This window comes from Notolabrus celidotus, chromosome 15 (assembly GCF_009762535.1).
Source record: "Notolabrus celidotus isolate fNotCel1 chromosome 15, fNotCel1.pri, whole genome shotgun sequence".
Lineage (NCBI taxonomy): Eukaryota > Metazoa > Chordata > Actinopteri > Labriformes > Labridae > Notolabrus > Notolabrus celidotus.
Genome location: NC_048286.1, coordinates 23,955,804 through 24,231,103, shown reverse-complemented (window position 1 = coordinate 24,231,103; position 275,300 = coordinate 23,955,804). Strand labels below are relative to the sequence as shown.

Genomic DNA, 275,300 nt, shown 5'->3' with positions numbered 1-275,300 from the left:
CAAAACTAAGATGGTAAGGATGGTAAACACCAGCCTCCTTAGCATTAGGCTGTTAGCATTGTTTTGGTAGCACCTCAGCATTCTGGGATTATCTTAAAGCATGCTGATAAAACTGTAAACTCTATCAGCAGGGCTTTGTAGACTTGGTTAAAAGTCTCCTATCGTTATCCTACTTGTGGTGAATTTGTTCTCAGTAATAAGCTAGAATGATGCTACAGAAGGTACTTATAGTAAGGCAGTAGCTGAAGTGTCTGCACTCAGGAATAAGTACTGTTGGCTCAAAGAATGTGAGCCAAGTGAAATATATAGAGAATCTTGTTTATTTGATTAAATGCTTAAACCACTGACTTCATACTTGTTATCAAAGTTGGTTTCTTTCATCTTTTTTTTTTTTTTTATATCTAAGGGAATTAAGAGGGCACTTTACTAGATTTTATCAACTGGAAGGTCATCCAGACAGCACTTTCTTTTACATTAAATTATCTAAAAGTGCATCCAAACGTAATTTATTTTAAATTCAGTCACGAGAAGGGCAACAAGAGGACAATTTTTTACATTGAGTTCATTAGAAGGGCATCCAAAGAGCACTTTTTTTACATTATATCCACTGGAGGTGTGTCCAAAGGGCACTCTTTTTTAGGGTAAATCCACTATAAGGGCATTCAGAGGACATTTTTCATTGTTTTTTTACTTGATGGGTATCCAGAGGGCACTTTTGCTTCTTTAAATTCTCTATCAATTGCCCACCCTGCCTCTCCCCCGAGTACACCACTGCTAAGTACTCATGTGGCTCCTTCTGTCTACGCAACAAACTGTATGTCAACATAATGTAAAGATAGAGAGACAAAAGAAGGAAAGGTCTGAGATACTTCAAGTAGAAACATGGAGTCTGTCCCGGTTTGATGGAGCAGTGATGATGGACATCTGATTGAAACCGAATGAAAATTTAGCAGCATCATGCAAACTGAGAGGATTATGTTTCAAAGAAAAGTAGGATGATTTAGATTTATCATCACATCTCTGAATCTCCAGAACACAAAGATAATGTAAGAACTGCCTTTTGCAGTTAAGCTTATTTTGAAGGCTTTTTGAAACACCTGAAAGCTGTTTTAAATTTTACCCATTCTTGTTTATGTAAAATGTGGAAAACCAGACTATAACTGAAGTTGCTTAACTGTTTGACCTTGTGACCTTAGCAAGATAACCCTACCGGGTGTTCTTCTCTGCCTTTTTAAAGTAGGTTATATTTAATTTGCATTGATTGTGGGGTTTTTTGTACTAAGCACCAGTCAAGTTTCAATATTTATACTGTTTCCCTTTCTCATAAACATAAAATATTGAAATCCAGAGTAGTTAACTTCATCCAGGGTCCATTAAAGGGGAGGGAAATCAACAGGTGTTTATCTTAATTTAGTCATCAATATTGTGCTGTCTAGTGTTTTCTTAAATTGCATACAACTCCAAAAAACTTTCCTTTTCCTCAATCTGCGGACAAAAAAAAGCCCAAAATGAAACAAGCCTGCAGGGAGAATCTCACGGGACAATCCTTTCCCAGAAATGCAATTATCATCTGTTTTCAAGCAGCACAATACTAATATCATGGTTGGTTACTGTTTCCTTTTTAATGAAGTTATTTATGTTCTCATGTCTAAAAGGTGGAAAATTTTCATTTTGGGATGTTCTGAAATTATGTTTTGTGAAGATAATATGAACTTTGGCACATATTGGGAGTGTTCAAAATCTTTGAAAAGGAGGAACAGTGAGTATTTATGAAGAGATTGTTCTAGGCTGACAATCCTATAACAAACTCTGAAAGAAGTCCATTAAAAGACAGGAAAACCTCAAAGCGGCAATATGTGTTCAAATCCAATGTTGGAGTTTGAAAATTGAAGGATACAAAGAGTTTAAGATTGGTACACCTGGCTGGTGCATAGACGTAATACGACAAGCTTGCTTACAATGTTAAAAGATTTAAATATAAAGCATATTCCTTTAAAATGTAGCTTCAGTTCCAGTTCCCTGGCGAATTCTCATCAAAGGGGTCGAGCTGACTGACATCCCCGTGGGTATTACACTTACTATTGACAAGTGTATCAAGGTTTTCTTAATAAATAAATGTGTTCTTAAGAGCATTCTGTCAGTGCCCATCTGAGGCCGTATTTTGGCTTCACTTTTTTGCCATGAGAGAAGATTGAGACATGTCATCCATGTTTACTTAAATGCAATGTCACTGCCAAAGACATCTTTGCAGGTGAACTTGGAATCCTTTAAAATACAGATCATCAGCCCTAGATCAGAGTCCCTAGCAACCAAGTGATTACACTTCATTGCACAGAGGAAAATCTACTGCCTGATAGAGAACGACTTCTTCCCACGCTTCATTCATTCATTCATTCATTCAGAGCGATAAAGAGTTTGATGCAGCTTTGAAACAAAGAGGCCTGGAGAAGATACTTAAGGCCTTGAGTACAAAGAGAAAGAGGAATCTAATACAGCAAGTGTTTGACCCTGATCTTTATCTCTGACATCATGCAGGCTGAAGGTGTGGTTTGCACAGACGCAGGTTCAGGAACTGATGTTTACAGACACATGTGCAGACACTTCCGCCTTTCCTCTTACAGCACCTTAAAAACATAACATCTTAACGTCTGCTAAACCCTGTGCTACAGCAATAACACAAATCATACTGCAGGCAGCGCCATCTGGAGCTCTATTAACACAAGACATGAGTAGTTTTAGAACATTAAAATAAAACAGTGAATCCTCTAGGGCTTCTGGCTAAGGCACCTAATGCCTTGAATATAACCCTCTATATTTGTTGTCCTACACTAATGGAATGACACATAATTGCAGGATAGGGAAGTTTGTGAAAATTATAAACATGATTTACTTTGTGCTGTGAATAACATCAACAGGTTGTGTGTACGTTGTAAATGTACAAAGTGAATGAAAAGACCATGTGTTTTCTCTTTTTCATACAACCAGCAACCTTCTTTTCTATACAGCTGATGTGATACTGCCACCCGGTGGTGATACAAATAACTGAACATCAATGTGATATTTTAGTTACTGGTTTGAGAGTTACTGAATATTAACATTTGAATGTTTTATGCAAAACAAAACAAAATAAGTTTGCCACAGTAATTAGTGATGATGTTAGGTATTACTTCCTGTTTTGTTTGTTTAATTCTTTAGAACTCCCTTATGTTTCTGAACTGATTGTGAGACATTTGCCAGAAAAAAACTAGCTGAAAAACTACAGGTGTGTCTCAATTGGGACTTGTTTCCATGTCAGTTTACCCAAATAAACAATGAAGTTATTTTTGGGGGGGGTTCAATCAACCTTTATTTTTAACTGCACAGCTTATGATGAAAGTTACAATCATAAAGTTATTTTCACAGAGGACACTTAGGGACAGAAGAAAAAAACTCACATGTCCCACTTATGACATGAATAGTAAAAGCTCTGTTCTGTTGAAGTGTACCATGACTGTGTAACAGTTAGCCAGCAAGTCCAATACCAAAACCCTGAAAATAAGGCTGCTAATTGTAATCCAGCTGTCTTTAGTTTTGTCATATGCATCTGTGCAGGTTTGACAAAATATTCACAGTGCAAATGACATACAAGTACACACACAGTCACCTTTCTCAAACTATGCCTGAAAATGAAAGTCATGTTTATTGATGGCTTGGGTTTCAAACTCTTTCAGAATTAAATGTTGTTTTTTGCTTTCATTTTTTAAATTATAAGGGTCCTAAAAAGTGGACATTTTTGAATATCACAGCTATAGCCATGTGGAAAGGAATACAAGGGACTTGATGTAACAGAGAGGAAAGGACACATCCAAGCCAAGTTTACCAAATGTATACCTGTGGGCCTGCCTGTAACCACAGGATGATTTGGGTGTTATGGGAAATCGGTGACAAACCTCTGGAATAAAATAGTTTTGTGTTACACTCAATCTAATTGGAAATGTTTTACCTGTAGAAGTCAATTCTCAATACGTTTCAGGGGCACCAAATTCTGGAATATTTATTCCAATGTGGTGAAAAACTGTTTATCTTTAAAATGTTATAAAGGATGCTTGAAAAAACTTTTAACCACTATTACTTAACTATACTCATCATGCTCAACCACATATTCATAAACAGGTGTCTATACACATCATATTCATATTTTGCACTTTTGAATTCTGTCGATGTAATAACTGTACTTATATTAATTGTTAACTTTGTATATTCGTATGTAATTTTATTTTTAGTATCAACTATTGTCTTTATATGTGTCCATTTAGTATTTTTTTTATTAATTTTTGATATTAGAACATTAATTGGGTTGAGGCTTCAAATAAGCTCTCTGAGTTTCTGCCTCTTCCTGCACAGTATATTATTTATCTTTGCCCTTTTTTTGTGTATTTTTTTTCTAATTATGCAAATAAATAAACATAAATATAAACTGTGACGCCAATGGATTTAAATCGATATAACAAAAACATACTGGACATGTGCGCAAAATGTACAGAAACTAGAGGAACCCTGTTTCATTGTATTTGGCAATGCAGGAAAATAAAAACTTTTTGGGAAGAGGTAAGAATTACAATCGAGAAGATTATTTCAAAACAAATTGTACTCGACCCGAAGCTTTTTCTGTTGGGCTTATATCCTGAGATACATAATTACAGCAAGAGTGATCAAACATTTATAGACCTGGGCTTGCTTTACGCTAAAAAATGTATTGCAATGTTATGGAAACATATTCAAATACCAAGTACTGCTCAATGGATAAGACAGATGTTGTCAAGCCTTCCACTAGAAAGCATAACTTACATATTAAAGAGTAAACAGCATATTTTTGAGAACATATGGAAGCCTTTCATTAATTATGTCAAGGATTTAGATTTAATAGATGATCAAGTGAATGACTAAATTATGTGGACACTGCAGTTTCAAAGCATGTTGAATCTTTCTTTTTTTCACTAGGTGCTTTTCACATTCTGTATTTAATGCATTTATTTACTCCAATTTGTATAGATTACCATTTATTGTAACAGGAGAAGTGTTCTTGTATTATTATTATTATTATTATTATTATTATTATTATTATTATTATTACTATTTTTTTTTGGGGGGGGGGGGGGGGGTTGTTATGTTATGTCTTGTTTTTTTTTTAACTTATTTGTGATGTGTAAACGCAGCAGTTGTATGTCTTGCTATATAATATGTGAATGTAAAAAGCTGTAATTCATGCTGCTAAAAACTAAATAAAAATATTGTGGAAAAAAACAACAACCATAAACTGTAAAATGTGCCTTTTAGCTTCTTCTGCAATGAGACTGCTTATGAGTGAAATTCATTATGAGAGTAGAGTTAACTACCTAAGCTGAAGCATGATGTGAAGATATGTGAGGAAAATACTAGTGATGTTTGGACATCACATTTCCTCTGAGTGTAGCAGAGTAGTGTAGTAGTGTGTGATGGTACTCTGTATCCCAGCATCCACTGCGACCCCGCCCCTGCTTATCTCCCTGACGGGCAAAGCAGAGGGGAGGCCTCTTTGCGTCCAGCCACACACAAACTTGAGCACTTTATACAAACACTGTGGTAAGTTCACGAGTAAGTCATGTAATTGTCGAGGGAGATGTTAAAATGAGAAAACGTCACGTGTTTACAGTTAAAACAACCCTGGTAAAAATCCAGGTTAGCCTACCTTCTGCATCAAGCCGCCTCGGTAGCTCTGCTCTCCGGTGAAAAAACCTCTGATGGAGGACTTTGTAGTTTCCACTGTTAACCAGACGACACCGGAGACTAGTGTTGCTGAAGCTGAGACATGTGTGGAGTGACTTGGGTGTGATGTACTCTCCATAAATATGTTAATAATGTATTAGATTCAGATGAGCCTCATGGCTAACGTTACCGAACTTCGCATTTGAGAGACTGCCCTCCTTTGCTAGCTTCAACTAAGTCAGCAAACCAGTTCTGGTAACGTTAGCTGACTTCATGTTACCTTCATAGTTATCAGGTTAAACCGACTAACTTAAGCCTTTCACATCGTATGCTTTGGTTTTCTACCATGCTGTTTTGACAGGTCACTGTGGATTGTATCTCTCTCATGTGTATCACCATGTCCTGTAATCGGCTTTAAGTTATTTCTGTCTGTGCACTGAGTCAGTATTGTGGTTATCTAAGTCAACATAGTGGACGATCTTTGGTGCCGAACCGTCTCAGCAGTAATACTGGAGCTCCAACTCAGGATATGTCAGGGCTTTGGAAAGTTGCATGTCTTACGATACCGTTAAAAATCCTCTCATCAGCAACATAAGATAAGATAAGATATTACTTAATTGATCCCCGGGGGGGAAATTCAGTTGTTGCAGCAACCCAGACATAAGTACAATCAAGAAAAAATTCAAATTAGTGAAATAAAATAAGTATAAATAAAGATAGAATACAATTTAGATATATATTTAATGTTACAAACGGTGTAAATAGGGGTAATTACAGGCAGTATTAAAAATGTTTCAGTAGTAACAGCAGTGGCGATTATGGGGAGGGGCCAACAGGGGCCAGTGCCCCTGTAAAACTGAACCTGGACCCCCCTGTGCCCCCCCCTCCACACCAAACAAATATTGTATTGTACAATAAAAAAGCTTTAGTATCACACCGATGTTACAGGCAGAACACATGCATGTGGCACTTGATTCCAGTCCCTTAGAGTGCTAAGGGACTCATGTTGAGTGTAAACAGCCAAACAGCTGCTGTCAGTCTGGATTTTGATCTGGTACACAGTAGTATATATGTCTAGTATATAGGGATGCACTGATGTTTTGCCAGTTTGTCCTCAGCCGGTCTTCGCCCTTCTCAGTTTCTTTTGTCAGGGTTGAATGTGTCCCTCTGAAAACACCCTTGGCCCCAGCCTGCCCCCCCAGTAAAATTGGTCTAGAACTGCCACTGTGTAACAGGTTGACATGGTGTGATTATAGTTGGTAATGACAGATTAAGCAATATAATAAATAAATTATGGGGATGTAATATGGCCGTGAGTTGTAGTAAACAATAATAATGTAATATAACATCATAGAATATAGCAAGATAATTATATAATATAATATAATATAATATAATATAATATAATATGCATTATAATGCCAGCAGCAGTCAAGAAAGTCAGTTCTGGATGAGATGATGGAGTGTGACAGACAATGCAGGGATCATATGGATCTGTTCATTGGGGGGGTTCAGTGGTCAGCGTGGTGCAGTCTGTGGCCTCCATTACTGTTTAACAGTCTGATGGCGGTGGGCACAAAGGAGCACCTGAAGCGTTCAGTCTGGCACCGCATGGTGGGATGATGCGTTGACTGAACAAGCTGCCCATCAGCCACAGCTCATCACAGAGAGGGTGAGAGGGGTTGTCCAGGATGGCTCGCAGTTTGTCCATCAACCTCCTTTCAGCCACTGACTCCAGACTGTCCTGGAGACATGAGTGGGAAATTAAATCTGAGATGCGTAGGCCGTTATTTATGCAGTCTAGGGGTATGACATGCTGCCATTGCCCTGGTTAATTGATATATTTGTTTAGTTTTGCAACTCATTGGATAAAAGTTATGATCATCTGATGTTGAGTCCAGATCTAAAGAAAGAAACTGGTTGTTGTAAAGGGAAAAACAGAAAATAAAATGTAAGGATGAATGTCAACTTAGGGTTTCCATAACTTCTGATAAAACAATTGATAAGTTTAAATGAAAATAATCAGTATTTGAGTCTGTTTATTAAACACATTTTTGTTGCTCTCTGTTTCAGGCCACTTGACATTTGCAATGGAGCCATCAGAAAGTACTAAAACATCTTCATCAAGCAACCACCACCAAAACTCAACAGGTGGTGGTGGCTGCCAATGGGAGGTCACTGATAAGGCCCGACTGTGCCGCTTCCTCTGCTATGGGTCAGAGGGAGACATATACACAGCTAGAGAGGAGGGGCAGCTCAGCATGGAGAGCGCCGGAGCTCTTCTCTCTTTGCTCCAGGAGGGACGTGGAGCTGAGGTGGTGGAGGAGATCAAAAGGTTCAGTCAGGATGGATGTGCTGTCAGACCGGGCCCCCATTTTTTCGCCTTGGCTTTGTGCTCCCAACACTCTGAGCTGAAGACGAGGCAGGCGGCGTTCAAAGCGGTGAAGGAAGTTTGTCGGGACCCCGCTCACCTGTTCTCTTTCATCCAGAACAAGAAGGAATTGAGGGACGGTATGAAGTGTGGGATTTGGGGACGTGCCCTGAGGAAAGCGGTGTCTGACTGGTACAATGAACAGGATGCTATGAGTCTGGCTGCGGCTGTGACCAGATGTAAACAGAGAGAGGGATGGACACACCAGGATCTGTTCAGGCTCTCTCACACCAAACCAGCCAATGAAGGTGAGCTGACACAAATAATAACTTTATTTATATAGCACCTTTAAAAACAAATGTTTACAAAGTGCTTTGACAAAAAAGCATGGTTCCAATAACATAGCAAACATTTCGACAGGGAGGAGGAACTTTAACAATGCAAAACAAAATGCCACAACTGCTAATTAGAAAGTTAAATAGCAATTAGCTGCATGTGTAGGCCTTATAGAGCCTTACTTGAGATCAGACGGACACCATTTGTCTGATTTTGTTAAGTGATTTTAGAGACACCAGGGTCACGAATCATTAAAGAATAAGGGATAAAAAGTCACAAAGGTAAAACTCCAGAAGAATAGCGACACAGTTGAAGTAAAAACCCTCACTGACAGTCTGAGAAATGACATTAAATGATAAAACAAACATGACCACAGTCATTTCAGACGTTTTAATTACAGCTTTACAACTCTGTTATTACCCAACAACATGACACATTTAAATAACAGCCACTCGAGTGTGATGGTTGTGCCATTATGTTCACAGCAATCGCCTTGATCAGCAAATATGTAACAAAAGGATGGAAAGAAGTCCAGGTGGCGTATTCAGACAAGGAGAACTCTGAGGAGGTTGTCAAAGTGCTTTCATATCTGGAAGTGGTGGAGAAGGTGAAGCACAGCTGTGATGAAACCGAGGTAGTCAATTTAATCGAGGAACACAAACTGGAGAGGGAACAGCTGCTGACAGACCACCTGAAGTCCAAACAGGTGAGTGTTTTGCGGAGCCTGAAAGATACACCCATCAGCCATAACACTTCGACCAATTATAGGCAAAGTAAATATCATAAATTATCTTATCAGAGTGGCACCTGAGGGTGGGAAGTAGATGTGTTGGACATATTGAAGCTTTTACCTGCAGGCTAACATCCCTCCTGTTCTGCCCTGTAATATCCAGCCGTGATATTTCAAGTATTGAATCAAGAACAGAACTGTGTGTGTGTGTGTGTGTGTTTAATGAGTTAGCATTACCAACGTATTTATTACCTCTCAAACACTTATCTTATCGATCTTATTGTCATTGACTTTTAATTCCCTCCAGAGCTCCAAGGAAAAAATATTATGAAAAATGGTGTTAGCAAGTTGTTGTTCTTTGCACCACTTTAGCACAAATCTAATAAAGGGACATTTCTGTTTTTTATTTTTAAGGTATGGAGGGCTTTGTTGAAGGAAATGCCTCTCCAGTCACTGCTAAGGATCTTGGGTAAAATGACATCAAACAAAATTCTTGAACCAGGTGGTTCAGAAACACAAGCTGTGTGTGACAGAATCCAGAGTGAGATGGCTCTAAAGAAGGTACAAACCATCTCAACAATCAACGAAAGTGCACTGTTTTTTTTCTTCTTCAAAACTTAGTGTTTTTTTTATCACAGGCGCAGATCCATCCTTTCAGCATACTTTTGGCTACTGAAAACTACAAAAGAGGCCAAGGTTATCAGGGTAAAACAAAGTGGGAACCAGACAGCAGCATCCTCAAAGCAATGGACTCTGCTTTTTACAAAAGTTTTATGGTCCGTTATGTTTATTTTTTTATTCTAACTGTATTTGTTAACTCTCGGCCACTAAGCATATTTAACACTTAACATACTGTCTATACTTTTGTTCTCAGAACGTTGAGCCTGTGGGTAAACGTTTCGTTGTGGCAGTCGACGTGAGCACATCATTGAGCAGCATTGTCCCCGGCACGTCAATCAGCACTGCTGTCGCTGCTGCAGCTATTACTATGGTAAGATCATACTTAAGATAGATATCCACTCCGTATGGGTGATGATTGTTTCAACTGGAACATGCAATGGGTTCCTGCAAAATTAATCAGAGAGACATTACAATGACGATCCTGGTAGTCACAGAGTACACATCCCGGTTTCTTGTGCAGATTTTTGCAAGGACAGAGGCAGACCTAGATGTGCTGGCCTACTCTGAAGGAGCTGTAGTTCCATGCTCCATCTCTGCTGACACAACTCTGTCGGAGGCAACAATTGAGCTGGTTAAGGTGAGGCATGCCACAGCATCAAAGAGACAGATATCAGCTACACTTTGCGTCAGAATACCGTTTGTTTGTATATATATCTAGAATAAACAAATATTACCATGATCACAAACTGATCAGCAGTGTAATGGTAAGCCAGCATAACTCTTGCATCCTCCCTGTGCTCACTTTTAAACTCTTTCTGATCGTTCCATCCCACTCTGCATTAAAGATACCAAGTGGGAGCACGGACTGCACTCTGCCCATCTCATGGGCCACAGAGAACGGGAAAGCGATAGATGTTTTCATCATTCTGACCAACAACCCATTGTGGATGTTTACTGCCAGCCCTGTGGAGACTTTAAAGGAACATAGACAAGTAGGTGTCTTTACTTATGTCTGCCTTGAGAGGGGATTTAATTGCATAACAACTTTCTTGGATACTATAATTAATGTAAGACTTATACTGCTATTGACAATACAGTACCATTTGTCTATTATAAACTCCAAAAGATTCCCATCAAAACAAGCAGCTCACTTTAACAAGTGACATACTGAGCTCTGCATGCTTTCTTATTAGTAAAAGGAATTAATGGACAATTTAAAACATGTTTAAGAAAACATGCAACTGATTTTCTACTAAATAAACAACTTTAACATGTTTTTTTCTACAGAACTTAGGAGTTAATTCTAAGATGGTGATGTGTGGGCTGACTTCGATTGGACACGCCATCGTGGACACAGAAGACAGAGGTTTAATGAGCATCTGTGGCTTCGACCTCGGAGCTCTGTGCGTCATTCGTAACTTAGCCCAGGATCTGTTCTGACACAGTGTTGGGACTGTCTCTGAGTCATGACTATAGAGTACAAAAACTAAGGCACAACGTGGACCAAGCTGGCTCACTAAGTATGTAGAGTGCCCTTAAACAGCACTAATCCAAAAGACGTTGACATTTACAATTCCAATTTCTCCTTTTGTATTATGTCACTCACAGGTCAATTGACTAAGTGTCCAGCGGGCTGGACAGCACTCTGGAGAAATGATGTGCTTTTATTTTATTCTGAAACATGAAAGAAAGTTTGAAGACGTGACATGTCAGTGCATGTCAGGTGTTTCAATGCAAACAGCTGTATGATCGGCTGTTATATACTCTGATGGTTCTTGGTAAGACACTGACCCTTTTGACAATAAACTCCTCTCATTTAAAAATAACATGCTGGCCAATGGAACAAGAGGAACAATATAAGGGTCTGAATGTTGGAGGTGGGAACGACTGTAGGTTTATTTCAAGGAGAATTACAGTAGTTTGTAATATGTATACATGGTATGATTTTAGCATGTTTGATGTGATGGTAGAGGTGTTTTTCATTTGAAAGCCTGTCCCTCTATTTTATGTAGCAATATTATAAAGGGTTAACAGACATACTCTACTGAGGAATTGAAACAAAGCACCAAAAGCAGAGAAAATGCACTGTGTTCTACCGTCTTTGGAATCACATTTGTTGATTTATTTGATCAAAAATACTTTAATATTATTTTGAATGTTTCCAAATAAATTCACACAAGTCTTGCCTTAAATCCAGATTTGATTTTTAGTTGCTGTGTTAACATTTCTTTCCCCAAGCCAAATTGATTTTAAATGTCGGTTCTGCTTTCATCAAACTTCTAATACAGAAGTATTAGAACACAAGAAAAAACCCTTGGTGCTCTTAAATGTCATGATATCTTGTTTTTGGAATATTTGGGCTATTTTGGAAATGTGTTAGTCAGCTTACTGCAAGTTGGATGAATAGACTTGGTGTCATACTTAGTCTGAATTGTGTGCATTACATTTGTATTTTACTGTATCATAATGTCCAGGAAGGAGCAAATCGTAGCTATGTAACAACAGTTTATTCAGACTGAAACTGTTAGCACAGTCATGTGTCTGTTTGTTTTATGTAAGATTGTTCATTATGCAAAAACTAACCAATAATTGCCACCTTTCCAGAATTAAATAAATTGAATGTAATTTTGTAATATGTGTAGACATCAAAAGTAGAATGCTTTCTATTCCCTTAGACACAGAATATACACACGCTGCATTCAGAGTTTAGGGGCCAATTTAGTGAAAAGGCAAACAAACAATTACAGTGGTGCTTCTTGTTTTAGCCCACAGCATTCACTAATCAATCATTCTGGTCTAATTCACTTCTTATGAAGACAGATTTCTGACCATATTACTGTGAAGAAGTTTTTCCACTGATGCAGATACTGTCACATTCAATGTTAAGACAGTGTCCAGTGTCTCTTGGTCGAAGGTCAAAACACTATCATTTTTGTGTAAGATATTCATTGATACATTTGTTGTTGAAAGTCTGACACGAAAGGTAATTATGAAGTATGGTATGTCACAAGTGTTTTACCACCATGATTAACTTCTTTTCCCTTGTCTTGTCTGTTGTATCCACTTGTTTAACATCCAAGTACTTCACTGTAGTGGCAATGTAAATCCCCAGTAAACACTTTGCTGCTTTTTAAATAACACTGTTTGTCGCCTTTATTATTTGCTGAAAGTGAACATTACTATTTCCTGGTTGAATTTGGAGGTGTTCTTGAGCAAGGCATTTAAAGCTGCTGTTGGTAGTCACAGAGTAAACGTCTGTTCAGAGAGAGGGACTTCGAATGTCAACACTATCCCTCCAAACCAGATTTCCTCTTAGCCCCCCAACACAGATTGGCGTGTGCAGTCTTGATAGTGCCGGACTCATAACCAATTGGAGGACGTAGTAGGGGCCGCCCCTTAACCAATCAGCACAGAGGATTGGAGATTAGCTATGATTGGTCCGTCATAACGGGAACGAGGGGAATAATAATATTGCTTGATACAAAGGCATTGGAAAATGCAGAGATCTCGCAATAGTCTCAAATGACTTCACTTACCAATGAGTACAGATGGGAATTATAACCTTTTCTCCAAACCCAGCAGAAAAATAGTAATGTTTATTACACCATTCCTACCAACAGCAGCTTTAACTCTAACAATGTAGTCCTGCCTCAGTATCTTATTTTAAATCACAGATGAAAACATATTTTTATTGAAAGGCCTTGTAATGTGATTTTATCCACGATTCTACATTTATTTTTAATCTATTCTTATTCACTCATCGTTTTATTGTTTTACTGATTTTAATCGTTTTATTGCTTTAATTGCTTTTAGTAGTTTCTCTATTAGCTGTTCCTCTTAAATTGTCTTGCCAGCCCATATACCCACCCCCGCTTTGTTCCTTTTATTGTGGGGTTTTTATGATGTTAAGCACTTTGTAACGTCTGTTTTGATAAGTGCTTTATAGATGAACTTTATATTATTATTATTATTATTATTATTATTATTATTATTATTATTATTATTATTATTATTATTATAATGGCAAGAAACAAACTTCTGGTTTTAAATTGTTTATGAAGGTCAAATAATTCATTGGACCTAGCGAATATGTAAAAAAACAAACAAAAAAAACCCAGCTTTATCAGACGCACGACCAAGAAGAATCATACACATTTGTTGAAATTTATGGTAGTATAAATAAAGTTTGTTTCCGATCAGGCGTCCGGCGAGGCCACCTCGTGTTGATATCTGGGGGCCTTGGTAACACACTACATCAAGACAAGTGAAGATGGCGGATGTGTTGAGTGTTCTCCGTCAGTATAACATCCAGAAAAAAGAAATCGTCGCTAAAGGAGATGAAGTAATATTTGGAGAGTTCTCCTGGCCGAAAAATGTCAAGACCAACTACATCATCTGGGGGTATGTCGGTGCTAAACTGCCTTTAAACGCTGCTGTAGGCCCCCCGCTGGAGCTCATCGGTTCCTTGTGGTGCTCGTTAGCCATGCTAAGATGCTAACCTTACTACTCTCTTCAAACTTGAACCACTCTACACTCACTTTGGCGTGAGACTCCATTGCTGTGTCCTAAACTTAAGAGTGTCTTTTTGCAACCATTATGTGTGTCCATTATTTATTGTCCAAAACTTAAAATGTATGCATGAGCAATAAAAGCTGAACTTGTAGTAGTAATGTGATGCTAACTTGTTAACGGCGCTAGCTTGTGTTCAGTTGGAGTTAGGACCTAAAGTGGAGCGGCTCGTGGTTTTAGTTTATCTTCAGTAATTCCTCCAAGTAGCTTTTCTTGCTCTGCCAAAAGCAAACTTTGCTTTGGTAAGGCGGGGAATGTAGTAGCACAGGGACAAGTTGATTAAGATTCAAGGTTCAAGAAAGCTTTACGCAAGTGAGCTCGCACACACAAGGAATTTGACAACAAGACAGGAAGGACACAACAAGACAGTAAATACAATGAATATATAAACCTAAACAAAAATCCCAAAGTTCTAAATCCAAATGAAAAATACTATCTGTACAAAGAAAGGTATAGAAGTACTTTTAAAGACATGAATAAGTTAAATTAGCCTGAGCCAGAGTGCACATGTAGTAGATGAATATAATGATAAAATGTGTTATGGGATTAACTACAATATTGCACATGGTTATGAGGTAGTGCACCGGAAATCAAAGTATTGCACATGTATTTGATCAGTATTTGATGATAGTTCCTTGTTTATGACACTTCCAGAAGTACTTCATGAAATGTAACTACGTTTATTTTAAATTGCAGCAACTTAAATTAGCTTGAATCTACTGCTTTTAACAGTGAGTGTGTCTATTAGTCCTGCAGAGGTTGCAAAAAAAAAAAAAAAAACAAACCTTGGAGTTTCAGTGATTTATATTGATTTTTTTTTTGTCTGTGTGTCTACCTTCAGTACTGGTAAAGAGGGCCAGCCCAAAGAGTACTACACTTTGGACTCTATCTTGTTCTTGCTCAACAATGTGCATCTCCCGCATCCATCCTATGTTCGAAGAGCGGCAGTAAGTATCCAGGATTAACTGTCATGGTGCCCTAACCTGTCAGTGCTGTTTTTTATTAGAATAATCCCAAATTTTATTCACACGATTGTTTTAAATATGCCTTTGAGGTGTTTTTGATATGACTTTGTGTTGTTTATAGACAGAGAACATCCCTGTTGTCAGAAGACCTGATCGAAAAGGCTTGCTGTCATATCTCAACGGCGAGAGTTGTAAGTAATACTATGAAGACCTATTATTATTGTACTTAGATGATGTTTAGACTTTGTGTCCTTATTCAGTGTATTTAAGACTATTTGAACAAGTATGACAGTACATTTCAATGTTGAAACAATACGAGACAAGCCTAGCTTTGATTGATCTAATTTGTACAATTTAGGGATGTAAATTTCAATTATTTTCCGTGATTGATCTTTAGAAATGTTAACGATCAATTATCCATGAATCACTATGAAAACGTAAACATTTTCCATGTCAAAAACAATGCCAAATTTGTTTTTCCCCCAGAATCCAATTTTCTTTCAACAATGTATATAACTGACAGCACTGAATAGCTACGGATCGTATTGAGGTGTTCAAAATGTTAAACACGCTGAATATCAACATGTGGAGCAGGTTCATAATCTCAGCGGACATACAGTCATAAAAGTGAAGGCTCAGACTTCAACAAACGAACCGAACAGAAACATATTTCAGACTCACAATGTCCAGTTTTCTGTCTACTCATTCTTGTTGAGAAAAATAAACATGTGAACACGGTCATGTGCCAGCCGGGAGATAACCGGGTCATAATCAGTTGGGCGGCGGGGAAAAAAAGCGCTTAGTCAGCTGATTCACATTGAAACATGCTTTAAACTTATTAAAACACCTCCCTGATAGCTGAAAGTATGAGACTACCTGATGTTCCACGTGATATGAAATCGAAACAAAAAAATGTATTAGAGTAAGTTCATTAATAGATGCTCGATGGATTGTTGACATCCCTAGTACAATGCAATTTTGTAATTTTGTCTTTTCACAGCTACATCGACGAGCATCGATAGAAGTGCACCTATAGAAATAGGTTTGCAAAGGCCAACGCAAGGTAAGTTCACACCATGCTTCTTACTTGAAGTTTTGGCTAGTTTTATTTATCATTAGCGTAGTAGTTGTAAATTAAAACTGCTGCAAGAAGTAGATACATTGCATGATGTAAACAACAGAACTTCTATAAAAGGAGCAGTTCTCTTTTAGTCAAGTTGTTACAGAACCAAAACTTGACAAACTGGAATAATACACATCTTCTGCTTTTATAGTGAAAAGAGCAGCTGATGAAGTCTCCTCTGAAGCCAAAAAACCGAGGATTGAGGTAAACTGGCATTATATCTCTCCCTCTAACAGTTGCTTTCTGTAACATAAAACTCTGGAGCATTTGCTCCATTAACTCCTTTTCTCAAGCAAGAACATATTCAGAATACAGAGATGCTACCAAGAGCCATACACACACCCATTCTTAAAAGCCCACCTTCACAGTAGAAATAATGTGTTTATAGCCTGGTACTAAAAATAGTTTTGGTAAGAAGAGCTTAATTCTGTATCAGTACACATGATGGTATTTATTTTATCACAAATTTTTAATTAAATTTAATTTATGCAATTTATGCATAATTAGGGGCACGCCTGACTTGACTGAGACGTAGTCACACTGTAGCTCTTAGCAGGGAGGCTTAAGGCTCGCCTCAACTCCACCTCTTTGCCTGGAGTCGGGTCGACCAAAAGTTAGTTTGAGTCAGCATTTCCACCATAAGGATCGTGTCATGGGCCTCATGACAGCGCTTCAAAAACTAATGGGTGACATTGTGGAGACGCATGTACACTATATTACCAAAAGTATTCGCTCACCCATCCAAATGATCAGAATCAGGTGTCCTAATCACTTGGCCTGGCCACAGGTGTATAAAATCAAGCACCTAGGCATGCAGACTGTTTTTACAAACATTTGTGAAAGAATTGGCCGCTCTCAGGAGCTCAGTGAATTCCAGCGTGGAACTGTCATAGGATGCCACCTATGCAACAAATCCAGTCGTGAAATTTCCTCGCTCCTAAATATTCCACAGTCAACTGTCAGCTTTATTATAAGAGAATGGAAGAGTTTGGGAACAACAGCAACTCAGCCACAAAGTGGTAGGCCATGTAAACTGACGGAGAGGGGTCAGCGGATGCTGAGGCGCATAGTGCAAAGAGGTCGCCGACTTTCTGCACAGTCAATTGCTACAGAGCTCCAAACTTCATGTGGCCTTCAGATTAGCCCAAGTACAGTACGCAGAGAGTTTCATGGAATGGGTTTCCATGGCCGAGCAGTTGCATCCAAGCCATACATCACCAAGTGCAATGCAAAGCATCGGATGCAGTGGTGTAAAGCACGCCGCCACTGGACCATAGAGCAGTGGAGACGCGTTCTCTGGAGTGATGAATCCCGCTTTTCCATCTGGCAATCTGATGGACGAGTCTGGGTTTGGAGGTTGCCAGGAGAACGGTACATTTCGGACTGCATTGTGCCAAGTGTGAAATTTGGTGGAGGAGGAATTATGGTGTGGGGTTGTTTTTCAGGAGCTGGGCTTGGCCCCTTAGTTCCAGTGAAAGGAACTTTGAATGCCTCAGGATTGGTGAGGATAGTGTGACCTCACCAATGCGCTTTTGGAAGAATGGTCAAAAATTCCTATAAACACACTCCTCAACCTTGTGGACAGCCTTCCCAGAAGAGTTGAAGCTGTAATAGCTGCAAAAGGTGGACCGACATCATATTGAACCCTATGGGTTAGGAATGGGATGGCACTTAAGTTCATTAGAGTCAAGGCAGGTGAGCAATTACTTTTGGTAATATAGTGTATGTGCATGTATTATACAGTCTATAGATTCTACCATTGACAGGTGTTTTGTTGATTATTGGCAAAGTGGAATAATCATTGTTTACAATAGTCAACAAATTAAAAAGTTAGCAAGGAACAGGAGAAAGTGATAACCTTAATTTTATAAAATCAGATGGAAACATTTAATGTTCAAACTTCAGCATTTTTTAGGATAGTTGGTCAATTTAATAGATATTGCACTAACAGAATTTTCCCTGTGAAATATTTAATTTTCCATTTATAATATAATAACAACAATCATAATATATTTTATGTTTGCAGAAATGTAGGATATGGACATGACCAGTTCCATCACATGCACGTACTGAACAGTGGTTGAATAGTAAAACAAAATGGTTAAAGTTTAAGTCAAATGGGCGCTCATAAATTGACTGTGTTTATCTCCAGATCAAATCACAAAATACCAAACAGTCACAAAGTGCAGTCAACTTTTCACAGTTTTCTTTACAGATAGCTGTCAAACACAAATAAATACAGTGTATCCTAAGATAACATATATACTATGTCAGGACTAATCCTGAAGGAGAAGGGTATATAGGGTTTTACAGTATAGCAAATTCTCATTGAACACAGACATAACCTTTTGTGCACTAGTACTACCTTTAGTGAGACTCTGCTACAATAGATGTAAACTCAACTCAGCATATTGTTTTGCCCACCTGCCATTGTGGCTGGTGGATTCCAAAATCTACCAGCCACTATTCTTTTTTTTTTCAGCTACTGTACTGGCTTGTTAGAAATAGTTCAATCAATATTTCAACTTCTAAAGGAAGTACTGACATGCTCTTTGCTCGTCTCACAAACAGAAAAAATATGTTTTTTATCTTTTGAGTTTATTAGTTTGAGGCTGGTTATTTCCTCCATTGCAGCCATGTTCTCCAAGGCTGATTAAGCTGCATCTAAACCTTGACTGAAGCAAGAGAGTCATTGATTTGAAATGCTGTCAGCCTGTATGAGAAGAGGCATTATAGGCATATTAGTTGCTGCAGGAACCTCTAACATTTTGTGATCACTCTTAAAATGCATGTTTGCACAAAACACGTGGAACCCCCTACCAACAAATCTGTGATATGATTGCATATTGCTTTAATAGTGCTGAATATGTGTGGTTGAAAGTTTAGTTTTAGTGTGCTGTTAGTATTTTCAAGCGTCACCTTTAATTTCACATTTACCTTGACTTATTTAATGTAAATAAAACGTAAAGGAACATTTTACACACACAGAGGAGGAGGTGCTCTTTGGTCCATCTGGCTCTGCTTTGTTTTCTGCTGTCTGTCATCGTCTATCACAAATTACTCTGTTCAGTAATTTTATTTACTAGCCACTGTTGCAGGTGGCTCATTTACACCCCTAACTCTAATAAATTCCGCATCTACATGAGAAATAACAGGCGTATAAAATTGCAGCTGTAGTTTATTAACATTGTGTTGATTGTTTTTCTCTCAAGGATGAGGAGCGAGTGCGTCTGGATAAGGAGCGTCTGGCTGCCCGTCTGGAGGGCCACAAGGAGGGAATCGTGCAGACTGACCAGATCAGGTATGAACTTTCACAGCTTCATTTGTATGTAATGTGCATTCTGGACATTAATAATAATAATAATAATAATAATACATTTTATATAGAAGTGCCTTTCTAAACACTCAAGCTCACTTTACAGAAAGAGTAAAACACAATAAATAAAAACACTGTGATAAAATAAATAAAAACAAGCAGAGTTACACCAAGTTAAAATGAGGCAGAAAAGTTAGACAGCGAATGCAATTTGAAACAGATGAGTTTTGATTGGATTTGAACAGGGGTAGCGAGTCAGAGTTTTGGATGTTTGGTGGGAGTGAGTTCCAGAGTTGGGCAGCAAAGCGACTGAAAGCTCTGCTCCCCATGGTGCTGAGATGGGCAGGGGGCACAGAGAGGTGGAGGGAGGAGGAAGACCTGAGGAAGCAAAGGGGGTTACAATGTGGAGGAGATCAGACAGATACAGGGGGGCGAGGTTGTGAATGGGCTTGAATGTGTACAGGAGGATTTTGAAGTTGATTCTGAGTTTGACCGGGAACCAGTGGAGCTGCTGGAGGACGGGGGTGATGTGGTGAAAGGAGGAGGTTCTGGTAATGATACATTAGGAAGTAATAACCTAGGGAAATGTAATGGGAATAATTTTAAGTTAACAAAACAAGTCGTGTAGATTATCTCTGTGTCATTAAGGAGAAATGTTTCCAGAATCCATCTTTAAAGACACAGAGACACTTTGCAGGTTTAGAGCAAACCTTGAGTCTCTTTATTATTATTATTAAATTCATAATTTAAATATTTCAGCCTCTCAGAGCAACATGCGGTTCCGGTGATCACAGCTCTTCTTCTCCCCCTTCAGATCTCTGTCTGAAGCCATGTCCGTGGAGAAGATTGCAGCCATCAAAGCCAAAATCATGGCCAAGAAACGTTCCACCATCAAAACAGATCTGGATGACGACATCACCCTGAAGCAGAGAAGCTTTGTGGACGCTGAGGTGGATGTCACCAGAGACATTGTCAGCAGAGAGAGGGTGTGGAGAACTAGGACCACCATTCTGCAGAGTACTGGAAAGGTCAGAATCCAGTTGAGGCTTGTGATAACCAATCACGCTGTTGGTTAAAATATGCCTGTGTTGGATTAGGATGAAAATTATGGCCTAGGCTCTGCACACTGATTCAAAACTTGAGCTTTATTTCTGCTCTGAAGCAGGTCGTCCTACAACTTGAATGGAAACAAGCTCTTGTTTTAACCCGTGTGGAGGATAACATATATTTTTTTACCTCCTCAAAAAACACTATTATCAACTTCAACGTTCGTAACCGTAAATTTTGGTCCGTGCCATTTCAGCATTTTCAGCCTTTGTCTTAATTTTTTTTTGTAAGAATATTTTTTATATTTATTTTTACAATATCATTTTATACAGTTCACATTGACAAATAGAAGCAATCATATTTTTCCATATTCTTATAATAACATAACAGCGGCCTAAAAGAACATACAATCATAGTAATAATAATGAATATTATTTAGCTGATTTTGTACATAATAATGGGCAGCAAAAAAAAAATGTAAAATCAAGACTCATGTTAGAGGGTAAAAATAAATATAAAGAAAACTCAAGTCATTAAATAACAGAGTAAAACAGGTAGAACACACAGCCATCAGTGTTACAGGGTTATTCTTAATCTCTTATCCCACACCAACATTTTCCCCCAGACCCCTTAAATGTCTTTGTCTTAATTTTTAAGTTGGAAACATGGCTGTCATTTGGGACTTTAGATTTTAGGAAATGAGCAGTAGTGTGAACAAGGCTTTCAAACATCTCTCAAAACAAATGTTGCCCCACTAACTTGATTTGTGTTGTGCTTGATTACATTTAACTGTCGATACTTGTACTAATTCTATATAGCCAAACCTGGTTAGCATTCTGAAAAAAATGGCCTCTAGGTAAGGAGTTAAACTTCCAGAAAGTTCCAAAAAATGCTCTGGAGTTCATAAAAGGTCGATATTTTAACCACAAGATGGCAGCATTTGTATGATTTTCTTTCAAGATGTTTTTTTTTTGCCTTATATATGACATTTATTTTAGGGATATCCCCTCCAACCGTCTTACTTTAAAGGGGGTTCTTACACAAATATACAGGCAATAATATTCACATAAACACAAAGTTACCCCAACCTCACCACTGCCGCCCCCCAGAGATGAAGATATTCATACAGTAAAAATACTTTTAATAAACCTAGATGTACACCTACCCTAAATAATTGGGTTGCTGGTGTAATAATTCATAATCAGCAAACAACGGCATCCATGGTCCAATTTGTGCTTTAAAATGGCAGGATTTCTGGTTTTGAGTATACATTAAACTTTCTCTGAATTGGCCCTGCTTATGTGTGCCAAATTTAAAATGAGCGTACATATTTTTCATGAAACAAAAAACTACTAAAGTTTATATATCTGATTTGTTTGATTTGCACTGTTTGCAATTGCATATTGAAATGACTCCCCGTTGCGGTTCAAATGGTTGGAAAATCTTCAAAATGTATTTAATAGGGATGTCCCGATCCCAACCTCAACTATTGATCAGTGATCGGCATTTGAGCTGATCGTCTCATCCGATCATTCACGTCAGCTGTGACTGAACACAATTTGCAGCTGAAGGCTAACGCAAGAATGTCATTGAATCTTCAGAGTTTGCTTAACTTTGTATACATAATGAGAAAATAATAAATGGGACATTGATGTAGAACTCAAGCCATGATTTAGATTTTATTGTAGAACTCACATGTGCACCGCCAAACACGGCATAGAAAAAACATGTCACTCCTAAACTGGCGGCTGCCGTTCTCTACACCAGCTGATGCAGATGCTGTATTGTGAATCACGCACTGTCTCGTGAGTCTTCCGTTCAGAGCAGCCTCGGATTTAAGCAGACTGTAATGCATGCAAACCAGTTTTGTAGGTCTCATTTTACAACAATGCTCGCGGGATTAAATTAAATCAAATCAAATGGAATAAACATAAGAAATATTTTTTTATTTTTTTTTAACTACTTATTTTTGTTAAAGCTGGGGTTGGTAATCAGATTTAGATACACATTTTGTTATACTGATTAAAATGATCTTTATGTCCCGATGGCAATCAATACATAATGTGTTCCTAAAAAAGAGTGAAAAAAAGCTACTGTCTACAGCCGGAGTAAACCTGGGCAAACGCCAACCAATCACCTTTTTTGGGTCCCAAAATTTTAAACCATTCAAATCCCGTCCTGCCGTTGTTAGATGGAGTCATGAGGAAATGCTACATTCAAATTCATGCTAGTTTTCCGAGACTACCAACCCCAGCTTTAAAGGAAGAAAAAAAAATTGTGCAACTCAGCTCTCATCTCTTGTGCAACTATTATCTAGGCGAACACAAGTGTAAGAATGGGACTCAGTATCTGCAAACAGTCAAAATAAAAAAATTGGATTGGGATTGGGGGCTAATCGGGACATCCCTAGTATTTAACCAACATTTACAGTCTCCCAGCTTTTTGCAGTTTTTGCAGTTTTATACTTTATACCATTTTACATGAAATCCCACAGCTTTGGACCTGTCGCCTTGGCTTCTACTTACTGTTGTTCACCAAGTATAAGAGAGGCAGTCCTTTTCTGTACAGCAGTGTTGAACTCATCATATCTTTCTTTGTGTTGCTCCTCCGCAGAACTTCTCGAAGAACATTTTTGCCATCCTCCAGTCAGTGAAAGCCAGAGAGGAAGGACGAGCACCGGAGCAGAGACCAGCACAGAACACCACTCAAACGGTAAGCAGCCTCTGTGCTTTCTTTTCTATCTCGTATTTACTTAACTTCACATGATGAATTTTAACATCAGTCAGGCACCAGGACTTTAAATGACATGTGAGGTTTTGTTAAATACAGACATATATGGACAGGGGTTAATTATTTCATCTGTATGATTTTTTTCAGGACCCATCCTTAAGGAACAAGCAGCCTGTCCAAGCTGCTTACAACAGATACGATCAGGAGCGATTCAAAGGAAAAGAAGGTAAGTCTGAGTCTAATTTCTAAAGCAATTTAGATAACGATAACAAAGATACCCTGGTAATCACACCTTTGAACTTTGAATACATTCACAATAACAGAAAAGTGGTTTCCCAGTGTAAATATAGATATCCTGCCTTGAACAGAAATCACAGGGTTGCCTGGACATTGGTCTGAGTTGACTTTACCCATGACTTTTCCCCTTTTTACATCTGCTATCAAAAAGTCTTGTAAAAGTGGACACACCAAGAGGAAGAATAGCAAAGTGCTTAAATATGTGGTGTTTGTTTTTTTTTGTTTGTTCTACAAGTAATAATAATCCAATTTCTCTCTTTGTTCTACGAGTAATAATAATCCAATTTCTCTCTTTGTTCTACGAGTAATAATAATCCAATTTCTCTCTCAGAGTCATCAAACTAACTGAATGGTTGTATTTATATAGAAACGGAGGGTTTCAAGATCGACACCATGGGCACGTACCACGGCATGACCCTGAAGTCAGTGACGGTAAGATGGAATCTTTGTTATTTGCTGATTGATGTTTGTAGAGGATGTAATCTTTGAGCTGCAGTGGGTTTACATATAACCCTGAACACTTCTATAAAGACTCATGAACATAAACATTGCAAAAACAGCTGCCAACTAAAGCCTCAAAGTCACCCATTTAATACAAAAAGAAGACACACCTGTAGTTTTGAGGCTATTTATGTCACATACTGTATGATGGCTGTGATTATTGCAAAATCACGAACCTCAGCCTCACTCAGTTTGCTATCAACTGTGAGTGATAAAACAGAATGAGACATGGTTTTTGATCCCTCTAATACCATTTTCCATCTCATAAGACAGCAGAGTGGGACAAAATCTCAACATTGTTGTCCTGATTTGTGTGATATGATCATTGATATGCCGTGCCAAATATCAATGTTATGATTGTAAAGAAATAGCGCTCTGAGCAGAACTTCCTGCCAATTTGAGTCAGCCCATCACTACTTCTGGCACTGATGACATAAATGAGGGTAATGTAAATGGGAGATAACCGATCGAAGATCAAGGTGACGGCATAATACGTGGAATTTAGTGATGCAAGAACCACTTTTAAAACTAAAAGAAGAGTATGGGGAAAAGCGTCTCCAGCTCCTTATAGTGAGATTAGGGGAAAGTACTGGAAGATACTAAATACCAGCCTAACAATGCTTATCCAAAGTCAGGGAACTGCCTTAACTGACTGTTCATCTTGTCTTATTTCCCAGTTGAACTGTCTCCACAAAAAGTGTGTTCTAGGGATGTAAACAATTAATCCAGTATCGATTAATTGATTGTTAAGAACTTACTCAAAACATGTGGAACAAACATCATGTGGTCTCATATTACACTCAGCTAGATGTTTTAAGTTTAAAGCATGTTTCGATGTGAATCAGCTGGATAAAGGTGTTGCGGGGATCAATACCCAACTGCTGCCAAAAACGACAAAACGGGACATTTCCCCACCTTTGGATACAAAGCCAACAGACTGGTGGGAATTGCTAGTGCACTATGTTTGCAGACCAGCAACATCAGAGCCGTCTGGGCTTGTCTGCCGCTCAACTGATTATGGCCCGGTTGCGCTGCCGGCTGACACCTGACCAAAAACTTTTCTGTTCAGTTCTCTTGTTGCAACAAAACCACAATTAGTAGTCTGAGTCTTCACTTTATAAGACTGTATGTCTGTGGAAATATTTTTATGAGCCTGATCGTTGAAATTCAGCGTGTTAAACATGTTCAGTATTGTCAGTTATAGGCATTTTTTTTGCTGGTCTTACATCTTTAGTGGTTCATGGTTGTGTACCATTATGTTCCATCGTGATTCTGACCTGCTTGGTCTCTTTAAAGCTTTGAATAAATAATCATTAAATGAATAAATGATCTCACTATGAGACAGTGACTTAGCCACATAGTAAGGAGAGCCTGTGTTCTATACTGAGTTCTTCAGAGTACATTTTTTGAGTGGGATTTTCAGGAACATGTCTTGCATATTGTTAGGTGCACATGAAACTGAAACATTTGCAGGTTTGTATGTTTATTGACGGTCATAAGACAGTACCTTTATGTGGAAATGAACCCCTTTGAAAGAACATCAGTCTATTTACCTCACTTGTCAAAGTGCTTTATTGGTCAATTATCTATTTTAATCATTTTAATTACAGGCCATGAAATACAAACAGATCTCAAAACGTTCCCCACATTAGTACTTAAGCTTAAACTTATAAGATGTTCATACACTCTTGCTCAGAAATCTATCACATTTCCTTTCCTTTCTTTGCAATCAATTGACAATCACTTTACACATATGGTCACTTTGTATGCATCATGTATGTCTTGGAAGCAGGGCTGTCACAATTTCACCTCAGGATTATCGTGGCCAAAATACATTCATTCATTATCGCAATATTATTCATTGAATACTTGTGGGTTGGGGCGTTAGCAATTAGATGAAGGTTTATCTTCCTGCATTTCATCTTAACTCTAAACACGAGCACATAGAGGTGAAGAGAAGCTCAGTAACAATAATTGTACAAAAATGTAGCAGAAAGAACGAGTAGACTAATAATGAATGGTGAAAAAGCAACCACATACACTGGCAATAAAACATTCACAAGGCCCAACATCTGACAACAATATATGAACTAAAGAAAAATCTTGAGCTAGTTCAGGGACTTGTGTGTAAGACCAGACCACTTTGGTATTTTTAGTTTAATGTCCGCCGATCATGTATTTTGCTTTTCTCTCCATATTTTGTTGTCTCCCCTTTGCAGTCACCATTGTTCCACATTTCCTGCAGACTCGAGTGTCCAAAAACACTGAGTGTTTTTTTTGTTTTACAAAATCAGAATAACTCTCAAACTTTTGTTTTGAGTTTATGTAGAGTACCTCCTCTCGTCTGTTTTCTCCTCCGACATGATTTGTGCTGCAGTTGAAACCACGCACTGCAATAAAGGCTAGCTTGCTAGCTGGCTTCGTCTTCTGTTGCACCTGCTGCTGCTTTTTTAATCTGTCCTTTTGTTATATGGTGGACAGCAACCAGTGTAAAGAACCATACCCTCCCCTGCTTTGAACCACAGAGTTACACAGTATTTTTAGCACAATATCAACATTTCATTTTTTTAAAACAAAGGTTATATGTTACAATGTTACAATGTCATTTAGCAGACGCTTTTATCCAAAGCGATGGTCAATACTGTTTGTTTTTTTGTGACCGTCCTACTTGAAAGTATCCATAAGAAGAAAGTACATATACATCCCATAATATAGATGTAAAAAGAGCATGCCGAGATACAAATGAACTATAACTAAGAGAATTTTACGGTGGCCCTGAAATGCAAATCAGAAAACACTACCGCAATTCAGAAAACACTACGACATAACCCAAACCGGAAGAAGTAGGTACCCTCTGGGAATTGCCGTAGTGTTTTCTGAATTGCTGATGTGTTTTGCACTTGAGGGCCACTGTAGAATTTGACTGTATCATCATCAAAAATATGGTTTCTTTTTTCTCCCCCCTTTTTTTAAATTCTTGTTCACTATTTTCGTCTTCCAAATGCAGGCATTGTTTTTGGTGCTCTGCAGGTGATGCCAGTATTTCAGTATTTCATTGGGATGAAAGCCATGTGATGTAATCAGATGGCTGTACTTACAGCTGGAATAAGGCACCCGCCAGTGGTTAAATAGGAATGCATTGGATGGAAGAGTGGGCTCTATTCCAAGTTTTGCCAGACATATCCCCATATAAACATCCTCCAGATGAAGACGAGGGATACTTAGCGATGCTCTGTAGATTTTTGTCGCCAAGTCTCCAGAGAAGACATAACCTGTCCCAGAGCAGAAGGTTGAATACCTGTCACCTGGGTACAGCTCTGGGGACATGTACCACTTACTGGTTTTGTTTCTAATGGGTGATAAGTTCGTCATTCTATATCCTGTGAAGTAGTTTGTCTTAGGCTTAATTTCTGGCCGGAGTAGCTTGTAAATGAGGTACTCCGTGTTGACAAACATGTCACTGTCTGTCTTCATGACATAGCTGGCCTGTGGGCAGTGCATTGCCACCCAGTTCAACCCTGTCAACGTCTTGATGGTCAGGTTATTGTAGCTATCTCTGAAGTCCTGCTGGATGATGTCGTGATACCTCCGGCTCTCTGCTTCCAGCGTCCTCTGCTGTAAAAGTCCGAGCTCTCCTGTATTTCTTCCCAGCAGAAAGAGCCGAATGAATCCCAGAGTTGGAGCCACACTCTCATTTGCCCATGTCTGCCGAATGGCTTTTCTTGCCTCCACCTGCCAAGCTTCAGTGGTTATCAGCAGCACCAGAAATGGTGGATGTTTTCTGTCAGCACATTTGTTTGGCTCATTGATGATATAAGTGAAAGGGCCAGGGTTGAGGCTGTGTTCTCCTTTTGCACTGACCGGCAAGTTGTTCTCAATGTCTGGCTCTATGAACGCTGACATGTTTAGTTTTGCTTCTATGATAAGAAGTTGACCACCTTCAAAAACCACAGGATGCTGACTCCACCTCGGTATGCCTGAGAGCCCAGGCTGGCACTCCTGGTGAACAAAAACAAGCAGAGCGCCCAAAAGTGAAAGAAAAAAATAATATGCTGTGTAAAAACAGCAGTTGCGACGTTTCCATTGCATTTTTGCAGTAGGACTGATCCACTCAGATATACTGAGTCGACATGCTTGTAGAGCTGTAAGACTGGAGTAAGCTCTAGCAGTGGATCATTTGCGATTACCTATGAAACAGACAAGAAGATATTTTTATATATAAGTAGACAAGCATTTGTCACATTTGAATTGTCACTTCAGATTTGCTATAGTAAGTTAGTACCAAGGAAGTGTCTTAAACCAGAACTGTTGGCGCATGTGTTCTTAAATTGATAATTGACCTGCACTGTTAAGTTAGAAGCTTGTGCAGGTTGGTCCTTATAACCATAGGTGGACACTTTTCTGCTGCTCATAAAAGTGAATGAGTACGGTGGCCCTGAGAGCTTACAGCACTTAAACTTAAGAAAACACATGCAAAAAGACAAAACCCAAGCAAATAAAGAAAAGATCTTCATCAATTTGACAACACATGTGCAGCATTTAGAAAACGCCCTGCAAAGACCACAACGCAACACATTAGAAAAACAGGATGCAAATAGACCGCAAAACAACGGAAGTGTTTCCAGAAGACACTTAAAAGTGATGCACACGTCTGGACTGTAGTATAGGCTGAATCATGCGATCACAATGTTAAAATAAATCAAAAACACCTACTTTTTTATCTCATTTTTCCAACACCACTGATGGTAAGATAACCTTTATAGCGCTTTGACTAAAAATCTGCTTCTACAACAAGCGTGTCTTTTAAGTGTCCTCTGGAAACACTTCCGTTGTGTGGGGGTCTATTTGCATCCTGTTTTTCTAATGTGTTGTGCTGTGGTCTTTGCAGCGCGTTTTCTAAATGCTGCGCGTGTGTTGTCAAATTGATGAAGATGTTTTCTTAATTTGCTTGTGTTTACCGTGCCACCGTAAATGAGCCTGTAGGGCATGTCCATACAAAAAGTCACATAACATTAAAAAAATTAATCTGGAGAGCCTTTATTTAAAAATGAATGCCCTAGACTCCAACTGTTAAAAAACGTCAGTGGATCTCAAATGGACGTATAACTTTATATATATATTTTTTCAATTTATTGCAGGACAAAATACAAGACACAAATAGAATACACCAACACATAACACATGGGGTACGACAACAGGGAGCTCAAAGTATTCAGAAGAAAGGTTTAGAATGTTAATGAAAGTAAATTTTGTGTTATTATTCGCGTGTGAGTGCACGTGTGTTTGCGTGCATGTGGTCTGATTGGTGCATAAAAAGCCAATCCACCAGTGCCACTCCAGAAACATGCAACATCAAGGATCCTTCCAGCAGGTTAACGTGTCAAGGGTGGCAAGCTCAATCCAGTTATTTTTCCATTGTGTTAATTCAAGTATATATTACCAAATATTTTTTGGTTATTTTTATATTCACAACATGGACAATAGTATTTGGCTTCACTTGTTAACTATTGAATCCAGATGTTTCAATCAGGCCTCTTTTCTCCAGCAAAGGGCAATCTTATCGCTTCATCATACCAAGACATTTTGGACAATGCTATGCTTCCAACTTTGTGGCAACAGTTTGGGGAAAGCCCTTCTCTGTTCCTACATGAACGTGCCCCAGTGCACAAAGCAAGGACTAGAAAGAAGGCATGATTTGATGAGTTCAGTGTGGAAGAACTTGACTGGCCCGCACAGAGCCCTGCCCTCAACCCCATCCAGCACATTTGGGATGAACTGAAATGGAGATTGCGAGCCTGGCCTTCTCGTCCAACATCAGTGCCTGACCTCATAACTGCTCTCCAGAATGAATGGGCATACGTTACTACAGATATGTCTTCCAAAAAGAGTGGAAGCTGTTATGGCTGCAAAAGGGGACCCACTCCATATTAGATATGTATTTGAATACAATGTCATTGGTGTAATGATCAGGTGTCCAAAGCCTTGATTTACATACTTATTTGCTGATTCAGCTCTTTGCCTAGGTTGTCCCTAGACCCCAGAGGGGACCGGCCCATTGTGGCCTTGATCCAAAGAGAAGTAAAAGCAGAAAAACTACAGTTGTATTATTGTCAATCATTCATTTTGATATTATTTTACTTATTGATGATATTGGCAAAACAAAGATTCTTAGAGCAGTCAAAATAAAATGGATGTATTTCTGCTGGTGATGATGATCAATGATGTATGGACGAAGTTTGGCAAGTGGACTGGTGGCTGGAGAGGTGCTGGTTCACTTGCCTGGGCACTGCCAAGGTGCCCTTGAGCAAGGCACCGTGCCCCCAACTGCTTGGGGTGCGCTGGTTGATGGCAGCATCCTCACTCTGACATCTCTCCCTAAGTGCATGTCCACTGCATGTGTGTGCATTGTATGTATATACCAAAAACTGTGCGTGTTGCATGACTGAAAAATAACACGAGTGAAAAAAGTGAATTTCCCCCTGGGGATTAATAAAGTACGTTCTTCTTCTGATCAAAATATGAGCTCATATATTTAGTAACGTTAGTAGTGGATATGAGATGTTTTCCTTAAAGCTGCCAGATTTGTCCTTTACATCCCCCTGTGTCAAGGCAGAGAAGTATTTATATTAGACAAGTTCGCTCTTTTAAAGATGTATCCAGAAACTTCCCGTAAGTGCTGATTTCAAGTTTTTCTGTTCGGACAAAACGTTGCATGATTTTAAATAACAAAGACTTAATTTAAAATCATGTGTTTATAAAAACCTGGTGAATTTCAGAATCTTCTTTAACTGAGCAAGTGGCTATTCAGAAAGAAAGATATATTATTCCAGAAAGTAGTCGGGTTTATAGTTTATAGTAGTAGAGGTTTTATTTTATAGTGCTTCACAATTAATAAAACACCCTACAACTTCTCCTCTGATAGTTTGGACTCTGTGGCTACGCCCATGAGCTGCTCTCACCGTTTGTGTGTATGCGTGTGTGTGTTTGCGTGTATGCATGTTTGTGTTTGTTTGTAGGGCGGACAAGATATGCACTCATTCAATGGAAAAGATATCCCAGCTTTAATAGTTGAGCATATTGACAGTACAAACCTTCTCAATGAACTATGAGAGCAAAATACAAAAACAAAACATGAATGATATTCATTCATTAATAATAAACAAGGTAAAATGTTCAATTATTCATTATATTGATTTGAGGCCACCACCCAGCAGTATTTAAAGGCAGGGAGGATTCTGATATCAATTATCAATATTGCATGTTCATTGGATGAATTTTACTGACTATTAAATTCATTTGTTAAAACGTTTTAAAAGCCCATAACCTCTCAATCATTATCCATTAAACACACACAGTAGATATCAGTTAATCCAAAATAAACCTCTTCATTTTAAACACAGATTATTTGAATATACAAACATCCTCCAGTGGTTGAACTCAGTTTCCTTTTTTTTTTTTAGAGAATTTGAAATCATTTCAGAGCTGTCACACATTAATTACACACCATTTAAATATAATTTCTGTTAAAGACCCAAAAGAACAAGATGCGTATGAATCCCTCAATCAGTTTCAGAAGCGGGTGCTGAGTACGAAAACGATTCATAGCTGATCTATGATTTTGTAAGGAACGCTCATCATGCCTTGGTGCGTGAGTGATCACAGATTGATGCAAAGTTTTACCATCATGGTGCAACATCAATCAGCTGCCAACAAATCCTACCTGAAACTAACTTCATCCCACTCCCACTCAATCCATGGCATTTAAGTGGTCCATCTGTTCGTCACCAAGATCCACAGATTGACACTTTGTATTTAAAATGTCCATCTCTTTCTCACACAGGCCCTCATTTATCAAACATATACCAAAGGATGTATTTAATTCAATGTTTAAACTCCAGCTTGTGTTTGGATTTCCAAACCCACACTGTTGACTACTGCAGGGATTTTCTTTGAGACGTGGTTATTCTGACTCCCTTTAATGCCTCTTTTCAGACTGCCAAACAACACAGATTTATTTCCAGGGTGCTGGTGACCTAGCTGTCTAAGCGCCCCACATATCAAAGCTATAGTCCTTGTTGCAGAGGTGCAGCTGTCCTATCATAAAGGCAAAGAATACCCAAAACATAACTTAAAAACCTCTGGCCGCGAGAGTTGAAGCCAATGCAGAAGTGTTAAAAACTGCAGTTTATCGAGGATCCGCTTGAGGCTGGCTCCGGAAGTACTGGAAACCACATACACACCAATTCAAAAAAGCCAATCTTTACAGCAGAAATAAACATGTTTACAGCCTGGTACAAAAAACAAGTGTAGTCTGGATAGCTAATTTCTTGATCAGCAAACACTGTACCGGGGGTGAATTTTTTTCTAACTCGGCAATTTCGAAGATATTGAGATTACGAGTCTTCCAATGAGAGGCACAGCTGACTTGATTGACAGGTGGGAACACTGTAGCTGTTGGCTAGGAGGTGCCTTGACAGACGTTAGGTTGACTTCAGCATATTCAATATGGTTCCCGCCGACGAATGGCTTTAGAATAGCGCTTCAAAAAAACAGATGGGTGACGTCCCAGATACTACGTCCATTATTTATACAGTCTATGGTTGCACCCCAAAGTGCTGAGATATCCATCTGTTGTGACAAGGAGAATTTAAGCATAACATCATGAGTTATGGTACTAGTTTTTATTTGTGCACTCTGTTTGCATGAAGCCTGCTCTGCCCTCTCTTCCTCTTGTTGATGCAGGCATTTTTTTTGGTGCTCTGCAGGTGATGCCAGTATTTCATTGGGATGAAAGCCATGTGATGTAATCAGCTGGCTGTACTTATAGCTGGAATAAGACACCCGCCAGTGGTTAAATAGGAATGCATTGGATGGAGGAGTGGGCTCCATTCCAAGTTTTGCCAGACATATCCCCATATAAACATCCTCCAGATGAAGGCCGGTCAGAAGACGAGGGATACTTAGCGATGCTCTGTAGATTTTTGTCGCCCAGTCTCCAGAGAAGACATAACTGGACCCAGTGCAGTACACTGGATACTTGTCATTTGGGTACAGCACTGGGATAACGAGATGACCAGGAGGAATACATTTGAAGTAACAAGGAAGAGGTGATCAGATCAAGAATTTACATAAATATTGATCATCAATAAATACAGTCCCCTCTCAACCAGAGTAGCATTTTTTTCCTGTGCCAATCACACTATTCGTGCGAAACAGCGAATGTTTTGTTTTGACTCGCTTGCTGTGTGCAAATAACTTAAGCTCAATTTGCACGTCAAAATCGAGTGTGCCCAAGATGCAAATTTTCAATTGCCACTCCAGTGTGTTGTCATCAAACAAGGTTGAGCTTGACTACATCTCAGGCAAGCTGCATCAGTATCTTCTTTTAAAGGTGACCTATCATGTAAAATGGACTTTTTAATGGTTCTCTACCTGAAATATGTTTCCCTGGCATGTCTACAAACCCCCCGAGAATGAAAAAAATCCATTCTGCCCCTGTTCTGATTTCTCCACCTTTCTGTAAATGTGTGTGAAACGAGCCGTTTCAGACTTCCGTGTTTTTGTTACGTAACAACAATATCCGGTCTGTCACGGAGTCAGAGCTCGGAGCTTGTTCAGCCCATAGACTGTATAAAGTACAAATCAACTTCTCCGTTTTTCATTCCCTGCTCACATGTGCTAACAAGGAGTTTAGGAGGGAGGCATGCTAGTTGTAGGCTGTCTTAATAAACACAAAGGTCGGTTTTACTCCCCACGTCTGCAGATTTGAAAATCTAGTGGATGATTTTTATTTGTCATGGAAAAGTGCTAGCGCTAGTTAGCATAGCCACATAGCTACATGTCGTAGCTGTAGCTGTGTAGCAAGACACACGTCTACATACTGACAAATAAAACAACAAGAAACACAGAATCTGTGACCAATCCTTCAGAAAGGTCCTGCTACAGGCGCCTCTCCGTCAAGATCAGATTCTGGATCAGATTCAGAGGGTTGAAGTAACGTGATCTCTGAGCAGCCATGTATATTCAGCCAACATGTAAACATTAGATCAACGTGCCGGAAAGCCGAGGGCACATCCACTTCCTGAGGGGGCGTGGTCAGAGAGAAAACAGAGTGTTCTGAGGAGGACTGAAGAAGAGGGCTTTTCAGGCATGCCAAAATCTGATTTCAAAGTGTTTTTTTGAGCATAAACTTTAAAGACATGTTTTGGGGACCTCTTAGACCAATATATATTCATGAAAAAAGCATGATATGTCACCTTTAAATCACAGCTGAAAAAATATTTTTATCTAAAGGCCTTCTTGTAATATTGTTTTACCCATGATGTTACATTTATTTTCAATATACTTTTATTTACTCATCGTTTTATTTGTTTTACTGATTTTAATTGTTTTATTGTTTTAATTGCTTTTAGTAGTTTCTCTTTTACTCTTTTCTCAGCTGTTCCTCTTAAATTGTCTTGCCTGCGCATACTATTCTAGGGATGCACCGATCCCACTTTTTAGGTCCTGATATCGATATTGATACCTGGGCTTTGGTATCTGCCGATACCAATAATAGCCGATCTGATCCCGGTATTGATTGAACAATCTCTATTCCTTAATGTGAGGATAGGATCATGTTTTGGCAACTTCAGGCTTTTCTGACTTAGTAAACCAAAATAAAGTAAACATTTTTAAACTGACGGTATCATTCTTTAAGAGATTATAAATGTGTACCAGCAGTCCAGTGAGTTAATCTTCATAACCAATAGATGTTGTAAACACAGAAAAGCATAGAACTGAGATGAATAGATCTGCCATATGGATCGGCACTATATATCGGTCCCTTGTCACCGATATCTGATCTAGCTTTTTGAGTCCAATCTAGCCGATATCCGATACCAGGATCGGTGCATCCCTAGTTTTTTCCTGATCCCATAAAAAACAAGTAGTGTCCCAAAGTTTGCAGAAGCCGCAAAGGGATACAATCAGTTTGTCCTATATTCTCCAGATGAATGAAGGCATGATATCAGCCTCCATCTTTGACATTTTGGTTCTCTCTTATGGCTTCCATTGGCAAGTTGTTTCTTGTAAATGTCTTTGGGAAACGATTATATATATTTACATGTTAAATATTGTCATTATAAGCTTGCTGGGGGATTTTGACCCACACACACTGGCCTTCAAGGAACTACAAAGTTTATTGTTTTTATCTTGAATTGTTATATATTCTCTTTTGGAGATGAATGGTGAAGTCATTTAAAACCAGCTTCTGAAAGACTGACTTCACTAAATAATTGCTCTACATCTCAATGTAGTTTTTGTTCATCGGAGCCCAGAACCTTCTACTTTTCATCCATGAATCACAGTAAATCTCAAACGATTCCAAAAAATAGTTCTTTATTTTTAAAACACTGATGAACATTGTCTCTTCTATGCAAAATGTACAACCATTTTGGATCACTCATTTTCACTGTTAATGCAGAATTTCTTGTGTACATAAGAAAGTATCTCTGCTGAGATATCAATCTGTTGTGATGAGTAGAATTTGACCATAACATCATGAGTTATGGGACTGGTTTCTCTTTGTGCACTCTGTTTCCATGCATCCTGCTCTGTCTCGTTTTGATTATGTTAATGCAGGCATTGTTTTTGGTGCTCTGCAGGTGATGCCAGTATTTCAGTATTTCATTGGGATGAAAGCCATGTGATGTAATCAGATGGCTGTACTTACAGCTGGAATAAGACACCCGCCAGTGGTTAAATAGGAATGCATTGGATGGAGGAGTGGGCTCTATTCCAAGTTTTGCCAGACATATCCCCATATAAACATCCTCCAGATGAAGACGAGGGATACTTAACGATGCTCTGTAGATTTTTGTCGCCAAGTCTCCAGAGAAGACATAACCTGTCCCAGAGCAGAAGGTTGGATACCTGTCACCTGGGTACAGCTCTGGGGACATGTACCACTTACTGTTTTTGTTTCTATTGGGTGAAAAGTTCCTCATATTATTTCCTGTGAAGTAGTTTGTCTTAGGCTTAATTTCTGGCCGGAGTAGCTTGTAAATGAGGTACTCCGTGTTGACAAACATGTCACTGTCTGTCTTCATGACATAGCTGGCCTGTGGGCAGTGCATTGCCACCCAGTTCAACCCTGTCAACGTCTTGATGGTCAGGTTATTGTAGCTATCTCTGAAGTCCTGCTGGATGATGTCGTGATACCTCCGGCTCTCTGCTTCCAGCATCCTCTGCTGTAAAAGTCCCAGCTCTCCTGTATTTCTTCCCAGCAGAAAGAGCCGAATGAATCCCAGAGTTGGGGCCACACTCTCATTTGCCCATGTCTGCCGAATGGCATTTCTTGCCTCCACCTGCCGAGCTTCAGTGGTTATCAGCATCACCAGAAATGTTGACCGTTTGCCGTCTTCACATTTGTTTGGCTCATTGATGATATAAGTGAAAGGGCCAGGGTTTATGGTGCCACTGTTTTCTCCCTCTGCACTGACCGGCAAGTTGTTCTCAATGTTTGGCTCTACTCGAGGAGAGGGGACAATTTCCCTCTCCTGTGAGCTGTCATTAACACCAGCCCTGACAGTTGACTGAGGAATAATGACCAGCCTCCACGCTGACATTTTGCTGCTCATATTTAGTTTTGCTTTTGTGGCATGAAGTTCACCTCCTCCATATACCACAGGGTGCAGACTCGACCATGATATACCTATGAGTCTAGGCTGACACACCTGGTTGACAAAAACAAGCAGAACACCCAAAAGTGAAAGGAGAAAGAAAAAATATGCTGTGTAGGAACAGCAGTGGCGTCGTTTCCATTGCATTGTTAAAGCAGGACTGATCCACTCAGGCAGTAGACAAACTTGCAACTTCTGACCCGGCCTTTGGTTCTGTTGGCAGAGTGGGTATATTTGATGGGTTGTCTAAGGAACTGAAGCCTGCAGCCAGCTTAACAATGCACTTTGTGTTTGTTGTTGTTTTTGTTGTTGTTGTTGCCGAACACGCCAGCAGTAAGATGCAAGTCTTTTGTAAAGGTGCATCTTTTGTGATTGCCTATGAGACAGACAAGAAAACATGAATGAGTAAAAAGATTAGCAACTTTGTCTCAATACTTTGTCACTTTGAATCAGTCAATAATTTTAACAATATTTCTATTTCATCAACACATTGAAATGTTAAATCTATTTCAAATTCTTCACACTGTGAAGCGGACATACATCACATAACAGCTTCTCCCAACGGGATGGAGTATTTTGTCATCTTTCAGCTCGTTGTTTTGTTAAGCAGCTTTAACTTTGCGGTTTTGTTTCACTATAGTTTTCAACAGCGAGCTACTTAAAGTGAAATATTTGTGTGCACCAGCTGTTCAGCACCAGATGAAAGACAGACAGAGTTAGCAACTAGCTGGTGAATAAGGTTCAGTGTTAATTTTGGCGGTTATTTTAGATTTAGCCTTAGTCTTTAGAAGAAAATGCCTGTTAGTTTTAGTCACATTTTGGTCTTTTCAGCCCTTTATAGTTTTCATAGCCTCATTTTCGTCATGAAAAAATGAGTTGTTGACGAACATTTATCGTCAGAATTTTGTTGACGAAATTAACACTGGTAAGGTTGCGAACATGTGAAGAGAAAAGTTGGCGTTGTGGTAGCTGTGACGGAGGGCAGAGCAGAGAGACACACAGCAAGAAGAACCTGGACCTCAGCTACGAACGAACAGCCTTAATTTTCACTCAGCAGTTGGTGGAGACCAAACTAGAGCTAAAGGGAGAGTTAGATTTAAGTAATATTTATGAAGTGGCCATGAATACCAAAACAAATAAGCAATGTTTGTTATTTGTTTTTGGTAAAAAGGACATTGTTTGCTTACAACTTAAACATAGCCTCAATTGGAACCTGGAGGTTTTTAAATTCTATTATTGTCATTATAGCATGACTGTTGAGAGTTTGGAGCTGTATAGGGAGGGCAGCATTTTGCCAAACTTTTTATTTACTAAGCATAGCTGTGTTGTCTCTTGGCTGTGGTACTTATTTATTTATTAGTTACTTATTTTTTTTGTAGATGGGAAAATAGGTGGAGTGGAGGGTGAAGTTAGCAATTATTATTGACTCAGCAGGGGGAATGCAAGATACACCAATAGGCCGAAGTTAAATTTTGTGCAGCATTCTCAGATATCTGTTCTGGTTTTAGGATGATTACAGAAGAGGAAGGCGAGTTATTGTATAATTTCTTTATAGATCTACATTATCCACCCTAGGCCAAAGTATCTATCTTTGTATAAAATTAATTCAACATAATAACAGAATACCTTTATTATTGTAATTTTACTGTGCTTGATAAATCCTATAATCAACATGAAATCAATTTTCTCTCCTGGTTTGATAAAATCTGCACCACTCTCTTGTGGTTTTACAGATAACACACATCATAAGGCCATAATAGTAGATGTAACAAAAGTCCACATTCAATTCTAACTTAGTTTGTGGCATCTTAGGATCGATATCAAAGGTAAAAGTTGAACACATTCTTTGATTAATACTGTTTACTCTGAACCATTATCGAGGTTGCTTTCATTTTCATTCATTCTTATCTTTGGCACTGGGATTTTCAGTTATATGGTTTGTTGAGTCCTCAGTTTCCTTTTTTTGGTTTCAATCAGTATCATGGTGAGGAAAGGTTGCATAAAACATCCTATGCCTTTGGGCTGCAGGCACCCTGAAGTGGATTCTGTTCCGTCAGTTTTTTACTGAATTACACACTTCCCTCTTGAAGGACCCCAACAAGACAAAGAGTGGTTTGTAAGAGCTGAAAAGACTTCTGTTAGCTCCCTTGCATACATAAACAGAAATAGAAAGTAGTGCATTGCTTATAAAGGCACACCCTTCACATCCTGTGCAGTACATAAATACCAATTGATTTTGCATGTTGAATTCTGTGTTAAACTAATGTGCATTTGCATTTTTAAGCCTCCACAACATTAACTCACCCATTTTAATTTGAGTACTCTTCTATTTGCGGCATGCATCATTCCAGAATGAGATGAATTATTGTCCTCTCACACTGATGGCTCTTTTGGTCACTGATCCTACCATGATTTTGTCCAAATCATCATCGCTTACTGCTAGGTCTTGAATATTCAGTTCCTCTTTTATTTCCCTCTTTAAGACGTGACCATTTGTCCTCTTCTTTTAACCCAAATCATCATGCTGCTCATCCTCAGAAAAAAATGTGTTCCCTTCTACGCATTGGTAGCTATCCACCACATTCATGCACAAGTGTATTTGTGCATGCGTGCATGGGCAGAACATGTGTGAGAGCTCCTGTGTTGCAGCCTCTCCATCTGCCTTGGCGCATTGTCCCCGGAGGCTCGATGCTAACGGTGCTGCGCTGCTGATTTTGCTTATGGTTGAAGCGAATGAAGAAACACAAGTTGACAGTTAGCTGCAGCCTCCGGTCCTTTCAGTGTCCTTGCTTTTTGTTGTTGTGTAAATCCAAACAGCAGTGCATAGGTATGAGTCGTCTGCGGATGATGCATCAGCCTCACAAGTCTCCATTCATCCAGCCTCTCCTCTGCTTCCATACAGTTCCTTGTTTCCTCTCGTCGTTCCTCTCTGATTCACACACTCGCATGTTAACTCCTTACCCCCCACGTGCGTCTATCCTTTTTTTGTTTCCTCTTCTCACCCTCCTTATGCAGAGAGCCTGCGTGTCGCTTTGTGCTGTCTGCGAGTGAGCTAGAGGGTTACAAGCAGCGGGGGAGGAGGAAGATGAACAGGAGGAAGTGCTGAGTTGTGTGTTGGTTGTGAAAGGCAGCTCCAGGCTTGGTGGCGGTACGCTCATCCACCACGTCACGCCGTCTCTGCTGCTGTTGCTGCCTGCTCTATTAAGGGGTGGGGAGGGGGCTGCTGACCTATTTGTATTCACGCCCACTCTCCAGGAAGGGGAATAAACCATTATCTCAATTGTGAATATGAGGAGAGAAGAGAGAAGCCTTTATGTTATTACTTGTGCAATCTTCAAGGTTTGCACATTGACTAATCTGACTGAAAGATGTGAAACATGAGGTTGCTTGTTCTTACTTGATGGACAAAGCCACACACAAAACCACCCCTCATTCAGCCAGTAATGTGCCTCCTGCCAGTCACTTGTTCTGGAGGATAATGATGACTTGAACACAGATAATTAAAACAATGATCAGTCTATGCTCAGTCAGCCGTGGTGGTCTGTGGGCCTGAATTTCCATATTGGGTTTTGTCATTTTAATTCTGCTACAGAATGACTGGGAGCACTTTTTTAGAAGGGAAGGGGAGGGGCCTTTTTGTTTGCTTTTTGTATTGTATTTTTTGTGCATGCATGGTCATGTACATTCATGATCCCTTCTGCCTATTTATTAGGGCTGCACAGCTTTTCTTACATACTTAGTTTCTAATCAGATAATAAAAGCAAATGCTCATGCTCTGATACTGTGTTTATGTTTATGTTTAATCTGCTAATGAACAGACAGTGTGTTCCAATAACACTAAATTAAAAACACCTCTCAGCATTAGCACTGCATTCATGCATTTTCACAATGCATGAACGCAGTCAAGAATGCACAGGTGTACATTCTGCTACATTATGTTCATTCAAAAACGTTATTTACATTTTTACACTCGCATGCTTTAGATATCGAGATTTGCACCTCCAAAATAATTGGAATGATAGGAACAACAAAAAGTTAACTGTTGGTCAGGAAAAATGTCAGCCAGGCTTTACCAAGCGGCAACCTCCGGTCTCAAACTATGAAGCCCATGCGGAAGTGTTATAAACGGCAATTCATCGAGAAATCCGCTTGAGGCTGGCTGCAGAAACACCGGAAACCACATAGACATGAATGGGAAAAAGACGATCTTTGCAGGATTAATAAACATGTTTACAGCCTGGTTCAAAAAACGGCTTGGCCCTACAACGCTAATCTCTCTATCGGCACACACTGTACGGTGGGGGAATTTTTTTCTAATGTGACAGTTCAGAAGATATTAAGAGTACCAGTTTTTGCCCAAATAAGGACATGACTGACTTGACTCCCGGTCGGGAACACATAGCTGTTGGCTAAGAGGCTCACACTCCGCCCCTTTACGTCACACTATGCCTGGTGGAGTTCTGCATGCCGCCGTCGATCGGCTTCAAAACAGCGCTCAGGAACTGATGGATGACGTCACAGATACTACGTCCATATTTTATACAGTCTATGGTCTTTACAGTGAGACACCATTTGATTTTTCCACCTTCGACGGAGTCCTACATGAAACTGGAGAAAACAGAGTTAAAAGACCAAAAATAATCTGACAGTAAACTCAATCACTCAGCTGACAGGCAAATATATAAATAGTCATAAATTAGTCAGCCATAAAAAGTCATTTGATCGACCAACCATAAATTAATAATGGCAGCTAAGTTACTACTAGCACAACATACAGTTGTGCTCATAAGTTTACATACCCTGGCAGAATTTATGGTTTCTTTGGTAGTTTCTGTTATCTTTAAAAATTTTGCTTCACCCAACCACTAACCATGAGTGAATTTTTTTTTTCTCTTATCATTCATATTCTCTGAAAAATGGCCAAAAAAAAATCACAAATTCTGCCAGGGTATGTAAACTTATGAGCACAACTGTATGTAAAACAACTTGGTTTAAACTGTTCATCTGGAGTAAAAACAAAAAACAAGATACTTACCTTTTAAGCCCCTTCTCAGGTTGGACGGTGAATTTTTTGAAGTACATGATGAAGTTTCCACACGGTAAACAGAGCGAACATTGAAAGCAATACGAATCATTTGTCATCTCAAAAATGTAAAACATGGGCTGAAGATATGGCCATGGGTAGCCATCAATACCGCCACTAAATGAACTGCCTGATCTGAGCCATGTTAGCTCTATGTTTAACCATGGAGACGCACGTCGTTCAGTTATAGCAACACCATTTAGACACACCATACGAAGAGCTTTACTAACTTAGTTTGTTTTCTAAAAAGCTAAAGAAGTGAGTAACGAGAGCATTTATAGAAATGTGGTGAAGTACAAGTCTTATTTTGTCTTCATTACCGTCATCAGTAGACTACGCACTGGTGCTGAAACAAAGTCCAAAATTGTTGAAACGTGACAACACTTGTCTGCATTGGCATATTATTGTGTAGTTAGTTTGTCCCTGCTTTTGTAACAACACCAAACATTCAAATAGTTTATTCTACAACCTTCTGCTTATACTACTCTATTATAGAGTAGTAAAGTTCAATAGGCGGGACAAGATGCTGGACTATTGAGTTTCAAAGAGTTTTGCATTGATTTATTGGCTGCCATCCAACTGCAATCTCTCTCAAATACTATATTTTAGAGCTCCAATGTAGAGCAGAGCATATCTTTGAGCAAAGTGCAGTATCAGTGGAGAGGAGCTGCTGCTGAGCCGCAGACGAGCAGTTTATCTGTAATTGACAGTGATCCTGCAGAGCTGCTGATAGACCCGGCCCTGCAGCTAGTGGGCCGGATGAGGAGAAAATAGAATTTGTTCTCATCAGGAGACCTTGGGGCTGTCTAATGGTAAAGACTGGTTGTTTATAATTCATTTATGTCACTGTGAGAGTGCTAACAGTGTGTAGATGTCATTTTCTGAGCTTTGGCACAGGGATTTTTCATTCTCGGTGCTGTCCTGGCATCAGTGGGTAACATGGGGACAAGGCCTGTGAGCTCCTGAAGAGGATTTTAAATTTGCAACTTTGAAGGATAGTCTAAAAATGAATCTTCTGAAATATTGACCTGCTTTTTATTATTTTTATCGTAAAGCTTGACTCTTTAGCGTAACAACAGGAGCTAAACATGGCACTCACATATGGAACAGTTTGGAGCTTTTTAAAATGTTTAAAGGTGACATATCGTGCAAAATCGACTTTTTAATGGTTCTCTACCTGAAATATGTGTCCCTGGCATGTCTACAAACCCCCCCGAAAACAAAAAAAAAATCCATTCTGCCCCTGTTCTGATTTCTCCACCTTTCTGTAAATGTGTGCTGAAACGAGCCGTTTCAGATTTCAGTGTTTTTCATACGTCACAACAATATCCGGTCTGTAACGGAAGTCAAAGCTCAGAACTTGTTCAGCCCATAGACTGTATAAAATACAACTCAACACCTCCTCCGTTTTTCATTACCTGCACACGTGTGCTAACAAGGAGCTTAGGAGGGAGGCATGCTAGTTGTAGGCTGTCTTAATAAACACATCGGTCGGTTTTACTCCCCACGTCTGCAGATTTGAAGATCTAGTGGATGATTTTTATTTTTCATGGAAAAGTGCTAGCGCTAGTTAGCATAGCCACATAGCTACATGTTCGTCGCTGTGTACCAAGACACACGTCGACATACTGACAAATAAAACAACAAGAAACACAAAATCTGTGACCAATTATTCAGAAAGGTCCTGCTGCAGGCGCCTCTCCGTCAGGATCAGATTCTGGATCAAATTCAGAGGGTTGAAGTAACGCGGGTCTGTGAGCAGACGTGTATATTCAGCCAACATGTAAACATTAGATCAACGTGCTGGAGAGCCGAGGACACATCCACTCCCTGAGGGGGCGTGGTCAGAGAGCTCATTCTCATTTAAAGGCACAGACACAGAAAACAGCCTGTTCTGAGCAGGGCTGAAAAAGAGGGGTTTACAGGCAGACCAAAATCTGATTTCAAAGTGTTTTTTTGAGCAATAAACTTTAAAGACATGTTTTGGGGACCTCTTAGACCAATGTATTTTGATGAAAAAGAGCATAATATGTCACCTTTAACAGAATGATGGGCCAACCAAAAATACATGTACATAATCAACTCTGTAGCAGAGCCATACAAGTCAGATTATCTTGTTGCATTTTATATTCATATGAATCATAAATACCTGCTTGCTTTTGTCCATACACATTTTGAAACATGAACATAACCTATTTGTTCACCCATAAAGAAAGTCTCTACAGTGAATGATATTATAGTAATGTTCTCACCCTGTCCAGTGAGAAAAAATGAAATGGAAAAGAGCGACATTAAAACAGAGCATCAGTAGTTCTAGTTACATAAGGACAAAAGAGAAGGCCGCGGGCCTGGTTTTACTGTGTTTTTACTGAAATGTTACATGTTCAGAGCATATGCGCAACAAACTGCAGCCTTCACTGAGACTACACACATTTTTGAAATAACAACTGTCACGCCAAGGTTCTGCTTTGCCTTTTGTTGATTGTGTCAGAATTTGGTCTGTTGATAAAAGAAGAAGTGGGGAAAGGGAAATAATTGACTCAACAGTCAGTTCATTACTGTCATGTTGAGGTCTCATCCAAACTAAGGGATGAGACAGACACTTCTTTCAAGGAAAGAGTCTATATAGGATTACTCCAAGTGAATGGTATCCTCATAGCAGGCTGATGTTCTTTTATCAATGTGTAGAAGTTATATTCAGTTTAAAAATGCTACACTTTTAGATCATCTGTTTGTTTGTTAATGGTGTTAGATTACTAACATTCAATATGTTCCTACATGCATGAGCTTCTTGAAAGAATAAAACAGGATGAAAACAAAGGATAAATACATTTCTGTGAAATTTGAACCAATGTCAATCTAAGTACAAAATCCCCACTGCCGTGACATCTCTAGATTTGTACTTTTGATTCAGCCCAATGCTCAGCCTTAGCACATCGATCCAGTGTTTCATTTAGATGCAATACTACTGAGACATCTTAGCGGTCAGCGCTGAACAATGAGCTTCAGCCACAGACTAACAGGGTCTGCACTTTTCTGTATCTCTGTCAGTATGAACTCCAGCCTGCGGGAATGTCACCACATGATAGATTACTGCTTCGCTGTGACCCCTGGCATGGCCCCCCCTTTAACGCCCCACATCCCAACCACCACACACACACAGAAACACACACACACGCTCACTTACACACTCATCTCTCTACTGGGAGTAAGAAGTGTCCTGAAGGGAATGAGCTGCTGTCAGCAAGGACCACATTTTCCAAGGGAAATTCTATTAATATAAAAAAGGGTCATATGTTTAATGGAACTTCTCCAATTTTCCCACAATGCAACTCTTGTCTTAATGAGCTTTTTTTTTAATCACTCAGTGCATTAATGTTTGTAACATATTAAAACTGTGAAGTCATAATTACCCCTTTTCCACCGAGTCTGTTCTAGGGCTGGTTCAGAGCCAGTACCTAATTTGGAACCAGTTCTTTGTGTCTCAGTTACTCTTTAAAAAAAGATTTAACTTCATGTTTTTGTTCTGTTTTTTGTTTTTGTCCAGGAAGGAGCATCTGCTCGAAAGGCCCAGACCCCTGCTCTTCAGCCTGTCCCACGCCCAGGTTAGTGCTTCAAAATATCATCATCCATGCGAGTCTCTTACATTATGAATACACTGCCTGGTTCAGACCATCGGCTGTATAAAATATGGACGTAGTATCCGTGACGTCACCCATCTGTTTCTGATGGCTGTTTTGAGGCCGATCGGCGGCGGCAGCCATATTGCTGCTGTTGAGCGATTGTGACGTAAAGAGGCGGGCTTTGAGCCTCCTCGCCAATAGCTACAGTGTTCCCGCCTGTCTATCAAGTCAGCTGTGCCTCTCATTGGAAGACTCTTAATCTCAATATCTTCGAAAGTGCCGCGTTAGATAAAAATTCACCCCCCTACAGTGCGTGCCGATCGAGACATGAGCTATCCAGACGACACTGGTCTTTTGTACCCGGCTGTAAACATGTTTATTTCTGCTGTAAAGATCAATCTTTTATGAATTGGTGTGTATGTGGTTTCCGGTACTTCCAGAGCCAGCCTCAAGCGGATCCTCGATGAACTGCAGTTTTTAACACTTCCGCATTGGACTCATATTTTTAAAACAATCATATTATTCCATAAAATGTTTCATAATGAACGATGTCATCGGGACGCCTCATAATGTATAAAAGGACAAACACGTAGGAAATGATTTTGTCGTACCCAACATTTTCGGTTTCATGTACTTTGACCAATAAGAAAAGAGTGTTTTCTTTTTTTCACAACCTGTGGTCTCTCTACTTTTGCCATCCCCTTATCTTTTCATGCACTCAATCTTGTACAGGACACTCAATCTTGTAAAGGACAGGACGAGAATTCTTCTGCTGGATAATAACTACAGTATATTCACAGACAAAGCTATTCTTTGTGCCGTACAGTTTTAGAAACCGGGTGATTCTCTCTTTCCCACATTTTCTGAGGGTGAAGATTTTTTTTTAATGTTTTTGTCAAATTGATGTGAAGCTGGTTTTAAAACTGGAAATAGCAAATCATTCAACCCCTCACTCGCTGTAATTATCTTCAGAAACCTTGACCTGGTCGATGCAGGATTCCTGTCCTGTCTGTCGTGTCTGTGGGAGGTATCTCTCAGTTAAATGTTGATGTTGTACAGCTGTCTGCATCACTCAGTCATTTAGATCTTACACCTCCACTTCCTAGAGAAGAAGTTATGCACCACAACTAATCAGCCACATTCTCAGACCTGAGGGCTTTTATACTTTTTATATTTTTGTCACTATTTTCTTGCCCCCAGAAAAAATACATTATTTTGCAGTTGAGCAGAAGAGTGCAGAGTCTAATATGACACACAACTTATTTGCACATGGTTGTATCACAGAAAGAATGCAAAAGATCTGTGGATGAACATGTCTCTCTGAAAGGGACTCTTGTTTTATGAAAAGAATATCATGTCTGTCCCCCTCATTGAAATTGACCTAGAATGCTTTCCTGCAGCTATTTTACGAGACTCAGAGGACAACAAAGCAGCATCAGTCTGTGTGTTGTGTCTGAACTGTTGACTGTGACGCCTTGGCTCTGCAGCACTGGGGAAGATTATTATAGTAGCTGAACTGTTACAATTTTGCTGCATGATGTTGTAGGGATAGAACAGTATCGTATCACAAAAACAAAAGCGTCTCAGTACTGTTGTGGACCTGAGAGTGTTTGAAAGTCTTCCTGGCAAAAATGTCGTTTTTTTTTAGCTGCAGTAGAGTACAGCGGAGGGATATTGGGCACCACAGAGACCATCATCCCATGCGTCCCTATCATGCTTTTTGCACTTTGCCTACTGCTAAAGATGTAGTACAGCAAAAATTGAGGACACTGGTGTTAGTGGCAAGCGATTTTGAAACTGTGGATGTTCAATAGGCTTCTAAATCTGACGTGTGGAAGCATTTCAGCTTTCATGTGTCAAGACATGAGAAAGGAGAAAAGGTGATGGACAAACAAAAAACTGTATGCAGACACTGCCAGAGAAAGGGAATACTCTAAAAGAAGCATTTCAAATCTCACTTACCCATCACAGTGTGAGAGCTCAAGGGATCACAAGATACACCCTCTGTGTAACTTGCTGTTTACTGTGAAACTGAGGTTCCCCAAAAAATCTTTCAACAAGCGCAACTGGAGGATATTATGAACCAAGAAATGATGCTGTTTATTTTGCAGAAGTATGTTGAAGGGCTTACTTCATGGTAGCTTTAGGTGTGAACACCACATGGTTGTTCCTCAGGTTTCTAATCAGGCTGTAAACAATAAAGCAAACAAAAAAAAAGGTTGGGTTGGAAGCTATTTTTAGCTAACTGCTGGCTACACTAGATTACCTGAAAAATGAGTCATCATTCCCAGAGGTACTCGGGAGATGTGTACATAACAGGTTAGAGCCTTTAGGTTAAAAGTGTAACTTGTAATGATACAACAGTTTATGAAAGACAACTCTGCGCTCTGCAGGATTAATGTAATTAATGTGTATATGTGGTCTTCTATTTTTCAACTCTTTTTTTTTTTTTTTTTCCCCTCCAGTGTCACAAGCCAGACCTCCGCCAAATCAGAAAAAAGGTAAGCAACCTCCACTCATTCAGATGTGTTGTTTTTGTCTGTCTGTCACGTCTGCAGATTTGAAGATCTAGTGGATGATTTTTATTTTTCATGGAAAAGTGCTAGCACTAGTTAGCATAGCCACATAGCTACATGTTCGTAGCTGTGTACCAAGACACACGTCTACATACTGATAAATAAAACAAAAAGAAACACAAAATCTGTGACCAATCGTTCAGAAAGGTCCTGCTACAGGCGCCTTTCCGTCAGGATCAGATTCTGGATCAAATTCAGAGGGTTGAAGTAACGCGGGTCTGTGAGCAGCCGTGTATATTCAGCCAACATGTAAACATTAGATAAACGTGCTGGAGAGCCGAGGACACATCCACTCCCTGAGGGGGCGTGGTCAGAGAGCTCATTCTCATTTAAAGGCACAGACACAGAAAACAGCCTGTTCTGAGCAGGGCTGAAAAAGAGGGGTTTACAGGCATACCAAAATCTGATTTCAAAGTGTTTTTTTGAGCAATAAACTTTAAAGACATGTTTTGGGGACCTCTTAGACCAATGTATTTTGATGAAAAAGAGCATATGTCACCTTTAAGAGTTGAAATATCGATATTATATCGGAGTTCAAAACACGCGATATATTGCTGTATCGATATTTTTCCACACCTCTAGTTGTGGACAAGGAATACATCATAGCTCTGTGCTGATTTTGTCTAGGACATGTCAAGGCAGTATTTTGTTCATCTCCAGTTTTTTTTGACAACAACCTTCATCCTGTTTCCTTTGAACAAGGCTGTTTCTTCAGCGTACTGACAATCACCTGGTTTGTCCCCTATCCTCTTATAGCTGTTCACAAAGAAGCATCGCAATCTGCTCCGCAACCAGTCACAGCTCCTCACAGTGGCTTGAATAATATGAACAATAACATACTGAATATAACTTAGTCTGTTCGTCATTGTTCATTCATTGTACTGCTTTTACTTGACTGTCCATCTATTCCCTGTTTTTAAGACCTTTTATCACCACTGTCCCGACAGGTTCCCGGACACCCATCGTCATCATCCCTGCCGCCACCACCTCACTCATCACGATGCTCAATGCTAAAGATCTCTTGCAGGATCTAAAGTGAGTATGCACACTTGTTCATCTTTTAATGTTTGTTACTATCTGCTCATAATTTGTGAGCTGTTGCTCTTTGAGAAACTACAGGTGAGGAGTCTTTTTATACAAGTTAAATCCTCTTTTTACCCGGCCGTGCTGTGACAAACCTTCCCCGCCTCTGCACTCCAATATTTAACCCCACAGTGGAATTTTATTGGTGTCCATGTGTGTGAGCTTGAATAGCAAGAGCATGAGAGGCAGGGCATGCAAACATGCAGCACAAGTTTCACATTCACATACCCAGACTTTCATACACAAACTGATTCACCTCTGTTACCTCAGGTACCCTGTCCTGCCTTGAACATGTTAGGTTACTGCTTTCTGCCTTCTCAGTATATCATGTTATCACTAGAAACGACCAAAATCCATCAGACCTGTGTCCTGTCCGTCCCTGCTGATAGGTTTCTATGTAGTTAATGTGTTAACCTCCACTCACTCCGCTCCGTTGCATTCGGGCTCCATCTCTGATCCAGCAGGTTTGAGCCCACCGGATCAGATTTGCAAGAGAGCACGAAGCACGACACATCAACCTGCACAGAGCAGATCGTATGGGACATAAAGCCCAACACCCAAACAAAATTAAAACGTCTGGTTAATTTTCAGAAAAATACACTTGTCTCTAAATTGTGTTTCACTTTACTACAACAACAAAACGTCATGATAAGCGAGGACAACATGGCTAAGGAGAGGAGTAGGATATTTTGTTGATTCAGTAATTACCGCAGGAAAACCTTGTTCTCGTGGACCTGCTCCATTCTGAAAATGAACCGCAGCAGAGCCAAGACGGACCAGACAGATCTTGCGGATGTCTGGGGTTAGAGTGGGCTTGCTTGAAACATTTTTAACAAATAGAAATCACTGTTTGACATGTTTAATATGTAAAAACAAGTGAAATCATTAGGCTGCTGCTCTGACAGACAAGTTGCACTACTTGTTTTTTAAACCATGAAGATGATGTGACCCCCCCCCCTTAGCTTAACTAAGCTTAAAGAAGGAGCACTCACCTAAAAGTTCTCTGCCCTCACCCGGAATTCACTTGTTCATAATTATGTCATTTGAATGAAATGGTTCAAATCATTTCAGTCACACAAGATCAGTGATGTCTTCCAGAAAGGGAAATATGAAAGGATGCAATGTATTCACATCCAAACCTTTTCAAAAATGTACAGAATATCATTTCTACACTACAATGCTGAAACTACACATGACAAACACACATATTTGTCTCCAGGTTTTACCCTGATGTTTGTTTCTTAAGCAATGAAAATGCAAGATGTGGAAGCAAAGCCGGTTCTCATCTACTGTGCTATATGCCGTCACACTTTGTCTGTGGCTGAAGGCATCATGTGTAAGATTGTCAGTATGTGCATCAGTCAACTTTCTTTGAATGCAAATCTCTGCAACAAATGGAGGGGATGAAATCAGGTCAGGTTGCAATTTAAATCAGTCTCTCTCATGTCAGTGACTGCAGGGAGACTTCTCTACTTTCTTTTAAGAGCCAGCTATTCTAGTAAATATTGTCAATACTGGTATGTTTATTGTTTGTAGATATGTGGTGGAGGTTTAAAGCTAGCCAAAAAAATTGAAAGGAAAAAATAAGGATACCCTTACACAAGCCAAAAACCTAATAAGGATTGAATCCTGTATCCTGGGTTTTAAATCTAGGCTAGATGTTCTCATTGCTTTACAAAGACTCACTGCACACCGTGACTTCATACATGCAATTGCTCATTGAACAGACCTGATTAAAGAAAAAGGGGCGAAATATAAGTTCAGCATTGATTTTTGTAGACTGTGATCTGACACCAAAGACAAATGTCTGCCATGAATCAAAGCATAATTTGTGTCTGAGAGATTTGGACTGATAAAACCTCCAAAATCACCTCAGAACCAGCAAGAAACACAAAATATCTGAAGCTCAAAACCTTCTGTTCTATTTTAATCACATCAATTGTAAGCTCTTTGAGGATTATGTCTTTGTGAGCCTTTTCAAACCGGTTACTTTGTCCATATAATACTGAATTTCTAATTTTCTGAATGATGAGAAATTTAGTGTACAGTCTATAAAATGCTAATCTCTTTCAAGTATAACCTTTGTTTTTACCTGTCAGGTTTGTCACCCCAGAGGAGAAGAAGAAGCAGGGCAACCAGCGAGATAATGAGGTTCTGCTCCAAAGACGCAAAGATCAGATCCAGCCCGGTGGAGCGACTCTGAGCGTCACTGTGCCATACCGAATCATAGACCAGCCACTAAAACTTGCTCCACAGGACTGGTAGGTGTCATCAATGCATGCCTCATAATTATTAACCTCTCAAACCAGAAAGGTTGGCACAGCATAGACACTCCTGCGGGAAGGTTTAATGACAGATATTTGTCCAGTATGCTTGTCAGACAGAGAAGTAGACTGCACAGAATAAACATAACATGAATGAAACATGGAGTAAAATTTAAGACTTTCAAATGAACATTTACCTCCCGTACTACTTTTAGAGACTAGGTACCACGAGAAGACCTGCGTTCTGGGACTGCGAATTTCTAGAGGTGATGATGCCTGACTGTTAAGAGATCTGAAGTTCATGAGCAATATTTCTTCTATTCTGGAGGAGCCAGTGTAGAGAAGCAAGGAGCGATGTAATCTCTCATCCTAGCCTTAGTCCATACTTGAGCTGCAGCTTCAGACCAACAGAGGAATCTTTAGACACTTATTAGGACAGCCCGATAAAAATGAATGACAATACAGCTCGCATAAGTCATTCATTCGCTGTATGTTCAACAAGGTTCAACATGGCAGGCAAAGTTCTTTGTACTTTCTAATTTAATTATGCTTGTAGATTACTTTTCTCTAAAGTGATGTATTGTTGTGGTTGTATTCCTGCTACTATATTTTCATACAGAATTATACAACTTACAAATACAGTTCTTCTTCAGCTCACCTCATTTAGTGAGGCTCCACCAAAAATTCAAACCTCTGATTTATTCATTTCTAACCATTGAACCGATTGCAGATTGGTTTTCATATGAAACTTGTTGTTTTTTTTAATTATAAGGCACATATGTTTCTGCATTGTTTAGTTCAAGCACACAGAATCAACTGGAAATTCAGTTTTTGTGAGGATGAGCTGTCGCAGCGGCACAGCTGTTGTTTGCGTCCATAAAAAATGTGAAACAAACACTTCTCAGTCCACTTCCACAGACGGCTCAGCGGCTGATCCAGTGGAGAGGTTGAGTCACTAGCTGTTGAGCTGCAGGTGTAATCATGACTCATGTTTGTCCGTGTTGTAAACTCTTGTTGGTTTTATTATGACATAACTGGTACAAACACTTTCCTCTGTTGTGGTGCCGTGTAGCTTCTTCTTCTCTGCTCTTCATGTTCTCACCATCATTACAGGAGCAAGGTTTCTGGTGATCTAGTTCTTCACATCTCATACCTGCTTTCTACGGTAGAATGTTGAATCTCAAATGTACACGTCCACACTCTGTTCAGGGTTTAGAGGTCAGTTGCAGACTAAGTTTGTTGAGCATACAGCTGGTCCTACAGTGGACCCTGCGTAACCTCCCCAGTGACATTTTAAGTTATCTCCAAACCCCCGTATTCCTGTATTTTATAACCAGCAGTGATTTAAAAAATCTGTCTTGTCTCAACAACAGCATGTGGTTTTTCACAGGGATCGAGTGGTGGCCGTGTTTGTGCAGGGTCCTGCCTGGCAGTTTAAAGGCTGGCCATGGCTGCTGCCTGATGGATCTCCAGTGGACATTTTTGCCAAAAGTGAGTGAAACTGACTTTGATGTTCTTGAAATGTGTGAGATCAGATTGTGGTTGCAAATATGACAGAATGGCTGCAATGAAATGTGATTAAAAGAGTTATGCAGGTTGAAGGCATTCAAAATGTACTGAGACTGAAAAAGAGATTGTTATATTTTTAATTTAGCTTTAGCTACTGCTCATAGTAAAACACACAGTATTTATTTTTAACGTACCTTTATTTGAAAACCTGTGTTCCATGTTTTGTTAATTCCTATATGTTTATGTGCCTACTGCACTTTCTATAAAAATAGATCAAACCCGTATCTAAGACACGGTCTGTTTGTCATGGTCTCCTATAACACACACTGGCTTCCAATCAAATTCAGAATACATTTTAAGATCCTCATATTAAAGGTGACATGTTGGCTGCATAGACACGGCTGCTCACAGACCCGCGTTACTTCAACCCTCTGAATTTGATCCAGAATCTGATCCTGACGGAGAGGCGCCTGCAGCAGGACCTTTCTGAAGGATTGGTCACAGATTTTGTGTTTCTTGTTGTTTTATTTGTCAGTATATTGACGTGTGTCTTGGTACAAAGCTACTAACATGTAGCTATGTGGCTATGCTAACTAGCACTAGCACTTTTCCATGAAAAATAAAAATCATCCACTAGATCTTCAAATCTGCAGACGCGGGGAGTAAAACCGACCTTTGTGTTTATTAAGACAGCCTACAACTAGCATGCCTCCCTCCTAAGCTCCTTGTTAGCACACGTGTGCAGATAATGAAAAACGGAGGAGGAGTCGAGTTGTATTTTATACAGTCTATGGGCTGAACAAGCTCCGAGCTCTGACTTCCGTTACAGACCGGATGTCGTTGTGACGTAAGAAAAACACTGAAAACTAAAAACGCTCGTTTCAGCACACATTTACAGAAAGGTGGAGAAATCAGAACAGAGGCAGAATGGGTTTTTTTCATTTTCGGGGGGTTTGTAGACATGCCAGGGACACATATTTCAGGTAGAGGACCATTAAAAAGTCGATTTTGCATGATATGTCACCTTTAACATACAAAGCAAGCCATCATCAAGGACCCTTTCATATCTCCGACCTGCTCTACCCTTACATCCCTAGTAGACCCTTCAGATCCTCAGACCAGGGTCTGCATGTGTGCCTCGTGTCAGGCTTAAAACTAAGGGTGACCGTGTCTTTGAGCATGTGGCTCCATCTCTCTGGAACAGTCTTCCATCCAAAGTGTGCTGTTCTGATTCGACTGAGACTTTTAAAAAGCAGCTGAAGACACATTTGTTTGTTATGGCTTTCGACTCTCTGTTGTAATTTGATGTAATTTTGTCTGCTTTCTTTATTATCTTATTCATTGCTCATTGTACTGTCTTGTCGACATTGATACTCTGTAAAGCACTTAGTGACTATGTCTGATAAAGGTGCTATACTAAATAAAGTTTACTTACTTACTATAAGTGAGTAAAAACAGTTGCATTTATGTACAGAGGCTACATTCCTTGTAGTAGTAATCACTCATTTGACTCCTGGTCTCTTCCCTTCACAATTATTTCCTGACGCTCTTCATCTGTAGTATATAATAAAAGCAATACAAAAAAGACACAAGAAAACAAATCCCTGATTGTTGTTCCAATCTTCCAAACAGGAATTAGTTCAGAATAAAATGTTTGCAGGCTTTTGCAGTGAGGTAGAGAAGTCCTCAACCAGGTCTTCTTCTTTTTGAATGTGTGTGCATGTTTTCCCTCCAGTCCGAGCCTTTCATCTGAAGTACGATGAGGCAAAGATTGACCCAAACGTGCAGAAGTGGGATGTGACCGTTCTGGAGTTGAGCCGCCACCGCCGCCATCTGGACCGGCCCGTCTTCCTGCGCTTTTGGGAAACCCTCGACAGGTCTTTCATTAATCTTGTCTGTGTTCTGTTTATATGGATAAATGGTTGCTTTTCTCAAACTGACCTTTCCTCCTTTTTCTCCCTTGTCTATTAGATACATGGTCAAACACAAATCTCACCTCAGGTTCTAAGAAAAGATCACGGCCTCCATCCCTGGAAATCCTGCTGATGAATTGTGAAACCCTCCAACTCTCCTCCTCGTACTCCTGCAGAGGTGGCTCCTGTTCTCCAAGCTGCCACCCAGATTTCTTCCACATGATCATTTTAGCAGGAGGAGGAGGAGGAGGGATGATCCAGCAGACTTCTTCTTGGACTCCTGATGTGCTGGGAATGTTGCTCTGGACACCAGGGAGAAGGTTTATGACTTTCATTTTTGTTGTAATTTTTTTCTAATGATTTCATGTAGTAAACATAAATACCAAAATGTTTTATATAAAAAAACATACTTTGGAAACATTCAGCTGAGAGAGTAACATGCTGGGGTTTGAAGAAGAGATGGGTTGCATTTTTGTGGAGTATTTGTCAGTGAATTTAACTCAGATATGTTAAGACTGAGAGGAAATGGGGAAATGACTCTTGGTACACAAATACGTTTTCAGGAGAGACTTCCTTTACACATAATTTTTTTTCTTTCGGGTGTTTTTGGTCTGAATGTACATAAATGTATGTTAATACTAAAGAAAAACTACTCTGACTCAGTACAATGATCTCAGTCAGGCAGTCTGTTCCTAGCTCAGTTTCTGACAGATCAGCACATGTTATGGTCATACAATGACCTTGTTTAAGTCTTCTTTTCTTCTTTGTTGGTGTTGTGCTAGAGGAGACAAAATGGAAGGTATTTCTTTAAGGCATCACATTGAAATAGACAATAAAGCCTCAGAGAAAAAAAATCCTGTGTGCTTTAATGGTCACTTTATTATGTCAAGCTCTATGTTTTCCTGTTCTTCTTTGACTGTCCATCCAGCACAGTGTAATAAGATCAATAACCTTTAAAACACCTCCATTAGAATTTCCTCAAATTTGCATCCCCTCATACTGAAGGACAAACTGAGGAGACTTTAATAGTCAAAGGTCAAGGTGTGAGTATTATTCTCCTTTATGAAAATGGTATCAAAACAAAGCCTGAATGTTTCCCAGTGAAATTTTTCACTTGAATCTGGGAGGGTAGGAGCTCTGCTCAAGTGTAAAGCGAATGTTCCCTCCCCTATAGCCAAACCAAAAGGCTGACACTAAATAACTATCAAGAGAAATCATGTTCCATGAATGAATGCGATGATAGGAAGTGGAACAAATCAAACTTGGTTTTCGATACAACAATTAATGTAACCGTCACATATTAAGGTAATTTTTTTTTACAAATGAGACAATGCCTAATGATGTTAACTAAAACAAACACAAGAGAAAAGTGATATAAAGGTGAGCCCTACCTCTGTAAAATATAACTTGTTAATAAGCTTAAACACAAAAGAAAATAGTGTCTGTCAGCATGATGTCAACTCTACTGTGGGAAAACTGGTCTATTTAGAAGAAGGGATGTTGAAGATGTGCCGATCTGGCATTCCTACTTCACAGTGCATACAGGTTTTCATTCCAGATGCTGCACCTACTGAGATACAAAAAAACTAACACAAATGATGTCTCACTTTGTGGAAAATACAATGATAGCTATCTTATTGGCTAGTTGAATAATTAGCCTTGTGCACGGACAAATATAGGGCTTGATGATATGGCGTCTGTCAATGCCATTCCCCCCCTGTCCCCCCTTCTCCTTCAAATGCTGTTACTTTTGACTCCAACTTAACTGCACAGAAAAAAGAGAGCTTGAGGCCTCATATATCCAGTTAAGTTCATTGTCATTTAAAAAAATGTTAGCACTCTTAAAGCATACATTTGTTGCTCATTGAGAGTTGAATATTTGGTTATGTATTGTTAGCAGTGAAAGGTACTTTAGGCCTCCTCTTCTTTTCTGTTTACTTTGACTGGTTTCTCGTGAGGGAAATGGGGATTGGGTTCAGTTATGTCTGGTTTTTCCGATACTTTAACGCACCTTTTCTGAAGTGCGCCCCAACAAGGTGCTTGGGCTCCTTTAAATGACGTCACATGATTGAGGTAATGAGCTGCACCTGTGATGTGAAGAGGACCCCGACCGAGATACTACGACGAGTCTCAACCACCGATAGCAGAGGAACTCTGGAGAACCAGTCCGATACTTTTAAAATCTAACCTAAAAGAACCTTTAACTCAGACGAAGCTTGAGCTCGCCAGTCACCGCCACGACGCCCAGAGTAGCAAGTGACCCAACCTCCACACTAGTGTTCATCATACCCCCCATGGTGCCATTATGTCCGAAACAAAATACGCTGAAGTGCTCTCTTGGACTCCACTGTAGTAGATAAAACATTAAAAATTGCCTTCTCTGGTGCCCTTTCAGAGTAAAATGCATGAAAAAAATGCCTTCTAGATGCCCTCCCCATGTAAAAACATTTTTTAAAAGTGCACTCTTGATGCCCTTAAAATGTATAGGTGCCCTCTTGAAGCCCCTCAAATGTATAACACTTAGAAAAGGGGCCTCTGGAAGCCCCTCAAATGTATAACACTTAGAAAAGGGGCCTCTGGAAGCCCCTCAAATGTGTTAAACGGAGAAAGGGAGTCTCTGAGAGCCCCTAAAATGTAAAATGTTATGTTCATTATGAACTATAATCAATAATATAGAAATAAATAAATAGTTTTGTGTTTTCCTTTTTGATAATAAAATTTCAAAGCACAAATGGTCACATGAATGGTTACCAGAATGCAGGAAATTAAGTGTTCGCTGCTCAAAATGTTCTGGGGGAGAACCTGCACCTCAAACAGTCTGAGTGCCACTGGGCCTACACTCTCAGGTGAGTGTCTCTTACAATAACAGGTCCACATGATGTCCTAGAAAAACACTTTGAGGACCATTAGTCCTTCAAATCTGGTTCACTGGATTTTGCAGATACAATATTTTAAAACAGGTTAAATATGCCCACTCGAGGATGCATCAAGACGTTTTTGACCTGGTCGACCCAGCTGTGATCTTTACAGGGGTAGCATAAAGCATCTGCCAGGTTGGGATGTTTGAAGTGATTCGGCTGCTGTCACTGGATGACTCGTAACGTATTGTTTCTTTCTGTATTTTTTACAGCACTCTAAAGTGGATGATGTCCTAATAATGTCAGATGTCACCTGTGTAGTTTTTTTAATTTAAATTTTAAAGTCTATTTTAGGTAATATATGTCTTCCAAACCAGCTAAATGCAGCATACAAATCTGGGCAGTATGTGACAGAAGAAGTGTCGTGTTAATTTATTAACATCACTTCATAAATGTACATTAGAACAAGTTTTAAAATTAATTTTAATGAAAAACGAGTGAGTTATCCTCACTGAACCATGATCTGTGAGGATTAAAGAACACCAATGGACTAAATCTTGATTTAAATGGTTAGTAATAGAGTTAAAAACTAGATTTTTAATAATGTGTATTTGGATTTTTTGGGGTTCTGACACTTGGATAATTGAATATGCCCCTGGTCAAATTGACCCAGGAACAATATTGCTGTTCCAGAGAAACGAACATAACAGGAGGGTTAATTAACTACCCTAAATAAGGTCAAAGGTCAAAACACTCTGTATCAAGTGTTTCTTCACAGTCGTTAACGGCTGATGCAGTAAGGCTGGAGATCTGGGATAGGTGTCCTGGTTGAAGTCAAAGTGTTGAAACCTCAGTAATTATTCTCCAGCTGTACTGGCAGATGGAGTCTGTGGGGGATGTGTTTCCTTAATGAAGAGTAATGAGCAGTGTTTTTTGCACTGCTTAGTCCACACAGTGGGTGATAAAGTTGCTGCTCCACGGCTTATGGAGGAAAAAGTGGAAATATCATCTGGAGGGAATTTGGCAAATTAAACGAGACAAACAAGTTTCTTTGTGTCAACAAAGGCCTGCAGGCTAACACTGACACAAGAGTTTCTTTATCACATTTCCCTCTACCTTACCACTTTTCAATTCACTGCATGGTAGAGGATTGATGGAAAAAAGAGGGGACAGAGAGGGAAGAAAATCTAGGATGAAGGAAGATGTTCTGTGGGAGATGGATGATGGAACAAGAGGAAAAAAAGAAACTGTCAATTTCCCTCATCAATCAGTGGGGGCAGGGTGAGATTTGGTAAAGTGGAGGAGGAAATCAATACAGACCTCTGCAGTTTCAGGGTCTTACAGAGAGAGAGAGAGACAAAATGCATTTGACCCTCCTTCATCCTTTGCATATTAAGACCATGCACTGCATTCTGAAGTCAACCCTGGAATAGATCTTATGCTCTTTGCAGGTCAGATGTTGGTCTCTGTTGGTTTCTGAGGATGCTGTACAGAGAGGCCGATGTACTGGAGACAAAACGTTCCACATAATGTAAAACACAGTTTTCCTTGCCTGTACATATATGTATATACATCAGTCATCCTACATATAATTATTGCAGCCCATATAAAGGGAAAACAGCTTCTACAATTTGCTCCTGTGGTGATGAAACAACATGAATGATTTTGTTCAAGCATACGTGCAAAACCACTCCAACTTCTCAAGCATTCCACTTTCTTTTACCCTTCAGGTTTTCCTTCAGTGTTACAGAGCCAAGATATTAAAAGCTAAAACTTCTATCCCAACACCGAAGGAGCAATGAAAACAGTAGTTGCTTTTTCATTACTAATTTGTTTCTTTGTGCTAACCACCTTACCTCAGACTGCTTCAACGAGGGGTGACTACATAAACTTACGTACGCAAGGCTTTGCAAGGTGCGTTCCATAAGTAGGAATAACACCCACATTTTAATATATCACATAGAGGCATGCTGTGGCAATTGCACCTCAAACACTTTTCATGAATCACACAATCACACCTAATCAATAACTTTCATTATTACTTTTCCCATCGTACAGATTAGCAAAGTGTCCTACCGGTCTCTCTTCCTCCTCCCCTTACGATCAGGCTTAGACCACTCTGATCAAGCAAATTGATTGGCCAGTAGGCAGTTTTCTGCTTACTCACTGATTTGCATTGTTTCCAATAGTCTGCACTCTCCATTCTCAGATAACTTTAAGGTATCCAATCAGAGTAGTGCTTCATTATAGGCATTCTTTGACCGCAGGAACTTTACCCAGGAACTAGGGACTTTACCCCTGAACTACGTGCGTTTCGACCGGTGGAACCAGGGTCTAAATTTAGTTCAGGGGTACATAATCTCCCCCCTGAAAAGCCCCTGCTTGGGGGGTAGTACTTTTCAAAGGTCCCGGGACTTTCGGTTAAACGTAACAGTGTTTGTGGAGTTTACACAGCTGTTGAAACACAGAGGGAGTTCCTGTGAATGCATGCTAGCTTAGTTTTTTATTAAAATTTCTAAATTTTATTTAAAATAATTTTTTTCTCCATACGTCACTGGCCTGATTTGCACATTCTACCCGGGACTTCAGCTCGCGGTCAAAACGCAGACAACAATTGGGGCACAGGAACCTTTTAGTTCCAGGGAAAGTAGTTCTGGGGGCTAAAAGACCCCGGAACTCTTGGTCGAAATGCACCTTATCTTAGCATTCTGCATGGATAATGAGGTTAGAAACTGAGAGGCTGCAGATCCTCCACATCTCTTCTGGGGGGCTTCAACGCCCACCGAGGTAATGATGGAGATGCCTGGAGGGGGATGACTGGGAGAAACAGCCTGTCCGATCTGAACCTGAGCCATGGATGTATACATGCAACATGTGCTACCATCCTGACGATGCCTTTTTTGGGGAAGACCTTACATATACCTTGCAGCTATACAATGCCAAACCCCATCCTGCCTGTATTACAACAGTATGGCTCCATAGTGGAAGAGTCCAAGTGTCCAACTGACCAGCATACAGTCTTGATTTATCACGCTTTTCAAACATTTGGTGCATCATTTAAGAAAAATAGCAGAAGGAGAAACCCAAAATGTGAACCAGCTGAAATCCTACGTTGGGTAGGAATGGGACAACATTTCGGCTCCATAACAATTACAGCTTGTTGTTAAAAAAAAAGAGTTGCAACAAAATGGTATACTTGCCTGTTTCAAACTTATTATTATATTATGTACCTATGTATGTTCTGTATTTATTTTATTTTTTTTAAGTTATATTTTTGGCCTTTCTGCCTTTACTTGATAGGACAGCTGAAGAGAGACAGGAAATGTGGGAAGTAGAGAGTGGGGGAAAGACATGCAGGAAATAGTCGACCGGCCGGGAATTGAACCAGTAACCCCCGCAACGAGGACTGTAGCCTCTGTATGTGGGGTGCTTAGACCACTAGGCCACCAGCACCCCAAAGTTCTGTATTTTTGATACCAGCTACAAATCAAATTTCCTTTGGGAGAATTACATGAAGCTGAACTTGACTTTGGGAATGTTGCTAGCAATCAATTTAAGATGAGCATGTATTTTTCATAAACAATAACATTTTTCAATGTCATCTTTTTGGTGTACTTTGTGATTGATCATCTTTGTAATTTAACTCAACATTTTGTATTTAACTTAAGTTTTTTATAATCCATGCACTGTGTGCATTGTATGTTGCATGTTTTACTGTCTTACTTTACTGATTCTTTGTGGCTGTTGTCACTGCAAATCTCATCTCATTTGCTGTCTTTGAAATATTTTCAATTGTATATGGGGTTTAAATGATGTGCAAACCATCAAAGTCTGTTTGTGTCAACATTTTACTCAGTGTCCCAGCTTTTTTGGAATGGGGTTGTATGTGAGAGGACAGTAGATGTATCTGAGATGAGAATATATGAGACGGGAGTGCATGTGAGAGGAAACGGAAGTCTCCCCTTTAACACAACTCCGCTCTGTCATTTAAAGTCACATGATGAAGAGTTGAAGTGATGCAGAGCACCTGAGCATCCAGCAGGTGGGACCAAAGAGTCACATGAGAACTCCAGGACAAACCATAAAACAACAAAATGATCATTAATATGATTTCTAATTACTCAAACACACAATTTGGAAAACAATCTCTGTGTTGTCTTTATTTTATTGTTAAATGTGTATGTTTCTATATTTTCTCCCCTGGTTTACTGTAGGCTATCCTTTGCCCTGACTGTGTTTGGTATTTCATAATATAGACCTTTGATCACAGCAGTCCGGGAAATCACTTTGTAACCTGGACAAAACAAATAGATGTCTGTTGTGTCTTGACAAACATGACTGAAGAAAGACTGTAAAATGATGTCGTGTTTGCTGGTAGATTTAAAACATTAAATTTACAAAGTTTTGGTTGAAACTAAAGCCTTGAAAAACCACATTATGATCCCACAGAAGAAAACACATGACGTTATTTATTTAGTAATAAGAATTAGTATTTCTGCATTATGTGTTTACTATTGTATTAGTTTATAGTTTGTAAAATAACACAATGTGTATTTAATTTCATAATATGAGAGACTCAATCATGATGAATTCTACCACAATGAGTATTCTATGAACATGAAGTACTGTCTTTGAAATCTCTGTTAATGTCCTGACTCTAACAAAGCGCTGCATAACTTTGAGAGACTGTTGACTTGTTCCCCTCCTGTGTCTGAAATGTTGTTTGCTGCATTTTATCAGTGTGTGCGCTTCAGGGGAACAGCATGATGTCACAGATGCAGAATGTTTAGTCCACATTTGTTCACTTTTGGGAAGATGCCCTCAACAATCATTAACTTTTCCTGATCTTAAATTGTTTTTTTGCTCTGCTAGGATTTGTATTCCTGTCAAAATGAGCATGAGATATCTGGGATTCGTTCTTCTGATTTGGCTTCCAGGAGCACTGCAGGGTAAGAACATTTTAAGTCCTTCACCGATGAAATTCATTGTTTTTTAAAAAAGGGTTTCAATATGATCGTGCTCTCCTGTTTACGTGTCAATTTTTTCAGCTCAGCATTGTTCTCCCCCCAGCCTGGAAGACGGTTATTTTATTCCAAATAAAGTAAATTATCCTCATAAATCTTTGATTTTTTATGCCTGTGGTAATGGAAGAAAACCTGCTGTGGACGGGTGGTGGGCAACAAGCACTTGTGAAGGTGGCAGATGGTCACATGAACCACAATGTATAGGTAAGTGTTTGGTCAGTTTGAATGAGACGCTGAAAGCCTGCAGCAGCGTCTTTCTGCTTACTGTTTATTTGCTTCATGTTTTATGTTTTTTATACCCTCTGGGAACTTTTACCATTTATTTTACTGATGAAGTGTAAAAGTAGAAAAAATTAAAAGGTGTAAGACAAAGTTATTCATCTATTAATTCATGACACACAGCTCCTCATAACTAATTAAATTGTCCAATGTTGAGCTTTATCTGTTTGATTTTATTTATTCATTAAGAATGAGACTGCTCCATATTCTATCTGTGATCAACCTTGTTCTGGGGTAGTTAATCTCCCCCTCTGAAAAGCTCCGGGTAGTACTTTCCAAAGGTCCAGGAACTTTGGGGGGCAAGGCCTGCAAAGCTGAACATTTCTACTTGGTAGCGTACCTAAAGTGTTTCTATTTCACCCGCCATCCACAAGAAAGCTGTATTCACTTGGTTTAATAACTCCTAAACATTTGCCCTCTCGGAGTCTGAAAGCCTTAATGCATCTATCAGATCCCGGTGTTACAGTTTGAAGAGGGACCCTGTTAACTGGCAACCTTTAGCTGAACATGTTGATGTTCAGTTAGCAAATGAAGGAGTCGTTAGGAATCCATCCTAGTGTAGTTTTTATGAAAATGTCAAAATATATCCTTCAGATAAGTATTTAATGATAATCTAAAGCCATTTACAAGTAATGCACCCGGATGAAAGTTGGTACTTAACAGAGTAGCTCTTCAAGATAAGATAAGATAGGATAAGATAAGATAAGATACTCCTTTATTCGTCCCACAACGGGGAAATTCATGGAGTTACAGCAGCAAATAAGAAGGTGTACAGTTCAAGAATTTCAACAAGAATATATATATATATATGCCAGTCTTCCTGCTTTAAGCACTGGAACTCATTACTGGTGTTGATTCAACAAACCATGTGCAATGCCATCAAGCAAAGGTTTAATCTCCTCCATGCTGTCAGGCTAACTATAATGTCAGACATAACAATGCCCAGCCTGTCTGTCACCTTCTATGGCCGCATCTTTGTTGCATGACCTTCTAGGTTTTCTTACTACCCTCTACTGGATTGGCGGTGTAATGCAATTAGTTTTATTTTTTCTCCATACGTCTCTGGACGGATTTGCATAATCTGTCACTCTGGTATTGATGCCACTTCATTTCCTTCGCACTAAAATTAGATTATTAGCAACAAGATTGGTAAATACCTTACATTTATGGCGCAAAAGCTGAGTTCATATTCGGCACCTTTCCGGACGTGTCTATCTTTAAAACTCTGCTGTAAAAGTTTGGCATTGTAAGTTATTTTTGTTCAGAACATTTTCCTTTTACATCACTCTGCATCCTGCAGAAGTTTCCTTGAACAGTTAAAGTAGTATTCTGTATCAATCCATGTGCTTCCACAGTAGAGCTTTGGCAAGAGCCACATCTTTAAGACAGTGGGTGATGGTGCTCATGAGAAATGCATTCTCCATCCCAGAAAAAAGCTACTGTTTTCATCTGAAGGGTCACCAGAGTCAACACAACATGAAAGTTCCACTGTAAACCCTGTAAAACCATCACCATTGTGTTTTTGTTCTTTTTCTGCCCTTAGATGAAACCACTTGCCTTCGACTTGAGATACCCAACGCAAAAGACAACGACAACAGAAATGATTGGTATATGCACAGAGACAAAATAAGGATAACATGTGAAGAAGGGTATGAACTGAAAAAAGGGGATGCCACAGCTGTTTGTTTGAATGGAATCTGGACCTCTGTGCCCATCTGTGAGAGTAAGTCTGTCTGTACTCATTCGCAGGAGTGTCTCAGTGAAGAGAGCTATATATTGATTACATGTGCCTACTTTTTTACAGTTAGTGATACTACATGCGGTGAACCTCCTAAAATCCTCCATGCAGTCATCGTTGGTCAGAATTATCAAAAGGTGTTTGCTTCAGATTCTACAGCGCGGTATGAATGTGAAGATGGATATACTGAAGAGGGTGCAGTGAGCAAGAAAACAATCATCTGCATTCAAGGAAGCTGGACTGAAGGCCCAACATGCAGTACGTAATAAATGTGCAGATGTATGCTACATTAATCACCAGAAAATCGACGGTCAGAATTTAAAGCCATGATGGACAAGGCATTTTATTTTCCAGGCAAATGTGTCAAAAACACAGGAACTTGGGGAGCAGATCTTCGGCCATTGTCTTTCAGAGCCAAATCATGCATATAGCCGTGTTTTGAGAGTTTTAGAGAATATTTAACAGACCTCTTTGGATTAAAAGTGAACTATAGGTAGATTGTTCAAAAAATCCAAATTCTTTAGATTATGTCAATATTCTCAACTCAACTCAACTCAACTTTATTTATAAAGCACTTTAAAACGACCACAGCTGGAACAGAGTGCTGTACATAAATAGACAAACAACACAGTCATAAAAACAATTAAAACACAGGATAATAAAACAATAAAAACAATAAAACAATAAATAAAAACAAACAAACCTTAAAACACTAAAACAGGAGCAGAGTCTCATGCAGGGTTGAAAGCCAAGGAATAAAAATGGGTTCTAAGATGAGTTTTAAAAATGGACTGTGAGGAGGCTTGTCCAATGTGGAGGGGAAGATCATTCCATAATTTTGGAACTATCCCCTTTGAGCCTCCGTTTTGCCCTCGGTACCTCCAGGAGCAGTAGACCAGCTGACCTGAGGCACCGAGCAGGAGCGTAGGGGTGAAGGAGCTCAGAGAGGTAAGGCTGGTCAAGACCATTTAAAGATTTAAAAACAAATAAAATAATCTTAAAACGGACTCTAAGGTGCACAGCCAGTGGAGGGAGGCCAGAATCGGAGTAATGTGGTCCCTCTTACGAACTCCAGTTAAGACTGTACAGTCCACTGTAGTGACTCTGCCATTTTGGAGAGCTGTCCAAATATAATAAATATTGCCTTTAGTGGTCAAAGTATCCCACAATGCATCGTTAAAGGAGTGTATAACAAATGGCCACTAACCCAGCTCTAGTTGGCATAGACTAATGCTAAATGTATTGCACTTACTTTTGTGCTATAAGTTCTGCATTGACCTTTGTGTAAGCAGGAGAGGGGAATGAGTGATTTTGGACACAACCTGAGCATTTCAGAATTAAATACACCTTTATTTGATGGAAATGTATTTCGTCTGAAATCAAACTAAATTTGTTTTAAGAAATACTATGAAATTGTCACAGTGTGAAGAATTGTGCCCCTAAATTCTGTGTTTTTTCTAATAATTGTTTTCACTCAGGCAAAAAACCTAGACAAGGTACTGGACATGTTCGCACTGAAGAGGTAGAACAATCTGGAAGACACACTACATCTACAGGTAGCAGGATGCAAACTGTCTGTGGTTGAGGTCTATCAAGTGTTTTAATTACTATTGAAGTATCTTCTTTTTTGAAATCCTGGTAAATATGTATATTTTTTATATAAACCATATATTGGATGTCTCTTCTTACTATATATTTTCACATAGGTAGAGAAACCGGACCAAATACTGGTTCACGTGGATCTACGGTGAGTGGAAGAGTTGAACAACCTTTGGGAGGTAAGATAATGATCGTTTTAAGTATAGTAGTATCTGAGAGGCGCTGATAGAGATATTGAGACTTTTAAACGTAAACTAAAAACGTATTTATTCAGTCTGGCTTTTATGTAGGGTTTAACTATTTTATTACTTACCTTTTACTATAATATTGATTTAAATGTTGCTTTATTATTTTAGTAATTTTAACTGTTATCTTATTCTAATTTTGTATGTATTTATTCATTCATTCATTTATTTAATTTTTATTTATCTACTCAGTTTAAGTGATTTTTTAGCCTTAGTATATATTTTTCAACTACCCTTTTTAAATCTATTTATTTTAACTATTTTTATTCTTAATTTTAATGCTTTAACTTATTTTAATTACACATATTTTATTTTTTGCTGTGCATTAGTCTCTATTTTATTTGATGTTATTCTTATTACTTTTAATTTGTATTATTATTATTTTTATTATTATTATTATATTCCCCTAATATGTCTTGCCATTGTTTCATTTCTGTTTCTTTCTGTTTTGATTGATTGATTGATTGATTGATTGATTGATTGATTGATTGATTGATTGATTGATTGATTGATTGATTGATTGATTGATTGATTGATTGATTGATTGATTGATTGATTGATTGATTGATTGACACACAGCCAGGAAGGTAGAGGGCCATCTGGACTTGTTTATGAGGCCTGCTCCCCCCTGTGCCAAAGAAAATCTATTAATGGAATTAATAATCAAGAACTTGTTCTGACTGCACATCCCGTGTCTTTTCTTATTTCCATAAAGGCAATGGAAACAGGCAAGACACTAGGCAGGATGGCTCTACAGTTGATGGAGCAGTTGGCGGACCCCCTACATCCGCTGGTCGTGTGACACCAGGGTTGAGTGGAGGTAGGTTAATTTCCTTCAGATTAATGTTGAAAATAAATAATTTTAAGTAGCTTTTTATGGCTATATTGAAAGTTAAATATACTTTATAGCTGACTTTGTCATGAAAGAAGAATTGATAACTACGGAAATATTGAGATTCTACTGGACTCAGACTGAAAAGGGTATGAAAGATCATTCAGAAGTGATAACTAAAGATGGGCTTATTTTCCTGCTCTCTCTTCACAACAGGATCTTCAACCATCTCTGGAGTGGATGACAGACACAGTAAACCTCTCATCGTATCAGGTTAATCAAACTAGAAAAAAATGAATTAAATAGACATCGCACCCGCTCAATAGAATTTTAATAGTTCAGGGCAAAAACATAAGAGAAAACCATCCATCTCTTTCTTTCCCCTCTCTCTCTCATCTCCATACTTCCCTGATGAAAATGTGTGAGTGGGGGTAGGTAGAGTGTGCAGCCTACCCCTGCAGGAGTCAGCCCTAGCCAAAAGCATCCTCTAATCCTTTTTTGCCTTCCCTCTCAAATCTCAAATCTTAAAACTGGCTCTTAAATTAGAGTGGAGAAGAAAGGATAGGTTGTGTGTGCAGTCTGACCCAGCAGGGGGTAACTCTAGCCTAAACAAGATTCTTGCGCTGGCTTAGCTGGCAACTAGACTGGTAGAAATTCTTGAAGACGTTTCACCTCTCCTCCGAAAGGCTTCTTCAGTTCTGACCATACTGGGGAAGAGCTCGAAGATATAAGCCACTAACAGTCGTGGGTGTGTCCAGGAGTCACAAAGGGTTCTAAGTGGGGTCGGTAGTCTGGTTTCTGTCAGTCGTTCTGTACCTCCTGATAATCGTTAACCTAGTTCCTGGTGGTGATGGGTCAGCTGTGAGTCGTTAGAGTCACATGGTCTCTGGTGTGAGTATGGTCTTACTTGTTTTGACAGAGAATTCAAAACAGCGTTGTATGTAGGAGACAAATGGTGTCTTAGTCCACCACCTCTGTTAAGAGAAGGGTGATCAAACTTAACATAGATGGCTTCCTTGACCCCTCTTTCATACCAACGGTCTTCTCTGTCCAGGATCTGAACCTTGCTGTCCTCAAAGGATTTTCCCTTGTCCTTGAGGTGCAGATGTACAGCTGAGTCCTTGCCTGGCTCTTCTGTGTTGGGCCATGCGTCTGTGGAGAGGTTGTTTAGTTTCACCAATGTACCGTTCCCTGAAATCTTTGTTACATTACTCCGTTTGTGCTGAGGTGTTTTGTCCTTGGAATGAACCAGTTTCTGTCTCAGCGTGTTGGATGGCTTGAAATGAACAGGGATGTTGTGTTTGTCAGGAATTTCTACCAGTCCAGTTGCCTTACGGATCAAGCTTTGGATTACCGTGACCTGGATGACTGAGAACCTTCACAGACAAGTACTTTGTGTGAATTTCACATTTCTCGACTAGGGGTAAATAGACAGTGTTTGCTGTGAAGCCAGTGAGGGATCTGTCTTTGGTGCTGACCTCCTCTGATTGGTTCTGGTTCCTGATTGGTAAAGGGTGTCGTGGTAGGGACAGATGAAGCTCATCACTAGCAGTTGTCGAAGACCATAAGGCAAGGCTTTAGGTAGACAAAGTAAAAGGGTGACAGTGGGTTGTTAAATGTATTCAAATAGACTTAGTCATTCCTTGAACAATATTTCACTATGAAAAATGTAAATGTTAAGAAACATCTTTTTGATTTCAGTTGACCAGTGTGGACAATTCCCAGTTGTTCTGAATGGCGTTGTTGTGCAAATGGAGGGAATGCATTTGAAATACCAGTGTAACGGTTTTTACACACGAGTGGGTCCAGAGCAAGTGGTGTGCTACAACGATGGAACCTGGTCTGAACAACCCATCTGCAAAGGTATAAACAAATCAACAAAACCATTACAAACAAACAGAAAGTATGTGAACCAAATACGGATACATTATTTTGAATGTTTTTATTTGATTTTTTGTGCAGAGGCTTTCTGCATCGTGGATCTTGCTCTGTATTCTAGGATTGGGATAAGTCAAACTGGAACGGAGTATGTTAAGGAAGGAGAGTCTCAATATTTTAGTTGTTACACCAATCATTATCGCGATCATTTCATCGTGTTCACATGCACCAAGGGAAGAACTTTCTATACTGATTGTAAGTATATGTGATCTTTTTACTTTTTTTCATGTGTCACACTAGAGGCCCAAATTGATTTAGATCCAATTTAGTGTAGCAGTTTTAACCTTAGTTTTTAACTTACAACACTTGAAGGAAAATTAAACTTGAATATTTTACAGATTCAACATCACAGTTGTCCAACTGTTCAAAGCTATAACTGAGTGTCAGGTTCTTCATCAGGATGAATAAGAGCACCGTATTTTGAGTCAATCCCATTTACCTTGTAATATTTCTCTGTAATAAAAAAATTACTTGCACGCCTACTAAAGTTATTATACCTTCAGATTTTCTATTATTTCCCATGCAGCAGAACCTCACATCACCAACTCTTATACCTATAGGTAGAGGCTGAAGTCTCTTCTATTGTAGAGCTATCAATGATGTTTAAAAAAAAGTGTCAAGCTAATTTGAACTAAAAGGATGATTCAGATTTGTACAAGTGTGGCTGTTACAGTCAGTGTGTATTAATTTCAAAAGGCCTACCACTGCCAAAGGAAGCAAAGAGTCTTTCATACACACATCTATGCAGAGGATCACACTTCAATAATAATGTTTGTGTGAATGAAATTTACTTGAAATATTCACTGATGTGCTGATGTTTTTTTAATCCTTTTTAGGTTGTCACGATTATTACCATAGACACGTAAGTTACCTTTTTATTTACTTCTCAAATTTACATAATAATTAAAATATTTTGTATATCTAGTTTAATTTCATTATATTACAACCAACCAATCAATCAATCAATCAATCAATCAATCAATCAATCAATCAATCAATCAATCAATCAATCAATCAATCAATCAATCAATCAATCAATCAATCAACCAACCAACCAACCAACCAACCAACCAACCAACCAACCAACCAACCAATCAATCAATCAATCAATCAATCAATCAATCAATATTTATTTATTTATATACCACCAAATCCCAACAAATGTGATCTCATGACGCTTTTACCAACATAGCAGAAGAGAGGAGATCCCAGTGTGTCTGTTTCCCCAGCAGTCTAAGCCTACAGCACCATAAATAAGTGCTGGTCCAAGCCTGAGCCAGTCTAACTATAAGCTTAATTGAGAAGTTTTCAAATAAAATAATTCTCTGTTAACTGTGTTTCCAACCAGAACCAGTGCCGAAGTTATAAGAAGCAAACCACTGCAGAGGAGCTTCTGATGGACTGACGACCAGCTTTGAGGAAAACTCCATCAAGAAGACCTTCACTTCACTTCACTTTTTCTAGAGCAGTCCCTGCACCATTTGAATGTATCCATCAGAAAGGAATCACTAATAAGAGGTGGAAATAAACAAATGAATTCCACTAGAAAACAAAATACATAAAACCTATGAATAACATCCAGTTTGTTTGCTTGATTTATGAAGAGTATCCAGTACATGTATATGACTAATTCCATGTGATCATTTCTCAGGCCATTTTTTTTAGAGTATGTTTCATTTAAAAAACAAGGAACAGTGTCATGTCTGGAGAATTACAAGTTTGAGGACTTGGAAGCAGACTGTAGAAATGGTTTCCTGAAACAAAAAAAACAATCAGCAAAATGAAAACATACTCCGTCAGGGTCCGTGTACAAATGTCCAACTCCAAGATTAAGCTGGAAAAAAATCCCAAAACACACAATTATACTTTTGTGACAATCAAAGGGATTTTTTTTATAATTAGAATAATGAACAAAGAAAAAACAAATAAAATGGATTATGACAATATCAGATAAAATAAATAAATACGTAGATAAATACAACAAACAAAATAAACCTAATAAATAAAATGAAAATAAAATAAATAAATGAAAGCGGTTGGCAGGAAACAGTGGACATTTACATTCACGTTTATATTTACATTTATGTTTGCATTTACATACTCAGGGAACTTACCATACATTCTTCACAGAGTTATGTTGCTTCCCCCAGTCTTAAAGTCACTGAAGCTCTCCCATTGTTCTTTAATCATATCATTTCTGGAGTTTAATTTCCCCAACATCTTCTCACATGCAGCAACTCCTGTCATCTGCTGCAGTGTAGGAGTTTGAGTCTCCTTCCAGAATCTTAGAAATAGTCTAGTACAGGTTATGAAGCCAGTTGTTAATATTACAAATCTACAAACAAAAGGAATTTAACATTAACATTTCATTTGCATGGTTCAGTTATCATATTTGCGTTGAAGGTAGACTATGATAAAAGGACTGCCTTGTCCTTATCTCTGAAGGATAGAGCTGAAATTTTTACAAATGAGTATTCCTCTGAAGCTGCCAGACTCATTTTCTTTGGAGCAAAAACAAACTAATAAACTCTTACAAAAGCTATGCATTCCCAGGTCCAAAGGAGGCCAAGGAGTTCCAGATTTGTTCAACTACTTTATCTCATATAACGCTGAGTATCCACCATCAGAGGCATACAATGAGTGCCAGGAGGTTGGCAGTTAGGAGTGTACTAAGAAATCAGTCCTGGCTCAACAAAGAGGCATAACTTTGGCATCATTATGGCACCACCCTGATGAATAACTTTATTATAAGATTGTCATGCTCTATAGTTAGAACTTTGCACAATATGTTTCATATAGATAGTGGGCTGTGTCCTCCATCTTGCTCTATATAGAACAACCCCACTCTTGTATCTGGAAGACAAGCTCAGCAAATGACTTCTCAAAAATGATGATATTAATACAATTGGACACGTTTTAAAAGGAGGGAAGAAAACACACATATGGCCCTGCTTCTTGACATGAACAGGATGAGAATGCAATGTTCCTTGCATTTATAAATATACAGTATATTATTTGATATTATCAGAGTGAGTAAAATACAAGATGTTTCATTATATGCTTTTTTTTAGAGCTAATGTAATGCCTCTATGACTTGCTAAGATGACTTAAAGAGTGTCTGATATATGTTGGCATAATACTGACTAATTTGGCTCATAACTTGGTCCTCTATAGTGAGAGATGCATGCGGTCATGACGGAGGTCTTTTCTTTTATCGTTTGCATGTTGGGCAGTTTGTGTGTTTATGTCCCTCTGCACTGATGATATCATTATTGTTACATGTTTGTATTTCAAATGTATATGGGTCATCTGGATGTCTTCAAAACAAGTATACAAATTTAAATAAATCTTTATAATCTTGTGTTTTGACTTCAACATTTCAAGCTATTTTTGCTGGCTTCATTTAATTTAAAGGTTCCTCTATTTAACTTACAGTTAGCTTCTCATAGCCTATAGTGAATCTGTTTAAACCAAGTTGAATGAATATAAAAACATTTGAATATGAATATATACCATGAAAGTGGGGCCTCACAATCCTTCTGACTTTTTGGGTTTGAAGCAGGAGGTGTCAGAAAAGTTACCACAGGGATAACAGACTTGTGGCGGCCAAGCGTTCATAGCGACGTTGCTTTTTGATCCTTCGATGTCGGCTCTTCCTATCATTGTGAAGCAGAATTCACCAAGCTTTGGATTGTTCACCCACTAATAGGGAACGTGAGCTGGGCTAAGACCGTCATGAGTCATAGTTTTACCCTACTGATGATGTGTTGTTGCAATAGTAATCCTACTTTGGGTTAGGGTTTGGATTAGGGTTAGGGTTATGATTAGATTAGGGTTAGGGTTTGAATTAGGGTCAGAGTTTGGTTAAGGGTTAGGGATGGGATTTGGATTAGGGTTAGTGTTTGGATTAGGGTTAGGGTTATGGTTACGGTTTGCCACCTTGTCGGCTGATCACAACTTGTTGTCAAGAGATAGACCACGGATGTTTTTGTGTCCAAATTAATGCTCAGGAAAGCCAATCCAACTTTTTACTCTAAAATAATTAGTGCAAGCAGTGTGATTGGTAAGAAATGTGCTTTCATCACTACAGAGAACTTATCTTTTAATCATCAGAAAGCTGTGGATGGATTATGACTAGGCTTAAAAAGGAAGATGGCTCCTGTTTTCACCCATATACATCAATAAATATATATAGACTGTCATTATATTCATAATAAAAGTCTGTAACAGTTATTATGAGATACTTTTATGAATGTAGAGGAAATTGTTAAAGTGATCAGGTTTGAATTATTTGCAAACCATTGGATTCTGTTTCTTACAACATTTTACACAGCGTCCCAACTTTTTTGGTACTGGGATTGTATTATTGCAGCAATTGGAGTTTTTTTTTAAGTGACTGTGTTCTGGTTATTTCCTAATGCTGACCTCTGATCAAAGCAAACTTTGGTTAACCAATCTGAAGAACGGTCTGTAAACAGTGTCCGATTTTTCTATTTTAAATCTCACCAGACAATCACAAGAATAATTTTTGTCTATTCTTACATGAACAAATATGAAATAACAAGAGCAGTATCTTTGTAGAGTTTTCGTATGTAAGACATGAACATATGTGGTACAAAGATGACTGAAGTACTGCAAATGAAGTAACATCTGTCCATGGTGTTGATTTGTTTACATTGGAGTCCAAATTGAGCAAGATACTTTTGCAAAATGTGTCTGGAACGTATTTGTTTTTTGTACTTTTTTTGTGCCGATTTCCGAGCAACAGCGTGATGACTCAGTGTAATGTTTACTGTTTCTTAACGTGTTGGGGGGAAATGCCCTTGGTAATCATTAACTGGTCCTTTGGAGAACTGAGTTTTTAGCTCTGCTTTGTTCTTGTTGTTTTAATTCCTGACAAAATGTGCATGAGATGTCTCCGGTGTGTTCTCCTGGTTTGTTTCTCAGGATTGCTGTATGGTAAGAATATTAAATTATATCTCTCAGAATCACCTAAACCTGTTAAATACATGATAAATATGTACTTTTGGTTATTTTTGTATAACAGCCCAAAATGTGGAACAGCATTGTCCTGCTCCAAGCCTGGATGGTGGTTATTTTCTCCCAAAACAAGACACATATTATAATGAGTCAACAATAATATATGCCTGTGAGAACAGACTTAAACCAGCAGTGGAGGGTTGGTGGAGTACAAGTGCATGTCAAAATGGAAAATGGATTCCTGAACCACAATGTATCGGTAAGTATTTCATGAATATCTCTGCTGGCTTGTTTAAAAATGTTTAGAACACTTGGTTTTAAAGGATTTCATGAAATGTTGTTTTCTCTGCAAATAAATTGTGTCATCAACTATCTTTACATATGTTTGAGAAACTTCAAATAAAAAATCACTTAAAAAAATGACAATTATTTTAGAAAGACAAAAAGTGACATTTTGAATTTCTACACAACATTGCTGCCACATCTCAATGCAACAGTTTTAGAGCACTGAATGAGGAGTTATATTGTCTGAAGTCTTGGCTTATCCAAGTACCTGTATCTTTTCAAAAGCACAAATAACCATGTTGGTTAGTCTGTTACAAATAATTCAAAAGTTTTATTTTTCAGTGCGCTTAAATTTTGACCCCTTATCATTTTAAAATTCCCCATGAGGGACTAATGTTGTACTGAATATCAACACAGCTGTGACCACGAGTGTGACACTGCTTTTTATTCAACATTCTTCAAGGGAAAATAAGTAAAAGTAATAAGGAACAGCAGACTATTAGTACCTGTTTTAAATTTCAGTATTCGTTTGGTTACTGTGGAGCTCCATAAACACCAACAGTAGTAGTTACCAAGCTTGAGTGGAGTAAATAGTGGAGTAAAAAATTAAATGTTTGTTTGTTTTCAACAGATGAAAAAGCCTGCGTTCCGCTGACAGTAACAAATGCAAAAAACACTGAAAACTCAAACAGTTGGTTTAAGGAGGGAGAGAAAATAAGGATAACATGTATGGAGGGGTATGAACTGAAAAACTGGGACGCCACAGCCGTTTGTTTGAATGGAACCTGGTCCTCTGTGCCCATCTGTGAGAGTAAGTGTTTTTCTCCAGTAAACCTGTAAATAAGCCCATAACAGAAAAAATACCATGTCAACATATAATTACATACAGCATCTGTAAGAATGCAATACCCCCTCTGGCTATTTCCCTGTTCTTATTGATGATTTATTTATTTTTATTTACAGGAAGCAATCAGTCATGCAGTGAACCCCCTATAATCCCACATGCAGTCATTGTAGGTCAGACATATCAAGAGCTATTTGCTCTAGATTCTAAAGTGAATTATGAATGTGAAGATGGATATGCTGTGGAGGGAGCAGAGAGCGAAAAAACAATTGTCTGCATAAATGGAGGCTGGACTGCGGGCCCAACATGCAGTAAGTGGACACTCTGTTGAGACACACAATAAAAATACAGGGAAAATATCTCTTCATGATCTACAAAAGGCAATGAGAGCATCAAAGAAAAGATTCATTATCTTTTTACATTAATTGTATAAACCCCTCACTCCTGCCACCAGACAGGAGAATGCAATTAACAGCTCATTGTAAAAACAGTTCTTTTCTCTTTTTGTTGTGAGCTGCTGTTTGAACTTAAGAAATAGGGGATGAAAGTTTTTTTCAAAAAGCAATTTTTACACATGAAAAAAAAATGTATCCTGCAGGGATCACCACAATCGGCACAACACGAAACTTCCATATATATATAAAATATAAGAATACAATATATACTTTTAATTTTTCTATTTTTTTTTAATTAACAAATAATCTCTTGATACTTGAGAGAAATAAGTCAGGGACAATAATTCAGGCTGCATGTTTCCCTGCAAAGATTATTTGAGAATCAGTCCATTAGTCAACCAGTTATTATTCATACAGCACCAAGTTTAGTATAAGACAATTAACAGTTTGATTTGATTTGATTTGATGTTTTCATTTCGAACATGTAAAAGTAAAAGTTGGGGCAGGTCTGGACCACAGACTGTAAATAAAAATGGACAGCGTTGCTCCGCCTCTTCCCGTTGTACGGTTCTGAAGCCAAAAAATCCCTCTCCTGGGCGCAGCCATTGTGCAGCCAGAGCCTGCGAAGCTACTCTAACAAGCTCCGCCCTACAGCGTAGCGTCACAAGACGCTGTGTGTCCTTTGAAGTTTCCCTCTACGGCGGCTGTGAATCAAAGGAAACCCGGAAGTAAAACCCCGTTTTTTAAACTCTAATAACTAACCAAAAAGAAACTTTTCAGAAAAAAAGGGCTTGAACACAAAACAGTCAAATAATAACTACATATCACCACAGCATACGGATGTGAGAAGCATTCGTACGACGTGTATTTATTTTTTAAAGTTTGACTGCAGATTTTTTTACCTATACTGCAGCCAGCCACCAGGGGGCAGACACTCTGCTGAAAGCTTCACTTCCAGCCGAGCGAGATGCACCCCTGGTCTGGACCATAGACTGTATAATTAATGGACGTAGTATCTGTGACGTCACCCATCTGTTTCTGAAGCGGTTTTCAAGCCAATATTGGAAATGCTCAACCAAACCTAACTGCTGGCGAGTTAGTGTGAGGTAAAGAAGCAAGCTTTGAGCCCTCAAGCCAACAGCTACAGTGTTCCCACCTGTCAATCAAGTCAGTCATATCCTTATTTGGGCAAAACTCGTAATCTAAATTTCTTCTGAACTGTCTTGTTATAACAAAATTCAGGCTGTTAACATGTTTATTAATGCTGCAAAGATAACCTTTTTTGAATGGGTGTGTATGTGGTTTCTGGTGTTTCTGCAGCCAGCCTCAAGCGGACGCTCAATGAAGTTTATAACACCTCCACATTGGCTTCATATTTTGAGACCTGAGGTTACTGCTTGGTCTGGACCCTTGTATTCAAACAAGCAAAGGAGTAGTAATTAAAGGAATCTGTAATTGGTAGGCTTGTGCTGCTAAAATAATTCTTCCAATATTTACAACTGATCAAATTAGTGTGCTTTGGGTTACAGTACGCCATAAAAAACAAAACATTTTTCACACTACTTATATTGGCCTTAGTTCCAGAGAGAAACTTTGATATTGTTTTTATTTTTGGTGAATAACAAATAATACCGTGATGTAATACATTCACAATCAACAACATGAAGGTTAAGAAGGGTAGGAAGCTAACTTACATTAGCTAAGTTGTGGGTTAACAAAGTTATGCACATAAGTAATGTTCCCTGTGGGTGGGAAATGAAGTACAACATTAATGGAGATTGCGCCACTTGGTCTCTGGAGGGCACAATCCCCATACCTATGTGTTGTACTTGTATTTTGATTTTACAGTGTACCACACGTTTGGACATATATCTGTATTGTATCCACGTATGCTTTTTTATCTCGTCAGTCAGAAAAACTAGACCTGGTACTGGACACGGACAGGGTGGAGCCACAGGGGGGAGACATGAAGGAGACACTACATTTGCTGGGAGAGCGCCGCGGCCTGTGGCTAGTAGGTTCTGATCTGTATGACAAATGATGAACTAAATATGGCTAAATCTAAATGATCAAATGAAAATGGACAATAAAATGGCAGAGGACATCAACAATTTGGGGAAATTGTAAACTTTTTAAAATTGAAATATTAAATAATTTAGAGCTTTAAGATTATAACTTTAAATGTATCATGAAAACATTTTTTGTAGCCATGCTGTCACAAAACATATACAGGAAATATTTATTGTTCAAAACCCTGACTCAGGGCTGCAACAGCTCACATCTCTCAGGCAGAGAACTCTTCATGATTTTTATTGTATTATGAGTGTATGTCTCATTTACACTGCAAAAAACTCAAAATCTTACCAAGTGAAATTTTCTAGTTTTTATTCAAAATGTCTTATTAATTTACTTCACAAGTAACATTTGAGAAAGATAGAGGGACTTGTTTTAAGACAATGCATCTTAAATATCTTGTTAAGTCAAACAATCTTGAAATGATCTTGTCTTGAGTTGTAATTTAGAAGAAACAAAGTTTATTTTACATTTCAAACATTTTTCAAGCTGCAATCTTATTTGTAAAAGATGGATAATCTTAATTTAAGACAAACACCTTACTTGATTTAAGTTAACGCATTTTATTGGAGAATCTATCAGAAAACAGCTCCATTGATAAAAGAAAGAAAGAAAGAAAAGTTGTTGTTTTTAAGGGTGGGTTACAGATTTCAGGCACCGTTTCTTCTAAACCAGATAAAAATATACATCCTCAAACTACATCCACACAATAAAACACCTACTTTTGAGCATAGCTGGCTTATCTTTAAAAACCACATGACTGAATATTAGTATATCCAGTTAACTACAAGAAGACATTATATCTCAAAATGCTCAAATTAGAATTTGTAATCTTATTTCAAGTACAAGATGGTCTTAAACCTAGAGAAGTGCTGCTATAATACAACTCAAATTAAGGTGAATATATCTCAAATGAAGATGACATGACATTTATTAGTGCAAAAATCTTTTTTTGATGAAAAATACTAATTGTTAGCATTCCTGTCTTATTCTGAGACACTAAGCTTTAAAATACTGGTAAAATGTTGCTTGAAATAAGTTTTCCCTGCTAATTTTAAAATAACAGTTTTCTAAAAATTACTTCTTATTTTAAGAAATCTTATCAAGCTAATTTTCACTTGTTCTATTGGCAGATTATTTTGCTTATTTCAAGGTAAAAGTACCTTTAAATAAGGTTTTTTTCTAGTTTTTGGAGGGGTATTTTTCCTAGTGTAAAGTGTCCTCTGTTCTGATCCTGCTGGATTTTACACACATCTACTAAAACAACATATCTAACTCCTTGTACAGTATGTTTATTTGTTATATATATTTGTCTGTTATATTCTGAATGTATCAGCCTTTAGTTTATTATTTATTAATTGTTCAATAATTTGTTGTTTGTTATTGTCTTTTTACTTTTATCATTATTTTCAGTCAGAAACTGTGGAAGATATCCCCTGGTCCCTAATGGTGAAGTGTTTGGATATACTGACTGGTTTTTAAAGTACAGTTGCAACAGTTTCTACAAACTGGAGGGTCAAAAGACAGTTATGTGTTATAGCGACGGCTCATGGTCACGGGCACCCACCTGTAAAGGTATTTATAAGTCTACTCTTAAAGTCTGGTACAGAGCTGTGTTGACCAAATGTCGGGGACAAAAATATTTCTATTTGTTGTTTCTTTGTTGCAGTTGCCTTCTGTTCTGTGGACACTGATCAATATCCTGAATTAGTCGATGTTGGACTCCAATATTTAAAAGATGGTGAGAAGGTTGAATTTGAATGTGTGAAAAAGAGTCATTGGTGGTTTGATCATTACTCCGTGGCCAAGTGCACTGATGGAATACTGATGCAAAAGAAATGTAAGTATATCTTTAAGCTTATTATACAATCAATTACTCATAAACCATCTAAATAAATACTTTATGGTGTTACGGCAACACTGTCCTGAGCATGGGTGTTATGGCTGACCACGCTCATGCCGGGGTTGTGTTGCCGGGACAATGGTCACAGAATTACTCACGTTATGTATTTATTGTCAGCTAAACCATCTGACCATCTGTCACTTTCAACAACACCATATTTTTGAAATCATCGTTTTTTCTCTGTGTGTTGACCTTACGTCCAAGCATGAACGGAGTTCAAAGTCTTGTTTTGTGCTCATGGTTGATACCAGAGCAGGATTAGCTAAAAGATGTATGATTTCTGTTCAAGTATTGTTTTAGACTGTGAAACTAATAATAATAATAATACTTTATTTATATAGCACTTTGCAATACAAGTAACAAAGTGCTTTACAGTGGGCAATAAAAACAAGAAGTGCAAAACAAAATGAAGCAATTAAAATAAATAAAATAAAAGCTTAAAAACATACAAACCTATAAAACAGACCATTAAAATCAGAGCTCAATTTAAATAAAATCACACAATAAAAGCTTTCCTGTAAAAATGTGTCTTGAGAAATGACATAAAACACAGGACTGACTCTGCAAGTCTGAGCTCCTCTGGCAGGCTGTTCCAGAGTGTAGGGGCCCTGACTGAAAACGCCCTGTCCCCTTTGCTTTTCAGTCAGGTCCTTGGAACAGCTAACAGAGCACTGCCAGAGGATCTCAGACTGCGACTAAGTTTGTAGGGGGATAAAAGCTCAGAGATATATAGAGGGGCAAGTCCATGTAATGCTTTAAAAGTCAATAAAATAATCTTAAAAACTACATAACAGAGCTTTGCTAGGTAAAAGAGCAGCCTGGCTATGAACAAGATTTAATGTTCATGCAAGCAAGAGCCACGTCTTTATCACAGTGGGCGATGGTTCTCCTGGGAATTGCAGTCTGAATCCTGTAAAAACACAACCAATTTTGTTCAAAGGGATCACTAGAATCAACACAGCATGAATGTTCCTCACAGTGCCTTTAAAAAGACAAACATTAAGATTCCTTGGCTTTTGTCAACAGCCTCTAGTGGACACTTGAGAAACAGCAGTTTCATGTGCTGGCTTCATTCTTTAACAGCAGACAGTGTCACTTGGTCTTAACCTGCCATCTACTGTATGTTACCTGCACATCCAGTCTCTTCAATCTGTGACGCAGGAGTCGTATTTCACGAGTTACTAATGTAGTTTGAAATTCACAACACCAAGCAAAGTCCTCACTTCATCATAACTCCACATCCTCTTATTAGCTTTTTTCACACTAGGAAAGTATATGTAGTTGCACATACAGTACATGCATCCACAGGCTGGTTTTCTGCAGTGTTATGCGCTATGTATAATAATACATACTCATTGCTGTGTCTGTATGTGACTGTTTTCAGGTTGTAACAGGATACAGTTAAATACGGTGAGTCTAACTCCTGCATCTACTTTTCAATGAAACATGTATTTATGCTGTGTTGTGTTACATTTCAAAGTGTCAGTCAATTTGTTCTTCTTTTCTGCACTGATATCTCTATTCATTTTAATTACATCTTCTGTAATTGGTTCTTGCTGGTAAAACCCTGTGTCTTATGTCCAGAGGACTTGCAGTGGCTGCCTCACCAGAACGTGCTGAATCTGGATCTACTCTTAACTGGCTAGAAACAAATGTCACCCTGAATAATAAATGTTTTTAATGGTGCAGTCACACACTGCAGGCTTCTCATATAAAGCTGTAATTACAAACATAATGAAGAAACAATTTTTACGTCAACAAAATTATTGGATGAATATGTGTATTGAGTGAACTGGCCTAGATAAAGTCTTTCACTTTAATTATAAAGGGCCACAGAGCCTTGATTTCACAAACATCAGTGTTTTTTAAAGGTTTTATTAACCGTTCTCACACAGTTTAAAAAAAAAAAAGCAGTTTCAGAATGTGCAGAACTATATATTTAATTTCGTGCAAATACCAAATAACAAATATACATCATTAAAACAACCTGAAGATGCAAGTAATGTTTTTTCCTGTGTTGTCTGTTTTACAACTTTCACCTCACTAAAAACAGATACTATAAAATAAATCTGAAACCACATATTACATGTATTTTAAATAAAGTTCATGAACATGTGCAGGTACCATCTTTTGTAACAAAACTTAAAAGTTCTCGTGAGATTTTGTAGGAACTATTCTGCAAGGATTCTTGATTTCCAATAAACGTATCATGTTTTACAAATGTATTTTGTGTACTTTATCTGAACACATGTAAATCAGTGATAGACACACTACAATCTGTAAAACACTGCTGTTAATTTAACAGGATAAATACATTTACATACCAATAAGTGAATCAAAATTAATGAATTCATTTTCTGCAAGTCAACTGATATCTTTAAAAAACTACAACTGCTCATGAAAATAACCTGAAACACAACTACACTTTGAAGCAACAAAAACAAATCATCAGTAAGAACCAGAGACACACATGGAGGTCAAAACCTGCTACATGAGGGAACAGTTCAGTTAAATATATTTCGTCATTCAGCATTTACTTCAGAGAACAGAAAAATGCAGCCTTGGATTTTGTGATATTTTTAATGTGTGTTCTTGGTTCATTTGTGGTGCTCTCTTTTTTCAGTTTCATCTGAGTTTAAAGAGGATATTTTACAAGTTTTTCTTATGTTATCACAAAGGAAAAAAAAACTCTCAGGTTTCTTTTTTTTACATTTCCCCAAACATATTTTTATTTTGGTTGTAATAAAGAATGAAATTCATATTAAATCTGTCTAGGCTTTAAATGAGGTTAAAGATATTGTGTCACTCAACAAATTTCAAGTTCATCAAGCATAGTTGAATAGCTTTGTCTTACATGTGACCTCTGTGCAGGGCAAACAAATAAAGCAGCTTCTGCTTTTCTGTTTCATCACGTTGTATAAAGCTGGATTGTGCCTCACTGGCCCCGTTTTCTGGCTGAGAGGCATCAGTGTGAGTGCTCAGAGTTAGATATGTTCTGCACTGATGAAGCTGAATCCAGTCCCAGCAGAGTGCCAAGGTAGGACTGTTCCCGGGGGTCCAGCATCTGATCGGGCCTCACAGGGTGCACGATGTTGGCTGGCTGGGGGGTGAGAGTGTACTTCTCTAAGAAGGCCAGGTCTGAGGACGCCTGGTAGCCAGAGTTCTGCTGCTGTCCTTGAGCCTGCATGCTCACAGCGCTGTGAGTCTGGGCGGGGAGAGGAGTGGCTCTGTGAGCATTCAGGTGTCCCGGTGCTCCTCCTGCCATCTGGACTGGTACTAAAGTGACCGGCACGCACACATTAGCATGGGGAGGGGGGCTCAGTGCGGACTTTGGTTCAGCACTGTATGACTTTGAAGATTCCTCAAAGGGAACGGAGACTATTTTGACTTCCTCGATTGTGCTGATAGGCTGCTCGGTAAACCGGGTACTGTGCACGTGGTCCACATGGTACTTGAGCTTATCCTTTCTTTTGAAGGTGGCGCTGCAGTGCGGACAGTTAAACGGACGAGCGTCTGAGTGAATCACCATGTGCTTCGTCAACGTCTTCTTGATACGAAAGGTCTGGTTACATTCTGGACACCTGTGGGGTTTCTCACCTGTCACATGAACACAAGAGACAGTTAGCCTGAGAGGATCAAAGAAACGTGTCTGTTTAAATACTTATTTACTCTTGTAGAGGACATACATTGACCCATCATCCTGGAACCTGCAGATGTGCATCAGTAGAATAAAACACTTATAAAGTGTAGCAAGAGTGACTGATTGGAGAAGGGATAAGGGAGTGATCAATTTAGAAACCCTCCACCTAAGAGTTGGACACAGGGCAGGTTCACCTTTTTGAGACAGGGATGGCTCAACTTAGGCACTGACTTATCCTATAAGGTGTGTGCACACTCACATGAATGATTAGCTAAAATGGATAAAAAAAATAACACAACAGAGTGGCAACGAATATTCTAAGCTCAAAAAGACAACAAATGCAAAAAGTCACAATTCATGTCCAGTATGTCAAAACCTCATTCAAAACACAGACTGAAGGAAATTTGCACCGTTTCAACGCAAAGGAAACTACTAGCAGCCTGTTGCAACATGGCTGATATTAATATAAGCTCAGCCTTTGACAAGACAAATAGCCAATCATAGTTAGTGATCACCTGATCAGATTTCAAGGGAGGCCCATGAGACCCCCAGAGTAAAAGAAAGTAGGATGTTCTTTTTTTGTTGCTTAGTCTTTTGAATTATTTGACTTTGGCTGCATTGCTTTACTAATCACTGCAAATACCTATCATCTGTCCAATCACAGTAAAGGAGGGGCGTGACTATAGACTGTATGAAAAATGGACATAGTATCCGTGATGTCACCCATCTGTACCTGAAGTGCTGTTTTGAAGCCAATCAATCAAGTCAGTCATCCTTATTTGGGCAAAACTCTCAAGTTTAATATCCTCAAAAATACTGAGTTATAAAAAAATTCACCCCAGAACAGTGTGTCGATAGAGAAATTAGATTAATTTTTGAACCAGGCTGTAAACATGTTTATTTCTGCTGCAAAAGATCATCTTTTTTTGAATGGGTTTGTATGTGGTTGCCGTTGTTTCTGCAGCCAGCCTCAAGTGGACGCTCGATGAACTACAGTTTTTAGCACTTCCACATGGGCTTCATATTTTAAGGCCGGGGGGTTGCCGCTTGGGTGTTACCAATCACTCAACCATCACATTACACAGAGCTGCTGCAATAACATCATGTAGCAGATATACCTGCAGATCCGTCTTCTCCCCCTACATGATCTCAGTTCTTTTCTTCTCTCAGAACAAGGGCCACAGTGAGAACTGTAATGCTTACATGTTTTTACTACCATGAGTATTCCATACCATAGCAGCCAGATACAGCTGAGGCATCTCTGTAGCACTCCCTGCTTCATGCTTTTAAAGCAGCACTTTCTGTGTAAAGCTGAACAGAAAAGGAAGAAGCAACTGCACTGTTATGGCCCTGTTTGTTTCCTTACCTGAGTGGGTCCTGAAATGCATTTCTAGACTGGACTTTCCTTTAAACTCTTTCTTGCAAACCTCACACTGATGAACAGCAGTTTTATATCTATAAAAAAAGAAATCATTATTAGCAGAGACAAAAACAACAACATTTGCAGAACAGGGAAGGGGCATTTAACAAGAAATGAAACTTTTTCAAAGACCTCACTTTTGCCAAACTTTCTCCCCCAAATGAATGCTCTTGTAGTGGACAGTCAGATGATCATGGCGTCTGAAGCACTTGCCACACTCTTCACATTGGTGTGCTTTCTCACCTGTAAAAAACATAGGCTAAGATAAAGTAAATACAGACAGCAAATAATCGAGACAACCTAGTGTTCCTTGTTGTAATCACAGACTAATTGTGGGGACGTCTTCAAAGGAAAAGGCAACATAAGAAACATGAGAATGACATTGCTGCATGTCTTGCACTGTACCAGAGTGTATTTTCTGATGTTTGGTCAGGTGATCGTGGCGTATGAAGGTTTTCCCACATTCGTCACACTCGTAGCGCTTGTCATCATGGTGAACTCGGAGGTGAAGCCTGTAAAAGGAGCAGTTTAATCACTGTAGGCATATTTGCTTTGAAAATTTCACCAGCACTACCACGCAACACTTTCCTCAGATCAGACTCACCTGTAGGAGCTGCCATGACGGAAACTTTGTCCACAGATACTGCAGAGGTGAGGCTTCTCGCCACTGTGGATCCTCATGTGCTCTCTCAATGTTGTCCTACAAGAAGAACATTACAGCCTCTTAATAAAGCAGTACAGGAATAGATTTGATTGTATACAGGTTAGCATGTAAAATAACTGTTTCACATAATGCTGTTATAGACAAGAAATTTGGCCATACCTTTCTCTTACAGATTTCCCACAAACAAAGCAGGTCCACTTTCTCTTGCCTCCATGTGTACACTCAATGTGTCTCTTCCTGTTGCCTGTGTCATTAAACTGCCGGCCACAAATCTCACAGGGAAAGGGACCTAACAATGTAATAGAATGCAAATAATTTCAGCAAATGCAATGATTTTTCCAGGGAGAGAGGCCGCTGATGTCCTCTGAAAAATAACTGTCACAACAGGGACATCTTTTTACGTTTTAAATGTTGCCTTCACCATGTCATGCAGGTCTTATGCTGACTCATTTTATCTTTTTAATTCTCTAGTAAGCTTTAATGTTAAAACATTGTCCAATAGGCACATGTAATATAAATAGTTGTTGTTTTTCCACAAAGCCCCAATGAAGAGATATTGACTGGTCATGAAACAATTTGAAATGAACAGCCTCTAAGACCAAGACTGACGATATCTTTGTAGCACATTTTAATGCCTGTAATCACTGTGAGGGGTAGGTGTCAGACTAGGCAATTTGCAGCCCACTGAAGAAGAAGTCAATTCTTACTTTTTCCACAGCACCTGGTTAGGGCTAGGCAATAAAACGATAACGATGATTATCGTGATGTTATTTTTCTGAATATAAATCTAACAAATGTATGATAAAATGTGATATATTTAAACCTGCAATTACACCCCCCAACCACCGAAAAGGGAGGGGCGCTAGTGTGTCTTAAACGCTAGTTCCCACCCAGCAGAAGAGAAACAGAAGAGGAAGTCAGCATGGAACCGCCAATCATGTCGCAGGGTAAGATGTAGGCAGGCTTAAAGATGTTTGGAGCGGAATGTAAACACAGCTGAAACGAGCGACAGCGACACTGAAGAAAATGCTAAACCTACTAGCTCAAAGCAGAGTGAAAACATGCTTGACAAGAAAGCACAGACTGTATAAATAATGGAAGTAGTATCCGTGACGTCACCCATCTGTTCCTGAGTGCTGTTTTGAAGACAATCGACGGCGGCAGCCATATTGGAAATGGGGAACTCAACCAGGCATAGTTTGACGTAAAGAGGTGGAGTTTGAGCCTCCTAACCAACAGCTATGTATTCCCGTCCAAGAGTCAAGTCAGTCATGTCCTCATTTGGGAAAAAAAAATCCTAATCTTAATATCTTCTGAACCGTTGCATTAGAAAAAAACTCATCCCCCGTACAGTGTGTGCCGATAGAGAGATTAGCTACGTAGAGTCAAGCCGTTTTTTGTACCAGGCTGTAAACATGTTTATTAATGCTGCAAAGATCGTCTTTTTTTAATTGGTGTCTATGTGGTTTCCGGTGTTTCTGCAGCCAGCCTCAAGTGGATTCTCGATGATATGCAGTTTACAACACTTCCGCATGGGCTTCATAGTTTGAGACCAGAGGTTGCCGCTTGCAAGAAAGGCCATTAACTTCATTAGTTAAGATATTTTGGCTATTTACCAGACTCCTAAATCCCAGATACAAGCTAACAAACTGGTTTATTCAACTTTTACTCAGGAGAAAAAAAATCTGCCTTTAGAATGATATGAACGAATGATTGGATATTTATCTTGAAAATGATCAATATCAACTGATATGAAAAATGTTACAGTGATGACATCTTTTGCAATATCGTCCAGCACTACATCAGGTGATGTAATTCATCAATAAAGAAAGCTATATTAGATCTTTTTCTCAGAAAAAAACTCGCACATGTACAGGACAAAGTCAGCAAAGATGTAAGAGGGGCCGCTTTGTCCACAGGAGGGAGCCAAACTTGACATAAGCAGAAACTTCCTTACAGTACTTCTAAAGGTGTATTTCTCTTCAACATTTCTCACCTAAGTGGTACTTTTCTTGGTGTTTCAGCCTCGCAAACCTGGACTTGAAGAATTCGTCGCAGAAGGAGCATTTGAACGGTCTGTCCTGGGTGTGCAGGATCATGTGCTCCTGCAGATGAGGCCTGCGGCTGAAAGTCTTCAGACAAATCTGTTTTAGAGGGTTGAAAGGTTCAAAGACAGTCAACCTAATTTAGAAGAATTTTTGTCTACCCCTTGAATTATTTAGCACAAACATGAACAAAAACAACATTTTAAAATAAAACCATTTCTTACGGCACATTTCCAGCCCTCGCTCTTCCTCTTCCTCTTGGTAAGAAACTCTTGGATGTGGTCTGGATGAAATCTAGCAGGACAGTGAAAGAGATAACTGCTCATTACATTTCTGCCGCAAAATATCTTTTAAGACCACAACTAAGTTTCTTTCACTGATCTGGCCATCATTTTGTAAACCTATAGCTGATATTTCTGTTAATAGCGATAATAAAAATAGATATTACTGACCAAAATCAGATGTTATCTTATTTGATTGAGCTAACTATATTATAGCACTTATTAGCCTATGCTAGCATGCAAACCATTGAAGTTGGTAATCAACATTTATGTATACTAACATTTTCACTGTGAGCACGTCAGAATGCTGACAAACTAACACTGCTGACAAACTAACACAAAAATATATGGAGGGTTATTCATTAAAGCCCCTGTCAGGAGTTTTTCCCTGGTTGTTTAACAGATTGAAATGAATACAGATGGTTCTATATGACCTACAATAGCAAACCTGACCACCAGCAACAAGACAGGTTATTTCTTTATTAAAATCTTCAATGGCTGAAACTGTTTTTGGGATTACGTGTCAGAACAGATGATTGCCAGCACGCTGCTTTCTTTAGATCTTCAACAGCAAACATCAAGTGACACATTTGATTGTTTAAAGAAAGCAGAATAAGAAAATACTACAGTACATTATCATGTACACTGTACAGTCATGGCCAAAAGTTTTGAGAATGACACAACTATTAATTTTCACAAAGTCTGCTGTTTCAGTTTTTATAATGGCAATTTGCATATACTCCAGAATGTTATGAGGAGTGATCAGCTCAATTGCAATTAATTGCAAAGTCCCTCTTTGCCTTGAAAATGAACTTTATCACCAAAAACACATTTCCACTGCATTTCAGCCCTGCCACAAAAGGACCAGCTAACATCATTTCAATGACACACAGGTGTCACACACATTAACACAGGTGTGGGTGTTGATGAGGACAAGGCTGGCGATCAATCTGTCATGATTGAGGGACTGAACACTTTAAAAGGAAGATGGTGCATGACACCATTGTTCCTCATCTGTTAGCCATGGTTACCTTCAAGGAAACACGTGCAGCCATCATTGCATTGCACAAAAAGGGCCTAACAGGGAAGTTTATAGCAGCGAGTAAGATTGCACCTCAGTCAACAGTCTATCGAATTATCAAGAACTTCAAGGAGAGAGGTTCAATTGTTGCCAAACAGGCTCCAGGGCGCCCAAGAAAGTCCAGCAAGCGCCAGGACCGTCTCCTGAAGGTGTTACAGCTGCGGGATCGGGCCACCACCAGTGCAGAGCTTGCTCAGGAATGGCAGCAGGCAGGTGTGAGTGCATCTGCACGCACAGTGAGGCGAAGACTTTTGGAGGAAGGCCTGGTGTCAAGGAGGGCAGCAAAGAAGCCACTTCTCTCCAGTAAAAACATCAGGGACAGACTGATATTCTGCAGAAGGTACAGGGACTGGACTGCTGAGGACTGGGGTGAAGTCATTTTCTCTGATGAATCCCCTTTCCGATTGTTTGGGGCATCTGGAGGAAGGCTTGTTCGGAGAAGACGAGGTGAGCGCTACCATCAGTCCTGTCTCTTGCCAACAGTGAAGCATCCTGAGACCATTCATGTGTGGGGTTGCTTTTCGGTCAAGGGAGTGAGCTCTCTCACAATCTTGCCTAAAAACACAGCCATGAATAAAGAATGGTACCAGAACGTCCTCCGAGAGCAACTTCTCCCAACCATCCAAGGGCAGTTTGGTGATGAAGAATGCCTTTTCCAGCATGATGGAGCACCTTGCCATAAAGCAAAAGTCATAACAAAATGGCCCGGGGAACAAAACATTAAGATTTTGGGCCCTTGGCCAGGAAACTCCCCAGATCTTAATCCCATTGAGAACTTGTGGTCAATCCTCAAGAGGCGGGTGGACAATCAAAAACCCACAAATTCTGACAAACTCCAAGCATTGATTATGCAAGAATGGACTGCCATCAGTCAGGATTTGGTCCAGAAGTTAATTGACAGCATGCCAGGCAGAATTGCAGAGGTCTTGAAAAAGAAGGGTCAACACTGCAAATATTGACTTATTGCATGAATTCTGTGTAATTCTCAATAAAAGCTTTTGATACTTATGAAATGCTTCTAATTGTATTTCATTATACCATAGAAACATCTGACAAAAACACCTAAAAACCCTGAAGCAGCAGACTTTGTGAAAATGTAATATTTATGTCATTCTCAAAACTTTTGGCCATGACTGTACAGGCCAAAATCAAGTGATAAGTTGTATCTTTGCCCACAGGGAGTGCCAAAATCAACACAAACCAAATGTTCCTCCCAAGAGCTTTAAACAACACCTTTAGGTGCATTTTGACCAAGAGTTCCAGGGTCTTTTAGCCCAAAGAACTACTGTCCCCGGAACTAAAAGGTTCCTGTGCCCCCATTGTTGTCTGCGTTTCGACCGCGGGCTAGTCCCAGGTAGATTGTGCAAATCAGGCCAGTGATGTATGGAGAAAAAAATTATATTAAATAGTTTTTTGAAATCTTAATAAAAAACTAAACTAGTATGCATTCCCAGGAACTCCCTCTGTGTTTCATCAACTGTGCAAACTCCACAAACACCCTTACGTTCAACCAAAAGTCCCAGGACCTTTGAAAAGTACTACCCCCCAAGCAGGGGCTTTTCAGGGGGGAGGTTATCTACCCCTGAACTAAAATTAGACCCTGGTTCCTCTGGTCGAAACGCACGTAGTTCAGGGGTAAAGTCCCTAGTTCCGGGGTAAAGTTCCTGCGGTGGAAAACACTTTTTGAGCGGCAAGAAAAGCTACTTATGCAAAGACAACAAGAAATGTGTCAAAAATTTAGTTTTTTTTTTTTTTTTTTTACAATGGATACATTTTAAATTAAACAAGAATTTTATTGGACCAGAAAAAAGGCCTGGCCTTGCTGGCTAAAGCCTGGTTATACTTCTGCCTCGATTTGACGGCGTATCCTACACGCATAGGTCTGCGTAGCTACGCAGAGAACAGCGCATGTAGCCGACCCACACCTCCTCCATAATGTAACTAGGCTTTGAATCAACGTGGACCCATGCCCTGTTATTGCTCCACTCGGCAGCATTGTATTTCCTGCATTTACAGCACATCCAGGATCCCTGCACAACTCTGAAAGTCTGGTTTCCTCTGGCAGGCGATTCCACAGTCTGGGGGCTTTTACAGCAAAGGCCCTGATGCCTTTAGTTTTTAGTCTAGACCGTTGAACAGCAAGCAGAGCACTGCCAGAGGATCTCAAACTGCGTCCTGGTTTATGGGGGGATAAAAGCTCAGAGATGTATCGAGGGGCGAGTCCATGTTGTGCGTTAAAGGTGATTAAAAGTATCTTAAAATCGATCTTAAAAACAACAGGGAGCCAGTGTAGGGATGCTAAAATTGGGGTGATGTGGGAAAATCTTTTAGTTCCAGTTAAAAGCCGGGCTGCTGCATACACAAGTATGAAGTGCTCATATCTGCGTCAACCACCGCTGCGTAGGGTCAACGCTGAAGTATAGACCAGCCTTTAGTGAGTTCAACTTTGTAATTACACTTAAGTTAAAAAAATATAATAAAGATATGAGGTAAAAGAAGCACTGACCTCCTGACATGCTTGGCGAGGGTTTTCTTGCTTGCATGGAGTTTGCTACAGAAAGGACACTTGTGCTCCTTCTTCTGGATCGGAGCATCACTGGTGTGCTTCTTCTTGTGTACGGTCAGGTTTGACTTTGTGGAGTAACGCTGGAGACAGATGTCGCACTGGAATGGTTTTTCTCCTGTGTGTACTCTGGTATGACTCTCATACTTCCCTAAACAATGCAGAGAGATGAACATCAGTTATATTATCGGGCCATGTGTGACATATTTAAGACATAGTTATAACTACAGTCAATAAGCATGTCAGTACTTATACTTCAGCTTAAAATGAATATGGAGAGGCCACGAGAAATCAGGAGTGCTTTTATTCTACAAAACAAACCTAATCTTAGCTTTTAGTGACATTTATAACAGACGATGCACTCAAGAAAATAAAATATATTCTATTTATTTTAATATTAATTTTACTATTTAAACAGAAGACCGAAAGGAGAGATATCACGTATCGGATGTCTTTATAATACCAACGAGCACTAACACTAGTTCTATGAGAGGTTACTGTACTAACGACACTTACAATTTAAACCTCACTTGATGGTTCTCACCTGCACGGTCAAAGGTCTTGTCACATTTAGGGCACTTCAGAGTCTTCTTGCTGGAGGTCTGAATGATGACTGGGGCAAGACCCTCAGGGTACACCGGACCCTGGGTAGAGCTTCCTGCTGTTGATGCTCTAACTCCTACCTCTTGTACTGCCTGATTCTCTGCTCTTTCTACATCTGAACCCTGCTGCCCTTGAACCTTGTCTGCTAAGACAACATCAACTTTCCTATGAGCTACCATGTCCTCACCCATGTCCCCTTCCTCTTCCACTTCCCCTTCGTCCACAACTTCCCCAGTAACTGGTTTGGGCATCTCCGGTTTGGGCACTTGGCTTCCCACAACCATTTTGCCTACTTCTATAACTCTTTCTTCATCTTGGTCTCTTGCTGAGTCAGTGCTCTGCTTGTTCTCAGAAGTTTCCTTTGCATTGTCCTTCTGGTACTTTGTGGGTGCTCTCCTCCTGCGAGCTGATCTCCGTGTGGTAGCAATTGTCTGACCAGCCATCTTTTCTGCCTCAGATGAGGTTTCCTGTGGTACGTTGGTGAGACTCTCATCTAAATTGTTCTGTAAAGAGATCTCAGTGCTTAAGTGTTGACTGGGAGAACTCTGGATGTCTGTGTCATCTGCTGGAGATTCACTGGGGATCATTTCAAACACAGTACACCCTCTCATCTCATCCTGTGCCTGGATCACTTGTACTGGGTTGCTGTACCCCTCTTCACACAGCAGCTTCAGTATGTCCATCATGTCCAGGAATCGGGCTGCTTCTATTAGAGCTGGGAGTTCCCTCTCAGCGACCACACATTCAGATGTGTACAATAAACCAAGCAGGTGTTGGAAAATAGAGTCATCCACATGGTCCAGAGTAACATGTGCTGTTGCAGGGTTCTTTGAAAGCTCTGCATGGAAGTAGCTGCTCCCATGGGCCAACACTACCTTATGCGCATTGTAGAGCGTCCCACCCACAGACACGGACACATCACAAAACCTCTGTCGACTCCGGTCCTCATCCAGGAACTTAAGGAGGTTGTGACTGTGTCGCTGCATAGACAGTCGCCTGATTTGTGAGGTGGATTCTGGTTGAGTTTCAGAGGCTGTTGGTGGGGTGTTTGTTGCCAGGACGGTGCCCAGCTCTGTTGCACACTCATAGCTGGCAATGTCCTGCCTGCCACGTTTGGTGGGCAGGAGATTACAAGGCTTCTTCTTCATTGGTGTCTGTTGGGCCACCGTGAATCTCTGATGAAAACAAGAGAAAGAGCTGAAGAGTACAGGTGAATCTCCACCTGTGCATAGGGTTGCCAACTGTCCCGTATTAGCCGGGACATCCCGTATATTGGGCTAAATTAGTTTGTTTCATACAGGACTTCAATTGTCCCGTATATTGACTATTAAATCTTGTAAATACAGCAGACTGTACTCTACAGATCCTAGATCAGACAAAACAGCAGTGGCAGATCATGTGCCAATCACACTGCCTGTCATCCAATCACAGGTCTCCTCACACGCATCAGTTGTATACAGCGCAAATGCACCAAGTCCTGCAAAAAAAGTGGGGAGAGGATTTTCACTCTGATGGCCTTTAAATGGTCAGACTCAAGAAACAGATACAGCACAGAGCTGATCAAAAATGTACTTCAAACATCTGTAAACTGTGACTTGTCATATAAGGACTTGTCTCTGACAATGCAAAAGGACAAAAGACTGCTTGAGTCAGTCAAGAGCAGCAAAAAGTATCCATGGAAAAAGTACATTTGGTGAGTCATACTCCTCTTTTGCATTTAATTTTTCTTTTGCTTGTTTTTTCATGTAAAGAGCCAAATTGTGGTTTCTTTGAGGTTCATTCTTACACGGTTACATAATGATACAGTAAGGATTAAAGGGAATATACACACTTTCTGCATAACCAGTTGAATCAGAATATGAATATACGCTGAATTCACACATCATGCTCACACCACCATGGCTAGGCTAAGGCTAAGGTGATTCTTGAGCCTGGTGGGACAGCTCAGGGTGTTGTAACCGTTTTCTGTCCATGTTTATCTATGGTGGTGGTGGCGGAAGGAGGAGAGAGGCAGAGGACTCAAGAGGTTACAGGATACTGTGGAACAAGGCACCAAAATAATACATAAAGAAATAAGGAAGAAGAGAAAGTAGAGAAATAAAGAGGTAGTGGCTCACACCACCATGGCACTGTGCACCTGTCCCTTATTTAGCAGTGAGAAAGTTGGTAACCCTACCTGTGCAAACCCTAACTTGTGATGTCTATTCATTATGGTTTGATAGGACTGTGATAATCAAGAAGGTTGCATATTGATGAGGTTAATTTGCCTTTGTTTGAAACCACAACAACAGCAATAATAGCATTAAACTTAAATGGAGAAATTGTGTTGAGAAGTTATCATACAAGGGGAAACTGTGCATGAAATGAAGCACAACAACTGCTTCTTGCTCGTTTTTGAGATTTAGAATAAGTCCTGTTTAATGATTCATAGCACAGAATATAACCATCTGGTGTCAGAGCTGCACCCAGATATCGTGACTCTTACGTTAATACTGTATTAAGCTGGTAACCGTGTGGGTAGCCTTGTTCTACAAATTCGCTCTCCACCTCAAGGACCCCTACCATCATGAATCCAGTCTGACGGGCGGCCCCCCTCCGAGGAGAATGTTGACAAACGACCCTCAATGCAACTTATGGCTACTGACGTTTATATCAAGACGTTGTTTGGAAAATCTTACCTCAAAGACACGCGACGGGTTTCAAAAGCACCCTACATTTCATCTGCAACATCAGTAAAGTGTAATATAAACGAAGGAACCTTAATTTCCTACATATTCGTTACGCCACTCCTCATCACCCTACCAAAAATGTCGGACACCATAATAAACCCTTCGCCCATTGGCTGCCCTAGCTTTTGTCCTCTTAATCTATTGAACGGAGTATTAGAAGCAGAAACGCACCTGGAGATGGAAGCAATATCAAGATAAAAGTACAGTGTAATATTTTTGACGGTAAATAATGTTTGCATTGCAGGAAAAGTCAAACTAAACAAAAAAGGACGCGTTCAAGAGCAGCATCATGTTCACGCGAGGTTTCATGCACCCAGGGTATTATGGGTAATGTAGTTTGCTACAGAGATGGGATTTATGGCTGTTCCTTTCAAAGAGCCGTTCAGAAGACTGGCTCTTTTATCCAAGAGTACCCTACTGCAGGCAAGTTGTGCACACTGAAAATAACAGCAGCATTTCTCCACGTTTAGCTCCAAAACGTCATAACAATGTAGAGTGAATTTTTAAAAGTCACTTTTTTTTAAATCACATTTAGAGGAATATTTGTGATCTTCTTCACATTTAATTTTCTTGTGAAAAATATATTAAGTTAAATTTTGTTAAATCCAAATGCTAAATATAAATATAAGTGTTAAATATAAATATAAATGTTCAACAATAAATCTAAATTTTAAATATAAATATAAATATAAATGTTAAAAAAAAATGTTCAATAATAAATCTAAATGTTAAATATAAATATAAATGTTCAACAATAAATGTAAATGTTAAATATAAATATAAATGTTCAACAATAAAAATAAATGTTAAATATAAATATAAATGTTAAATGTTGCGCAGCAATCCTAAGTATTTAGCTGATATGCTGCATTGTGAATTTGCATATCAGCTAAATATTTAGGATTGCAGAGCAACATTTAACATTTATATTTAACATTTATATTTATATTTAACCTTTATATCGAATATTTTTATTCATATTTAACATTTAGATTTATGGTTGAACATTTAGATTTATGGTTGAACATTTAGATTTATCGTAGAATATTTAGATTTAGATTTAACATTTAGATTTAGATTTAGCATTTGGATTTAACAAAATTTTAACTTAATATATTTTTCACAAGAAAATACAATGTGAAGAAGATCATAAATATTCCTCTAAATGTGATAAAAAGTGACTTTTAAGATTTCACTTTTCCTTTTTTATGACGTTTTGGAGCTACATGTGGAGAGATGTTGCTGTTATTTTCACTATGCACAACTTTACAAACGGCGCCCCATACTCTTTGGCTCATTGTTATATTTATTTATTTTTTAGAGGTCGACCAGGGGTAACTCGTTTTTATCAAGGAAACAATCACTGGTAGCAGTTATAACATAAGATTTGAATCAGAATAATTCAAACTGACACATCCCACCAGTATATATACTCTATTGGTAGGAATTATTCTGAAATATTGATTATAATTTCATTTGGCATTGTAAACATTCCATAAGGTGGTGCCATATCCCCATGCTTCGACAGTGAGATCACTATTTTGAATTTTCCCTCACCTAAAAAACTTTGTGGCACTATAAAAACTACACAGCCTACAGCTAACTTCTATGCAAAACAACTTTACCGTAAAATGTTCCACACAAGAACTTTTTAATAATACAGAAAAAAATATAAAAATAATAAATAAGAATAAATATATATATTTGTGTGTATAAAAAATATAAATACAACTAGAATAAAAATATAAAAATGTAAATGCAAAATTTTACTACCCCACCTGGTGTTTCTACACCTGAACTACTTTACAAACAGAATCTCAGCTTTTTGACTCGAATCCACATCAAATAATGTAAACGATAACAAAGTGAAGACAATAAGTGTGAACAAAAGACTCATGGGGTACGCATGTGACATGTGAAGGCAGTGTGGGCAATGTGCATATAAAAACAGCTCCCAAATGAACGGCTCGCAACTGCGAATCGGTTCTCATCAGTTACCTAAAAGAGCCGTTCAAAAGACCGACACGTTCACGAACGTCACATCTCTAGTTTGCTAGCTTTATCGCTTGCTAGCAAAACTAAAATTAAGTTTTAACAATTTTTTTCTGTTTTCTTGTTTACTGAGTAAAATTCCAAGCACAAACATGATTGATGCCAACCATCATAAAAAAAGAAAGAAAGAAGTTTAAAAGTCCAATATGCTTTCAGTTTACAAGGCTTTTATCCCTATTTTTACTAAATACTGTAGGCCCATATTTTAGCTACTTACATTCAATCCAATCCATTTTATCTATATAGCACGTTTTAAAAACAACAAGGTTACCAAAGTGCTGCACAACAAATGCAAACTGTAGAAATAAATAATAGTACAATTTAAAATACAGTAAATTAAAAGAAAAGCAGAGATCAACATAAACTCTCGTGCTGTATTAAAAGCCAAGGAGTAAAAATGAGTTTAAGACGTGATTTAAAAGTATCCAGGGTGGTGGGCATTTTGACTCGTAGTACAGTGGGTAGCTCATTCCACTGTTTAGGAGCTACCAATGAAAAAGCTCAGTCACCCCTCGTCATTTGTTGGCTTTTTGGCACGACAAGACGCATCTGATCAGCAGTCCTCATGCTATCATACAGTCTTGCTAACTACTTGCAATATTACTTACAAATAATACAATTATTAATTTAAAAAATGTGAGTTTTTAAAAAATGCAATAACCAAATTTTGTTTAAAATTTGGATCAGTTATTCAAAATTGTGATATTGGTTTTAAGAATGTAACTCTGATTTATCCAGCATGTTGAGACACATTGAGTTTAGCATTTAAGGTACCTGACAATTCCTAGTTCATAAGTTAAGTTAAGTAAAATGCAAGAATTCAGGACTTAAAGTTGACTCAAATAACATTTAAGTTGAGTTAAAGTTTGTTTACATAAAATATTGTGGACAGAATGCCAGAATGAAACCAAAGCTAGGGCTCTTCACAACAACTAGCACTAAAATAACCATGAAAACAACCATGTCGATGTATTCAACTGAAGAGCAAGTTTAATGCCCTTAGAGAAATTACTTGAGAACATGAGTGACGTTTTACTGACAGAGATACTTACTGGATTAGAATCATTGACCCAAGTTTTCTGTTAAAGACTGGGCCTCAGTCCAGCCAACGGCTTCAGGCAGGAATCCAACTGGGCACCTGCTCTTTAGTGCACGTGTGCCCAAATGTGCACACATGCATTACAGTTAATGCCTTCTTTTAAGGGACAGCATTCATTTATACGAGTATTTCAAAGGACTGCCATTGAGGTAAAGGAACATTGAATTTCAGGCCAGGTGGGCCTCTGTTGTCACTTATGTTATGTAACAGTACATCAGAGGTCTGTCTAGGGAAGGTGTTTGGAGTTTCTCAAATTAGCTTACTGGATGAACTTTCCCTTTGCGAACACATTTAATGTGTAAGACATTGTAAGTGCATTAGCTTAATCCCTCCTATCTCTCTTGCAGTGCTCGGGGAAGTCCAGTTAAGGCATGCATGCATTGAGGAGCACAGCTTAAGATGGAGCTGCACACACATGTATTCCCCATCTGCCTTTGAACATAAATGAAGACACTGCCAAACATCTTCAAATTTGGGAAACTTGTTAAGGACAATGTTGAGGTTCAGCTTGCATGGATGGATGTTATTGTTGCTTTGTGCAGGTAATGTTTGGTTGCAGTATGTTTGTTTTGACTGGAGATGGCTGCTATTTGAAACTGTTTGGTATATCTATTTTGGTAATTTGGCTTCAGGTGTGTTGTTAATACTATAATTACAATAATAATAATAATAATAATAATAATAATAATAATAATCTCAGATTGTGTCTTCTTATCTTAGCCATATTTTGTCTGCTGATTTGTCCATCAAATGCATCATGAAATGGTCTGTAGGTGTCAGCACAGGTGCTTTAAATTCTAGATTATGCAGAACTTTCAAATAAGTAATAATATAGTTTTTTACTTTTTTCTTTTGGATTTTGCATCTAATTTTTATTCTGTACCTTAATTTAGTTTACACACATACTAATAACCTTGAGCAGTACATAGCAGAACTTTTAATTTGCCTGCATTTATATTTTTTATTGCATTAAAAAGTAATATTGGACTTAATTCATCTTGCCAGGTGCTTTCTCAAAGGGGAACTTCAATGGATGTGAACAGCAGCCATGCCAAAACGGTGGTGTGTGTGAGAGTAACGATGGAGGTTTCAGATGCCTTTGCTCCCAACAGAGTCGAAATGGTCGTCTGTATGGAGGAGAGAACTGCACAACTGCACTTTTAGGCTGCGACCACAACCAATGTAAAAATGGAGGAATGTGTTCTCCCTTACTTGTCAACAATCAGCACAACTTTACATGCTTCTGCCTTGCTGGCTTCACAGGCTCTCAATGCCAGACCGCAACCACTTTCTCATTTGAGTCCAGAGGCTACATGTACATAGAGACTCAGCTTCTGGACCCAGAGGCTCCTCTCAATGTAACATTCAGCTTCAGGACAGCGAGACCTGTTGGCACCCTCTGGCAGCACAGAGTGGACGACCTGCTCCTCAGGATCGAGCTGGATGATGGGCATCTTTGCCTTCGCAGCCTTAAAGGTCAAGGCTCCAACATGCTGGTTCAGGAGCTGCCGGAGAACTTGTCAGACAGTAAGTGGCACACAGTGGAAGCATCTCTGGGTGGCGAGGTCAGCCTAATCAAGCTGCTGTGCACAGAAGGAAGCTGCACCAGAGACTTTAGTACTGATATCCCGCTGCTTGAGCAAGCATCAGCTCTCCCCGATCCAGGAACAGTTCGTCAAGGCCTCTTCATAGGAGTAGTCGGGAGGAACTGGGGTTTGAGCAGTGCAGAGGATGAATCAGAAAACCCACCTGCTTTTTTGGGTTGCTTCAGGGATGTGTTTGTAGGTTCACATCTGGTGTTGCCTGTTGTAGCGCCAGGAGATTCAGACGCCCAGGCAAACATTACTGTGGGCTGCAGCGACAAAGACAAGTGCGAAGAAAGTCCATGTCAGAATCGAGGGCGGTGTGTGAGCCAGGGCTGGAGGAGCTACTTGTGTGAGTGCCACAGGCCATATGAGGGACAAAACTGTGCAGAGGGTAAGGGAACACACACATACACACATATAAACACTGCTGCATCTAGTTTAAAAAAAACACATTTTGATCCTCTTTGCTTCATCCATCTGAGAGAACCTGACCCCTCAACAACCTAAATCAATTATATTGAGGTAGGATCTACAAAAAAGAGCCATCATCGGGTCAGAGGTATTATTCTCTTGGATCATTTTTGCCTAAAAAATGATGTTTAATTTTCTGCAGCATTTGAATTACACTACTTATGACAGGATTACTGTAAAAATGGCAAAAGTCATTTCAGGTTCAACCTTATTCACTTCAATTGGGGAATCCAAAGAGAGAGAGAGAGAGAGCCTCCCTGCAGGATTGAAAATTTAGTCAGTAGACATGAAAGAAGCTTACAGTGCTAGTGGAAATAGCAGGAGTTATATAATTAGGAGGCATTCAGCAACACCTGGGCTGAGGATTAAAAAAACGTGTGTTTCAGTAGCTCACCTGAAGCTCCTTTACTTTTGAAAATCAAGGATGGAGTCACGCGAGGCAGAGGTATTTTAGACTATTGGTGTCCTGAACTTCCCTCTCGTTTAGGGGGCTCAAACCAAATTGTCCATAACATCACTTTTCAGCCAGAACATGCTTTTGCTTTGCAAGGAGAGGTAAATTTAAGAAAGAACAGTCCATTTCTGCTTCACTCTGCTTAGCTTAGCCTTACTTATCTTTAACAAAATTCCCCTGCCAGCACCTCCTTGTCTTATACTTGTCTTATATATAAACATATGAAATCTTGAGGAGTCTTGTCATTTCCATATGTTTGCTAGGTAACTTAGGAGACTTCCAGGCAAGAAACAGTTGTGTAATAATTGGAAAAACTTTAATTTTTGGTACGAATTAAAAACATATAACTATTTATTATGTGTTTTAAAGTGCTGATGGCAGCCCTTGTATTTTTTAGAGTCAAGCTAGCTATTTTCAGTCTTTGTGCTAAGCTAAGCCAACCAAAAGCTAACTGGAGCTTTGTTGTTTGAGGACAGACAGAGTATTTGCGGTATCAGTCTCCTCAGCTAAGAAGTGTATTTCCTAAATTTTCATGACAAATTGTTAAAGATGTACTTGTACTTAACAAGGTTTAAGTAAGGCTCTCATGACCACTGACTGCAGATAAAGACAGGCGACACATCTCCACCTCATCACAATGTACAAAAGTTAAGCTAACATAATGTCTTGGTAATACTGCGGCAAGTCAGAGGAGGGAGCTCTAATTGTTTTGGCTTCACTTTTGGGGAGGTATCAAGTTGTCCATGTTGTTATGCGGTCTACGTCCCTGACTTGTTGTCTTTCTTCCCTGTATCCACACAGAGTATATCACCGCAAGGTTTGGAAACAAAGACCTGGAGAGTTACGCCATCTTCTCACTGGACGATGCCCCAGGTGACTCTGTGACTGTTTCCATGTTTATTCGCACCAGGCAGACCAGTGGCATGCTCCTTATCATATCAAATACTACCAGCCAGTATCTCCGCCTGTGGCTGGAAGACAGCAAGGTTCAAGTTCAAGTCAACAACTTCGAGACCCTTACTGGCCGAGGGTCGGTCAGCGACGGCCACTTTCATCTTGTGACTGTGAAGCTGGAAAGAATGGAGGCCATCTTATTCCAGTCAGCCAAGCTCCAGGGCTCCATACCCATAAGGCCCGTCCATGCTCACCCTGGGGATCTGGTCTTCATTGGAGGGCTGCCACACTCCAGGGCCTCTGCCTCGTTTGGTGGTTACTTCAAGGGATGTGTCCAGGATCTGAGAATAAACAGTAAACGACTGCAGTTTTATCCCATTGCAACTCAAGTGGAATCTTACGGCCTGGAGCATCACATCAATGTTGCCCAAGGGTGCAGCAGTGACAACGCCTGTGCTGTGAGTTATATCAGTACTGTCCTGATCATTACATTATCTTTACTGAGCACATTTTTCATTCCTTATCTGCACTAATGATGGCTGACGACATTGTGCAACTGACTAGAAGTTTGACTTGATAAATTGATTGGTTTTGTCTTCCTTAGACCAACCCTTGTCTCAATGGAGGAGTGTGTTACTCCATGTGGGACGATTTCATCTGTAACTGCCCCCCCAACACTGCAGGGCGACGCTGCGAGGAGGTGAAATGGTGTGAGCTGTCTCCCTGTCCAGCAGCTGCTGTTTGTCAACCTCGATCCCAGGGTTTTGAGTGTGAGTGTCCTGAGGTGATCACTTTTCGAAGCCAAGAAAGAACATTAACCTAAAAGCACTGGACTGTGAGATTAAGAAGTCTCAGACCCCAATAGAATTGAAAAAGGATAAGATCTATGCCACTGATAGTGTTCTTTTTACAGCTATCATTACCATTCCTATCTTATACACAAATACACGGCAAGAAACAGACTACAATGTAAATATGTTGGCCTTTGAATATACGATCTTGTTTCTGATGTGGGTTTGTATCTACTAAGAGAACTCTCAGTGGTGTGGAGTCTCTTTAGGACACTCTGCCGAGGCACTGATTAATTACAGGTTGGCTGATTACAGAAGGGAAGGAGTTGAAGCAGGGATCTTACATGGGATTCCTCTAAGACGTGCTAATCCCAGGTCAGATTAAGTCTACCGCCACATGCCTGCAGAAGTTTATGATGGTAACTCTTCCTGGAAAAGTCACATGTTCAGTCAGAGTAGTTTGGGTAATTACCATTGCTTCTATTTATAATCTTTGTCTTCTCACTTGTTGGTTAGAGAATAGAACATATCATAAATGGCCATCCACCAGTAAGAACTGAGTAATGTTTACCATAACACATACTAGCAGTTGTTTGGTTATTTCAGTCTAAAATCCTCTCAACAGATTTACTTTATAAATACAGAAAAATGCAGAATCGTGGGAGAGGGATGAGATTTGGGGTGTTGGAAGCATTCCGGTTTCTGTTTGTAGTCTGAGTATTTTTGTCCAGGTCATGTTTCAGAAAGGATACAAAAAATGGTGAGCACAAGAAGCAGAATGTGTCAACTATAAGGCCATCCCACAACCTTTTGGCTATTGTTTCATGGCAATTTCACCTATTTGTTTTTATTAAGACGTCTGTATATTCAGCTAACAGTCTAGTCTGTAGCCAAACTTTACGACTCCATTATCAGGCCTCCTGTTGCTGGTCAGACTGTGGAAAATAAAACAGCATAAGGAAGGGATTGATTAAATTTACCTGGATATCCACTGTCTACATCAGAATTGTGAAGCTGTTCTACATCAGACTTATCCATCATGTTTCAAGATTGCTAAAATCCAGTCTATTAGAACCAAACTTATACTGTCCTAATGACACAGTTTTTCACCATTTGAGTGAAAAACTCATCTTTTGTGATAGGCTACTACGTATTGAATACTTGATGTTGAAGACTATCTTAAAACCCTCTGAAAATCTGGCCTTTGCTAATGTTTTTGGCTGCCTGCAAGGTCAGGGGTCGTTACTGTGATTGGCTCTACACCTTGACACTGGTGTAGATTAAATGAAAATAAAAGTAAAAGTGGCATTTTAGTTAATTCAGTATCTTTCATGTCTCTCCTCCAGGTTTGTCGAATGTGACATTCCGGGCAGAAAGCAGCATTTTGCACTACAGAAGCAATGGGAGGATCAAGAATAGTCTCAGCAGCGTCTCTCTCAGCTTTCGCACGAGACAGAACACTGCCACCATATTGCATGCACAAAAAGACTCGGACTACTTCACCATATCTGTCCAAGACTCTAATGTGGTCATGGAGCTCCAGGTTGATAAGTCCACTAAGACCACTGTTCAAAGTCAAGGCCCAATCAATGATGGAGAGTGGCACAGTGTGGAGCTCAGCGTGGAGAACCTGATATTTCCAAACTCCAGGTGGATCATGGTTGTAGATAGAGACAAGGAAGAGCTCAGCATGTCTGGAACACTTGCAGGGAACCTGGATTTTCTAAAACAGGGAGCGGACATCTTCTTGGGAGGGCTGAGCTTGGACGCTGGAGTGAGCATGTCTGGCTGTCTGGGTACAGTTGAGATTGGAGGGCTGCCTCTCCCTTTCCACCTTGATACAGAGCTGAACCTCCCCCGACCTCAGGAGGAGCAGTTTACAAGGGTTAACACTAACGCCGCCCCACATTATGGCTGCTGGGGATCCAGTGTGTGTTCCCCAAACCCATGTAAGAACGAGGGCGTGTGTGAAGACATATTCGACCTCCATCGCTGCAAGTGCACCTCAGAGTGGACAGGTTCACTGTGCCAAGACCCAACAGATACCTGCATTTCTAACCCATGTATCTATGGCAACTGCACCAACCTACAAAGGGGATTTAAGTGTGTGTGCGAGCATGGGTACAGCGGTGAACTGTGTGAAACGGAAGTTGATATGTGTGGATACAGCAATTGTGGTGAAGGAGCCACATGCATCAAAGGACTCACAACCTATGCATGCCTCTGCCCACAGAATATGACTGGCCAATACTGCGAGTGAGTTCTTTCATAGAAAAGTAATATGACATTAAGCTATCAGTATCAAATACAGCTAGAGGGGTAAAAAGCTCTGAATTCTAATGATTTGCAAACTGGTTTCTTGTAGCAAGAAGATCCCGGAAGCTCCATGGTACATCGAGATAAGCCCGTAAGTATTTTGTTATTGTGTCCCTAAACCAAGTAAATTAGTAAAGTTATTATTAATTCCAACAGGATAAAAAAGGGTATGGACAAAATTCACACAGCCACCATTTAAAGTTCCGATGCTGTGTACCAGGATTTATCTGAAGAAATATCAGTTCACCTCTTCTTTTTTTTGTTTAAAGTTATATTTCTGGGCATTTTTGACTCCATTGATAGGACAGCTGTAGAAAGGCAGAAAATGTTGGGAGCAGAGAGCAGGGGGTGATATGCAACAAACAGTGGAGGCCAGGAGTCACCCCATTTCACCTCTTCTTAATTAATAAGTTACTAATGAAACTACGTATTGTGAAAATTTGGAGGAAACCTGGCAATATTAAAACCTGTGAAAAATTGATAGCTACAGTAAGATATCAACTAGTATTATCATATTGAGCTACTTACTTCATTTGACAACTGTTAGCTAGAAAATGGCTGAAAGCTCATTCCGATTTGACATGGTTACATAGTAGTTTATATGATTTAAAAACTGGAAAACAGCAGTACAACATAAAAGCAGCATTTTCAACTTCACTCCCTGATGAGGCTACCATGTGAATATGGAGAATTGACATTTCTTATGTTCTTCTGTGGGTTCAGACTTCCTCAGCTTCCTACATCGACATGTGCGGGAACAAGATGGACCTACAGCTGCTATAATGGAGGGAACTGCTCAGACACAAACGACACCTGTTACTGCCTACCTGGTTTCACTGGACTGTGGTACGAAACACTTAACGATATTTAATCCTCTTTGCTTCCAATGGGTCATGAACCCGGTGTTTATCAACAATGGGGATCAGCACCAAAGGGTGTCACATGGAGTCACACGGCTGTAAAGACTTTTAAGATTAGTAAATTGTCATTTTGAATGAAATTTTGAATACTATTTTTTTTATGAGTATTATTTATTAGTACTTATTCCAATGAGAATCTGGAGACCTTAGACTAGAGTTGCATACCAGAAATAGATTAAAAAATCCTGCCACAGGCTTGTGCTTAAAGCTGCTATGGTCAATATTTTGAGAAAGGCATTGAACCAAGTTTCAAATGTAATGTGAAAAGTGTTACTTTAAGTGGCCCAACACTTCAGGTCACAAAACATTTCTTTGTCCCTTACCCTACTTGGTTTGGTTTTATGGCCCTTACCTTGACTTTGTTGGTTCACTCTCAACTCTCTCAGTGTTGTTTATGAAATACACTGGGGAGATGTTGAGAGCACAAAGGCTACTAAATTCCCACCATCTGTTGAGCCAGTAAAGGCAGGCAGTAGACAAAATAAGCAACTAGCTGTTGACAGTATAAATCAGTAAGAAGCTATGGATGATTTATTTTACCAGAGTTTGGGAGACCAATATGGATTTTTTGAACAACGTGAATAACCAGCTGAAACTAATGGAGTGGCTGAAAGCACAAATCCAAATGAATGCTAATATAATTTGGTACCAGAATTGCAAAAATGCCAGTGTGCTCACAAACTTGCCCCATCATATTCGACGGTGATGATATTCCACTGCCCCCCTCTGGCCTAAAATTCACCATTCAAGTTTTAATTTTTCAATCAAAGTTTCAATTGTGTAGGACAGATTCCCATTAAAGTGCAACAAAATACCATTAAAAGTCCACTCACAGCCATCACAATAGTCCCCTAGCCCTGTAGTTTAACCACAGTAGACTCCTATGGCAGAAAAAAGCTCCTCAGTCTTTAAAAAAAAAATATTTCTATCAATGTCACAGTTGTTCTGTTGATACATCTTAAACTGCTTTTTCTACTTTTGTTTCACAATTCTCTCATTTTGTTACCTTCCAGGTGTGAGCGGGATGTGGACGAGTGTGCATCGGACCCATGTATGAACGGAGGCTTCTGTGTGAACTACGTAAACAGTTTTGAGTGTGTGTGTGACTTGAATTACTCAGGGATCCACTGTCAAATAGACGCCAGTGACTTCTATTTGTACCTCTTCTTGGGTCTATGGCAGAACCTCTTCCAGTTGGTGTCCTACCTTGTTATGCGCCTCGATGATGAGCCGGAAATTGAGTGGGTGTTCCATGACAACGACTAAATGACTCAAACTGTATTAAACTTGGCCTTCAAGGTCATTCACAACTACTTCTGAACAGACTTTACAAACATGGGACCAAAATGGAAGCATGAACCATAGAGCAACAAAATCTGCTCTACTATTTCAGGGTTTGATTGCTATTTGATAGATTTTTTTAACTGTTGTCATTGACATTAAGAGAAAATACATCAAAGGTACAGTGTGTAAAAATGTGAATATCTAGCATTGAATTTCTAGTTTTGAAACACTCCCATGCTCACCCTTCTGTTATTGAAGCTCCACAAGCAATGGTGGCCTATGAGGACAAGAAGCTGCTGGGATAAATGTGATCCTCCATTTGTCAAATTTTTAATTCAGAACTAATTCTTCAGAACAAAACAACCACTCTCTTCTTCTTTGTCTTTCAACCAGTGCATTTTGCGCAACCACTCACTAAATACAAAATGTGTATGGTCCTCACTAGTTTGTCCGTTTTACACTACTGTAGAAACATGGTTGTGTAAGATGGCGGCCTTGGACCCGCTCCTTGTGTAAATAAAAAAGACTAATTTTAAGTCAACAAAAATAAAACTATTTTTATATTCCACCGATCATACACTTATCCAAACAAACTTAGAGGTCTGTTCTGCTAAATACCACGCAATACTACAGACTGTACCTTTAATTTATAAATGGTCTCAATAGCGGAGGCCTCTGGTGATTTAGGTGGAACTAACAGGTATGTATCTACTTGAGATTTAATTGGATCCTTATTGCAATAACAGAGTGGGATCTAGTTTCTTTTAGAGCGCAAAGACTATGTTCAAAAACTCAGATGCCAGACAATGAAGTTAAACCCGATGAAATTTTTTACAATTATTTCACTAGATCAAAAGAAACAGTGAATAGCTGCAATAAATAAAGACGTAAAATTGTATTTTATTGTATTCAGTGTACTGACAAGTTCAGAAATCTGTCTGTTGTGAACAAATTTGTGACAGTGAAAACTATATATTGCACCATAACATTATATGAAATGCATTCTATCTGGTTCTCATACTGAAAACCACACAGTAGAGAATTATTGTGCCTTAAGTTTACACGTTTTGTCCAAAGCACTGCATTCTTATCAGTGAATATTTCGTAACTGTTCAGGGATTCAGTCATATACAGTTACAATATCTTGGATATTAATAAAAACATGTTTTTAGGAAGTTGTATAATTACAAATATGTTTGTACCAATGTATAAAATAGATGAAGGCTACTCTGCATGCAGCACATATGGAACCTGAAATGTACAAATGAAAGTTAAATAAAATTTTCAAACCACCAAGTGTGTGCTTTTATCTCAAAACTTTATCTCAAACTGTACATACAGATTTCTACTGCACAGCAAACTTGATAACTAAAAAAAAAAAAAGTCCATTTCAAAGAACTCGCCTTTCTACAAAGATCACACTGTCAATCATCCAATAGACTTTTTATAAATGATACACAAGTTATCTTTACATGTGCGAACAAGGTGAACAGAAAATAGAAACCCTTCAACACAGATGAGTTTATATCAGTTTATAAGACAGCCAGGAGGTCCATTCACTGAGACTGTTGGTGCACCGTAGATGTGAACTCCGGTCAACATAGCTGTTTTAATATTGTTCGTATGAATACAGTTATCATACAAAGATTATGATTTAGAATAAATAGAGCACCTGATAGAAGACTGACATGCTCCTAATGAGGTCCTTCATATGCACCCAAAGTGCATTACGCATCACCTTAAAGATGCTTGTGCCAGGTACAGGTTTCCTTTCTGGATTAGAGCAGCACATATCATCACTAGTCCATACAAACACACATCTTTAAGTTACTCGTCAGCCTTGTTCATGCAGTTTACATTCACAGAGCTCTTTGTAGATCCTTTTGCGAATCTTTGGTATGTCCTTCTGTGAAAACTGCAGAGGTTTGGCCAGGGCAAGACATCGAGAATACTGTAAAGGACAAAAAAAAGAAAAGTTAAAATGTACAAACAAGCAGTTAAAATCAATAATTGACGTGATATATTTAAAAAAGCATGTTGGTACCTCTAAGACAAAAACTCCACAGTCATTCTCGTTGGTCTGTTGCGGAACTTTCTGAAAAGGACAGCAGGGGGAGTCAAGAGACTGTCAGTCAGTGTGTCAAGGGGCTTTATGCGACTTGTTATTGCAGTCCATCATAACAGGTCATTGTAACATCTGTAGAAAGTACCTCATCAAAAGATACCGCCCAGCCATTTTCATAATCGGTTTGTTTCTTCTCCTTTGCTTCGGTCATCAAGTATTTCAGGATGTTCTGATTCAAGCAAAGCATAAAAATAAACATTGTTTTAATGAGTCACATATGATATAGAAGTCCCTTTGACACATGCACTGCTGAAAATGTCTTGTTATTGCCAGTAGTGGAGGGCAGCATATATGAAGAAGCACCCTGAAGACTTTTTCCCCTGGTCAAAACAAGTCAACACAATGTTGGGGTGAGCTGATGTGCAAACCCATTAGGTAATAGCCTGGAACACTTTCTACAGTTGTGGATAAGCTAATGACGTTGTTCATGTTGAGCAGAGTTTCTTTACGGTGTCTCAGAAGTCATTATGTTGTTTCCCACGGTTGTATTTACGTTGCAGGCAACATCCTTGGACATGTTGTTATTCTAACACAGAAACACAGTCAGGGGAGACTCCTCCTCCTTCAACATGTGAACACCTGAAAACACACACCCTAACAGTACTTTGAGTTGTGAGAGCCAACTCAGAACATCTCCCAACTCAGGCTGCGAATGTCCTGAAATTATCTAAACATCAGGAGTTTATATGTAAGAGGTTTCTCAGGATGTGTGTAAAATGCCGGAGTGACATTCATTTTTCAGTTTTTACCCTTGCGATCTTCTGAAGTGCGTTCCCTTTCGAGTCATAGATACAGATCTTCTTTCTGACCATGTCAGCTGTCACCAGACACCAGTGTACTTCCAGGTGGACAGGCACCAAAAGCAAACTCTTGGAAAACAAGTCCACCTGTGTAAGAAAGGAGAGTTTAAAGCCCCAAACACTGTTCTGACTTCGATTAGTGTCATTATTAGTTCATATATTCATCTTTTAATCTGCACATGAAAATAACAATCTATAGTACAAACACTTATAGTGATACAAGTGATCACAAATCATCAGTCATAAACCTGACCTGCTTTGTCCATCTCTTTACACCATCATATCCCTTCATCATGAGCTGCCTGTGAAAGAAGCTATTGAGGAAATGGACCTAAGAAAGAAGAAAATAAGAATCAGAATCACTTTTCGGTCATCACAGTTGCTCCTTTAGACAAAGTAAGAATATCAGAATATTAATAGGAAGGACGAATAAAATAAGATAGAAATACTACTAAAAACAACAAGTACAAGTACAGAAGTGCAAAATACTCGGAATAAGCCACGTACAAAAGGCCTGGGAATAAAGTTATGTATACAAAGACATTGAAGAGGTGAATGACACACTTTTGAAAAGAACTATTACAATTTGATGTGTTTTTATTCTTCAGATCATGACGAACAACTTGGCTAAACTCTGAAAAATAACCTGAGCCTAACAGCATTTATACCTTGTGATGGCCAGATTCCATAATCAGTTCTCCATACATGTTCATTACCTTAAGGAAAAAAATATACATACAAGATCAATTCAGCATGACCAGCAAGGTTATTTTTTCACACTCAAGAATCTTAAAGCTAGGGTTGGTAGTCTCGGAAAACTAGCATGAATTTGAATGTAGAATTTCCTCAGGACTCTGTCTAACCCCTTCCCCTTGGAGCTCCTCCAAAACGATGCTCCTGCTTGCATGCGTGAGCGCCGCTTACTTGCGACCATATGATCGTGACTGATTCAAAACCGGTCCTCAGCAAAACATTACCATGGTGAAAGTTAAAAACATAAACAAACATGGCTATTGTTAGTACTCACAACTTTCATGCTAGCATTATCCAGTTGTACTGGTGACACGATATCAGGAGAAAAGTTATAATGCATATATAATACTGTAACAACTCTACTGTTTGTTAAACGTGTTCAGTGTAGATGTTCTTAATTCCTACAGTGTTGACAGTCAGTGAAGGCATCAGAGGTGTAGAGTGTGCAAGCCGGAGAGAGGAGAGACAAGAGGAGAAGTTTTTCATTCATTTAAACATTGATTGTTGCTTTGTTGGTTGGCGTGATCACGGCCGACAGTGACCGGTTATTAAAGATCAATGTGTTCACGAATCTGTAGGACTTACTAAATGTCAATTGTTAATTCTATGGCTTGTCAGAGCCCCCGTGGTAAGAGCTTTTTAGACTCTGATCCAGACTACAGTGCGCAAAGCACCTCATCGGGTCAGAGGGGACAGGCCCAAGGTCCAGCGAGAGGGGCAGTCAGTAGAGGCAGGGGAAGCAGAGGCAGGGAACGAGGACTTGGAGTGCACGCCCGGGAAATGTACACCCAAGGCGGGCAGAACGGCAGGACAGGATTTGATTTGTTTAAAATTTTGGACCCCAAAAACGGTGATTGGTTGGTGTTTTCCCAGGTTTACTCTGGGTGTAGATAGCAGCTTTTTTTCGCTCTTTTTTAGGAACACATTATGTATTGATTGCCATCGGGACATAAAGATAATTTTAACCAGTATAACAAAAAGTGGATCTAAATCTGATTACCAACCCCAGCTTTAAAGTAATGTTATTTGTGAGCAAGGCGGTAGATAACCTGGTCGTTGAGCCAGTTCTGATCTGCTAGTGTAGACAAGTCATCCAGGGTCAGAGAGTGTTTCTTGTAGACCACCCGGAAGAAGGGAGCAGGTTCCTGAACCAAAGCATATCTATATCTCGCCACCTCCGAGGATATGAAATCTTTTCTGCAGAGGTAGAAAAACACAATATTTCGGATTGGTCCAGATCAAAACAGTACACACACTAAACTAAAACCTCAACCTTTATAATCATTACCCAGCAAGACCACTAAAAGGTTGCTGCTTTTAGTCATGAGGTCTTCATCATACAGAGTGAATAGCATCTTTCATATTGGTTTAGACAGATTTACCTGCCATTGAAATCAACGTTACATCTCCTCTTCACATGTCTCAACACGTCGGTCTTCTGCAGTGGTATGAAACTTCCATACGTGCTGTAGAAGTCGTCCAGAAATCCTAACAAAACATGGAAACAGTGTCAACTCAAGCAGCCCTGAAAAACAGAAAACTAAGAGACAAAAATTAGGGAAAAAACTTAGAAAGAAAATCTACCGTGGATGTCTTCAGTCAGAACTTTAAGGCAGACATCATCTTGAGAGGACAATGTTTTTCTTGAGGTGGTATTCTCGTCTGCTTTGTTGTTTGTAGTCTGATCCTGACATGGAGTGAGAGGAGTCAACTGTCCTGATGGGCTGTCAATCTCAGGTCTCTGAGCTGATAGCACAGTCCTTGATTCTTTTACATTTGTACATGTACTTCTGTCTGAAGTCAGAAGAGGTTTGACAGTGTGACACTCTTCTACAGGGTCGCCCATTTCAATCAGCTGCACCAAAGTGTCTTCTTTTTGAGGAGGCACATTTTCAACGACATTACCTAAAGCAACATTTGTGTCCTTGAGGAGGTTCTGCGAGGAGCATGAGAAAGTTGATTTCTCTGTTGGACTAATAGATTCGCTCTGGCTGAGCAGGGAATTCTGCCGCCTGAGTGACTCTTCTGACTCTCCATTACTGCTCACAAGAGTTGAGGTTCCAACATCTGAATTGTTCAAATGTGGCGTGTGAAATGCTGGAGCTTTGATTTTGTTTTTTTGTGATTGTGTGGTTACACTGAGGCCGGAGCCAGAGCTGGGGCTGCTCGCACAAGCGTGTTTCCTTGTTCTATAGATCCCAAAATTGCATTTATCTTTCCGCCTCCTCCACATCCAAAGCTGTAATTTACAATACAAGCGTCTCTTAGTTCGCCTGGAGAGGTGAGAAACTCCCTTGATGGAAGACATGAATCTCCTCTTCTTCTTGAGACATCTTGCTCTGCTCCGGTCGCTATTTGTTCGATGCATGTTGGAGCCTTTGATTGGAGTGAAGGATGAAGGGTCACATAGGAGCATGGGTTTGTGGTTATTCTCTCAGCTGCTGAAAGTGCAGGTCTAAATCAGACAGCTGATTTGCACTCCTATTGAATCTGGATTTTAGTTTGACTTCTGTAGACAAGGTGATAGGAGCCTCACTTCTCAGGTCATGGTCCTCTTTCTCTGTAAATCACAGCTGGCAGATCAGTAGTTGCACGCTGAGTGCAGAGTACCAGTGTTTGATGCTGATCAAGCTGTAGATTTAACAGCACAGGACAGGATTTTATAGCTTACTCAGCAGTTTTTTCTTTGTTTCCATCTCTGGGGGTTCCTTTAGTAAAGTATTGAACAGTCCAAACACCTGCAGCAGAACAGAATGGATGAGTTATTGAATGCATGGTTCACGTTTTAATCTGAAAGTTAAAAAAGTGACAAATAATTTGCCAAACAAATGAATTAGTACTTCTTATTAATTACAGTTCAAACACATACAACGTCTGTCTGAGCATTTCTGTCGTTTACAAGACCGTGGTGGAGTGTTGTTTAACACTCTACAGATCCTGGAAAACTGTACTCATGTTTGATTTTGGTATACAATCTGAGAGCACCGCAGACCACTGATTCCTTTAAAAGAAACTCAAGACATTTCTTTTCCGGGGGGCATTTCCTTGTTTTACCTGACCTCCCCTGCTGCTTTCATCTGCACTGTTGTACTGTTTTTAAATAGCAGGGTGTTTCAGTTTTCATTTTTTAATTTGTTTTTAACCCTGTTTTTACCTTTGCTGCCTTTATGATGTGTCTAGTAGCACTTTGAACAAACTGGTGAAGAAGGCCAGCTCAGTCCTGGACCCTGTGGAGGTGGTGACTGACAGGAGAATTATGGCCAATCTGTCGTCTTTGATGAACATTTCTTTTCTATATATATTCTTGATGAAATTTTTGATCCAATATGGCTGCGTGCATGAATGCTGCGGCTGGTTGCTCCGTCTTTAGGTGCATTGTAACAATGCACCTACTGAGGACTGCACCTTTCACTTCCGTTAGACAGTAAACTGTGTTAGTGTAGTTCTGTGTGTCTCAGTGGTTTAGGCATACACGGGTGAATGTAGAGCAAACACAGAGCACATTTCGCTCAGATCAGATCAGTTCATGTAGAGGTGGTGATGATGGCTATAATTCTCCACATGAGCACCCATGGCCATATCTTCAGTCCGTGTAAGTGGTTTATGAAATGAAGAATGATGAGTATCCTCTGAAATATTCTCCCTGTTTCCAGCTCTGAACAAACAAACAAAAATTCACTATCCAACCTGAGAACACATGCCGAGCTACGTAACATTTGTTTCATTCCAGTTGAACATTTCAAACTAAGTTGTCTGTGCTTGGAGTAACTTAGTTTCTGTTTTTATTCCATGGTATACCTTTTAGATAGTTCAAGTAATGGCTTCTAAATAAACATGATGTATCAGAATGTACTCCTATGTAGACTTGACTGCACTTATGGATTTTTGAGATATTTTAAGAAGTACTTTGAATACTTAGGTAATTTTAAAAGCAAGTACTTCAGTACTTTAACTCGTTTTACCTCTATTAATTTACAAATCCCTCACTGGTAAAACCCTGCTATATCTACGGTCACTAATCAAACTTCACAGCACAAACCGTAACCTGCGCTCAAGTAGCCTTATCGAACTCATCGCACCCAAAGCCCGGACCTCCTTTGGTCGCACCTCCTTCCAGTTTTCCGCTGCAAATGACTGGAATCCCCTGCAACAATCCCTAAAGCTGACCTCTCTCATTCCACTCGCCACTTTCAAAAACTTAATACACCCCATAACTCAACATCACTGCACTTGCTTTTAAATTGCTTTTTAGTTGTTCACTGCTGTCATATTTTTGTATTGTATTGTTCTGTCCTCTCTGTTTTTTGTTTTGTCTTTTATTTATTGTCATGCCACCTGTGTTGCCTTCTCACCCAGGTCATTATTGCAAATGAGAATTGGTTCTCAATTAACTCACCTGGTTAAATAAAGGTTTAAAAAATAAGTAAAAAAACTCAAGTAGTAATCTGAAAGAGAAACTTTCACTTCTACTGGAGTAATATTTGGCATGCAGTATCTATACTTTGACTAAAGTAATGAAGCTGTGTACTTTTTCCACCACTTCTTGGGACCCTGTTATCACAGTGTTTAGTTATAAATATAACACCAACAGGACCCATGTTGGGCAAAGATAAGCACCTTTATTCTTGGTACTTTTCTGTCCATATCTTGGATATCATGGATTTAGAATATTTTCTTTAGCTGGAATTAATTCGAAACTGAGGATTTTTGTTTTGCTGAATTGTTCCTTTAACTCAATACCTCATTAACCAACCGAATCATGCAGTTGTAGGAACATAATACGGTTCTCCCTCGTGTTGGAGTAAAAGTTCACCACTGTCGGACGTGGATGCCTCATGTTTTCACATCCTGTCTTTGCAGTTCAAAGCCCATACTATCAGTGAGCATGTGTCCCACAAAGGTGAGTTAGTCTGATTGTAATATAGATCACATATAGCTTACAGTTTTGCTATTCTTTCATGCTATCTTGTTGGCACGTGTTGAGCAGTAAAGAGCTTTGCAAAGAAAAGCAACCACAGCGTGTTTGCAAACAACATGGGTAACAAATGGTGAGCAGATAGCCTTACCGTTTCTGTGTCGTTGTCTCATTGAAACACCGTAGAGGAATTAATTATAGATTGACAAATGTCAAACTATTCTGTTCTCGTCCTCCAGCTCATGTAGAGGATTTCATTTATTGGTTTTAGTCACGATATCGTGCTCGTTTGATACTCTCAGCCTGCAGCGCATTGAGCATCATGTACACAATCAAATGCACGTTAAGAGACGCATGTGGATTGCGTCACTGATGTGCAGACCAATCAGAGTGAACCAGGAAATACTTGTTGATTTCGGACAAATTCAACGCCTGTATTTTCAATGTTGGATTGTTCCCCCGTTTAGGGTGGAGCGTAATGGCAATATTTAGTTATAAGTATTAATTGGGTGTAATTATTTAGCATAGATAATGTTTAGATTTACAATACAATACAATACAATACAATACAATACAATACAATATATCTTTATTGTCATTGTACATTGTACAACAAATTTGAAGTGCAACCCATTTATCAGTGCAAAAAGATGCACGAAAAGAACAGCAGTAAAATAATAAATAAAAACATTAAAAAAAAAAGACAAACATAAATTCTAAATAAAAACAAAGAGACACATAACAGCATTAAACAGTAAGACATTCAAGTGATCAGAAGATTGCACAGTGCCATTTTATATTTGCATTATTTAGCATTATGTGCAATTTTTGCTTTTGGATATAAACTGTTTTCCAGCCTGTTTGTCCTTGTTTTCTTCAGCAGTTCAAACAGGTGATGTTAAAAAGTATACCACATCAGTCCAGTTCTTAGATCTCTACACTAGCTTCCTGTCTGTCAGAGAATAGACTTTAAAATCATGCTGATGGTTTATAAAGCACTGAATGGTTTAGGCCCAAAATATATTGCTGATCTGCTGCTACTTTATGAACCACCTCGACCTCTGAGGTCATCAGGTACTGGTCTGCTTTCAGTCCCTAGAGTGAGAACGAAACATGGTAAAGCAACGTTTAATCATTATGCACCATATATCTGGAACACACTCCCTGAAAGCTGTAGGTCCGCTCCAACTCTCACCTCTTTTAAATCAAAGATTAAGACCTTTTTATTTGCCACTGCCTTCCTGTCTTAGCTCATTTTAACTCACTTTAAATTAAAATTTTAATGTCATTTTTAATATATTTCTAATTTTCCTTTTCTTTTCTGTTTTATTAAATTTGTCATTTTAATCATGTTCTTTTATGCTTGTCTGAATGTTTCCAATGTTGTTAATGTTTTAATGTAAAGCAAATTGAGTTGCCCTAGTGTATGAAATACAAATAAAGCTGCCTTGCCTTGCCTTGCCTTGATGTTCCGGATGTGTTTGGTCCCTGAGGATGGTTTTTGCTTTCTTGAGGCACCGTGACCTGTAATATATATACACCTCAATTTAAAAAAAAAAGGCTGTCTTTTTTTCCAGTTACCAAAACTATGGAAGCCCTACGCTTATCTCTAAATTTTATCCAAACTGCTCCTTTAATCCGGGATAACAAGTAATATCTGGTTGTTTTCTCATATCTTGACTTTTTTTTCTGACCTCGAGATAACAAGTGCTATATTTGGTGATGGTATGCAGTGAGAGTGAAAAGGATGGACGTCCAGGATTCAGATTTTTTCAGTTGGAGATAAGAAATAAAAAATAAGTCCAGGCCAGCCACAAAACAAATGAAAGTGAAAAAAAATATTTACAAAGGTATTTCAAAGAAAAAAATAAAACATTTATTTAAAAGGAAACACTTGCTCTCACCACAGCCTTTAGAGGCACAAAACAGACCAGCCAGTTTGTTGTTTCCCTGCACCGCCCCCGGATTTTTCATCCAATCAAGTAGAAGCTTTGCAATCATTGCCACCCTGACTCAGGTGGACTCATTGATACAAGAGCAGAGGAGTTGTGCACCTTCCTCTTCACCTCAGTATATTTAGTTTATCCAAGCATTTATATATCAAGAGAGATAGTAGACTCAATGACAACAATGCTGGTTTTTCTGTGATTACAAGTTCATTTCTGGTGTTTTCTTTGTTTTCATGTAGTAGCCTACAGTATGTCATCATTTTTGAATAAAACACATAACAGATAACCACAACAGGTTAATTTCCATCTCACTATCTCAAGATAATAAAACTTGTTACACAGGAAAACTGAGTTAATAAAACCTTTGATGCATGCCCACTCAGGGCTTCAAACAAAAAGGAATCTAGTCAGTTTGAAAGCTGACCAGCAACACTCAAAACGTAATGCAGCTGTATAACAGAATTAATAAGTGTCATTTCCTGATCTTTTGCTGGTAGATGTGACTTAGAAATGAGAAAATAGAGGAAATTTGTTAAGACTATTTTCTTATGATATAGATTGTTATTGTCATTTCAAAATGTCTGCACAATGAAACAGCAAGTAACTAATTAATGTGGGGAAACCTTTGTTGACATCCCAACATCCTTTTCAATGACTCTCCATACATTTACTACAAGTCATCTGGAAAACATGGAAACATTATCCTGATAATTACTGGAAAGAAGAATACACTGAAAAATGAAAAATGAAATAAAACATAGATACCTTTGAGGATCAGAGGACAGTATATTTTAGTGACATCTCCCCAGCTTGCTGTTGACCTGGAGCAACATTAGTGTATTGTGCAGACTGTCTAACAATAAGTAAATATGTGAGCAGCTGTGGTGACTGTCCCAGACCTTAAACTATGCCCCCCCTGTTGGTAAACATCCTCTTTCCAAAAAGTGTTCATTGAGCAAGTCAGTGAATCTTTGCTAACAGAGGGGCCCTGCTCACCTTGACATGTGGAGAGGGACAGCTTTTAAACAATGTTTTTACACAAAGCTTGACACATTTAGTAAAGTGTGTGGTTCAAAATACTTTTGTTCCAGTCGATAAAAATCACAAATGGTGGACATGTTTCAACATGAGTCACTACAGTGAACCACCAGTGATTTCATCCAGAAAGTTCTCCCCTTGTCGGCCTTTGTCAGCATACATTTGCTTTGGCAGCAATCCTAAAACAGAGAACGACCTGTGTGTGACGCAGGAGTAGGGACGATCATAGTATTTGACTTGGCTCTTTTCCTGTTTGTGGTACAAGTTATATACACCTCATTCTGCTGAAGCTCTTCTTCTTTTCAATACCTTTATGTGCGCTGATACTTCTTGCATGTGCATTTATCACAGACATGAATCTCCTGCACATAACTGTGGTTCTGGTTTTGCTGGTGGGTGTGTGGGCTCAGATCAATGTAATGCAACCTGAGTGCGATTCCCCTGAGGCAGAGGAGGCTGCTCTGGTGGCTCAGGATTATATCAACGCCCAGCACACTCATGGCTACAAGTATGCTCTTAACAGGATCGAGGATATCAAAATCTATAACACAGTAAGTCAGCAGGTCTGGAGTTTATGCATTTCAAGGAATAGGCATATGTGGTGACAGTTAACCCTTTTCATTCCTTGTTGTTCAGTTTGGAACCAAAGACATGGGATGCAAAACATAAGAAAATAATAATCATGTTTTTTTTTTATTGGCCACAAACATGACCACATAATTTGAAGAATGAAACTGTAAAATGTGATGTAATTGTTGTTGTTTGAATAAACATTGAAAAGACAACAATCAGCCATGCTTGAAAGTGTAGTGAAATTCCAGGGAAAGCGGGAATATAGTGCCTGCACAGCAAGTTAGAATAAAGATATGAAGTAGTTCATTTTAAGGGGGATTGATTAGCTTCTTTTCCTTGTTTTAGATTGTACACTTTCCATTCTTTTATTTACGTTATTTATGGGAACCTCCAAAGTATACTGAAATATATTCTCAAACAATCTGTGTTTGGCGCCCACAAAAGTTGTAGGAATAAAAAATACTTAATAATCTTAAGTTCTACCTCTCCGTAGCCCATGGGAGACGACACATATGTCCTGGAAGTTGACCTGCTGGAGACAGACTGTCATGTACTGGATCCTACACCTCTTGCCAACTGTACAGTCAGACCCAAAGTGCTGACGGTAAGATATTAAAATATATAGGCCTGTTTAACCAACCTAAGAGGCTGTTAAGATACTTGGACTGTGTCTCTGTGTTCCTTTAGGCAGTAGAAGGAGACTGTGATGTGGTGCTGAAGAGGGTTGGTGGAGTTCTGACTGTCACAGCATTCAAATGTCAAACAGAAGGTAAAACTTTCTCATTATACACCTATTAAAAATAAGACATTTTCATACTTTCATTCATGAAAAATGTGCATGTGTTTTTTTTTTCATGACATATAGAATCAACAGAGGACATGTGTCTGGGCTGTCCGACCCTCCTTCTCCTAAATAACACTGCAGCACTGGACTTTGTCCATGCCTCTCTGGTTACTGTTAACAATTTCACTGTAAATGAGACTTACACTCTTCTAGAGGTTGGGCGAATGACGTCACAGGTGGGTTTTGAGCATTGTTCAATTATCTGAGAGATTTTATGCACAAGCACATTATAACTTGTGTGTGTGAACATCTATACATTTCAATCATTGTTCCAGGTCCTGCTCGGTGGGCCGATCTATTCAGCAGAGTATGTTATAGTTGAGGCTAGTTGCGTCAATGATACCTGCGTACCCTTGAATGATGCCATGGCTGTAAGTACACTTAGTATAGCTAAACGGTATTAAGCATTAAGTGGTACTTATTTTTTAAATAATTCATTATAAACATTATGCCCAGTATACACAAAATGAAGAGGTTTTTGAAATAATAAATCTGGACTGTCAAGCTCCCTTTAAAACAGATTTTTTTTTCTTCTCAACCAGGCACGTGGTATTTGTTTTGCGAAGGGTCTGACCACTGACCACGCAGTAGACTGCAGGATGTTTGCTACTCTGGTAAAATGATCTGTCAAAAACCCAGAATGTTACTTTAAAAATAAATCATGGACTTTAACACATTTAAAAGATGATTATTTCTAACTATGTGTTAATTTATTAACCTTTCTAGATGCCTGATGCACATGCTAACTTCACAGCAACTGCAGCTCCCCCTGTGCCACCAGTGGTCCATGTACATACAGGCAGCCTGTCACCCAAGCACAGTCTAAGATTCCACAAACTGACAACTATCCACAACCCTGAGATGAACAGCTTTTTGTCTGCAGAATCAGCAGAGTCAGCTGAAGTTGTACCTGTGGTCCCTGCAGTGGTTAATGTAGATGCAGTAGCAGCTACTGATCCAACCACAGCTGCTGCTGATCCTGCTGACGCTGATCCTGCTGCTGCTGATCCTGCTTCGGCCGATCCTACTGCTGCTGATCCTGCTCCGGCCGATCCTACTGCTGCTGATCCTGCTCCAGCTACTGCTGCTCCTATTCCAGATGCTGCTGATCTTGTTCCAGCTGATGACAGTACATCTGCCTCAGATGCTTTCAGGAGTAAGGAGCTCCCCCTTGTTTTTAAGAGAGATATCACTGCTGCATCTGCCCATGCATCTCAAACTGATCACATTGTTCTCGTGCCAGTGTGCCCGGGAAGGGTCAGATTCTTTTAAGTTGTCATGTCCTATAGACTCTCTATTACTGCTTCCTTCAGCTACACTGTTACAGTACAGGTGTAACTTGTGACTTAAACTGATACATTGGCATGTTCTGTGAAAGGAAGATGTAACACTAGTAAGATTTCAAACAACCTGTTATTTAAAATTGCATCACGTATGAGCAATATGCATTGCAAAACAAATGCTTAGGTTTTTGAAAAAAGTATTGTAAAGACGAGCATTTTGGTGCTGTTGAATAAATCATAAGATCAAGCTTTGTTCTTTGGGTAATCATTCTTCCTATAAATGTTCTGCAAAACCTCTATTTAAGTTTATCTACCAATTGTCACTGAGGGATAAAGTTACCAACAGCTTTTAAAGAATGATAAGGGCAAACTGATAACCATCTACACATAATCCCCAGAACAGAAAGGCATTTACTCATTCATGACACATATTTCAGAGTAATTGCGAAACAGTGCTTATTGCCAATTGTGCTGGCTCATACTCAAGGACATTCCCGTGAACCCATTGACATTTCCACTAATATATCTCCAATGCACTGAAAAAAAATCATATAAAATTCTGAAACAGTCCTTGACAACACACTATAAGTCACTTGAACATGCAGACTAAAATTGTTACATTAATTTACTCAACTTGCAGATCAAAGACATTCTGAACAAATACACTTTATATATATGGAGGTATTTCTTACCAAGACCAGTTTTAATGAATGGGTAATTCTAAGTGGCATTTGCTTTAATAGGTCAATGTTCAGGAAGTAACAGTTCATGGTAACAAAATAAGCAAGACAAATAAGTTTTACAAGGGCATTACCCCTCTGATTCTACAAAGCGGATATAAAGCCAATATGTACCAAGTCTATACTTGTCAACTTTGAAACTGGTCAGTCAAAGAGAGGAAAAAAGTTGTCCTTGGCAGCCCACACCACACAAGATAAGGACTGAAACCACAATGTGCTTGCCCATTCTTGTCACCAGAATGTAAGCATTACACATGTGAGGAAACCCAAAGCTCCTTTTAATGACTAGAAGCAATCAAGATGAGTACAAAGCCTTTTTCAAACTTTTATTCACATTGAAGGTAACTTATTTCTTTTTTCCACCTTCTTCCTGAGTAGGTTGGCCAAATCCTGCAAAAAAAAAAAACAACTCACATTAGTAGAGAGTCTGGTATAAGAAGCGCTTAAAAAGCTATGTTTACATACCCTCTGCTGGCTGGTCAGCTGCTGAGCTCCATTGTTGAAAGGCCTCTGGACGAATATGAGGAGGAACCCTTTGGCCTGAGGTATGGGGTGCCATTGGATTCCAGAAGCCAGGGAATTTAGGCTTTAAATGATCTGCACTGGAAGAGGGATCCTGGGGCAAAGGCACAAAACTAGGGCCAATTGGAGCAGAGAAGTGCCTCGTGGAGCTTGAGCCATCACCAAATCTTGGCATGTAGTTCACATTTCCAGGGAAAGGATTAGGCAGTCCTTCCCCAAACCATTCAGGTTTTTGGAGTTTTTCCAGTGAGGGCGTCCAACTTTGAGAATGCTGTGGTTTATAACTTTGATGATTTGCATCATGTATTAAGTCTGTGGAAAGCAGGGGAGATCTATTGAAGCCATTTGACTCCCTGCCTGGTGGGCCATGTTGGAGAAGCACATAACTTTTGGGATCAGAATTGGCATTAGTCATTGGTTGATGTTCAGGTTCCTGTAAACTCCTAACAAGAGGCTGTGGATGTGCTGAATGGCTATGGTTATTATCAGTACGTCCTTGAGCATTTTGTAAGAGGTATTGAAGAAGTCGATTATGTTTATCACTTATAACTTCAGGATATGTTGGGGCTCTGGAATCACTGGATTTAATGTCTGAGGGCCTTTGTTCTGTGGTTACTAGCTTACTGATGGTTGACGGGTGTTGTACCATGGGATTAACTTGACCCTTACCCAGAGCCTGTGGTTGAGAGGGCATAGTGTAGTGAGCTGGTAATTGGCTTTGCGGAATCTTCTGCTGACTCTCATGTTGCGGTAGGTATGGCCAATAAGGGTGCACTGGATAAGGTACAAAGGGAATCGGTTGTTGATTTGTTGGCTTGCTAGGATTACCTCCTTTCAGGGCATCAGGGCTGCCACCTGGTGGCTGGTGAAATTGCTGCTTCCCCTTTTCTGATGATAGGGACTGCAATGAAGCATGTGCAGAGGTGGGAGCTAGAGAAGCTTCCAATGTTGTTCCAGTTGACTTCTGAAGAAGGGGAACAGAAACCATGCCTTGTTCAAATTCAGAAGAAACCAGTGAAGGGAGAAATGGCAGACCTGGATAGAACAATGGAGTCTCTTTTGCAGGTATGATATGATGGAGGTGTTGATGGAAAGCAATTTGTATACAGCAGTTAGACAATCCAGATGGGCAAGATTGGGGGCAATACACAGGTTGGTCTGTGCCACCTTTACTGGGTTGTGGATTGGCAGGAGCACTGGAGGAAGAACTGCCCTGATGAGGGTCCTTTATGGAAGTAACAGGGGGTAATGTTACAAACTGAGGGTACTGTGGCTGCTGGGGGTTGTGGACAGTTGGAGTATCACCCTCAGGAGCGGTCGGCTTTGGGACAGCACTTTGCTGATCTGTAGGCTCTGGCTGAGAGTAGAAGGGGTAACCATAGTGGTGGTAGGGATAGGGGTTGAATGGCCTGTACTCTTGGGGCTGGGGGGCTTCAGGCGGTGGATTTGAAGCAGAAGTGGGCTTCTCAGCTGATGGACTCTGATGCTCTGGCTGGTGCATATGGCTCTCAGGGGCTTGAGGAGGTTGTGCTGGCTTCGTAGCTGGTGGATTTTCAGGCTCAGGTTGGGGGTAAAAGAAGGGGTGGTAGAATGATTGGTAAACTTGACTCTGAGGGACAATAGGCTGTTTAGGTTTTTGAGCAGCTTGTGGTCCATAAGGCTCAGGCTGGGGGGGGAACTGATAGTGTACTTGGCCTTTAGGGGCTTCAGGCTGTGAGGGCTTTGTAGCTGGTTGTTTTTCAGGCTCTTGCTTAGGGTATACCTTTCCCTGTGGGGCTGCAGGTTGTGGTGCTTGCGAGGGCTTCACAGCTGGTGGCTTTTTACTTCCTGGCCTAGAGTATATATAGTGATAAGGGTTGAATTGCTGGTGTCCTTTGCCCTGAGGGTCCTCTGGTTGTTGTGGCTTGCCTGAACCAGTAGGCTTTTCCAGATGTTTGCCTGTCTCTGGATGAGGGTAGAGGGGGAACTGGTGGAATTGACTGTTAACTTGGCTTTTTGGGTCTTCTGGCTGCTGTGGTTGTGGGGCAGCAGTGGGCCCTGAGGCTGGTTTATTGTCAGGCTCTGGTTGAGCATAGAATGGGTAGTGAAAGGGAGGAAATGGCTGATATACCTGACCCTGAGGGTTAGCATGCCTTGATGGTTGTGGTGGTTTTGGAGCAGAAGTTGGTTTTTCAGGCTCTGGTTGAGTGATGAATGATTGTTGAACTTGGCCCTTAGGGGCTCCAGGCTGCGAGGGCTTTGTAGCTGGCTGAGGGTATGGTTGGGGGTAGTAGAGATACTGGTAGAAGGACTGCTGAACTTGACCTTCAGGAGTCACTGATGGATTTGCAGGGGGGGCAATTGGTTGCTGTTGACCAACATTTGTATCTGTAACAGGAGGGGAGTAAGGCTTTTCTGTAAGTGTAGATTCTGGATTGACAGGGTAAAAGAATTTGGGGTAAGTAGGAAAGTGAGGCAATTGAGGATGATCGATGGCTTGGTTTTCAGCAATATTTTGTGACTGGGTGGGGGACTGCATCCCCTTGCCTGGTGCGTCTGTTTGTGGATTAGGGTTCTTTACTGAACCTTTTGTTGGTTCAAATTCCGATGTAAGTGATGGACATGACAATTTTGTTTCTCCATCTCCAGCCAGCTCCAGGGTATACATTCCACCCTAGAGCACAATATATCAAGTTTAAAGTACTTTTTTGTAGGAGGAAATTTTAGAGTTTAACATGTTGTTTCGTACCGTTTCCTGGATGCAGGGTGTATAGCGAACATTGATGGTCATGCCTTCAGGTTGTACAACAACAGTGAACCCACATGTCCATGAGGTAGTCAAAAGTGGCACCCAGTGACCAGACACTGTAAAGTAATGTTACAACACAATCATGAGACTTACTATACCATCTTAGGGGTATTTTATGTTCAATGAGAGGCCAGCAAAAGTAATTTGAAAATAACTTTTTTCAAATTTTGGTCACAACACTCAAGGCTGAGAAAATGAATTAACTGATAAAATTGACAATTGTATTTACTACAGTGAGTGTTCAAGGTTGTCATTGCAACCACTTACACGAGACAGCAAAAAGCATGTGTCACTTAGATACATAGACTTTCAATGCAGTCACATTTACAACTCAATGTATTGTGATTTAACTATTTCCACATGGCTGTTAAATGAATGTGTTTGATGTAGACTTACACTTCACTTTTATTGAGGCAGCAGACATGGTCCAGTCTGTTTTAACTGTCATGCCCTCAGCATGGCAGAAGACCATTGGAGGATTAGATGAGGGCTGCCTCATCAAAGGGCAAGACATCTTCACTGGTAAACCCCACCAGCGCAATGGCAGAACATAAGTGTCCTCCTGAAACCAACAAAAGAATATTCACAAGGTTTTTTGTGCATTTCTTAAACATTCATACAGAACAGAGTATCCTACCTCAAGAGCGACAAAGCAGCCATCATAGGGTGCCACTAAAACCAGGTCTCTCCTTGTTGCCTGGAAGGAGTAACCACAGCTTGATGGCAACTTGGACAGGGGAAGAGGAGACAGGCGACTTCCTGAAATGAATGAATCAAAGAGAATACTATTTTTTTTATGCACAAAACTGCTTAGCTTATATCAAGTGTTGTTAATACTAGGAACGTACCCCTGTCCACAAACAACAGAGATCCAGGATTAGAAACAGCATCTTGGACCTGAAGCTTCATGGAGTCTCTGGTACATTCAACCTTGGGTTCCATTTGAAGTAATCGCTCCACTGTTGAAGTGTCTTGCTTCTGCTCTGAAAAGCCTTGAACCTGCCCTTTGTGTTGCTTTGACTGCTCCCAACCTTTAAAAATAAACCTTATGCATGTTTAATCAGGTATACTTTCAACTTTAAGCTTTAATTAACAAGGACAAAAATCCAACATGCACTGAAATATTAAAGTCATATCCACAATTTTATGTGGCATTTTGTGCAGGATAAGAAAACACACATTTTAGCTTTACATACCCATGTCTGCCTGGTAATCTGTGTCAACTTCCGGTGGGTTCTTTGTGATCTTGGTTTCAGCAGTATTTTGGCCTATCAAGAGTTTTCCATGGTGCTGTTCAAGACCCTCAATTTCAACGTGGCCAAGATTCGAATTTCCCATTGATTTGTCCAATGCCTTCAGCTTTGTCAGTCCTTTGCCATGACAAAATGAAGTTGCGACCAAAAACAGTCCCAAACATGTTAAAATCTTAGTAGTAAGTATAGGCTCTTGACACGCCATTTGAAGAGCCAAAAAATAAGCAGGCCTGATGCCTCAGCAGTGAGCTGTGAATCACTGAAATTCCTCCACGCAGACTGTGCTCTTTGTTTGGCCAAACTACAACTCATCAAGCACCTGGTCACAGCAAGTGCTGCCAGTTATACAATTAAGGGCGGAGCAACATTTGAGGCCCTGATTTCTCCTCACTAAGAGGCTGATCTGAAGAGCCAGAATGACAAAATAATTCTTATCAACTAAGCAATGTCTGGACTCTAGAAAGTACTTGTAAGACTTTATTTTTTTAGCATACCAGTTTCCAAAGATTCCAAACATTAGTGTCTGAATCTGTAGTAAAATAATTTTGTAATGCTGTCCATCTATCAGCCACATGTAAAAGTAATTCTTGGATGTGCTGCAGTTTTAACAAACATAAAACTTCAGACTTTGAAAAGGCAGTTGCTAAGTAGCATTTACTGGAGCGGGGTATTTACAGCAGAACTTTCCAGATATAATGAATAAGTGATACTTAAGTTAATATGGATCTGATTAATGCAGCAAAAGGGCTGCGTATGTTGCTCACTTGGCATCACTGGGGTCTTAGTCCAACAGTCTTGGCTCCCATTGGCACATTGTTGTCATGCAGAGCTGCCAAGAGGGGTGTGAGACATAAATAACAAAATGGGCAAATTTATATACTTCATCTTCGTAATTCTATGACCCTGTTGGAGGTCACAAGCCAGAGTGTGTTGTTCCAAGAATACAATTGTTCTTTATACTACAAGCGTTGCTGAAGTTCTGATCCTTATACACTTTATCTTGACAACCAAGAGATGTCTAGTTTATTTTCACAAAGGCTGATCTCTCCAAAACACAGTGGTGAATCTTAGCCCACGTGAGGATAAAATACTGTCAAACTGTCACGGCTTTTAGCTTGTTCAAACAGAATTGAGCCCATAACTCCTGGTTACCAGTTCATTTTAAAATTTATTTTGAAGATTTTATCACTTGTTTTTAAAGCCCTACATGGTCAGGCACTACCATATATGTGTGACCTCTTAATTTCTTATGCTCCAAATCAGGCTTCCTGTGTTTCGGCCCCTAAGCTTTAGACCTCCCTTCCAGATGATCTTAGTTTCACTGAGTCTGTGTCCTCTTTTAAATCATCACTAAAACTTTTCTTTTTGTGATATTGATATTTTATATATTTTACTTTATGGTCGTTTTAACTTCTTGATATAGATGTTTAATCAGCTTGTTTTACCCATGGCACCTTGTTACTCTGGTTATGAAGGCGCATTATTTTTAAATAATCATATTAGAATTTTGGATTTTTGTTATAGTTCTGAATAAATCATAATTTTTGTCTTAAAGATAGAGAATCAACAATTTGCAGTAGCTGTTAACATCAGTGTTTACAATAAACCTTGTTCTCTGTGGGCTTAATCTACGATATATGAAAGTATCCGACTGAATCATTTGTGGGAGTCAGTCTAAAGATGCCGTCTAGTAGTTTTGAGGAAAAAATAGTGTAGTAAAGTTTTAAGAAGCTTGATAGTTTTTGAGAGAAAATAGTTTGACTCCTGGACTTCCTCTTATATGAATCCTACCAACTCAAAGCCTGTTAATTATTCAACTTAATTTGTGCACAATTCAGTGCAAGTTGCAAAGCTGTTGCAACTGGAACTGTCAAAGATTCAGTCTCTAGACAGTTACAACAATGCCACCTTCAGGACGACTGGCCAACACTGCCTGTCATGGAAGTTTGGCAATGGACTGAACCAATGTGCAAAGTTTGTTTAATGAGAGAGAGGGCAGGCATTCTAGTAGGAAGAAGACATTGGCCAAATTTGCTCCCCATTCTAAAATATGACTCACAACTATTAGTAATGTACTGAAACTACAAGAATAGTGTATGGTTTGTTTTCCGCAGGGGTTATGTGAGACAGTTCTTCCCTTAGTCAAAAGAAGAGTTGTGTTAAAAACGTAGACAATAATAGATCTGATTCATAATTCATTGAGAAAACTTAAGACCTTTTGTGGCGTTACAAATGATAAGACTGAATTGTCGACCCCTACCAGAGCAGGAAGATTTTCTTTGAGGTCTTCAGCTCTTTGGTGATGACTTTTTTCCCTCTACTTTGTAGAAAGGCAGGCTTATTTCTGTGACCCAGCTACAGTAAACCCCGGGAGGATCAACTTGACAGAATCCCCTGACACTTTGATTATCCCATCAGAGAGAGGTGACTAACTCCTGAACAATTAGCCTGAGTAAAGCTTTTATGTTGGTTATCCAGTATCCACAGGGACTCTGTGTTGCTGCTAATGAAACAGATCATTTTCAAATTCAGTTTGAGCTGAAACACAACTTAGTTCAAACTCTGTCCACACACTATTGTTCTCTCAAGGCGGCAAGACAGACAGACATGTCGACTTAATATATGGTTGGAATAACTTTTATTTGATCTGTCTGTAAACAAGATGTCTCATCAATTCATGGCATTTGAAAGAGCAGATTTTGTGGCAGAGGGAATTTCCAACTTTAAAAAAAAAAAAAGACAAAATATCTCAAACGGCTTTTTTCTGTTGTTTAATTCTGTACATATCCCACAAAGTCTGGAGATTACTGATGCCAAAATATCCCTTCGGGAAGTGCCATTAAAAGTTACTTCTTGCCAGGGTAGCAGTTAAAAATCCAACTCATAGTAGCAACAGATCAGTTTGATTTTATGGCACAGAATACACAGTTATTCTCAGAAAATTTTCACAAGACAACTTACAAATGTTCTTATTCCAACCAACACCATTTTCAATATGTTTAGTGTACACAGCATCGTTTTTTTTCTTTTATATATACTTCTAAGTACCGTACTATGACAATTTGTGAATACACCTTTGATGACTAAAGCACAAGGCAAATAATGTCCAAGGTGTTGGAGGCCAACAGCCTGGGTTTACAGTCAAAATGCATTCATACTGTAGTAAAATGACATTGCCGTTTCGTTGGTTAATGGACATGAAGTTAGCAACAAATCGATTAGTGTTAAAAGGTTTAAGTAGTGCTGAAGTCTAAGGAAGCAGTTACATGTTTTACAGTCATCTCAAGTTGTCTTAATGGTTTACAGTCAACAGGCAATGCCAACAATCAGAACAAACCAAAGTAGTTCTGATCATCCTCTTGTATTGACAGTTGGTCCAAAGGGGAGGGGCAGGATCAGGGGGAGGGTCACTACATATAACATGAGGGTTGTGATTTTCAGAAGATTATACAAACAGCAGAAGTCGAATGAGCTGTCACAGATGTGGAATGTCCACTGAGACTCCCGGATGTGTCCAAGTCTCATAACAACAACTTGATGATGACCTTAAACAACACTCAAACAACAGCCCGTCACCACACCATTAACTTCTTAAGACCACATTCAGGTACAAGAGCAAAAACACATGATGGAGGGAGAGAAAAAAGTTGGGCTGGAGGGTAGGGGGATCAGTACACATACAGGACTTTGTCAGAGGAAATTTCTTTTTTTTTTCTTCTTCTTTTTTTTTTCTTTTTTAAATGGAGGCTTGAAAACAATGGAGGTGAGAAGATGGTTTTGGCTGGAATATTATGCAAGGACAGAGAGCGGGAGGGGGTGGGGCTTGTATGCTAAACACAGTATGCATGCAACTTTTAAATGCCCACATGCTGATGAAAAAAATGCAACCTCAAGACTGGCATCTTTTAATAATGCTCACAAAGCATATCTATGCAAACTGTCACCACCATTACATGTGTACTTCCCCTTGGATTATTAACCCCTTAATGTTACACAAGTTGAGTCAAATTTCCAGTTTCATTTTTATTACACTTTGGGGGGGGGGGGTGCAAAACATTTTTGCACGCTTTTGGTTAATCAACATTTCAATTAACATGCTAATAATTTAGTGTCTACATGGAAGTACAATGTCAAAGTGGGGAAGGTTTAAAAAAAATGGGAGTGTGTGGGTTGAACAAAAAGAAAAAGGGCTGTGTATAATAGTAGATTGGGGAGGAAGTAACATTGTATGCCATTTAGTCCTTGAAGTAGTGTCAACACAATGCGGTGAGTGGGAGCGAGCGAACAAGTTGATGGATGGGTGTAGAGGTTGCTCAATATCCAGCCTCCCTCAGGTATCGAGCCATTTTATGTGCTTTCGAGTTGAGGATACCACCATGGACTGCATCCTTTCCCATGACAAAAACCATTACTGGAGCACAAGGAAAAAAAGAGAAATGAACAAAACTGAAGAGTCTCCCCCTCCTATAGGAGAGGGGGGAACAAAGGTGACACAGTATCTTACCACTCTTCATTGCTATTAAGTTTCCAAGACATTTGACTGCTTGCAGGAGAAATCTTAACAGCAATATTTTCTTTTCTCTTCTTTCTTGTCCCTCATTTTATCTAAGTGAGCTTGAAAAACATTAAAACCCTGAATCCCTCAAATATTTTGCCATTGAGAAAGCCTTCTTATTCAATCCGCCTCCATGGACCCCTTCTTTTCCCATTACAAGAACCAAAACTGAAAGAGAAGAGATAGAAAAGGGACAGTTAAGAAAAGTAAACAAAAGGTAGAAGGAAAGGCATCCCAAGTAGGAAATAGTGTTGCCGATTTGAGGATATTCAAGCATGTGCCATACAGGCTGACCGAAGTTTATGACCTAAAACCAGGTGGATTTTTACAGTGTGATGCGGTCTGTCACAATTTGGAAAATCTATAGTCATTCATAAACACATGGTTGAATATCACTATCAAAGGGAACAGTTTGAATGCTAAAGTCTCAAGCTTTGGGAAGATCAGCCCACAAAATAGGTCAGGACATCCATCACCTTATGACCTCTGCTTAAAGCAGCAAACCAGACTGAACAAAACATTAATAAGCTGGTGGAAATGAAAATAAATCATTTGTTGACAGAGAAACTAAGAAAAGATCAAGACAGTCAATGAAGAAACATGCAAGAGACTTAAAAGATTACATTATTTTATATAAGCAGAGTTGTACGCCTAGACTAAAATCTCACTGGACCTGTTGGTGCAAACAAAATACATTAACCAACACCTTAGTTTGTCTACGCTTTATTAAGTATGGCATACATTAGAGGAGGAGGAAAGGAAACAGTGATGGGAAAGTGAAAGGAAAACAGAGTTTGGTTTTGATTGCAATCAGTGTTCCCCACAGAAAAGTTGGTGGCACTCAGGATTTTTCCCCAACATCAGTTTGAAGTGTGAATCAATCAAAAAGTCTGCCAGAGCCCTGTTACCTTTGTACAACTGAAGAGTATGAAATGACTCGTGAACACAGATTTGAAGAGAAATATCAAGAGCCTTTAAATGTCTGACAGCGGATAAATCTCCACTTATGAGAAACACTGAAGCAATATGAGACATTGAGGACCTCAAAGGCAAGGTGAACCCTTCTTTGTGAGGTTTACATTTAATCTCAGTAACTACATCTAGAAGTTTAGCTTAAACAAAACAGCGATCTGTTACCCCCTTTCCACCAAGTCAGTTCTAGGGCTGAACTGAGCTAGTGACTAATCTGGAACCAGTTTTCCGTTTAATATGCCCCGTAGAATCAGTCAGAAAAAAATGGTTCCAGTGTCACACCAACATCAAAATCTGTGGCGCCGAAAAGTAGGGTTGCAAAATTCCGGGAAATTTCGAATTTGGAAACTTTCCATGGGAATTTATGGGAATATACAAGAATAAATCAAGAATTTACTAAATTGAAGGTTGGCTCTTAATATAGTTGTGGAAAATATATTTTTGCATAATCCTGACTAAAACAACCAGATTTCATGCAAGTACAGTTGAATATCTAAGCTATTCCTCAATCACATGCACATAGCACACTGCTTACTGCAGGGCTATTGAGATCACGCCCCCTATATGCACTGTGCATTCCTCCATCACATGCACAGATGATTTCTAGAGTCCTGCAGAGGCTAGGCTTGAGAAGCTTGAGGGGAGATAGGTTTTTATTTGCATGTTAATAGGACTTCATTAGAGGGAGAGCGGCTCTTTTCATTAAACATTTTGAATGGGACTTTGTTGGGATTGCATTTTTGGTTCATTTTTGAATGGGTTGGGTCGGAGGGATTAGTAATATTTAACTCAACATTGTTGATTAAAATATTTAACACTTGATAAAGTTCTACTTACAAATAAATCTGTTTTAATTGTCTTATTTTGGATGGATGTCTACACATAACAAAACAAATATTTATGCTTGGATATGATACCTTTCCATTAAATTACCCTCAATTCACATAAATTCCCATAATTCCCATGGAAAGTTTCCAATTTGGAATATCTTCAAAATTCCCCAGCTTAACTTCCTATGGAAATGTTCCACCCCTTTGCAACCCTACTGAAAAGTAACCCTTAAAGAGTATGTTGGATAAGTTTCAGCTTTTATGCACAAGATAACTCTAATTCAATTGCAACATCGTAATAACTCATGTACATGTTAAATACTGGGAGGAATCAACATGTATTTGGTGATTACCTGTCTAAATACATTAATTTACTAGTGTTTCAAGACATGTAGGGTTATAGAGCTGTCTAAACATTTCACTGCATGTTTTATTTCTTTATATCATATAATATCCTGTATGTGACTTTTCATTGTTTTGTCATATTTTTTTCTTACTGGTTCTTAAGTTGAACCAACCCTGAACTAGCACTAGAACCAGGGCCACTTAAGTGGAAAAGGGGTATTTGATGTTGAGACTCAGTTCCCTGTTTTAACAAAGCCACGTGTAAACATTTGTTAATAACAGTGAGTCAAAAAAGAAAATTAACCACAAATAATTTTGATAAACAAATAAATTTGACATTTTCTTGTTTCTAGCTTCTTAAATGAAAGGATTTTTTTGTTATTATTACTTTTTTTGTGATGCATTAAAGTAATTGAAGAGTCTATAGGTTTTGGACTGAAGGATGAAAAACATTGTAAAGACATTTCCTTTGGCTCTGGGAAATTATCACTTAATTTACAATATTTCCTTTCGGCTCAATTTGAGCTCTGCTTACTCCGATTGCAAATTGCTGCAACGAACAATAACTTGATTTGACAATTGTAAGGAAAATGACCCTCTTAAAAATGCAGCTAGTGTTTATCATTAGATAAATGTACTACATTGTATAATATCCATCACCTTGTTCATATAATGTTCAAGTGAAGTCAATACAAGATGACACCCTGAAATGTTGTTTCGTCTGACCAACAGTCCAAATCTAAGAAGTGAATCATGTACGACAAAGTACGCCTCCAATTCTCAATAAAAAAAAAAGCAAGAACCAGAAACTGTATCACAAAGAAGGAAATTATCTCCTTTTTGCAATTCAATCTGTGCTTTCACAAACCACTACTTTTGTGAAGTAGCCTGAATACAATGTAATGATTTCATATCAAATCAGTGAGCAGTAAAGACACGTTATTTCAACAGGTGCATAAAAAGTGAACAGTTTTTAATTCATACTTTTACCTTTTCCAGCCTTTCCCACACTGATATTGTATGTAGGTTCTCCTCCTTGGCTCTTTGTCCTTATGTCCATCGTCCAGTCCCCATCAGCCTGCATGCTGTCTCTGAGGACCGAACACTTCTTTGAGCCCAGAGTGAGACCAGAGGTGTAAAAGGTCTCCCTGTCCTTACCAACAATGACGTCGATTTCTTGAGACTAAAAACACAAGAAACCACAGGAATGTCAGTCAGATAAATAAAAAGTAAGGTCAGATGATACAAATTATTCATAGTTGTATCCAATGTACAGTAAAATGTTGACCTCTTGTTAAAAGAAAAGGAAAAATCAAAGGGCTCTGCTTTAATCAATGTTAGACAGTTAAAAAACAGATATTGAACACTTTCAATCTATCCGTGCCAACACAACAACAAAAAAGGCTGCTTTTTAACCAGAGCCTGCAGAAATCAATTTCATAATTGACTGACATTCATTTTTTTACTAGAAATTTTAAAAATGCAATAATTTTTGGGTTTACACAAAGAAAAAGAGAAGTCCACTTGTAAATGGCCAAAATATGAGGTTGCCAAGTCTTTCTTACCTGCATGACAGTTCAAAGAGAGTGAACTGATACATCATTGTTGCAATGTAAAAATAAATAAATCTTATAGTCAGTTCTTTAATATTTAATTGACTTGTGTTGCTTTTTTTATTTGTGTTGTCTTTAGTTACACCAACTGAGCCAGGGACCCAAACCATACTACATGGTTAAGATGTCAGTGTACATATGTATGTCATTCAGGCCTTCATTACACTATGGCCGATATACAATATTCATCTAAAAGGGAGGATATATCTGCCATGGCCGATTCTCTGCTGCATCCCTGGTAGTGATGGATAAGTATATAAAATTAACTACCTTGAACCTACCAATGCATTATTTATTAGTTTAAAGGCTGAATGAAACATTTAAAGATAGCTTTGTTATAAAATAACATAATTACTTACACAATGTTGCCTTAACGGTATAAGTTATGGAAAAGGTAGGCAGGATAAGCCTTGGCTTCAGCCTTTTCACCTTTTTTGGTCAGCATGTGATTGACTAAAATACACGTGGATGTGTGTGCATATTTATATGTATGCAGGAATGTACTGGAGTATGTATGCATGTGCATGTATATGCATGTACATATTGATGTGTGTGTTTATGCATATGTCTAGATATATTTTCTTGGTTGATGAATCCCTCAGTTTTGTTTTTTCTTTTATTAATGATTTTTACATAGCTCCTATGTTATGAATGGAAGTGTTGGTTGTTGATGCAGACCAAAATAAACCTAATCTAATCTTAAAAAAAAAAGCTGTGGCAGCTTTTTTTCAAACACTACTGAACTGCTTGTCTGGCTCATGCTGGATATTAAATTAACATTATTTATCCTATTCTGTAATTACCAAATAGAAGGTATTCATACAGAAGTGATTTGTTCATTTCTAAAGGTTCTGTTTAAAGTTGCATTAATTCCTGCATGTAAACACATCACAGCCCTTATTGTCTGCATATGTATGTCTATATATATTGGTTGATGAATCTCAGTGATTGTCTTGTTTTTGCTTTTATTTGTGATTTTTTACATGGCTCCTATGTTGTTAATGGAAGTGTTGGTTGTTGATGCAGACCAAAATAAACCTAATCTAATCTATAAACAAAACAAATTGAAACTATTGTGTAGCAGCTTTTTTTCAAACACTACTGAACTGCTTGTCTGGCTCATGCTGGATATTAAATTAACATTATTTATCCTATTCTGTAATTACCAAATAGAAGGTATTCATACAGAAGTGATTTGTTCATTTCTAAAGGTTCTGTTTAAAGTTGCATTAATTCCTGCATGTAAACACATCACAGCCCTTATTGTCTGCAGTGACCGGCGGAATTCAAGGGAAGGTTTCCGCAGCGGACTAGCTCTCAGCCGTCCCTCCTGAATTCACACACAATTGATTCCCATTCAAATTACACGTGTGATGAAAATGTGCAGTTTGATGGTTTTGGGCAATCAGGAAGTTTCACAAAGAGCTGACCAGCCGTCCTCTAGCATTAGCCTTTCTGACCACAGGTATCCGGTGAAGCAGCAGCAGCAGCAGCTTAACGTTAGCTGATCAAACCGGTCGTGCACACAAAAGCACGTTTTCTGCAGACGGGTTTTCCCCATCAGCCTCATTCATCCGTGAACCCATACATTAAAATGAGGGGTTCTTCGGGGTGATACATTGCGTTCTTTATGTCTGGTACGTGAAACTCATACTAAGTGGCGTGTCTGACCCACACGCGGTCTAATCCCGCAGTGTTTCCACGACAGGCCACTGATACTAGCTAGCCCGCTAAGCTAGCTCCAAACCGTTAGCCTGCTAGGTAATTCACCTTTATTCAGTCTGGTGAGAAGAGGCTGAGACATAACAACACACTCAAAATGAAGCACACTCTCACTCCAGTTATCTCGCCCTTGACTTCTTACCGTGATATTGTTGAACATACCACCCTGATGTGCTGCCCAAACATATTTGGCGTCCGTATACCCAACAATGGCGCTATCCTGACAGCTGCCATCGGCCATCAGGTTCTCCACGTAGCTTTCCCAAGACATGTTCAAGAAAATTGATGCTTTACAAAAAAAATGTCTACAGTTTTGGAAGAAACGGTGCGAGAACAAGAGACGCCCGATTCGGAGAAAAGCCTACAGACAAATCTAGAGTCTCCAATGTAACCCGCACTTCGACGTTCACCGACGTCAAGGCTGGGGCAGCAAAGAAAGCCAGGGCAGTGAGGCAGCGGCTGGGTGTAGTCCGTATCAGATCCCTCCGCACAATGAGCGCCCTCCCCGGCGCTTTTATGGCATCAGGAGGCGGAATAAAGAGGAATGTAACAGCTCAGCCAAGAGTCAACCCGTCTGAGGGAATGCCGGGGTACACGAGGAGGGTGATGGGGGTTTACATATTGAATCGTTTTGTCCTTCAGTCATTCATTCATTGGAAGTATGTGGGAAACATAATCAGAGAATGTCCCTTCAGTGAATTGTATTTCAGACCCATAGGTCCATATCAGCACAAGAGTAATATAAGGCTAAAAAATAATTAAAATACATGTCCAGCAAGAAATGAAAAGATTGTATTCAGTTTTTCTATCTTATGCCTGAAACATTTTCAGTTTTTCTATCTTGTCTGTAGCATTTTTAGTTTTTCTATCTTATGTCTGAAACATTTTCAGTTTTTCTATCTTATGTCTGAAACATTTTCAGTTTGTCTATCTTGTCTGTAGCATTTTCAGTTTTCTATCTTGTCTGTAGCATTTTCAGTTGTTCTATCTTGTCTGTAGCATTTTTAGTTTTTCTATCTTATGTCTGAAACATTTTCAGTTTTTCTATCTTATGTCTGTAGCATTTTCAGTTTTTCTATCTTATGTCTGAAACATTTTCAGTTTTTCTATCTTATGTCTGTAGCATTTTTAGTTTTTCTATCGTGTCTGTAGCATTTTCAGTTTTCTATCTTGTCTGTAGCATTTTCAGTTTTTCTATCTTGTCTGTAGCATTTTCAGTTTTTCTATCTTGTCTGTAGCATTTTCAGTTTTTCTATCTTGTCTGTAGCATTTTCAGTTTTTCTATCTTGTCTGTAGCATTTTCAGTTTTCTATTTTGTCTGTATCATTTTCAGTTTTCTATCTTGTCTGTAGCATTTTCAGTTTTTCTATCTGATGTCTGTAGCATTTTCAGTTTTTCTATCTTGTCTGTAGCATTTTTAGTTTTTCTATCTTATGTCTGAAACATTTTCAGTTTTTCTATCTTGTCTGTAGCATTTTCAGTTTTCTATCTTGTCTGTAGCATTTTCAGTTTTTCTATCTTGTCTGTAGCATTTTCAGTTTTTCTATCTTGTCTGTAGCATTTTCAGTTTTTCTATCTTGTCTGTAGCATTTTCAGTTGTTCTATCTTGTCTGTAGCATTTTCAGTTTTCTATTTTGTCCGTATCATTTTCAGTTTTCTATCTTGTCTGTAGCATTTTCAGTTTTTCTATCTGATGTCTGTAGCATTTTCAGTTTTCTATTTTGTCTGTAGCATTTTCAGTTTTCTATCTTGTCTGTAGCATTTTCAGTTTTTCTATCTTATGTCTGTAGCATTTTCAGTTTTTCTATCTTATGTCTGTTGTATTTTCAGTTTTTTTTATCTTATGTCTGTTGTATTTTCTGTTTTTCTATCTTATGTCTGTAGCATTTTCAGTTTTTCTATCTTATGTCTGTAGTATTTTCAGTTGTTGTATTTCATGTTTGTAGCATGTTTCTCTTTTTTGTATTTCATGTCTGTAGCATTTTTCTGTTTTTTTTCTGTATTTTATTTCTATCTATCATTCACAGTTTTTTTTTCTCTTATGTCTGAAACATTTTCAGTTTTTCTATCTTGTCTGTAGCATTTTTAGTTTTTCTATCTTATGTCTGAAACATTTTCAGTTTTTCTATCTTGTCTGTAGCATTTTCAGTTTTCTATCTTGTCTGTAGCATTTTCAGTTTTTCTATCTTGTCTGTAGCATTTTCAGTTTTTCTATCTTGTCTGTAGCATTTTCTGTTTTTCTATCTTATGTCTGTAGCATTTTCAGTTTTTCTATCTTATGTCTGTAGTATTTTCAGTTGTTGTATTTCATGTTTGTAGCATGTTTCTCTTTTTTGTATTTCATGTCTGTAGCATTTTTCTGTTTTTTTTCTGTATTTTATTTCTATCTATCATTCACAGTTTTTTTTTCTCTTATGTCTGAAACATTTTCAGTTTTTCTATCTTGTCTGTAGCATTTTTAGTTTTTCTATCTTATGTCTGAAACATTTTCAGTTTTTCTATCTTGTCTGTAGCATTTTCAGTTTTCTATCTTGTCTGTAGCATTTTCAGCTTTTCTATCTTGTCTGTAGCATTTTCAGTTTTTCTATCTTGTCTGTAGCATTTTCTGTTTTTCTATCTTATGTCTGTAGCATTTTCAGTTTTTCTATCTTATGTCTGTTGTATTTTCAGTTTTTTTTATCTTATGTCTGTTGTATTTTCTGTTTTTCTATCTTATGTCTGTAGCATTTTCAGTTTTTCTATCTTATGTCTGTAGTATTTTCAGTTGTTGTATTTCATGTTTGTAGCATGTTTCTCTTTTTTGTATTTCATGTCTGTAGCATTTTTCTGTTTTTTTTCTGTATTTTATTTCTATCTATCATTCACAGTTTTTCTTTGCATTTTTTTTTTTTTTTTTTTACAATTTTTTAGTTTTGTATTTCATGTATATTTTGTATGTTATGTTTTGTTTTATGTGGACCCCAGGAAGAGTAGCTGCTGCGTTAGTGGCAGCTAATGGGGATCTGAATAAAGAATAAGAATAAGAATATGACTACAGTTTACACATTCATTTTGATTAAAGCATACAAAGGCATTTGTTCCAATGTTTCCAAAAGCAATAAAAATACCTTGTGTCACTTAATGTGGGCTGAGTGAGCTCCCTTAAAATTTCATTTTCTGAATCAGCTAAGCAACATACATTTATACATTTTGTCCTTCAATCATTCATTCATTGGAAGTATGTGTAAGATATAGGAAACATAAAGAGAGAATGTCCCTTCAGTGAATTGTGCGTGCCAGGGGCGATTCTAGATAGATATACTTTATTCTATTTCAGACCCATAGGTCCATATCAGCACAAGAGTAATATAAAAGACTAAAAAATCATTAAAATACATGTCGAGCAAGAAATGAAAAGATCATATGACTATAGTTGACACATTCATTTTGATTAAAGCATAAAAAGGCATTTGTTCCAATGTTTCCAAAAGCAAGAAAAATACATTGTGTCACTTAACCCTCTTAAGACCATAATCATATTCAAGCCGCCTGGATTTATTTTGATTTTATGGCTGTAGAATTGTCAAAAAGGGTGCTATGAGTGAGTGCTTCTGCCCCTTTTTCCTAGTTAGCCTCAACTTTCCGTATCTGGCAGTTATTCAACATTATTGTGTGTTTATGATACTATAATCACAATTAAAAGGGGAAAGAAAGATATAATGGATTTGGATTTTTCAAGTTTATAACAGCATAAGAACTCTGAAATGACATGAACAAACAATTTAATGTGGGCTGAGTGAACTCCCTTAAAAATTTAATTTTCTGAATCAGCTAAGCGACACATAAATGTATACGTCAAATTTCTTTGTACAGCATGAAACGTAGGGACATTGTTTGATACAAAGATAAAACTTGCACTGGTCCATCTTGGTAGTTTAAGGAACATTCGATACACATTATTATATGCTACATGAAGCTTTTTCATTTTAGCTCTACTGTAACTGCACCAAAGATGGGCAGTATAAAGAGGAGTATAGTAAGCTCTAAAAAGCTCTCTTTTAACATTATCTGTGCACATTGGAAATTTACATGCCAGCATATTAGCCTGTGCATAAAGTTTGCAGCACTGTCGCTGCAGATCATCATCATCACATAAGTCATTTCTGATAATGTGCCCCAGATATTTGACTTTGTCCACTACACCAAGCATTACTCTAGGATCAGACGTTTTGGGGATGCTGAGTAGTGGTGGGCGTATCGATTCTGTGGTATCGATATATCGATATTTACACGCTACTCATTTGAGTATCGATTACTCTAATAAGATATCGCTGGTAATTAATACATGCAAAATAATAGTGCATGTGTCACTTCTGATTATTTTTGGGTAACTTACTCCAAAGTTGTGTACCCACAAATTCAGAGACATCATGATCACAGTGTCATTTAACAGTAGTCATGGTGAAGAGGCTGTTTTAAGCTTTCCACTCAGATAATTTAAATAGAGGATGTTGATTATTTATTATTTATGTGTTTTACTAGATGTATTTCATTGTTTAAAAAAGCATAGCAAAGGATTTGCATTTTAAAGTTTTTAAATTAACAGTATTTGTCATGAGACTTGTCTTTCAAGGGTTGCATTTTATTTAAAAAATGTAATCACTGAAAGTATTGATATCTGGTATTGAATAAATTGCCAAAAAAGTAATCAGTATCGTATCGAATCATAAAAATGTGGTATCGCCCAGCACTAATGCTGAGCACCCAGAGAGCTGCCAGGCCAGGCAAGATACGTTTCACCATTTGGTACATTTTAATGCAATTTCATTCCCATATTTGGGAACGAAAAGTATTACACTTTTTGGGAAAGTCTGTGAATAAACCATCAAATCTGATAAAGGTTATTTAAATGCTGAGCCACAGCAAAAGAGAAATGGATTGGAATCATAGAAGAAACATATGGTAACCCTAATTTCTGGGGAAAGACAATTCATTTTGATACAGCAGCTCCTCAACATATACATAAACAGTATGTTTCAGGAGTAAACTAGTCCCCTATAGTGAGTACCAAAAATACCAAAAATTCACATTGGAGTTATTTTTTGGACTTTCATTTGAAATGCAATGCACAACATGTAAAACACATTAACAGAAATTGGCTTTTCAATGTTTTTCTCTGCCTTTTTCCTTCTTGTCTGTATTATATATTTTGATAAGTTTTGGAGCAGCTGTATTTTTGTTTTTAAAATATTACGTTTCAACCAAGTACTGTATGGTTTTGAAACTTTTCTAGCTTGTTAAAAAGGACATACAGTAAAAAAAAAAGAAAAGAAAAAAAATCTCTCAAATTTTAGGGGTGATGGGATTATGTGGTGCTTCAGAACTTCCAAAAATGGTCTAGAAATGCCTATGGTGCATGCACACATGAAAGATGAGGTGTATGTGGCTGATTCAAAAATACTTCTCTCACTTTCATAAAACCGTATAAGCTTGGTCTTTGAATATTTAAAGATACTGATTTCAGAAACAAACCCCAAAGTATAAGAATAATATCTAACGGAATTTAAACCATTGGAAGTAGAAAATAAAACATTTCATGGAAATACATGAAATTTGTCGATTCTTTTTTCATTTAAAAACTGTGTTGTGTAGTGTTAACTTTTGTCTATATTTCTAGATCAGCATCTTTCTTTCTGCCCGTTTTAGAGAACAATGATCATCTCTTCATGACAGACTTTTTCACTGTTTGAATTTTCATTTGCTGTAAAAAATGCTGCATATATTAGCATTAAACAATGGCATTAAGGAAGGTAAACCTGCTTTCATGGTGGAGAGTTCAAGGTTAATCAGAAATAACCAAAAAAGGAAATAGAAGCATGCCACCTTTGAAATTAAAATACTATTCTATGGCCACAGGGGGCGGTGTCCTCTATATTTTTGATTACTTCTGACTGATCCTCAGTGTGACTCTTTGGTGCAGAGCTATGAAACAAATCCTGTTCAGCTGTTCAGTGATTTTGAACATACTCTTTAAAAACAGGTTTTGAATAAAGGGACAAAACTGAAACTGGAGATCCGGTAGATTGAATGACACCAATTTTGAATTGAAGGCCCACGTTTTTTTTTTTTACACTTCTTATTTCATAGGTAGATTACAAAATCCCCATTGAGATAACAATTTCACCTGATCAAATGTTGCCTACGTAACATGGTACTTAAATTCACTCATGCACGATGCACAGTGCTGTTCATTGAACCTCAGCGTGATAAATCAACCTCTTGTCAATTCCTTCCTGCTTTTAATGACATGTAACATTTGATCAAGCTTGAATCAATGGACAAAGAAGATGTTGGCTTATAGAAATGTAACCTGTACATGAGGGTTGTATTAATACCCTATAACACCAACTACCAAGTGCCAGGTATACAAGACCGACTGTGCAATCATAATCATCGAGAACTGTGTATTAATTACAAACTGTGGAAAATGGTTTGAAACTTGTGTCTTTGCAAATAGACTGACATACGCTGTATAACTCTGGATCAATTACCTGAATGTCAAGGGAAAAGGGGAACTACAAACAAACTTTGCTTCACTGTTTGTCACATGACTACCTATCTCATAGTTTCAATTGTTTTATTGAAGCAAAAATCAAATATGTTCTTTTGATGACTTTCCTATAGAGTTTTTAGACAGGGCGTAGGCCTGCTGAATTATGTCACTGTCTTCAAATGGACACACCAGAATGTATCATACAAAATACAGCCTGTTTTCTAAGTAAAATTGCCCCAGTTTACACCTAGAGATTTTTTTTCACAAATAACCATAGTAAAAAAAAAAAGTTTAGGTTCCTTCTTTTGTTAGTGAGGTTATTGTACAATGATTGGATGAAATACTCCCGTGACACTGCAGCTTATACAAATGCCCAAAGAGAGCGAGAATATTGATGGCTTCAGGTGCCCTCAGTTAAAGTCTGACCAATATGGTTTAAATACAAATTTGGTGCTGAGTCACAGAGACAAAAGAAGACCTGAATGGTTGGATATTAGCATTCTGTTGGCTGCTGTGTTTTGGATTTAAAGCCCTTCTTTTCTGAGCAGAAGATCGACTAGAAATATTTGAAAATATGTTTTTATTATTTCTATGCCTACTTGCTCAGATCAGGGTCTGGCCTGTGATAACAAATGTAAGTTTTCCCCCAGACTATGATCAATTAAGAACGAATGAGCTGACCTATTTGGACCTAACGGGGGGCACCAGCTCTTTAACCTCATTCTCAACTCAACTCAACTCAACTCAACTCAACTCAACTCAACTCAACTCAACTCAACTCAACTCAACTTTATATAGCACCTTTCAAACAGAAAAAACATGCAGCCCAAAGTGCTTTACAGAGTAACAGAGAGACAGAAAACAACAGCAATGTTAAAATGATAAAAGGCATGATTAAAAAAGAAATACTTAAAAAAGAAAATCAACACAGTAAAATTAATAAAATAAGTAAGAGTGGAAAGAAAAGTTAAAAATAAGGTAGAGTTAACGAGATCAGATGAACACAAAATAATTAAGATAAATAAATACATGTTAAAACAATGGTTTAGATAACAATGATTAAAACAATACAAATAATACAAATAATAATGCAGTCCAGGGCTAAAATAAACTACTCCAAATTAAAAGCTAGATTAAAAAGGTAAGTCTTAAGTTTAACTTAAAAAAAGTAGAAGTGTACATAGTGTGTATACATCTGTAATAGTTGCCATATTTTATTTAATTGTACTGTATTTTATTTTATTTTATTCTATTCTATTCTATTCTATTCTATTCTATTCTATTCTATTCTATTTTATTTTATTTTATTTTACTTTATTATATTCTATTTTATCTTTGTCATTGCTATTATTATTGTTATTATATTTTTTAACTATGTTAGTACATTGTTGTATTCCACTGTCCCGTGTTGTAAGCTAAACTGCTGTAAAAAAAAAAGAATTTCCCCCAATGGGAGACCAATCAAGTATATCTTATCTTATTATATTATATTATGTTCGCCTGTCGTAGCACTAGTATTTCCGAGCGTGTCCTGAAGGCGTCATGGAGGGGGAATTCTCAGACGCGTCGTACGTAAACATCCTTGCGCACGTTACCTACCCACGATGCAGCGCGGTTGCATACAACATAGCCATCTTGTCAAGAGTGACTGACTGAGGGAAGTAACTGTAGGCGCTGAGAGGAGACTATTTTGTCGAAAGGCGGTGAAATCCAGGAGGTCTTTCTTCCCTCTACTGAAAAGTGAAGGTCTCCACCGACTGACTGTGAGCTGGTGAAGTGAGCAGCTTCAAAGGACTGCTTTCGGGAGGATGTCTCACAGACTTGTTCCGACGTAGGGGGAGTGTGCAGCAGCCAGTTGGCTTGACTTGCTAGCTAGCTCGGTGAGTGGAGGGCTGTGGGCCCTCCTCAGCCTTGAAGTAGCTCCCGAAGCTGGGCGACACACTCTGCGACAACGACAGTTTGACAACCGGGGGACACAAGCGGGGACGGTCCGGAGTGACACGACGCTGAAAGAACAGGCTGCTGGAATCGGTGTGTAAAAGCCGCATAGCTTGGACAAGACTGAACTGTGGCGTTATGAGTCCATGAAACGCAACAGGAGCCCGAGAGAGGAAGAGGGATGGCGTAGATTCATATTGATCACAGTTAGCTTGTCAAAGTGTGTTTAATATGATCTGAGGTGTTTAAAAGCTGCCTCTCTCTGACGGAGGATACACAGAACCGTACTGGACTAAGAATCAGGCTGTCAAAATGTCGAAAATGCCGGCTAAGAAGAAAAGCTGTTTCCAGATCACCAGTGTGACTCAGGCCCAGGTGGCGGCTATAGGTGCCACGGACGACACGGAGAGTCTGGAGGACCCGGACGAGTCCCGGACCGAGGATGTGTCATCTGAGATATACGACATGTCTCGTGCTGAGTACGAGCCCGCGTGCGATAGAAGTTCATCCGAAGAAGCCCTGAATAATGTCGGAGAGCCAGAGGCGACCAGTGTCATGGCCCCATCACACATACCTCAACCCGGCCAGCTGCCCGCGCTGTCCAGTAATCCCATCATCGGAGACATGATTCGGAAGGTGGGAGTGTCGGGCTCGGCTCAGGCCGGTCAGCAGCCGCAGGGGATCGGCGTGTCAAGTGGTTTACCCCTCTCCTCTCAGCCTGGGGCAGTGCAGCAGCAGCAACAGTCTGCTTCAGCAGGTGTGTCAGTAAACACATCACAACCTACTGCAGTGACAAGCAGTCCAGCACCCCCTCCTGCCACCTCCACGGTGAGTTGTACTTCACGCTTCAGGGTCATTAAACTCGATCATGGTACTGGAGAACCCTTCAGAAGAGGCAGGTGGACATGTACAGAGTTTTATGAGAAGGACTCTGAGAGCTCTGCTGTTAGTAGGACTGTAGATGGTATCAGGCATGCCAACGCAGGAGTGGACCCAAGTGCAGACAGAGACAGCGGGCTAGGGCTTACAGGAGGATCTGTGGTTGCCCCGACAACATTCTCAGGTCAGGGCTTGGGTTCCGTGGCTGATGCTTCTCTCTCGTCACCCCGCATGCAATCAGTGGATACACTATCCCAGCAGCAGCAGCAGCAGCAGCAGCTCCACCAACAGAACTTCAGTGTCCGGCAGCAGGGTGGGAGCGGGTCGACAACACAGAATGCTTTCTCCAGCAGCAAGCCCACTGTGCTACCCACTCAGCCGTCAGTGGGAGGTCTCCAGCCTCCTGCCCCCCAGAGCATGCTGCCTGTCGGACAAAATGGCTTGCTTCAATCCGGTGTCGCCATACAGAAGTCTCCTATCATGCCCCCCTCAGTCCAGCCCATCCCTTACCCTCCTCAGCAACAGCAGCAGCTTCCTTTGGGCCACCACCTGAGCGGCCAAACGTCTGGACTGCTACAGAACCAGACAGAGTACTATCATCAGCAGCAGCAGTCAGTTCTTGGTGCAGGCCAGTCCCTCCCAGTGTCCAGCCTGTCTGCAGGGCCTTCTTCAGTTTTGCCTCGAGCCCCTGGGGGCTTGCCTGTGCCAAGTCAGGTTGGAGATGCTGCAGGAGCAGGAGGTGGATCTGTACCTTCAGGTCAGATAGCCCCGAGCCTTTTGCAGCAGCAGCAAACTGTAGGAATGGGAGGTGTGGGGGGCTCCATACTGGTTGGTGGATCCACATATGCAGCCACTGGACAGCCTCAACCCCTCGGCCTCCACCCTACATCCTCCGGTGTACAAAATGTGCCTGCCATCGCAGTGAGCTCCAGTGTGCCCACCACTGTGCCCGCTGCTGTGCCCAGTGCCTCCAGTGCAGCCTTGCCAAATGTGACAGCCTCCAGTTTGCCTCCAGGTCAGATTCCCCTTAGCAAGATCCCAGTGGGTGTGGGGGCACAGGGCCTCCCAGGAGCTGGATTTGGACTTGCGGAGGGTGGTGGAGGGAAATCAGAGGGTCTTGTCAACGCACAGTCTCCTGTCATCTCTGGGAAGGAAGCAGCGAAACCCTTCATGCCTGAGAGCCTGCAGCTCGCCACGCCAACAGTCAACAGCCTGTTTGGAATCCAAATACCTGTCGACGGGGAGGTGGACAGGTAACACTCTATAGATCTTAATGTTAAGTGTTTGATCACTGTCGTCACCATGCCTCTGCAACATTGTTTATGAAACAAACGCACAAATCGACAGTGTGAGGCTGTAAATGAGCCTTATTCAAGGGGAGATGCTCATTGCAGCTGGCATTTTTGTCAATTTTCTGTGACCACAACAAGGTTGTGAGCTGCAGCAGAAGCTGAGTGTTTTTGTGCTGGTCATTTAGTTTGACAAACAGGACTTATTTCAGGGGAGGTATGGCAGGGAGGGGGCTGTGAAGAGGGAAGAGTTATGTGGCACACAGGAAGGAAATTTAATGTTTGTTGTTTCTCATTAGGGCCTAAAGAAGTAAGTGGAGTGTAGCACAGTTCAGAGGAGAACACCCATGACCTCCACTGCTCGAGCACACACACACGGCTGTAATACTGTCATTGTGTGTGTAAGGGTGTGTGTTTTAGTTGTGTGTTTGGAGGCCTTTGAAAGCTCTCAACCCCCAGGACAGTGTCAGAGGTAAATGCCTTGGCTGCAAACATCAAAAAGATGTGTTGCTACTGTGCACAGTTAGCTGCTATCTGTTCACGTCAGACCAGCCAAGTCTGACCTTTTAATATGTCAGTTCCTGCTTCAGAGAAGACTTTGTACCACCACCAAAGTTAAGAGGGTTTGATTTTTGCATTTAGGATATGATGGTTTCCACTTAGCACCATCCAGCTTCTCTCAAGAATGAGTTTACAGAGGAACAGATTTAAAAAAAAGGGGATACATTTTTATAATAGTTCTTTTCAATGAAACCTTTAGTTGCACATAAAACAAATTCTCCCATTTAACTAGACATATTTGCATTGTGTTTCTAAACATCATAATACTACTATTTTCTTCTACACGTGGCTCACAAGAAAAATGTAATAATTATTTTTTACAGTTAAGTCACGGCACATGTTTCCTTCCAGAAGTCGTCTCTCTTTCTCTCTGTGTTTGTGTTAAGCGATTTGTTTCACCTTTAGTAGATGGCACACATGAGCGGAAATGATGCGGTGCCTGATCTCCCTCTGTGGTTTCCAGTTACAGTCTTACATAAAGATCAGACAAGGGCCTGCACTCTGCACAACACTGGCACTACTTCTTTTTTTTTTTTTTGATTTATGTGGGTGCTTTTTGCTATGGCGGGAGGCTGCTCAGTTTCTCATCGCATCCTTATACTTTCCTTCCTGTATCATTAAACAGTCAAACTTCATGCACACGCACCTCGTGTGATGAGTCAGTGGTCTGAGAGGGCTGAGGCTTTTATACTGTCTTTAGTTAACCCTCCCACCATCATACTGGTAGTGTCACTTAAAAGAGTTAATACTCTTGGATTTGGCCCAGTATTATTCTTCATCTTACCATTATTTTGGAGATAATCATGCTCCAAGGTGTAGTGATACAGTTTGCACAAGGCTGTGGAGGATGTAAACTTTATGCGTGTGTGTGTTCAGTAAGTTTTGTTGCAGGCCTCTTTTTCTTCAACTTGAATTTGTGTCTATTTTAGCAAAATGACACCATTTAATAAAGTCTAGCTGAATAAACCTTTAACTGAGGCTCTTTGCAGTGAAGTCATAGATGCACAGGATTTATTTGATGCTGATAAAAGCTTGAAAACAGATGATTTGCAGCTGGAGTTTCTGATAGAGCAAAGTTGTTCTCGATGGTCTCAGAATAAAGTTTTTGACATGTATTTTTGTGTCAAACATGTGCTCGTGCGGTTTTAAGTGCCTGCCTGAGTTGTGTCACAGTCACTGCCGCAGCTTCCACTGTTGATCATGTTGATAAGCAGGTCAAATCAATAGTTCAAATACATATCTGAAATCCTGTTGTCTTTACAACAAGGGCGAACATCTGTCCTTTCAACCTTTGCTGTATTTTTGCTTCACATCTCTCTCTCTCTTACCCCCTTTAACTCCCCCACACCTTCCTCACATGGGATAGATTATGGACGAGTTATTTCATTCCTTTAAAAGGTGCCAAAATTGTTAAGCTGGCAGTGTTTTTTTTTTTTTTTAAATCAACCACACAAGCACTTGGTTGAGATAAATAAACTTTTTTTCAAACTCCCATGCTCCCTAGTTAGTTTGTAGTCATGAAGTTTCTATAAAGTTTCCACCACATTTGTCTTTTTAAAAACATTACTCAGCTTTGTGACAATGAGACAAACGTCGAGCTGTGTGTTTTTTGGAGCACCTATGTGTTACTTGTGAGAGGGCCCAGCTTGCAGGGTGATAAGAGCAGGGGTCTCTTACGACAGCCAGGCCCTATCAGACATTGAGCAGTAGTCTTTCCACTGTGCCCCCATTCAGCCGATAAGAACCCTGACAGTGGGGTGTGTCGACTAACTGTGCTGTGTGTCACGTAATGGTCCTTTTTCTTTTGCAATACAGATAGTTACTCTGTGAAGTACCTTGGGATGTGATTGAACACCAGAGGTGTCAAGTAACTTAAGTAGAAATTGTGGGTATCTATACTTTACTGGAGTAATTATCTTTCAGCTGACTTTTTACTTCTACTCCTTACATTTTCACACAATTATCTGTACTTTCTGCTCCTTACATTTTAAAAATAGCATCGTTACTCCTGTTTCACCTCGGCTTGTTTTCATTCCGGCTTGTCATTGTTAAAAAAAAACCACACAAAAAACCAAAAACCTCTCCGGATAGAGGCCATGTTTCTTACTCATTACATTTATGGGCGTGTTGTGAGAGTGTCTTAATAAAGTAATCAAGGGGCGCTGGTGGCCTAGTCTCAGCGCCCCACATACAGAGGCTACGGTCCTCGTCGCAGGGGTCACCGGATTGATTCCCGACCGGTCGACAATTATCTGCATGTCTTCCCCAGCTCTCTACTCCCCATATTTCCTGTCTCTCTTCAGCTGTCCTATAAAATAAAGGCAGAAAAGCCCAAAAATATAACTTAAAAAAAAAAAGTAATCAAACATTTTGGCTAGCCTAGATTAGTTTGAAGTGATTTAGCCTTCGTGTTGAGCCAGACTCTATTGGTCAACACCAGCAGTTCCAGGTCTTGAATGTGTGTGTGTGCTTGATGCTTGGATGTACATTTACATTCCAAAAAGGGAACAAACCTGGGAAGTTTGACTTTTTTGCACCATCACAACACTTATAGGTAACTAGTCATCATATCCTCCGCTCCATGAATAACGTTAATGCTCAGTAGTACACATATATGGTTCTTTAATGTATTTGCATTGTACTAAAATGCCTTCATACTCAACCCAAATATTTCAACATTAACATATTAATATAACATTATAGTCATTATGGCCTTTAGAAACATGTTTTTTGGAGGTGGGGTAGTGCACTATAGGTCCCTGTGGTGCAGCCTAAGCTTCTGTCCTTAATAGTATTTTTCTCCCTTACATTACTTTTACTTTTATGCTTTAAGTAGTTTTGAAACCAGTACTTTCACACTTACTTGAGTAAAAAGCTCAAGTTGATACTTCAACTTCTACAGAAGTCTTCTTAAACCCTAGTATCTATACTTCTACTTGAGGAATGAATGTGAATACATTTGACACCTCTGTTGAACCTCAGTGTGTAGTTGTTTTGAACACTACTCCTGTCAGGGCGGTAAGCATGCTGAACAAGTCACCCAGAGGCCCGATTGACTTTTGCATGGAAGTTTGAATCACTGGTGGTGCAGCATCGGTGCGAGTGCTGCTTTGTACCTGCTGCTGCCGCTGCCCCACAGATGGAGTGACAGATGAGGCATGACAACTGTTCATATACACATGAAGTGCTGAATGACATTCCCTTGCAGCAGCAGCTTTGGTATGCTCAGAAGAGGTGGAGGAAGCTGCAGCAGAGTGAAACTTGTTGTGCCTCACTTCAGCAGGCATTTTAGTTATGCTCGAGTCAATACACCCCCTCTCTCCTCTCCCTCCCTCCCTCCCTCGCCCCGCTCTTTTTTTGTCTCTTGCTTAATTTCTACATTTCCACTACACTGTTTATTTTGCTTCTTATTACCCCCCAAAGCAAAACCACTTGTCCCCGAATGGACTTCTTCAGTAGCTATTATCTATAATCTGTATTACACAGAAAGATATTATACGTACAAACACCCACACAGTGTTTTGATACTGCTTGCACAACCTGGAAACCTCTCTCGGCCATTTGGAAGGCTCCAGTGTTTGTCCCTGTCCTCCTCCACCCTGTAGTTTTCCCTGCAAGTAATTAAAGCAGAATAGTGGAGATATAGACTGCGAGGTTGAAGATGTTGTTCTCATGCTCAGAATATGATTCGTTCAGCTTAATGCTTCCCAGATGGACTCGACAACTGAAGGCGTAAAACAACATTGCTTGATTGTAGTGATGTCTTTTTTTGCGCTCACTCGTAGACACTTACATAAGAAGCATTTGCATAAATGTATGGCATCTGTGTGTGTGTGAGAACTGAACTCCTGCTGGGGAGGTATGGTTTATTGTCCTCATACTGGGAGCTTATGTAAAATCAGACTCCTTAGGAGGTAAGCAAGGCGAGGGGAGCCCTGGCCAGCATTACTGCCACTGTGAATTGAGCGCCTGTGCCTGTGTGGGTGGATGAGGGGTGTGTCTTTCAAAGGGGATGGGTTGCACAAGTATCCATGTTGGGGGTGGGTGCTGCTAACTGAGGAACTGAGCCATTACTTTGGACTAATTCACTATACACGTTTACAGCGTATTCATTACTAGTCACTGTGGAAGTGGTGGGTGCATGCGCGAGATAGAGACACAGAAACAAAATGTTCCACAGGGTTTTTCCCCTCCCCTCTGTGACCTCTACTTTACGGCTGTATCCTGTTTTCAGCCAGAGTCCCTCACACTGCTCTCCACCTTCTATTCATCTAATATTCCTTAGCTCTCTACCAGCTTCCGCACTGGGGCTCTCTGGTCATATCATATGACATTTGGTGGGCACATTTTTATCCAGCTGCAAAAGAGCTGAGCAGAAGCACCACCAGTGTTTGTGAAGAAGCACACACAATGCAGCCCTGCTTCGCATTCGATCCTTATGAGTCCGGCCGTTAAGGATTTATTTTTAGGCCGATACCAAAACAAAATAACAACCCAAACAACACATTAAGCATGGATGAAGTAAAACCTCATTGCTACTGTTAGACTTCAGTGTTGCACAGAAGTCAAACAGTGCTCATAAGCATTGGAGTGACATGACAAAAAGTAGAAAAATTGTCTGTCTCCTAAGCAAGCGGCAACCTCCGCCCGCGAGAATTGAAGCACATGCGAAAGTGTTAAAAACTGCAGTTTCTCGAGTGTCCACTTGAGGCTGGCTCCGGAAGTACCGGAAACCACATACACACCGATTCAAAAAAGCCGATCTTTACAGCAGAAATAATAAACATTTTTACAGCCTGGTACAAAAGACGAATGTAGTCTGGATAGCTCATTTCTCGATCGGCCCATACTGTACAGGGGTTGAATGTTTTTATAACGTGGCAATTTTGAAGATATTAAGATTACAAGCTTTCCATTATGAGAGGCACAGCTGATTTGATTGACTGGCAGAAACACTTCAGCTGTTGGCTAGGAGGCTCAAATCCTGCCTCTTTACATCACACTAACTCGACAGCAGTTAGGTTGAGTTCAGGATTTCCAATATGGCTGCCGCCGCAGATTGGCTTCAAAACAGCGCTTCAGAAACAGATGGGTGACATCATGGATACGTCCAATAATTATACAGCCTATGGTCCTAAATCACAGGGATTTGCATATTTCTTCTTTTCAAAAAGCACCCCACTGTTTTAGCTCTTTACTCAATTCAATTCAATTTTGCTTTATTGGCATGAACAAAGACATGTTATTGCCAAAGCACATACAATTCATACACATACATTACATATATATTCATAGCATATCATATTCATTACATATTATATTCATTACATATATTTTAATTACATACCACATATATTACATATTACATATTTTATACACATTAATGAACGATTACCCATACAGCATATCTCAATGTCCTTACTTGATGAGGTATGCTCATAAAACCTTCACCTAAAATCAGACATCATGGGATGGTGCGTCCCTTAGGCTGTCACAGGCAGTCACATATTTAGCAGCCAAAGGAGCTGCTGGCCCTTCCCCCAGGAGAACTGACAGTTTCTCTTATAAGGTTGTCAAACATACAATGAGCAGTTCAGAATGGACTAAAAAAAACAACAAAATGGGTACTGTACTTTCTTCTTCCATGAGAAAATCATAACTGTTCTTGTAGATGTAATAAGGCGTATAAGGCTACACAAAAGTTATCATAAGGCTGCTCATCTTTAGGTTTGTAGACGATTATTTATACATTTGAACTAATGCTAGTGTAGACAACTATCACCTGCTCTGCATGAAAGATGAAATGGATTCTGAATCACACATAGACTATAAATAATGGACGTAGTATCCGTGACGTCACCCATCTGTTTCTGAAGATCTGTTTTGAGGCCAATCGTCAGCGGGAGCCATATTGGAAATGCTGAACGCCACCTAACTTCTGTCGAGCTAGTATGAGGTAAAGAGGCGGGCTTTGAGCCTCCTAGCCAACAGCTAGTTCTCCCGCCTGTCAGTTAAGTCAGCCATGTCTTTAAATCGGTAAAACTCGTAATCTTAATATCTTCTGGACTGTCACATTATAAAAAATTCACCCCCCCCATACAGTGTGTGCCGATAGAGAAATGAGCTATTCAGACCCAAACAGTTTTTTGAACCAGGCTGTAAACATGTTTATTAATGCTGCAAAGAATGTCTTTTTTGAATTGGTGTGTATGTGGTCTCAGGTGTTTCTGCAGCCAGCCTCAAGTGGATTCTCGATGAACTGCAGTTTTTAACACTTCTGAATTGGCTTCATTATTTGAGACCGGAGGTTGACGCTGGAATCACCTTATAATATTTGTTGTTTGCTCTTAATTTCCTTTAAATAAAAAAGAAACTATCATCACATAGAAATAATGATATATCAGTGATAGATCCACATTGGTTGAAAATATTAGTATTTGGTTCATGTGTTTCTGAAAGGTGGTAATAATTCATCAACAGCAGCACAAACTAAAGCCTCTTGAATTTGCAACCAAAGTGAAATAAACACACTCTTCAGATCATACAATTCTATTCAACACTTCTAAGCTGCAACCAAGTCCATTGGCAGTAGTATGCTAGTTAATCTCTTGCTGCTATGCTGTTGTGAGCTCTTTAACCACTGACTGTGTACTTTTTGTGTTTCTGTGTACACTTGACAAGTTGCTCATCCTGTGTGACCTCGGCCTCCTCTCAGCCTCTGAGCTGTTTTCAAAAAGAAAGGCGTATTGTTCAGGTTGGACTCACTGCACTAGTCGGTATATCTGTAGGCTTTACTTCAGTCATCACCTCCACCACAGGTATGGATGCCCTTCATTGTTCTGACAGGCAGAAAAGCAGCACCAGCTCAGTGTAAAGTTTTGAATGGTTGTTTAACTGTGTATGTGCTGCAGATAAGCTCAGCTGATAATATGTGTGTTATCTTGTTTTTTGTGGAAGTGGAACTCAAGCAAGTTTAAACATCATCAAGACTCACCTGTCAGGCTTTTTCACCAGCGGGGCAGAAAATATTTTTGTCAAAGATTATTTTAAATTGTTTATTCATTGATGATTTTTTCAAAATGATTATTGGATGACAACTTTTTGTTTGTTTGTTTACAGAATATTCTAGCGTAGAAATGTTTGTCTTCACATTGCTTCTCTCAACAATCTGTCAACTGTAACCTTTATTATCAACATGCAAACTTTTGTATCCAAACACAGGAACCTTAAGAGTGGGGCAGGGAGTCGTGCAGTGCTGATAAGCATTGGGTGAAATGCAAAAAATGCAAGATGTCTGTCTCCAAAGTAACAAGATTGTGTCTTTTTGTTTGTATGTCTTAGAAGATACTCTCCACTGATCTGGCTTTTCACTTTATGTAACATTGTTTAACTTACCCCTTTCTGGACTGATCAGTGTAAGTTTTCCTCCCTTGTCAAAACATGTTGCCTACACTACCCATAGTTCTTCTTGGCCACTGCTGTTCACTCCCAAAATAGTGGGTGTTAAGCTAGTAGGGGCTGATCTCACTCTTAGCTGCTAGCCTCAGGCAGAAATGAGGAGCAGGTCTGTTTAACTATCTTCTTTCATGTTTCTACCTCTACACATTTACTCCACAGTTAGTTTTTGGTTTCTAATTTGAAGCCTTTATCCTGATCTGACACTGATTTAAGTGACATCACTCAAGGCATCTTTCTTTCAGCTGTCCTTGAAGCATAAAGAGCTTTCTACAGCTTCATTCACACATGCAGTAGTACTCTCTAGGACATGTGAAAACACTCTTATGTGTAAAAGTAGTGGGATTTTTCTGGAGCACACATTTACAAATAACTTAAAGTTTCAGTTTATTTTCTGCTGCTTGCTTGACCAGTTTCTCTTATCTCTCAAATGTTTGTGTGTTGGGAAGTTGGCCGCATGACTGACGCTCGTTGTTCCTAATTCTTGATATTTTGATACTATTATCAGTGTTTGCTCGGAGCCTTGATTAAATCCTGTTCAAAATAAAGCCGCCACTGTTGCTGCCCTGTTAGTGCATGGGAGGACCCTGTGAGAAGGAACCTTTCTGAGGAACTGTGGCCCATAATTGAAAAAGTTTTAACTACCTGTAGGTTCCTGTGGATATGATTCAATGTCTTGACAATAACCTATGATGTTGTCATTGAACTCACTCTCCCTTCAGTCGGCTTTTCTGTAATCATGGAGCGACTCTGGCTCCTCTGTGCTTCATCTCCCGACTGAAAGAAACTCCCATAGGGCAGCTGAAATCTAAATAGTTCTGACCTACTTCTGCTCTGAGGCAGATGATGGATGGTGCAAAGAACCTGAAGCCTTATGAACACCAACACTGAGCACTTTCAACACATTCTTTCTTCCTTTCTTTGCACCCCCCCGTCTCCCAATTACCCTTCCTGTCCGTTTGCTGCCACTTGCAACTTGACCACTTTCAGCCTAGTCCCCCCAGCACGCTAAAGTCACACTACAGCTTTGTTCAGTGGAGAAATATGGAAGAGTTTTAACTGTAAATGGCTTTGCTATCTTAACACTAACAGAGGCCCCAACCTGCAGAGAAGTATTGTTCAAACGCCTCTACAACAACCAAACATAACAAGTCAAATCTAATCTAACACTCTAGTTTTGCTGTGCACTTTCCGATTTTACCTCCTCTTGCACTTCTACTCCCACTTGTGTCCGTCACTTAAGGCCACTGTGGGTTTTCTCTCGTGCCCAATGAGTTAGCAGGGTTATTAAGAGGTTCAGTGCTGTGAAACTCAACCTTTGACGCGGCTTCTGGTTTGCAGCAAAGGCACGCTGAAGGAAAAACCATGTGTCATGCTCCGGCTAGATGTGTGACATCAGCCTGCAAGAATGCTCCAAAAGGTTATTTCTGCCTGCTGCCAGGTCACTTTTTTTTTTGCTTTGGGGCATAGCAGGAGCGTGTGCAAGTGTCGTCTTTGTTTCAGGTTAGCTTGAGAGAGAGAGTGAGAGAGGGAGGGGGGTAGAAAAAGTGAGGGAGGTTTTGCCCCTTTGCCTACATATCTGCTCTTGACTCTCGCACATCGACTAGCTGGTTTACAAAGACAGGCTTTCATAGATGGATATTGACATGTTACATTTTAGAGCTACAAAGAGGGCCTTTGAGAGCTGAGCATGTGCTACTTGAAAACAGGGAATGATGACTCCTCCAGTTCTTGACTCATTCATGAAGAGGTCGCTGGACTCCGAGTCATCTGACCTCCATGATTTACAGACCATAACTGGCTCGTTCACAGCTCTGAGTCTGAGCAGTGGTGGGCAGTAAAAAAAAAAGATGTTATTTTTTTTCTTGGGAGGTGTGTGCTCACCACACGTGTGCGCATGTGTTGGTTTTTCTTGCGCCATATCCCGCAAAAGTAAAATTAAGCAGAGGCATAGGGGGAGGTTTGTTGAGAGGGTTTAGCCGTGAGGTAATGTGACAAAGCGAGTTTGTGCCAGAGATTTCTAGGAAAAGAGCGCTGCCTGCTATGATATTCACACACATGCTGTAAATCAACTCGTCATTCCCCCTCTGTGGTGTGTGTGTACGCTCATGTCAGTGCACGTTTACATTTGTGTGAATGTAGTGAAGCAGTTAGATTTTAAAGACACGAGCCTGGAGTAGATTAAATGTGTGTTTGTGTGTGTGTGTATGTGTGTGTGTGTGTGTGTGTGTGTGTGTGTGTGTGTGTGTGGGGCTAGGGGTCAGTGTGGGGATTTCCCTTCCCCTTCCACGAATATACATCCCTTGGCATAGAACAAAGTGTGCTTGTAGTTAATCACCAGTAACTCAGGAGGTGGTTTTAGTGTTAAGTTCCCTAAACCCTGTAAATAAACTATTTATACCTCCACATTTGATACGGTTTTGACTTTCTCTGCTGAAAACTGGAGGTGAAGTTGTCTTTTGCAACCTGTGTGTTTGGTTTTGAGGAAAACAAACTGAGCCTGAGTGATGGTTGGCGTACTGTAGGTGAATGGCCCGAGGGAGGCCTTCAGTTTACGAGTATGTCCCCACCTTTGAACATACATTCCAGTGTTGAGGTCAAGACTCTCTTTCTCCTGCACCCTTTTTTTTTAGCTTTACTCAGCTCCTATGTCCCATAAGTTTTCAAGGAAAGCTTAAAGTCCTCCCTCCTCCCAAGTGAGCTGCACAATATGTACAAAGGGGTTTTGTAAAGGGAAATTGAATTGCGCAAGAAAACATTTCTAGGAATCAAACTTTGGTCTACTTTTAACTGTTTCAACTCCTCCATCTTTCTGTCTTCTCTTTTCTTTTTCCCCCCCTCAATGTGGTTACTGCAGGAATCCCTCCAAGGCTTTCTACCAGGCCTTCCAGTCTGGCAGCAGATTAAGAGACTCAAAGGCCCACAGTGATAGGTACAGTACGTTACTGGATTGGACCGGACAGGCCTGCAGAGTGTGACAACATGTGTGCAGTGTTGAGTAGCAGCGAGCTTTGCTTTCTCCACGTGCATGGATTGAGTTTGGAAACAAAGCTTAGTAGAAGCAAGTGCAGGATTGGCTGATAGATTTATCAGCGACATCTCCGCCTGTCTCTTAAATTTCTCACGGCTTTTGCATCTGGTGCTTTTTTTAACATGCTCTCTGTGCATCTCTCAAACGCTCGGGTTGGTTTGTTGTGTCACTTTCATAAGATGGATCGATATCATCTTATTTAACAGCTTGATTGCTGACATTTACACGTGCTGACGCAAACAATAACTCACAATACGCGATCCAACACATAGCTGAGCTTAATGTCAATATCATACAAGGACTCTGTGATAATAGATAAATCGCAGGGCTGTAAAGAAGTGATAGGAATGATCATATCTGGTTAACCGAAGAATACAGATATCATCAGCATCACCACCAGGAGTCATCAAGCAGTGATGCAGGGGTCATATGCATCAGTAATCCACAACATCACCTGAGATGCACTGTCACTTAACTGTCAATTAACAGTATAAACTTAATTCTTATATACAATATGTCATCGTCAGCATAAAACCTTATAATGAGAACGCAGGCAACATTTGTGTACAGCTACAAGCCTAGCTATCTCTGCTTTTGATACCTGTCGTCGAAAATCAAGCTTGGGCTGCTTGGTTGGTGTCGCCATCATGTTCTTATCTTGAGCAACACTCAGGGTCCGGTGGTCTTCAGCTACTAGCTTTAAGTTAGCTAGGGATGCACGATATTGGATTTTTTGCCGATATCTGATTTGCAGATATTTTACAACTCATTTGGCCGATTACCGATACCGATATTCTTTTTTCCGCACACCTAATTGCAGAGATCATCAATTCTCTTCTGTATTAGCGTACAGTATTTTGGTGATACTCTTATCACATTTGTTATGTAATATTCATTTCTTGTGCAAAGTAAGAAAAATACTTAATACTTAATACTGCATATTTATTTATGACAATTGCTTTCAAACAAAATCCATACAAACAGATACATCCTACTTAAAACTGATGATGCTCTCCTTGAGACAATCATAACAAAACCCACAAACAGGGCAAATTTGGCCAATTTCAACAATTGAAATAGTAAGTAAACATAACGTCTGTTCACAGGGAACATGTGGAAAGTGCAACTGTACAGCAATTAAACCCGATAAAATGGTTTACTCTTTGACAGTAAATGTGCCTAAATTAGTCAGCTACATGTACCTTGCAGACTGCTGCTTAAATTCAAATTTAACTTAAAACATGAGCCCAACATGTGAGCAGCAGCCCATTATTATATCGGTTGATTATATCAGTGGATATCGGCATGTTGGCCGATATCCGTTCATTTTTAAGCCAATATTGGCCGATACCGACAACGTGCCGATAATAGTGCATCCCTAATGTTAGCATGTTGCCTTTGCAGGTGCTTGTTTCTGGCAACTGCACAGTTTACTCTCTTTAGCGCCACATTCTTCAAAAAAATCAAAGTAATATGCGCATTTCTGGAATTCCAAAGAGGACTTTAGTTGAGCTGTTGTGACATTATTGCTCTACCCCTTAATGAACTCAAGCTCAGTCACATGCACATCACGTGAGTACATTCAGAGAATAACGTGGAAACCGTCATTGAATTACTAAACTAGCAACAGGACTGCGTTACAGACAAATGTTATCTAATTACAGTTGCACATACCCACAGAGCAGGTCGAATATGAAGAGAAATCTGTTCAAATTGCCACATTTCATTAACATTAAAACATCCATTTTTGACACCAGCGATTGGATGAGTATATTGTACGAGTAAGGATGATATTTTTTGCTGTATCCAAATTTTGTCTTACCAATATTGGTAAATTTACATCAGAGTCCAAAGTTAATTTAATAAATGCCATTTCTAACCCCACAAGTGTTTGAGCTCAGAGTTCACGAAGATATGTACAATGAGAAACATCCAATAAAATAGGTAATGAGAGAAGTCTCTACTGACATGTTTCAGTGCACATTTTTAACATGCCTATAAAAACAGCTTGATGGGAAACTGCAAATCCAGAGAGGACCTCAAAATTCCGTAACAATTTTTTGACATTTGGTTGCAGTTATATAAGATGTGCCAACCAATAAAACTAAATGCAACAAAGTGTAATTGAAACAGATAAAGACTGTGTAGCATTAAACTTAATGGTCTGCTGATGTCTCTGCTGTACTTAAGAGAAGGAAGATGTGAGTAGACTAGAAATTCCAATGTGTTATGAGCCCTGAGGACACCATGTCACAAAAGAATACTTAAAACAAACATTAATGCTTTATTTCCTTCAGAAACTTTGAGATGTTTGTCACTCTCCTTACTACATATCCTCCATGCAGCCTTAAAATCTGCAACAGAATAATGGCACACAGCAGAATTGATGCAACTGTCTACTCCTCTTGATGTTCACACAGCATTTTATTTATGTGATTCACTTGGATAGAAACCAAATTATTTTAAAGTTTTGTTTAAAAAAATCCATCGAAAGGCCGTTTATCCAAATTAAGTTATTTAAAAGTGACAGATTAGATGACCAAAGATGAAGCAGGAAGTAGCACAGAGGTTTCAAAGACATTTGGAACAAGCATTACTTTTGGTAATGATTTATCCATCCTATGAATTTTCACTTCCCAGTGAGTGATCAGGTAGAACGACTGGTTTACAGCCAGCCTGATCAGCTGACTGCTCCAGTTGTCGGCAGATGTGTTATGCTTTTTGAAAATGGACAGAACTGTGAAAACAATACCAAAACATTTTCTAACAAGCTGCACTCCAGGAAGTGGATGGAGGCAGCTGCAGTGTGTGAACGCTTTCTGTTTTTAAGTTTTTTTCCTACAGTCTCTAGTGAGTCACAGTTTTGGTAAAATAACTTTTATTCACAGTTGCATTTTGAATTAATCTCTGAGCTATCAAGTTGATAAATGATGGCGTTAAATGTGGGCTATTAATACACAAACCTGGTGACACAATTAACCACCTGACGATGTGAAGTGACAAAATGCATCAATATTTGTAGGATGCCTTTTACAAAAATGAAAAAGGGAAGCAGACAAAACCATATCTAAGTGACAGGAAATGAAAGTATTTTTTAGAGAAATATACAGCTGACACCATCACTAGTCACCGAAGGACTAAACACGAGCACACGCAAACATAAGTTTCCTTTTGCTGCCTCAATGCTTTGCTTTCTAGAAGCTATCAGGTGAAGTCTTCCTCCACACTGATGTGATTTGTATTATTGTCATAAGACTAAAAGACCCATCTTTGTTTTGCTTCTATTCACTATCAGTGTTTTGCTTCTACCGTTTCCCCAGTTTAATCTGATTTTCCCTCATAAAGACAGCAGTATAGTGAGATGGCACAAATACAAGCACTGTAATGAACCCCATGCCTTACTCCTTTCTCCTTCTTCTCTGAGCAGTGGATCACTGCTCCGCTGAAGGCTGCTTTTGTTTCCATGGAAGTGAGGATAACCACATCTTTGTTTGAGACTGTGTTTGGCAGATCCTGGTGATGGTCTTCAGTATTGAAACTTTATCAGTTCATTTGTTACAGGTTTATGTAGCGTCATGTCTAAAGCCTGGTTTATACTTCTGCGTCGACCCTGTGCAGCAGTGGTTAATGCTAACGTGAGCACTGCACTGCGTACTTCTGCGTTGATGTGTCCGTGACTCGCAGCGCAAAGCTTGAGGGCAGTGTGGTCTCTCTGATAGTCAGGTCGTCTGTTTCGGGCCACGCTACGTTTTCTGTTTAATTATTCACAGCGATTCTGAGCGTATTGTGTTTATTTACAGCTGATACATGTTGCTGTTTATCATTCAGCAATGATAACAGGGAAGAATAGAGAGTGGACGTCCAGGACATGAGATACAAAGCCGATGTCCGGGGATAGTGCTGTAAATGCTGTAAATACAATGCCGCCCAGCGGACCAATCACAGGGCTTGTGGTCGTAGCTACATTTTGCAGGAGGTGTGCGTTGGCTACGTGCGTAGGCCTCTGCGTAGATATGGGAGCTACACTGACCTATGTCGTAGGCTAACCCGCCATCGATTCGACTCAGAAGTATAACTCAGATTTTAGACAAACTCTATGAAGTTATAGAGGGTGTTGCCTGAGTGAAAATATTCCAAAAATATTTGTAAAATTTTAGAACAAACCAGATATCTGACCAAAATGTGATAGTTTATAATTCTTCTTATGGAAATAATTAGCGATGCACAATATTGGATTTTTGCAGATATCTGTTATGCCAAACGCACTTTGCCCGATCCCAATCTTTTTTTATTATTATTATTTTTGAGGAGCTTTTGCCTTTATTCGATAAGACAGCTGAAGAGAGACATGAAACGTGGGGAGTAGAGAGCGGGGAAAGACATGCAGGAAATTGTCACGGCCAGGAATCAAACCGGCAACCCCTGCGACGAGGACTGTACCCTCTGTATGTGAGGCGCTTAGACTGCCAGACCACCAGCGCCCCCCGCAATCTTTTTTTCCCATTCTAAAGAACGCCAACTCTGTCCTTTGCTAGAGTTTTCCTGTTACTCTTTTACGTCTATTTTTGCAATCAGATGCTACAGAAAACAGAAACTCTGTGGGTTACATGATTTGTCAGATGTCTGTGGTGAAGCTAAGATGGGTAGCATTAGTGAGAAGCTTCTCAACATGACTGAAGCGATTCAGGTAAGGCTTCATCATGCAGTGATGTCATGCTACAGAGTAGGACCATTCCTGAATGTAAGTAGACTTCTAAAGAGGGGACTGTAGTGACATTTGTTCCTGAGATAAGTTATCCGGGTAAAATAACCCTGTTGACCTGACATTGTTGTGTGAAGGGACACTCTAACCTTGAGAGAAAGTATCAGAGTTTTAAACTGAAACTTTTCTTCAATCCTTTCTTATTTTTAAAATATCTGCAAAAGTAAGAACAGAGTCATCTTCATTTGTTTGTAGTGGTATTTAACAGTCACAAGCATCTTACTGTACATGCTTCACAATCATCTTACTTTTAAAAAATCCAAATATTAGCTTTGTAATTATCAGCATGTGAGCATGAGGATGCTAAGCTTAAAGATCAACTGTGCATAATTACAGCCCCATGCTGCAGACTCTGACTTAGCCTCAGTTGTGATCAACAGGTTTTGGATATTTGAATTTCAATTGAAGGATTTATTAGGTCTGCATGAAAGAGAAAAATCCATGATGTGATGTAACATTGTTTAATGTCACGATAACAAGCATGAAGTGTGATAAATGGAAAAACAATCAAGAGTGAACAACAACTTTGACTCTATTTTTATGTCTGTTGTTCCTTTTATCACTAAAATAGCCTTCATTTATGACTGCATTACAGATGCATGATATGATTTTTTTTGAGAAGCTAATAACAGATAATACCCTGCTCCTGATGTGCGATACTGGTGAGAATACTGATATTTTATTCATTTTTATATTTTAAGATGTGTATTTTGTGCACACATCATACAGGGTAGGTAGAGATACTGTTCAAAATACCCGGGTAGCTGGTGAAATCCTTCATTTTCTACCTCTGAAAAAGGATTTGCTGTAAATATAGTCATTTAGTCATTTACTGCTTGAGCTTTGGGTTGTCTCTGTTACTTTTTTGGCCGTTCTCAAATCAGCACCACAGCACTCACTGTTTCATCGGTGCGACTGTGAGCTGCGGTGGCTGCTGCTGCTTGGTATTTCTTCATTACACCTCTGTTGTGATGACAACCTTTCAGGTGATTTAGAAGATTCATCTCGTTAACTTTTTTCCTCCTTTCAGAATACTTCTGGAACATGTTTTGCAAGTTGCAATCATGTTGTCTCCATCTGTAACGGTGAAAACATCCACACAGGAGACGCCATTTTTACTCTCGTCAGCTTGCCTAGAATTCATTTTCTTAGCTTGCCTATTATTTTTTCCATCTACAGTCTCATCAGTTCTTGTTATAGAGTTGTGTTTGTGTTGTTTTCGTGGGTGCCAATCTAAATTTCAAAAGTGAATCCATCATAAGATTATTTTTTCAAGTCATGCCGTGCCAGCAGCCATGATGCATGCTCAGCTGTAACTTTAGGACTTCCTTGTTTATCCTGTGTTGGCTCACTGCGGATGCACCACGACATGCACAGCTGTGTAATGCAATGTAACAAAAATAGCAACAGTTGTCAGGTCTTCAAGATAGTTAAATGTATGCACATCTGATATGAGTGTGAAAAGACAGGCTCTGGATCCTTCTGGTGTTGATTTTTGCTGTCAGCCGGTCCTGAAGGCCGGCATCAGCAAAACAACATACCAAAAATTAACATCCAGATTTAAAAAGCTACCATTCTGGCGTATAATTAGAGGTATTCATGCATCACAAGGGACTTGTGTGATTGTGCACCTGTTGTCCTTGGGCAAAGTATCAGGCATCCCCTCTTAAGCTCTTAACTTGTCCCATCATGCCTCAGGTTGAGTCAAATACACTTTGCTTTGTTTTTTCAATTTCTGAAGGAACCCTACTTCTCTTAAACATGCCGGCGGTTGTGCCAGGGGCGAGGAATGACAACTATTCGATGTTTAGATGAGTTATTTACCCTCACTGCTCCCTGTGAGTGTAATCTTCTCCGCCTGTAATGGACTTTTTATTGGCACTTGTGTTTTTCACCAGCCGACGCTTATAAATGTCAGTCATGTTGGCGCAGAAGACGCATTTTACTGAGTGTTGGTTATGTACTCAATGGTTGTGTAGGTTCAGATCCTCATTAGCATAATGTTGGATCCTAGCCCAGCCCTCAGGCCTCCAGGGCTTGACCTTGGTGGTTATATACTGTTTGCTTTGTAACACTGGAAAAACAGAGGAGGAGGCTTAACTGAGCATCAAACATGTTTTGTATTGAAGTCAGGCGCTCAAACGGGTTCTTGGCTTTGACTCGAGATCCAGAGGCTTAAACAAGATCATGTGTGTCAGGAGCGCTGCTTTAACCAGACACACTTGCTGCTGGGCTCCAAAACATACTCACTCATGTTCTGGCTCACAAAATCTCCCTCCTGTGCCAGCCCTTCCTGGAAGTTCTTCTCTGGGTATCTAACGCTGTCCTGAAATGGTTTGGACTTGTTATTCCTGCTTCAATTTGATCACATTTGCAGGTTAGGTAAAGAGAAGCTGCCCAAAACATCAGGGCTTAACACAATTACCTTACCAAAGAAGAAAAACTGCAGCTGATCATCCAAATCTTGTTTCCAGTCGATGTGAAAATCATTTTGAAATACTCTGGGAAGAATGATTGTGTAGTTGATGTTTTCCAGTCTCTATAGTTACAAAGTCATCACTGGTCTGTCCCAGGTCCCAGTGATAGTGGGTGTTTTTAGTTTTTCCTCTCTTTTTATTCCCGGTAGTGTCAGTCCAGCTCATATTTGCCTCCAGTGAAACCAGCAAGAGGGAAAATCTCTAGAGAAAATACTACACCCCCCCCCCTTTGAATGGAAGTGGGCTCATCCAGAGCCTTGAGCATGAGTTAGAGTTCAGCTGTCAAGCTAAGTATAAGACAGATGGATGGACAGACAGACAGACAGACAGACAGACAGACAGACAGATGCTAACTGAGACTATTTCTATAATTTAGTTAAGTTTTGTTTGAATCATACTGCATTATTGGGAAACATTAGGGCGTCTTTCACTCTCCACATCAGGTTTTGGCCCAGTTTTTCCCCAAATGTAATTTTATCCACCAAACTTCAACTTTGGTCTGTTTCTCCTTAAAATCCAGGGAGCGACTGCCTGGTGTCAAAATCTAAGATCTCTCCCGCGTGTTTCAAGAACAGCTGCATTAGCAACGTCGTAACATCGGCACTCATCTTTAATTTCTCCCATCTGGCTCATCTCTGGTTTGTTTTTCCAACCGTCATTAGTTGAATCATATAAACCAGACTGTCGTTTTGAAAGTCCCCATCATTTGATGGTGATGTCTTCATTGATCATTTTGCTACATTTACTCACAGTGAGTTGTTGATCAGGAAATAAGTTTAAATTACTTTGAAAAACTAATGATTGTGTGTACTTTCAAAGTTGCTTGAGAACAAAATGTAGAATATTCACATTAAAGCTCTTGTGAGGAGTTTTTAACTGGCTGTGAAACCGAATTAGATTAATGTTGAGGTTTCTTTATAACCTTAAAAAGAAAACCCCATTAACAAGAATAGAGACACTTTCTATACAGTTATTTTTAATGTCTGAAACCACTGGTAGGTTTCAGATCAAACGATTGACCTCATGCTGCTAATACAGCCCTTTGTACATGTTATATGGCAGAGATTCTTGATGAGTGATATTTCACTGTTAAAGAGGGCTGGATGAGATACTTTGTCAAGAAACACTCATAACACATATAAAGGACAAAACCAGCAAAGACTTTGTTGTCCACAGGGGACGCCAAAATCGTCACAAACGGAAAGTTTAAAGAAGCTTTAATGTTTTTAAAGTTAAGGAAAATTTGTGTTCCTGCCTCTTCCAATAAGGCAAAAAAACCCCACACACTGTATTTTTATGATGGTTTGTCACTGTTTGTCTTAAATTAAAGTCAATGAAAATGAGATATGATTAGAATTGACCTTGAAAAGTTAGTATAAAATGTTACAGCAGGCTAATTTGGGGCGATGGTTAGAAGTGGCAGTTTGTTGCACCAGTACACATTGGTAGAACTTGTTTTTGTCTCTGCTGTCTGAAGCCACTGGTGAAGCAATAAGGGTGTAGCCCAGAGAGTCCATCAGGGTCTGGACTTTATAGAGTGAGAGATTCCTTTGGGCACAGGCCTAATGAAAACCAAAGTTAGGGAGGAAAAACTATAAGAGGGCCAGTGTGACGCTTCGTCTAATTAGACACACATTTGGTTACAGGGTGAAGCTGAGGTGGATGTTTTTCTATTACTTCATAGGGTTTGGTTATGTAAGCTGTCGCGGGGGTTCATGTAACGTACTCTATAAGCAAGGGTTAATGAAGAAGCACTGACAGAAGAAATTGAATTCCTCATTTTTGTATGTCTTTGTTTAGGTGATGGGTGTGTTTCTGCCTGTATCGTGTTATGGACACCATGTATGTTTCAGTCGACACATGTCTTTCTTTGTTCATTGTGGATGTGTTTGCATGCGGCGCATTGAAGACGCTGTCATATCTGACAGATCAAAGGAGGTGCTATAGGACGGGGGCAGTGAGTGACAGTGTTTCATAGCAGCAGAGGTATGGGGAACATTCCTTCCCCAGTCCAACCCGTTGATAACGATCTGCCGAGAGCTTCCGCTGGCCTCACACACATAAATTGGAGGGTGTTGAGTAAAAGAACATTGTGTCCTCAAGGGGAGTCTATGCCAACCTGGTGTCTACCTCCAGGTGTCCTTCCACCACATGGTGGCATTAGTCCCCTCTAAAAACAAGGTGATGCTTTTCCATCAGCATTTGTTGCAGGTGTAAGCCTTTGTTTTTATTAGCTCCTAGAGCAACATGGATTTTTTAGGCCAATAAAAATCTTAATTTAGGAAGAAAAACATTCAAATTGGTGGACTGGTTTACCAGTGCTACTTAATTTTAACAAACATTCAGAGTTGGACTGATATTCACAGAGTAAGATATGTATCTGTGGTAAGCTTATCAGTGGCCTCTGGTGGACAATTTTTTTAGTGCTGGCACTTCTCCTAATGATGTATTTCCACATTATGGAACAGATAGACTCCACTAAAATCTAAGCACTATAAGTACCAGGAACCTTTCTAAAACTGAGCTCTCTATTGCAATCTATTCCCCTCATTGAGGAGGTTTTTAGCCCATGGGTTCTCAAATGGGTCTGACCACTCCCAGCTGTTCAGACCTGCGGGGATACTGAATTGCTTTTTTTTTGGGTTCATGCATTCTTGCTCCCACAACACATTATACTAGCATAACAAGATTCAAAATTAAAATAAAAAAATCCAAGACTACATATTTTCTATTTCTGTTTCCTTCAGTCCTTGACTAAAAAAAAGCACATTGGCCACGGTTACATGATGTTTTTTAATTCAGAATTAATAATTCAGAATTAAATAATTCGGAATTAGAGTATTCTCCTTCGTGTTTACATGGAAATAGTAATTCCGAATTGAGGTTTACATGGAAAAAACGTTTAATCATCTTTATTCAATTCTGCTTAAGGTCTGGGGGTTGGGAAGGGTTCTGATTGGACAGGGGAGGGCGTGACGTATTTACGTCTACCAGAAGAAAACAGACTCCAGTTCCTGCTTCTTCTTTTTCGGTTACAACCATAGACTGGAAATAAAAATGGACAGCGTTGCTCCGCCTCTTCCCGTTGTACCGTTCTGAAGCCAAAAAATCGCTCTCCTAGGCGCCGCCATTGTGCAGCCAGAGCCTGTGAAGCCACTGTAATAAGCTCCGCCCTACAGCGTAACGTCACAAGACGCTGTGTGTCCTTTGAAGTTTCACTCTACGGCGGCTGTGAATCAAAGGAAACCAGGAAGTAAAACCACGTTTTTCAACCTCTAATAACTAACGAAAATGGGGGAGACAGATTTTTGTACCTATACTGCAGCCAGCCACCAGGGGGCAGACACACTGCTGAAAGCCTCACCACCAGGGCTGAGTCCGGCACGCTTGGTTACAACATGGAAGACCACACAATAAGTGCAATTTTTTCTTTGATTTTGATAATAGTTTTGAATAAACAGCTTGACACATACATATTGCTTCACTTTCGTCAGCTGAGGAGGAGAAGAGAGATAGAGGACCGGAGAAGGGAGGCGGAAGACTGTACTTTGGCGAATCAAAGCCAGTTAGTGCGACAGCTGCTCTACCTCAGCCTGAAATATGTGCCCGCCAGCGCAGAATATGTGCGTCATCACGACAGGACAAGGGAACGAGCATGCGCAAAACGACCGGAATTAATTTAAAGCGGAATGAACGTTTACATGATCGAGGAATAATTCAATTTGGATTTAAAATCAGAATAAACCAGACACTTACTTCGGATTTAAGTTTAATTCGGAAACTCATTTCATTCGGAAAATCATTTCATTCGGAATTAGGTGTTTACGTGGTTATTTTTAATCTTTTTAAAGAGAATTTAATTTTTATTCTGAATTAAAGAGGAATTAAAAGTATCAATTAAACGTAGCCATTCACATTTCATTTAAATGTGTTTATGTTAACATGAGTCTCAAGTTCAGTGCATAAAGAAATTAGCCTACAGTTTTTAGATCGCACATATAATTACTCATTTTACTTCTTTTTTTTTTTTTAACACAAATATTATTGTTAATGTCATTAAACAACCCTTTTAACTACCCAATCCTCATTGGAGTAATAATCGAAGTGAGCTTTCTGTCCAGCCCGGGCTTCCGTACACGCCTAATGTTTCAATCAGTCGGACGACGAGGCGGGCGGTGGGGGGAAACTGTCTCTCCGCCTCCTCCTGTCAGCTCCTCTGACTCTCCCAACCCTCGGTTCATGTTTCATTATACCTAATGTGGTCACAGTTACTGGACTGAACCGCCTGCGGTCCACACCGGTGGCTCCTTTTTTCCACCGGTGCAGCAGCAGCAGCAGCGTTCAGCGCCATGCCCTGCACGTTCTCCTACAAACCGCCGTGCTGCCCCGGGGGCCCGACCCGGCGTGACGCGACCTGCGAGCCGCTGCTGCTCTCCTGCCGGACCCGCCGCAGGTAACCGGAGGCTGCAGCTTCCTGCCCCGCTGAGAAGCTAAACTAACGGGAACATAAAGCGAACTGAAGGCGTTGATCAAAGTTATCTTTTTTAGCAGGACGTGAAAGTTTTGCATTAATGCTAGATCCATTAGACTGAAAGTGAGCGTGATGCCTTTAGCTGATGTGTTTTTGATTAATATCTTCTGAATGCAAAGTCTACATTTTAACAGTTAAAATGATGTATGTTAAAAAAAAGTATGTCATTAACTCAGCAGTGCTTATGGTTACTGTTGCTTTGTCTGTCGAGCACAGCTGCAATGTAAATCATCCGGGTTGGCTATGAAAGGGTCAGAAATGAGGTCACACAAGCTTTACAATCATAAATGTTAGAGGGGTTTTAAGCACCTGCTGTGACTGCTGCCTCTCTCTGAACATTTGACTCTAACTTCACTGAACAGTGAGGATTCACTTGATGCTGCATTTTTGTTCTAACTCTTCCCTTCTGCATTTCCTGAACTTTTCCCCTCTTTCTCCTGCTGCCTTACTGACCTGACCTAGATAGGTGTTAGAATGTGCATGGTATATAACCAGGGGTGACGACAGGTCATTTTATATGATCTGACCCAGATCCCAGATCAGCTGAGCTGATGGCGCCTTGGTTGATTAATTGAGCACAATTGTGTTGTCTGGTTTTCTACAACTTGTGTTTTTTTATTTTATTTAATCCTTCTGTTGTTTCCAGTGAAGGGTCCCGATCATTACACACTGTCCAACAATTCTTCTTTTGACATTTTTTTGGGGGGGGTTCAAAAAGTAGAGATGAAGAAAAATGACTCAGCCTGGGAGGTTTTGGATCCTGAACCCTATGAGGCTAATTCAAACATCTGTGTTTCCTTTTTCACAGAGCCTCGGGAACAAATGTTGCTGCCATCGATAATAAAATAGAACAGGCAATGGTGAGTAATCTGTTTACCATTAATCATAAACTATGTCTAATATTTTTAATGTAAAATGATTGAAGGAGGTATTTCATTGCATAGAAATATGGTTGGACCAGATGTTAAACACATCAATATTACTGTGTTATGCTGCTTAATTCAAATCATGTGGATTGACCTTTCTAATTTAGTATCTTTTAAAATACAGGTCCCCAGTTGCCTGTCTGAACTTTTTTTCTTAAAATTCTAGTCTTTATATTTCTGCATATCTCTACCTTTAATCATACACACACTGAATACACAGCTACCATCTATACATGAACAAATGTAGCCTTATCTTCTTATCTTCACTCCAGCATCATTGACTGAACATGAAAACCATAAATCACTCTCCCTGTGTCTGCTGCTCTTATCCACATCTTTGACTCTGCCGCCATATTTCATGACATCCTCCTTTCTCCTGCAGGACCTGGTGAAAAGCCATCTGATGTATGCAGTGCGTGAGGAGGTGGAGGTGTTAAAGGAGCAGATCAAGGAGCTGTACGAGAGGAACTCTGTGCTGGAGAGGGAGAACGCCGTGTTGAAATCTCTGGCCAATAGCGAGCAGCTGTCTCAGCTGCCCTCCCAATCGCCCGCCAGCTCCGGCAGCATGCTTCCCCAGCAAGGACTCAGCCAGCCCCCGCCACAGGCTCAGCCTCCGCTTCAAGTCCAGCCCCCGCCTCAGCCTCAGCAGTCCCAGCCCCAGCTCCAGCACAACCCCAAACCCCAGCAGCTTCAGACTCAGCCTCAGCTTGATCCCAGCCAACAGCAACAGCAACAGCAACAGCAACTGCAACCCAACGTCACCTCCGCTTGAAGTGCATCTGCCCTGCTTCCCCTAGGGCATGAAAAAAGAAGAGCATCTTCTCTGCAACCTATTACAAAATTAGTGTATGTGAAATTAAAAAGAAGAAAAAACTCTTTGTCTTCTTAGCCACCAGCTTGACCACAAAGTACAGCTTGTATGTATGTGTGAGTGAGTGTTTGAGTGTAGGGTAAGAAAGCAGGCATGACTGTCTAATGTAAGTGTGTATGCATCTGTACTGTGGGCCTTTCCAGTGTTAATGCAATCATCAGAGAGCGAGTGAGAAAGACTTGGACAGAGGAGGAGTATGTTGAGACTGGATTGTGTCAGAGAAGGGTCGGGAGGTTTTTCATCTTGGCTGTATTCCCAGAACGGCCGACTGCTGGGTCCGAGCTCGTGGACGGGATGTCTCATCTTGGACCCAGGCGGCGTCGCTGACCTGAGACCTGCTCATACTGAGGGTGTGGAAAGGGAGGGGTTCGCCTCACATAAGGGACAAACAGAAGTGATTGTCAAAACAGAGAGTGATTATTTTTTTAAACCGTGAGATAAATGAGGGGGTGAAGGGGTATTTTTAGCCTTGCTGTTTATCTTGTATTGAAAGAAGTGGGAGAGATTGAGTCTTGTTTTTTTTTTTCTCTGGGGGCGCCACACCGCTGCCGTTACTTTTTACATCAAGTCCAACCCTTGCATCAGTCTTTTTGAGTTCTACTGTTAAGTGTTTTATTTATTACAGGGCTGCTATTTTCACACATGAACAAGTTCATGAAACCTGTTTAACAGTAGCCCAGTGGATTGTTTCCCATTATCTTTTACAGTGTTTCAACATTTTGGCCATCGTTCCAAGAGGCAACGCTTTGGATTTGTTAAAAAAAGTAGGCAAAAAATGAATTCTGACAAATGTTTAACACTAACTCAAATTTTACTCTCAAATTGCCAATTCCTAGTTAAAGTTCCAGTATGAATGTACATTTTTGTATAGTTTAAGTATTAAGAGCCTTGATGGGTGACTCCATCTGTTGACATCAAATCTTAACGTGTGCCTGCAGACGGCATCTGGTGAAGATTTAACTCTTTAATCGAAAAGTGAATTAGTGTTGCCATACCCCCCTCCTTCTTTTTCCTCCATTGTTTTCCCGAGGGGGGCAGGAGGGGAAAGCTGTGAAATATTTCAACCTACTTTGTAACCAAAGATGCAAAGCTGTGTAAATTGATTATTTTTAAATGCACACTCATGTATTTTTCTTCTTTTTGTTACTTTCTCCTTCACAAAATATTTTGTTGCTGTTCAGCATGTTTTGCATGATCTGTAATCTTCAAACCACTTTCTTACCTCATTTTTATTCAGCACTCTTATTGTAAGATAGTCTGTGAACAGTGTAAATGGGCGAGGGGGAGGGGGTGGGGGGGGCAATGCAGAGCAGAGTGGGCGCAGAGAAAAATAACCTAGTGTTACTGACACTAGTCACAGAAAAATGAAGTGAGCCATGTTTTGTTCATTTAAATGGTGTTTGAATTTCATATGCCAATAGTTTTGTTACATTGCAAATTTTAATGTATTTAATAAAAGCAATATTCAGATTCCAAAATATGTCTGTTTCTTTTTCAGATTGATTTTGAAGTTCTGTAGACGTATGAATCCTTTTTGTTGTGCCTGGAAAAACCAAGCGACAACCTCCGGTCTCAAAATATGAAGCATATGCTGAAGTGATATAAGCTGCAGTACATCGAGCATCCACTTGAGGCTGGCTGCAGAAACACCGGAAACCAAACACACCAATTGAAAAAGACAATCTTTGCAGCAATAACAAACATGTTTACAGCCTGGTTCAAAAAATTGCTGCGGTCCAAGAGCTCATTTCTCTATCGGCACACACTGTACGGGAGGGGCTTAAATTTTTTTGAACACAGTGTGTTTAACACATAGACTGGAAATAAAAATGGACAGCGTTGCTCCGCCTCTTCCCGTTGTACAGTTCTGAAGCCAAAAAATCCCTCTCCTGGGCGCAGCCATTGTGCAGCCAGAGCCTGTGAAGCCTTTGTAATAAGCTCCGCCCTACAGCGTAACGTCACAAGCAAGCGGCAAACTCCGGTCTCAAATGATGAAGCCAATGCGGAAGTGATATAAACTGCAATACATCGAAAATCCGCTTGAGGCTGGCTGCAGAAACACCGGAAACCACATAGATATGAATGGGAAAAAGACGATCTTTGCAGCATTAATAAACATGTTTACAGCCTGGTTCAAAAAAAAGCTTGGCCCTACAACGCTAATCTCTCTAATGGCACACACTGTACTGGGGGTGAATTTTTTTCTAACATGACGGTTAAGAAGATATTAAGATTATGAGTTTTGCCCAAATAAGGACATGACTGACGTGACTCCCGGTCGGGAACACACAGCCATTGGCTAAGAGACTCACACTACGTCACACTCTGCCTAGTTGTGTTCTGCATTACCAATATGGCTGCTGCCGTCGATTTGCTTCAAAACAGCTCTCAGGAACAGATGGGTGACGTCACGGATACTACGTCCATATTTTTTACAGTCTATGGTCACAAGACGCTGTGTGTCCTTTGAAGTTTCGTTCTCCGGCGGCTGTGAATCAAAGGAAACCCGGAAGTAAAACCCCGTTTTTTAAACTCTAATAACTAACGAAAAAGAAACTTTTCAGAAAAAAGAGGCCTTGGACACAAAACAGTCAAATACTAACTACATATAACCACAGCATACGGATGTGAGAAACATTCGTATGACGTGTATTTATTTTTTTAAGTTTGACTGCTCCCCCATTCACGGATTTTTTGACCTATACTGCAGCAAGCCACCAGGGGGCAGTCACACTGCTGAAAGCCTCACCACCAGGGCCGTATCCGTCACACTTGGTTTAACACAGTTCACAAGATATTAAGATTAAGTTTTGCCCATTTAACGACAGGCGGGAACACTAGCTGTTGGCCTCTTTACGTCACACTAGGGCCCAATCTCAATGTCCACCCTCAAGCTCTCACTGACTTTGAGGTGCGTTCCCGGTAAGTCCATGAGGGCTTAGGGCTGTCCCACTGTCAAATCATCAAGTGTGTGAGGGATCTCTCACTGACTTTTCAAGCCCTTTATGCCCCCTCTTAACTAAATTTAGTGGGCATTTTTGCAGACTTAGCATAAGGAAATTACCCAGAGTTCATAGCATTGTGACCTGAAACACAGGATTCCCAGGGGAAGCCCAAGAGCATGGAAAGAAGATGGAAATTAAAAAAAAAAAAGTGCAAAAAGAAGCATGAAAGTTGCAAATAAATTTACAGGTAAAAAAGTTTTCCTGTAAGAATTAATATAAAAACAGCATTAATCTATTAGTCTTCACATATATGTGTATACCGTATAATTTATATATTTATAGTTATATAACCTATTTATATATTTTAAATTGTGTGGTTAAGCTGTCTATACGGTAAAAGCCTGGATCACATGGCATTCACTCGTCCCTTAAGTGCCTTAAATTTAAGGAAAGTAAAAATTGTGCAATAAAAATGCCTAACATCACTGAGCTGGTGACGTCATGCAGGTTAAATAAGAAGTCTCAAAGTGTTGTCCCATTCCAGTTCTACAGCTTTGAGCCCTTATAGCCTCCTGCCCTCAGTCACTTTCCAGCTGATGTCAATTAAGTCAAGAAGGGCTCGGGGCTCAGGGCTCGGGGCTCAGGGCTCAGGGCTCAGGGAGGACATTGGGCCTCATTCACTAACAGTGCGTACGCACAAATACATGCTTAAACTGTGCATACGCACATTTGAAGCACAAATCTGGGATTCATCAATTTATTCTTACTTGATTTTGTTCTTACACTGCGAACAAAAATAGAACTTCCTCAGACCATGCGTACACACAAATGATGACGACCAACTTTCTCAGAAAATGGAAACACATACTCTTTTAACTAAATGAATGACATATTTAAACTACTTTCAGTAAAAGAAAAAAGCCAGATGTCTGTCATATAGCCATTTGGCAAAAAGAATGGCAGAAAACTCATTACATTTTCTATTTTCGAGGTTTTATTTCGAGGATAGCTTGTTTTTTTTTTTTTTTTATAGTTTTTACTATAATGGGTAAAATTTACTATTTTAGTCAACTTAAAAAAAATATTCTCAAAGACATCTCACGACCCCCCATTTGTGTCTCGCGACCCCCCAGGGGGTCCCAATCCCCACTTTGGGAACCCCTGCTCTAAGAATCGGATGGCTGGTTGGTGAGCATATTTTTTTGTTTTATTTAGATTAAGTCTCTAGTCCCGAGGTGAAATTCAGCGTTGATGTCCTTATATGGATGAATTGGGGCGTGGTAGTATGCTGATTGCAGGTTGTGGGCACGCGCAAATTGATTCACTAATATACGCACGGTGGTGAGAACAAAATTGGCTGGTACACATGTCATGAATCCGACGGTGATTTTGCGTAAGCACTTATTTTATGCGCAGAGTAAGAAGATTTCTACGCATTTATTAGTGAATGAGGCCCATTGAGATTGGGCCTAGCTCTACAGAAGTTAGGTTGAGTTCAGCATTGCCAATATGGCTCCCGCCAATGATTGGCTTCAAACCAGTGCCTCAGAAACAGATGGGTGATGTCACGGATACTGACAAGGATGTGTTTGAGAAATGGTATTTTGTACGCGTTCTCTGCCTTTCATAATCCGAAATGCAGGTAAACAGTTCAACAGAAGCATTGATTTGTGGGTAAACTTACTAGACACACGAGATACATTGCATAAAAACACTAAAGGGGGGTGATTCGCTTGTGTTACAGAGACAGATGACTCTCATTTTAGGAAAAGTTATTCGGTGCTCTACAAACAAGTTTCAAGAGAAATTCATTTATTGAAACAAACTTTACAAAAAAAATTCTCAAAAATATCAAAAAAGGTATTCTTCACATACTCAAGTAAATCCGTAGCGGTCTTCTCTTAAAAACAAATACTTCTGAGTGGCCTTTATAGTTCTATCAACAGCTCAGAGTCCAGAAGAGAAAAAAAGCTCTTTCCTTCCCAGTCTGGATCGTTCACAATACAAACAGCTGGGTACAATGATATGGACAATGAACGGCGACTTATTTTTAACTACATGTTCTATGGACACCTCAGGTCTCACATCTGTGCAGGTTGAATTCATTCATCCCTCTGTTGCTCTCCTTCCTTGTAGTAAAGTCAGTCAGTGGGTCACACATCCTGTCCGTCACAAAGGTAAAGTTCATTGTGTGGCTGAGCAGGACAAACAGCTGCAGAGCTGCCAAGTGTTTACATGTCATCATCGTCATCTTCTCGTTCGCTAACCCACCGTAACAAACCTGCTGCCTTTACTGCTGTGTGCTGTGGCGGTGCGCTGATCCTTAAGGATGCGGAATCGCTCATTCAAGGTCATCGATGTTTGCTACGGGGGATAAAAACCAGAGACATGCTTACATTGTGTTGCAAACACTTGACAGAAAATGTGGAGACAGTCTTGTTGCATTTCACATAGGCTTATGCCTCTTAGTAAAACAACCACGCCTCACATGTTGATCTACAATCAAGCTAACTGCATGGCTGAAAAGATAGTAAAGATCAAATCACTGCCATGTGCTCCAGATGCAAAATATGTTGACTTGCAGTATATATTTATGGCAACACAATCAGTCTCTTCAAATTCTTAAGCGAAGTTAAACACTGTTGATCGGGAGCCTCATGTTTTATGAATCAAAGTATGCATCTTGAATTTTTCTGTCAGTCTATTTACTGATGGTTGAGTTTGTTTCATGGTGTCTTTGGGTTTCACCTGTTTTTATTGGTTTGTGTAGACCCATTGCACAGTAGCTTAGCCTATCAGTACTGAGGTGTGCAGCATTGGTTTACAACACATTTGTCCTTAAAATAAAATAAATAAAATACTAGTATGCCCTTACTGGTTTTCCAACACTGTTGATGTCAAATTGTAGGGGTACTCCTTTGGGTATTTTCTTCTCCGCTGTTTCCACTTTAACTGGAGCAGGGCTCGGAGCAGGGGGGTGTAGCGTCCAAGCAGAGGGGGGCCTACGAGCAAATCACAGTCCTCTTAATCCAGAGGTGCCTAATGTGTGATGTCTGCTATGACAGTCATAACTAACATTGTAAGTATGTTTTTTTTTTAAGAAACAAAATAAACCCCTACACCATCCATTGTGATAAACATGTAAATGATGTCTTAAACCACAGTGTTACTATTCTGCAGAACTAGTGAGCGTACTCAGGCTGAGTCAGTGCTGTGGGGTTGTCAATCGAAACAGTCAAGATTCCACTGTTGGTTGTTGATGTGCGCCACCTGGTGGAGAAAGAGAGAAGTGTTGCAGTGTCACATCAACACGACAAACACTGGGTCTCATTCATCAACGGTTCTTAAGAACAAATTTGTTCTTAAAACCCACTTAGAAAGTTTTTAATAAGATTCAAAGTTTTCTTATCTGGGATTTGTTCGTAGGGAAGAACAAAATCCAAGAGCACTCCAAGATTACAGGAATTAAACAGAGAGACTTGTGTTCCCTGTGGGAGAACCAGGTGCTGAAGAAACTTTATCGGCCAGCCATTACATGTCCTTCGTACCGAGTTTGTATTGATGCCTTCAGCTCGCCGTTTTTATGCACCCGTGAAGAGAACTGATCGGTATTCAAAATCTTTTATCCTGCCAGGCTTTTAAACTCAGACAGCACTCTTTTTAGTCATTTATATAACATTGGTATGACAAGAGATTATATTGTCTTTTAATCGTTATCGTATCTTACTGTTATTTATTTATTACATTAACTTATTGCTGTCCTCCACAGACCCTCTGGTCCCATGTACAGACACGGCACTTGACTTGGGACTTGTAGCATGTATATATAATGGATGTGTTGTAGATGTTAAATGCCGTATGGTAATCTAGAAATGAATTCCCCTTCTTGGGATCAATAAAGTTGTCTGAATCTGAATCTAGCGCACATTTGAGTGCTGACATGTCAGTGTCAAATAGTTGGATAATGTGTTTTCCTTCATTTAGCACCTTAAGACTTTTACAAATACATGATTTAATCAACTTTGATTTCAATCATGTAATGTTTATTTTAAACTACAAAATGTTAAATTATAAATATGAAATTAACAACCAGGTAAGACATTTCAAAATTTCAGAATCAGATCAGAATTAGCTTTACTGACCAAATATAGACCTACAAACATGAAACATGAAATATTAACCTGAGGAACAAGATGACATAAGATAATAATAAAGGCAACAGTTTAAATAGTATGTGATGAAGGGCAAACTTATTCTCACCAACAATCACTCACCCTCACACACGGGTATTTAATGACTAATGTGTCACATGTCAATCATTTTACAGCGACAGCTTTTAGAATAAAGTCGTGGTCCAATCGTATCGGTTATTGGAGAACAATCGGTCTCAGGATACTTTCCATCAGATTTGAGATCAAACTTTTTTTATTTCACTTAACCTGCTGTGCGCACTTTACTGGTTACAGCGCAGCGTTTCTGATAAAACATTCTTTCAACAAGTGATATATAATTTTTACTATTCACTACTGAGGTTATAAATATACTTAAATAAGTCAGCTTGTTTGTGTTTCACTTCCAGCAGCACTACCTCCATTTCAGATCAAGTAAATCAACTTTTCACTTTACAGTGCGCAATCGGTTTCATTTAATTTGCGCATTCCCGATGTCTCTGTTCCTCTCATGAGCCTGTGTGATTTCTGTGTGTGGCGCTGCAGTGTCATGCCCCCATATGGGCATTTAAGAGGCGAATATCTATGCTAATAAGGAACGTTGAGAACAAGCTTCAAACTTACGAGGACATAGCATTCATCAATTTAAGAAGAGGGTGTGCACAACTCTGCAGTTTAAGAACCGCTCATGAATCGTAGACTTCTCTTAGGAACCTTCTTTTAGTTTTGTATTTTATGTATATTTTGTATGTTATGTTTTGTTTTATATAGACCCCAGGAAGAGTAGCTGCTGCGTTAGTGGCAGCTAATGGGGATCTGAATAAAGAAAGGAAAGAAAGAGTAAATTTAAGAAAAATCTTAAGCAGGTATTAATGAATGAGGCCCACTGACTCTACAATGGAAAACAATGATCTTCTTTCCCCTTCAAATGATTCATATCCTTAGTATATTTCCTCTTCCTCACACCTGTATGCACGCAGGACAAAGAAAAGCCTCACAGTGGCTTTGCAATACTCACTGTCGAGTTCTCACTGGAGGAGAACGAGAATTTGGCTTTTGCACCTGAGCCTGTACCTGCAGACGTGAAAAAATAAACACAAAAGGTGTGTTGACATTTGGATTTAGTTTTAGACTTCAAAGTCCAGATAAACCGACGATAATCTATATGCTAATAGAAAACCCATAACACAAATACAGTCGATTTAACAACTCTCAATAACGCACGACTTCTGTGTACCTTCAGTCCTCTGCGAAAAAGAAACGTGGCCTGGCGAGCGTCTCTCTGAGTCTGCTGGACTGTTGGCAGTGGTCTGCAAAAGTGCAACAAATAACAAAGCATTATTTAAATACATCAGTGTGTGAGTGTTGCCATGCACACACCAAGGTTGACAACATCAAGTATAAGTTTTAGATCAGTCCTTCATACCTGTTTGAAATCAAAGTATTCCCTCCAAAATATCTCTTAAAACTGCATTTTAAGCAACACGTGACTTTATGTTTACCTTCTTTTTTCAAGTACATCATACACACATACAGTTGTGCTCATAAGTGTACATACCCTGGAAGAATGTATAATTTCTTTGGTACTTCCTGTTGTAATTATGATATAAAAGGAGTAAACACAGTTGTTTGATAATAAATGGCTTCACCAAACCACTAACCATGAGTGAAAAAAAAGTTGTTCTCTTATCTTTCATATTCTCTGAAAAATGGCAAAAAAAGAAAAAGAAATTCTGCCAGGGTATGTAAACTTATGAGCACAACTGTATGATTTGCTCTCACCGTCTCTGCAGCTGAAACGGCCTCCTGACCGACGTTACATTCTGGCCTCTCTGGGGATCGGGCTGCCTGTACGGCCTCCTCTGTACCTCTGGCTTCCTGTACGGAGCTTCAGGGCGTTGAATGAAGGGCTTTGTTTTCTGTCTTGTTTTCTGAAAAAGAAGGTCTAGTTGAGGAAAAACAAACCCTAAAGGCATGGCATGGTACATAATACTGTCTAAGAGACAGCATTTACACTACACTTCAGTGGAAATGCTACTCTCGATCAGGGCATTGTCTGTAAAATATTAAAATCAAAAGTTTTGTACATACTTTATCAATTATTATTTTTATTGCAAGATAACATTAGATTTGGAGAATGTAAATTGATTCCTTAGTATGATAACATGATAACAAAGCACAGCTTTTAATGAAGTCACCATGGTTTGATTAAAAAAAAAAGGGGAGAAAAATAATTTCGGATACTGAGACAGGAAAAAGTTGTAATCACATCTGTTGAGATTCTAATTAAGCCCTCTCAGCTTTAATAAAATAAAACTTCTGTTCTGACAGCAAACAGAACAAAAAAGTTTCTAATGTCGTCTAGAGCAGATAACCGGAGAGATGGCTACTCAGCAGCAGCACCTGGAAGAAGCAGCTGCTGTCTTCTACAGGTGACTGCATGCTGAAAAATCTTTGCCTTAGCATATGAAGTTACTGTAATTAACGCAGGAAGAGAATGGTCATGTTGTAGAGGTGCAGGCTTGTAGAAAGCAGAGTAAAAGGTGATGCACAAGTTTTTACAGACTTTTATTTTTGAGACTCTCTGTCAGCTTGTTCAGACACCGTTCAACAGCAACAGTGCACTGTTTCTTTAGGTTCTACTGTACCATCAATACAATCAAATTTACGTTCAACAAACACTTACTACAACATTTGTGTAAAAGTGTCAAACTACACAGGTGTGGGTAGCTTTCAAGATGCACAGGTTGCCTTAACAGCCTATAGAAAGAGGCATATTTTATGTCTGAATCTTATTTTTACTGCAACATATTGTCCTAAACTATTTTTTTTAATTTTATTTAACCTTTATTTTACCAGGAATAGTCCCATTGAGATACAAAGTCTCTTTTTCAAGGGAGTCCTGGCCAAGACAGCAGCATAAAAAGTTTCACAACTATAAATACTCAACCTTGTAAATGTAAACAAAAGAAAGTGGATGAATTAATTTCATAATGCATGACACCAATAGGGTTGCTTCAAGTTGTATGAGCCACCAGATGTCACTGTGTTTGCTGAGTTTGAAGCTTCAAAGCTTTATCTTCTGAAGCTATTTTCAGCACAAATACAAAAAAAAGCCACAAGGCTTCACAAGGCTTTATCTACCCACCACTGTCTCTAATAAACACGACTACAGCACGGACCAGAGGGGAGATTAAAGCAACAGGGCTTTTTTTGGTGTGGGTGTGTTTGCGTGTGTGTGTGTGTGTGTGTGTGTGTGTGTGTGCGTGTGTGTGCGTGTGTGTGTGTGTGTGTGTGTGTGTGTGCATAGATTATTTTGTATATTCGATCAATTTACATATGTATTGACAGAGGTGTCAAGTAACAAAGTACAAATACTTTGTTACCTTACTTAAGTAGAAATTGTGGGTATCTATACTTTACTGGAGTAATTATCTTTCAGCCGACTTTTTACTTCTACTCCTTACATTTTCACGCAATTATCTGTACTTTCTACTACTTACATTTTAAAAACAGCCTTGTTACTCCTGTTTCACTTCGGCTTGTTTTCATTCCTGCTTGTCATCGTTAAAAAAAAAACACATAAAAAAACAAAAACATATAAAGATAAATCGCGCCATCCGGATAGAGTCCAAGTTTCTCACTTGTTACATTTATGCACCTGTTGTGATAGGGTCTTAATAAAGTAATCAAACATTTTGGCTAGCCTAGATTAGTTTGAAGCGATTTATCCTTCGTGTTGAGCCAGACTCTATTGGTCAACACCAGCAGTTTTTAAGTGTTCTTTTTTAAGTGTTTCAATAGTTTTTTTTTTACCCTTTTCTTAACTTGAACACCCAAAAAATGTCAGCTGGCGCAAAAAGATATTTGTCAAAATATATGTACTTACCTATCATTTATTCTAACTGAAACTTTTAGTAAGTATCCCTTAGAGTGGTTACTGTGCTTTACACATTTTTATTTAGGATTATGTAGGATTTTTGCATTCTATTGGCCAGGTATAAAATATAATTGTTTACAGTTTTAGGTTGGTTGTACCACCTGACATGGAAAGTGTTACTGTCCACCTATAAGATGATAAAAGCTTTTCTATTATTATTTAAGAGACATCTGCAAACCTTTTAACTCAGCCATGACAATTAGCAGGGTCCTCTGAATGATTTCATATGTTGAAGTCCATTATAACTACTTACTTTCAAAATAAAAGGTCCATGAGTACGGTGGTGCCACCCTGACATTTGAGAACATGCAAATTGCTGGACAAAAGTTTTTAAATAACCTTAGGTGCCTTTAAACTATTGATATTTAATAAATTATGTTTATTTTAAAGCTCTTATGTAAAATCATACCATGGTGGTTTAATTTGAATTCATGATTATTAAAATACATTTTTTAATAGTATTTTAAGTCAGTTCACTTGCTCGGACGGTTGTGCCACCTGACATTTTCAGGGTTTGAGATACTTAAAAATAAAATAAATCTCAATATTTGAATGTACTGAAATTGTATTTAAAATAAGCAGATTTTATGGAATCAATTGATGTATGTCTTAAAAATAACTAATTATTCCAAAAGAAAATAATGGATTCGGACACAAAAATATGCACGTCATGTCAATGACCCTTCAACATTAACATATTAATATAACATTATAGTCATTATGGCCTTTAGAAACATATTTTTTTGGGAGGTGGGGTAGTGCACTATAGGCCCCTGTGGCGCAGCCTAAGCTTTTGTCCTTAATGAGATTTAATCCTCATTACATTAATTTAACTTTTATACTTTAAGTAGTTTTGAAACCAGTACTTTCACACTTTTACTTGAGTAAAACGCTTGAGCTGATACTTCAACTTCTACAGAAGTCTTTTTAAACCCAAGTATCTATACTTCTACTTGGGGAATGAATGTGAGTACTTTTGACACCTCTGTGTATTGATACGAAAGTAGGACGTAAACATCAAAACTGGTACTGCCAGCCTTTTACATTCAATTTGACATCATCAGAGACTAATATCAGTCTCCAGACACATGTGTACTCCAGTGTGTTCTTCAGTACGTGGATGTATATTCACATTCCAATAAAGGCAACAAACCTGTGAAGTTTGACTTTTTGCACCATAACAATACTTATAGGCAACTAGTCATCATATCCTCCGCTCCATGAAACACATTAATGCTCAGTAGTACACAAATATGGTTCTTTAATGTATTTGCATTGTACTGAAATGCCTTCATTTTCAATGGGCATGAACGCGTCTGAAACAGGTGCAACCCAAATATTTCAACCTTAACATATTAATATAACATTATAGTCATTATGGCCTTTAGAAACATGTTTTTTGGGAGGTGGGGTAGTGCACTATAGGCCCCTGTGGCGCAGCCTAAGCTTTTGTCCTTAATGGCATTTTTTCCCCTTACATTACTTTTACTTTTATACTTTGAGTAGTTTTGAAACCTTTTACACTTTTACTTGAGTAAAAAGCTTGAGTTGATACTTTAACTTCTACAGAAGTCTTTTTAAACCCTAGTATATATACTTATACTTGAGTAATGACTGCGAGTACTTTTGACACCTCTGTGTATTGATACCAAAGTAGGACGTACACATCAAAACTGGTACTGCCAACCTTTTACACTCAATTTGACATCATCAGAGACTAATATCAGTCTCCAGACACATGTGTACTCCAGTGAGTTCTTCAGTACCTGGTTAACTGGCGCTCTGTTGATTGTACCAACTCTCTTGAGCAGTGCTGTTGGCCTCCTGGCTGCCAGTCCTGTGATAACCCCCTGACCTCGTCGTCGACTCGGCAGTGAAGGGACCCTCCTGTTTCTTAATTTAGGTCCCCCTCCACGGGGCACGCCACCTCCTAATATAGAGAACATAAGCGACATGTTGCCGAGGTGTTTGGTGAGGTAAAAAATGAAAGGTGACAAAGTAAACAACAGCAAGCAGATACACACCTCTCTGGACTGGACCAGCAGTCCTGGTTGGAATCCCTTTTCCTTGATTTAAATGGCCTTTCTTCTTCACTGGTCGGCGGTTAACAGTGGCCTGTCTTCTTTTGACCTGCTGCTCTTTCTTGTTCAACCGAATGATGTCATCTGTGAACACACGGGCAGGGTTTAAAATACAATGAGATTTATTATTAAGAAAGCTATGATGCCAACCAGCAGCTGGCAACCTCCCACCAGTCTGTAGCTAACATGAGCTAGTGCTCTATTTTAGTAACGTTAGTGTTAGCCAGCACCTTACCTAATGACATGTCGACTTTATCAGGAGCCGCTGTTTTCCTCCCCCGTCCTGCTGTAAACTCGTCTTTGTTCATTCTTGAAATAACACGGAAACAATTCGTAGTGACAGTAAAAACACACAACAGTTGTAAACCGTGTCAGTTCTACGTTCTTCTCATTGAGTCTACGCTACAAACACACACGAACCTCATCTCAACGTAAACGGCGCGGCGCATGCGCAATAAAGACTCGCATTGCATGGTGGGAAACGTGGTTTATTTGATCAAAAACAGCATTACAAAACCACCATACCAGCGTGTACATGTAACTGGTTGTGTAAGGAGAAATACGACTGCAAGCGTCTTTTTTTTCACCGGGCTGCAGAGAGACTGCTAAGTTTGTCTTCTGACTCTCACAGAATTGCTGTTATTTCATTCATTGTATGTTGCAGTGCATTTGGAGGAGGTATGTTTTACGTCCATTGTCTTTTTAAAGATTTGTTTAACTCATTGTTTAACTCCTTTTTTATGTACGGAACGTTTCTCATCATTTCCACTCTGTTTAACCTGCAGCTCGTCTTTATCCTTTGCACCAAGGCACTTTGTGAGGCTTATTTCCCACAGCAGTCGAAGACCCACCTCAGTGTTCCTCTTCTTGACGGAGACATCTGCAAGTCAAACCATCATGTCTGACAGAAAACGCAAGGCACCAACAGATTCCGCCAAAAAGCCCAGCGCTAAGCAGCAGAAGATGATCCCCGTGAAGGAGGAGAACCAGGGGCGAGCTGGAGGCTGGCTGCAGGATCATCTGAAGCAGCAGAGGACAGAGAACAAGGACGTGAAATTCAACAAGAAACGCCTTCGATTTATCTCTAATAATGAGAAAACGAAGAAGGGCTCAGAGGGTATACTATACTGGATGACACGAGATCAGAGAGTACAAGGTACATTCTTTAAAAATCTACTAGCTGTGCTGTGAGAAACCTATTTACACTTGACTCCAGCTTATGTGTTGGTTTTCTCTGTCTCAATTGGCAACATGTTTTCCCCTGTGTGTTTTAGATAATTGGGCACTGATCCATGCACAGCACCTTGCAGTGAAGCAGAGCCTTCCTTTGCACATCTGTTTCTGCCTGGTTGTCCCAAAATCAGACTTCTCCACTCTGAGGCATTACAGCTTCATGCTGAAAGGTCTCCAAGAAGTTGCAACGGTATTGAATTGTGATTTTCTTTATGAATGGATCCAAACACATCAACTACATTGTACACATACATTCCATTCTTTCTGGCCTTTTTTTTCTGTGCAATTTGATCCTGATACTTAAACAAAGTATATCTGACACAACTTTCTGCCTTTACCAAAAAGGAAAGTAAAAAATTGGATATCCAGTTCCACTTGCTGCACGGTTCACCAGGGGATGTCCTTCCCAGCTTTGTCTCTGATCATAGCTTTGGGGCAGTAGTGACAGACTTTTGTCCACTCAGAGAGCAGATGCAGTGGTTGGAGGACGTCCAAAAAAAGCTTTCGAAAGACATTCCACTCATTCAGGTAAAACTTTCTGTATTTGTTGTCTTCATCACATCAGTTCATGAAAAGGAACTATGTGAAATTCCTTCATTTGGTGTAATAATTTCTGTAGTATTTTCTTTTTAATGAGTAAACAAAACCCCATCTTCTTTTTAGGTTGATGCCCACAATATTGTTCCCTGTTGGATAGCATCACCTAAACAAGAGTATTCTGCCAGAACCATTAGAGGAAAGATCACCAAGCTTTTGCCAGAGTACCTCATCGATTTCCCACCAGTGGAGAAACATCCCTACACAGCTACAAGAACTGCCAAAGTAAGTACTGCAGTCTCAGTGAAAGGCACCTTGTGAATTTAAGAGAACATGTCATTGTGGGAAGGTAAAATATTTCTTATATTTATGCTTTTATTTCACCTTGAAGGGCTTTTGGGTTAGTCAAGATGACACAATCATAATACTCCTGAAATATCATTGCTTTGAAAGTGTTTTTCAAGTTCTCTCCTTGACAAGTGAGCTGTCAGTGAGCTTATTGGTGTGGAGTTTGGAAGACAGACTGCTGCAATAAACCACATTTCTCTCGACCTTCAACTGCTTCTCCCCTCTGCACATTATTTATTGATGTGAGAATATAAACAGTAGACTTTTGACTGTCCAAAACTTTTGTTTTCAATCCTAGCACTGGATATTAAAGTTGCAGGGATATGTACCCTACATTGCAGTGTTATGATTAATATTCAGCTCACTCGTCTGCGTCTCCTGATAACATAAACTAGGTGAAAGGCCCACATCTCTCTTCACCTCCCTCTTTGAAGTTGTTTTCTCTAGTGAATGTTTTAGCTCATCACTGTCAGCTGGGATCTCTGCTGAATGTTTCTCTCTTCCTTCACTGTCACCTCACAGCCCATAGAATGGGATGAGACCTTGGCCTCCCTGAAGGTTGACAGATCAGTAGAGGAGACGGCGTGGGCTAAGCCAGGCACCAAGGCAGGGATGGCCATGTTGGAATCCTTCATTGATGTTCGTCTTAAGCTGTTCGACACCAAACGCAACGACCCAAACTTTCAAGCCCTCAGCCAGCTCTCTCCTTGGATCCGCTTTGGTCAGTATAACCATGAGAAAGATATTGTGTGTGCACTGAACAAAACTAGCATATGCAAGAAACTCCACATTATTCTCAGAAATGATCCTTAACAATGCACATCTCCAACAATTCTGTCCAAACTTATGACTGATAAACTATCAGCCTATATCTGATCTTGCCTATATGATGAAGAACCAACGGTAAACACACTTTAAGATGCCTCTCTTGAAGACAATAAGATTGTTCAACCAAGGCTGGCAAGCCTTGTCACAGTACAATGGTTTAAAATGAAGTCCCAGATTTTTGGTTAATGTGTTCCAGAGTGATTAGTATTAGTGACCCTGACATTTTGTCATTAATGAGATAAATGTTGAAAATTCTATTATCTAAATTAGATTGACAAAACCGTCTTGTATTATTTTAGCTCGGTCATAAGTTCTGGGTAATGTTTTGCTAGTACAACGTGGACAATTTCTATTATTTTAGAACAAAATTTAGAGCTCTATAACTTTGGTGCTCCCACTCCAGATCACACTCAGAATATAACTAAATCAGACACCAGACATCTTTAATAGTGTGTAGGCATTTTAGTTAGTTAGTTGTTCAACCATGTACTCCATTTAAAGGAGTGGGTGACCCGGGTTATATTCCAACTAAGCGGCAACCTCCGGTCTTACATTACAAAGCCAATGTGGGAGTATTGAAAACGGCAGTTTATAGAGCCTCGGCTGCAGAAGTACCAGAAACCACATACACACCCATTCAGAAAAAGCCCATCTTTAAAGAAAAATAAACATGTTTACAGCGTGGTTCAAAAACAGTTTCAATCTAAATAGTTCATTTCTGTATCGCACACTGTACAGTGAGTTTTTGTATAACTCTTTTTTATTAAAGACAGCAAACTTACAAGTTTTGTTTAAACAGAAGCACAGCTGCTTAAAATAACTGACCATGATACACGGTAATTCTACTGGTGTTAAATTCCTCGTGTGTGCACACATACCTGAGCCTTAAAGCTCATTCTAGTTCTGATACTAGATGATAGAATACATTACTCTAAAAGTTTGACATATTCCTACCCTACTTTCTGTTTTCACATCTTCTTCAACCATCATTTTGTTCTCTGATCAGGTCACTTGTCAGCCCAACGTGTGGCCCTGCAGGTTCAGCAAAGTGGAAAGAAGGCAGCTATGCCAGTTGGCTCCTTCATTGAGGAGCTGGTGGTGCGCAGGGAGCTGACCGACAACTTCTGCTTCTACAACAAGAAGTACGACTGTGTGGAGGGTCAGTTCACATCTCTTTTGATAACATCCTGTTCACCGTATGGAGAGAGTTTATGAGTGATATAATTAGGAAAAGTTGAAATTATTCAGCCCATGGCACTTACAGTTGATTCAGCTTTCTTATTGTTTCTGTGAAATGCTGCTGTACTTAATGGTGTGTGTGTGTGTGGTACACAGGTGCGTACGAGTGGGCTCAGAAGACTTTGAAAGATCATGCCAAAGACGAAAGGCCATATATCTACTCACGTGAGCAGCTGGAGAAAGCAAAGACACATGATAAACTCTGGAATGCAGCTCAGGTACAGCATTTTGGCTTTGTATTTCATTCTCAGCTGTTCTATTTTTTTTGCAATTTCCCACTTTGGGATCAGTTACTAGTCCTTGTTAAGCTTTATTTCTTACTGGTCTTTGTTTCATTCCTCTTTTAGTACCAGATGGTCAGTGAGGGGAAGATGCATGGTTTCCTGAGGATGTACTGGGCCAAAAAGATCCTGGAGTGGACTCCTTCACCAGAGGAGGCACTCTCAATAGCTCTGTACCTGAATGACCGCTACGAGCTAGATGGACAGGACCCCAATGGCTTTGTTGGTGAGGACACAATTCTCATTTGAGCGAGGATGATACTGATGAACTGGGTTAGGTTTTCTCAAATATTCATGCCCTCTGCACTTTTTGTCCTCTCTTGTAGGATGTATGTGGTCGATCTGTGGCATTCATGACCAGGGCTGGGGAGAGAGAGCTATTTTCGGGAAGATCCGCTACATGAACTACAAGGGATGCCAACGGAAGTTTGACGTTGCCGGCTTCGAGAAGAAGTACTGTCCCAAACTCATCTGAAGGCTTACATTTTCAAGAAGAATGCCTAAAAGCCTTTGAATATTCCAGCCTTATCTCAGGGAGCTTTTGTAAATCCTATCCATTGGGGAGCGCCTTTTTTATAGTTCTTTATTGCTTGTTTTGTCCCAGACTGTCGGTTTGTTATTGCCTGGACTGTTTCTTATGCAGAATGTTCAGACGTCTTGTTTACACTTCTAAGTACTGTAAGCTTGTACTTTATGTTTGTGCTGACGTTGCTTAACATTAGACAGTGACCTTAGCGGAAAGAGCTTTTTTAATTTACTCATATGTTACTGTTTTATTGTCGTTTTTTTAAAGTTGCCTTTATCGTAAGCAAAGCCTTGTTTGTGGTGCGGGTTCATGATTCATTTATATCTCAGTGCATGCTGTTGTGTTCTGTGCATCTTCTCTCTCCTAGAGGGCCCAGACTGTACCATGAAATAAAAAGTTTTTTTTATTTCCTTATTTGGTTCTGTTTTCTTTACAGTTGACAATGATATATAAATTGTCCGATTTTGGAAATTTTTGATTAATCATACCCATTTTTCCTAGTGTTTCCAAAGTATTTCATTCAAAATAATGCAAAAAATGCTGCTGACACAAACAAAGAAAATAGACTTTGTAATCAGTTACTTGCATCTGTAAAATTATATACTTATGTGATATTGATATATACAGTGCTCAGCATAAATGAGTACACCCTCTTTGAAAAGTAAGATTTTGATACATTTCTCAATTAACACAAGAATAATTTCAAAAATGTTAGCAAAACTGAGTTTCATAGAACATTTGTTTAACTCATCATGAAAGTAAGGTTAATAATATAACTTGGATAACAAAATCTTCAGTTTTACTCAAAATAATTGCAGCAAAACTGAATAAACCCCACAACAAAAACTATACTATATCTAGTATTTTGTTTGACCTCCATGATTTTTAAGGACAGAACCAAGTCTTCTAGGCATGGAATGGACAAGTTGCCGACGTGTTGCTTCATCAACCTTTTTCCATTCTTGGGGCATTATATTCACCTGTGGTTGAATTCTTGTCAAATAGAATGTTGTAGTCCAATATTTAGCTTTGCGCCTAAGACTTTCATTGGGGTGTACTCATTTTTGCAACATGGTCTTGGATGAATTTGTAAGAAAAATCACTTTTTTTCTGTGCACAAATTAACAAATCTTGTTTGCAATGAATGGCCCACATGTGTGGGAGTATTTCATAGTATTGTATCCCAAAAAAATACTGATCCTGATAGGAAACTAAAGCTTTTCTAACAAATCTGTTAGGGGTGTACTCAATTATGCTTAGCACTGTATTTATGAAGTTTTGTAGGCATTAATGTAAAATAAGTAAAAAAGTTGTAGCCCACAAAAATGCAACACAGAACCACTTCTGTTGGTCTGGATTACATGGCTCTTATCTAAATTTTACATGTGTTGGTCAGTTTAATCAGAAGCACTATTTTACACATTCCCGCTCTTGTGTTTGTAAAACAAGCTGTAAATCAATTATATAATTGGATGTATGACCCTTTACTTAACATGTAGCATCTCTACCATCTGTTAACTGTTATAAAGTGTTCAACCATAAAGCAGATGAGAAACTGTGTTTAAAGTAGAGGGAATATTAGCCTTGTAAAAATGTAAGGTCTGAGCAGCTTTGAGTCTGAACATTTTAAATGTCTTACAACCAGAAATGTCAGGACTGAATTTGTGAAATGATAATACAGGAGAAAGTATTGTTGTGAGAACATCTTACATTGTACACAGTATGATGTACAGCTCATGATAAAGTCAAGGTTATTTCACCACAGTGATCTGTAGAGTATGGGTCCATCTAGTCATCAATTATCCATCCATCCATCCATCCATCCATCCATCCATCCATCCATCCATCCATCCATCCATCCATCCATCCATCCATCCATCCATCCATCCATCCATCCATCCATCCATCCATCCATCCATCCATCCATCCATCCAGGCATCAATTATCCATCAATCCTTTCATCCATCCACTCTTCCATTGGCTGGAGCTTACCCAAGCAGTCCTTTGGGGTGAGGCAGGGCTCACACTGGACAGGTTGCCAGCCTATCACAAGGCTAACACTGTATACATAGACATCCAGGCACACTCACAGTTTGGGTCAAAAGTGACCAATCAAAGGAACAAGCATGTCTAGACTGAGGGAAGTCCACACATGCAAGAGGAGAACCCAGCCACTTCCCTTCATCTTTGCCAGCTGAGTTCAAGTTAACGTTTAGACGTAAACATTCTATTATTAATGACAGTTTGGATTTATATATTCTTGATTTACTTATTTTTACTTCATTACATAGAACCTTTATTACCTAATATTTACTTAATATTTTTTTGTTATTTAATGATTAATAAATGTTATCATTAATAAATGTAACATTTTTTGGGTGTGTTCTTTAAAAGAGGAGAAAAAGGCCACTGACGTCAGAATAATATGCTGTTCTGTTTAATCTTTACTCGGAAGAGCTTTTTCCCTGTTGGAAACAAGTGCTAAATTGAATTTTAAAGTAGTTAATACTGCTACAAAGGAATATGACTGTCTTTTAATGACGTCAATGTTCTCAGGGAGTGAGGAATCATAACTGAGAACAAATTACTATCAAGATGAACATGAAATGAAATAAGTCAATACCATTATGGACACAAGCATAGAAAAAAGCTTGAAAGTAAAAGTCAAGTGCCTCTGTGAGATGTAAACTATGAAGCGCGTTATTTCAGCGTGAACCGTCAACAAATTACTGAAAAAAAAAATGAATGAGAGAAACTATTAAAACAGTATCACTGGCTCTTTTCTGCAGGAGCCGGGTTACACCACTCTTGCATATGTGTTTTGTTTTTCATACACAGGAGGTAATTAAGAACAGAAACCAATTCCTACTAAAACCTAATGAAGTGCACACCCAGTAGAAGGGATTCAAAAGAAAAAAATCTCTTTAGGCGGACATGAACTCAACACAAATCCTCAAATTATAATAAGGAACTTTCAATGCTTAAGAGTTTTTCTGTCTCTGTGTTCATTTCAGGGGGAAAGCAAATGTATAGGTCTCCTGGGAGATTCATTTGTGTAAATTAGCTGAACACGTAAGTATTCTTAGAGACAGTAACAGTGCTTTAGTGTGATGTATTGTACTACAATTTACTGGTATCAGGTTGTAAGTGTTTTAAGTTGTTAAAAAGGGCAAAGACCCCGGTGAATCAAGGCAGATAGGAAAATATATATTTAGGACATTTTCAACAAAATGTATGTATTGATGCGCTACAGAGACCTCTGGAGTCACTTCTACTTCCCATTAAATGATAAACCAGAGGGAGAACCACCAACTTAAGGTTATTGTCAACATTAATAAATACAGGTCTACATGCCAGTCTTGTCAGTGGAGACAAAAAATGTTTATTAATATGCTCACCCTGGACCAATGGCTCATTATTATGACCCAGCCAGGTGTCAAAGAGATTGTGAACAGGCCAGGGTTCAGAGGAATACCAGCAGCCACAGGAGAGAAACTGAGTTATGGTGCAATGAGAACTGGTGTAGAACTCTAAAGGGGTGTTGTGGTAAGTGAGCTGCTTTAGCTGGCCATATTTATGGGGCGCTGTTTGTAAAGTTGTGCACACTGAAAATAACAGCAACATTTCACCACATTTAGCTCCAAAACATCAAAACACTGTAGAGTGAATTTTTTTATCACATTTAGAGGAATATTTGTGATCTTCTTCACATTTAATTTTGTTGTGAAAAATATATTAAGTTAAAATCATTGTTAAATCCAAATGCTAAATATAAATCTAAATGTTAAATCTAAATCTAAATGTTAAGTGTTATATCTAAATGTTAAATGTTGCTCTGAAATCATAAATATTTAGCTGATATGTGGCAGTGTGAATTTGCATATCAGCTAAATATTTAGGATCGCAGAGCAACATTTAACATTTAGATTAAACATTTAGATTTAACTTGTAAAATTACATTTAGATTTCATATTTATATTTATATTTATATTTAACATTTAGATTTATCGTTGAGTCTTTAGATTTATCGTTGAACATTTATATTTTACATTTATATTTTACATTTATATTTATATTTAATATTTATATTTAACATTTAGATTTATCGTTGAACATTTAGATTTATCATTGAATATTTAGATTTAACTAAATTTAACTTAATATATTTCTCACAACAAAATTAAATGTGCAGAAGATCACAAATATTCCTCTAAATGTGATAAGAAAGTGACTTTTACAAATTCACTCTACATTGTTATGATGTTTTGGAGCTAAATGTGGAGAAATGTTGCTGATATTTTCAGTGTGCACAACTTTAGAAACGGCACTCCATACATATTTAACACTGCATTCACATCAGAGTTTACAATAACTCAGAGAAGATATGGATGGTGCATAAAGAATAAGAGCACATACAATGGGGACCTATCTGTATGTTTGTCATATTTTGCCCCTAATCAATCTGTCCTGTATTTCTGGATCCATCCCTCTCTACATCATATAATACGTGTCTATGTCTCCACATGCTTTGATAGACGCGATCAGGGCAGGAGATGAGATTTGAGTAGTTCATTAGAATTTAGAATAATAATTCATCATGGTTAGGATAAAGAAAGTTAATAACCTAGACCAATTTGTCTTCTTTCACAGTCAACAGGGACTCCGGTCTGCAGTGTGCTTCCTATATTTCACTGATGAACCACAGCGCTGTAGAGAAACATCAGGCTTCATAATCAAGCTTTTATATCCTCCTCCGTGCAGCTCATGCCCATGATCACAGCAGCTCTCTCTAAGTGCTATGCGTCTACATCACAGATTTTTTTTCCAGGTGGGATTTCAAGTTTTTTATTTAATGTCTATTTCAGTTAATGAGCCCCCACATTTATCTGCATACAGAGCAGGAACGTGAGATCCAATCACAAGTGTTCACTGGAGATGAATTTGGAGATGGATGATGATGCAAAGTGTGCTTGTACTCAGTGCTGTCCAATTCAATCAAACCACCCCGGACCCACACAGTGCGAGGGGGAATGATAAAGTAGGGAAAGAGAGGGTTGCCTGGTAGTTGTTTGATGTGTATGTGTGGAAATTTTGGCCGATGCAGCCTCCTAGTACAGCATCAATGTTGTAAAATATGTAACCTGCAAATCGCTCTTAAAATCTGTATCAGACTGTTTCCCCTTGCATGTTGATTTAAATGAAGAATAAATCAGTGATTGATTTTAAGGGTGGATGAAAGCAGCATGACGCAAAGTCAATTTAGGAACAGGAATTGAGATTTCAAACATACATCAATTACCTAAAGCAAACAAGATTGTGTTGATGAAATCCATAGAGCAGTAAACCGCGTACAGTAAGGATTACCTGACAAGGAAGCCCATCTTTGGTCTTTTTCTTCTGCCACAACTGTAAACAGATTTTCTGCCATGTTTTATGTTCACTAAAGTATTGTTTTATCCAACGCTGAAACAATATGTCAACTGGAATACCAATGCTTCACTTTAAAAACATCACGTCAACACTGAGTCAAGGGTCTGTTACTGTTACTCATCAAGATTTTTTTTATTTTTGTAGAGGGCACAACTGTTTGCTCTTCTGCTTAAATAACCAGGAAAAAAGAGAGAAACAGACCTTCTGATCTTAAAGTGGTCGAAGACTCCACATCCCTTCTTGGGGAATTATTACACAGGAACATTTTACCCCAGGAACACTGACTTTGTGTACATATCAGTAGAAGAAGAAGAGTAAGGGGGTCAACAAAGTCAGTACACTTAGGGCCTGATCTACTAAGATCCCATATAATGAGCGCTAATTTGCGTGTGCAAACTATAATATTGCATGTTCTATAAGTGGGCGTGTTGCGGGTGATCTACTATGGCTGCGTGCACAAATGATAACAAGTGCAAAATTGGTGAGGACCGCCCTATTTTAATGAGGATTTCGCGTGCGCTACCGGCTGTCACCATGGAGAAGTTTGAGAGAACAGAGTGGCCGTAAACGAAAAATGAAGTTTGAAGCCATGGAGTTGGAGGTCTTGGTGGAGTTTTGAGTTTCGGTTTGAGTTATTGTCGTGTGTCTTATATATTATCACAAATGAACTGTCATCTGAAACCCTGAGGGGTCATAAGAAGGAAGCAGCGTGAGATGGTCCCAGAAACTGTGCATGGTGGCCGGGGAAAAGAAGTCACTACAGGTAAGGTCCGCCTTCCTTTGCCATTGCGCGACAGCCACTTGTTTCTTCCTTTATTATGGCATGGGCAGCCAACGCTTGGATGCCTCAGGCCACAGTTGTGCCAGGGTTGTGTTGCCGGGACAATATTAACACTGTGATTTAAAACAGAGTTTATTGTGGATACACATGTTTTGATTTGCCAAATAAGTCTGTCTAGTCCTTATACTACCCCTGGAAGTTATTATGTTAAACTTTTGGTAGAATAAATTATTGAAGAAGTCAAAAGCACAAGTTGGTTAATGTTTTGCAGTGGAGAAAATCTAAGAGCAACTGAGTTTTTTTTAGCTAACACATCTTCATGTTTTTATCTCCTGTCTTGTGAAGTTAAGTGTAATTTTAAGTATTGTGTTTTGTGAATGATGTTTATTAAAACATCACAGGTTAACACCACAGTTGAGAAAAAGAGAACAAAAAATGTAGCATCAGTGTAGCATACTTTTATTTGCATTCCTTTTCATTTGTCTCAACGTCACAAAGTTCAGCTCATTGCACAACATCAGTGTCAGTTCCTTTTCTAACTTGACATGTTACAGTTCTCTCAATGTCAAACATCACACATTATTCACAATGCAGTGATACACATGTCCTCTTCCACAACGTTCTTGTCTGTGATCATTTGTTATAACCCCCGTCATTGAAACTTGGCTAATGCACTCATTTTGAGGTGAAGAACAGCTGTAGCTCAGTCTGCTGCTGTTACGGAGGTGATCTGGAGGTTAACCAGTGGATTAACTGCCAAAAAGGTCAGAACTGAAAACTACAGTGTTTAAAAAATAGTGGGACAAAAACTTTGAAAACTCTGCTCCAGTGTAGACTAAGGATCATAATGTTTTTTTATTGCATCCAATGCTGGAAAATCAGGAAAATGCTTGATTTTTGCTCGTTAATGGAAGTCAAAATGAAACCCATCACAGCTCTCATTTGGGATAATTTGAGGTTTAATTAAACAACCCTCACATTCTGTTCCCATAATACTGGATAGTCAAACAATATCATTTGAGAGCCACTAATAGTGATCAAACCCCTTCTCATGAATAAATACCATTAATTGGATGATTCAGACCCTCGAACAAGTCAATTTTCAGAGTCGTTTGGTAAACAGTGCATTGCCACTGTAATAGAAGTAGTGGGTGGACTATTGTTCATTAGTGTTGGTGTGGCTCGCTGATTACACTGTCATTATAATGTCATTTGTCTGTATCCACCAATAAGCTCGCCTTCTTTTTCTGTCTTCCCCATGCTCTATGTCACTCATGATTTCATTTCTTCCATGTCAGAGCCACAGTGACATCATCTTTCCACCTCATCACCATCATTTCCACAAGTACAAATTTCCCTAAAGTTGAGATTCTGTCGCTCCTATGAAAGACCTCACCACTCAAAGAGAACTCATAAAATCTCATGAAAACAGGACCAAAGACTCGCCGTACTCCTTCGAAGCCACACTACTAATGAGAAGAATACATCTGCAGGCACATCTTACTGTTCAAAACAAATCATGGAATAATATGTACAATTTCAAGGGCACACACTGAGAAAAACATTCATGTATTCATTATGCAAAAGGGAATACTGCTTCAGGTTCAGTGCATTGATTAAAGAGAGTTAACACATATTCACACGTCCTACATTAACTCTCAGCTCCCGGAATATAAGCGGTTGTTCTCTGTCTCCAGAGTGAACTCTGCTCAAGTTCCTGCTCATGAGCCGTTCAATTCACTGTTCACCAAAGTATGATCACGTTCAATGAAACACAGCACATTCACACAAAACACAGCCTGTGATAAAGATTTAGTTCTTGGTCCAAAAAGCTGCTGACAAAATCATCTAAAATCTCGTACATTACACCCATCCTCACGTCTCTGCACCAACGTCCAGTATGAGGCCATCGTCTTTGTGTATAGAGCATAATATAGTCAAGCTCTGGCTTATAATAATGAGCTCCTGAAGCCATATAATGCATAAGCAGGCCTCTGAGGTCCTCTGATCAGGGTACTGGTTGTTCTTCACACCACACTGGAAACTGAAGGAGACTGTATACCTAAACATTGGCACTGCCACCCATCTGAACTGAGAACTGTATACAGTGGAAGACCCATTTGTTTAAACTTGCTTTTTTTTAATTGGTCTATGTCTGCTTTTATTTATCGTCTTTTTAATCGTTTATTGTGACACACTGTGTGACTTCTGCTCTTGAATGGTGCTAATATAAATAAACTTGACTTACTTACTAAATTGTTGTTCCCTTGACTTATTTTGTTATCTCAAAGTAACAAAACTTGTTTTCTTGAGATAATAGGATCATTTTCCGGGGACCTGGAAAACAAAACAATAGGCTGGTCACTGTGACAGGCCACACCACAACATGACATGCTGCCATTGTCCACACCAATGAGGTCAATTAAATCAATTTCTATTTGTTATGTGCTTTTGTACGACTCTGAGATCTGGAGAAAATAACAGAATTGATGTCATTATCACAAGAAATGGAGTAATTAAAATGTATTGATGCATGTATGCTTATCAAGGCTGCCATACTTCCATACCTTTGACATAGGTCATAATTATCAGTGACACATTCTCATATTTACTCCTCTGCTTTCCTGCAACGACTTTCCCTCTCAAATCCGATTCTTTCACAAACAAATGTGGCTTTTAAACAGGGATGTTGACATTGGTAGCTGTACAGCGGTAAATAGAGGAGCCTGGAAACGTTATAACCCACTTTATACAGTACATATATACACAATAAACATTCAGCTGGTTCAGTCAGGTGTGCTCTGTTTGCCATGCTGAAAACTGTTTTCATTTCATTTGTGTGACAATTTTGTTGTTCATGCTAACATTAACCTCAGAGGTCAACGTCGCTCTGTCACTTCATGATTTTGCTTCTTCTTGTTCTATTGCTTATTTCTACCTTTCCAAAATGGGACTTGAGGCTCTGTGTAGCTTTCTACAATAGGTACAATGGATACAGTAATGTACAACATGCAAGTCTGCCCTTTTTCGCATGTGCATCTTGATCATGCTTGTCACAGAGCCTCTGTCACCTCGCTCTGCTCATTTAGTCATCATTTTCTTACATCACATATCAATGACAGAGAAATATCCTTTAGTTTTGCTCAAGTCCCTTCTATTTGAAGGTTTATCAACTTCAACATACAGTACTTATATATACAGTGTGTAACGTTCTTTGACTTTGCCTAGGTTGATTTCAGACTGGTCATATTCTCACTCAACGTGCTGCGCTGGGTCAGATGCAAGCTGGAGCGTGTTGCCCATCTTTTTGAGCAGCAGGTCATGTGACTGAACATCTCTCTGAACCTGGTAGACATGAGGTTGTAGAGGATGGGGTTGACAGCAGAGCTCAGGTAGAAGAAGACTCCAGAGACGATGTGGATTGGCCCGAAAATATGCCTCTTATCAGAGGGGTCCAGGTAGCTCCACCCCAAGCGCTCTGTGTGGAAGGGAGCCCAGCAGAGTCCAAATACGACCACCAGCACACCTAAACCATGCAGATGGAGAGTTTTGGTCAATACAAGGCAACCGGGCATACTGGTTATAGAATGAAAAAATAATGGACTTTCCCATCGGTTTACAGACTACCTTGAATAAGTCTCAATTTTTTATGGTGAAAGGAGTGAAGGCACTATGGCACTAGTAAAATACCAGGGTAACTACCATGTTTTGAAACAAAATAAAAAGTTTTTAGTGTTAGCATTATAGAGTTGTTTTTATTTGATCATAGGTGTGTATGGAGGAGAAACCACTGACTGTATAACAAATGGACGTAGTATCTGTGACGTCACCCATCTGTTTCTGAAGCACTGTTTTGAAGCCAATCGTTACGGAGCCATATTGGAAATGCTGAACTCAACCTAACTGCTGTCGAGCTAAAGAGGCGGGCTTTGAGCCTCCTCGCCAACAGCTACAGCGTTCCTGCCTGTCAATCAAGTCAGCTGTGCCTCTCAAAATGGAAAACTTGTAATCTTAATATCTTCGAAACTGCAACGTAATGAAAAAATCCCGCTCGTACAGTGTGTGTTGATCTAGAAATGAGCTATTCAGAGTACACTCATTTCTTGTACCAGGCTGTAAACATGCTTATTTTTGCAGTGAAGATCGTCTTTTTTGAATTGGTGTGTATGTGGTTTCCGGTACTTCTGGAGCCAGCCTCAAGTGGACACTCAAGGAACTGCACTTTTTAACACTTCCGTATTGGCTTCAATTCTCACGGCCGGAGGTTGCCGCTTGGGAGAAACTGGGCTACAATACTGGGACTGTGCAAAAACTCATGCAAAGTGCAAGTGCAGTATGTATTATATAATTTGTGCGACATACTGTGCAATTTATTTATTGTTGTGTTTTATTGTCTTTTCATGCTTTAAATACCAGTGATGGAGCTGCACTTAAATTTCATTGTAACATTTTCTTAAAATTACAATATAGGCACTGATTGATTGATGATACCCACATAGCATTTTGGTGACCTGCTTGTTGCGTTTGCTCAGCCTCTGCCTGTGGCATTTGGAAATACTTTCTGGTCTGAAAGTACCCCTAGGATCCACCACAGTCATCACCTTCTCCCTGCGCAGCTGCAGGCCAATGAGCAGGTAGAGGATGCTGATTATCAACATGGGGAGCAGAAAAAAGACCAGCGTAGTAATCAAGATGATTATTCTGTACATCCAGACAGGCTTGACCACTGCTGCGGATAGACAGGTAACAAAGAAGGGTACAACAGAGTTTTAATAAGATCTAAATCCCAGATTAACCATGGGTATTATAGCAACATATCAACCTGCAATGATAGGTATATCAGACGTAGACTATGTTAGCATCGTCGTCTAAGCTAGCATGGCTATAGACTCTTCAAAGCAGTAAAAAGAAAAGAAAAATCTTTACATACTGCACACTGCAGATTGGGGAAACTCTCGCCCAAACAATGGATCCAGCACCTCAATCCCTTGCAGACTGGTGTTAGGTACAGCACAAAGCATGGACAGCACCCACAGAATGAAGATCACCCTCTTCACATGAGTACCTGTAGTCATGTGTTTGACTTTGAGTGGGTGCACCACTGCTATGTAGCGCTCAACGCTAAGTGCTGTGACATTGAGGATTGATGCAAAGCAGACGGTCTCAAACAGGAAGGTTTTGAAGTAGCAGCCTCCTTCCCCCAGCAGGTAGGGGTAGTTCTGCCACATCTCGTAGAGCTCTAGCGGCATACCCAGAAGCAGCACCAGCAGGTCCGACACTGCCAGGCTCAGCAGGTAGTAGTTTGTGGGTGTCTGCATCACCCTGTAGCGTAAAATGACTGTGCAGGTCAGGGCATTTCCCAATACACCCACCAAGAAGATAGTGAGGTAGGTGACACAGACAGGGAGAAAGTCAGGGGACCTCCGTTGCTCCAGCCTGCTGGTCAGGTACTCCTCTTCACTCAAGCACAACAAATCAAGCTCTTCTGCAGTGGAGCTGGCCAAAACCCAGGACATATTCATCCCACATGCCAAAGCAGCCTCAGGGCAGCCAGGGCCACTGAAGAGTTCAGTTGTGGATGAGACAAGGGCTGCTTTGGAGCAGTTCAATTCCAACATGTTGCTGAATAGCAACAAGGTTGATCAGTACAGTGACCTGTGGGGAAAACATATAGGGTTGGAAGTTTAATAATAATTCAAAGATCTGAATATCCAGAAGACCTGGAGTCAGCTCTCATTTTGTCAGTTTCCGACCTGCACTTATACATTTTTTGAAAATTACTGTGTTCATGTTCGGAGGGTTGTAACCCTGAGTCATAATTAGAGGTCAGGGTCTCTCAGATGCCCTTTATAATCGGATATGTGGCCTGGATCTAAAAGCTGAGGGTCAGGATTTATACAGTGTGTATCTCATACATGTTTTCACCTGGAGCTAATTTTATTCAGTACTCTCCCAGAAGTGTCTATGTTAAGAACTTTGTTGGTAAAGTTTGGTGCTGAGAACTATGTCAGCGAGGAGGAGGATTTATTTTTTTTGTTTTTAGATAATTTCATTTTTACAGATTGTTTTGTACTCATGGCGATACAGGAGCAGGATTAGCAAAAGACAGGTTTTCTGTTGAAGTATCAGACCACAACACTCTACAACAAGGCTTTGTTTGGTAAAAGGACAAAAATGGCATTGAACAGGATTTCATGTTTATACAGGGTTGTGATTACTTCAATGCTCTTTGATGACAAAAGACTTGAAATATATGCATATTTACATTCGTCAGACATTTACTAGGGACACCGGAGCGAGCATCGTGACACCGGGGCTGTGATGGGTAAAGTTAAACTGGTGCATCTGGTCACATTTAGTAAACTTACTAATGCTAATAAATCAGAGTTGTATACATGTTGTCATTGTTATGTTTCAGTTAATAATTTAATGTAGCTACAAATCAATACGTTACCTCATCACTTTATCCTGCAGAAAGTTGTCTTGAACAATCCCTCCCGCAACCTCCACTCCACCAACGCCAACCTCCTTACTCCTCTCACCAAACCCAAGCACCGAACCCTCTGGAACTCTCTCCCCAAACACCTCAGATTCTCCCCCTCACTCACCAAATTCAAATCCGGACTCAAAACACACCTATTTACAAAGGCTTTTAAACTATAATTGATTGATTTTTTTTCTTGTTTTGTTTTATTTTGCTGCCTTGCTTTTCTTTTCTTTTCTTTTTTTTTTTTGCACTGTTTTCCTTTGCTTTTCTATTGTATAATTTTATTTTCCTGTAAAGCGCTTGGAGAATCTTTTAAAGCGCTTTTATAAAAAAAATGTATTATTATTATTATTATTATTATTATTATTATTATTATTATTATTATTATTATTATTATTATTATTATTATTATTAACAAAGAAAAGTAATATTAAAAGGATGATCTGTATTCTGTTCCAGCCCTTAGATTATATTGTAAAATAACTGATGACACACATAGAAGTAGTTGATTTAAATATTCTCATTTCTGTTGGCTTCTTTGTGATAAAACATGAGACTCAAACCCAAATGGAAAAGCAAAATTCAGAGTTAGGCAGAGCCATATAAACAGTTCCATCCCATCTTTTATAGACCTGCTTAGAATTTCTAAAGAAAATCTTTCCCTAATGATGTCAGACTAAATTATTGTAACAACCCTTTAAGATCTAAAGGCTACCTTGTACTGCGACCTGGGGAATAAAGTGAATCTATTTCAAAGATATACTGCTTTTCCTTAAATAATAAATTATTATTTATTATTTTGCAAAAGGGTGACAATAACTTCAAATAAGCACGTCTTCGTGTTGTAACTAGAATTAGAGAATGAAGTGTAAAACGTTCACCAGCTTTATTGTATCTTAAGTAAATATCTATAAAGAGCACAATTTAACTCAGAAATGTCCTATTTATAAGTAACCAACTTCAAAACATCAGACTGATTGTTTCCAGCGGCGCAGCCCTCACCAAGCACAACTATCAAAGAAACCATGCTCATGAATAAGATTAATATGATGACAAAAGCAGTCTAATCATTTTAAGAAATAAACTGTACTCTAATCATTATCTCCAAGGCAACTGTAATTAAGATATGTGACAGAACTTAACACACAACTTTAACTAATACAGTTAAACACATGTTTTTATGTTCATTGTATCCTTCTATAAAACGTGTTGTTGGAGAATGACAATGCTGTCCCTATGTTATCTAAATGGGAATTTAGACTCTTGACAGAATGGACTCCTGGGAGTCTTTTGTTTAAATTCTCACATTGGATTTGTTTTATCCACTTCACATGCTCTGACTTATTAAGATACACTTCTGCGAGGAACAAAACACACTCACCTGTAGTTTTTTGGCTCCCTAGAGGCTTCCTCCTCTCCTTATCCACTAAACGAAGAACATATGAAGAAATTTGTTAAGACGTCCGTTCATCTCATATCCCTGCATCAAAGTAACAGTTTTTCCAACACTTAACCCAGACTGCTTTGTAGCTCCAGTGCGTCACAGCTGCCCTTACTTCCCGTATTTGAGCACAAGTGCTCCCTCTCTCCTTCTCTCTCTTTCTCTCTCATTCACTCTCTCTCTCTTTCTCTCTCTTTCCCTCTCTCCTCTTTACCAGAGCATGTTGTTAGCTGCTGTTTCTTCTCTCTCACTCCTTAATTGCAACATCTTTTTATCTCTTTTCTTTCTTACATTTTTATACACACGTTTGTGTGCACACATGCACAGTGTGAACAGAGACAAGGTAAAGAGACTATACCATGTCATCCTGTGTGCTATTACTTCCTATTGAGAGAAGAAGAAAGAAGATGAAGCAGGGATTTGGTTTTTTTTTTTATTTAAAGATAGATATGTATATATATATTCAAAAAATTTATATTTTTTGGCCTTTTTGCCTCTATTGTATAGGACAGCTGAAGAGAGACAGGAAGTGTGGGGAGCAGAGAGTGGGGGAAGACATGCAGGAGATGGTCGACCGGCAGGGAAACGAACCGGCGACCCCTGCGACGAGGACTGTGGCCTCTGTATGTGGGGCGCTTAGACTTCTAGGCCACCAGCGCCCCAATTTAAAGATATTTTTAACATGCAAAAGAACTTTGATATAAGTCTTATTTTTCATGCAGAGTGGCTTGGAGTAGATGCAGCAAATGGTAACAATTACTGTGGATACAAAATAGTATAACTTGGGAGCACTCATGAATCCCTTTGACTCTCAGATTGAAATGACGTACCATGTCCATTTTTGGATGGATTGACTTTGAATTTGATTCAGATCTGTCATGGTGTCCAGACAAAGAATCTTGGCAATACTCTGAATTTGGCTGTACTAAAAATAAGTACATTTCTTTTAAATTACATTTGGATTCTTGCATAATTTGAGAAAATGAAATACTCTCTAAAGGACGAATGAGGCTTTGGTAGTGTCATGCCTTTTGATCCAGATGATTTGATGCTTTGAGTAAGATGTTTCAAGAACTTAAGAGTTGGATTGCTTTGTACTCTGTTCAGACATTCCTATCCACTTCTGCTTTAATTCTAAAGTCATGACTTCTTAAAGCAACAAGAAGCAGAGGAAGTGGTGTAAGTACAGTCCATTCATCATCCATTTATCCTCTCCTCTTGCATGCTTGTGTTCCCTCAAGATAAATGTCCTCCAGCTTCTTCTAGTGGTTAAAATACTTCACACTGAGAAACATTGCTGGGAAAATGTAAACAAAGACCTTTTTTATTTTTGTGCTGTAAATCACTTGAAATGAGGCCCATTTTTGGCTGCTGTAGGAATTTGTTTTGTTTTGTCATGGTTACAGTATAGTGGCTCCAGTATTAAAGTGGGGAAGTTCCATAACTGGTTAAACACTTCTGATATTAACTTTAAGTTTATGCTGAGTCAACTCTTACTTTTTTCAAATACCACAGACTTTGACTGCAATTACCTGTAAATTATCCCACAACTCCCCCATCAGGGTTTAGGTCGTATAAAGAGATAGTTCTATTTTTCTTAAAGTGTGGTTTTGTGAGGTAGGCTACTTATTAATCACAAGTGCACAACCCATAAAGGATCCAGGTCAGCTCAGCTCCTAGGAAACAGGGTGTAGAACCTGTGTGCAGAAGACGGAGGAACACGTGTCTTGGGTCAAATACCGCATTGAAAAACTTCATACATATTGCTAAAACAGTGGCTTTCTTTTTTTATTTTTATAAATATTTCTATTGAGAAATATGACAAGTTTACAATGACAGATCAACATCGGAAGTCACAAAAGAAAGGAGATGTAGAGTGAGTGACTTTTACAACAGAATACTGTGCATCCCAAGTATTGAATAACAAAAATAATAATATAACAAGCCATAATTTCCTTTTTTTCATTTTGTCAGTGAGCATAGAGAAAGATAAAAGAAAACAAAACATGACATATCTCCCAAACAATATCAATATATAGTAATAATGTTAATAACAGTTATAATGGTAATATATCAATAAGACTAAATATAATAAAATGAATTAATAAACAAAAATAAATACAACAAGGTAAGAAGGAGACAAACAGACAGACAAGGGGAGGTGGGGAGGTGGGGGGCGGGGTGGTCGTTAATCAGGAAGCAAAAACTTCAGAGTTTTGAAGAAGGATAGAAAGTATTGCCACCTATCGTAAAACCTTCCAGAGTTGCCTCTTAGTGAGTATCTTATCTTCTCAAGTTTTAGAAAATACATGACATCCTTGAGCCATTGAGTGCTGGAAGGAGCTTTGATGGATTTCCAGTGAAAAAGAAGTCAACGTCTCGCTAATACAGAGGTGAATGCTATAATATTTAACTGCTTCGTGGTGAATCGCTGGTAGTCTTCAGGACATCCAAATATGGCAATATGGGGAGAATTATTTATATTTACTGAGAGTATTTTGGATATAGTGGTAAAGTAGCTCTGCCAAAAGCTAGATAATAGTGAGCAAAACATATGAGTTAGGGTACAAGAGGAAGCGCAACATTTATCACAGCTGTCAGTAACTGAAGGATAAATTTGTGACAAACAAGCTTAGGGGAAATTAATCCTAAATAACATTTTTGTTGTATGAGTTTGTATGAGAATTGTTTGAGAGTGAGCCGAGCACAGGTTGAGCTTGTGTGAATTTTTTTTAACACAGTGGCTTTCTGATAGTAGAGGACAGCACTGAAAAAAATCTAAACAGAGCACACACTTTTCTGACATTTGGGCTTTCTTGAAATTAGCTGAATCATTTGGGAAAATTGGCTCTGTCTGCAGCGAATGATAGCCTAGCTTTCATGCAACAAAGGGGCAGAGCTGACTGTGATCCCCTTTGGAACTGTCCTTTTGTGCACATATTAGAGTGTCTTACCATGCCAACATGTAGTATTGGGAAAGGTCCGCTAGTGGATGATTAGTTCACTGCCCACACCTCCAATCGCTATATCAACTTTTGGAGAGACTAAAACAAATGAGCGAGGAAGTCAAAAAGAAAGTTTGGATGTGTTAGACCCAAAAAAACAGGTATTATGATACCCGGAGGAGAGGTGCACAATTCCTGCTGGAAGACCAGGTCTGGGTCCGTACTCACCCACTCTCAAAAATATCTGAGAGTTTCTCATCCAAGCTTGCACCTAAGTGGTCAGGACCAGCTACAGTGATGAGAAAGAAACCATGTTGGGGGGGGTTGTCTCGCTAATCCAACTAATTTTATCGCGTCTGTATGCACTCACCAGAGACAGAAAAACAGGATATACTCATAGGCTCAAATCTGTATGCACAGGCTTTGATTTCGAGTGATTCATGATATTCAGTCCCAGTAATGTTTAGCATGTGAGTCATCAGGTGTGTTTTTCTGCTTGAACGTTTGGACTTCTCTGTAGTAGCATGTTGAGTATTGAGTATAAGTGGAAGCCGAGTTAAAGATACATTTTTGTATATCCAAACACATGGGATCTGGAGAAATATTTCATGCATTGAGGATTGTTAATCTAACACATCAGCCCAGTGAGAGAGAACCTACACAGTACATTTACAGTGATGCAAGTGGGAACAGGGAACTCGTGTGCTATAAATCATCAGCAGGGCTTCTGTCAGGAGGCAGAAGATTCACAGTTTAGGTACTATGCACATGCCTGTCTGACTCTGTCCTGTACCCACAGAGCCATCACACACATTCCCCCCACCCAGTTTCCCCTGTGTCCCCCTGCCCCCGTCTGATGCAATCACAGCCTTTAATCCCAACACGAGGGGCTCCGATACTTACCAAGCGTAAAAATGACATGTTCTCATCAGTGACTCCATTTAGTCCAGAGGTAATTGGTCTTCTGTGTCAGACTGAGAGACAAAATGCTCAGAGTGTAATTAAAATCCCTCAGTACATGCCAGGTCAGCACTGTCTTCTTTGAATGTGAATTAACTGTGCTGGTGAAACGCTCTGTGAAAAATAACACAGAGTTTATTACACAGAGGTTTCTTTTTTCCCAAATCTATAAACACAGACATGATGAAATGCCAAGGTCTCTCAAAAGACCTTGAATGGCATCATCTCTATTCCCTTTGGAAGTGGTGTTTGACCATGATGATAGCTGTATTCATGTTACTACTGCTAATCTATCTGTCGTGTCAACAACAGCCTCAACTAGAACTACTACACGTTGGAGAACAAGCAATTTTTCAATGTAGTGAATTTCTAAAATGAAACTCAAATCTTTTCAGGAATATTTGTCGAATGAAAACGTTCTCTTTTTCAGATTTTTGGGAATAAGACTTTATTGTGATTACAAAACAAGACAAGAGGTGGAGCAGCTGGCTGTGTGGTGCAGTCACAACAACTTGGAGCTTAACATGCTCAAGACAGTTAAGATCACAGTGGACTTTAGGAGGAACCCCCCTGTGCCTTCCCCCCTCATCATCCTGAACAGCACTGTGGCCGCTGTGGAATCCCTCAGGTTCCTGGGCACTATCATCTCCCAGGACCTGAAGTGGGAGACCCATACAGACTGTGGTGAAAAAGGCCCAGCAGAGACTGTACTTCCTCCGCCAGCTGAAGAAGTTCAACCTGCCACAGAAGCTGCTGAAACAGAACTGCTGAACTAATCTACGTCATCTTTCTAGTGTTTACAGTGTCTGTCCCTTGTGATCTGTAGTCTTGCTTGTGTGGATTTTCTTTTATGATTTTTATTAGACTTTTTAAAGTAGGTTTAGTTTTTCTCCTGGCTTTTGTCTATTACACTCTTTTTTATGTCTGCATTTTGGATCCTCCATCTTTGTGTTTTTAACACGACATGACATTCCCTATAAACAAAGCTGGATCTGGTGTCCAGGGAACGACAAATACAGAAGTTTTTCCTGCTTATTTTAAACTCTTTCATAATGTTTTTACTGCCTTCAATGTGTCTAAATAACAATGAAGTATGACTGCTCTCGACGCTCTTGTTAAAATGTGTTACCCTGAAGAAATTGAAGAAGGCAAAGTGTCGTATTGTGGTGGCAGGCTTGAAGAAGAGTGCACAGCAGCTGACGTCAACTCACAGTGTGACTTTTAATCCTTGCCAGCATCTTTTTATCTCTCTTCTTGGGCTCCACCTTCACCTGGTTAAACCCTGTTTACAAGAAAAAAAATCTTTATGGATTCTGGGATTTGCTTATTTGGAGCCATATGTGACCATATTTTGAAGAGGGGGTGGAGCTTAAAAGAAGCAAGGGGTTAACAGCTAACAGCCTTTGATTGATAAGCAAGCTGCACCCATAGCTGTGGTGTTTGGAGTGCTAAGTCATTTAGCTTATAACAGGCTAAAATAGTATACTATCCACAACATGAGGTTTACATTTTCAATTACTAGTGTAGTAGAAACCTGATTTGGTCTTTGGCATGGCTAAAGATGTTCACAATGTGCTGATTTTCAGTGTGGTAATGCTTTTAATAAAACAGTTCAACAATGGTTCAATTACTACTCCAAAACATATTATTGTTGTTTTTGAGTATTTAATCATAGCCTACATTTCAGGCGCTTCAAAAGTTCACAGTGCTGTATTACCACTCTAGGCCTTTTCCTTCACAGAATGCAGGGCTGCTTGTGGGAGGTAGAGCCTTCAGTTATCAGCCTGATCTTTGGAATTGGCTACTGCAAAAGGTACAGGTGGAAGACAACCAAGCTCTTGGCTGTCCTTCTCTCTGTCTCTTTCTCTCTCTCATTCTATTTGTATGCATCATGTCATATTTGTGTCACATACTCTAAATCTTCATGTCACATCCCCTTGTTACTGACCATAGATTTTCATAAGAGTTTCTGTTCTCCCCTGTCTTGTCGGTTCCTATAGGTCGTTGTTGTGGACAACCTGCTTCTGTGGACATTTTTGGCTCCAACTGCTCCAACTATAAACACTAGTGTTACTTATATTATTTATGATCATTATAGTTGTTAAAACTTACTCATTTGACTTCAACTGCTACAATTTTAATCAGTCATAGCGACTGTATCATTACCACGCTATACTATTGCTAATACTGCGCAGATTTTTTTTTTCACTATTATTGACTTTGTAGTCATCAATCTGTCATTGCTCTTGTTGTTGCTCTATATCTCCTTTGTTCTGCATCTCCTCCTGTTGAAGCCATAAGGCAGGGGTGTCCAAAGTACGGCTCGGGGGCCAATTGCGGCCCCAGGTCCATTTATTTATGGCCCCAAGCTTCCATCTTAAATTGTGTTATTTATAGCAACGAAATTAACCACAGGTTCTTTCTACAAAGAAAACTAAAGTCAATCCAGAAACGTCTCAAAAAGCTCCATATGGACTACCTGTCTAAAGCCAAAGCTCTGGGAATTCTGCAAGATGGCAATAAAGAAGAAACACAAGAACTCTTAAAGCTGACAGGTTTTCAAATTAATGTTTTTATCATGATGTGAAAATGTTCTTGATGAACACTAAAACTTCAGAAGACACAAAAGAGGACACAAGACAAGATCAAATTATGAAATTGTGCAGAAAAGGCAAAATTTGGTGCATTAAAAATGTTCAGAACTCAGGAAAATCATTATTTTGTTCCTAAAATGTTGTGTGCTGGTCAGAAAGGTCTTAAAAACCACATAAAAAAGAAGTGGTGAAATCTAGATCATGATCCTGCCATAGGAAAATAATAATACAATACTTTTTCCCACATTGCCCGACCCGAATGAAAAACATTTTCCTCCAGAAGAAGATAACATTTGCTCATGTGTACATGGCTTGTGGAGAACTGAGGACGACCTAGTTACTGATTTATTGAGACAAAATTTAAAATGATTGTTATTAAATAATATTTCATATACAACTTTTGGGATTCCTAAGTCTCAGTAGGAGCCACTGGCACTGAGGTATTCTGACAACATCATATGTGGCCCTCTTTGAAAAAAGTTTGGACACCCCTGCCATAAGGGATTAAAGTGTTTAAATTATGTTATTTTGAGGTTTAGGGTAGGATATTGTTTGTATATTTTTTGTGTTGTTATTTTTGTTGTTTGTTTACGATATGGTTTATTGTGGGGTCAGTTAATTCAATTATCTGCAGGTCATGTGTTAGGGGCGGGGATATTGAGTTCATTTAGGCCGCCTGCTTTCTTTTGTTTGCAGGTAGAGAGAGGGGGTGAGCTGGGTCTTGACCGCTTAGTTTACGCTTATGATCGCTTATTTATTGCTACTTTTGCTATTTTTGTTTGTGCACTTTATCATGAGTTGTTTATCCTTTTTAGTTAATAATAGGTTAAATTTACTTTTTTGTGCAATAGTGACTTTTGCTTTTAGCGCGTCCGGCACTAACTAGGCCCAACCTCAGCCTCTCAGCGGCTTTTGGCTCTTCGTAGTCACTATACCTCCTATTCCTTTTTCATTGCTCATCCACAGAAAATAGCTATCCACCTGTAAGTCTGGTTCTGCCCAAGGTTCTACCTTGTAATAGGAAGATTTCCTTGCTGCCGTTTTCAAGTTGTTTTGTTTCTTGAGAAGTCTTTTGTTATGATTGGCTCTATATTAATAAGGAATTGATTGGTTCATTAATTAATTAGGGTTAAACAAACAACAACAAAAGATCATTGAAGAACTTGACAGGGATTCCTCAGTCTCCAAACAACACAACCATTCTCCCGCACTCATGCTTCTCTGTATATACCTACATACTTCATCAGACCTGTGTTTTATAATCAATGCATCACATGGTCATACCCTATTAATATTATAATTTCATTTCCACACTCAAGTGGCCAGTGTGATCAGCTCAAACAATCTAAACCTAAACCTTTTGCTGTAACGTAATTAACACCGTTCGGAACACCTGAGGCAGAGTGTCAGTCAGACTTAAATCAATGACTAGCAGAGGAGAGAGGAAGTATTGGCTTGTGTCTGATATCAATCATATGAACAGGCACTGACTGTATCAGAGGCATTTAAAATATTGGCTGCCACATCCAGAGGCTAAATCGATGTCTGATAACTGCTGATGGATTCCAAGATTGTTTCAGCTTTTGCTTTACCTTTCAGTTCCAAAGGCTACGTCCACCTCTAAAACACAGCAAATGGTTATATTTCAATCCAATCCAATCCACTTTATTTATATTGCACATTAAAAAAAAAACTAAGTTTACCAAAGTGCTGCACAGTTAGGTAAAATAAGGTTAAACACACATAACATAAACCACTTTAAAAAATAAGATACAGGGAAATAATAACAATAAAACACATTAAAACACTTACCTTAAAAAAAATATGTAAAGACACATAAAAACACTAAGAAATTCCATATATACAGTTAATATCTATACATGAAAAAAACAAAAACAAACAACAGACCATACAACTCTCATGCCTGGTTAAATGCCAAGGAGTAAAAATAAGTTTTAAGATGTGATTCAAAAGTGAGTAAGTTTGGGGATAGTCTAACATAGAGGGGGAAGCTCATTCCACAGTTTAGGGGAACACTGCAGAGAGGCACGGTCACCCCTGGTTTTCAGCCATGTCTAAGGGATCACAAGAAGCAGCTGATCAGCAGACGTCAAAGGCCTTGAAGGGATGTAGCCTTGCAGGAGGTCGGAGATATATTGTGGTGCTACTCAATTTAAAGATTTGAAAAAACCCAATACAATCTTAAAATTAATTCTAAAATGAACATTGAGCCAGTGGACGGAGGCAAGGATTTGGGTAATGTGCTCTTGCTTACGAGTACCAGTTCAATAACGATCAGCAGCATTTTGGACTAACTACAAACGTGCAAGGGAGGCCTGGTTAACGCCAATATAAAGTGCATTACAGTAGTCTAGGCGAGTAGAAATAAAAACATGTATAAATCATTAAAAGATAAAACAGATGTTATCTGGGATAAAAGCCTCACATGGTAAAAACTGTATTTTACTACAGAATTTATTTACTTATATAATTTTAAATCACTGTCCATTATGACACCAAGATTGGTAAGTGTGGGTTTCACATAAGCTTGCAGGGAACGAGGTCTAATATCAGGGCTGGGTGCTTGTTTTCTATGAAGAGAGGTACATCAAAACTTGTAAATATGTTTGGTGCAGGTCATCGTTTGACAGGTGTTTCATCCTATTCAAGATGACTGTTATTTTGCAGCATCATTTACACCACACAATGCTGTAGGCAGGGTTATTAACAAAACTTCTACACCCTTATAAAATCAGGGCCCAGATGAAAGACAGATAAAATACAAAACTTGGCTAACAAACCTTTTGTGTGCTTGTCTTATTTGGCTGCCACCACAACCACATTAATTCAGATTATTCTTCAAACATCCCCAAACAGTGCTTACGGATGTTGTCATGCCGAAATTCAAAGACCCTCGAAGCTGCTTATTAATTGGAGAAAAGCTGTCCTGGTTCCTGAAAACAAAATTAAAACAAGGTTTCAACTTGACAGAGGGAGCACATCCATTAGAGTGTTAATTGTAAATTTATGCCGGGCTGACAGATGGCTGGTCTGACACTACACAATATGTTGGATTTACATAAATTTGCAACAGGCATTCAAATTTTAGATTTAAAATGAAGTCTGTGTTTGTCTTCAAACCAGAAAACACTACATGTCAGTGAACATGAACGTTTAATATGACCTCACATGAACTCGGACTCATCCTGGGTAGACGTACAGTAGCTGCAGCTTGCAGTCTCTCCTCTTCCTCTCAGCAGCTCCAAACTGTGTAATCCTGACTTAAATTGATCCCCTCTTTTGCAGAGGGTGTGGGACTTCCTGTCAGTGCTGCAGACTGTATAAAGGAGCAGCAGTGACACTCTGTTGTAGTATACTTCTCCAAACTTGGATACACACTGTTTATAGATTCAACCACAGTTTACAGTAGAGCGTGTTAGACAAGTGCCAGTGATACTACTCTGCTACTGCACTTCAAACACTGAGGAAAGGTACTTCAGGACATTCTTCAGACAGGTTTTGTCGCATGTTACATAAAAACAATCTAACAATCTCAGGTTGCTGATCTGATGTGTTTCTGCTCTCACAGATGCTCCTCCTTTTCGCCAACACAGGGTGAAGACCGCACACTTTCTTACACATGCTGCACGATCAGCAGAGTGGAGTGGGTGATCACGGACTGTAGTGATGACATGGCTTAAAACTTTTATTTGATTATGAAGCCTCGTGTTCCTGTTGTTACAGTTATGCAGTCTGTATTTGAATTGAATATACACTGATCCACATTAAGTCTCATGACTAAACTCTGATAACTGCCTGCCGTTCATACATCATTCACAGCACGTGGAGGCATTGATCATGCATTATATCAGGGTGTGCAATGGAATACAGGACAGATCAAATCGTTTATGCAGTGAGAGACAGAGCATGAAAAATAGACAGATTGGAGTAAAATCTGCTCGTCTCCTCTTGTTAACATGAAACACTATATAAAATGTTCACTGATCACATCGCGTATGGCATAAGGAATAACTAAAAGTTTGTTTTTCGGGAGATACAGTGAAGAAATATTAAATCAGTCATGTTTGAGGGGAGAGAGGGAAAGCAAAACTTGCAAATGATCGTGTCATTTGTTTGTGTATTTCAGTGGGCTTTTTGTGGAAATGAATGGCGGCTTGTGTCCCTTATGGAGTCATAGATGGAGCATGACTGACAGGTCTGCATTTTATGAATTAAATATAGTTTCCCTCACTAAATAAATACTGACATGATACATCCTGTTGTTTTCTACATACCTAGCTGTAATGCATGAATCACGTCGCTATGTTAGAATAACATGAGAGAAGACTAAAGACTGAGACATGGCAGACAAATTTTGAACCATTCAAGCTAGCAGTCTGTTACTCCATGTGATTGTTACTGTGGAAATGGGGAAAGTAGGTGGTCCTTAATGCGGCCCAGGACGCATGGACTTACATGATGAATTAGAAATATTTAGCACTGTAAGGCCCACCCTCACAGCATGTTTACAGGAAAGCACTAACCCTAGAGAGGGAGGGCTAAAATGACCAGGACTTCATTTAAACAAGTCATTCTGTTAACAAAACCCAACTCTCCCGCTGTACATCTGGGCCACAGTCAATCCTGAGAGTGTAATTTGAGTCATAGTTCACTGCCATCAGTGAATCATGTCATATTTATTTACCTATTTATGACAAAAAAAAAGTGTAAAAACTATAGACTACTTTGTCTTATTATGTTTTTTTATTTTCTAGTCTACCCAGAAACTTGCAATGTGGTGGAGGTGATGACCTGAGATATATTAAATTCTTATTCCCACAGCAGATCCAAACACCCCCAACAAAAGTTTAGATTTTTAGAGAATCATTGAAGTGATTTATCTAAGCTGTACTCTCTTTATCTTTTAAATTCTTTGTAATCTACCTAATTGTATGACATTTTTAGCAAAATCTGATTTCAGAAAATAATTAAATTCCATCACAAAAGTCATGTTGTTATCGTAATAGTGCAATAGTTCAATATAATAGTGCAATTATAGAATGTTTTTCATTATTTTATTTCAAATTTGACAACTACCTACAGGGATGGAGCTGGGCTTTTCGATTTGGCTGGTCAAATAAGGGCACTGTCGTTTCAGGGTGGCATGATCCACCCACTGACAACAAATGTAGTGTCCTGAAGACTGCCATGGCCCTGTTTGGAACACTTAATGTACAATGTTAACATATTGATCATGGCTGATAAATTATATCTCAAAGTTTTTTTTCCACTGGGTCACCAATGTTAAGGATGCCAGAGCGAAGATGTTGCACAACCCGAGCAACCAGAGTAATAGGAGAATCAGAGTCTTGCTCAGAGGCACCTGCAGTTCCCAGGATGTGAACCGGTACCTCTCCAGCAACCAGTGTTTTGATCAGCTGCCTTACAGTTCCCTGGTTCCCATGGACTGAACAGTTGTTCCCACACCAGGTGTCGAATCTGGACCACTGGGGGGAAACCAGGAATCCATTGGACCACATTGGACGTTTACATTTTCATTCATCTGCATCCTTGGAATAGCACTGCTGATTAATATGCATAGAGCGAAGTAACTGCTTGGCTCCTTTGTTTGTTCCTGTCTGTTATGTGTGTTTGAATGTTGGAGGACTTAATGTTTCTGCCACTAGGAGGAGCTCCTGTGTCATGAGTAAATTAATCCTCCACGACAGGGATGAAGAATATACCTGCTGAAGCCTACAGCAGGTTGCGTCATGATGTAATATTCTCTGTGTCCTGATGCCAGATAAATCTCAGTTTGTGTAGCAGTCCTCTCCCACTCCTCTCTCCGTGTCACCACCCGTAGCAAGAAAAGAAGAGGAGGGGAGAGCTCAGGGGGGGGGAGAAGACAGTCACAAGTGCTCTTCATCACCACTGCTACCTTCAAATTTGGCTGTGCAATCATTTCTGCTACATACAAGTTTTTGCAGCTCAAAATTCTCGCAGGGGTTTGGTCCTGCTAATCCGCTCAAACATGAAATAAACCTTACTCAAGGGGTTTGACTCACACACACAAACACAAACACACAAACATACACACATGAGGCAAAAAGAATCCTCCTGACCTCATTATGAAAAGGTTTCACAGAGCGTTCGACCCCAAGATTACCTCTGTGGCTTTTGTACTAGCTGATACCCATGAGCTTTAATGTCAGTTGGATGCACTGCTCCTACTGTTTGGGGAGAGCAAATACAAATGTAATTTGAGGGCAAATACAAAACAACAACAACAACCTCCTATTAAGTTTCCAATAATAGATTAATGTTTGGCAATATTGGAACTCCTTTGGACAACAGAATCACAGCGCATGTCAACATTTCACCACATGGGGTAGATTTTGTCAGCATGCTTGCAAAAAGCCAAACTGATAAGTATGTCCAGAGCAGGATAAAATCCCATCTAACACTTATTTTTGTCTGAGTAGCTTATTAGTTACGTTGCTCTGTTTTTGGTCTCCTCCACTTTCAACACTCCCATCATTTTGGTGCTGTGTCATGGGGAGTTTATCTGATCTTTTTTTCCTTATCCTATTCTAAACAGCTGTAAATTAAATGTGCCAAACAAAAAAAAACAAGGAGCTAAAAGAGGCTACAAATCTTAGAGCGTCAACAGTTGTATTTTTCTGCATCACCTCTGTACATTTATTCTACAAACATTTGTGCGGGGGAATTTTTTTAATGAAAAGAATGGGGTTACAATTTAAGAAACCTCTGTGCTCCCTCAACAATGAAGAGTAACTGTATCACAGTTATTATTAGTATAATGACATTTATTTAAACTCAAAAACCCTTGAGGGCTGGCCTTTATCTACAACAATGTTGAGCATGTGGCGTTTATTTGCGGAACAGTTAGATGTACAAATTAGATACTGTTTTAAAAAAATGTTTTGAAAGCATACAACTCTGTCTTTGTTTGCCAACTTTTTTAAATAAACTTTATGGCAATCATTAACAATAACATAGGGGTAATTTAATGAGCATGCATATATGTAAGGGGTTGAAAGGACGACATAGGACATAATAAGAGTAAGAGAATAAGATATGAAGTAAATAAAAACATTTATCAAAACGTTTTATTCTGGGATAAGATTGTTAATCATTACATCGTAACAACAGCAGCACCTATATTACGTCATGTCCAGCCTCCTGAATCCCCCTCAATCCAACAGGGGAGACTTCACACTACGAGGGGACATGTGTGAACAGTCAACACAGGAAAGTTTCTGGGGCCGAGCTTCTGACATTTTTTTTTTTCAACATATTTTCAGAGTGCATGTCTGAAAACAGCTTAAAAGAGGAATCCTTGAAGATTTTTTTGCTGCATTTGATAAAAGGCAAACTTGGCATGCAGAAGATGGAATGCAGTAAAAAAAAAAAAAAAAGAAGAAGAAGAAGAAAAAGAGTTGATTGACATCAAGGGCCAAAAGTGTAACTCTTGTTTTGTCTTTGCCTGGTTGAAGAGTACTAAAAGTATTTATATATTTGCTAGTTGTAGGGGATTGAACATAAAATCATAAATAACATCAGGATAGGAAATATATAGTCCAGTACAATCCCTCCTCTCCCTCAATCAATAGATTGCAGTGTGGTCAGGATGGTGTGGATCAGTTATTTTTGTGCAGTTTTGACAATGGAAACTCTAATAATTACCTACTGTACCGAAGCACACTGTACTGTACCGCTTGGTGGAAATATAATCAGCAGTGTGTAAATGCATATGGATGCAATGAGCTTAAACTGATAAACCCCTAATAAAGCAACCTCTGCCATCAGTGTATGACTGTGGTGTGAATGGTGAATGTGACATGTAGTGTAATAGGGCTTTGAGTGCTCAGAAAAGACTAGAAACGTGTCATATATGTTGACAGTTACACTTCCTTATATAGACATTATTTTACACTTCTCTGAAACAATGACATGGTAATTAGATTGAATATGTAATAGCTATATAGTTATTTGAGGCTGGGCATGAGGTCATATAGGTGCTGTTGAACAATCTTATCCAAAATGAAAATGTTTTGATGAATGTTCATGTCTTACTCTATTTCTCTTTTTATGTCTTACATCTTCCATTCAACCACTTACATATGTCTGTGCTCATAAAACCCACCCCTGTGTTATTATTAATGATTGCCATAAAGTTTATTTTTTAAAAAGTTGTCAGACAGAGACAAAGTTGCATGCTAACATTTTTTTGCCTTTGCATAACTAGTATGAATAATTGAACATTTCCACAGTACCAACAAATGATTGACAAAGAACATACCGGCGAGCAGACATGAGCAAAAGACAGACTCCTACCTTTTGATGTGTTTTTCTTCCCGCTATATGTTGCTAATTCACTGGCTCACACCGGTGTTCCATCGAATAGTGCAACTAAGCTGCTCTGCACATGAGTGTTGCCTGAATTCTGGACTCTTTTCAGCACTGGGAGCATTATAAGGTGATATTAGTCTATCGAGGTATGCCTCTCCTGAAATCTTAATTAAGGATTTTGTAATATTTTACATAAGGCAAATTAATGGCCTCTGCTGTCGATTCTCCTGTGAGTAGCATTTTTCAATAGAGCAGCAAAATAACACAGAACACCGGCCACATCATATGAACGTCATCGCCCCTGTGTGCTCACTCCACATGAATTATCCTGCAGTGTTCTCACCAAGACGTTATGATTCTAAGGGGTTGGCATAAAAAAATATGGTGGGTTTGCGTTCACACATGCAGCTCACCTTGGGTGAGAGTTTTCAGGAAGTTTGTGTACGTATGAAAACTTTAACATTAGCATCATCATGAGCTCCAACTCAGGCAAATTGTCACTTATTGGTGATAAGTTGACAGATACTGATGCACCAGCAAGAGAAAGTCCCCACAGACAGCATTTAAATACATCCAGTAATATGCAAAGTACAGATAAAATTACCTGGATGAAGTAGGCTGATAAGCCGAGTATGAACAGCCTGACACTGACACACTTCTGCTGTAAGTAAATCATTTAAATACAGCTTCACTAACTGACAACATCCCTTGGCCTTTTTTTTCATCTAGCAACATGAAATATAGGAGCAAGTATGAACACTAAAAGGAGATCATATTTTGAGGCTGTTTGTGGACCTGCTAATTAAGAGTCGAAGAGTTTAAGAGTTTGAACAGAAAAGGTCACAGAACATTTTGTACAGGTTGAAGTAGCCTCGGGAGGGAACGTGAGTGGCCTCTGCAGCGATCAGCACAGCCGGCTTGATAATTTTAGCGCCTGAGTAGAACCTGAAGTGGAGGATGCTGCTGCCTGAGTCAAATCATTTTACAGGTTGTGCAGGGTGAGGAAACATTCTGTTAAAGCGTGGACCTTTTTAGCTGGAGCGACTGCCAAACCAACGAGGACACGCCAGAACTGCAGACAGTTTGCAATGTGTGAGATGCAAAAACATCTGACCCCAATTATTCCACCTGGTGAGGGGAAGCGGAGGAGCCACTTGTCGAGGAATATTACATGTGATGAAGGGTCAGTAGTGCTTCAGGCCTCCTAGCTATTGAACATTAGCATGTGTTAATAACAGTAGTAGAAAAGGCTCTCTGTGTCACGTTTCTCATCCAGAACATTAAATACAAGATGGAACCTCTTGCATGAACACAATTTATTCAGTGGGCGAATAGTAATCTGATACACTTCTAAAGACCACAATGTCACACAGGGTGTCTCATTGTATGAGGGGGACAGGCATTTGTTATTACAGAACACATCTGACTCTGCAATTTGATGAGATATTATAGTGTACAACAACACCTGGACTTTTAACTGTATCTATTGTTCTTCAAAATACTAACGCCACATCATAAATCTTACATTAAAAATGCTGTTATCAGATTGAAGACAAATTGAACCACTTGGACTCACATCTGTAATCATACGACATTTAAGGCTATCAAATACATTTTTTAAACTACGGTTAATAGAATTTCAAGTTATCGCCATTGATCACATTTTTTTTATTTAAAATGTAACATTCCAGTATTCAATTTAAAACAAATTAAGCAATACTTAACAGTCTCTTGATTGGAGTATCAAACAAATAGGAGAGCAATTGAGATTAATGATGTTTATTATTTTCCCCATGGGTTATAAGAGACTCCATGATTTTTAATGTATTCTATTTATTGATCATTTTTTAAACGTTTCATTTTGGAATTTTTCAGTGTTAACTTTGTCAGTTTGTGTTCATAATTTGCTAAAGTTAATGAATTTACGGACGGCCGTATTGTTTAGCCCTCCTGTTATGTTCATTTCTCTGGAACAGCAATAATATTCCTGGGTCAATTTGACCCGGGGGCATATTCAATTAACCAAAAGTGTCAGAACCCCAAAAAATCCCAACACATTTGTTTTTTAAATCTCATCTTCAGCTCCATTACTAACCATTTAAATCAAGATTTAGTCCATTGGTGTTTTTTAATTCTCACAGATCATGGTTCAATGAGGATAACTCACTCTTTTTTCATTACAATTCATGTTAAAACTTTTCTTAATGTACATTGGAAAGCCCTAAATATAAATACAATAGTTTACATGACAGATTTTTTCTTTATTTTATTTCAAACTTTGAATTTTTTATTTTAGGAAGTGATGATGATAAATTAGATTTTTATGCTGCATTTAGCTGGTTTGGAAGGCATATATTGCCTAAAATAGACTTTAAAAAGGGTCAATTTGACCCGCAACTTAACAGGAGGGTTTAGCAGTTTATGTTGACGTGAAGATTACTTGCGCTGAATGATTTACACCACAGGGTGGGGACTTTTGGTCAGGAACAGGATAATGCACTGAAGTTTTGACAGAAGAAGTGTTTTTGTTGTTTGTTGTATTATGAGACCATGTTAGCAAGAACTGAACAGTAATCTATCAGCAGCCGGAAAAGTGTGTAGGCAGAGTTCAGAGAAGAGGCTGTTTCATTTTTGTAAAGTGCACAATAAAAGTGGAGACAAGTGGAACGTCCTTCCAATGTGTACAATGAAATGTACGTTATAATCCTGACTTACGTTTATTTTAAATGAATGCTGCACTGCTACACCATGTGGCCTGAAACCATCTCTCTGAGGTAGGAAACAGCCTCAAAATGCTAATTCTGTGAAATACGTGTTCATTTTTGTCTTGGGGTTGGTAGTCAGACTTAGATACACTTTTTGTTATACTGGTTGAAATGATCTTTATGTCCTGATGGCAATCAATACATGATGTGTTCTTAAAAAAAGAGTGAAAAAAGCCACTATCTACAGCCGGAGTAAACCTGGGAAAACACCAACCAATCCCTGCCTTTGGGAGCCAAAATATGAAACCAATCAAATCCCGTCCTGCCGTTCTGCCCGGTTAGACAGAGCCCTGAGGAAATGCTACATTCAAATTTATACTAGTTTTCTGTGACTACCAACCCTAGCTTCTATGTTCTAGAGTCTGTGGTGTACAGTTATTCTGAGATCAATTTGATTACTCACTCACACCCTTTCATCCCTGGTTAATGTAACAGCATTTGCATTTTCAGGAGTTCCAGTTGTTTGCCTTTTCTGTTTCATAAAGGTCCTGTTTACGTGAAACTCATGTTCCCCACAACAGAAAGGCATATGTCTGGTCACAATGCGCTAATCTCAGGACGTCCTTTCGATCAGAGTGAACCACAACGTAAGCCACCCATTTAGTAAGCACTATAAACTTTTCCAAAATAGTTTCATCCACTGATCTGTGGCAACTATAGCACAGTGTAAAATTGTTCTCTGCTGGCTTTTGTGATGCGGTTCCCCATTGACATCAGTCTGATTATCTGCACCTGTATGATTGGCTCATAGGTGGTGTCTCAAACTCAAAGTAGTTGGGTGATATTGTAAGTCTGTTTCACAAAATGTTCGTATTACTTCGACTTGTCATCTGAGCGGTCTGGGAGTTTTTTGGTTTTTTTTAAAAAGGATATGTGCCATACAAAAGCACAGCGGTGTAATTGTTTCCATCAGGTATTAATTGTTTACATGGCACGGAACTTTCACTCTGGCACCCGTTTTCAAAAGTTTGTGTTTTAACTCCACAAAAACTCTGTTACTGTGTAAAAGAAAGACCAAACACAACAAAAGTTTACCGTTTTCTATTCAAAACATTGCTGTGCAAACAGAGCTGGAATATCATCACAGCTGTGATTATCTGTGGCTGAATCACAGCTGTGCTGATATTCAGTACAGCAGCACTCCCTCTCTTGTGATACATGCTTAAACAATCAGCGTTAAGCTCATACTTAGACCCACAAATATGTTTACATGACACAGACAGCAGTGGAAACAGCAGGCGCAACGTCTTTCACTCTCCCGACTCTGTTATCTAATTTGTCTCAGTCCTGTTTGATCATGTTCCTGCTCCATCTCAGCTGATGAAAAACAATTGTCTGTATTCATTTTCTGCCTCCACTACTCCCTCGTCCTCTCCTCTGCCTTCCTGTGGGACCCCGGTTGGCTGTGCTCTAGGCTGGTGAGGGATGTGAACATAGAAAAATTAGCAAACACGCCAAAGCCTGTAATTGTTAAATTGCTGCAAATGGACCCCATGTGAGCCAGGCAAATAAACTCAGAAATCAACACAGCTTACCCAGACCCAGTTTATCTAAATTCCAATAGTATGCTCAGTAATGGAAAAACACTGTAGCAATGCCATTTCAAATAGACCTCGATGTAATCCCCAGCCCACTGGGGTCCATTTAATCAATGCTACAGACATGAGCATAGAGGAGGAACAGTCTGCAAATGGAAGTGGAGTTCTGAGTCAGCTCACAGGAGATTAAAAAGTAGAGGTGGATGAATAATGGAGGAGGAGAATGGTGGGAAAATTGCCGAATGTGGCGAATCATCAATAACGCCTCCTGTGAATAATTCTGAAGGAAAAAAGACTTCTGCTGAAACTGTCTGTGCCCACTAAAATGGAATTGTTCTTAATTAGTTTTTTGCTGTGTATTGCCTCACTCTTTGGATGAGCACTCTTTATTTCAGAAGTAAGCCTCGCTCATTTGTGCCTGAGATTAGCTGCAATCCTGAAATCTCCTGCTGAAATCCCCCCACCATTATGCAAGCTCCTGCACAATAACTGACAGCTTTCTACTGATTAGCTGTGAAGTTTGGGAGTCAGGGGAAGTGCAGCCGTACCTGGGGCTGTGGCTGACAACCATAGTGCCATGAGAGGTGTACATTCAGGAGGAGTTTCAGACTAACACGACAAGGCTCCTGAAAAACCAACACCAATTCATATTTAATCAATCAGCAGTGCAGCGAACAGCACGCTGACAGCAGTTTGTGAAAAGCCCAGCAGTGACCGTGGCTCTGAGCACCAGCTAACAGTCAGCTCCCTGTCTGATCGTAATCATGTATCATTACTTTTCCAATCAATGCAAAAAAAAAACACCGCTCCTGCACTATTTCATGTCATGTGCTTGTGAAGACTCTGAGCTCTTCATTTTGGCCTCATTAGCAAACAAAAGGAGCTCAGACTAACAATGACAGATATTCAAATATATGCAGAAGTATGTGAAAACTCTTTGGGCAAAGTCTTGCCTCATTTTCTGTCCATGTTGTCGCCCATTAACTTTGTCCCCTGGAGTTTGTTGACAGATCATTTTCTGCTTTTCTCACATCAGCAGCCCTGAAGAAAATAGATTAACTACAACTTTGTGTTGTTGTTCAGAAAGTGAATCTGTCAGACTTCTGGCAGGATTCTTTTTCAGCTTTGCGCTGGTTGTGCTCATATTTTCCCTGGGACATATTGAGGCTTTAGTTTCTAGAAAACGTGTTGTATTTGGTAGAGCAATTTGACATTTTGTACAATATGCTTATTTGTGTTCCTGCTGGGTGCTAGATTAGAGGATGATACTACTTTAAGGGTCTTAACAGCAAATTTTGAAGCTAAGCCGGCAGCTGGTTAGCTTGCTGGTTAGAGCAAAGACAAACAAATGACAACAGTGTGATCTGATTCATTTGTTTCAACCATAGACTTTATAAATAATGGACGTAGTGTCCGTGACGTCACCCAACTGTTCCTGAGCTCTGTTTTGCAGCCAATCGATGGAGGCAGCCACATTGGAAATGCGGAACTCAACCAGGCAGAGTGTGATGTAAAGAGGTGGGGTTTGAGCCTCTTAGCCAACAGCTATGTGTTTCCGTCCGGAAGTCAAGTCAGTCATGTCCTACCAAAACTGGTAATCTTAATATCTTCTGAACCGTCACGTTAGAAAAAAATTCACCCTCCGTACAGTGTGTGCCAATACAGAGATTAGCTATGTAGAGCCAAGCCGTTTTTTGAACCAGGCTGTAAACATGTTTATTAATGCTGCAAAGATCTTCTTCTTTGAATTGGTGTGTATGTGGTTTCCGGTGTTTCTGCAGCCAGACTCAAGCGGATTCTAGATGAATTGCAGTTTATAACACTTCCACATGGGCTTCATAGTTTGAGACCGGAGGTTGCCGCTTGGTTTCAACTCTTATTCTTTCTTTCATTGGAAAATGCAGAGATGTCACAATAGTCTCAAATTAATCCACTTGCCGATGAGTACCGATGAAAATTATGACCTTTTCTCCAAACCCAGCAGAAAAAAGCAATGCTTTTTACACCATTCCTACCAACAGAAAGCTTTAATGAGATACAAAAACAAAGACCAATAGTCTTAAAATACTTTTAAAATTCAACCAAGAAAAAATGCTTATCCTTTTGCTAGGACACAGCTGCTTTTATCAAAATGATCTATCCTTGGACAGAGCATCTGATCAGACTACATGATCTCTGTCAATACATGGACTGTGTCACAACATTATTTAACATTTACCACTTTCATCAGTTCAGACTGTCATCCAACACTGTTAAGGATTAAACTAGCTCAAGAAGCTAGCAAATTCTGTACCAACCATGCCATCCCAGGGCTAATACTGATCCTTCACAAACAAGTTAAGCAAATATTGCTTATTTCAAGTTGTCCTTTTTGATGTGTTTTCACAGGACTCAAAATGTAGCTAATTTTTGGAAACTTACATCTGATATCAATGTATGATACATCGTTAACTATCAGATAATAATTGATTCCACAGCATTATTCTAATTTCAGGTAACTTTGTTTAAGTTCTCCTTTCAGTCATTTAAGAATGTAACTGAAGTGATGAACTTCAGCCATCTCTGTTTATTTTCCTAATCACATAGATATAAGTAGAAAAAATTAGGCTTATGACGCTCTTTTTAGATTCTCATGTACATGAGAGTTTTGGTTACAGCAGTAACCAAAACTGCTCCAGTTTACCTGGAACCCCTCATCCAGGTCTACTGCCCTTCTCGCCCGCTACGCTCAGCCTCTGAAAAGTGCCTAGTGCTTCCAGCACACAAGGCCTCAAAATCACTAGCTCGACTCTTCTCTTCTGTTGCCCCTAAATGGTGGAATGAATTGGCCAACTCCATTCGATCTGCAGAGTCCCTCTCTACTTTCAAAAGACAGCTAAAGACCCAGCTCTTTAGGAAGCACTATGCACTTAGCTAGACTGTTCTCCACTGTTGTCCCCAGTGGCAGATCATGTCTTCCAGCTACGATTGACTCGCACTGTCCTGCTCTACTCTGGGAATCTGTGTTCAGCTCTTGAGGGACCCAGCACTTGGTACTTTGGTCATTATTGTGGTGATGTTAATTGTTGATGATGATAATGGAAGGTCTTAAATTGGTTGGTTGCTTCATTGTAGATGTTCCTTATTTTGGGAAAAAAAAAAAAAAAAAAAAAAAAATTCCTTACTTACTTTTGTGCAATGCCTTTACACTGCTTGGCAGTACCTGCACCCAAATTGACTTGAAGCACTTTGTTACTCTTACTGATCTTGTTTCCTCTTGTCTAGATCTTTGCTTGTGTTGTTCTTGTTCTCGTATGTACGTCGCTTTGGATAAAAGCGTCTGCTAAATGACATTGTAACATTGTAACATTGTAACATTGTACATGGAGGTGCAACATCATCACTCAATAGTCGGCCTGCTATGTAAGGATTATACAGGGATAGCTATAACCTGATTAACAACTACGTGCCCATGTCAGTCAAATCAGCCACACACCATATTTATGCCTAATTATGCACAACTCTCAGCCTTGATATAATCAGAATTGATGAGTTAAAAAACTGTTGTCCCCATAGAGTTTTTCACAAATTAACTGAAGATACCAAAAGTGTTTTTTGTATCAGGCTGTGAAAATGTTAAATCCCGCTGTAAGATTGGGCATTTTAATATGGGCCCGTACCCTGTTGACAACATGGATGTAGTCTCTGTGATGTCACCAATTGGTTTCTGAAGAGGCATCATGAAGCCCAATAGTGGCAGATGCCATTTAGGGAGTGCTGACTTAACCTAACTTTCGATCATACAGTGTGTACTGACAAAGAAATGAGCTATTCAGACTCCTTGGCTTTTGCATCCAGCCTCAAGTGGCCACTTCAGGAGCTGTTGCTTTTTTGCACATTGGTTTGATTATCAACACCTGAGGTTACAGCTTGGTTGTGCATGACTTTTCAAAATGCACCTCTGGATACTTCCACTATAGGATTTAATATTTATCACTTAACACACAGGCTGCGTTTTAAATGGCGAATTCACTGAATCATGGACATCGCCAAGTTATTACATCCTATTTGTATTACTTCATGAATAAGAGAGTGAGGTTTTGAAAATGATCTTTAAGTGCTCAGAAAAATAATAACTAGTACATCTACATCATGACAGAGGGGCAGATTGTATCTGCAGATGAAGATTATAATGAGGGACAGCTACATAATGGACCTTTGGGCGACATTCTGCAGATTAGTTTTTCGCACAGCTAATTTAAGGTGGAATAGATTTACGAGTCACTGTAGACAAAATAAAACCATAATTCTTTGATTATGTGTACACAGATTGCACATGACTTTGTCTCCTAAAGAGTCTCCTTTGTAGTTTACATAAGCCGTTCGTGCCCTGATGTAGGATAAATGTAAATTATGCATCTGGGAAGAACAAAAACCATAAGTATGCATTACGATTTTCAGTTTCATTGCTTTACATTAGATTGTAGATGGTGCAAAACAAAGAAACCAAACCATACTAAGCAAAGGCCTCAGTAAAGAACTTAGAGATTCATGTAAAATTAATAGAGGGAGGGCTGCATATGTCAGATTTAATCCCACTAACAGCTTACTACAGGAGCACTAACTGCCTATGTGCACATATATGTTTATTGTACACACAGCACGGGGGCCTGGACAGATTTCATAATTCACACATAGTTTGCAGGAGACAGTCTGGCTTTGCGGAGATGTTCTGTCATCCCCTCTTGTCAGCTTAGCACTGCTGTCCCACAGAGCTAGTTTTCATACCCTCCACCTCAGCCGCAGCTCGTCATGTCTCCTCTCCATGCTCTGTAAAATATGTATTTTTCCTCCTGAGCCTGAGAACTGATTTCTCATCTGTGGCAGGGATGGGAAGACTCTCTGGAGCAGCAATTCTTTATTCTGCCTGTCGAGGCAACAACTGAAGCACACACAATCCCAGTCCAGTTAGCAGCCGAAATCTTGGGATTTAGCTGCCAGTTCATCATTTCTGAGGGGGTAAAAGGTTGAAGTTGAACAACAATTGATGGCACTGTGCAGATGGACTTAAACACACGGCTCTATGGACCCTTTTTGCTATCAGTAAGATACAATTAGAGGCTTTTTTTTTTCTCCCCTCAAGGAAGACAAATACAGTAAGCCTGGCACACTCCTCCTCACAATCCCCTTCAGTCATAATTTGGCTTGTCAGGTTATTTAAAATAAGAGCAGGAATGAAATTGTACAGCACTGTGTACTTAAGACACTGGGGGAATTCAAGGACTGTTATAAAGCTGCATTCATTAGCAGATTTCCAAATTTGTCCAAAACACTCTCTTAGTCTCCTAGGAGCCTCTTAAACACACAAACAAGCAAGTTATGAGGGATTTGCAACAAATAAGAACCACATGTCAGCAGAGGAGTTCATTTTTGCACTGTCACTTAACACTATTTGCATACCTGTTTAAAATGCTGCTGCCATAAAGGACACTGTCTGACCTTTTTTTGGGGGGGTCTTGGTTTGAGTATATCTCGTGGAAGAGAGCTGTCCATCACTGGTTTCAGTACTAAAGGCTGACCCAAGCCTGCTGGGAACTGAACTGTAGTTAATTAGTGCACAAAGCCGGGGGGGACAAAAGAAACTTTGGGGTGGAGGTGATTTGGGGAGTTGCTTGGAAGAAGGAGGGGTGAGAGGGCTTTTGGGGAGAAACGTAGCATGTGTGTGTTCCTGTGTCTAGGAGTAGCAGGAGGGGGGTTGAAGCAGTGGGTGTGGGGGCACACACAGGGATGAATTAGCAGTGTGAAGGGGAGCCTTGTCCCCGAGCTCAGAGCTGCTACCAGCATGCTCACACGCACACACAGACACACACACACTGTGTCTCTGCTGGAACCCACCATGGGACAAAAGAGCGGGTGGGTCTGCTGGAAAAGGACCCAAAAGCAGAGACTGCAACAGACAGAGACTGAAAAAGGTCAAAGTATGAAATGAGCTAATGAGGGCAGACAGTCTGTCAGAACACTGATCTGCCCCATCACTTCAATGTGCTGTACTTTATCCTGTTTCGTAACCTCCACCACAGCAGACTGACACACACACTAACACACACACTAACACACCTGACTGGGATGTGTCGATCCTGAATGAGCTGCCTCTGAGAAATCTCTTCTGTCCAAGAGCAGAAATCTTTTGTTTTTTCCGTTGATTTATCTTAAGGAATATAACATCAAATGCACGACAACAACATATAAACAACATTGTTGAACAAAGTAGGAAAGCTCATTTTAAATCATTCAAATTGAATGCAGAAGCCCAAAGCTGACATAAATTCCTTCATTTAATTAAGGTTGATCTGTTTTAATGTGATAAGAAATCTATATCTTAACTTTATTTATCTTGTTTTCTCGAGATAACAAGACTGATTATCTATCTCAGGAATATTGACTACATCAAATGACTGCCACTTGGGGCTTCCCAAATGGAAGTGTGTGAAGAGTTTTTACTTCTCAACCATATTTGCAATATATTTTTTGTAAAACAAGTTATTTTTGATGTATTTCACTTCTTAATCCTCAATATAATAGGTATTTTAATGCATACAGATGAAGAAACATGCGTTTAAACCATAGACTGTATAAAATATGAACGTAGTATCCGGGACGTCACCCATCTGTTTCTGAAGCGCTGTTTTGAGGCCGGTCGGCAGTGGCAGTCATCTTGCTGCTGTTTACCGATTGTGACGTAAAGAGGCGGGCTTTGAGCCTCCTAGCCAACAGCTACAGTGTTCCCGCCTGTCAATCAAGTCAGCTGTGCCTCTCATTGAAAGACTCGTAATCTCAGTATCTTCGAAATTGTTGCGTTAGAAAAAAATTTGGCCACCGTACAGTGTGTGCCCATCCAGAAATGAGCTATCCAGACTACACTTGTCTTTTGTACCAGGCTGTAAACATGTTTATTTCTGCTGTAAAGATCGTCTTCTTTGAATTGGTGTGTATGTGGTTTCCGGTACTTCCGGAGCTGGCCTCAAGCGGATCCTTGATGAACTGCAGTTTTTAGCACTTCCGCATTGGACTCATATTTTTAGACTGTAGGTTGCAGCTTGGTTTAAACAAACATATTTCTTTGACTTTTTTAATAAAATTATGGTATTTTGGAAAAAAAAATAATGTGTGTATATTTTTCAACTACGATCAAAGTGTTGATTTTTTAATTTGTAAGTTGTAAGATTAAAAGGGGGCTTTTGGGGGTATAAATAAAGAATGAGTAGTTTCTGACAGATCTGGTGTTAATCCAGATTTACTCACTGAAAAGTAATGCAACCATCAATAAAACCTACATGTTCAAGCAGTATTCCAATGGTGGTATTATTGTGGCTCTGAATGTGGACCTTTGTTTGTTAGATTGATCAAATATTTCTAAGATATTCATGCTATTTAAACAGACAGTAAGCTTTGAAGGTTGCCAGCATGTGTAAGTAGAATCACAGGTGGTTATTGTGCACTGGGCCTATCAGTCCCATTGGCTGGTCAGTTACCCGCGGGAGGCGCTGTCTGTCTATTGTTATCAAAGCTCACATTGACGTTTCCCTCCACAGTCCATTTGATGCCAGAATTGATCCGCATTCAGCGCGGAGAGCAGAGCGTCCAGGCCGCTGTTACCTGCTGCCAGCACGGACAAACACTGCGGGCTGGTGGCCACTTCTGTCTGCTGGCCAACCAACCATCGTCCTCCTCCTCCTCCTCTTCCTCCTCCTCATTCACCCACCTCCTCGTCACCCTCATCCTCCGCGCCCCCCTCTCACTGCGTAAAGTTACACAGAGACAAACAGCAGATACCCGGAAGTGTGGAACTTTTGACTTCAGAATAAGCGCGGAACAAATCAATTGAAACAAATTAGCACCTGATCACACATCGAGCTCATCACCGCAAGGAGTGACATCAGAACTGACTGGTTTTACTGGTTTAAGAGGTGATGGGGAAAAGGTGCCATGACATCACTAACAAGGATGAGGTCATCTCCTGCCTCGAGCAAACAGCTGCTGTTTGACTCACCTTTTCTTGCACTTTCATCATATGGATTCAAGGCTTACATACAGTCTATGGTTTACACAGGGAAATCCCTCAATAGCCACACTATTACAAAAGTTCATTTTTTAAAGGTAAATAAGTGACAGGGTAGAAATGATTTTAGGATCAAAATTCACATACCATACATTATTTGAAATAAGCAATTTGTTATTTGATAGTGAAAAGATTACTTTTTGCATATTTTACAAGTGTGCTGATCAGAAGTGATAGTTTAAAAATGATGGACAGAAAGTATAATATAATTTAAAAACAAAGCAATACAAGGATGCATTATGGTTTAGCTATTTTTACATTTCACACAAATAAAAAACTACCCAACCACATTGATTCCTTATAGAGGCCTTTTTTTGGTTTATATGGATTCATGTGTTGGATTATTGTTAGCTCCACAGGTCCTGGGCATAACAAATGGGGATTTAACAGAAAACCACAAATGGATTAGAAAATCCAAAAAAGATAAATTATACTGTAACAGTACACAACACAACAAAAAATCACAGGAATCCCCACAAGGAGAGGCCGACGGGCAGCAGTCCCCAACTAAAATGCCTCTCCTTGACTGCAGGCAACTGTGGTCTTTTAAAGGCCCACAGCCAGGTGAACCTTGTTGCCTCAATCAGGAGGCTCCTGCAGAGAAGGTGTCAGAGGGGGAGGGACACAGGACATACAGCCTTAACACCAAGCAAAAGAAGATATAGCATTACCACAGTTTATGACAAATAGAAAACTATAATCTGTATGTAGCTAACATTAGAAAAGAATGTCTTAGAATACCAGTTGTAGGGATTGATTAAAAAAAGAGAAGACAATTAAAATAAAACCTGCTACAGGACTCCACAAACAGAGTGGATTTTTTTTTTATAAGTATATAAAAAAAAAAAAAAATCAGCAATAGTGACACTATAAAGCCTGCTGGAGGATCTGAGAAGAGCTGACAGAGATATTGAGACTTTTAAAAGTAAACTAAAAACGCATTTATTCAGTCTGGCTTTTATGTAGGGTTTAACAATTTTATTACTTAACTTTTACTGTAATACTGATTTAAATGTTGCTTTATTATTTTAGTAATTTTAACTGATTATCTTATTTTATTTTTATATTCACAAATTTCTTTATTTTATTTTTCTACTCAGTTTTATTGATATTTTTAGCCTTAGTTTTATTTTCAACTCTTATCCTTACCCTTTTTAAATCTATTTATTTCAAACATTTGTATTCTTAATGTCGATGCTTTAACTTATTTTAACTACACATATTTTATTGTTGGTGTGCATTAGTCTCTATTTTATTTTATGTTATTTTAATTTTAATTATTATTTTCTATTATTATTATTTTCTCCGTCTTGTCATTGTTTCTGCTTCTTTCTTGTTTTCCAGTCGCTGTAAAGCACTTTAGGTTGCATTTGATTTGTATGAAAGGTGCTATGTGAATAAACAGTTTACAGTTTCATGGTGATATGCCTCAAATTCCCTTTTTAAAATAAATGTATGAAGTTATACATTTTTTAGCAGGTTGCTATTACTTTGAAACTCTTGACCGGAAGTCTGACATTTATTGTGTCTTTCTTGGCGCTGCCTGAGCCCCCAGCCCCCTCTGTGTCTGGGTCCCACTGTTGCCATTCCGACGCACATCCCTCTCAGACGTGCAACAGCTCCACGGAGTCAACAGGAGTGGACTAACACGGATCCTCCGCGGACAGAGACTACTTCACGGCCGGGTTTCCCCTCCTCTGCTCGGGGCGGGCAGCTGCACAGAGATGCGCTCCTGGACAGAGGTTCGCTGTGGGTAAAGTCAGAGAGAGAGAATGAGACTGAGCAGCACCGCATTAACCCTGAGTGTGGAGGTATAACAGGACCCAGGGAAGCGCACGGTTCTGGTGGAGGATTGCGGAGGGAATGGGGCGGTGAGAGCTTTCATCTCAGCCGAAGACATGAGTATTAAACGGGGGACAAAAAGCTCGGCTGCGGCGCTCAGTGTTTAAATCTCCATCCACCCGGAGGGTCCAGTCTGCACACCTTTCTTCATGTTGCAAAAGCCTGTTTTATGACAATGGATTACCTGCTGTGGGTGTGCAGCCTCATTGTGCCCGTGGTGCTGGCCGTAGAAGGTATGTCGTCTTTTATTTTGAGTCTACTTTTGTGTCCCGTGGATGAACAATGGGGCTGCTCGGATGCATCAGAATTTGGCAGTAAAAACCCCTTTGTCCCCATGAGAAATCGCCATTACCACAACAATTAAATGGTAATGAACACAAGCAAACGTGTGTTATTTTTTCCTGCCAATTTGAATCCCATTGGTTTCTGTTTAAATCGCAGATCAGTCATTTCTGCTCCTGCTGCTTCTATAGCTTAAATTCATCTTTAGCCTAAACCAGACTCCATTCATGTTTTGGTTAATTAAAACTGCTAATTTAAAGCACCCTGCTCTGTTAAATAGGCAATTCCTCTGAGTATCAATTTGCTCTGTGATTATAATTCATGTACACATGCATCAGCACTCCTCGTTCCCTCTGTGTGTGGTGTGTTAAGTGTGTGTGTTTGTGTGATGACATCCAAGTGTTTCCATTGCGGATGAAGGACTGCCCTGTTGCTATTGTCCCCTGTTGATGTAACACCCACAAGCTTGCGTGAGGATGCCCACCTGCCCCACCTTTTTCGAGGTTAGATTCACACCTTGGAGACAGTCCAGAGGTTTGTCCCTTCACTGTCACCGTACAAACAGACACACACACTCCTCACATGATGAACGCCAAAGGTCTGTTGGGTTCAGCGGTATGGACGCTTAAACAGAGACCCCAAGGTGGATCAATCGCGGCCCCTGGAGCGCCCAAAGGGACACACATGTTAAACATATTAGACGACAAGTGTGAATTAAAGGTCAATGGCTTAACAAGTAAGCTGCAGCCCCTGAAGCTCTCTCCATCACTGAGGGAGTGGTGCTCAAGGGAGGAGAAGCCCCCCACCACCCACTTCTTCTACCCACCCAGCCTGGCTTTGACTCCTCTCTCTGAGCTGTAGCTACATTTCTCCTCCTCCCTCCCGGTCCAATCTGCCTCTCCTGGACCGTGGCCAGACTGATCCCTCATCAATTCTGGTGTCAGCGAGTAAATCAATGCGGCGGCAGCAGCCCTCCAAGTCCCAGTGGATTCTGACGCTGTGACGATAGGCCCCTAGTTTCCCCCCCAAACAAGACCACTAAGTGTTACTCAAAGCTCAGGGGTTAACTAATGTTTGTCCTCCGAGGATCAACATGAAGGGCAGATGATCGCATGGCCTTTTTTTTTAAATTTATTGTCCACCAGCGTTTATTCAGCTGCTTACTCAGTGCAATTCTGCACATGGCTTGAATCTGGATTTTGCTTTTTCAGATTGGCAAGTGTGTGCGCATGGATGTTTGGCTTGACTGCAACTTAGAGTGTATTTACAAAAGCTGATACACTGATGACTTATCTCCAATTCACACTAGCAGACTGCAGTAAAAGCCTCAGCACTTGTGACAATTTAATGTTGTATTACTCTCATTTACAGTCAGCGTTTACTGTACTCTTATTTTAAAAAGCTCGTAAACTAGATGGACGACCACTCAGGAGGCATTTCATAAAATCATCTACAGCATGTTTATTCGTGTCATTGCAAGGAAATGCATCTAGTGTACAGATGATTTTCACACGTGTAGAGAGCTTTTCCCCCTGCTTTCTGTACATCAGGATATCAACACCAATAATTGTTTGTTGACCTGTGAAAGCAGATGCATGCAGCTCCGAAGAGAGATTGAATTAGGTCAGCTTGACTTGTTCAAAAAGAGCTCATCAAGCGTCCAACTGAGCATCACTGTCGGCTGTTATCACTGTGCTTCTATAGAGAGAAGCACGCTCCAAAATACAAATGAACCTTTGCTGGGAATGAGCTCAGAAGTCACACTTTTTGAGCTAGAACACCAGATTTTTTTTGCACCTATTTATAACCGTGTGTTTGATCATCCTATGATCGTTGATGATGATGTTTGGCTGTTAATATTTCATATGTTTGTTTGTTGGCAGCGAGTGTCAGCGTCGTACAAGGCGAGGCCTCCCTTTCATGCTGCACCCGCTCTCTTACAAAGTGAATAAAACATTAGCATGTGTGAGCTCCCAGAGCGCGCTGAGAATGCACAGTTGTGTGGCATTTTGGCTCCGGCAGGCGATCAGAAAAAAAGAAAACAACACTAAATGCCACGGGTGGTGATGCTCTAAAGTTCCCACTGCAGCATTGTTTTCTTACCCTGGGGGCAGAGCGACTCCAACGCTGTTGTAGTTTTATGGGAGAGGGAGGGAGGGGGGGCAGATTTTCTGGATTTGAGTTATAGCAGCCAGGTGATCTCAGAGGCATTGTAAATTTGACAGGAAGGGGGAGAACTGTGGAACAAATGGGATCTTTTTCAATCTTAGGATTTAGTGAGATGGCGATAACACACTTCAGGTGAGGAGAGTTGTTGTTGGAGGAGCCTTTTTCTGACTGAAACTTGAGTGTTTTAGAGCAACACATGGGCCAAGACTCAGATCATCTTGAGGATACACAGCCCCTTCTGTTAGCTAATAATAATTCCCGAAAAATGCAACTCTTCTTTGGGAAACCTAATTTCCCTTCTTTAAAGTAAGGTCAAAGGTCATGTTGGGATACAGAATTCAATGGTGATAACTACTTATTGGCATTGCGCCCTTTAAAAACAAGTTTGTACAAAGTGCTTTAACAAATAAATGAAAAACAACACTCAGTTGGCAGCACTACAACAGATACCCAAACAACAAGGCCAAATCCAGCATAACAATTCAACATCAAGACATTGGAAAGTTGAAGCAACAGGACAAAGGATGTAAAAACACAGTAGATGGAAGACAAAGGGGTGATGAAAGAGAATGACAGAAACACATGCAAATAAGAGTAAAAACATTAGTTAAAAAAATGCATTAAACCAATATAAGCAGAGAGAGGAGAAGTACTAAAAGATGACATAACCAAAGCAGGTCTATAAAAAAGGGTTTAAGAAGTGATTTAGGAGATGTCACAGATTCTTCAAGCTTTATCTCCTCGAGCAGTTTGTTTTAAAGTACAGGGGCCCTGATGGCAAAAACACAGTCCCCTTTCAATTTTAACCTTAAGGTTTTAACACAACCACAAAAGGCTCCACCTGAGGATCTAAGACTGTCAACTAGCTTTTGTTGTGTGAACAAAAAGATGTTCTCATTTCATTTTATCCTCCACAATGACTCTGATACCAAGATTTGAACATCGGCCAATACTGAGTAACCCTCTGACACCAGAGTGATAAAAACACTACATAAATTGGTGGAAACTATAGACTGCATAAAAAGATGAAGGACATGAAGCCAGTAGGTTCAGGGCTCTCCCTACTAACTGGTTGCAGTGTAGGTCATAGAGCCTGTCTCCTCCATGACAACATATGGGACATGAGTCAAACTTTAGAATTACATTTAAAATGTCTTTCTAAACATGGTGTCTGTCATTATAGTAAGCAAGTTAAATGAGTACATTTCGTTTTAAAGATACATTTGATGCCATAAATTCAGGTTTAGCGTCACGATTGACAGCTCTGTTGACATGTGTCTCCTGCAGTGCTGTGTGTTAGCACAGAACAGAGGAGGAGGAGGAGGAGATGAAAAAAATACAAACAGGACAGCTTGTATGTTAGTCAATCTTACGTTTTGGTTAGAGAGAATGGCGGGACATCAACATTGAAGCTCCTAGAGTCGATTCCCACTGTGCGGTCTCTGGTCCCAGATGCACAAAATGTCAGCACTTGTCTTAGAGGGTGTTTTGGCTTCTCTTTTGTACACTGGATTAGATGGAGGCATGTCGTTCTTCTTTATATATGGGAGGAAACACACCTATTCCTACCATAGTGTTGGCTTTGACTCTGTTAGCACTGCACTGTTACTTCTCATTATTGTGACCTGAAACCTGTAGATTTTCTGAAGCTAACTTATTGGTATTGGATGAGTGTATTGACTTACAGATGAACAATTCTACATTTTAGGCCGTGCCATAACAGTACAGATACTTTAACTCTAAAAAAGAATCCTCTAACATTTAAAGAAATCTGTCTTATCTGGCTCGACAGGATTGTCAAAGGTCAGGTTGGGATCCAGTTTAGTACTTTGGAGTTGCTAGTGGTCCGTATCTTGCTCAAGATTGCTTCAGCAGGGTGAAATCCAGCTTACACAGGGGCTTGTACTGGGCTTGTACAGATGTAGGATGGCCACCCTGCTGCCCCTGCATGTGCACTGTGTGAGGTGAAGCCTGTTTTAAAGGAGCATCAGCTCAGACCTGTGGTTAGCTGAGGATGAGCAGTTCTGTCTCACTGTTGCCTCTGGGCACCAGAACGGGAGAGGGAATGGGGTGACGCAGCGGATCAGACACCCAAGGGACGACTGGATCAGCAGCATGTAGTCCAGGAGTGTTCAGTCAGCTGTGTGCCCCAGAGGGGGAGTGTAGCCGAGCAAAGACAACAGCAGCTGATTTCCCTGATTAGTTCCTCCTCTCTGGCTCAAGTCGTGCTAATCAGTAAAACAACCTTGTTCACAGTCGTAGATTTAGGCTCCACAACTAAAGTTATTAACTGCTGTCGCTTGTGTCTTCACACACAAGTACTGAGGACCAGTAGGGTTTTTTTTAAACGAGTAACAGGACCTGTTTCTGTATTTAAAGCTTTCAGTAAATTTGCATTTGCTTTCTGCATAAATATTACTCATTAAATATAATGCAGAGGTAAATTTGATCTCTGTTGTCAAAACAAATTGAAGCAGCCACTTATTTCTTTTAAAATGAACAAAAGTGTTTCTTTTATGCACCACTTATAATCTGTTTATTCAAACCTTTTCACATCATTGTGTTTTCTGTCAATCAAAGACTTCAGGTTTAAACACATGCTTTCACAATGCATGGCTACTGTTATTCATTGTTACGAATAACAACAATTAACTGATAGATAGATAGATATATTATTAATTAAAGCTTTGTTGAGGAGGACTTTGTTTTATCACAAGAAAATAAACTGTGACCAGGTTGTAAAGGAACAGGCATTTCAAATGTTCAAATACAGTATATGTCTTTATAATACCAACATGTAGCTTTGGTACCTGTTACTTGATGTTTATAGCATGGGTCATTTCCATAGGCTGTATAAAATATGGACGTAGTATCCGGGACGTCACCCATCTGTTTCTGAAGCTCTGTTTTGAGGCCAATCATCGGCGGCAGCCATATTGCTGCTGTCGAGCGATTGTGACGTAAAGAGGCGGAGTTTGAGCCTCCGAGCCAACAGCTACAGTGTTCTCACCTGTCAATCAAGTCAGCTGTGCCTCTCATTGGAAGACTCGTAATCTCAATATCTTCAAAATTGCCACGTTACAAAAAAATCCCCCCTCCCCTACAGTGTGTGCCGATCGAGAAATGAGCTATCCAGACTACACTTGTCTTTTGTACCAGGCTGTAAACATGTTTATTTCTGCTGTAAAGAACGGCTTTTTTGAAATGGTGTGTATGTGGTTTCCTGTACTTCCAGAGCCAGCCTCAAGCGGATCCTCGATGAACTGCAGTTTTTAGCACTTCTGTATTTGACTCATATTTTTAGACCGGAGGTTGCCGCTTTATCATTTCTTAATCGAGGAAGTGATACCAAACCCTGCATTTAATGAGCTATGCTATGTATTTTTATTAAAGATATGCCCTTATCTGTCTAATTGTAGAGCATTAGATAAAAAGATCAAAACCGCTTTTGTTCTTGTTAGCTAAACATGAGTCTACAAGTACTATAAGGTTACCTTAGCTGGGTAAATAGTTGAAACAGGGAAATGCAAGCTGCACCTAAAGGCAACAAATGGAGCCTTGAGTCTATGGAGGTTTATAAAAGAGGGATGAACCTTTTATATAAATTAAACATACTTAGAAAATCATGTTAAACTGTGCTGTTTGGAAGTGCTAGTTGGCCTTTTTGCTAGCAAGCCAAGCTAGCTGCCTTCTTTTCAGTCCTTCTAAGGTACATTAGCTAACTGTTAGCTTTAACTTACTAACATACTTTACTGTATAGACATGAGATTGGTATCAGTTACCCTATCTTGCTCTTAACAAGAAACCACATAAGCATTTACCCCAAAGTGTCAAACTACTCTTGTAAGCTATTGTTCCCTTTTTTATTAAGTGTTGCTGATTTTTGTATGGACCTGTCAGTTTTGACATTATTGTGAAGGGAAACAAAGAGAACAAAAGGTTTCATAAATAGTTGATCACTTTACATCAAAAGCATGTTGTCAACTCTTGTCATCTTGTTTTCATTTACACACACAGCGCAGCTCATTTGCATAGAAACAAAGAAACAGGAAGTTTTACTACTAACTCTTAGCTTCTTTAGTGACTTTGGAGTAAACATGGCCATTTAAAGCACGAAAATAAGGAGAGATTACTCACTCATTCCTTTTAACTCTCCCCTGTATGCAGTTACAGATCACGTATTTAATATAGTCTGTGTCACTTAGAGCTAGCAGCAATTATTCAGTTGAGACATTAAAGAAATTAGATCAGCAACTTTTTCATAACTGGTTCATATAGACTTATTTGAGTCGTCTTAGTGGGTGAATGTCAAAAGTTTATACTTCTTTATAAGCCTTTTTCTGGGGGTGTTTTTAGACTAATTGTTAAACTGAATCATCTGGAATACTCTGGTAAATAATCAGCATGCCAATCCACAATGACAGGAATGTTATTTGTAAGTCCATCCACTAGTTTAGAATTGACAAAGCCTTTCAGAAAACAGATGAACAGTCTTCAAGAACTTCTACCAGGTCCGTTTGGATGAAGCTGAGTCATCTATTATAGCCCTGATTTGATGTTGAGATTGCTGTTCTTTATCCCTTACCCTTGAAAAAACAAAGTCATGTTGGTTTCTCTAAAGAATAAACAGCACTAGCTGTAAACATTCATCTCTAGCTCAGAGCCTACATATGGTCAAGTGATCGTCTCACTAAAACAACTTCTATTATCGACGCACAAAACTAAGGACATACTGTGCTTTAACTGTGCTCTCTTTTAAACACAACCTAAACCTACATTATTCTTATCACACAACAGAACAAAGCTGTGATTCTTGGAAGGAGTGCTGCTGTTGTTCCACACCGAAACATGCTATTTGTTTACCCTCTCACACCCTCCTTGAGCGCCGTTATCAACGACTCGCGAGCAAATGGTGCACAGCAGGCATCGTGTCATTGAGTCTCCGTGAAGAAAGTGTAATTGTTGCAGTAATTATGTGCTAACAACAACAGAACAATAGGAGTCGACGCAGCCGCAGCTGCATGTTGAGAAACCCCGAGTCGGGTGGCTTCCTCTGAAGGGTGCAAAATAAAACTCCCCAGACCACCTCTCAGGTGACGACTGATTGACAGCATGACACCAGCGCTCATTGATCCTGCTGCTGTTTTATTCCCCTTCCTCTCCTCTGATTTCTGCCTGGCTCTCACCTCCTTGCAAAGTCGTAAACAGCTGGGGGAACAAAACAACTGCTCACAACACCCTTTTACTCGGATATGACAAATCTGAGCAAAAAAGGCGTCACACTTGGGTGTTCTGGGTGAAAACCTCCCCTCCAAACAGGATAAAATACATTTCCCTGTGCTTGTTTGACCCCTCTGAAGTGCTGCTTTTTAATGGAAAACTTCACACTGAAGGCATCTCGGAGGAGGCTTTGTTCTTAGCTCTGCAAATGAATATTGAAAGGAGTGCATTTGCAAACACACAGAGAGAGAAAGGGAATTAATTAGGCGGAATCACAGATATGCCATGATTGTCTGTGCTTTCAAAAACTTGAGTGCATGTGGGTGCAGGTTTTTGAAAAAGAAGGGAGAGGAAGTTTTACCTGCATCTTTTATCAAGCAGAGGAAACTTGTGTGCTCCTTAATGCAACAATTTCTCCTCTTCACACCTTTAATTCAGCTTTGTCAACCTTCCTCCCACTCTGTTTTTTACAGAAACCCTTATGGACAGTCGGTGGGCAACCACAGAGCTGGCATGGACCACATTCCCAGAGAGTGGGGTGAGTAAGTGTGTGTGTGTTTGCCTTTTTTATGTGTGTTTTTTCTCCCTTAAACAACATTTGTTCCATTTGCTTGTTAATAGAGCCCAGTCTGCCTTGAACAGAACACCACCCACTGTTTTATATCGTTGTTTTTGCTGTGTATGTTTGCTTTCTTGGATACTTAAAAAACCAAATGAGGAACACACATTGTGTAGAAGAAATCAAGGATATTCAGTATTCAGTGAAAAGCTTGAAGACACATAAAGTAGTTAAACAAATGAGCGAACACGCAGATACTCAGAGCAAATCCACACACTGTGTAAGGACTTTTAGGTAGACTGTACGCTGCATGTCTCCACAGGATAGAGAGCCTGATAATTGAAAGCATGTGTCTGTGTCGTCTATATTATGGGCCCAAGAGCACATTATGGGCAGAAATTAAGGTTTTTCAGTTGATCCCTCCTGTAGGAATGGTGAGAAAATAAAACAACATGAATTTGACCCCGGGGCTAACAGCCTGACAGACCTCCCCCACTCCCGGCCAGTGTAATTTGTCTTCGCTACGTGAGCGCAAAGTCAGTCAATGGAAATGGTGGGTTTCCATGGAAACGATCTTCGGCAGCCCTCCTCCTTCCCTTTTTTCCCTACGAGGGCCGGCTCTGAATGTCCTAGCATCCATGAAGTCATATGTCACGACCGGGCTAGGCAGCCCCTCTCCTCGCAGCTCTGACAGGCCCATACGTTCGGAGGCCGGCAATTATCATATTTGTCAGGTAGTGCATCAACGTGTTGCTGGTGATTTATGGCGCCTAATGCTGACTCTTGGGCTCATCGTTTGGGAATAAATTGCACAGGAGATCGCAGACGTGAGATGAGTTATGCATTATTTTCTTCCAGTTGAAATAATCAATTTCTGGGAAGCTCATTTGTTATGGAAACGAAGCATTCAGTCCAATAGGGAATTAGGTAAAAAAATCAAAAAAGATTGACTTCTCACAAGGTTATTTCCTAATGGACTAAATTTATTGACCAATGAAGCCATTTATCATATCCTGTTAGGATGGCTGCAACATACAAAGAGCGGTGTTAACCGCATACAAAGCTTTCTTCAGAGCTTCTTTCTATGAACAAAGGCAGAAGTCATGAGTGTGCCATGTAAGTCTTTAAATGCATACTGTAAAAAAACACTTGGATGCAAATATCTGCTCTCAGGCAATGTGTAGGCATGAGAAAATATATAATGTATTCCCCACGTAACCTGAAGTGTTCATGAGTGCTGCAACAGTACAATCACACTGACAGCCCTGCATTTAGATAGGCAGTTTAATAAATAGATCACTGTTTGCATAATAGATATAAGAGAAAATTTACAGTTTTATGCCCTCATCTCTGTCAGCGCAGATAACAAATTTATATGTTCTCAAAACAAAATCTCCTCTTGAGGCAGTTTCGAATGCACTGCAGCAGTAGCAGAGATGTACGTGCTTCCTATATGTGGGTCCGCAGTTTGTGTATCCACCACTGTACTTGCACCAACACATCTGTGATGAGCTTATACCTGCAGACATCCCTCTAACTCCAGACCTCCAGCTCGTGATTGGCATCAGAACTGTTCGTCAAACAGGCGTAAAGCGTGAAATGTGTCTTCATGGGAAAATGCTCTCTATTAATAGTCAGTAATGATTGGAATTTTCTGAATGATTCATGCAATTAGGGGCATTTTAGCTGCAAATTATTCCTCACAGGCCACATGTACACAATAACACTGTGGGGTGGTGTGCTGCATGATGATATTCTGTTTGTATCACTTCACTTGTTTGCTGTTTTGAATGCCCTCTATGCTTGAACGGTTTGTATTAGGATGCACCACGTTTAACATTACTCAATATTAATTAACAACATATTGGATAAGTGGGGTTCTGCTGTAGCTCAGTCGCTGGTGAGTGGGAAATATAACTGTTGAATAATAAAGGAACACATTAGATCATCAGTAAAATTAGTCTAATTTAAGTTTGTGAGAAGGTATTTTTGGACACTGTTTTCCTTCCTTGCACTGATTTTGAGACCTGGATTTGAGTATCAGCCAAATCAAAGTATTTTACCAAAGTAATGGTAGAAAAACAATTACTGCATATGGTATGAGGTGAGTGCATTAACAGGAAATATAACATTTAAGCAGCATCAGAGACAAATAACTGTACTGTTAACGGTATCAGTATTGGTTATTGTAACTGTACTGGTATCAGTATCAGTATTGGTACTGGTTACAGCATTGGGTATTGTATCTGTACTGGAATCTATATCAGTTCAGTACTGGTATCAGCATTGGTACTGGTATCGGTAATAACACTGTATCAGTATCAGCACTGGTATCAGCATTAGTTATTGTATCAATACTGGTATCGGTATCAGTATTGGTTCTGGTAGTAGTATTGGCTATTGTATCTGTACTGGTATTGGTATTGGTACTGTGTCAGTAGCAGTACTGGTATCAGTATTAGTAATTGTATATTTACTGGTATTGGTATCATTATTGGTACTGGTATCAGTTTTGGTTATTGTATCTGTACTGGTATCGGTATCAGTATCAGAACAGGTATCAGTAGTGATACCAGTATTTTGCAATCTGTAATTATTATGAGGAACATTGGGAGTTTTTACAGATATCCTGTTTTCCACTGTTCCTTCGTCACAGTGTCTCTTTGTTGTCTCAACAGTGGGAGGAAGTGAGTGGCTATGACGACTCCATGAGCCCCATCAGGACCTATCAGGTGTGTAATGTCCGACAGCCAAACCAGAACAACTGGCTCAGGACGGACTTTATCCCTCGCAAGGGTGTTCTTCGAGTCTATGTGGAGCTAAAGTTTTCTGTGCGTGACTGTGCCAGCATCCCTAACATCCCTGGCTCCTGTAAAGAGACCTTTAATCTGTTTTACTACGAGTCAGAAGGGGATGTGGCGACAGACACCAGCCCACTGTGGAGGGAGAACCCCTATGTGAAGGTGGACACTATTGCCCCAGATGAGAGTTTCTCTCTGCTGGAGGCGGGAAGGATCAACACCAAAGTACGCAGCTTTGGCCCACTCTCGAAGGCTGGATTCTACCTGGCGTTTCAGGATCTGGGCGCCTGCATGTCACTCATCTCTGTCAGGGTTTTCTTCAAAAAGTGCTCGACCACAATCGCCAATTTCGCCGTCTTCCCTGAGACTGCCACAGGGGCGGAGGCCACCTCCTTAGTGATTGCTCCCGGCGCCTGTGTGACCAACGCCATGGAAGCTTCTGTGCCTCTAAAGCTCTACTGCAATGGGGATGGAGAGTGGATGGTTCCCGTGGGCTCCTGCACCTGTGTTGCTGGCTTTGAACCTTCTGCAGACGACATGCAGTGCCAGGGTACGTGTGGTTAACAGACATTTGGACTTTTATTTAACCAAACCTCCTTTATATGCTCCGTGCAAGTCACCTCAGTGTGTGCCCTCTTCTCTGCATTTATTGTGTGGCTCCTGAAAAGGGGGGTGAAGGAGGGTGGAGGAGAGTATGAATTAATGAGGTGTTGCAGAGAGGAGCAGCATACAAATATTGTGAGAGCAGGGTGGGAGGGAGAGAGGGGGAGAGAGATAGCAAGGAAGGCACAAAAATGAGAGCCAGAGAGGAAAATGCAGATAATAGAAGGAAAAAGGAGTCCGGAGCAGAAGATTTTAACAGAGAAAGAGAGATAGTGTGAGGTAAAAGGTGTGAAACGCTAAAGATGGGATGGGAACAGCAGCCAAAAGGAGAAGAATGAAAAGGGAGGGGGAGGGGCTGCTGCAGACAGACAAGCTAAGCCTTCTCTCACCTGGGCGTGAGAAATAGTGTTGAACACGCGCTGTAGAGCTCATTCGTTGCCATTTGGCGGCTCAAGGTTAAAAGCTTGCCGCCAAAGCCTGATAAAAAGCTCTCCAGGGCTTCAGCGAGCCACCACGATGAGGAAGTGTAATTTCCTCCGCGGCCTCCCGTTAGTTAATCTACAGGCGGCCACACTCATTAACACCATTCAGACCAACGTGAGCCAACACTGCCACGCTAACATTAATCACTCAGACGTTTCATTTCTTACCTCTGGTCTCGCCGCGCTTGCAGCCAAACGCTGCATGAGATGAAGAGAGGGCGAAGAAAAAGGAGGGAAGAAGAAGAGGAAAGGAGGAGACAATAAAGGAGAGGAAGAAAGGGAATCGTTTGTGTATCAAAAAACAGGAGAATAATTGTGTGCTGCAAAGAGGATTGAAGCCAGATAGTGTGCAAAGTGAGCACCCTTTTGAAAAGCAGCGAGGAAACAAACAAATAAAAGGAGAAGAAGATGCAGTGTGTAAGAGAAGAGAAATAAATTAGATCAGAGAGGGCGCAGCCTAAAGGTCTCTGTGAATTATACAAGAAAAAAAATGAGGCATTCTCATCTTATCATCTTTGTCTTTTTATTGCTCAGTTTTAGAGCCACAATGTGGAGCCATTAGCTGTGCAGATTTGCCTAAAAGTGCCATTGTCGAGAGTTCAAACGGAAAGACCACTTAAGCTAACTAGTTAATCGTTCCCTCTCTCTCTCTCACTGCTGGATCTCAGGAGCCCTCACGCTGACAAGACAGATGTTTGCCAGAGACCCCAATTTTTACAGCACCAGTTAGGAATGTGGCAAACAGTAAAACATGGGGCTCTGGAGGCGGATATATCCAGGCCTTTTTGCTGCTAATCCCCTTTATCTGAATCCGTCTTTAGTCCGGGCTTATGCTGGTTTATCCTTAAGACTCGATATCAGGCAACCTTCAGCGTGACACTTTTGGAATTCAAATTAATCGCTTGGACACATCGCGAAAGATTACCATACACTTTGTATATATTTTCCTAACTACTCTCCTCAGCTAATTTACGTCCGCTCTGATGCCCCTTCATTTGAGTTGATTTATTGGCTTATTATGGAGCCGTTCTGCATGCATCTGGACGCCTTGTTTGTATGCAGCGCCGTGGTTTTGGACCCAACAGACGCTGATTGATGGGTTTGGGGTGTATCCCTCGTCTCCGAAAGCATTCTCCATCCCTGTTTGTCTGACAACAGCAATCTCCTGTCAACGGTCTATCTTCATCTTTTTCCTCCTTCTCCTCCTCTTCAACATGAAACTTAGCTGTCAGCCCGACTCTTTTAGTAGAGATTAATGTCACCTGGAAGAGGGAGTGAGAACGAAGGAGCAGATGCAAATGTATAGATAAGACCTTATGCTGAAGTGTTCGCCATTTCTTACGTTTTATCTGCGTTTTCTGCACAAATATCGAGCGTTGCAGGTACTTCAAAGGTACAGTTTTTGTTCGGCGGCAGATATGACAGCCGCTTGTCTTTGAGATAAGTGACAGCCTGGCGTTTGTTTTTGTTTTCCTCTTCTCATTGTCTCTTTTTATCTCCTCTCTCGCTCATGCAGCCTGCATCCCTGGGACCTTCAAATCCAAATTTGGGGAGGGCTCCTGCTCCCCCTGCCCGTCCAACAGTCGCACCAGTGCACGCGGAGCCAATATTTGTCCCTGCCAGAGTGGTTTCTACCGGGCTGACAGCGACCCTCCTGACTCAGACTGCACCAGTAAGTCATCCTCCATTGGGCAGGATCAAAATAAGTCTTTGGTCCTATTTTTGAGTAAAATAAACACTGTAAAATAAACCTAGCCTTGGTGTTTTGCTTGACTTCTGGTTAAACTTGCATTTAGCAGAAGCTCCAATTCAAAGCAGATATTATTGAATGTAAAAAAGAATACAATCATGTTAGGTTCCTTTTGTTAAACCTTCAGAGAGTAATAACCTGAATCTGCAGGTTTCCTTTGCCTTTCTGAGCATCAGAGCAAATTTCATCTCATTGTTTCGCTTCACTCTTGCTGCTCTCGATCTCGGCTGTAGCAGGCAGATGTTTTCATAAAAACTCTCTAAAACACCCCTTCTCTCTGTACTCAACCTGCTTAACACCAAACAGCAGAATGAAACAGTTATCAACTTGTAAACTTGTTGGAGCTTTCAGCAGCTAAAGAGCCATATATCTCTCTCTCAGGAGTTGGTAGATACCAGGAACAGAGATAAAGGAGGGTAGAGTAGGAGTTCCTAGAGAGCCCTAACAAGTTTTGAAATCAGGTCTGAACATCCAAGACCTAATTTCAACTAGTTTTCAACCTGCAAAGAGATGCTGACAGCTTTCTGACATATTTTGTTTGATCATTTTGATAAATCGTTGGAGGGTTTTTAGGGCGTCAGAGGACTGAAATGATTAGTGTGACAGAATCTTTCCAAACTAATCCCCAGCAGTAGATGAAATTCTGTCTATGCAAAGACATAATTTCTAATGCCGCTGGGAATTTTGTTCTTCATACAAGATCATACATTCATCTGTGTTAACAAGGAGGTTCAGAGACATCGTAAAGGAAGCAGTTTTAATGTTCCCCACCGAGGAAGAAAGAGAAAACAGCACAGGCATAGGCACTTCAGCTGTGCAGCCCTCACGAAGACGGCAGAGCGACTTCTGAATGTTGACGTAGTTGATTGATTTTTACGCATTGCTACATGTTGATGTAGCAGGTGGTAAGTGCTTTATGTGTAAACTGCGGCTTGAGAATTACAGTTAATGTTTGCATGAATGTGGGGTGAATCTTTTGACAGAAGCAGAAAACGTTCAACTTTGCACCAATTCAGTGTTTTCTCAGAGGGAAAGTGCTCAATGTTTGTCTGGTGGATCCAAAGTTCAAATCCATAATGTTTCTTAGTATCTGCTCAATAAGCGAGTGCTGAACGCTTCTTTAGGAGGCAGATTTTTTTCTGTAGTGTTCATAACTTGGTTGTGGCCCCCAAGTGGCCGAGAAAAATGGCCATTTAAAATAGTTTTTGGACCAGAGCATTAACAGTTCTTTGAATACTAATTAAAATACTGAAATGACTTCACACTTAACCAACTGGGGCCCAGACATTGTTAGTCAGTGCTCTTTGCCTTTAATCCCATCTGTGATTTGAGATTCCACTTTTCAAGTGAAACACTAACTTAACAACACAATTAGTCCTCCCAAATGTTCAATCTTACGAAGGGACAGATGTCTCAAATGTCACATATCCAGCTCTGTTAGCACTTTTGGAAAAAGGGAAAACACCTTTTGTATCCATGTTTGGAAGCTGATAACAACTGTAACACACACAAGTCGATTGTATTTACAATTCTCGCCTTCAAAGTCAGACAAACACAGGCGTTGAAGTCTCCTCATGAAGTCCTGAGGCTTTAACACTGTTTCAAGAAAACAGTTTTATCCTCATTGTTGAAATGTACAGCTATGCACTGTCACTTAAGCTGATATGCCCTTATGAAAAACTGTACAGAATTCATACAGGAGTCAAAATCTAGCTGCATCCAAACATTCCAACACGTCGTGTCTCGAGCTGACCGCAGCATCCGTGCTTGTTCTCCATGTTCAGGCCTCAGAGAAGAGTCCTGATGGAGAGCGACATGTGCTGCCTTGACCGTGTAAAATCACCCCCCAGGGGCCTTTCGCTGCGTTAAATGACACACACGGACCGCAACTGTCTTCCCCAGATCCTTGTCACAGGAACACTGTGGACACTGACCAGCGCACACAGACAGGCGGGCAGGGACACAAGCAGCACCTCCAAACAAACACACACACTAACACAAACACACACATACACACTCAAATACACATACAGGCATGACAGCTCTGTCCCTGCGGTCTGTCAGAGTCTATGCCAGGCAGCCTGTGCTTTGTGTTTGGAGCGCTGTGTTGCACAAGAGCGGCTCAGCCAGTCAATGGCCGGCAGCTTGGGCTCAGCGTGTGTTTTAGATGGGTGTCCAATTAGAAGAGCCTCCACTCTGAACTGTGCAGGCCTAATTAGAAAGGACAGGACGAGTGAAACGCAGCTCAGGGCGAGCTGAACTCAGAGGAGAGACAGTTTTGGCCAACATGGGCTGACGGCCTGAGAGTCTTTCCCCTGTCTCTATCTCTCTCTCTCTCTTCCTCTCTTCCTCTCTATCTCTGCTCTGAGACAGGTCAGACTCTCTGCAGCTGGAAGCTTAGAGGTAGAGCCCTCTCTCTTCTCTCGCTGAAATAGGATAAAAAATGGAGAAAAAAAATCATTGTTGCCCCCCTCTGCGGTTATCACACTTTATCCAGGTTTCAAACACTCTTCAGTCAAAATGCAGAGCTGCCTATTGAAACATGGAGGATCGGGTTTGTACTGATACAAGAACATGAATTTCTATCAAGTGTGGATTAGCCAAGTCCCAGAAGCACCATGAGGGGTTTCACATACATAGGAATGGAGGTGGGTTTGAGTATGGAGCTGTGTAGGATTGTGCTTTTCATTACTTAGTGATGAACAGCGGTGTTCTGCTTCTGCATAACAAGTATTGTATTTATGCTCCTTTCTCTGAATATGCTGATTTATTTATCAGCACCAGGAAGGAGTTATTTCCCCATTGTTATGTTTTTACATGCCTCCATGCCCTTTTCTCCACCTGAAAGATATGTTTGGGGCATTTGAAGCAATTTCAAACTTGTATTTGTGCAATTGGGTCTTTATGAAAAGAATGGGATTAGACTTTATTCCTGTAAAAGAAGTACTTCCTGCTGTTGCCTTCTTGCAGAGATATTAAAACATTAATGCACCATAGAGAGAGGATAATAATAAGCACTGCATAGGGAGTATGGCTCAGCTGTTTGCTTTTCTCTTCTTCCTGCCTACCTATTTAACACCTACGTGTGACTGTGTTTGTGTTTGTGCAGCGATCCCCTCTGCGCCTCGCAACGTTATCTCCAGCGTGAACGAGACCTCCCTGTCCTTGGAGTGGGAAGAGCCTGAGGACACGGGTGGGAGGAGCGACCTCGTCTACAACGTGGTGTGTAAGAAGTGTCTGCGGGACAGGAGCCCCTGCACGCGCTGCGATGACAACGTGGACATCGCACCTCGCCGCCTGGGGCTGAGGCAGAAGAAGGTGGTGGTGAGGAACCTGCAGGCTCACACCCGCTACAGCTTTGAGGTGCAGGCTGTCAATGGGGTTTCAGGGAAAAACCCCACCTCGCCAAGCTACTCCACAGTCAACATCACCACCAACCAAGCCGGTTAGTAGAAGAAGATCAGTCAGGGACACTTAATGTGTCCACAAACTGAGTTAATTCTTTGGGCATCTCCAATCAATACCACTTAACATCACTATGGAGCAGGCTGGTTAGTGGACCATACACTCAGTCAGCGTCAATGAGTGTATTAATGAGTTTTAGTATCCAGAGCGGTGTTAACATACACGGTAAACACTGCTGAACAACTTTAGATAGAGAGAGAGAGTGACAGATGGGAAAACCCCAGCTGGAGATTTTTAAGGGAATCACAGGAACAGTAGATGAAATCATAAATAAACTTTATATCTGGACTGTCAGCATTCAGCACTCTGTCAGCCATTGCCGTCAATGTCACCTTTCAAAACCTCCACTTAATACCTGCAGCGTCATCATTACCCAAACTGCTCAGCACCTTTCCATGGACAGTAATTACTCTCCCAGTTAACCTGCACTTAATCCAGCTTTCTGAGTTTATGGACCCAACACAATGACTGTCAATTGAGTCACTTTCAGGCCTCACTAATCAATAAACTGCAGAACGCTGAAGGTGAAACATGTTGTACCATTTTTCTTAAACCGTTCAGCGTGGAGTATTTTGAATAACATTATCTTACTTACATGGATGGTTTGTCATTTTGAAATGGAAACTCCTGGCAGCCCAGAATCTGAAGTGACTTTTTCCCAGACTTAAAGTGTAACCTGTGTCTGCTCTGATGTCTCACTGCAGCACCTTCAGCTGTGCCCACCGTCCATCTGATGCGCTCCACCTCAGACACTCTCAGCCTGTCATGGCTGCCGCCTGAGAAACCAAACGGGGTCATCCTCGATTATGAAATTAAATACCATGAGAGGGTAAGCTCCCATTTTTTAGCTGTTGCATTTATCTAGGTCACAGTGCATGCTTTATTGACTCTGAACTTTTCTAACCCTGTAACTAAAGAAGCTGTAATATGATGTGTTTGGGGGATTGGGTCAGTCCAGATACGTCAGTGGTTTGAGAGTACTGGCTGGTCAGACATAGAAACTGGTGATGTAAATGCTGCATCACTGGTATCGATCCAGTTCCCTTGTAAAGCCCTGCAGATATTATATGTATTATTTATTACCTCTGATGGTAAAAACTTAGGCCCTTAGTTCACTACAGGCTCTTCAGACCAAAAACAACATTGCATTAAAGAATGAAAGGGTCGGCGTTTCTTTCAGTAAAACTGGTGAAGGTAACAAGTCAATTTATTTGAGTGATGGTTGACTGAATACCAGCCTATTGAATTGAAGCTCCAGCAGCTGCTGTTTAAAAGTAAAAACCCTGAATAAATCCTGTCATTTAATACTAAACAATGAAGTGATTCAATAGCCTAGAACAATGAGCACATCTTTTTATTTTCGTTTGTTGTCCAAATCATCAGTTATGAGAAATTGTTTCAGTATTGTAAGCCATAAGATTTGAAGTAGGTTAGGGATTTTTAATTACCCCTGCTATTGGAGGCAACACTTTTAAACAGTGCTAATCATTATGGAAACAAAAAATGAAGGCTGTGATTTTTTCTGAACAATGAACACTTTTGAAGGGGCTTAAAAATATGATACAAGTAAAGGTTTTTTAATTACTTGCAACACAAAAGCAGAAACGAATTTGCGAGCAAACCTAAAAATATTGGCCACCAAGTCTGTTTAAGCTAGCTAGCATTAGCTAACTTTAGTTAGCTGCTCCACAGAACGTCTTAGAAAGTCCTTTGTTCCTGCAGCAGTCAGATTTTTTAATAAACACTTGTAGTTATGGATCTGACCCATAGCTATTAATTAGGCCTCAAAGGGTGTGACTGTGTTATTTGTTTATTTGTTGTGTTTTTGTGACTGTACTGTCTTATTGTTTGTTGATTCTGTGAACAGACCCTTGTGGCATATGAATTTCCCCCACAGGGGATCAATAAAGTTCTTTAATCTAATCTAATCATAAGCTCCTGGTAATGCCAGATAGAGAGGTTGTAGAAGTAATACTTAAGTAGTAAATAATCAAAAGTGCTTCTGTGGCTTACACTTTTATATTTTTCTTTTGTAGAAGGAATACTTTTTTTCTTCAAAGGTCAAAAAGTTGTTAATGTAGCTGTTTACTAGTAACCACTTTAGCTACATTTGACAATTACAGGATACTGTTGATGATGAATGTTAATAAATAATAATATTAAATGTGACAGAAGTGCGAGAAGAAAAGTCAAAATGTCAGGTAACTTTGGTTTTCTCCCCTTTACACTTTTAGTAGTAGAACAATAAAGCTAGCTAGCATTAGCATTTGCCACCGTAAACTAGGAGCCAGACCTGATAAATAAAAGCTACTACCGCAAAATCTTACAATCAATTAAAAAAATGTATTTTCAGCTTTAACCCTCCTGTTATGTTCGTTTCTCTGGAACAGCAATAATGTTCCTGAGTCAATTATACCTGGGGCATATTCAATTATCCAAAAGTGTCAGAACCCCAAAAAATCCCAATACAAATGTTTTTAATCTAGTTTTTAACTCCATTACTAACCATTTAAATCAAGATTTAGTCCATTGGTGTTCTTTAATTCTCACAGATCATGGTTCAATGAGGATAGCTTGATTTTCATTAAAATTCATGTTAAATCTTTAATTTGAATGTACATTGGAAAGCCCTAAATATAAATACAATAGTTTTACATGACAGATTTGTATTTTTTTTTACACTTGTATTTTTTTTTTTTTATGAGGTGATGTTGATAAATTAACACAACACCTCTTCTGTCACCTGCTGCCCAGATTTTGATGCTGCATTTAGCTGGTTTGGAAGGCATATTTTGCCTAAAATAGACTTTTAAAACGGTCAATTTGACCTGCAACATAACAGGAGGGTTATTGTTATTTATAGCACTTTTAGTATTTTCTAACGATAAACTTTATTCAGCATATAATGCTGTAAGTGAACCAAAACATAGATTTGTTGCTATGAGCCATCTGAAAAGCATTACCCCTCGTTTTGCTGCTCTAATGCTCTCTTGTGTTCTTTCTAGGGCCAGGTGATGTCCCACACAGTAACATCCCAGCACAGCTCAGCCAAGGTGGAGGGCCTGAGAGCTTCTACGCCCTATGTGGTGCAGGTCAGAGCACGCACTGTGGCTGGATACGGGCGCTACAGCAACCCAATCGACTTCAGCACCAGCCTCCACAGTACAGATAACCTCTCCTTTGCTTTTACTCTGATCTCTGCTGCTGCAGCTTTCTTAATGAGTGTTCCAGCTTAGTAGGTTTAGGGCTGCCTCGGTTGTAAGCCATTACACTTGCAGCACAGACCACCCTTTAATCTCTCAGGCAGTGTTTCTGGTGTTATTTACCCCTGTGTGTTCTGTGTTTTGTCCAGGTGACCCTCAGAAGTCGGTGCAGGACCAGCTGCCTCTTATCGTGGGCTCTGCCTCGGCGGGTCTGGTGGTCATTGTAGCCATGGTGGTTATTGCTGTTGTCTGCCTTAAGTAAGTGTTTGATATTTATTGCTGCCAGCCTGAAGTACATGTTTCATTTTGTTAGTTAGAGCCTGAACAAAGAGGCTCATTAAAATTTAACATGCTTTCAAAGGGTGCATACTAACGCTTTAGCTTCAAAAAAGAAGCTCTGCAGGAGGAGAAAAACAGAGCTCCTCTGTGACTCTGTTTCTGAGGTTTCATCTGATTGTTCAGTCAGATGTTACTTTCAGTTGCTGTACCTGAAAAGGGTCGAGGCTGATGATGTGAGTGTGACTTTGTTTATGTGCTGCTTGTTTACAGGAAGCAGCGCAGCGGCTCAGAGCTGGAGTACACGGAGAAACTGCAGCAGTACAGTAAGTTTGTGTGTTCAGTCTGGGAACTGTCCCTGTGTTCCTTTGGTCATGCCTGTGCAGTTATCCATCTGATTTAATCAATTATCCAATCACCTGATTGAAACAGGACTATTTCCCTATTAGTGCAGAGGAAATCCTGAGCGTGCTGTCTACATCATGTTGAGAACGATACTTTTCTTCCTATGTGAACTTTACCGTCTAGACACTTGCTGATTTTATTTCCCAACAGATGAACAACAGCCTCAAGCCAAAGCCTGGGCTCACTTACAGTTCATTTTCTGTTCATTAATAAGCAATGTCCTTCATAATTGAACTAATAAAATTAGAAAATAAATTCATTAAGATCAAACAGATCACATGAGCTGTTAGATAAAAAGTAAACAAATGTACCCTTGAACTGCGTAATGAGAGGCAATAAATTGCATACCAACATTTTGTGAGATCACTTTTCATTTTGGAAAAACACTAGATTGATCCACATGCCATGAGAAAATACATGGCTCTTATGCATCTGTTCCTTGAATTTAAAGCTGATGTCATAAGAGAGTAGCTTAGCTTAGCTAAGCTTAGCTTAACTTAGCAGACTTGGAACTAACTAGCCTGTTTTTTGGTTGAACTTTTGATTTAATTATTAACAAGAGCATCTGACTTTCACAAATAAAAATGCTAGATTTTTTCTGTTTGACTCATTACAACAAGGTTGTGTTTTCAATCTAGTTCTCTTATCCAAGAACTCAAGAAAGCAAAATTATGATGAAAATATGATAATCAAATTGTATTTCAGTTTTTTCCACTTTAGATTTTTTAAATTCCATTTCCAATTTTTCAGACATTAGGCTTTTTGTTGTTGTAAGCCATATTAGTAAGGGAGCTAGAGCTAGGTGCTAACTTCTCCATTATTTTTTCCCTCTCAGTTTCTCCAGGAGTCAAAGTGTACATTGACCCTTTCACCTATGAGGACCCCAACGATGCTGTTCACGAGTTTGCCAAAGAGATTGACATCTCCTGCGTAAAGATAGAAGAAGTCATCGGTGCAGGTAAACAGCCCCGTTGTTTTTGTCCCAGGGGATGGGGAAAGATTCAGCTTTATTAATCATTTATTGGAACAGGAGTGTGCCATCAAGCCCCGAGGTCTGTTCTGTAAAAGAGTCCCTCTCAAGGATTCAGAGTGTGCAAGAGAGCTGCCGGTGGGAAGGATTGAAGTGAAAATCTTCTCGCTAGCTCTCTCTCCCTCTTCAGTCAGTTTTTTTTCTCTCTCTCTCCAGCGGCATGTTGTGTCCTAACTTCACCTCTAAATGACAGTGTGGTCCTGCTCGTCCAACCCTCCCTGTTTCTTTTTCTTTCTCTCTCTTTTTCTCTCCCTTGAAAACACTCAGGCACCACATGCAGAGCCCCCAAATTCCTTGCCCATCCTCTGTCTCCTTACACCGCTCCCAGGTTGCACACTCGATCAATACCCGCCACTCCCTCTCTCCCCAACATCTTTGACCTCTGACCTCCCGTCCTTTTCCCTCTTCTCTTCTCAAGTCCTGTCCCACAGCTGAAGCAGACCCTCAACTCTTTACAGTCAGCTCCTTCACTCCCAAATCCGACCAGTAACGTTCCCTCTCCCTGCACTTTCCCCCCACCCCTCCTCTCACTCAATCCCCTTCTCCCCCATCACCCTCACCCCACCCCTCCCCTACACCCTCCCCCAACTTGTTCTCCTGATCCAGGTGAATTTGGTGAGGTGTGCCGCGGTCGCCTCAAACAGGCTAGCCGGAGGGAGATGGTCGTTGCAATTAAGACGTTAAAAGCAGGCTACACCGAGCGGCAAAGGCGGGACTTCCTGGCAGAAGCCTCCATCATGGGCCAGTTCGACCACCCCAATGTGATCCGGCTGGAGGGGGTCCTGACACGCAGCTGCCCTGTCCTCATCATCACTGAGTTCATGGAGAACGGGGCACTCGATTCTTTCCTCAGGGTAAGCTCGACAAGAGGCGTGTGCTGCGACACCTCTGACAGAGAAGATTACTTTCTGTTTGTATCAAAGCAAAGAGGAACACACACACACACACACACACACACACACACACACACACACACACACACACACACACACACACACAGAGAGAGACAGTCATTCACGACACCTCTGGGTTATCGGAATGTTTTACTCTCTGTAAAACACCCCGAGGCGCTCGCTTGCTGAGTGATAGAGATTAAATGTGCAATATAACGCCTGCAGACAGGCATAGTGTCTCTGCCTGACGTGACTGACTGATGCTGACAGGCTTTGCAACGCTCAAACTCCTGGTGGAGAACTGTCACAGAGCAGACCTTTGGATACGTTTGCAGCTCTGTATTAGAGAGTCTTTGTGCGACTGCAGAATGCATTACTGATCAGTGTTTGTTACAGACCACCTCCACCTACACAGAATCGCTGAACAAAGGCGGGATGAGAAATGAGGTGTCACACAGTACATATCCAACTGCGTGGGGGCCATTACATGTCATTTACATCCAGTAAATGTGTTTTCTTGCATGGCTGCACTGTGAAGAAGTCCACTTACTGTAACTGTTTGGCCTGATGAGGTTACCTAATGCCTCTGCTGGATCAATGGCCCGCTGCTGGATTTTATTTTTGTGCAATAAGCAGTTGATTGTTTGGAGCTTGAGAAATTCCTGGTTATCAGTGAGAGTAAAAGTCATTCTTTATTTCAGTCTGTTTGATGCTGGATGACTGGTTCAATGTGGCACAGTTGACTGTGGACCTTTGCTCTGGATTGTACCAATCTCATGGTGTTCATGGGCCCTGTCATAATAGGTAGGAGAATGGCTGATGTGGATACAATGTGCCCTAAGACCTAAAGATGAGTCTAAATGAGGAATTCACCAAGGATAGACTACGGCTGCTAATAGCACCTATGATTATGCTGCATTTGACCCCTCTTGCTCTACCTCAAGGTTTAGTTCACAAAGCGTATAGCCCTGATGGTAATCAAGAGAAAAACACACTCATAGAGTTTTACAGCTTTGCTCCTGCTTTGTGTCTGATGGTGGAGATGAGCCATCAGCATCTTCACCTTTTTTGCTGCACAGAGCTGCACTGTGCACTCTCATCGTGACAACACTCAGTTCTGCTCATATATAGATGATGAGCTGAATGGAGGGGTGACACTTCTTACCAGTTAATTGTGGAGCTGATTCATCACAGATGTGACAGTCTGGAGTGAGCTAGCAAAGAGCAGCTTGTCCAGATAAAAACACTCCATTGTGTACAATGGCACAATCTGTATGAGCCAGCGTTAATTAGGGCTGGGCGATATGGGAACAGATCCTACCACAATGTTTTTTTCCACATCAGTTGATATTTACATGTATCACGATATAAATCAAATAATTATTTTGTCAAGCTTGAATTATCTGTTACTCTTAAGTGAGTTATGAAGACATCAGAGGGTTATTTTGGACTAGATTTATTTTTTGTCAGAGGTTGAACTAGTGCTAGGTGATAGTGAAAACTGTTATCACTATGAAATATTTCATATCATTTGATAAAGATAATTATCACCATAAATATCAAATCAATATTTCATTTAAATCTAAATGCAGATTTTTGGTCCTGAGTGAAAGTTGAAGAAACCAGACAGTTTGTAGTTTGTATCTGGGTTTAGTTTTCTGATGAACCATCATTTCTGATGGTGCTAACAGGAAGCAGGTCTTTTGTTTAAAATTAGATTTTTGTGAAGTTTTAGTTTGTACATTCTTTTTTTTTTGTCAGGTTAAGGTAATTTCCATAATTTGATTTACATTTACAACAAATATACATCAAATTGTGTAGTGAGTATCATTTTAGTAGAGTATTGTTTTGAGCTGTGCTCTCCCCTTGTAGATTACTAAGGGTTACGGGCAGAGTGATCTTGTTTCCTGCAGTGCAGTGAACGCATCACGGCCGTTCGGTGTTCAGTTGTCCTACAGTCACAGTAGGGGTGTAATTAAATGTTTATTTATATCAAATTTTCATCGAAAATGCTTTATATTTATATTGAGAAAATGTTTATCTCGGTAATTACTGTTATCAAATTATCGCCCAGCACTAGCGTTAAGCCACAAATTGCCCCTGATTGATTTAAACCCCTGATTATAATAAAGACAGTAAGAGTAAAGTAATGCAAAGAGACTTAATGTACTGATGTGTAGTTTTTAGGACATCCAGTGTCGGAATGATTGTCATGATCACTGAACAGCTCGAGTTTGAAAGCGGTCATAAATACTGTTGTGCAGTTACCCCTCACTCTCAGCAGACAGTAATCGTATCACTCTTAGCGTGGCTGTTAGCGCCTGTGTTTGTGAATTACATGTTTTTTGTTTCTTTTGCATAGACAAGGGTTCATTTTGCCCCGGTCGCACAATGACGGAATGAAAAATATGCAAACAACAGCAGCTCACGCTGATGCTGTTTGCTTGTGTGTATTAAAATGGTATGCATGCTTTGTGAATTAGACAGTGGGTTTTTTTCCTCATCTTCACAGGTTAAGCTGGTGCAAACACGGCATAATCCTTTTATGAATCATATCAGAGTGAACAGAATCAGACTTTATTATTTAGATGACTACAGAAAAGTGTTGTATTAATCTTTAATTAGTGGCATTGATACATTTCTGTAGTGATCTGTTAAGGGAAATATATTTTGCTGAATCCAGTTTCTCATATTTATAACTTTACAACCTTTATCTGTTTTACCTTCTTCAGTTTTTGGAGTTTTCTTGGGGGGAAAATGATTTTGAGGTTGTCTTCTCAAACTCAGAGAAATGATGGGCATTTCACTCTGTGCTCTCTTTTTGACCAAGGGCCCATGGCAGAAAGTGAAAGCAAAGAAAAATACAGATCTGTCAATAGTGAAAATAATGGTCAGTAGGTAGCTGACAGCTCAGCATTTTCTCCTCAAAGGGCTGAAACTGTATACGGTTTGTTCTTCCAGCCCTGTTATAAAGTTTCAATAGAAGAGGAGATGAGCTTGTTGGTGAACACAGCACACATTGTTGATACTGTGAATACATCCAATTACAAGTTTTCTATAATTGTGTCATGTTTGAGAAGGCAAACAAAGTTGCAGGACCCAAAATGCAGAAAAAGGTTTAATAAAACAAAACCGAGACAAAACAAAACTTACTTCAAATAAAATCCACCGAAGGAGAACTGGAGAATACTAGAAGACGCAGGGGACACATTCTCAGAGAACACACACAGTGAACTAACACAGGAGAGGGGAAACAGAGAAACTAAATACACACAGGGTAACGAGCAACAGGTGTGGACACAGGTGAAACTAATGAGAACAATCAAAATGGAGGGAAACACACAATGCCAGGAAGTAAAACTAGAACAGACACACAGGGATCAAGAACTACAAAATAAAACAGGATAGACTAGAAACACACACAAGGAATACAACACAGAACAAGATGCCAAGAGAGACAACGAGAACTTATGGAGCTGAAAACTAATACAGAATATAAACAGGGACAAAACACAAGGTAAATCTACAACTATATGACAGGAAGTCAAGCAACACAGAGGCATCCAAACTAAACAAACACAACAACCACAATCTTAGAGTTCGACTCAGCTTTGCCTGACATCTTGGATATGTTGTGAACATAACGCAGTGACTACTTCAGTGTCCTTGTTACATCCTGTCTGAGAACAACCCCCCCCCCCCCCTCACTCTTGTCCAGTAGGGAAACTTAAGGCTTTGAAGGATGTGGGAGCCCTCAAAGACCCAGACAGACTTATTCTTAAATATTTGATAACTTTTGAACCGCTAATCCAATCAACAAGCTTTAAAAACTCAGTTACAGCGGACATTCTCAGCTTTCCATTGATACCACCATTTGTCTCATGCAGCATATTCAAAATAAATTCAGGAGAGTCTGGCACCCCAAAAATTGGTCTAGGTCTTGAAGGGCTAAAAAAATGGGCTTAGTATTTGTTTCTTTCTAACGATACTCATCAGTTTTATTATTTTCTGAAAATTGAATGCCATTGGTAGGGAAGAGGATTAGGGCCACTAAATAAAATAAAATTAAGGTCCAATATATTTTTTTTATGGTTTTGTTCTGAGAAAAAAGTCAGAATTCTGAGAAAAACTGACTTTTTTCTCAGAATTCTGACTTTTTCTCAGAATTCTGACTTTAATCTCAGAATTCTGACCTTTTTCTTGGACCTTAATTATTACTTTTTTCAGTGGCCCTAATCCTTGTCCATACATTGGCTTATCAACTGGTAGATCAACAGGATTTAAAGCTTTAAAGGTGCAACATTTTCTCCTCTCATTTTGATGAGAGTATCAAGTTTTGATCATTGCCTGTCACTAACAATAACAAATTTAAATGTCCCTTTAAATGACCGTGTGTCTGATCTGTGTCTGTGAGTGCCTGTCCCTTTGTATTAAGCTTCTTTAAGATCCTGTGCTCTGAATCAAACAACTCATCAGGGTCAGCTTGCACATATCTAGCCAATCACAGCGACTCTGTACAAACTAGCATCATCTGGCCTTCTACCTGATTTGTGTCAGCAGCTCGATTTCTTTGTCTCGCTTGCTCTGCCGTCTCTCCTCGCCTTGGTGGTGTTGAAAGCAAAGCGGCTGTGTGGCACACGAATAGTTGCTGCTTTATCACTTTTTTGGGGATGTATATTGATCGTCCGTCAGTGTCTCTGTTCCGGAGTTCGACTTAACTGTCTGAGAGGAAGGGACCGATTACTTGAGAACGATTGGTATGCATGTTTGGTGCATCATTTGATGGGAGGGGCTTAAAGGATATGATGTAGCAAAGAGAGAGGACTAATGTCTTTTCTATTGGCATGTTCATGTTGCTTAACGCCACTTTAAACAAGATCTCAAACTGATGATTCTCTGATAATCCTGAAATATGTTACTCCTCAAATTGTATTTGTTATCTTCATATGCAGCCTTATCAGCACTCACAAAACGTTCTATCTGTAAATGACTGATTAGATTAAATAATGAGACTCCATGTTTCTTCTAATTACAGCTTCTGAGGCAGATTATTGGCACCAAGTACTTAATTTTCATATTCCTATTGATTTCACAAACCATAAAAAATTATTGACCACTATCTAAATATTCAATTATTCATTTCAGGAATACATCATGTCGGACTTATTCTGCTGCTATCATCCTGTGAAACATGTCATATCAGGCGCTTCATCATTAAAAGTGAACGTCTCCAGGTTCTGAGTTGTTGTTTAGAAAACGCGAGCAGCTTTAAATAGCTGTAATTATACTCATTATCAATTAATCTGACAATTATTTTCTCAAAAATCCCTTTATCATCTTGTTTGTGAGATGTCGAAAAACAGTGAAAAACCCCAGGTGGCATCTTCTAAAAGCCTGTTCATCCAACCCGAAGTTTACCGTCGTATAAGAGAGGCAGACAATTGTCACATCTGAGGAGCTGAAACAGAAAATAAATATGATTTCCTCTTGAAAACCTGACTGATGTGAAACATTTATCAGGTAATTGCCAATTAATTCTGTCTCTTGGACGGTGTAATGTACAATATTTACTGTTTCCTGACATTTGACAGACGGGCAATTAAAGCTTGGGCTGATTAATCAATCATTAGCTTCATCACAGAGTCCAGCCTGAGCCTCTTCCTCCTTCTCACCCTCCTCCTCTCACTCAGCTGTCCCACAATAACACAAATGTCTCCAACGTCTCCATGGCCTGTGCTGTCCTCACCCCCGCTCCCCCCCCCATGACACCCAGCCTGCCTGTGAGTCAGAGGAACTCTGAGTCCTGCTCTAACGAAGACACCCTAGAGTTAACAACACACACACATGCACACACACACACACACACACACACACACACACACACACACACACACACACACACACACACACACACACACACACACACACACACACACACACACACACACACACACACACAGAGACAAACTGTCCATGTATGTCTTATGAGACTTCGTACATCAGCTTCTAGAGACATACACACAGAAAACAGACAAACAAGCACACTCACATATATGCACATGTAGATGCAGATCTACAGATATGACACACACACACATTTATGCATACACTCTGCCGTGAACGCCTGCTATGAATCATGGCTGTTTACACATCCATCCATCCCACCGTGCTTTGCTGTCAGACTTCAGTGGAGTGTGCAGACTACAAAGCAGGATGTTTATGGTTTTGTCATGTCACGTCTTGTGTTCTTTGCCGTCTCTTTTTGGAGTCAAAGACGGGATTGATTATGTCGAAAATTGTTTTTTTTTTTCATCAAAACTCTACTTAATATTCAGGTCATGAAAAAGAACTCTCAGGGTTGTTGCAGCTTGATCCAAGTTTGCAGAAATCCTCTCTTTTGATATCAGGTAATTGTGTATCGACTTGCGATTGATTGGTTTCAACCCACACACTTTAGGATTTGGTGAGGCTTCACAGGTTGGAGTCTTGTTTTATAACCATCTCTAGTTCATCCTGCCGTGTCACGCTTCGTAAATGTGGAGAATTTTGAATTAAACCTTGAAACCTTAATCTCAGACTTTGTTTCACACTTATTAAATGTAAATAAGAGAGGGCCAAAATCGGCAAATGAAAGACTTTTAAATCAGGGAGATAAGCTTTAAGCAACATGGAATTTAAATTTATGATAGGTTTTTTTGCTTTACTGTTTATTAACAAAGAAAATGTGTGCAAACAAAAGCTTTGTGGTGAATCTATCCAGTCAGCTGAGACAATGAATTTTTAAATTCCGTCTTATAATTGTCTTTTATTGGAGAAACATGCAAATTTAACTTCATTTTAATTCTTAAAATGTTCACTGTTTTTCCACAAAACCTGCTGAATTAATGGCGCACTTGTTTTATCCGCTGTGTTTTAACACTCTATAAATACAATCTTTATTATCATCATTTTCAAGGATTTAGTGGAACTGCAACTAGTTTTTGAAAATAAGAGAAATTCCTTCAGTTGGTTTTGATTGTTGCAGCTTCCTTTGTTTTTGTGTTAGAGCCAACACCGAGTGTTAATGGGTTTGGTCCGACAGTAAAGACTCTAATTAATCAGCTAATTGGACAGCATGCGTGAAAAGGTCAGCTGTCAGTGACTGTCAGAAGCATGATGACAGATGTCATGTTTATGCGGCCTCTGTGACTGATTGTCTCTCTGGTGTTTTCTCCTTATCTCCTCTCTTTACTCTTCCCTATCTTCTCCTTCCCCGTATTTCAACCCGTTCTTTTTTCTCATTTCTCATTCCCTCACTTCCCTTCGCCTCCTTCATTAACCTCCTCTCCCACTCTCTCATCCTCCTCCTGCTCTATCTCTGGCTGCTGTGTTTTTGTAGCTGAACGATGGGCGCTTCACGATGACACAGCTGGTCGGGATGCTGCGTGGCATCGCTGCGGGGATGAAGTACCTGTCAGATATGAACTACGTCCACCGAGACCTCGCTGCTCGAAACATTCTGGTCAACAGCAACTTGGTGTGCAAGGTCTCAGACTTTGGCCTGTCACGCTTCCTGGACGACACGTCTGCTGACCCCACTTACACCAGCTCCCTGGTCAGTACTCTGTGTGTATTCATCTGTGTGTTTGTATACTGACTTTATGTTTATATACATGGATAATTGAGTGCGATAATTTGCTCCCCTTCACTTGTCTCACATGTACATATGGAAGCATGTGAGTCTGTTCGTGTGTGCCAATATTTGTGTTAGCGTGCGAGGCGGCCTGTAAAATTTGCATTAGCTCCTGCATGTCTGTGTTTGCAGTCATGAGACTGTAGTGTGACTTTAGCTGATACCAACCCCCTTCTATTTGTGTGTGTTTGTGTTTGTGTCTGTGTGTATGTGAGCAGGGAGGAAAGATTCCTATTCGGTGGACGGCCCCCGAGGCCATCGCCTTCAGGAAGTTCACCTCTGCCAGTGACGTGTGGAGCTACGGCATCGTCATGTGGGAGGTGGTGTCCTACGGAGAGCGGCCATATTGGGACATGAGCAACCAGGATGTGAGTTAGCGCTTCCTGTTACAAACACTTATCTCTGCAGGCTTAACACTTCTTCTGTGAGTTCTGAATGAGCTCTTACAGCAGGATTTAAACATTCAGATTTGGCTGAACACAGAGAGAAATAAGGTCTGGATGTCCACGACCTAATTTAAACTATTCTACAGCTGGCTCAAATAGCGTTACAACATTAGCATGTCTGAAAACACTAGGGGTGAGCCCGACTAAGGATTTGCTTAGTCGAATCTGATTCATCAGATTTTGCCCATAGTCGACGAATAGTCAAATGTTTGTTGTTTTTCCTTATTGACCCAAAGTCTGCATGATGGTGACCGCATGACAATATTACGCATAACCCTTTACAATTAAGAGACTCGTAGCTTAAAGTAAAAGGGACAACAGAATATTATAAGTATAAAACTTAGATTTTTTAAATCTATATTGCAAAAACAACGAGGGGATGGAGAGAAAACTCAAATAAGGCCACCATCTGTTAAAAATGGAACAACGCGCCGTTATAGAATAAGGAATCAGGAGATATTTATACAGTGTTCGCACAGTGGAGAGCAGCGCTGCGGAGGGTAGTTTGTCCAACTTAAGGCTAAACATCTGTATAATGTTCAAAATCAAACCTGAACCAGCTGAAGGGTTTTTAAATCTCTTAACAGTACCTTTTAAAACAGTCATTCATCGCATCTTTGTCCGCTTGAGTCTTTTCACATTGTACGTGAGGAAAACCATCGTGCTTATGGGCAGAAGTGTGCTCCTTGCTTTGTTGACTGTAAATCCTGTCTTTGAGAATATCCTCCCTGATGGCTTGGAGGTGGATGGGATGCTGTGGATTGCTTTTGAGGCTTCGGACAACAGTTACTGTGTGGTCCGGTAATCCTTGATCTCACAGCCCTCTTCATGAAGCTGCTCCTCATCCTCATCACTATTTTTTAGGATCAACTGAAGTTTTATTTTCTGACATTTTGAGCTACCATGAACGTAGAAAGATTTAAAGGCCAGCTGAGGTACGTCTGCTCCACAGGTCCCGCTAAATGGTCCACCTTTAATTACCAGGGGAGATTTAATTACCACTTTAAGGAGATATGAAACTTCAAGATCTGTTCTCAGAATTACATTAAATAAGTCTATATTTATATAAAAATGGGCTAAATGAGACACTATTTTTAAGGGAAACAGGAAAATAATGTAAAATGAGACATTGAGCACCCCCACGGTTTGAATGGAATGATCCATGTTTCATATGCAAATATTCGACTATCAAATTGGCAGTGTCGACTAAGGTTCGTTAGAACGAATAGTCGAATATTCGACTATTTGGGGTCACCCCTAGAAAATACATAATTGTTTTAAAGTCTTTATACATTATTCACTCCAGGGGTGAAAGGATAGGAATTTCATCGCATTACAGGCTGGATGATGTTAACAAGAAGGCTCAGTGACATCTTAAAGAAGACACTTTAACATTCAAGAAAGAAAACTGAGCCATCACCCTTATTGATGCTGTATGGCTATAACTACAACGGTACAGAGGGGACCCCTAGGTGCTGATGTAGGTGATTGAAGTGTGTTGGGACCCTCTGTTAGCAGAACTCAATCGTTGACGATGGAGAGAGTCAAGCTTGCATGAGGAAAGTGGTGAGATTGATACCCAGTCCCTCGCTCATGTTTTCGTTGGTGACTGTGATGCCACGAAGTAGATGAGATATGACTTTAAAAAAATGTGTGAATGTGTGATGAATCTTGTTACAGTCGAAGATTTCCAAATCAAATCTGTTCTAAACATAGAAGTTGAATCATTGTCTACAAATAGACATTGAGAGAACTTAAGAGTTCTTAATAGAACAAGTGTTCCATGTCTTTCATTCATCTTCCAGCGACGTCTTTGACATGTTCTTTCAAGGGAATAATGCTCACTCGTTTTTTTGTCCTTGACCCCTTGAACACTTTAAATTTCACAATTTCTAGACAAATTCCAGACGTTCAAGTCCTAAAATGTTCCTGAATTACCTTGTCCAGGGTTCCCATGCGTCCTGGAAAACCTGGAAAACAGTTGACCAGATTTCCAGTACTGGAAAACACCTGGAAAATGGGACAAAAAGTAAAATGTCCTGGAAAATCACGTATTGTCCTGTACAATTATTCAAACATGACTGCGTGCGACCTGACACGATTAAAAAGTTGTGGCAGAGAGCTTGGGGGTCTGCCTCACAACTTTCCGTGCAGGCTGAGAGCTCAGTTACCGTACTGTAGCTAGTAGGAGTGCCGATTGTGAAAACAAATGGAACAAAAAGAGCGACACAGCTGCACAGAAACTGCACATCGCTGATCACAATAGACATCACCACGCAGGAAGACAGTTCGCACTTTTTTAAATCTCTTAGAGACCTTTAAATACAGAGTGCGTCTCTATTTTTGAGAGAAAGCTGAGATGAGAGTTGCCCATCATTGTTACTTTGTTGAACTAATAAAATGAAGTGCTGTGGTTGCATCTTTCAACAATCAATTTTCCATAGTTTTTAAGCATGTAAGAGATGATTTCATTGATAGCCATAGACTACATGTCTTTCAATGTAGACTTCCACTGAGAGGAACAGATTTGACTATTTAGGAACTAAATTAGGAACTAAATTTAGACTGTCGTACCAGCTTGATCATCCCTGAAAATGTCCTGGAAATGTCCTGGAAAATGATTTCTGGAAAAGAGTGGGAACCCTGCTTGACAAATTTCCCAAACACAGTGGGTCACTATAACTTGTGTCAATGTGCTCTAACAACTAGAGGAGGCTGGGTAGAGCGTTTTGTAAAATGAGGGGGAGGACTCTTCCATATTGGTGACTGTTTCTGTGTTGATATCATAACAACTTGTCCAGGTTTGTTTCTGCAATACAAACTCAAGATGTAGAAAATGTAATCCTGGCAACTGAGGCGAGCAGTAAAAGAGCACAAATCAGGGAAACTCAGCTCAATGTACACAACGTCACCAACCTGCCCACTCATGTCGCTGTGAATGCTCCAGATTTTTACCTGCTGCGTCAGCTTCCCCTCACTCTCTGCAGACTTCTTACCAAAAGGATGACAGGACAACATCTGGCGAAAGTTTAGGTGACCAGATTTGAACATTCATGTTGAGGCTGTTCAGAGAATGAAATTATCAGGAGTGCGATTCATGTGTGAAATGCACTTCACTTCAGGGCCGGCTGAGAGTTCCTCTGAGCTGTTGTTGCTTTGATTTCCGGTGTGACATGTCGGCCCTGCTGTCTTTATCTCCTCATTGCAGATGCTTTTGCAGCTGTGTTCTACCTTTCTATCACCTTATTTGCAGCCTTCCCTCCCTCTACAACTCCAAACTGCAAAGCTAAACTCTTCACACTAACAAAGGAATACTCAGGAAAAGCTTTTATTATTATTTTCAGCTGCTGTTACCTGTAGGCTATCTGCACGGCGCAGACTTCACAACTACAGCAGGAAAAGAAACCTCCTGGTTCCTCCGCCCTGAACAAAAGTGCGGAAGCAATGTGTACACCTCCACTTTATTCCCAAAGGAATATCTGCTCTGTGTTGTGCATCAAAAAGGCAACTTGTAAAAGCTGATAGCAATAAAGCAAAAAAGGTGCCAGAATGAAAAATGCCAGTAATGTATGTATAACTTTCATAACAAAACCCACATGCAGTAATGAAAGCTTCAAAGTCAAGGCCCTGTATTGTTCCCAATAGCCTTTTGTGCCACAGTCATCGCTCAATAAGCAACACAGTCAACAAATATGAGATATAAACAGAGGTGCTCGCCGGCTAGGAGCGTGACATAAAAATCAAAGGACAAGCAGCAGGAGGAGAGGAGTGCAGCAGAAATGTTTTATTGTTCCCAAATGGCAATTTTTTTATTGTTGTGGGGAGTTTAAAACCCATACAGAGCGTACAGAGGGGAAAGCAGTTGCTAGGCGAAATCAAATCAATGAGCCAACGTTTTCATCCTCCACTTATTGTTTCTCCCATCAATCATGCCACTTTTGAAGGAGCAACTTTGAGAATCCTTGAGAAAATTGTTTTTATAGTTTTGTAAAGATGCTGAAGAGAAGATTGGAGTGTGTGACAGCATGAGCTGAGGCACTTTACAAAGTAGGACATAACAAACACAGTGACTGAGGATTATTCTTTCTCCGCACTAACAAAGGCCAAACAGAGTGAGCATAATACAAATGAGTCAGAGGGAAATGGTAACACTTTGTTGAAGCACCAAATGAAATCTTCTTAATCCTTGTTCATATTCTGGGTTTACACCTTAAACTGTAAATATAAAGAGAACTCAGAGTCTGCTGGTGTGGCTGGTATGGAAGACAATGGTAGTTGACCTCTTCTGTTCAGAGAAAGCGGCAACCTCCGGTCTCAAACTATGAAGCCCATTCAGAAGTGTTATAAACTGCAATTCATCGAGAATCTGCTTGAGGCTGGCTGCAGAAACACCGGAAACCACATACACACCACTTAAAAAAAGACAATCTTTGCAGCATTAATAAACATGTTTACAGCCTGGTACACACATTGTACGGGGGGTGAGTTTTTTTCTAACGCAACAGTTCAGAAGATATTAAGATTACGAATGTTTGCCCAAATAAGGACATGACTGACTTGCCTCCCGGACGGGAATACATAGCTGTTGGCTACGAGGCTCAAACTCCGCCCCTTTACATCAGACTCTGCCTGGTTGAGTTTCGCATTTCCAATATGGCTGCTGCCGTCGATTGGCTTCAAAACAGCGTTCAGGAACAGATGGGTGACGTCACGGCATGGCATATAAATGTAGACTAACACGCTAGTATAAATGTTAAAAAAAACTCAAAACAATCAATATTAAGCACAATTTACAATTTACAACCACAGTTCCAAAAAAAATTGGGATGGTGTGTAACACAAACAGATGTTTGAAAATAATTTTAGTGAAATAGTTGAATAGTGCAAAGAAATGTTAAATGTTAAAACTGAAAATTTTTATTATTTTATGAAAAATAGATGCTCCAAATGACAACAGGCTAAACTGAAATGACTGAAATGTAGGAAAAGCATAAAACACAAAATGAAAATGCTGTGTCCCATTTGAAATGTAAATATAGCCTTTGTCCCACTAAAGCCTTTACATTTAATTCAATATATTTTATCTGCCACAGTGGAGAAAAAGTAATAGTGCAGAAATTAATATTTAATTTACATTTAACATTTTTGAACAACTCAAAATGTGCAAATACTAAATAAATAATAAGTTAAAGGCACTGTGAGGAGTTTTTCACTCATTTTGAAATAGTCTCACACCTGATGCCTCTTCCTCTCCTGCATAGTGAAGTTAAGTTATCAGCAGGAAGATTGGTTGTTTCTTTATACTGAATTCTTCTGCCTGTGTTCGGGTCAGATTTTCAATAAGCTTTAACAAGTTTGGCACTGAGAAGTAAGTTAGCAGGTGGGAGGAGTTATTTTCTTTACAAAATATTCTTTTTACATCATGTTTTGTAGTCATGGCTGACACTGGATATGGATTAATAAAAAATACACTTTCTTTTGAAGTTTTGTTGTTGACTGAGAAACTCAACAACCAGGGCCTCGCTCTGTAAAAGAACAAAATGGCTATGAACAAAATTTAACGATTCTCATAATGTGTGAATGCTTCACTACTCTCTGAAGACAAAAGAGTTGAACAGTGTGCGTATATTTACTGGGACACTGAAGCATCCCTCATGACACTAGGGCAGTGATATCTAAATATCTTTTATAAGCTAACTAACGGTAATAAATCATGGTCTACAAAGTTGGTTTGTTGTTACGTTACAGTTAACAACAACAGATCTGTGATCTACTGATACGCATCCACAACGATTGCACGCATTAGCAAGAGACACATCTTTTCTACAGAGGGTGATGTTGCTCATGGGAAACGCAGTCACCGTCACAGAAATACACTCTATTCCATTCAATGGGGTCACACGAATCAACCGAGCGGCAACCTCTGGTCTAAAAATATGAGTCCAATGCGGAAGTGCTAAAAACTGCAGTTCATCGAGGATCCGCTTGAGGCTGGCTCTGGAAGTACCGGAAACCACATAGACACCAATTCAAAAAAGACGATCTTTACAGCAGAAATAAACATGTTTACAGCCTGGTACAAAAGACGAGTGTAGTCTGGATAGCCCATTTCTCGATCGGCACACACTGTAGGGGGGGTGATTTTTTTTCTAACGAGGCAATTTCGAAGATATTGAGATTACGAGTCTTCCAATGAGAGGCACAGCTGACTGCGGGAACACTGTAGCTGTTGGCTAGGAGGCTCAAAGCCCACATCTTTACGTCACACTGACTTGACAGCAACAATATGGCTGCCGCCGTCGATTGGCCTCAAAACAGCTCTTCAGAAACAGATGGGTGACGTCACGGATACTACGTCCATATTTTATACAGTCTATGGAATCAACACAACATGAAAACTTCCTACAGTGCCTTTAACATAAGAATAAAAGCTTTCAATTTGTTCATAGTATATGGCCTCTTTGGACCGCCATGCTGAAGACTAAGGGCCCACCACACTTTAGGAACCACTTCTAGCAGGTCAACATCATCACTGTGAGCATGTTGTCATCTAGACGTGTGCACACAGCACCTCTGTGTCAAAACGCAGCATGACAGAGGCTTTCTTTTTCTTCTCAGGTGATGACGGCAGTAGAGCAGGATTACCGGCTGCCCCCGCCAATGGACTGTCCTATGGTGCTGCACCAGCTGATGCTCGAGTGCTGGATGAAGGAGAGAAACCTGAGGCCCAAGTTCTCCCGCATTGTTAGCACCCTGGACAAGCTGCTCCGTAATGCCGCCAGCCTTAAGGTGGTGACCAGCTCCTACTCAGGGTGAGTCTGTGCGCAGCCTCCACGTGATAAATATAGAAAGAGTTGTGTCATAGTTAAGGTTGTTTTTCAGAGCTTTTGGGGTTACAAGTATAGAGAAAGTGTGTCTGTTTGAAAATGTGTGATCTCAGTTCTTTTTAAGAGGAGAAAAACACTTCTCTGTTACCAGCGTGGCAAGTTTTGCTGTGAGATTTAGCAACTTTTCAGACAAACTTGCTGATTTTACTTTTTAAAGAGCTGCAGCAAAAACCCTCACTGGGTTTATGTAAAGAGGGACAATTGTGAAGAAACTCAGCATGCACAACAACCAGAGCTTAGAGTGAAAGCAGAGGCTCGTAGCAGAAAAGCTTTAATATTTCACTACAAATTTACGGGAACTTTCATCAGAAGTGGGCTGTGTTTTTGTTGCAGCTTGGCTGCTACTGTAGCTGACCTTTGTTGAAAATATATATGCATTATTCTGCTGCTGGGCTCTCCGTATAAGAACCAAGTGCTTTTGAGGTTTTCTACAATAACAGCAGGATAGTTTCAACACAAAAGAGGATGATGCAATTCCCTCCCTTTCACCTTGTGTGAGATGGTCCTCTGTATTTGATACGACGGCTGTGAAGTGCGGGATGAAGACCCCTCACGGTGTTGAGCCGGGTGGAGTTGTGCGTTTGGATTTGTTAGAATAAGATATCAATGTAAAAGAAGGTAAAGCCAGCCTAAGAAGAAGCTCAACTACGCTCATGCTTGTTTGAAGGATTTTCGAGGATTTTTTTTTTTTTACTGAATGGGTTTTTGGGGGGCCGTCAGACATCCACCTGTATTTCCCTTGGAAGTGAAGAAGTTGACTTTTTCATAGGTAGACAAGTCGACGATTGTTTTTTAACTTTGTTTTGAGCCGCTCCGAGTGTTTCAGCCACTTTTACAGACGTGTTTGTTTTGAGTTTTGTTCGCCTGGCATCCAGTCAACAGTTTGATTAGTGCTGCTTTAGATGCTGGATCCTCAGCAGTCCTCTGTAGTGATGTATAATGAATCAAGCGCACATCCTCATCTCTGTGTGATGGCTTCCTGTTTCTGACAGGCACAAAAGGCTGAATTCATACATACAGTATCCAGGTCTGGTGCCAGCTCCTTGGCTCACAGTTTCACTCTAACACAGAGCCCCAAGGGCGACTCCTATGCCAGGATCCGGGCTCACTGAAGCTAATTGTGTGTGGAAATGTAATGGCTGACCTCGGTTTAATTCCCCCTATACTTGGCTGGATGCTGGAATGTAGGTGATAGGACAGACAGCAGCCAGAGCTGCTGATGTGGAAAAGCAGGAGGTGATGAAGTGTGAGTAATAAGGGAGATTGAGGAGAAGCTAAAAGAGAGGAATGTGTTTAATTAGGTTGCTAATGAGCTTTTTAATGCATCAGGGGAGGGTGCGCCCAATGCTAGGATGGGCCAATGGGAAGCTGGTATGATTGTGTGTGTATTGTTGATGCTTGAGTGTGTGTGTTAAGCTACATGTTGCTGCTTGGAGATGACATGCCAATGATTAATTTACAGCCTCATCTGTATGCAACGCAAGAGCGATAGACAGAGGGGGAAGACGCGGAGAGGGAAGGATCATGTTGTCAGAGCATGATTCAGGGAGCATCTACCGTGTTAGCGTGTGCGTCTCCCGCTCACCTGCCATTGGCTGCCGGCTGATGTTGGGACAGATAACAAAAGGAGGGAGAGAGAGGATATGAGATGCAGCACTATCTGTAGAGTATCTTCAGCCACCAGGGCCTTAAAAATAAGGACACTGGCTGAGGAACAAAGGACACTCGCAGGCTGCCGCGCCTTTCTCAAGATAGCGGAGAAATATGTTGAACTTTTATTAAAACTGGAGATCTGATGAATAGATTTGGCTCGGCGTTTGAGTTGGACTGTATTTATCGCAGATGAAGCTCTCGATCAGCAGATTTTCGCCCTCCTGTGTTTTATTGTTTATATCCACAAGGTCTAAGGTGCAAATACTCTGCAGAATCTAGCTCTACCAGCACAAAGATGGATTAGACCTTTACCCACCTTCAATGAGAGCACTTAGCAAAGTAATAATGAGCTGTGTCTTTTGTTTAAAGTGCCTGTGAACCTGCTTCTGACCTGTGCGGCTGCTTTGTGTTGGCAGGGATCTGCTGCGGCTCGGGGGGACGCTGCCGGGACACAACAGGAAGAGTCCGGACAGCAGTCAGGAAATTGTTCGGCAACAGATGAGCCAAACCCTCCCCATCCGAGTGTGAGCTGAGGACACAGAGCGGATAAAAACTACCTGAAAAACTCTGACGCCAAGAGCCCGTTGTAACATAAGAAGAAGAAGATTAAAGACACAGGAGAAAGAACGAGGACAGTGTTGGAGATTTCTTTCCAGCCGGAAAATTTTATGTGCGTTCAAAGAGACCTTTCATTGCAGTGTGTGCGTTCATGACTTGACACTTGTGGATTTGTGACTATTGACATAAACCAAACTTCCTATTGCCCCTTCTCAGGTTGTGTTTGCATGTCTGCATGTGTTTTCTGCTGGTTGGGAATCAGACTTTTCTTCTTTCCGCCCTCAGATTGAGGACTCAGTGCCAAGATTAAGCAAACTTTTGCTTGAAACAAACAAGACATCTCCAAACCTTCCTGTACACATTTAATCCAATCAGTCTTCTCCCTTTTATTTTCTTTAAACCCAACCAACGTTATTTTATTATTTTCTCAATTTTTAAGAACAAAAAAAAAAAAAAGACACACCTGTCATCTGCTTCCTCTTAAATACTGTCTTCCACGTGTACCGGGGGACTACTTGTTGCAAAAGTGTAAAAAGCATCCGAGTCTTCACGCCAACTCTCCATCAGAGAGGGGATGGATCTGACACTGTGCGGGACACGTCATGTGCATGCCAAAGTGGAAACTTCTTCATGAGAAAAGTCGAAACGAGTTCCACGTTTGCTGTTTGCTTTGGTGGCATTTTGCTGTACGGACTTTAACGTCCAGGTTTTCTTAACCTTGTTTGATTCATATACGCATTGTTTTTGAATGCTAAGTTATTATCTTATTATTATTGCAAAGAGGTGTTTTTTTCTGTGTGTTTTTTTACGAGCACCGGGGCTTAACTTTTTTATTACACTGCTTGTTTTTCACACATTGACAAACCAGACAGACATGAATGAGTGATCTGAAGGGGAACTGTTCTGCGCAGACAGAATATTTATGTGTCTAACTGCAGAGGGGACTTTGTGGTGATTGCTGTTTTTAAAAATGAAAAGCGCCTGTGGTAGTTCTGTGGTGTGAACGTGTTACAGATCAGGGGGAATTAAAAAGGTCACTATCCAGATAATAAGTCCGCAACCTTAATATTGGGCTGACCTACAAACATTGATGTAGAACAAATTCACTCATTGGTTCATTTCTCCTGACATGTGTTTTCTTCAGCACGCCAGCTGTCAGAGCAGTTCCTATCTAAAACAACTGCCTGTAAATAATACTATATTTCTATTAGTGCAGTCAGCTCAGCATTCACAACAATCTGACCTGACTGTTGCCTCTCTATGACCCTCGTTTATATGCTTGTTTGTTTAATGTGGAGGAGCAAACAAATGGAGGAATTCCAGTTTAATGGTCATTACATATCTGAAACTATATGTCACAAAGAAAGAAGAAAACGTGTGTCTGTTAGGGCAGACTTTTCCCTGTGCAATTCAAGGTGTATTAGGTTGTAAAAAGAAAAAAACAGCAGAAAATTACAACAAAAATAAGCATTTCTCTTTCAGTATTTTTACGATAATCATATGCAAATAAATTATTAAACAGATCTCTGGTATTCTCTTTGATTTCTCGCTGGGTTCACGAAGGCTGGAGTTCCAGGTTTCTCTTATCCGGCAGAGGGATGAAAAGATGGAATAGCGAGTGGGTTTCACCTCCTCAGTTGGAGCATCGCAGCAGCTCTGGATTGGACTCATTAAGATTTAAGGTTAATCAAAGGCCGGTCCACACGGCTTACCAATTAGCGAGACCACAGGACTATTTCTGGGGATTTCAGTCTCTGCTGGAGG

The 275,300-nt window shown here is 39.8% G+C and overlaps 17 protein-coding genes across 26 annotated transcripts; 10 read left to right on the top strand and 7 right to left on the bottom strand.

The window, feature by feature from the left end:
* The first annotated feature begins 5,438 nt into the window (after positions 1–5,438).
* ro60 (Ro60, Y RNA binding protein) lies at positions 5,439–12,922 on the top strand. Its single transcript, XM_034702475.1, has 9 exons — positions 5,439–5,601; positions 7,798–8,403; positions 8,917–9,137; positions 9,576–9,722; positions 9,800–9,937; positions 10,036–10,152; positions 10,303–10,419; positions 10,628–10,774; positions 11,070–12,922. The coding sequence occupies exons 1-9, from the start codon at positions 5,475–5,477 to the stop codon at positions 11,220–11,222; spliced, it is 1,773 nt and encodes a 590-aa protein (XP_034558366.1). The 5' UTR covers positions 5,439–5,474; the 3' UTR covers positions 11,223–12,922.
* Positions 12,923–13,997: 1,075 nt separating this feature from the next.
* Positions 13,998–55,897, top strand: cdc73 (cell division cycle 73, Paf1/RNA polymerase II complex component, homolog (S. cerevisiae)). Its single transcript, XM_034702771.1, has 17 exons — positions 13,998–14,183; positions 15,193–15,298; positions 15,438–15,507; positions 16,317–16,379; positions 16,591–16,643; positions 19,652–19,740; positions 20,570–20,783; positions 23,416–23,514; positions 23,680–23,758; positions 24,197–24,261; positions 45,623–45,680; positions 48,164–48,199; positions 49,222–49,309; positions 51,457–51,618; positions 53,012–53,112; positions 54,866–55,007; positions 55,102–55,897. The coding sequence occupies exons 1-17, from the start codon at positions 14,053–14,055 to the stop codon at positions 55,136–55,138; spliced, it is 1,593 nt and encodes a 530-aa protein (XP_034558662.1). The 5' UTR covers positions 13,998–14,052; the 3' UTR covers positions 55,139–55,897.
* On the bottom strand, positions 35,695–40,083 carry LOC117826600 (beta-1,3-galactosyltransferase 2-like). The gene is made up of 2 exons (XM_034702772.1): positions 39,297–40,083; positions 35,695–37,368 (listed from the first exon to the last, which is right to left on the bottom strand). Exon 2 carries the CDS (start codon positions 37,137–37,139, stop codon positions 35,877–35,879), a length of 1,263 nt encoding a protein of 420 aa, XP_034558663.1. The 5' UTR covers positions 37,140–37,368; positions 39,297–40,083; the 3' UTR covers positions 35,695–35,876.
* A 4,723-nt stretch (positions 55,898–60,620) lies between the features above and the next one.
* Positions 60,621–71,133, top strand: LOC117826680 (complement factor H-related protein 4-like). Its single transcript, XM_034702934.1, has 13 exons — positions 60,621–60,688; positions 62,717–62,850; positions 62,950–63,129; positions 64,748–64,927; positions 65,009–65,200; positions 66,421–66,498; positions 66,649–66,720; positions 67,502–67,606; positions 67,835–67,891; positions 69,320–69,481; positions 69,581–69,751; positions 70,393–70,418; positions 70,905–71,133. Exons 1-13 carry the CDS (start codon positions 60,621–60,623, stop codon positions 70,959–70,961), a joined length of 1,482 nt encoding a protein of 493 aa, XP_034558825.1. The 3' UTR covers positions 70,962–71,133.
* Positions 71,134–74,176: 3,043 nt separating this feature from the next.
* LOC117826679 (complement factor H-like) lies at positions 74,177–82,303 on the top strand. Its single transcript, XM_034702933.1, has 10 exons — positions 74,177–74,185; positions 74,422–74,515; positions 74,604–74,795; positions 75,453–75,632; positions 75,785–75,976; positions 77,970–78,074; positions 79,547–79,708; positions 79,803–79,973; positions 81,421–81,446; positions 81,621–82,303. The coding sequence occupies exons 1-10, from the start codon at positions 74,177–74,179 to the stop codon at positions 81,654–81,656; spliced, it is 1,167 nt and encodes a 388-aa protein (XP_034558824.1). The 3' UTR covers positions 81,657–82,303.
* zbtb41 (zinc finger and BTB domain containing 41) lies at positions 81,961–95,351 on the bottom strand. 4 transcript variants are annotated; one of them, XM_034703729.1, is made up of 11 exons: positions 95,234–95,351; positions 92,275–93,810; positions 91,674–91,881; positions 88,030–88,099; positions 87,757–87,904; positions 85,920–86,049; positions 85,701–85,796; positions 85,502–85,608; positions 85,234–85,339; positions 85,043–85,131; positions 81,961–83,633 (listed from the first exon to the last, which is right to left on the bottom strand). In XM_034703729.1, the coding sequence occupies exons 2-11, from the start codon at positions 93,479–93,481 to the stop codon at positions 83,002–83,004; spliced, it is 2,793 nt and encodes a 930-aa protein (XP_034559620.1). In that variant the 5' UTR covers positions 93,482–93,810; positions 95,234–95,351; the 3' UTR covers positions 81,961–83,001. The 4 variants fall into 4 exon arrangements, with proteins under 4 accessions (XP_034559620.1, XP_034559621.1, XP_034559619.1 ...); XM_034703730.1 differs by having other exon boundaries at positions 92,275–93,508; positions 95,234–95,345; XM_034703728.1 differs by lacking the exon at positions 95,234–95,351 and adding an exon at positions 95,012–95,168.
* A 4,021-nt stretch (positions 95,352–99,372) lies between these two features.
* On the top strand, positions 99,373–101,609 carry LOC117826678 (protein crumbs homolog 1-like). Its single transcript, XM_034702932.1, has 3 exons — positions 99,373–100,190; positions 100,758–100,825; positions 101,526–101,609. Exons 1-3 carry the CDS (start codon positions 99,410–99,412, stop codon positions 101,607–101,609), a joined length of 933 nt encoding a protein of 310 aa, XP_034558823.1. The 5' UTR covers positions 99,373–99,409.
* Positions 100,258–108,185, top strand: LOC117826537 (protein crumbs homolog 1-like). Its single transcript, XM_034702657.1, has 7 exons — positions 100,258–100,358; positions 101,526–102,076; positions 102,223–102,388; positions 103,756–104,665; positions 104,775–104,816; positions 105,449–105,571; positions 106,659–108,185. Exons 2-7 carry the CDS (start codon positions 101,618–101,620, stop codon positions 106,909–106,911), a joined length of 1,953 nt encoding a protein of 650 aa, XP_034558548.1. The 5' UTR covers positions 100,258–100,358; positions 101,526–101,617; the 3' UTR covers positions 106,912–108,185.
* A 43-nt stretch (positions 108,186–108,228) lies between these two features.
* Positions 108,229–115,884, bottom strand: LOC117826538 (sentrin-specific protease 5-like). Of its 2 annotated transcripts, XM_034702659.1 has the most exons (11): positions 115,674–115,884; positions 113,279–113,345; positions 112,192–113,167; positions 111,990–112,095; positions 111,657–111,804; positions 110,523–110,570; positions 110,108–110,185; positions 109,804–109,941; positions 109,140–109,223; positions 108,974–109,024; positions 108,229–108,880 (listed from the first exon to the last, which is right to left on the bottom strand). In XM_034702659.1, the coding sequence occupies exons 3-11, from the start codon at positions 113,021–113,023 to the stop codon at positions 108,764–108,766; spliced, it is 1,602 nt and encodes a 533-aa protein (XP_034558550.1). In that variant the 5' UTR covers positions 113,024–113,167; positions 113,279–113,345; positions 115,674–115,884; the 3' UTR covers positions 108,229–108,763. The 2 variants fall into 2 exon arrangements, with proteins under 2 accessions (XP_034558550.1, XP_034558549.1); XM_034702658.1 differs by having other exon boundaries at positions 112,192–113,345.
* ahsg2 (alpha-2-HS-glycoprotein 2) lies at positions 115,335–121,450 on the top strand. 2 transcript variants are annotated; one of them, XM_034702661.1, is made up of 7 exons: positions 115,335–115,507; positions 119,576–119,686; positions 119,770–119,851; positions 119,948–120,102; positions 120,202–120,297; positions 120,469–120,540; positions 120,653–121,450. In XM_034702661.1, exons 1-7 carry the CDS (start codon positions 115,436–115,438, stop codon positions 121,196–121,198), a joined length of 1,134 nt encoding a protein of 377 aa, XP_034558552.1. In that variant the 5' UTR covers positions 115,335–115,435; the 3' UTR covers positions 121,199–121,450. The 2 variants fall into 2 exon arrangements, with proteins under 2 accessions (XP_034558552.1, XP_034558551.1); XM_034702660.1 differs by lacking the exon at positions 115,335–115,507 and adding an exon at positions 118,558–119,060.
* An 810-nt stretch (positions 121,451–122,260) lies between these two features.
* On the bottom strand, positions 122,261–126,839 carry LOC117826536 (protein piccolo-like). Its single transcript, XM_034702656.1, has 7 exons — positions 126,456–126,839; positions 126,108–126,290; positions 125,897–126,018; positions 125,656–125,821; positions 125,200–125,315; positions 122,415–125,124; positions 122,261–122,339 (listed from the first exon to the last, which is right to left on the bottom strand). Exons 1-7 carry the CDS (start codon positions 126,715–126,717, stop codon positions 122,296–122,298), a joined length of 3,603 nt encoding a protein of 1,200 aa, XP_034558547.1. The 5' UTR covers positions 126,718–126,839; the 3' UTR covers positions 122,261–122,295.
* A 2,294-nt stretch (positions 126,840–129,133) lies between these two features.
* Positions 129,134–137,065, bottom strand: pfn2l (profilin 2 like). Of its 2 annotated transcripts, none has more exons than XM_034703359.1 (3): positions 136,692–137,065; positions 134,205–134,397; positions 129,134–131,235 (listed from the first exon to the last, which is right to left on the bottom strand). In XM_034703359.1, exons 1-3 carry the CDS (start codon positions 136,818–136,820, stop codon positions 131,138–131,140), a joined length of 420 nt encoding a protein of 139 aa, XP_034559250.1. In that variant the 5' UTR covers positions 136,821–137,065; the 3' UTR covers positions 129,134–131,137. The 2 variants fall into 2 exon arrangements, with proteins under 2 accessions (XP_034559250.1, XP_034559249.1); XM_034703358.1 differs by having other exon boundaries at positions 129,134–130,923; positions 136,692–137,059.
* Positions 137,066–144,675: 7,610 nt separating this feature from the next.
* LOC117826931 (TSC22 domain family protein 2-like) lies at positions 144,676–173,279 on the top strand. Its single transcript, XM_034703357.1, has 3 exons — positions 144,676–147,151; positions 170,813–170,864; positions 171,313–173,279. The coding sequence occupies exons 1-3, from the start codon at positions 145,332–145,334 to the stop codon at positions 171,700–171,702; spliced, it is 2,262 nt and encodes a 753-aa protein (XP_034559248.1). The 5' UTR covers positions 144,676–145,331; the 3' UTR covers positions 171,703–173,279.
* Positions 173,280–176,541: 3,262 nt separating this feature from the next.
* LOC117826400 (UAP56-interacting factor-like) lies at positions 176,542–185,381 on the bottom strand. 3 transcript variants are annotated; one of them, XM_034702411.1, is made up of 10 exons: positions 185,172–185,381; positions 184,880–185,020; positions 184,622–184,785; positions 180,698–180,846; positions 180,153–180,225; positions 179,934–179,989; positions 177,942–178,016; positions 177,622–177,748; positions 177,018–177,110; positions 176,542–176,908 (listed from the first exon to the last, which is right to left on the bottom strand). In XM_034702411.1, the coding sequence occupies exons 1-10, from the start codon at positions 185,242–185,244 to the stop codon at positions 176,900–176,902; spliced, it is 960 nt and encodes a 319-aa protein (XP_034558302.1). In that variant the 5' UTR covers positions 185,245–185,381; the 3' UTR covers positions 176,542–176,899. The 3 variants fall into 3 exon arrangements, with proteins under 3 accessions (XP_034558302.1, XP_034558300.1, XP_034558301.1); XM_034702409.1 differs by having other exon boundaries at positions 177,028–177,110; XM_034702410.1 differs by having other exon boundaries at positions 176,542–177,110.
* Positions 185,382–185,421: 40 nt separating this feature from the next.
* On the top strand, positions 185,422–190,342 carry cpdp (CPD photolyase). 2 transcript variants are annotated; one of them, XM_034702408.1, is made up of 10 exons: positions 185,422–185,614; positions 185,746–186,092; positions 186,211–186,359; positions 186,515–186,697; positions 186,833–186,991; positions 187,577–187,775; positions 188,889–189,041; positions 189,218–189,339; positions 189,469–189,628; positions 189,729–190,342. In XM_034702408.1, exons 1-10 carry the CDS (start codon positions 185,592–185,594, stop codon positions 189,875–189,877), a joined length of 1,644 nt encoding a protein of 547 aa, XP_034558299.1. In that variant the 5' UTR covers positions 185,422–185,591; the 3' UTR covers positions 189,878–190,342. The 2 variants fall into 2 exon arrangements, with proteins under 2 accessions (XP_034558299.1, XP_034558298.1); XM_034702407.1 differs by having other exon boundaries at positions 185,423–185,614; positions 185,722–186,092.
* An 8,141-nt stretch (positions 190,343–198,483) lies between these two features.
* Positions 198,484–201,757, bottom strand: LOC117826677 (neuromedin-U receptor 1-like). Its single transcript, XM_034702931.1, has 3 exons — positions 201,070–201,757; positions 200,635–200,868; positions 198,484–199,665 (listed from the first exon to the last, which is right to left on the bottom strand). The coding sequence occupies exons 1-3, from the start codon at positions 201,755–201,757 to the stop codon at positions 199,364–199,366; spliced, it is 1,224 nt and encodes a 407-aa protein (XP_034558822.1). The 3' UTR covers positions 198,484–199,363.
* A 31,071-nt stretch (positions 201,758–232,828) lies between these two features.
* ephb3a (eph receptor B3a) lies at positions 232,829–275,059 on the top strand. Its single transcript, XM_034703292.1, has 15 exons — positions 232,829–233,415; positions 241,327–241,391; positions 244,091–244,763; positions 246,815–246,970; positions 250,158–250,493; positions 251,218–251,342; positions 253,519–253,675; positions 253,866–253,974; positions 254,266–254,318; positions 255,233–255,355; positions 256,034–256,281; positions 263,699–263,914; positions 264,211–264,360; positions 271,057–271,250; positions 273,395–275,059. The coding sequence occupies exons 1-15, from the start codon at positions 233,352–233,354 to the stop codon at positions 273,504–273,506; spliced, it is 2,781 nt and encodes a 926-aa protein (XP_034559183.1). The 5' UTR covers positions 232,829–233,351; the 3' UTR covers positions 273,507–275,059.
* Positions 275,060–275,300: the final 241 nt, after the last annotated feature.

What these genes read in the sequence shown, in the direction of transcription:
- LOC117826537 (XM_034702657.1), top strand. Translation starts at nt 101,618, where the DNA reads ATGTTTATTCGCACCAGGCAGACCAGTGGCATGCTCCTTATCATATCA. An exon ending in ATGACTGGCCAATACTGCGA is followed by an intron (nt 104,666 to 104,774) that starts GTGAGTTCTTTC and finishes GGTTTCTTGTAG; the next exon opens with CAAGAAGATCCCGGAAGCTC. An exon ending in CCTGGTTTCACTGGACTGTG is followed by an intron (nt 105,572 to 106,658) that starts GTACGAAACACT and finishes GTTACCTTCCAG; the next exon opens with GTGTGAGCGGGATGTGGACG.
- LOC117826931 (XM_034703357.1), top strand. Translation starts at nt 145,332, where the DNA reads ATGTCGAAAATGCCGGCTAAGAAGAAAAGCTGTTTCCAGATCACCAGT. An exon ending in GTCGACGGGGAGGTGGACAG is followed by an intron (nt 147,152 to 170,812) that starts GTAACACTCTAT and finishes CCTTTTTCACAG; the next exon opens with AGCCTCGGGAACAAATGTTG. An exon ending in ATAAAATAGAACAGGCAATG is followed by an intron (nt 170,865 to 171,312) that starts GTGAGTAATCTG and finishes TTTCTCCTGCAG; the next exon opens with GACCTGGTGAAAAGCCATCT.
- zbtb41 (XM_034703729.1), bottom strand. Translation starts at nt 93,481, where the DNA reads ATGAAGAAGAAGCCTTGTAATCTCCTGCCCACCAAACGTGGCAGGCAG. An exon ending in GGGAAATCTGTAAGAGAAAG is followed by an intron (nt 85,797 to 85,919) that starts GTATGGCCAAAT and finishes TTCTTCTTGTAG; the next exon opens with GACAACATTGAGAGAGCACA. An exon ending in CGTCATGGCAGCTCCTACAG is followed by an intron (nt 85,609 to 85,700) that starts GTGAGTCTGATC and finishes CTCCTTTTACAG; the next exon opens with GCTTCACCTCCGAGTTCACC.
- LOC117826677 (XM_034702931.1), bottom strand. Translation starts at nt 201,757, where the DNA reads ATGTTGGAATTGAACTGCTCCAAAGCAGCCCTTGTCTCATCCACAACT. An exon ending in TCCCCAATCTGCAGTGTGCA is followed by an intron (nt 200,869 to 201,069) that starts GTATGTAAAGAT and finishes GTCTATCCGCAG; the next exon opens with CAGTGGTCAAGCCTGTCTGG. An exon ending in GCAGGTCACCAAAATGCTAT is followed by an intron (nt 199,666 to 200,634) that starts GTGGGTATCATC and finishes TGCATGGTTTAG; the next exon opens with GTGTGCTGGTGGTCGTATTT.
- ro60 (XM_034702475.1), top strand. Translation starts at nt 5,475, where the DNA reads ATGGTACTCTGTATCCCAGCATCCACTGCGACCCCGCCCCTGCTTATC. An exon ending in GTGAGATGGCTCTAAAGAAG is followed by an intron (nt 9,723 to 9,799) that starts GTACAAACCATC and finishes TTTTTATCACAG; the next exon opens with GCGCAGATCCATCCTTTCAG. An exon ending in CTTTAAAGGAACATAGACAA is followed by an intron (nt 10,775 to 11,069) that starts GTAGGTGTCTTT and finishes TTTTTTCTACAG; the next exon opens with AACTTAGGAGTTAATTCTAA.
- ahsg2 (XM_034702660.1), top strand. Translation starts at nt 118,863, where the DNA reads ATGAATCTCCTGCACATAACTGTGGTTCTGGTTTTGCTGGTGGGTGTG. An exon ending in ATTCAAATGTCAAACAGAAG is followed by an intron (nt 119,852 to 119,947) that starts GTAAAACTTTCT and finishes CATGACATATAG; the next exon opens with AATCAACAGAGGACATGTGT. An exon ending in GCAGGATGTTTGCTACTCTG is followed by an intron (nt 120,541 to 120,652) that starts GTAAAATGATCT and finishes TAACCTTTCTAG; the next exon opens with ATGCCTGATGCACATGCTAA.
- LOC117826538 (XM_034702658.1), bottom strand. Translation starts at nt 113,023, where the DNA reads ATGCTCCTATGTGACCCTTCATCCTTCACTCCAATCAAAGGCTCCAAC. An exon ending in TAAAGAGATGGACAAAGCAG is followed by an intron (nt 109,942 to 110,107) that starts GTCAGGTTTATG and finishes TTTCTTACACAG; the next exon opens with GTGGACTTGTTTTCCAAGAG. An exon ending in GGGCGGTATCTTTTGATGAG is followed by an intron (nt 109,025 to 109,139) that starts GTACTTTCTACA and finishes TGTCCTTTTCAG; the next exon opens with AAAGTTCCGCAACAGACCAA.
- cdc73 (XM_034702771.1), top strand. Translation starts at nt 14,053, where the DNA reads ATGGCGGATGTGTTGAGTGTTCTCCGTCAGTATAACATCCAGAAAAAA. An exon ending in CCTATGTTCGAAGAGCGGCA is followed by an intron (nt 15,299 to 15,437) that starts GTAAGTATCCAG and finishes TGTTGTTTATAG; the next exon opens with ACAGAGAACATCCCTGTTGT. An exon ending in ATATCTCAACGGCGAGAGTT is followed by an intron (nt 15,508 to 16,316) that starts GTAAGTAATACT and finishes GTCTTTTCACAG; the next exon opens with CTACATCGACGAGCATCGAT.
- LOC117826679 (XM_034702933.1), top strand. An exon ending in GACTGCGGGCCCAACATGCA is followed by an intron (nt 75,977 to 77,969) that starts GTAAGTGGACAC and finishes TTATCTCGTCAG; the next exon opens with TCAGAAAAACTAGACCTGGT. An exon ending in AGCGCCGCGGCCTGTGGCTA is followed by an intron (nt 78,075 to 79,546) that starts GTAGGTTCTGAT and finishes CATTATTTTCAG; the next exon opens with TCAGAAACTGTGGAAGATAT.
- LOC117826680 (XM_034702934.1), top strand. Translation starts at nt 60,621, where the DNA reads ATGAGGTTAGAAACTGAGAGGCTGCAGATCCTCCACATCTCTTCTGGG. An exon ending in AAGACACACTACATCTACAG is followed by an intron (nt 66,499 to 66,648) that starts GTAGCAGGATGC and finishes ATTTTCACATAG; the next exon opens with GTAGAGAAACCGGACCAAAT. An exon ending in AGTTGAACAACCTTTGGGAG is followed by an intron (nt 66,721 to 67,501) that starts GTAAGATAATGA and finishes ATTTCCATAAAG; the next exon opens with GCAATGGAAACAGGCAAGAC.
- LOC117826678 (XM_034702932.1), top strand. Translation starts at nt 99,410, where the DNA reads ATGTGTTCTCCCTTACTTGTCAACAATCAGCACAACTTTACATGCTTC. An exon ending in GGGACAAAACTGTGCAGAGG is followed by an intron (nt 100,191 to 100,757) that starts GTAAGGGAACAC and finishes CCTCTCGTTTAG; the next exon opens with GGGGCTCAAACCAAATTGTC. An exon ending in CTTTTGCTTTGCAAGGAGAG is followed by an intron (nt 100,826 to 101,525) that starts GTAAATTTAAGA and finishes GTATCCACACAG; the next exon opens with AGTATATCACCGCAAGGTTT.
- ephb3a (XM_034703292.1), top strand. Translation starts at nt 233,352, where the DNA reads ATGACAATGGATTACCTGCTGTGGGTGTGCAGCCTCATTGTGCCCGTG. An exon ending in AGAAGAAGTCATCGGTGCAG is followed by an intron (nt 255,356 to 256,033) that starts GTAAACAGCCCC and finishes CTCCTGATCCAG; the next exon opens with GTGAATTTGGTGAGGTGTGC. An exon ending in CCACTTACACCAGCTCCCTG is followed by an intron (nt 263,915 to 264,210) that starts GTCAGTACTCTG and finishes GTATGTGAGCAG; the next exon opens with GGAGGAAAGATTCCTATTCG.
- cpdp (XM_034702407.1), top strand. Translation starts at nt 185,592, where the DNA reads ATGTTGCAGTGCATTTGGAGGAG. An exon ending in TTGCAGTGCATTTGGAGGAG is followed by an intron (nt 185,615 to 185,721) that starts GTATGTTTTACG and finishes TTTAACCTGCAG; the next exon opens with CTCGTCTTTATCCTTTGCAC. An exon ending in GGACCCCAATGGCTTTGTTG is followed by an intron (nt 189,629 to 189,728) that starts GTGAGGACACAA and finishes CCTCTCTTGTAG; the next exon opens with GATGTATGTGGTCGATCTGT.
- pfn2l (XM_034703359.1), bottom strand. Translation starts at nt 136,820, where the DNA reads ATGTCTTGGGAAAGCTACGTGGAGAACCTGATGGCCGATGGCAGCTGT. An exon ending in GTATGTTCAACAATATCACG is followed by an intron (nt 134,398 to 136,691) that starts GTAAGAAGTCAA and finishes TTGTGTTTTTAG; the next exon opens with TCTCAAGAAATCGACGTCAT. An exon ending in TGTGGGAAAGGCTGGAAAAG is followed by an intron (nt 131,236 to 134,204) that starts GTAAAAGTATGA and finishes CTTCTCTTTCAG; the next exon opens with TTTTGGTTCTTGTAATGGGA.
- LOC117826536 (XM_034702656.1), bottom strand. Translation starts at nt 126,717, where the DNA reads ATGGCGTGTCAAGAGCCTATACTTACTACTAAGATTTTAACATGTTTG. An exon ending in TGCCTCAATAAAAGTGAAGT is followed by an intron (nt 125,316 to 125,655) that starts GTAAGTCTACAT and finishes ATTACTTTACAG; the next exon opens with TGTCTGGTCACTGGGTGCCA. An exon ending in CACCCTGCATCCAGGAAACG is followed by an intron (nt 125,125 to 125,199) that starts GTACGAAACAAC and finishes ATTGTGCTCTAG; the next exon opens with GGTGGAATGTATACCCTGGA.
- LOC117826400 (XM_034702409.1), bottom strand. Translation starts at nt 185,244, where the DNA reads ATGAACAAAGACGAGTTTACAGCAGGACGGGGGAGGAAAACAGCGGCT. An exon ending in CCTCCAGTGAGAACTCGACA is followed by an intron (nt 178,017 to 179,933) that starts GTGAGTATTGCA and finishes TTTCTCCACCAG; the next exon opens with GTGGCGCACATCAACAACCA. An exon ending in ACAGCACTGACTCAGCCTGA is followed by an intron (nt 177,749 to 177,941) that starts GTACGCTCACTA and finishes ATTTGCTCGTAG; the next exon opens with GCCCCCCTCTGCTTGGACGC.
- LOC117826600 (XM_034702772.1), bottom strand. Translation starts at nt 37,139, where the DNA reads ATGCAATGGAAACGACGCCACTGCTGTTCCTACACAGCATATTTTTTC.